Source organism: Sipha flava, unplaced genomic scaffold, assembly GCF_003268045.1.
Source record: "Sipha flava isolate LNK unplaced genomic scaffold, YSA_version1 223_pilon_pilon, whole genome shotgun sequence".
Taxonomy (NCBI): Eukaryota; Metazoa; Arthropoda; class Insecta; order Hemiptera; family Aphididae; genus Sipha; species Sipha flava.
Genome location: NW_020272855.1, coordinates 165,086 through 418,317, shown reverse-complemented (window position 1 = coordinate 418,317; position 253,232 = coordinate 165,086). Strand labels below are relative to the sequence as shown.

The window sequence follows — 253,232 nt, the reverse complement described above, 5'->3', positions numbered from 1 at the left end:
CCCCCCCTGGCTACGCCACTGCCTATATCTACCCAAAAAATACTTTTAAATATATACTCGTATACGTGCATTGTATATGCTACTTAATAATATATACATTTTACAATATTATAATTGTTTTTCATACCATATAATTTTATTTACTCGTATTTATCATTTATCAATAACTTTCCATTGGGAATGCAAAAAAAACTGATTTTTTTTTTTTTTTAATGTGACCGCTCCCTTAAATATTTTAGGAGGGCCTATTACCTTCTCGAACCACCCCTCAAATAAGGCCCTGGATAAACACGTTGGATAAAACCCCTAATCCAACTCTCTCAATTGTTTTTTCACTTTTGTTTTTTATACTGGACCTGTGTGGGGTTATCCTCATTATTATAATACAAACTATGATATTCGGAATTTATAGCACGCCTGCATGTAGTGCCTTTTCATTTTGGATGCAATTTTGGATGGACCAAAGTAAAACGAAAAAATGATTCTCACATGCTTCTATAAAAAATGTTTTTTAGAATTATTTTGCATATTTACAATTTTTAATACTATTTTGGTCGTCAAAATTGAAGTGCGCTTTTGTTACGCATATTTATACGATTTTTATTGGAAAAAGAATTGAATTCCAAGAATGAAATATCCCGCGTATAATTTTTCATTAACTTGACGTATATTTGGCGTGGCTTACAAAAAAGAGATTTAAATTGCAAAATATTTTATTTAAATTATTCTTCTGTGGTATTTTTGAATTTTCAAAAGTTTTATTCGTAAAATAAATAACGTGTTTTTAAATATTTTCCGTTAAACATATTAATTTTTTCCTACATAGACAGTATATGTAAACGACTTATAGTTACTCTACATACTCGAAATAAAATGTGGGCCGTTATTATTTTTATATCGTCCAATGTACTTCTGAGTCAATATATTTTCAAACATTAAACATTCGAAAAGAATAATATGAGACTTCAAAAAATATCTGTAGTACATATACGGTTACGAATATAGGAATACCCTTTTTTCACCTATATAGCATATTATTGTTAGAAATTTATTATAGAAAATATTAAAATATGTTATTATGATTGCATAGACGAAGTTGATAAAATTGCAAACTTCATTGAATTATCCAAATTTCAGAAACAATATAGGTTGCCTATCATTGTTATCAGCTTATTGAATAATGATTTGCCGTAGCACAGTGCCTTAAATCTATTGATTGATATGCCAGTTTTTTTCTTTTTGTTTATAGACCACCGTTCGGATTAGTGTATATTTTTTGTATGTGTCCAAGAATAACATCAATACGTTTTTCGCTTACATTTTAAAATACCTAAATAAGTATATTTAGTATTTTATAATTTTAAATGTTTTCATAATTAACTGAAAACAAGACTGTATCGTGTACATCTATGTCGATACTTGATTTTAAACTCAAACTAAAAGCTAAAGCTGATCTACCATTTCGAACCTAGTTGTCGTACACCCGTATTTCTACTTTCGTTTGAAAAATCTCGTTCAAAGTGCGTAATGAAAAGTTATTATATTATATTACCGACTACATATATAACAGCACTGTAGCAGACCATATAAACGGGATTGGGCCGTGGGGACGAAAATGAAGCTTTTCAAATGCACTTCGTTCGCCGACTATATTTTTATGATTTTGGCGCCACTCCGGTGCACTTAAGGTCCAATGATTTGTTATATATTTATATACATTTTTTATAAGTATACAGTTTTCTTTTTTATGTTATATTATTATTTATGATAATACGGGGCAGAGTGTATTATGTGCGTGTGTTTTAAGGAACGGTGTTTGAATACAAGAAAGACCCAATGCCGTGGTGTGTATCTAAAGATGAAGTGAAAAAAAATGAAGAACGATTTTAGTATATTTTTAACCCTTCTTCCCTGCATATATATATATTTAAATTTAAATTTCTTGACAACAGCAGTAGTTACTCAACAGATTTTTTTCTGTTCCATATGACAATATGAGATTAAGAGTCGCATAAAATATGAGTAAGTCAAAATAATGTGTTATATCAGTTGTGAACTGCGAACAATGACATACGGCTAAGTCAATATTCAACACAAGAGGTAGGGTATGTGGTATTTTTCAACTGAAAGTAAAAGAAACATAGTTAACCGATTAAATTGTCCGTGTCATTCATTCTCACACGAGATAATATAATATAAATTTATACCATCTTCCGATTAATGCCTACGGCTCGTGTATGATAAGCTTACAAATGATCCATCCATTAATTTGTTATCGATGACGGTCACTGCTTCCTATGTAATGTGTGTACGAAATGTACGAAAAAGACGTCCTAAGATTAATTTACATTTCGATTTTCGATTTCTATTTATATTTGCAAAGTATAAAAACGGTCATGCACTGTAAGTATAGTCATGATTATCGGCACATATATGGATCTATCACGATATTGTCTTCGATAAAGTGCATGAGCTTTTTCTTTTTTTTTTTGCATGAGTTATGGAAGAAGAATATATTTTAATTCGATCACGTTTAAATGTTCTAGTGACTTTGATAAATGAGTACTTATAATATTTACTTTCTCGGATTAAATTAACACTCTTAAGATAACAATTTAAAGTTACAAACTTTAAAAGAAAAATATTGTAGTTATCTACCCCGTTCTTTGAATGAAATTAGTCAAGCAAAAAAGTTATAACGTTTCTTGTACTGTAATGCTGTTGAACACATCTAAATAATTTTTAACACATTTTAAATTTTAATTGAATTAATGATGTTTATTTATTTTTTCTGTAAACACTTTTTTGGATAAAAATACGGGTCCAAAAATCTAGCAACTTTTTAAATTCAAAATAAGACTGAAGTGGTACTTTAGAGAGGAAATTTTTAAAAAATTTCAATAGTTTTTCAAGCGCGAGGAAAACTGTCAAAAAATCTAGTAAAAAGCGTATAAACAGGGCTTTTCAGATTTTTTAGTTATTTAGTTTATTAAATTTTAAAAATTTTTGTACGATCAATTTTTATTTTTAGATACTGAATTTAAATATTTAATATCACCTTATTTATCTAACGATACTGCAAAAATTTAAAAAATCGATAGCCAGGATTTTATTTTATAAGCGTTAATTAAATTTGTAAACAATTATTACGGAATCAACTATTTTTACATCTATTTTCAACTTTAAAAATATTAAAAATATTCATTAAAAAAAATTGGTGCATCCAATCAATATGAAACTTTGGATTCCGATAGAACATGTTTTAAATATTTGGTTAAAAAAAAAAATTCTTCTTCGTCAAACAAGAAAATTTTACACAGTTTGATAAAAAAAAAAATTCCACTGACAATTAAACTAAGAATAGGATAATATATAAACGGTATATTTTTGTGCTGAAGCTCTTCTTATAATCGTTTTATTAAAGAAATGAGTTATAATTTCTTTAATACTCAGTATACCCATTACGATTATTCAGTTCGAGGACCGTAGGGACGAAGGACGAACTTTTGCCACCATTATCTTACCAGTTATAATTATATTCAGATTATATCCATCATGTTATTGATTGACACATTGAATTATTTTTACACTGCAAGTAAGTTAATTTGCTTATTTGAAAACTACAATAAAAATTATTAAAAACTGCTTGGTATATGATATATGAAAATTTTCAGTTTTTATTTTTACTTACTCTAAAGCAGTGACGTGAGTAATAGGAGGAAGGAACACAGGAAGCCATTGATCCTCTTCCTCCAAACTTTAGAAAAGACATATTTTGTACTCCCGATTGTAGGTATTTAAATATTTACACATACCCAACTATAATTACCATTATATATCGACGAGATGTTCCGGATCCGTTGGCATATTGACGAAAACTTATTTGAATTATTCCGATTATTGTCAACGACCTCTTGCATGATTGTACTTGTAAATATAATAACCAGCTCCACTGTATTCTCGGGATCCGATCAGTCGATTATTTGAGCCTGTTGATCGGGACCCCGACAATGTGTCCCCATATTACATTGTATTTCAGAATATTAAGAATATTATATTAATAAAATATATCAGAACTAATACAATTTGTTTAATTTACGATAACGGCGGAATCGGCACGTGAAATCGGTTAGAGTTTTGGTCACTTGAAAAGAGAAACATGTACTGATAATGTTTATGTTTTTTTGTATTTTTACATAATATATTGTTGTCTGATTAAATTTGATTTTGAATTATTGATTATAGAAACAAAAATTAATAACATATTGGATTCAAATTAAAAATAAAATTATTTAAACGAACGCCATCAAAACTATTGATCTGAATATCTAGGTACCTATTTCTCAATTTCGTAAAACAAAAATATTATGTTAATATAAGATAGGTACGAAAAGATGACTCCATGCTTGCACCTACATGTTCATTCACTTTGAACGTTAGGTAATATTTGTCTGTGTCTCATTGCCGTAACATTATTATTATTACTATCATCATCATCATCATTATTTTGCAGGCTATCAAACAATACGATGCATTGTTCCTACACTGGCGTAATACTCATTTTTGAGAGAAATGCAAAGAAAGACGAAATTGAATACTACAAGTGTGTCTTTTTTGTGGGTTTTAGTTACAGTATTTGGTGTGTTTATTATTAACCAAATGATACAGAAGTTTTCAAGTTTGCAAATATATATACATTTATAAATAATGGTGTACGTGATTTCAAAACATGATTCGTATATATTGTTATACGTATACGTATTTATTTTTCATCGTATATAGTGTAGCATAGACATAATGTAGACGCATAGTAATATGCATTATTATTATTTATTATTAATATATAATATTATCTGTTTATATACGTTTCAGCATATACTTATAGTTGTACATATTATACTGACAAATGAATTATATTATGTCTAACTACGGTCGGCAAGTACACATTATTGTTGAGCATTTTATATTTTTCATTGTTGTGATTTACTAACATAATGTACTGTTGTAAATTTTATTAAGACTATTTTGCATGAGGATCGGTTATATGTATGCATAATACGTACACAATTATACGTTTTATGTGATTTGAGTATACACTTACGTCATCTCCTTAAAAATAATAATGCCGACAAAAACATATGTGTACGTAGTATTATACATAGAAATGTGATAAGTAATGTACGTCGTTTTCATGTAATGAGTTTATGTACTATATTTAATTGTTATAACTGCCTTGTGTGATATTATTATTTGTTATAAAAGGTTGAAATTTGCCGAGTCATCGATGTATGATTATAATATGAAAACATGATCTCTAAAATAAACCGGCTTATGTGTAGGTATCAATGGCAAACAAACAGCTTAACCGTGAGATAGGATCAGGATTGGTGGATCGGTTTTAAAATTAAAAATATTAATAACAATTAGTTTATATTTTTTTTATAATTTTATAATTTAATCATTTATATAATTTACAGTTCTACATAAAATAACTTGTTGTCATTTCATGGCATTTTTTAATATTTCACTTATTATTCAATTCGAATTGATTTAAGGCATTCGATGTGCCGGAGCTTTGCAAGTATTGAAATAAGTTGACTACTAATGCTTGTATTTCGAATAACGCAAAACTTACTCAACTGTGTTTCCACAAGAAAACTTATAATAACGCGTATTCTGCGACTGTGACGATAGAACTAAAAATGTGAAAAATTATTACAATTATTAAGTTATAATCAGAGATGTATTGAAAAATAAAAAATGTGGGTGTACAACTTTTTCACGTGGGAAGATGAAAATACACGTAATCGTAGAGTGAAAACAATTTTTTTGTTTCGTTCGACTGTTACTTGAGCTGTTGTCAGCTGTTACTTTTTCTCACACATTTATTATAAACATTTTAAGTATCTTATTTGTATCGGATATTATGGGTGGTTTACTTAACTTTATGTTTGTACGTAATTACTTCTTTGATCATTGGTTACCTATTACTGAGAAATGAAAATTGAAAATATATACAGTATTTTCTTGGCGTATATGAACATTTTAGTATACAATATATGGGACTATGTGTGACCTACAACCAGGTTTCATCATATTTTTAACAAGTATATGTAAAATATTAAGCTGAAAAAGTCAGTGTACCCCTCCCCCTCAAATACACTATTGGTTATAAATCATACTACAGTTCTATAAAATAAAAAATATAAAAAAATTTAAAAAATTATATAATATTAAAATACTGATAATGAAACTTATCAAATTGCATTATTACAATTAAACCAAAAAATAAAGGCTCTAATAACATATAACATATAATATTATTATTTATATTTCACCCGTTTTGTGCATCATGTCTTTGCTTCAAAAGTCAAGATATTGTACATTTTCTTATTCATTGGAAACATCTACTCAATATTATCCATTTCCATTGTTATATTTGCACCCAGCTGTTCTCGATGGGAATAAATCAAATCTCGTCAATTTCATAGTATTCAGTGTTGAACTATGTAAGTAAATGCAATGTATAATATACGGAGCAATCGCATTCATGTAAAGAATATGTATTTATATTTTATATTGTACACTCTCTGAATAGTCTTACGCGTTCGAGCAAACGGGTAAAGTGTTATTCTGAAGAAGCAATATAAAATATATAAGTTCATAAATATATATGTATATAGGTATTTCTCAAAATAGTATTTTATTATGTTTTAAGAATTTTGTGTTTTCTTAAAAAATGGAGTTTTACAATCGTATTTTCTAAAAATTCCATATGGATTGTATGGGTATATAGTATTGTGACTTTTGTATTGTACTTACATTAAAATTTTAAAAATAAAAAAATAATAATAGTTATAGCCACAAAAATCTAAAAGAGCATAACAGATACATCAACTAACAATTGAATTTTTTTTCTCCAAAATGGAGTTTGAATAGTCAAAACGAAAGGTTTGTTGAAACTTAATGACAAATTTAGATATATACTGCGCTCGAACAGTGCTAGGCTTTCATATCCAATATGATAATATATATTTTCTCTTTTATCAAAAATTATTATTTCGAGTACTTGGTAAAAAAATCAAATTAAAAAGCAATTCGTAGTATATGCGTGCACCGCTGTTCACTGAAAATTTGCATATTTGAGTTCAAAAATGTATATAAAAGTTGGTTAATATAATAGTGTTAAATTCAAATTATTTGCTTCGATACTACGAGAATAATATGTGGTTAGGTCATAAGCGCGCGTTGACCAAGCGATGTCAGAAGGACGTATACATTTTTTTCATACAAGTATAATGTATACGAGCGGACACATGTCCTTTTTCTACAACGTTTATAACGTCGGGAAACGTTTAAATTGGAAAAATAAGATATATATATATATATATATACCTGTAATGTATACTGTCGGTTCGTGTCGCAATTGTACGGTCAATACAAGTCTTTTTATTTTCAGTTCGTTAAAATAACAAACGAACACACATGGTCAGCAACTCTATATCCTTAAAATGATCATTTCTCTTTTTAATAATAATAGCTGATACGAATGTATTTCGTGATATAAGTGTGTATGTGTGCGTGTGTGAGTGTGTGTATATTATATTATTGTTGTATATACCAAGTAGAAATTCTTTAGTTTTCGATATTAGGTCGTTAATTTTAATAACCATCATTCAGAAACTTGATATGTTGTGCAATCCGCCGATTTAGGATTTACATTAGATTATGGAAACGTGTATCACATAAATACCACCACTCGGTCTGTTATTTAATTATAATTTATAAAGCTTACCGTTTCATAAAGTCACTTTGCAGTATTTATTTATAGCTGTATATGTAATGAATGCGCGTGCCTAAATAAGGTTTTATTGATCGTTATACTCTTATTTCTATGGGAGCGCATTGAATGTTCTAACGAGAAGAAGTTTTAAGCCCCGTGTCAAACCATTTTGCACCCTTATCGATGATCGATCACAAATTCAGATGTGTACATTGAGAATTAGATTCGTAGTATACGATGGCCATATTCCAACGTGTGTGCTCTATTGCCCACAAGATTTAATTCAATTTAAATGTTTGGTATTTAACTTTTTTATTTCATCTGAAACGTGAAATAATTTACTTTTGAAACACAATAAATCACACGCTTAATCAAAAATCATATCAATATCAATCACATAGATGGGTCATTTCGCGGTAATAAAAATCAAAAAGGAGTTATTGACAACTGCCTACGCATATAGCCATATAGGTATTGTGGTATAGTATGTACATATATAATATATCTACGGTAAATTATGTTTAACATTTTGTTTTAATAGAAAAAAATAATAATAATTTTTCATATTTTGCAGACCATTGTTTGCTTTATTCCAAAATTATTTAGCAATAGAAATAGTCTGGTTTAATCCCTTATCCTTGGTGTATCTGCACTTGTTTTCTTATATAGCCATAACATTAATTTATATTTTTAAAAAAATTTATTTGATCTCTCAAAATATCAAAAGGCAGCATTCGTAGTCATTACATGATTTTAAATTAAGACGAATTTCACGAACATAACCACAGAATAATATTCAGACTAGGCACTTAAAAACTCCGTACGTCACTGGATTTCTACGATTATAAATAAAAAATCCGTGTTATTATTCTGTACATAAAATGAGACACAAATTTACTTGGCGTTTTGTGGTCATCTTGTTTAATGGTTTTTGAGTTATTAAAAGTTCTTTTATTAAAAAAAAAAAAAAAGCATAATAACGCATTAAATGAAGTTCACCGCAATATTTCCAGTGCACTTACATTAAATATTTATGTATGACATATTGCATTAAACTGTATTATATTTATGTCTACATTGTGCGCAAATAAAATGTAATACGCGGCATGTATTATACAGTCGTAAAAAGAGACGAGAAAAAATGTTCAGCTTTTATCATTCGATATCTCTTAGCACGCAAGATAAACAATAAACCACTTCCCGTGCTTAATATTACTGTTGTTGTTTTTATTATTTTTTTTAATATAGTAACCTTCGGCTCCAGCGTATTTAACATCATATAATCGGCGTGGTCGTTTTCGTCTCGAGCGGTATTTCGTTTCAGAGGGAACCGCCAGAACTGTTGATATAATGCGAAAAATTGGTACCTCTGAACGCACATATTATATATATAATGTATGTATATTGTACATATTAATTCAAATATAAACAATATGTGTATATACGTCGTCAGATCTTGTCTTGAACAAAGTGTAATATATTATACATGTATGTCGTTGTTATTTTTAATAATTTGTCTTATATATTTATACGCTATAAATACTTTTCCGGGTAATGATTTATTTTGAAACTTCTCACGCGTTTCTCCATTATGCTTCCCTCGAAAATTGGCATAGCAGAGTAATACCTAACCCGTCAGCGGAACATATTACTTCATTATTAATCATTTTATACGCTTTACACATTGATCACAATCATTTACTAGAAATAAATATTCGTTTATAACGTTTATTAAGATTCTAATTAAGCGTCTAAATATTAGAACCATTTTATAGCAAACGTAAAATATTGATTTCGTAGACAGACCACCTTAAATGATTACCGCTAACTTTTAACTAGTTTAACTGCAAACTAATAAAAGTTGTAAATCGTCTACGGATCTTCTAACTGGTAAGTTTTATGTGACATAAGAACAAATAAAATAAAACAATGTTTCTCAGAAATATTTTCATACCACCGCAAAGTACTAACTTTGTAATCATTTATAATACAAACAATAATTTAAAATATTTATTTTTCTAAAATAATGTAATACTTGCACAGTAAAGAGTGAAATTCCTGAGTCGAAAGAAACTCCACAAATGTAATATAGCTCTCGTAAAAATGATTTTGAGCTAAAGAGGTCGGGTAAATCCTTTAATATTTCTAAAGATGGATAATAAAGTAAAAGAACCAAATTCTTAAATAATATGAGTTGAGCGTATCATTGTACTTTATGTTCTTATTTTCGCAATAAAAAAAAGCATCTAAAATGAAGGAACATCAAAAATATTAATTACTTACAAATCGCAAAAATATTAAAATATTTCGAAACTATGAAATGTCTTTACCTAAATAACTAATATTTTCGATTTTGCCAAATTTTTATTTTATAACGCTTATAACATTTTTTGCATCTTTTCAGTAATTTTTTTTTTTTATTGTTGGCTATAAAAAAAACTAAATAAAAAATTAGTGTTTTGATTTTAAAGTTTAAGTTTTAAGTATAAAAACTGAAAATGTTATGAAATTTTTATTGCAAAAATGTATTTAATTTTTGTGGTTTTTATCGTTTTGTCAACATTTAATATTTAATGGTTTGTACAACTTTTTTTTTTAAATTATGCTCAATTTATCTTCATTAGTTAACAATATATATGTGAGTATATGTATAACTTTTTATTACATTTTCTAGACTCTGTCAAATCTATGGACTTTTCGATTCCGGTTTCGGTATTTTAAAAGATTAAGAATTCTAGAACCGGTTAATTTCGGTTAATTCTGATTATTAGAGATTTATTAAAAAATAATATGAAATCATTTATTTATTTTTGTTTAAATTGTAATTGTTTAATTTCATGAAAATAGAAAGTATTATGAATAGTTAAAAAAAATAATTATAAATATATTAAATATATATTAGGTATATCAGCCTATTATATTTTTTTGAATTAGGTTAAGTTATTTTATTCCAACTCATAGTAAGAATTTGTAAAATATTTTGTATTATTGTGAAATATGATTTGATGAAATAAATATCTTTAATTTAAAACTTAATTTTAATTAGGAATCAAAGTGAATACTGGCTACTGTTGTAGCTATACATTTTTTATAAACATTAATTAAATTTAATACTTAATAGACAAGATAGATGATATACTCATTGTAAATAGTAATATATATTATAATAATATATATTAATAAACATACAAAAATAATAATAATAATAATGTTATAAATTTACTTATTATATGAATTACACTAATACAATTTACAACACAAAATAATAAAAACATAAAAAGATATGACTTTTTTTTTCTAAACCAACAAATGGAAAAACAAAATAGTCATTACCATAGTTTTACTAGTCTAAATAACTGACCTAAATCAACCCTTTTATAATTAAGGTTTCGGTTACGGTTTTAAATTTTTGGAAATAAAATTTCCGGTTTCAATTACGGTTTCTAAATTTTAAAGGTTAACCGGTTCCAGTACCGGTTCTTTTCGGTTATGGTTCTGGTCCCTGGTAGAATCACAATTATTCTATTGATACTTTCGAAAATGTCAACGAACACGAACATTTCAATTTTGAACCTTCTGGGGATGAAATTGTCAGCAAATAGAATTTTAACTAATGGATCGGGATGAGTGTAGAACTTTGAATAGAATTTGATATAATAGGATTTGGACAGTTCGTTGAATGCTGGTAGATTCAGATTTTTGTTGGATACATACTAAGGGGCATAGGTTATTAAGTGGAGGCAAATATATTGAAATACTTGCAGGGTGTTTGATAGCATAGCAGAACTCCAAAGTTGGATGCCGTAGAGCCAGACCGAACGGATGATCGATTTGTATATTGTAAGTTTATTAGTTAAGAAGAGTTTTGATTTCAAAAGGGGTCTCAGGAGATGCAGTCCAGAGTTAATTTGTTTTCGCTTTAGTTTTAGGTGCGAGCTCCATATGAAAACGTTTATTAAATGGTTACCCTAAGTACTTAACCTTGTTTGTTGATGATAGGTTATTGAACGCGATAGGAGGGCAGTCAGAATTACATAATGTGAGAGTTACGTGAGTGGATTTTGTTTCGCTTATTTTTATTTTCTACTGATTTAAGTGTTGTCAGCGTATATTCCAAGGAAAGTATAAAATTTCTTTGGGGTATCATGAGTGAATACAGATTATAAAAAGAGGGCAATGTCACTTTCTTGTGAAACGCCTGCTTTAATTGGATAGCAATTAGAATAGTTTTTTTTTGAGGCGAACAAAGAAGTGGTCTGATAAATAAGATTTTAATAGTTAAAAATAAGAAGCAGGGAAGAACTTGTTTAGTTTAAAGAGAAGTCTGTCTTGTTAGACACGGTCAAAGACCTGGCAGACGTCGAGAAAGACGGTGAGGTAGAACTTTTTTTTTCCAGTGTTGAAAATATGTCAACGCTGCTGTGTAGTTGGTGAATTAGTGAGTTTTAGACTCTGAAGCCGAATTAAATATGTAAAATAATATTGGCTGTGGTAGAAATGAAGAGGAAACTTTTTAGAAGACTTTTTTTAAGATTTTTAAGATGATGGGAAAAAAATTTATATGATGCTGTATTTTCGAATGGTTTGTTCAGTTTGAGAATAAGAATTATGATAAAGTGTTTCCAGGCCGTTGGAAAATATGATATAAACAATCTAAAAAAGGCATTAAATAAGTAGGATAAGTATATTATAACTTTATGTGATAGATTTTTTTACAATGATATTGGTAAATATATTGTGATCTAGAGATTTGTTGACAGGGATTTTTATTACTATATAATTTATTTATTCGTGGTGGCTTTGAAAGGCAAAGGCACTGAGAAAGGAGAAAGGTGGTTTTCAACTATTTTCTCTTAAGTAGGACTGGGTAAAGTTTAGCAGCTACTAGAATGACTACTGGAGAGATGTCCTAATGTGGAAAAATAGTCTAAGAAGTGATCAAGGGTGGTGATGAGACCTGGAGGGCCATAAACTGCAGTGACAGTGTTAGGTATGTTATTATGAATAACTATTGAAATGCTGGATGCTAGTATATATACAGTGAGAAATAGGAGGGTAGTGGGTAGTGGGGTATGCTAGATTTTATGTAAATTGCTTAAACTGCATGAGCATTTCCGTCGGGGTGACGCGAGTAATAAGTATTCAATCCATAGATTTTGGCGCGGGTGTTAGTAGTGAAATGGGTTTCCGAAATTAGTGCGATGTTGATATTTTTTCAATAAGGATGTAGTGTAGTTCGTTCATGTGTTGTCTGAGACTGCTGGTGTTCCACATAAAATTGGTTAATGGGTGGTTTACAATTGAATTATATGTCACTTTTGGTTAAGATTTTGTTTATCAGAATCATAAGAAAATTTATTAAATGTGTGACAAGCGATTGAAAATTTTCAATATAATATAAGTGTAAAGTGAAAATTCCCAAGGTTTAGGTTGTCTGTATGCATTTGGGAATTTCCATCGGACTCCCTTAGTATGTTGTACTGTTTGGAAGAAGAGAAAGTGAATTTACTTTTTACGTTATTATTTCCTTATGATTTAGATGACTCACTTGGAGACGGAAGACGTTTTCCATTTTTAATTATCTAAACTAGTTTGAGAGATGTATTATTATTATTTATTATCTTAGTTATTTGTAGAGGTGACACTTAGTTATTTGAACCATCCAATATTTTATCTGCAGTTACGTGTTTCTTGATTATCGATTTATTAGATGATTAGAAGAATGTTTCTTATGTAAATCGTGTACACAAATACAAAAAATTATATCATGGTAGAACCAATATATTTATTGTGAATGTCAGCTGTATATTATATTTTAGTTGAAGATTATTCAAGAAAATTGTAAAGAAAAAGTAAATGTAAAGTTTTCAATTTTTTTATGTCCTCTAAAAATTTGTTTGTCCAGATTTTGAATTATTGGAACAAAATATAAATAAATTAAATTAAGTTAAAACTTATATCTACTTAACATTCTTTCAAATTCAGGCTTCGATTTTCAATTTCTATTGGTTTCAGGTTATACAGGAATCTTTGGGAATGGGATTGCTGACCCTTTGACTAAATCAGCTTTTACCTTGGGTTGTCCAATTATTATTCCTTTCCTTTCGACTTACTTTTGTCCCACTTTAAAAAATATACAAGTATCTACAAATTGTGGTTCGACCAGTGGGAAAATCTTCCTCCAGATTACTCCTTTTGGCATAGGAAAATTGTTACTATCATTCCAACGAATCTGTGGTTTTATAATATTAACTTACTCAGAAGAATTATAGTTTCTTACTCTAGATTTTGATTTAGCCATACGTTACTTCCCTTACATTCGTTTTACCTTTCTCTGAACAACTTCTCTCTTTACACCAATTATAACTTTCTCTCTATTTGCGACATTCCTCATATTCTATTTGGTTACCCATTATTATCCACAAAACGTCATGCTTTCCCAATCACCTTTGTAATCGATTATATTATCTGGCTGGCTGGCTTTTTAATTAACGTTTTTTTTTAATTTTAACAATAGTTTTTTTAGATGTTATAAGAGTTCTACTGTTATATTTATTTTTAGCTTTGTTTTTCTTTTTCTATTTTTTTTTTTTTTTTTTTTTTAGTAATGACTTAATAATTATTATAATAGTTGAGACTAATTCTAATACAAAATTTAAATAAATAAAAAAAAAAAATAAAGTTAAAAAACTATCATATAATTGGGTTATGAAAAAACTGAACTTAATCGTCAATAAATTGGATACTAGAGCCATAAATATAACATATTATTAAATGCATTTGAAATAAAATAAATTATTTGGAATGGAAACGAAAGTCGTATCACAAACATTTTGATGGTTTTAACTTTTGCAATAGGAAGACTGATCATTAGGTAGTTTGTCAGTGGTAAATAATAATAATAATGTCTTTGTGATAACTTAATACTCACTTAATACTCATTAGAGTAGAAATTCGTTTACTCAATGTGAAAGTATCGGGTTAAATTATAAAAAATTAAATTTTACGAATTGGTGTAATGAGTATATTCATTACCCTATAAATCGAAACACGAAAAGTACCGAAACCATTTGCCCACGGATAAATCACTGCACTTATACACTCTCCCAAAAGTAAGTCTATATTTATGAACAATATACAATGTGTAGAATAACGTTAGTTGTCAGCAAATGCAATCCTTAAAAAAAATATTGTACGAGAAATGTATTTTGCTGTACAATTTTTTGTCACCAAGTTGGTTATATTATTGTCTTCTTATTGATCTGTATACAGGGCTGCATTCGAATTAGGTATCGAATTTAAAATTACTACACTAGTTGGGACCTGAATTATTTTAGGTATACACTAGTTCCTGAATATTTTTTGGTAAGTACTATATTAGGTATACCAATATTTTCCTTCCCATTTTAACAAACTTAGGACTGTTTATGATCTATTTAGACCACAGGTATGGTTAAAAATGTTTTTTATAGTTTTTTTAAATTTCTTTTCCATTCATTTTTATTTATATTATATAATGATTTTAAAATTTTTATTATCTTTTCATTTACCTATATGGCTATAATTATATTATGTAATATGTATTTTTATACTTGATTTTTAACATTTTTAATATTTTTACCAACATAATTCTAATAATTTTTATTTTAATGGAAAAGAAACTAAAAAACAAAAAAAAAACCATAAAAACATTTTTAATCATACCTATGGTCTAAATAGATCATAGACAGTCATAAGTCTGGAAAGGAAAATTTTAGTATAATGTAGTACTTACCGAAAAATATTCAGGAACTAGTGTAATACCTAAAATAATTCAGGACCCAATTAGTGTAGTACCTATAAAAATCCGGGACCCAACTAATACACTACCTGCGATTAGCCCCTAATACTCGGGACTCAACTCAGATGTTCCGGTGCGATTATATCGTTTGAATTAGCCCTGCGCACATTATTATTATACATACACACGACGATGCCGTAAACATTCAGAAATTGCAGGTCGTTTATAGAGTTATATTATACCTGTATAAAATGTATACATATTATACGTGCGTGAGATTACACGACCTAATTTTTTTATTCATATTTACACAATTATATATATACTCGTAATACAATAAACCAGTAAATGTTTATATTTTTAAGCATGCTTTTCGAATATAAAACTTTGTTCCTTCATTTTTTGTTCCTCCAAAATTGAACCTTGATAAGTTGACACACATGGCGAAAACTTCAAGTTTTTTAATTATTTTTTCCTTTTCTCCGTTTTTTTTTCGGCTACTTTTTATCACCACAAATGGCAGCGGTGGTGTCGCCAATCACACAATACAGCGCTCTGCAATTCCAGACAGCATAAATAACTTACCACTAGAATGTCCTTTTGTGCCTCAGTCATTATTGGAATTTTCAACGGGTCTGACACTATGGTGACATTGTTTAATTGACCGTTGATGGAGACGATGACGTGTAGTTTTTTGCGCTTCTTAGAGATTTTTATAGTTTCAAAAATTTAACTCCTATATTAAATTCAATTAACATACTTAAGCAAATACATTTTAATTTTGTATCGAATTTAAATAGTCGATCAATGCGATGTCGACATAAAGTATAAATATATATATATATTTTTTTTTATTTGAATGTATTGTTCTAAAAATCTTAAAATTATATCACAATGTTTTGTTGTAAAAATAAAAATATATTTCTTAATCTCGTAGTTTTAAAATAATATTTACGGTCACGAATTATACAAGTAACCTACTGCAGTTATATAGTCATAATGCAAATCGCAATATTTTGTAACCACGCGATTATCTCAATCTAAATCCAAATTTAAAAAACGTGAAGTGACATTACGATTGTTATATACGTTTTTATAATGGTGCATAATATTATATTGTTCGTGATCCATTTATTTCCATTTCATTTATATTTATTGAGTATGAACGCCACTTAACGTCTATTAATAATTTCTTACGTGCATAAACACAAAAATGAATACAGACCATTACGTACAATATTCTATAATTTAATCTAGCTATTTATATAAGTAAAAAAAAATATAAGTGTATCATTAAGTGTAGATATTATATTTATTCATTTATATTATAATGATTGGTTCATTTATATCGTCTTAAATTCAATACGACGTCTAAGGCATCGAAGGAATTCGTGATTATTGCGAATATCTTTATAATATTTTTCAATTAATAAATATTTATAGGTACTATGAAGACTAATATTATACTGCAACAGATCAATATTGCCGACATTCTATGTTTAAGATATTAACAACAACGGTATAAAATCCTCATAGTCTTAAATTGGTCATTTATCTTGTACCGAGTACACTAAATAAGTAGGTATTCAACATTTTGGATTACAAACTATTTTCACTAAATTCGCGCTACACATATGAAAGAACATTATGAACATGTTTCACTATACCTCGATTATTTTCTCAACTCAACCAACATAATAATAATTTAAAATGATTTCATCATTTTATATTATTATTTTTAAGTTATTATATACACATAATAAAATTCCTTTCGAAAACAATCGCATGTAAAATTAATTTAATTATTTTGAGGTATTAATTTCTAACCGATTTATCAACATTTTAAACTCATTATATTAAACATTTGTTCTCTACTAGTTATGATTTGAAAATCAAGTTTTACTGCAGATACTCTAGTTTGATTTTCTAAATGATTTACAAAATTATTTTTTGCTTATATCAGAATACAGATGTATACCTAAGTATAATATGTATTACTTATAAAAGACTATTTCTATTTGATACTTTATTTATAACTAAAGAAAGATTTCCGTCTGTAAATTAATTTAAAACTGTATTGAAATAAAATTTTTAAAAATTATTTATACATCAAATACTTATAAATTGGTAATTTAAAAGTTTTTAATAATGGTTGATTTACATTATTTTCAAAAAAATAATTTTTCAAACATAAAAATTGGTTTTTAGTTTAAAAACCAATAACTAATACTGATGTTGTGCCTACGATATTATTAATTAAAATATTTTGAAATTAATATATCTTATTAATATATAAGTATTTATTTAAGTATATTTAAAGTAATTAATTTAATGTTTACCAGTAACATTTTTTTTAGTGTGTAATTGTAAATCAATATTGTGAAATTAAATGGATGCTTCTTTTGAATAAAATTGAAATACTTGAATTAAATAAATATTTAAATATAACAATATATTGAAAAATATATATTTTTGTCACAACGTATAATTTCAATTTTTATACAACGATTTATTTTTTCAGAAAGATTTTTAACATAATTCAATAAATTTATGTAAATATAAATTTTTTAATCAGAAAATAAATACAAATATGAAGTTTATATGCTAGTTTATTATATTTTATGATATTTAGTTAAAAACCGATAACAAAAAATCGTTATGATTTATGTTTTGAAAACGTTAAGAGAAATTCAGTATTTTAATTATGCATTCTTTATGTTCGAATATATATGTATGAAATTATGAAAAATTATTTATTTCGAATTGGTTTTGAATGTATTCGATCTGTATTTTATTTATAAACAGAAATTAGATTCTTTTAAACGATTAAAATTTGTAACAAAAACTTACATTGTCTTTTTATATAATCTGCTGTAGTGCTATGAATTTAAAATTCGTATGGCGTTCAAGCTGTTTTCTTCCTTGTTCGTATGTACCTATAATACTTTTAAAGCTCTTTCACCAGACAATTTATTTAAAAGTCTTGTTTAGAATTCATAAGTTCGTCTTTGCCACTAAGGCTATTACAATATTTCCTCTAGAACGCAATAATATAGCGTTTCACGCTCTCAGAATGCCATGAATAATGAATATATAAATAACTGACACAGATTATTGTTGTATAATGGCGTGAAAATAATTGTCCAGAAATTTAATTGTTCATATTAAAATATGAGACTATTTACGTCAGATACATTATTTATTTACTACATAATATAAAACCTATTGGATGAACTAACTTTTATAGAAGGTACGTATAAAATCAATGATATTTTAACGGTTGATTAGTTTTAGTCTATGGATCTAAAATATAATTAAATAACTACAATAGTTCTTTGTGTTATTTAATTTTTCCATATTTGATTTTTACTGATCGAATAACATTATAATTTTTTTTTTTAATCATTTTATAACAGAACTTTTTTTTATTTAATACAACTTTTAATGTTAATTTTATCAAACAACTGTTCAACTCATGTAATTTGCGAGTTGAAAAATATTTCGTTAACAAATGTATGTACAGTGTATGCCATGTACTGTGTACATTGTACACAATACATTGTATACATATAAATTTAACATAATAATAGATAAAATTGTGCTTTTTAAAAATATGACTTTCCGTTTGGAAATTATCATATTTGATAGAGAAGTATCATTTATTGTAGAAGTAGCTTTAAATGAAGAATAAATTATTGATTGGAAAATATTTTTATGCAGATAAAATGTTCGATAATACATATAAATATACGAAATTGTGTGAGTGTATAATATGTATATAATAATGGTCCATGTATAATAAATATATAACTATTGTACCTTTATGCGAGAAATGCGTACAATATAAATGGAGTACGCGTATAGAACTATAAATGACCCGAAACTCTCTGTGTAAAATGTCGACAGACCTTAAACACAGATTAGATCAAATTACTTTTTAACTCATTATTATGTATGCATTTATGTACATATATAGCTATAAAGGTGCGTCTTATATGGGATAGAATTTCACAGAAGCGCATAGTGTCACCGAGAAGCAACAGGAATTACGGTTTACACAATCTTGTTTGTTTATGCGAATGATCGTAGACGATTATACCGATTGAATTATTCTATACTATCACGATGTATTATATTATATAATTATGCAAAACGTTATTTCGCGAAACACATATGAATCTAAGATAAATTGCGTTTGCACAAAATCTAGATTGAATCACATCACTATAATAGAACATCGTGAGATTTATAAATGCGTGAATTATATAGTTAATTTACTAATATAAACCCTATCTTTGCAGTGCACTTAAGTATAGGTATATAAGAAGTAGTATAGACACTATATTATATGTAAAAATGGTGTATATATATATATTTATATATACGTGTCTATACCTACATCAGTTCGATAAGAACATTTTGGGTGGCGTAAAAGTGCATTATAAAAGTACCTGTATAAAAACGTGTACCGAGCAAATTTCGTTTACTTAAATTAAGGTTGCATGAAGAAAATTAACTTAACATACTACAAAAAAAAGGTTTTCGAAAACACAAAAATATTGAGTTGATATCGTAATATATATACACACACGTATTGGCGTGCAGAACTCATTTGCTGTGAAGAGCAAAATATATACAAGGTATCCCCCCACCCTTTATCCATCTTAACGGCATTTCTCCACAACAAAAAAAATTACAATTTTCAATTGAAGCATGTATTTGTTTAGAGATTTGTATAATTAGAAGTACCTATCTACTTAATTAGTTAATTTTTTACACACATTAATTATCTTGTACCTTGATTTATGTAGGGTACATAGATTTAATGACGTTACTAACATTGGCATATTATCTCAAAATAATAATTTTTGTAATATTTTGTAATTTGTTCAAAATATTGTTGACATTGGGGTCGTCAAGGATTTTTATATTATTATTATAGCAGCGGGTTCAAACAATCGCGGTCGTAAGGAGAATTGCTGATAACTAACCATTTGCTTTTTCCTAATAATGCATTGTAACGTTGACATGTTATGCATCGTTTAAACCGACCGACGACGACTGTCTGCATCGCACACTGATATTTTTGACAAACTAATTTACTGTTCAATTTTTGAAGTCTTATGATGTATAGTGTAGGATGTAGGTTATATACGGAAGATACATAATTATTTACGTAGCATATTTCCATTTTCTATATTATACTTAGCCACCTAGATATTTTGTGGCAGGAGAACTACCCACCCCCTAATAATTTTAAAGATACGGTAAACGGGGGAGGGGCGATCGCCCCATTCGCCCCTCTCTGGATCCACTCCTGTTGTGGGGGTTATACCTAAAAGTGAAATAATTTTATAAATTAGTATAAAATGTTCTTTATTAACTTATTGTTTAAATACTTAATAATAATAATAATTAATAACTAAATTAAACGTATGATCGTATTAATCGTATTTTATATTACTTTATGTTGAGCATAAATACATAGTGCATGCTGACAACTGACAAGACGCGACAGTCACGGACTGAGATATTAATATTCTTATCGACCGATAATTTCCCCACATCAGATTATTTATGTACCATTTGTGTGTAAGTGCCATGCGGTCGATTTTTATTATTATTATCCGATTACAATTTAATTATTAGCGATATTTATATTTTTATATATATATATATTTTTTTTTTTTTTCATTATACTTTAATACTTTATTGAATAAAGAAACTAAAATTATTATATTACTGATATATTTAAAATTTGACGTTTTCAAATTTTTTTTTTAGAGGGGTGGAAACCCCCCTCTCATAAATACGTCACTGTACATGCGTACCTACATATAAATATATATATTTATAAACGGAAACACACTTGAATAATATACATGCCATACAGTTGATACAATGTTGTAATATATATGTTACGGGCAAAGTGGAAAATTCGGACAATGTATATAATGCCCGGGCATTGTATACAATGTCCGAGGTATATTGGGAAATGTAAATTGTGAAGTATTTATAAAAAATAATCTGCATAATATATTATGTTTATATTGCAAATTATTAATGTTACATTATTATACATAATTAATAATCATCAATATAACATAATATAATATATTATATTATAATATGCACGATTTTTCATAAATTGAACAAATTTTATTCCTTCGCTCCATTTGTTGGTATTGTTATCCTGCAACCAAGTAGCAAGGATATTTTCGATGTCTTGGTTAGCTCGTTCCACCACTGAACCTTGACTCTGCGAGTGACGATATCATCGATTAGGTATATATTATAAATATTTAATAATATAATAATATAATAATTTAATATATAATCAATGATAATATATTATATTTAATATAATAATTATTATTACCTGCAGTTACTGGAACAATTTATTTGTTAATTTCAGATATTTTTATTACATCATATTTCTTCAAGAGTTTATAATCATTTGGCTTCAATTTTTGGGAACTATTCTTTATATTAATTATATGTTCAATTAATTCGTCGTATTTTAATTTGGTTAAATACACATTATTCACATTTTTTTCATTTAACACAATATTCAATTTCGCATTAAATTTTTCCATTTTAAATAAAATGTAGAAAATAAATGTTTGTTTAAGCACTGCACAATATAAACTGAGTGACAGTATACTACAACTAAAGTAAAACTGTACGTACCAAAATTATATGAGATAAGATATTTATCGGTTTCGTTATCCGGATACATAGTGCATTCACAAAATGTCATTAGAGTTTAACCAAAGAATAGACGTAATATATAACTATTTATACTTTATAAAAAAAAAATAATAATATTAATATATTATATATTATGTTATATTGATGATTATTAATTATGTATAATAATGTAATATTAATAATTTGCAATAAAAACATAATATATTATGCAGATTAATTTGTATAAATACTTCACAATTTACATTGCCCAATATACCTCGGACATTGTATACAATGCCCGGGCATTGTATACATTGTCTCACTTTGCCCGTAACATATATATATATATAAGTATATTAATATTAATATATATGTATGTATTAAATAAATTTAGTGAATTAAAGCTTTGTTATAGATGATTATGCAGATAGACCAGTACACCGTTCATTAAAAACAAAACTCAATGCGGTGGCAGTTATTAGGGGTAAATGCTAGGCGCTCGCCTTCTCCTCGAATGATCTTCAACTGTTATGTTTTGTACTTCGTATTATTTTTACAATAACTGTTCAAACTTTTCTTTTTAAATGATTTTATTTTTTATTTATTGTATCAGCATGAAACATTGAATTAATAATAATTGACGAATATACATATGTTATGAAAAATACAGACCTACAACTAGAGTTAATAAGGTTAAGCTAGTCGAGTTTGATTGGGTTTTTTCAAATTTTAGTCAAATTTATGAAATTTTTACTGTATTTTATATTCCAATAAAATTAAACTATTTAAATTATGAAATAAAAAATGAAAGTATGTCATTTATAATAGAATCATAAACAAATTGTATTCTTTATTTGATATATATAACCATGGTGAAAGGTCACAAATTGAAAATAGCCCCCCCTTGATGTTTTATCAAATCCACCACTGACTCAATACAATACACTTTTGTAGACATATGTAGTAAAATAAATATCAAATATAGTATAAATGTATTATTACAATTTAATATTAATGAACAATAAATTATAAATATAACAATAAGTTTAAAATATGGGCATGCTTTTACACGGTTTTAATTATAATATAATAAATATTTTTTCATTTTATAATTTTTGGTTTCTTGGTTAAATGATTAATGGACTTCGCATTCTTCTTAATCATCTACATGTATATTAATTTAGCTTCTAATTTAAGTCTTATTTTACATTATATTTCTTATATCTACTATAATCTGCTCTATAAATAGTGTACAGTTCTCGGCCTCCCTTTTCAGTTTTCCCTTAAATTTTCGCTTTTATTATTGTTCAATAACCGATATGTTGTTTTTCTTATTATATATGCTGTCCACTTTTTTTCTCTCCTTGATTGCGCACGCCATATCAACATCTATTGGTTTATTCTTAAGTATATTTACGTACTTCTTTAATGAAAATTTGAATGCTCTCGTACAGTATTACGTTTTAAACAACTAAAAAAATAATTATAGGCATAATTAGATGGGAGTAAGAAAGGAGCTTAATTTTCAAAATATTTGTCTAGCCCTCCCACCCAAATATTTATCCATCCTTCACATTATAGATAACAGACAAAAATTAAAAAGTAAGAATAATTTATCAAAGTAATACAAAAAAAAAAAAATGACTCCCCCAAAAATAAAACCCTAGTTATGCCTATGACAATAACTAATGAATAGTAAGTAGAGAAAAAAATATATGAAATTATGACGTCAAAATACGATTTGATACCGTGCCCATATTGCAGTGCACCGTATTATATTTATGGTCGGAGTAGATGTGGCGCGAGTATAACTATTTTAATATAAACAACAACAGTGCGCGAAAAGGCATATGATTATAGAAAACAGTAACGTAATATTTAATGACGTAATTAGAATAAACAGTTAATACGACATTGAGTCAGCGTGCGGTGGGAGTGTGTACCTATCTACGGAATTCGTTTGTGCTGTGTTAAATCGGATTTATATTGGACAAATTTTTCTACGGTGTGATAAAAAGTTGAGTGCCCGTGTACTACGCATATGTGTGTGAAAAAAAAATGGATTAAACGATTATATTATTAAAACGATTTATATTATCATTTATACGATGCACGTATGATTACTTTATCCTTTCGTTTGCTATGAGAATTTTATAATTTTTCCATTCGTTTCGTTGAGGACACAACATAATACATTTAGGTATTCGGCAGACTTGGGTAAAATACTTTTTAAAAGTATTTAGAATAAATACTCGAATAATTACAAAAAATAGTATTCTGAATATTTATTCAAATACATTATACGAATTGTATTCCAAATACATCATTTAGAATACTTCAAAAGTATTCCGAATACTTTTAAAATACTTCTAGTTTTCATACTATAAAAATAATAGATGTCCACTCAACAGAAATATTTGAAATTGTCGACTAAATATATGTTATTTTATTGTATTTTTATATTACATAACTGTTATTGTTTATGATTTACAACAAAAAAAAATACCTGATATTAGCTTATACAAAATACGACAGAGAAGTAATAAAATCATTTAAAAAAGAGATGATTTAACGGTATTCGAAATATAGTATTCAGAATACTCGTTATAAGTATTCAAAATAATTTATTGAATACTTTCAAAAAAAGTATTCTGAATACAGTATTCCAAATATTGTGTTCGGAATACTACCCAAATCTGGTATTCGGTATAACAAATGAAAGTGCGCTTACACGTTATCCAATTATCGCGGTCGGAGCTGGAGAAAAATTTTACAATTTAGTTGTTGGATAGTATCTGCATCGTACTTATACCATACAAACAAGAAATATAGGTACCTACGTCTTCGAGATTTAACTTGTAACACCTTGTTGAATTAGTATACCTATTTTATAAGCCCGAATGATTTTTAATAATTTAATATATTATAAATTTATAACGTTTTTTTCCACTAAACTTCTTAGGTGGTGCTTGAATTCCTCCCGATTTATGAACCTTTGGTACATTATCGATTCAAATATCCTCAATCGCCGCAGGGTTTTTATTTGATTGTTGGGCTTTTAATTTCCAATACATTTGAAATATACTAACATATTATAACACATAAAACAATGAAAATAAAGAACTGATAGAATTTCGTACGTAACAAGTTGATTCTTAAAAATGAACGATAATGAATATTCGTGATTTATAAAAACGTTTATTATGATTATAATCTTAAATATCGTCTGGCATAAACGGTTGCATTACTTCCAAACGATATCGAACGTTACTGCGCGATAATATTTACAGTGGTTACACTGCATTTGCATATGTTCCACAACGATAATAGGTCTTGTTTTTTCCTCAGAATTTTTGCTCGAACACGTCGAAAACGTTATTATTAAACGACCTTCCTGTGTTTCGAACATATGCACTACGATTTCAAAATGTTGCGCTTGCATTAAGTTTCAGTGTTCCACGGTCGTTTTTTTTTCTAAACGATTAGTCCGTATTATTGTTTGTTTCACACTATTTGGTACAGACGTAATTACTCATGTATTCGCTTGTTACATTCTTACTGTATGTACACCATGTATGTATGTACTGTATGTACTGTACGTACACCATATTATCACATCGTGATAACATGGTATACGTAAACCGAGTACGGTTAACGTAGCAATCGTATCAAATTGTTTGTCTATTATTGCAAACGATTTTGTCAAAAAAAATAACAAATATAATTATTTTTTTGTTTTAGTTTCGATTCTCGAAACTACATACATACGCAACGCTACACTACGACAGTTATTAGTTTTACAATGATGTATTATTCTTTCCGGTAGCGCTTTTTGAGGTAGTAAGTGTGCACCGAAAGTTTCGTATGGACCATTTATCGATTGGAAATCGGACACTAATGGTACTGCAAACAGGTCATTTCAGCGGGTTCTCATCAGTTTATCGTGATAATTGAAAAAACTGTGTAATTCCCAGTGAATTTTCCGTAAAATCGATATACTACCCGTGGTAATAATGTTTGACGAAGTGTGTTTATTTTATGGCGGCGTTGTTTTTGAATCGTCCCGATAACAAAAAAGCACAAATATAGTAAAAAATAAAATTGTAATGCGGCAGCAACATTTAACTGCACATATTGCATTTTTGTTGAAATTTTAAATCTATACAGTTAAATTTTACGACCACTTAAAAATTTAAAAAACAATAAAAACATTATACATAGGTAGTAAAAACCTCGGACTACGGTTAAAATATGGACTTTCAAACGTGTACGTTAATTGAAACTTTTTTTAAAGTCAAAAACACAGCTCTACGATATTATATAAATAATATGCATGCAATTTTGTGTCGGAATGAGCGAAGCGAGACGAGTTTTTAATAGATACACATGAAATTCATGTATTATTCTTTTTATTTATAAATTAACAGTCGAAATTTAAATATATAAATAATATGCATGTCAGTATGAATAAAATAATGCACTTTTCTAAATAACATTATTTATGTAGTGAGGATCAATTAATTTTAATTAGGAGTTCTAAATAAATTACTGGAAAAAAAAAACTTACATAATAATAGCGTAATTATTAGGTACCTACCTACATTTTTATTCATTTTTTAAAAGTAACTATAAATTACGACCAAAACATGTAATGGATACAAAATATACATATATACTTTATATTTTATAGAACATTTAAAAGCATATTTACTTTGACGTTATACATTTACAATATAATACCATTTTAAAATATTCTAAAATACATAAGACAATTGACTTTATATAGCATGTGAAAACATGTGTTACTTTCATTTTTTTCTCATGTTATTAGAGCAGAAAAAAATATTGAACATATTACAGTATGAATTGTAGTTTATATTGTGTTTACATTATACATAGCCACTCATCAAACTTTTTTATTGTTTTTTTTTTTTTTTTGTATAAGACAATTATTTTTATGTATTTTTATAAATTATATATTATATTTTCTAATGCTTCTGTATTACTTTAATTCAGCGTTTCCCGAACTTTTTCTCTGTCAGACCCCTTAAAGTTAATAAAAATGATCGCGGACCCCTTAATACTAAAAAAAATTAAAAACAATAATACATAATAATACTAAATTGATTGCTTTACTTTCTGAACTAAATGCTCATATTTGTATAATAAATAGCGATATGGCAACGCAATCAGTATGCCTCTAATCTTAACTGCTTTTCAACGATAATTATTTCGACAATGTATTTTCCATATAATACGAATATTACATCAGTATTTTCGTTTTTATAGAAAAGTACTTTGTGTATTTTTAATTTACGTTCGCGGACTCCCTCTAGTATAAGTGTGGACCCTAGGGGTCCACGAACCACAGTTTGGAAAACGCTGCTTTAGTTAAATAACCAATTATATTCAAGTACACATAAATATAGAAATATAAATTTAAAATAAATAGATATACCAAAAAAATAAGTGTGTTGAACTAATTTTAGATAAATGTCAAAAATTACGACAGTATTTTTAAAATCAATATGGTATAAAAAAAGCTGCATTACAATATGAGCGTATGTCACGAAATCATAGGCGAAACTACGGGTCAGGCCAGTCAAGCCATGGCCTGACCTAATACTAACGAAAATTATGTATATATTATATATTTTAATAATTATTTAGGCATTATAAATAATATATTTATACGTGTAAACATATACATTTGTACGTTTTATATAATACTATAATATAATATAGTATATAGGTACAATTGGTACAAATAAGGATAATATAATAGAACATATATAAGTAGAGCAGTGAAGTTATTGCATTGAAAAAATTCAATTAAAATCAATGAAATCAAATATATTAATACATAGTAATAATAAAAAATTAAATATGAATATTACTTATATTATTGAATTGCACTACAAATGATTTTTTTAAGTTTTCAAAATCGAATGATCGTCTGTTATCGCACAATAAATTTTTGAATCGGAGAAACTTCTTTCTATATCAGTAGTTGTTATTGGGGCGTACTTGAAGGAGATTAAATCGTTACTGGTCAAGTTTTCTGGCAAGCCCTCCATTGACTGTATTTCTCCACTTATAATTTTTGATATACAAACAATTGCTTGATATCCTTTATTTTTTTGTAAAATAGTTTTGAATTTCTGGTTTATTAATATCTACAAATCTAATATATACGAATATTACGAAAAATCGCCAAAATTGCATTTATTGTAATATATTTTTTTTTTTTTGTTTAAAATAAGAGTTTAACGAAATATATTTTAAGCTCACTCAGCAATAAATATAAGCATTTGCAAAAAACATGTAAATGTAACAACTTCACTGCCCTATATATAAGTCTATGTATTCGAATAATCGGTTTTATTAATTATTGTTTAATTTAGACATTTGACGTTTATTTTGTATTATAGGAAATAATAGTTAATTTTACGTAATAATACTTTTTATATTTTTCATTTGGCCTAACCTAATAATAGTGTCTAGTTTCGCCTATGCACAAAATATATTGAAAGAAAGTATTGAAAAATAATAATTAAAACATCAGCTATGTATTCAATAGAACGATTTTTTTAATTATACATTTAACATGAAACGTGCAACAAATCTATTAGAAAATTAAAAATATCAAAACGTTTAATCGAATCGATTTCGTTGTTTGAGGTGTACGCTTGTACAAATCGACAAACGGGTTTCAGGTGTACCAAGTAAACTTATTACTATTATCTACTGCTGTATAATATAATATGTTTGCGTATTTCGTTTCAATGAAAATCAATTTAATTATTTTCGTACTATTATTAGTCATTACTATTATTATTATGTACATCGAGCACATTTTCCATGAAGAGTTAGGCTGATCAAAAATGGAGTTTTAAATTACTACGACTAAAACGTAAATAAAAGTGTCTATATGTTTATGTAATTTAAAACACAGAGTTGTCACATATAAAGACCGTCGGTATTTTGTTAAATACGTCCATATATATTGGTTGGCACTGTGGAAGGGCAAAACATGGGTGTAATAATAATAATAATAATAATACTAGTAATAATAATAAAAATAGTAATGGAAATAATAATAATTTCTCCGTTTGTTGTTATGGACAGGAGATTACTTATAAATGTATTTTCATTGGACACGGCGTTAATGACCTGGTTATGATTTAACCGGACTTAAAAACGAAATTGCGGTCAATCGATAACGATTAGTGCACGCATTTGTTAATTCACCAAAACCAACGCTTTGTTTAATATTCCGATCATATTTCATTTTCATCAATCGATATGTATAATAATATAAACTACGCTTCTTCTTAGTCCTTGACGACATGATAATATCATATAGTTTTTGTTTAATCACACACACAGAAATATATTATTGTAAAAACGTTCACCTATTAATATGTAATTATAATACACCATTTGTTTCAGCGATACGACTAAAGTGAGATACTTTTATTTGCACTACTACGTAGCACAACGTAGTGCGTATAATGTTATCAGAGCTGTACCGAAGGGGGGTCTTGGGGGGTGTCTCACCCCTTCCAACGAAGACACCAGTCGGCAGTCGGACTCGTTTCATTATAGCCTAGAAGAACCTAATTTTACTTATGGAAAACAAATATTACATATTTCGTAGTCCAGTGTATACACGAATACAATTTATATAACTACTTATGCAATATAAAATATTATTATATAAACTGTCAATTTTAAGAACGTGCGACACTGACACGTATATACATGTTAAAAAGTAAAAATACGATTACATATAGTTAATTATACTACATACATTGAGTAAAAAAATTGTAGTCCACATTTTTCATATTATTCATCCCCCTTGATTTTCATCTTCGGGACGGCCCTGACTGTTATTGTCATGTGTATCTTGTTAAATCGCAAAAAACCTACTTTTTACTCCTGCAGGTATATTTTTTTTATCCAAGAAAATTTATCAGTTAACAATTTATTTATTTGGGCTTGTCATTTTAATTTTGAGCTATTACCACCAACATAAGCGTATAACCTACAGGGCGTGCCGGGCGTGTCACGGGTGCAATATAGGATTACTGAGATTTAGTCGATTAAGACTGAGAGCGCTTGATTTATGTATATATATTTATATGTGTATAGGTAACCTCTACTACTTATGAACACGCATTAAACGTTTAAATTTATATAAGTTCCTAATTTATTTTTCGCAACGTTAATTTCACCACACTGCACATAACTTTATCAATATAATTATCGTATGTAAAATATTAGAAATTTCCTAAATCTATTTCCTCTTAAACTGTATTTTTATACGTATAGATTTTTTACAGAAACTGCAGGTATTGATATATATATATCGCGTACAAATACTGATTTCTATTTTTTGTTGAAATCATAAATTTTATAATACTTATTTGATAAGCTCTGTTTATAATGGTACTTTATTTAATCGCATATACATGCACAATATTTAATGCATACATCTATGTTAAAAGTCTCAAATATTATTTGTAGAATAATATGTGTTCAATGTTTAGGTATCAATATTATATTTATAATTATATAATTTAGGATTATAATTTTATAGTTGTTAATGCAATGACGAACTCCTTGTAAAAGCCAATCAATGATAGAATCCAACTCTGAATATATTTTTAGAGGCTTTTTATCACCGTGTTAATATTGTGCTGTAAAGCCAGCAAATTACTTAACATAAGCAAATAAAAATCTCGTGCGTAAACCCTAATTTAATTCGTTACATTTGGCTTTTGTCAATTTCTACTTAAATGTCCTTCGACGCCATGATATTCCTTATACATCACATATAATCTTTATAAAACTCGTGTTATTCCCCAATATATATATATGTATGTTTGTAAGAAACATCTTACACGCATGCAGTGGGTGTTAGAAAAAGTCCGATGACATTTTAACGGGTATATTTTTCTTCACATAATATTGGTTGCAACAGATTTACTATTCTGTACATATATACATACATATAATACTGTATGAATTATGCTGGTAATTTTGTTTAAACGCATATATATGGCTGTGTACAAAGTAAGTATGTAGACATGGATTTACACATGAGTGACACGTTTAGAAAAATTTTTTCCCCTCTTTTTACATAGTCTAGTTAACTTTGAGTACTGATGATCTTTTTTTTCTGTTTATTGTTTTAGATTTCTAACTCGTGAAAATGTATCGAACGACGTAAAAAGGTGATTATCGATGAGATCAATTGAGCACTATACAATTGAAAATAATTCACACATATTCATCGAATATATATGTTACGGGCAAAGTAGACTATTGGGCAATGTTCACATTGCTCGGTTTATGTATACTTTGCCCGCTGTTTTTGGGGTACACTAAAATACTATTTTGACCGGGCAGGGTAATACTTTCACCGGTCCAAGTATACTTTACCCGTAGTAAATTAGACATTGTAACTTAAACTATTAACTATAATATTATGAAACCATTGTCTGTTAGTACTTCAAATACCTATACTAGTATGAGCCACGAGGTACAAATATACAAAACTCTCAATATTATCTCGTTAATTATCGTCGTTTTAAGATTATATTATCAGTAAATCGGTTTTACCTTTTAGATATCATACAATAATTATTATCGTAATCATTGTATCGCACAACATGTGAGTTGTCAATACTATTTAGTACAGCGCAGTTGAAAGTCGTGTGGTATTGTTATAGTGTTAGTGTAGTGTTCGCTATTATTAATACTAAATTAATACTAAATTAATTAAAATGGAAGGGCAATATTTAAAAAAATTTAGAAATTGCATTAAAAAAAAAAAAATGTTAATAGTACATATTTAACTAGAATTAAATACGATGAATAATACTATCTGAAGTAAAAAAAACTTAAACTGAAAACAAGAGGCTATACAATTTTGAAAAAATATGATGTAATAACAGTATCTGATGTGGAAAAATTAATTATTTCAGTGCATGAAGATTAATGTGATGATAGGTAACTACTTATACATTTATATTTGATATAGTTTCTGATAATTTAACCTACATTGCCCATCATAATCGGGCGATACCATAATGCCCGGGAAATATAAAAATTGCCCGAAAGTCTACTTTGCCCGTAACATATATACATATACATAGTAAATTAGTATAAAATTTGCACTTATTTAATAAATAAAGTTAATCTATTGCAAACTATTTATTACGTGTGTTGAGAATTATTATCGTGCTTATATATGTTTATAAATACTAATAAAATATGTCTTGAGTCAGGTATAATCAAGTATAGTTTCTGGTGTGTATTATATTATGGTAACTTAATCTGGAATTTGGAATATAAATTTAATTAAACGAAAACAAAACAACAACGATAGTATTAATAATGTCACAAAAATTTCACGAAAAGGCTAGAGCGTTACATTATTAATGTAGGGGCCTGCATACGCTCAGCTGCAGTTCCTCAATTAATTTACAAAGAGTGTAATTAATTCATATTCTTACTAATAATTAAATAGCAAATAGCCAATTAAGTATTTCAATCAATTGTCAATTAATTCGATATGTAAATACGCTTGTTTAAACAAAAATATTACTGCAAATCCGTTATGTTCGATAGTAATCATTAAAATAGCATACCTAATACATGGTTAATGTTTTCAGAATATTTGAATATTTTTCAATTTTACTTTTATCAATATCTTTGCGATTATTGAAAACACAAAGTCATATAAAAAAAATCACACAAAAGAATGAAAAATATTGTAACAATCTATATCAGTGTTTTAAAGCAAAAATGTATTAGTGATGTTTTTTTTATTTTTTTGTACATAAACTGTTAATATTCAATAAAAAATGTAAAGTTGTATTACTGGAACTTATCTCTGTCTCGCAGATCTTAGACGGATTTTCACAAACTTTAGTTCAAGTATTTTAATTCTTAAAAGTTTATGTGGTAAACACAAAAGAATATATTGTCATTTATTTTTAAATTTATACTCAAATATTGATCTTTTGTTTATGTACTTTAATTCTTTTCATATTACTTTTACATAGAAATATATTAAGAGTGAAAGTTTTATATACCAAAGAAAATTAATTGAGAAATTTATCTAGGTATTTCAGTGAATACACGTTATAAGTTCACGAGTTTAAAATCGTACACGTAATGCTCAAAAATTATAAATAATTATTTTTACAACATAACTTTTTAAAAACAACTATGATTTAAATCTTCAAAATTCTAAGAGTTATATGTTATAAGAACATGTTATATAGGATAAAGTTCCTACTTTACATTCTAGAAAAATTAATTCACATTTAATTTTAAACATTTTTTAATAACTAAATCAATGAATTAATCATTTCCCATTTTTCCATATCAGTTACAAAATGTATATAAATATTTAATATTTAAATCTAGTAGTTACTAACGTCAATCAATTTTGACTAATTTTGAGAATATGCATTTTATGTTTTATAATATAAATAATAAATAATAATAATGCTTTATAATAGTTACAATTAGTGATTACATTTTTATGAACTATTTAATGACGTAATATTTTTAATGTGAGTTTTATTTTACCATATTTTAATTAAAATTTTTTATTTCTATAATATAAAAACCGAATTGAAGTGTGAACAAAATAATTTTATTTCCAAATTATGTAAAATTCAAATTTTATTATTAAGAACTACAAACCCTAATTCAGTAAGTTGATAATTTATGTTAAATATTTTAAAGACAATGATTTCATAATAACAAAAATGAAAAAAATTTAAATTTGTGAACTAATGTTCAACATCACTATATTTTATTGATCAAATAGTACTAAATATTATGTATATTAAGTATCCTAACAAAAACATAATTCACATACATTAATATTTAAAATATTTTATAATATTTTTAATCGATATCTTCATTATTTTGATTTTGTTCATTAATAATAAATTGTGGAATGTTCTCTACTCAGGCTTAGTTATTTTTTATAATTTGTAGTATGTATAATGATTAGTGTAATCAATAGAAACCGTATACATAACGGATGCAAATTATAATTCTTAAAATAGATTGTCTATTAGTCGATCTATTCTTGGGACGTTCATGGTTCAATACACATTTATAGTCAAACAGAACGCGTCTTGCACTTATCCAAAAATATTTTTATTGTTATGAACGTAGTAATTAAAATCGAGTACATATTATAATAGTACAGGATAAGTCATCAGGATAAATAACTATTATAGATTTAATATATCATGTACAATTGAAATGTATTTATATACATATCCATATTAACAAAAACTGTTATGCCCTTGGTGCTAGTAATTTATGTCGAATGTCGTTACGCTCGAGATAGTTTAAATTGAATGATAAAAACTATTAAAATATTTTGATGGTAAAAATCAATAAATATATGGCGCTTGTTTGATCACTTGTTTGATCGCTTTCCATTTTTAACTTCTGGTTATTAATTAGGATTGGGTATATTTTATATACACATAAATTGCATCTCGTGATATTTAAAATGACACTGATGTTGAAGCTTGAAAAAGCGAATGAATTCAATCATACTTGCGTTTATAATAGCTTACACAAGTAGAACATTTAAATACAAATTAATAAAACAATTAACGTTATGATTTCTAAGTCGAACATTATGTCGTGACTGGTTCTGAAATATGCTATTCAGACAGTATTTTCATTCTTCAATAATAGTGATAAAATACATTTTATGCAGTTATTAAATATGTAATGAAAGCGTGAATAACAATTACTATGGTTAAAAAACGAAGAATAGAAGTAGTCTAGATTGCTTAGAATCTAAACAAACTTTAGATCATTATATAGATATGTTCCATCGTGGTTCAAAATATTTTTTCAAATTGTTTCAACATTTTTTTATCAACATTGAAGATTATTGCTTAATATATAGAAATCTCAAGATGGAATTTACATACATTCAAATTTGATCTGGATCAAAATTTATGTATTATATGAATGTGATCTTTTTTTTTTTTTGGGGGACATGATTTACCTACCCCTCGTGTGTTGGCTGAAAAACTATTTATTTATCGGATTAATATATTGTACAATGTATTGAGCACATTATATTCTATTAGATAAAGGTGTACATATTTAGACATTTAACTGAGCTTTTAATTTGTATGAATTGAATTTCGGAAAGTACATTAAATGTATGCGTGAAAGATTTTTTTAACGGATTCCGATTTAAATGAAGTATTGAAAAATTTAACGAACCGTAACTTCTCCAGTACTAAGAAGGCAACGCTAGAGTTTTATTCAAAAATATTTATTCAATGTTCTAATATTTACTCATAAATGATATATATATAGATTCATATAGAATCAAAGTGGTATTCGTATAAAAATATTCTGTGGAACATTTTGAATTCCGCATATCATATTTATTCGATCCAAGAAAATTTTTAGAGCGAATACTTTTATCAATGCTTTTAATTAATTAAGGTATAAGTGTTTTATAAATTATAATATAGAACAAATGTGTTGATCAATGTTTGGTAATAATCGTTTATATGGGCGTTTCTTAACCTTTTTAATGTTACGACCTTCAAAATAGGTGAAAAATAAAATCAGTCACCTCAAGGATTATACCTCATTTTCTGTGTTTTTTTTCAAGATAACAAATCTTTAGTAGGTACTCTTAGCTTATTTGAGTGATATATTTTCATATTAAATGATTTGAATATAAATTGACAAGGCCGTGAAACGAATATTTTACAATTCGACCAATTTGATGCTTTTACAAAAAAAACTAGGTATCTGAATCATTTTCCTCGAAAAACAAGACTTTGATGCATTCTATTGAACTTAAAATACATTAATAAAAATGTAAACTCAATATGCACTACTCATTATCGTGTTTTGGACACCTTGAAAATACATTTGATATAATTGAGAATTCAATTACTAAAATATTTCACAAGTGATTATGAATCAAAACATAGTTGCAGTTGTCATATCCCAAGTTAAGATTGTAAACCAAATAATAAAATTAACAGCTGTTAAAATATTAAAACTACAATTTTCCTTTTAAAATTTAAATACATTTTGGCTTGTTTGTTGAAATTAATACAGAATTCTAGTAAAAGAGGCATTGAAAACATTGGTTCTATTCGCCATTAATCTAATCTAATTCATGCAAAAAAGGTTTCTCTTCCATAATGACATTAAAAACTAAATACAAAATTTGTTTGTTATCATTAGAAAAAAATTAAATTGTATGTGTTTCTAATACTCCAAATCACGACTAAACAAATTTTTTATTATAAAAAAAATCACAATTATATCATTAATTTATAATTTTTACTTTATTATTCATAGTTTATAGAATATTTATAATATAATTTTTTTTAAATTTATCATTATGGTTATGTATTAATTTTGTAAATTTAATGTAAATAAAAGGTCGTTTTTTTACGTCAACGTTTAATTATTTCCAACCGATGCAGCCCCCAGGTTGAGAAACGCTGGTTTAAATTATTGACGGATTTTGGTAGCCTTGTGTCAAAATACCAACCGTAACGTCCATGGTCTTTGCTACGTTCTAGTATGTTGTAATATTCCAGAAAACCATCATACAATTCTGAAGAAAAAAAATTTCATGTCGTCGCGAGTGTGATCTGATTTCCTATTTATGGGTCACGACATATAATTTCGATGTACTTTTGTTTTTTGTTCTAAAAATAATAAATAAATCAATTGCATATCCTCAATGCCGTCGGTCGTCTTAGAATCATAGTTTAAAAATGCATTGTAGACAGCAAATACTTTAGAAATGCGCCGAGTGACTTTTCCCGTACATATAACCAGAGTTCCCAAAAACTCAAAAATAGTAATCTGAATGGAATTCCCTAAAATAAAAACCTTTAAAGCTTTTTCTTTTTTTTCTTAGATAAAAGAATCAATTATTTTTAAAACTTATCCTAAAAATTACGATCCTAATGTATCACCGTATCAACGTAGTAATCGTGTTATGAATTGTGATTTACAATTTATTTGGACAAAGAATACAAAATTTATAGTGTTGTTAGTAACAACTTGTTATACTATTGACATATGTATACTGTGTAATAAGAGTATGAAACGTTCAATGTTATTGTTGAATATTAAATTATATTGCTAATATAAGTACACAAAGTGGGATTTATCGGTGCCTGCAGAGAGCATATTGTTTATATGTAGAAAAAAAAATCTAAGTGACAGTAAACATAATATTCAATGATTTTCATTTGAATAGATTTCGCAAGTAAATATTGTATGAAAATAACTTTTAGGGATATTCTTTATTTTGGCGGTTTTCATGACATATTTCATATGTGAATAGCAAATACATAATTATTATACATTAAACTTATCGTACGGTCATCACAATTGATTCATTAATGTAGGTCAATAAGATACAATACCTTCTACATCAGTAGTGAAATCTATTATATAATATACATAAATGTATATCTGAAGTTTTCCATCGCTGGATGACTACCCTTATCACGTGATTCTTGTTTCTTATTTTATACTATGTACATGTACAATCACCGATTTTAATAATTGTATGTAATAAATAAAAAATTCAAAATTTCCTTATAAAAATATAAAAGTAAAAAATATTATAAATGTTTGATTAGAATAAACAATAAATTAAAATAATGTAACTAAAAACTTCACAAAAAAAATCAGTTGCTTTGAAAACACTGATTTAAATAAACTTAAATGTAATTGTAATCAATTTTATGTGGGTAAGACAAATATAAATATTAAAATAAGATATATATAAGGGAGAAATAATTACATACAAACGATGTCATCATTCAAGGTAAAACAGGTATACATAAAACAAGACGTACCACGTATAAATTTTTTTAAATTGTTAACAGAAGATAGTCATTTTAGTTTTTTTTTTTTAATGTATTACTTCATAAAATAATATCATACATTTAAAAAAATGTTGACTTCCATTTTTTATTTTTTTTGCTATTTTTGTTGTTTTTAGGGCATATTTATAAAGCATATTTTAAGGTTTTTTGATCATATTATAACGCATATTTTAGTATTTTTGGTGCTATTAAATCCAAACCCTGATAATAAATAATAATAACCAAAATCTTTATAATTCTTAACATATCTATGTCTCATAAGAATTAATTTTATAGGATGTCTCCTACTAAAATAAATTATCTCTATCTTCCTTCTTTTCATATTCTGTCACAATTTAATATTCAGTTGTGATTATATTGACTTTGTATGTATACATTTACCTGATAAATTTTCAATTTAAAATTGGTTGTACTTTACAAATATCATAACGCTCCTGGCTATGCATTTAATTATTTTTTTATTTCTATATAAAATCTATTTGTTTATATATTGATAAATTGTTAATGGAAAAATGCAATAAATTGTTTTTGTATTTTAATGTGTTCGTGTCTCGAAAATATGACACTTTATGTAACCGAATAATATCCATTATAAAATATTAATACATAATTTTTTACAAATAATTATATATAGTATTATTATATCAGTAACTTTATAGTAAACTCAACCATGAACTTCAACTGATTGAAAAAATTACTATTTCAATTCATATACATGTATGTGAAGGTGTACGACTGTTTAGCGGTGAGTATTGACAATCACTTGTGGTTTTTGGCCTTTACCAATCATTTTATGAATTTGAATGTGAATGGTAATTTTGGTTGTCTATTTTTAAAAAAAACTCACGTTTTTGACTTACACTGATGATTTTTGACATGTACATTAGTTATTTGGTGAATATTGACCTACGAATAAAAATCATATAATTCCAAATATTAAACAGTTAATTGTTTAATTATAAAAATAATTAATGAGACATAGAAATAAACAATTAAATAATAAATAGATTTAAATTAGTTGATTACTTTTAGGTTATTCACTTTATTGCAATGTTTTGTGACTATATTTATTTAATTACCTTTTTTTTTTTTTGTACAACCACTTTTACATTTAATTTGCTTTTCGGCACTAAAATAGAAAAAGTTATATTCCCTTTTTTGGTTAAAATTGAATTAAATGTTTCATAAAAAATGTCTTTGCTAAATTCCATTTTTTTTAGTTGATAATATTATACTTAATTAAAATCAAAATTAAAAATAATACTTTTAAAATTTGAAAAAAAACTACTATTGCGATAGGTTTAGTATCGCGTTAATACTAAGATATACACATATATCCAGTAATTTTACGTTAGAAAATCAGATTATTAAGTATTGAAATTACCATCTCGAGCGATAACATTAATAATAACCGGGATTAAAAACGGATTTTTAAAAAAAAAATAAAATAAGTTCGAAACACTGTGATATAGCAATAAATAAAATATAAATTTAAAATCCTAATTTTATTGAAAATAACATCCATCGCGCATCAAGCGTGGTCAAAATTTACCAAACACTAGTTGTAAACGTCCACGATCACTGGTGTATGACCTTATTTAGGCTATTTTGGCAACATTCTTAACGATTTTTGTTTTATGTTAACATATACTGATGACAGTCAACATTCACCGACTGCAGTAATACACCTCAACACATACACTATAAAGAAAATATTGTAATCATTGTTTTTTTTATAATTTTTATAATAATATTATTATTATAATTGCCATCAATTATATGAGAAATATACTTTGTACTGTTTATAATTATATGTAGGTAATATACAATGTAATTTGTCAAAAAAATTAAACATTCGCAATTGTAATATTATTGTATTATATATAGCATGTATTATTACATTTTGTAATGATGACTGACAGCTTTTACAAAAACCAATCTGCTAATATTTTTATTTTTATATTTATTTATGAAATCTTCAATTTTCGTTTTTTTAACTAGGTAAGATCGAATGGTAATATTTTTTATTTTTTTTACATTAATTATAGCAATGTATTATAGAAAAATATATGTAGTTGTTTGAACTTCTTTGAGAATATTTATAAAAATAAAAATATTCGGATGTGCACTTCTAAAATTCCTCGAAAATTACGAATGAAATGATTCACATGCATTGGTCGCCCTTTTTGAATTAATTGAATTCATAGTCCATAAAGAAGGTGGGAAAATTTGAACTCGAGGAATTATATGTGTCAACTAAATAGTCTGAAAATTCAACTAATTTTTCTGATAAATGCTGAATTGACATAAGATCTTCAATAAAATAATCGTCTACTTCACATGCGGGTAGTAATAAGAGACCAAAAATTAAGTGAAGCCATTCAATTTCTGGTATAAAAAAGGTACTTTTGGGAGCAACCGGTACACGCCTTATTTAATGGTAGAAGTTTAATGTGGTTCTTGAAACTTAAAAAAAAAGAAGAAAAAAACAGAAACTAACTGTAATGTACAGTTCTAAAAAATGATGGGTTGTTCTGAAAAACAACTATAGTTTTGAACTATTACAATACGATTAAACAAGTTACGTCATAATACTTACAAAAGTAAAAAAAAAAAACAGCAATTAATTTAATAGTGCACGTCTACTTTGGATATTATCCTTCCAATTATTTTTCGTACTATGGAATACTAAATATTATATTTAATGTACATCTTTGTTGAGTATAGTTGAGTAAAAATAAATTAAAACATGGATGTTCAGTTTCACAATAGTAATAAATAAAATACGTATAAATTGACAAAAACGAACGCGATTTTTGAGAAAACCGTACACTATTATAATATTTATTTCCAATATCATTTAAAAAAAATATTTAAGTGTATATTTATTTATTTATTTCAACGGAACAAGCTCATAATATAAAATGGTAATTATTATGACAAAAAAAAAGTATATGTTGAATAATTTATAGTAATAGAATAAAAATCGAATAAATTTAATAAATAATTAGTATGATACATTTCAACATAAGTATACTTGTATATTCATCAAAATTTTCGTCCATAATTTTACATCACTGAAATTGTATCATTTTTCTAAACGTTCCTTAATATTTTTCTATACTAATATCCGATTCTTCTTGATATCAAATTAAGCGAAATTGAAGATCGTATTGCAAATGCCCTAAAAGACAAATCACTTTTTAATAGGAAAAAATGTAAAAATGTAATTTTTCATATTCACTTAGAAATTATCCCAGAATATGACCATATATATATATCTCGCAGTTAATAAACAAATGATCTAATCAAAATGATTTTTCACATAAATCCAAGTGATAGTTTCGATTTGTAGAGATACTTTAATAATTATAAACCTTAATGTATGTCTGTTTAAAAATGTATTGAAAATATTTAGTGAAATAGTCGTATTTATTTGGACACATACCTACCCTTATATATATATAAAATACAAGTACATTATAATAATATAATATTTCACGGATGTCCTGGTGAAGTATTTCACAGATATTTATATTATTATTTATTTATTAATTGTTCTTTTCTCAACATTGAATGTGGTTCACTTTAATGAATTAATCCGTGTACCATTAGTTCCCTGTTACTAATTATATATTATAATAGTAAATAATATGTAACGGTAAAACGTATTATACATCAAAATTCGATTTAAAATAATACTTTATTTTAAAAATGTTTGATTGTAATTTAGACAATTATGGAATAAAAAATAATACTCGAACATACCATGACTATAACTATATGAAGAGAAGAGGCTTTTCTAAAAAATGTTTCTAAGAATCTTTTAAGATGACTTTTTCAGAATTTTATTTATTATATTATATATTATTATAATATATTTTATTTTATTATATAGATTTATATACACACAAAATATAATTGCTTATATTGTTAAGTTATAAGAATTATATTTTGTTATAATTATAACGCTACAATGGTATAGACCAGCGTTTATAATTTGCGTATAGTTTTTTCTAACATCGTTTCATTGTGACTGAACAATTACAAATAGTTAAAATTTCATGAAGCCATAAATAATATAGTGGCAGTTAAAAGTACCTGCGGACTAATAGAGTACCAACTGCTTCTATTAATATGTGTAAAAAGTAATGACTAAACGATCAGATTGGAACGACTTTGACGGAAACACGAGTTATGATCGTACCCAGAGGTCTATGAAGAACTATAATAATAGCCGATGAAAATTCATTTTCAAAACTTTTCTTATACGCTAATAATACTTTTCGTCTGTTAAGCTGTAAACATTTCATATACAATTATGATTGTATTAATCCTATCATCGGCTTTTCGCGTAGATTATAATAATAATCCACAGCTATACACGTATTCCCCATATTACTGTTATTCATACTTCGTCGTGAGCAGCTAGTAGTTGGCTGATTTAATAGATTTAATATAGTACCTACGGGTAATCAAAGGATTTAATTGAAAATTATGACATCTAGTCATCGTGTGATACAAAATAAAAAATCACTTTGTTTTAATATCATGTATTGTATTTCTTAAACGGTAGATTTATGTTATGTATACTGACGGACAAAATAACGGTCGAAAAATAACGTTATTTTATTTATGATACCATTATTTTATGATACGTCAGCATTATTTCAGTTTTAATTACTGATGATGATCACTGATTAAAATCCTTGTTTAATATAGCTACTCGCATATAACGATATAATATATAATCAAATTCAAATAAATTTTAGTGTTAATTCGCAGTCATCTGACGGCCTCAATAGTCCATGTAATGATATTATTATTACAGACATTATAAGAAACAAGATTAGAGATATTAAGAATGTTCGGTTTTCAATTTTCAATTTTTACAATTTTGCACTACAAAAGTAAAGTATAGCGTCATAAAAACTTGAAAACATTACCAACTATTAATTATGTAGGTCGTGTTGTATACTCACGAGTTTCAAAATCAAGACAAGTAATTGATTCCGTTTAAAAATAATAAATCTCGTTTTATACTGATGAATGAATATCTAAATTAATTTTGCTTAGTTATTACTAGATACCATTATACCAAAACCGCTTTTAAAAAGGAGGGACGCGACTGCTGCAGCACTTTCTATGCAACGGAACCATGTAACATTTCTACACAGTAATACAAATATTAACCGTGTACGGTTTTCGTAAACATATTTTTAAAATCTGCGTTCAAAAATTAATAGAATAAGATTTTTTTTTCTACGATGTAATTTCGACTAATAAAACTGTGGTCGAAATAATAATGAAATAAGTGTTATAAACGACCTTGGTCCATACCTGCACGACATTGATGTTTAAAATATTATAATTTATACGTATTAAGAAACGATTTGAAAAATGATTGGAATTATTATACTGTTGATGTATATTCTACAGCGTGATTGGTTTGTGTCGAAATCATAATCGTCACTAGCGTGAAAAAACGTGTACTTATAAACGAACGGATCGAAAACAACGATTGCTGCGACGCTTTGCAAATCGTTTTCGAACATCCCAACAGTTCCCGTTCCGAGAGGTTATCGAATCGAATTTTACGTATTTCGCACGCCCACACACGTGTAGTATGCATTTACGGCGGACACACATTAATGTATTAATGCAACAAATCCGTTTGTACGGTCCCGCGGACGGACTGTGATCGGTCGTAATAGGAACAGACGTGGTATTCGTCGTCGCGGTAACAACATCAAAGGACGATGTGTCTCGGTGAGATGTACATATTTTCCGCCCCACCGTCCATCGACAGTGCGCTTGGCCGGAAGAAAAGTTGTTCCGCGTAACGCGGCGCGACCGAACGGTTTCCCGCCAACTTTATTGCAGCCGCCGCCCCGGGAGCTTTGTATCGTTGCCGATGGCTGCGCCACCGTCTTCGGGAGACGTGCACTCGGCCGTTTCGCCATCGCCGGCCGGCGCGCGGCGACCACCGTACGACCGCCGCTGCCACCGCCGCAGCGCACCGTGCTTCCGTGGCCGCGCGGCAGATCACCGGCGACCGGCGGACGATCGCGTACGTGTGCGAGTTGTGTTGTTGTTTTTGCGTACGCGTTTCGCGGCATCGCGTGAGCGTGTGTTGTGTGTGCGGCCGACGCCGCAGCCGCGTCGTTTTGTGTTCGACGTCGTGTGCCAAACCGTTTCTCCGACCGCGTATCCGGTAACCGCCGTTCGCGACCGGTCGTTGGTCATCACTTCATTCGTTGACCGAGTTTTCGTTTTCTCCGCGGTCGCTCGTTTTGATTTTTTTTTTTTTCGCCCACCGTTTTCCTGTTACGCCCGTCCGTCGCTGTTTTCATCACGAGAGTGCCTTGATTCCCCGGTAGTGATCGTTGTTGCTGCCCAAAGTCCGTATTCGTATCGATTCAAACGCTACACCACGTTTCCACGTGCCGGACAATGAAAACATCGGTGAGTTTACGGTATATTAATGTGTACTTACGTAGTAGTATTGTTGTCGATATAACACGAGAAACCGATGGTACGGAGCCGAAATTTTTTTTCGGAAGCCCAAGCAGGTGCCGCGTTTCGTTTACCGATCGAACACAAATCAAAACTGATCACAAACAATTTTATTTAGACCATGGTTTTCGACTCCCCCGCTATCCCGTTCTTTTTAAGCACCGTGCCATCCTGGTTACGCCACTGACGCGTGCTTTCACATAAATATTGTGTAGGTATAAGCAGATTTTGTAATATCGCGGGCGTTCGATTGGAATGCACACCAAGTGGCTAGTTTTTTATTTGTTTGTGCGAAATGTAGGTGTTTTATTATTATTTATATTTTTATTATTTTAATCCTCGATCGTTATCTGGAACGTTTATTTAAAACGGTATGATTTAACGGCCGATCCGGTAAATAGTTATGTTTACAAAACCTAAGACGCCCGCAAAAGAAACCGTTCATAATTTTTATGTTTTTGCTCTCTTGTAAAATTTAAAAAAATAATCACTCAATGCCTTTTGATAGAACGCCCCCACAGTATAAAATAAAAACATATATATTTATAATATAATTACTGTATTGTATATAGTACCTATATACATTTCCTTTTTATATGTTATATACATTTATAGGTTTGAGTTCAATGTGAATTTGACCATTACTTTTTTTGTATAAGTTGCCATTAACAGGGTCATTTAGAGACGAGGAAAGATACAATCCTACTAAAAAATAATTAAATCGTGTCGCGTAGTTGCGTAAATTATATTTACTCATCATGGTTGTCTTTTTAATGTTATTGGAAATTATCATCATTTGCTAGTTCAATTGGTTCCTTTTTTCCGAAACTGATTGCTATACATCATCAAAAATAGTTTTAGGTCTAAGTTTAAATCTGCCGAACATCTGTGAACATTGTACACATCGTATTCTTTTTATTATAGCTGGCATTAATGGTAATGATTTTAAACGAATTTAATGTCTAATCAAAATAAAGCTTAGATAATATCTAATAGTTGACGTGAATATTTTCAATTTAATTAGAAAAAAAAACAGAATACTTGCACATATCCAATATTTTGTTACAAAATTACATATTTCTGTTATTAAAACCACGATTTATACGTTTTTTAATCAATAACAGTGGCGTAATTGGGAAAAAATCTAGGGGGGCAATATAATATATTTATTATTACCAAAACCCTGTCACCCCTCCCCCTCACCAGTTAAAACATATTTTTATTGTATGTATTTTATACACTATATCTAATTGTTTGATTTTAGATGTCTTATAATTCATTTTATGGTTTAGATAAACATAAATTGTAGGTAGCAGGTACCAATATTGTTAAATAAAACACATAAGAATTCATAAATAAAAGGTGCTATTTATACTGTTAGATTATTTGGGGAGGCAAAATTATACCTTTATCTCTCAAAAAAATTTTAGAGAGGGCACTTCCCCCCCTGCCCCCCACAATTGCGCTACTGATCAATAATATTAATTATCTCATAGATAATCTTATTATCTCTATCTAGATTATCCCTTCTTTATCTCAACACAATTGCTATTAAACTAGACGAATCATAATTTTTATTAACTTTTATTAACGTACCTATAGTGTTTAAAGTTTTTAAATATTTATTATGCAAAATGTTTAGTTATCATTTACATAACTATACAATTTTATGTAACAAATAAGTTGAAGTCTTTCAAAAGATGCTATGGTAAAACAACAATACATAAAAGTTGTAGCTATGAATTTTCCAATGACATATATGTCCCAAATATTCATTAAAATATATGAGTATAAAATACAATTTTAAACTGAATTTGAATTTTGAAAGTGATTTAAGGCTATAACATTTCAGTTTTAATCCAGATATTGATTCTCTCGTGGGGGATAATCGAAAATCACATTAAATTATATAACTCTTGAATCTAATCTAGTCCAATGAAGTTTTTTTTTTTTTGAAAAATAAATATCTTTTAATGAATAAATTATAATAACTGACGTATGTGTACATAATACACGTATAACTATTGGTGGGTCTCAAAGATTTTCAACGAAAACGGTTTTCCGCATTACTAAAAAAGTTTCGAACCACTGTTATATATAGTACATAATACTATTTATATATATGTACTAATTTTATAATACATATTTTATAATTGTATTTATTAGCATACTTACACTTACTGCGATATTTCTGAAAATTTTTCGGTACTAAATTATTAACAGTAATGTTTTTTTTTAACTTTCAAATACTTATATTAAAATTTATATTCAGGCTCCTTTTTATAAGAAATTGAGCAACAAACTCACAGATAGTAATTTAAATTTTTTCGGTTGATAAATTCCCAATTGGTGTCAAAAATTTAAGACCATCCATATAGTATATTTACTATTGTCATATCTAATTTACCACTTATGTCACTAAATTTGATTATTGTATTCAATTATTTAAATGAAGTATATGAAATATAATAATTCTTTGTTATACTCATAATATGACACACCTAAAACTGGCAGTCTTTTAATATTTAAAAGAAATATTTTAACTGTTACTAACTAATTTATAAGTATCAATTATCAATTAAGATAAAAATAAAAACTTATTCAACTTTAAATCGGTAATTTATTTTATATTGAGGTTCAATTAAATTTATTATATGATTATATTTTATAATTCTTTTACCAAATAATCTTATTATCGAAGAAACAAAAAAAAATCACATAAAAAATGCAAAAAGTATTTACAATAAACACCGTTGGACTTTATCGATGGTCAACAGTTGTTAATGGTTTAGGGCAGCGTTTCTCAAACTGTGGGTCGCGACCCCCTAAGGGATCACGAGAAGTTTTTTTAATTATACAGATTGTAAGCACAAGCACATTTATCACATACACCTAATTATTAATTAAGTATTATATTATTATTATAATTATTATTATTATTATTATTATTATTATAAATTAATAAATAAGTAATAAAATAGAAAAAATTTGTTTTTTGAAATTATTTTTATTGATTCTATAAATGTGAAACTATGAAGTCGCGATAGATTTTTGGAAGAAAATTTGAGTCGTGGTCCTAAAAAGGTTGAGAACCACTGGTTTAGGGTACATATTTGTTTGGCCCCTTATTACGAGAGGGCTTTATAATTGGTATAGAAATACTTGTTCGACTTATAGGTATTTATTTTATTCAACCATATATTAACCAAATGGTTAACAATACTTTGAAAATGACAAAACTTTTGTAATTAAGTTTAGTAATAGATATTTTTTAAATAAATCACTTTTTAAGTTAAAAAGTTAAATAAAATATTGCATTATTCAAAATAATTTTACATCATGATATTTAATAATACTAAAAATAATAATACTTTACCATATTTCAGCAATGAGTTTTGTTGTAAACTGTTTAATTTAGATGATACAATTTTTATCATGTTTGCCTTTTAGGATGTAATTATAAGCTCCAGCATAATATCCTTCGCTAATTCTTATTTGTAGAACTTATTAGTACTGCATTTTTTCTAAAATTCTTAAAATGTGAAAAATGTATCATGTTTATAAGACTGTTACAACATAATATATATTTTATATTTATAAAATATACTTAAGTTTTAATAATTTTTATAGTTACTTAGATTACTTACTTTATATACATAAAAATATTTAACGCTTTTTTGTGGTAAATTTATTCTCTTTTGATTTTAGTAGGAAATTTCAAATGATATACTATGATATACCCTAAGAAGATTTCCTTTTTAATTTATAAGCTAAAAAAGCAGAAAACTAACTGGATATTGTTATGTAATATATAACAGATATTGAAATATAATATACCTATATATATATAATAATATAAAATATTATATATGTATATATATAGATGTCAGACACATTTTTTCAGTGTCGACTATACGAGTATATGTAATATATAATAGATATACTTGTATAGTCGACACTGAAAAAATGTGTTTGACTCAACTTTACAGTGGTAAGTATTTTTTGCGGCACATTCTAATTGCATCTATTAAAGATATTTTATACGAGTTGTGTCTTTAGTATTTGTACAACACGTCCTAAATTTTTTCATGTAAATTTTGTCTTTATTATTTCTTATCTCGCCCAAATTAGTTATCGCTTAATGCAATTTTGTATCCATTAATATAATATACTTGTTTATTTTTTCACTATACACTAATTTTCAGATTTTCATTAAAATATTATTATTTCAATATTATAATGAAAAATAATATCATTAATTATAATAACTATAGTGTTATAATAGTATTTACTATCGATGATATATCCAATTGCACGTTGAATGATCGAAGTGAATGTCCCAGTAAAACTGATACTATCACGTACAAAATTAATTTCCAACAATAAATAGTAAGGTATAATTTACTGATAGGGTATCGATAATCGAAATAATCTATGAGTTTATTATCAAATATTTATACTTTATTATGTTTATTATTCTTGTGGACGCAACTCGGTTATTGCAGCATACTTATATTTCCATTTTTAGGCGCGCAGTTCATATGCAGCGATTTTTTGATAAATGTTCTGAAATTAAAACATGAAAAAATTATTAATTTTTCATTTTGATATGTATTTTCAAGATGTATATTTAAATACATATAAATAAGTTTTATCGTATTTTATTGTATTGACTTATTATTATAACCCATTTGGACGAAACTTAAGCCCAAATACTTTTTATTTAATAAATTTGATTTATATATAATTAATACCTGTTTTTAAAAATAAATTTTCTAAAGTGAATGTTTTATTCTTAGAAATAAAACCCAGTGTGAATATACTGTATTTAATTAATAATTTAGATCAATACATCAGAGTTAAATATTTCAACAATTTTCTTGATTATTCATATTAATATATAATAAGCTAACTTTAATTTTTATGTACTCATTCTAAAAACTAAAACCCATGATCATATTTAGGCCATTGGAGAATAACTTATTGGTAGATTATTTTTTCGTTAGTTAATTTATTTATAATAATTCTATTAACTGATTTAACTAACAAATATATTTTATGTTCTATTAAACATAATTATTTATATCTAAAATTCAAACATACAATTTACAATACTACATTATAATAATATACTAATGAATTTATATTTTATTTTATTTTTAAAACTCTTGGATTACTGAAAACATGACTCATGACTAGAGAATAATAAAATAGATAATAAAATAATAAAAAATAAAATAAAAATAATTTTTTAATTAATACTCGTATATGAATATATAAAGAAATAAACAAATACATAAATAAATAAATGTTTAGTCTGGTGTATTATTATATTTTTAAGTATATTTAAGTCGTTATTTTATTGACTTTGTATATACCTGATAATTAATTTTTAATTCATAATCAGTCGTATTTTACAAATAAATTAATACTCCAGGCCAAGCCTGTGTGCAAAGGGAGATCGTGGGATCTAACCCAACTATTAAGGATCTTTTTTGCATACAGTTTTACTAATAATATATTTAGTCTTCATTCTAGAAAAATTAATTTGACTTAAAAATGCATACATAGTTGTCTATTTTTGTTTAACAATGCAAATCTTCTGGGATCGCCACATTTTTTTATTTAATTTTCGGGCATTTTCCACCTACTGTAAATTTTGAAAATTCTGTAAATTCAACAGAATGCATTTTCACTAAAATGTCAGCTGTTTAAGCTATTCGGACACTTGTTGTCATTTTCAATCCTGATATTTTTGATTGTGAAAATTCCAACGTGTATTTTTATGTTGACTTTTTACCTAATATCGCATATATAATTTTTAACCCCTTCCTTGAATCCCTTCCTGTCCATAGGCCTGCTCCAGACTAAGAATTTATTTATTTCTATATATTATTTATTTATTTATTTATTAATATATTAATAAAATATAATTTAAATTTAAAAAATACTGTCGTTAAATAAAAACATAATTAGTTTTGTAAATCTATTCCAATTAAAATATAATTGATTAATTATTTTCCTGAAATAATTCTTATCTAATTGTTCTCATGAGAAAAAAAATAGCTGTTAAAATAGTGACAGACAGTTATACTCAATGATTTTGATAAGACGTAAATTTCTAATATTATATTTCAAGTGCTTTAATTACTTCAAGTTTTGCCAAGTTTAACAGTCGTATTTCAGATCAACAGACTTTTGCGGTATTATCACCAAGTATAATTAAAACACCTTTAGTGATATCGAGATATATTCTAATTCAATTTTAAATTGAAAACTGCAAATAAAATATAATATATAATGTTGGTTTGTACATATACGATGCTGTTGACATTAGTACTGGCACTACATCGCCAGTAACATAATATTATCTTTGAAAAAAAAACCAATAACCATTGGTGGGTAGGCTACTGTTTGTGTAGTGGCTCGTTATCTAAAAAAAACAATTCGATCTGTGCTTTATTTGTTAGGAGAGCTGTTGGGAGACTCTTAACATTGAAAACAATCTAAATACCTTAATGTTACTAAAAAAATATTTACTTTCTATTTCAATACATGCATGGTTTATATATTTAATTTAATATTAAAATGTATACAGTCCAAATATGCTCAATGTTGATGCGATCACTTAAATCTTGGGTATTTATATTTGTTTTATAATATTTAATTTGTTTTCTTTAAACAGATATATCTAAATCACAATTATATTTACGTATAAAACTTATTTATTAATTTGCGTGTCACTTTATTAACAATATATAAATATAATTATTAATGCACGGAATTATATTTAACAAGATTGCTTTTAAAACGTTTTATGTATAAATATTTGATTTTCTTTAAATGTTATTTGTCATTAAAGTTAATATTGATTTTGTGTACCGTTCAAATTCATATAAATTTAATTCAATTACAATAAAATTTATTAGAAATTAAAGCATTATCAACATTTAAAGAAAAAAACATTAAAATCATTGAAAATCTCAATAAAGTTATCTTAATCAAATACTTTTGAAGATCTAATTGTTTTCAATTACCTATTACTAGAAGGTTATTACTAATTACAAATTTGCAGTATGAAATGTTTTTATTGTTCTAATTTTATTAGAAGCATTTTAGTACGCTTACCGAAATCTTAAAATTATTTTACTAAAAATAATTAATTTGGAGTAGCTATACCTATAGCTAAACATATTATTACGTTGATTATTATAATAAGTACTATATATATATTTTAAGGTTCTGGGTGAAACAAGAAATATATTGCTTTTATCATAACTTGTAATACTTTTAATTACATTTTTATTTTTTGTGTCTGTGTACATGAATTTGATCAGTATGATTTCTCTGATCATCACAACCACAAACATTTTTTCGTAAGTGATACTGAGTAGGAGGAAATTTTACGAAATTTCCATTAGTTTTAATCGCATATAACTGACAAAAAGCTAATATAAATAAGAAAATTTACAACACACTAATTTTTAATAAAATCTTGATACTTCAAAATGTTTTATCGAAAAACTTCAATACAGTTATTTTAGATTATATCAAAATTCTTGAAAATAAAATACTAAATTTTTATTAATTAATAAAAAATAATTTAACATAATTTAAAAATAAACGTTACAGTATCAAATGTAGACAAAACAACAAATATCACATAAAGCTGCTACATTTTGTTGTTAAATTCATAGAATTATTAGAACTTTTATTCTTAAAATTTAAAAATTGAAAACAGAATTTTCATAAGATTTTCTTTGTGAAAAAAATAAAAAAAAAAATATAAATAATTAAAAATACAGAAAAATTTCAAAAATTTTTGGAAAATATTTATTTATGTAATCTTACTGACATTAAAACATATTATGATATTAAGTATATACATTGATTTTGTAACATAGGTAATCATTTTCCTTTATTCGTAAATTATTTAAATATATGTATAAAAACAAAAAACCTATGCCATTCATTTAACGCATCCATTATTTCAAATATATTTAACTTATCAAACAATAGTTCTCTATTTTACAATATAGTTCTAAGATATTTTTGTTTTTTATAAAATGTTCTTCTATCTCATAATGTTGTTATTAAATATAATACTATATGTATATTATCTTTATTAAGTATCTATTACACTTCATATTTAACGTTAATGACTCAAATAAACAAAAAATGTAGAAACCATTAAAATGAAACACAAACAGAAAATTTATTTAGGGAACGTGTTTCATTTCAATCATTATTATGGAAAATATTAATTAAATTATTGTAAGTATAAACGTTATCTCTGCATTTGGAATCTGAGTTCCAACCAATTCAAGATGTAAAATATGCGTTTAGTGTAGTAATAAAAATGATATTAAAAAGTTTGTATTTCTATAAAAACAATGTGCCATAAGATTAATAAATGTCACAGACCTATACACTACTAATATTCAATTTAAAACATCCATTTATTTCAAATTGCCTTAAATATATTTAAAAAAAAAAACTATAAGTATTGAACTTAAGATAAAGTCTCATTAAAATTTAATTTTAAAAAGATAACATTAGTGATAATTTAAAAATGTAAATTTAAGATTAATTATGAATGTTTTCATTTCTCTTAAATTATTTTCCTCAGTTATTTATATGTATATAAATATTTAATGCTCACCTTTGATGCTGGTATATTATTTTCAAAAAAATACATTTAAAAATGAATAAATAAGGGTCAACATTGAATGATTTTATTAAATTTGCAGTGCATTTATTTTTTAATTAGTACGATTTATTTGAATTTTTTCTTCGTAAATATTTATTGTATTTCATTTTCATATGGATAGTAATAATTGTATTGAACTGATGATAATTTTTTTTTTTTCTTTTTTGAATTGTTTCAAATTTTGAAGTAAAATTCCATTATAGTTGTAGCTTAGTCCTAAGCAACTTTAATTTTTTTTTTTTAATAAGTATGCCTTTACTTTGAACTGATCTCCACACAGATTAATTTTGGTAGTCTTGACTTACAGTCAAAATTTAAATATTATACATTTTTCGAGTGGACTTAACAGGACTGTAGATATTATCGTAAACAAATATTTTATTTTTATATAATAACCAATAATATGTCAATTTCTAATTTGCATTCTTAACATTGAGGTCGGTTCAAGATACAGAAAGTGACGTACATCAACCCAGCCCTACCTTATTGGAATTTTTGAAAATGTTCTTCACCAATATTTAGTATGAAATTTGTATGAATATATATGACAATTTCCCGAATATTTATGATAATGATAATGGTTTTCCTGTTATCGAACAAAAATCATAGGTGGGGCCGGGTGACGTCATCTCAGCCCCATCTCAAGAGAAATTTTAGTATTTTCAATTTTTTTCAATGTCATTTTTTAGTACGTAATTTGTATGAATTTGTTTGACAGTTTTTAAAATTTGTACGATAACCTTTTGACGATGATGCGTAGAGTTTGAAAACACCATCACCCCAGCCTTACCTCAAGGGAAATTTTAGTGTTTTCGATTTCTTCATGGCTGTATTTTTTATGGGTTACGTTTAAATTTGATAAAATCACGCACGACTTCGCGATAGACAATATCTCATAACCATTAATATTATAACATTTGTAAATACTTCTACTGAAGATAACAGTTTTCATTTGATTTTTTTATTAATTATAACTACTGTGTAAAGATGAGGTTAATTTTTTCTTCATCGTGATAATTATACATGTCGTATATACACGTATTACACGTGAATATATATAGAATATAAGTTATGGTCCATGTATTTATATAATTAAATATTACATTAAATATTAAGAAAAGAACGAATTCAAGATTGAACATATAAAACTTTTATTAATATACCTGTACGATGTTATACTTTAAAATTCTTAATGTACCCTAACATAAGCTTTTACTGCCATAGGTTCACCATCTACAATAGTTGTAATACATGTTTATTCAATTAAATTTTAATGTTTTTTTATTTTATTTAATTTTTTTCATATCTTTCTGTTTTACATTAATATTAAAGATACGTTATTTATATTATGAATTTGTGTGGGATATTTAATATTTTTCAAAGCGATTACAATTGCTCATTATTAATATTGTAAACATTCTATATAATCGTATATTATATTATTTTTCAAAAATAACTTAGATTAACAATTAACTATTTCATATCATAATATATATTGATACTAGTATTAATAGCACGTTGACTATTTTTGGTGTTGTTATATAAAAATAATAACGTTATGTTGATAATCGTTTTCATTTTTGTTGTGACGAGTGAAACAACTACTATCAGTGGTGGTTTTGATAAAATATCAAGGGGGGGAGTATTTTAAATTTTTTGGTTCCCCTCACCATAATTACATATATCAAATAAAGAATACAATTGGTTTATGGTCCTATAATAATTAATTGACATATAACTTTCATTTTTTTATTTCATAATTTAAATATTTAGTTTTATTGGAATCTTTATAAAGTAACAGTCCCTGAATCATACTTACCTTTAACTTTGTACATAATATTATATAAAAATATAATAAAAAGTCTATTGATTTGACTATAATCTAAACAAAAACATGAATAATAAATGCATAACTGAGCTAATAAATTTAAAGCAATTTAAGCATATTTTAGTAAAATTTGAATTAAAAATAACGCATATTGTTCCATTGTTATCAATTCAAAATTCATGTTGATATCAAAAAAAAAAAAAACAAATCAATAAATAATTTAAAAAAAAGTTTGTACATATTATATTGTGAAAATAATATGATATACATAACATAATCGTCGACTAAAAAAAAATCCAAGGGGGGGGGGGGGCGAGCGCCCCCTTCACCACCCCATAAAAACCGCCACTGACTACTATATGGTTAGCATGTTCTAATGATGTTCTATTTGTTAATGAATTGATCAAGGAAAATATAAATATTGAAAGTTAGAATAAAAAATCAACTAATAAAAAGAAACTATGGTCTAACCCAAAACCTTATCTTAGAGTCTAAGACTTAGACACCTTCTAATAACTAATCTAAAAAAACCGAAGACTTTACCCAAAAAAAGGACAGGATGAACTACAATAATCATAGAAAATAAGGTTACATTTTGTTTAGAAATTTGAATAGAGGTCAGACAGGAGTCATTGTTTTCACAGATTTAAAAATAGCAGAAATACAAAAGAATTGTTCGGTTGAAATTGAGAGTAAAATTTGAGAACAACGGTTGTGCTTGAAAATATAGGAGATCAACGTATCTAGAACTGAAATACTAGAGTAGTTCAGTGATTATTTTATTGTCTGTGAATTTTATAATTCTTGATATTGAAATGTAGACATGCATGTCAAGAAAAATTATTATTATTTATATAAAAATACATTAGTATTATAAGTTATGGCTTTTTATTATATGTTTTAAAATATAATATTTATCACTTAAAAAAAAGTTTGAAAATTTTCGAATATAACAACTTTGTATAATTACTTATAAGTTATTCAGAGGAAAAAAATATTTTGAAATCGGTTGAATTTTGAATGAATGAATGAATGAATGAGAACTTCTTATGTTTTCAAAAAATACATCAAATTTTAAAATTGTATGGTTTTTAAACTTTTAAATAGATAACTAATACTATGATATTAGGTAATGAAGTACACACAACTCATTAATATTTTTTGTAATATTTTTGTTTTTTGCTGATTATTTTTGAGCTCTCATTCATTCAAAATTCAACCGATTTCAAATATTTTTTTCTCTGACTAACTTATAATTAATTCTACAAAGTGGCTATTTTTGAAATTTTTTGGTGGTTTTGAATTTTAGATATTTTTTAACCATGGTTAAAGATGGGCTATAAGTTACATATTATGTTAAAAAAAAAATGGAACTTCAATATCTTTATTATGTTCGGAATAATAAGTACTGACTTTCCTATTAATATACATACTGTATAAATACCATATTATTCATATTAAACATTGTAATTCTACTAGGAAATATTATTTGATAACTTGATATAAAATTATTATAATAAAAGTAACCTGTAAATATAGTCCCAAGAAGACAATATTTTTTTAAGTACTTTCACACTTTAAATATATTTTTATAAATTTGTATGAAATATCCGGTATAATAAATATTAAGATATGATCTATAAAGGTTAATTAAAAAAACAATTACCTTTGATCACCATTTTAAAAAGTTTCATTATTTTTGATTAATTAAATATTAAAAAATCTTAGTCTAGAGTATTATTATATTTGTAAAGTAAGACCGGTTTAGAATTGGAAATTCATCATCTGGTATATAAATTCAAGAAAATCGAGACTGAATTTGAAAAAATAAAGGAAGGAATACATTCAGACAATTTATTATAATAGGAGAGATTATTGAAAATGAAATCTTATTAGATATAGATCTAATATAGATCTGCTATGATAAATAAATATTGTGGTTATAATTATTTATTATTATTTAAAATTTATTGATATAAGGTATTTTTTTTTAAATCATTGTGTACATATAAAATATTATTAAAATAATTTTTCTTTGTTTCAATTTGTATGTGTAACTCTCCTAAAACTGAATTATTGTAAATGTTATTTTGAGTATTTAATATTTCTTAGTTTTTATTAATATCAAAATATATATTATTGTTATTTTTTAGGGCGTAGGTAAATTGAGTCCCAAACGAATTTATCTTTTTTCGAAATAGGTAACTTTGTCCCAATAATAATATTGAAATTGGTAAACTGAGTCCCACGTCTAAAATATTTAATGTATTTAATTCATTTAAATGTATTAAATTATAAATATAATCGTTGATAAAGGTTTAAATTCACCGAGTACGATAGGTAAGTATCTTATCGTTACATCGTTAAATATTATTATATTTCGTTCCGTATTATTATGCAATATTTATACAAGTACCTAACTATCTACAACAACGCTGGATGTGATATGTGATAATTGATAAATGTAAGTTTAATATACGTAGTATACAATTGTGTTAATATAATTAAAAGTGTGTTAAATAAAAAAAACAGCATTTCACCATATTTCAAATTACCGCTTTAATTTTTAAAAAGGACTCAATTTATAGATTTTATTTCTATACGAGGGACTCAATTTACAGATTTCATTTTTATAAGAGGGACTCAATTTACCTTTTTTTTTTTTTTTTTAGGCGGGACTCAGTTTACTTAAAATTAATTAAATGGGATTCAATTTACTAAACCCAATTTTTTAACATGTTCAGCAAAATTTGAATTAGGGGCAGTCTTTTTAATTTTATTTCAGAAATGTGTTCTTTATATCTTATTTAAAATATCCATTTGTCTTATCTAAATAAAATTTATTACAATTAGGCACCTAATTTATATATGCCAGAATTTTCAAAAGAAGGAGGATATTTTTTAAAGATTTTTAAAGTCAAAAATGTCAACCCATTATTAACCCTTCTTTTTGAAATTATAATTTATTGTTATATTGAAAATAATTTTTATTAATGATTATATTTATTGATTGCATAATTTCTTGTATTTTGTTTGTATTTATTTTATTATGTATATAAGCTTATTTTATAAAATATGTGTTGTTTAATATCAAGGAATGAAAGTATATACATTTTTAAAGTCAAGAGAAATCATTTTATACATGGTTCGATATTAGTTTTTAAAATTTTTCAACAAAATCACATGTATTTTTTATAGAAGCATCAGTGTTCATGTTAGTTTTTTATGAATGAGCTTTAATATTTAGCAAGATTATATGAAGTACTTTCAAATTTTATTAATAGATGAGTCGAATTATTTTATTTATGTTATTTTATGTGGATATAAGTATGGAGCCATTATTTTATAACAGTATTTTAATAACATTTTCTTTTGGATTTTAGGTATGATTTTTTTCGAATTTGTTATAAGTTAATTTATTTGTTTCGTGTAAATTATAGTTAGATAAGATTTGAATTTTTGAATTATATTATTATTTATAAAATATATAGTTTTCTTATAAATGTCATTAATTTAAATGATAATAATAGCATTACATTTATATTCTGGAACTATTTAAAAATGATTTGTTTTTAATTTATTCAATTTATTATTAATCACTGTCGTTTAATTATATTATTTTGTATTAGTATTTCATTTAGAATATTTTTGAATTATTTATTAGTGCTGTTTATTAATTTATATTTTATTTTAAAATTGTGTATAAATTTAACTGCTTCACATTATATTAATTAGTTCTTAATTTATTGTAAGTTTAATATTTGATGTGTATTTAATTTACTACCTTTAATTAATAAATGGTTTTTAGTTTTATTGAAAATTATAAAAGTTAAATTAGTAACTCGTAGTTAAAAAGAATGATGTTTTTTAATTTGTGCTCCTAAAATTAAAATATTAATTTATTATTAACCATTTTTAATTTTTCTTTAGTTGTATATTTTGTTAGATATAATTTTTAATGTGTAAAATTTGTAAGTGGTTTAAATTTTGGTATAAAATTATTTTTTAATTATTAATCTTTCCTACTGTTACATGTTTTTCATTGAATAAAAATTTTATTTCAAGGTTCAATCATATTGTCACTGCTCTTATCTTGGATTTGATTGAAACTTCAGAAGTGAATGATATATTATGTTGATGTATTATGGGTATTTCGTTATATACATTATATTTCATCACATATTTCGTTTTAAATGGTACTTAACATTTTGGCTTATTTCTTTAAAACAATATTGCTATTTTTAATGCATATTTTCCTGGTGATAAAATTAAAAATCAAAATCCCTTGATTTCGAGAGTAAATATATTTCCGATCCATTGAAGAAGCTTGAATAAAGACTTCTAAATTTTATATTTTTACATTAAATGTTAATAGGAAAAAGTTTTAAATCATAAAGTCAAAGCTTACTCACTTTGCTCAGAATCTTCAATCTGTATACATTTTTAACACTACCCTTTTATTTCTATTATTTTAATATTTATTTTAGAAAAAGTCACTGAATAACATTGGACTCATATTTCTTCTTATTTTGTACTTATATTTTTAAATCATAACTCGATGTTTATAATATGATATAGTATATAGTGTATATATATATATATATACACTTTTTTCTATAAAATAATAAAAAATAAATTCTTTACACAATAATTTGATCGGTTAATATAATGTAGAACTGATTTCCTAATGCTGTGATATAGTTATTCATTTCGTTCGATTAATTTAATATTAAAATTATACTTTACATACCTACACATTGTTCATTAAAAAGTAAAATGTATTTAATCAGTTAATCAAATTAATCTTGAGTAATGAGCGAATCATAAGTTTTATTGGAATTAAAAACAACTTGTAATTTATCAATGTTATTCTATTATTCTATGAAAAAAGTAGTAAGAAAATGTATTGGAATCGTTTCTCTAGTTTCTACTTTAATTATGCACAAAAGGTATTTAGTACATTCAAATTTAAACATCCATGGATGTTTTAAGTCATTTTTTTAATTATGTAACATTTTATGTAAATATTTTATCCTGTGAAAGTAACAATTCATTTATCTTTGAGAAGCTAAAATTTTCACATTATGAGTATAATGCGCATTTTATACAACCCTTATGCCGTATGACAACTTATTATTATTCACATGGTGTTTATTTAAAGGTTTATATGATTATTAAGATTTCAAAAATGTTAACCATTAGTTTGGTACTTACTTTTTACTTGTCATCTAAAGTTAAAAACGTGAACTGTTGAAGATTTGCTTAGAAATTATCAGTTACCACTAAAGTTTGACAATTTTAAATAAATCATCTAAATATTCTAGTTATCCATCTTATAGTGATCTCCAACTTACAAATTATTAGAAAAAATTAACTTTAAAATGTACTTAAGAAATTAAGCAGAATAATATTATATTTCTAAAGCATAAACATTTCTTCGATATCGTTTCTAGCGATCAATCAAAAATAATATTTATTACTCTATACCTCATTTATTTTTTTTGAATTATAAATTACTATTGTCGCCAAAAACATCGAAGCATGTTATACCAGGGTAAGTAGTATGACATCATTTGAAAAATAAATTATCTATTGAAAATTTTATATGGTGCCACACCTTTATAGAAATAGAAATAGAAAAAATTCATATTTTGATGAAAAAACTGATTCATATTTTGATATAAAAGGTATGTTATGCTATAAATAATTAAAGTGTATTTTTAGTTTAAATTAGTCTTTATTGTCAAACTTAATTTAATCAGATTTTGATCTAAGTCTTATTAGAAAAATGATATTTATAATTTTTAACTTTTTCTAAGGCATATTATAATTGATAGCGCGAGTAAGAATTTATTATAATTGAAAATTTTAAATATTCTGATATGATTTTAAAATAGTTGGAAATATAGACATTATCAATGAGTTGTATAACTTTAGTTATAAATATTTGATACAATTTTATTTAAATAAAAAATTTGTCACCCATTTCTAAAAATTATAATATTAAGATTTTGTTTAAAAATGTAAAAGAAAAGTTATTTTCAGTTTATCGTATATACGAGCATGTATGATTATAGTTTTAAAATAAGATACTAAAGCTCCTTATCTAAATATTATATATTGTATTAATATCGTGATTGAAGATGTTTTTTTGCTCGATGAATTTTTGTTTTATCATGTAAGTCTATGTTTATTCTTATATTGTTTATTTGTTTAAAAACTTTGAGTTAAACGAAATATTAAATAATGAATATAGGAGTATACAAAACATTATAATTTTAACATTTATTTAAAAAGATAATTTTTCTATCTATATACATTATATATTATTAATAATGCTATTACTATTATATGATTTATTATTCTGTTTGATTTTATATTTCGAGCCGAAATATTTAAAATAAAACCTTAAAGCTTATAATACTATATTGATTATAAATTTAATTTAAAGCAGGGTTCGTTTATTTTTACAAATCATTATTCACTGTCAATAAATTTCATTAATTCAAATGGTTGGTAATAATGCATTATTGTCACGAATACTAGTTTTAAGTCAAATAACTTCTCTATCGACTGTAAAAATAGAGAGTTTGGCATAAAGAAAAAATAATATAGCGAACACTAAAAAACATTATACCTTAACAAAAAATAGCACTTCATATTATTTAAGATTTAATAATGGATTTTTGATTTTTACTTAATTTTTAACAATTTTATATTCATCTAGATTTATATTAGCGAATCAATCAAAGTATATTTAATGAAAACAATTTCAAATATTTACAGTACCTATGTTCAATTAAAAATAATATTTTCATCAGTATACAAATTAACGTAATATCGAACTATAACAGTTTGATGTTGTTGTAGCATGCCTTTTTTCGCTTTTTATAAAATCATAATTTTAACTACAAGAAAAGTGGTACTAACCGAACTATAGGTCATGGTCGTTAATTCTTGGTTTTAGAGTGTGCTTATATATGAGTAGAATGATGAGTTTGTGTATAGAATTTAAATGGAGTTGTGGAAAAGTTATAGTTGCTGTGTAACTACATGTCTTGTCACAATAGTTTTTGCCGATTTTAAGAAGTCAAGATAAATGGTTTTTGTAATCGGAAGTCCTCACCATCATTTGTCTTTCGATTTGTCATGTTGAATGAAAAACAAATATGTACACGATTATGATCGTTGCACTACACTACAACTATGGAATATACAATACTCAGTATAGTATAGTAGCTTGTATGTTTACTTAAAATAATTTTTTTGCGTAAAAATGATTCCTATTAACTAGATTTAATGAATTAAAACATTGCATTTTTATTGTTTTGATTTTCAAATTAAATACACAAAATCACTTAGTAGTATAAAAGCATTTATAAGAAATAATTTATTTTTTTTTCACAAAAAATTAAAAACACACTATTTATTTGATATTCTAATTAAAAAAATCATTACATTGAATAAAATCGTCCATAACAGCAAAATAGTTAAAACATTTAACTTCAAATTTAATTGATATGTCAACTTTTTGATTAATATTTATAATGATTTATATTTATTCAAAATAAAAATATTTCAATATACAATATAAGTTATCACAGTTATTATATATTTTAGGTCTGTTGGTCATATGTGGCGTGGGCAGTTGTAAAGATTACGTAACCTTACCGTGCACATGACGGTCAAAATGATGGCTGGTGAATAAGAATACGAATGGGGTGCACATGGGTTATGCGTCTAATAGTAAAGACGTCTTCAAGTATCGCCACGAATCGATTGAAAAATACAATATCGTTACATTAGACCATCGTGTATACAGTAAATCAGGTATGTACTACTATTACTGTTTACTATTCATAATATCAATACGTGAATTGCTAATGAATGATATTTTAGAATGAAATTGTAACAGTTCAAAAATGTGTTTATCTAAAGTCTGAACTGAATATATTTTAACTTTTAGTTGTACGAGTATGTTGTGATATTATTAATTTAATATTTAGTAAAATAATAAACGAATTTATAAAACTGAAAAATGTTATAGTGATAGTTAGATTTATAGACCGTTATCGAATTATTTTATTTTTTTTAAATGTAATTGGATCTATATTTTACTTAAATGTTGGATAAATGTCATGAAAATAATTTTCATTGTGTAACCTATCTACGGTAACATGATATTAGGTTGACAACATTCGGGTAGACAGTACATGGGGCCAACCACCCATGTACTGATAGTCCACAGGGCCGACAAATTATAATAAAATACAATTTTTAATATTTTTACAAACTTACATTATTCGTTAAGTTCTTATGCATGTACTTATCGAATTTACTGTATAAGAATTAGTCTGGGTAAACTCAATCAATAAAACGCTTATTTCATAAGTTATTAATTAAAATTTTGAATAAAATATTTGTCAATAAATGAACAAAATAGTTTTAAATCTGTTGTAGAAAATTATGATTGTAATAATTTTTATTTTAGGTGATAATCTGATGACCTTGTGTACTTAGCTGTTGTAATTTTGCGTGTGTGTATAGAACATATAAACAGTTATCGAAGTCAATAAAAAAAATACAGGATTTGGTGATGTTTTGCTAAAGTCGATCTATTAGCTTTAAAGTGAATTCGATAAATACAGATATAAGAACATAATGAATAAAGTAAAATTACATATTTTTATATTTTGTCAGCCCAGTAAACTGTTGGCCTCATGTATTGTCTGCTTAATGGTTGTCAGCCCATCGATCCATTCCCCATATTTATATTTATAAAAAATCGCTTTAAGTATTTTTTATATAAATATATGTATTCATTATTTTTTGCAATATTCTGGCTTAATTAATCTTCATTTTTACTAAAGAAAATTAGTCATTCAACCATCAACATCTGGAAACAAATTTAAATTATTCTTAATTTTATTGAATATAGGTAAATAACGATATTTACATTTTAATTTTGTTGTAATTTCAATTCTATATTATTATTTACATGTAATTGCATTCTATTATTCATACTTTGAAGTTTAATTTTTCCGATACGGTATAATCATTTAACAGCATATCTAAAGTATATATTTGATTTTATGATTGTAAAATAAATTTGATTGCGTATTAAATGACAAGTCATAGTTAATAAACTGTAGTTATAAATCATGAATAGGTTTAATAAAAACAAGACAATCATTTGGCGTGTTGAACAATAACCTTGAAAAAAACTAAAAATTAAGTAATATTTATCTGTAGAAAAACTATATGAATTATAATGATTCCATGATTCTTGATAATTATCAATTATAAACAATTCTAGTGATTAAATGGGACATTGATGCAGTAGCGTCCCTAGACACTTTTATAGTAGAAGGGAAAACTTTGTACATGTATTCACATTTATTTATTTTTCTAGTGTGATATTAATAATAAATAAAAAAAATTTGAAGAAAACAATACCATGAAAGAAGGTGACTGTCATGACCCCCAAAGATGTCCCTGTATTGATGCATAGTTAACATGATATGAATCTTTTAGATTTTCTCTACAAAATACATTTAAATTATTAACTTTGGTAACATTCACAAAAAAATTACAAATTAATCATTAAATTAAAAAAATACAAATACATACAATATAAATATTTGAAAGAAAAATTAAATTATAATTGAAATTTCTTTTTTTACCGCAACTTATTTTTAATAAAATAAAAATATTTAAAAAATACTAACATGAAGAATATGAGCGTACCTAAAATTCAATTATAATTCAGGTATTTTCTAGTTAAAACTTATGTGTTCATTTTAAATTCTATTTCAATTAAAAGATCATATGTCATTAAAATGGTTGGTTCTTTTTTATTATACCGGTAATAAAAAGATAAGTAGCGAATTCAACAATTTATATAGTTAGCTGTATATATGTCTAAGCTAATAAGGTTAAAATTGTATGCAGTTAAAAAAAAAATTAAAAATACAATGGCATTTAGTCGTATGATTTATTAAAGTTGAAGATAGACATCGTAATAGGTTTAAAAAATGTCTTTGATTTTTTTTTTAGTTATATAATTTGTTATTATAAAAATATGGAATATTCCGCAGTATACACATTTTCCAATTCTAGTTTTTATGTCTTTAATTATTATTACTAGAATAATGTGTAGAATAATTGTTTGTATATAAAACTTTACAAAGTATGAATAAATATGAATTAACAAATTTTATTATCTACATAGAATGGTAGATCCATATAGAGGCGAAAAAGTAATTGATTATTTATGAATATTTAATGAACTTTTGAGATAATAATAAGCTCATATATTTACCTTTTATATATTTAAATTAAAAGCGAGTATGCTTTAAAAAGATTATTTTTGAAATTTGTTTATAGTTATCTAGAATACTGCGAAAAGCTAGAAGAAATAGAGGCAAAGCTGACTAATTATGACATACTTGCTTTAAACAATGTATATTTTGTTAATAAAAAGCAATTTATAAAAATTGGAAAAAATAGAGAGAGATTTTATAATTAAGTGTTAGGTATTCTTCTCGTTTTGCTAACTAACTAACTGAACAGTAATACTTAAGAAATGTAAATATAAAATACAATTTCAATAAAAAAAAAAAAAAATGCTCACTTTACTCAATACGTAGTAAGAATATGGTGCAAATAATTTTCTATTTACTTGAATAAGTACATAATATAAAATATAATTTGTCAAAATATTTTCTTCTTCTTTTCTTCTGGTATAACTACTTTCTAAGAAGTCTTAGCACCATTACTACACCCCACCATCTGTCGCTATTAAGTACTGTATCTTTCCAGTCAATAACTACTAGGGTTCTTAAATATTTTTCCAAAATGTCAATCCATTCTTTCTAGGTCTTTTTTTTTTCAAATTTTCTATTCCATTGTTGCTCTAAATGTTTCATTCTCTTTTCTTCTCATTATGTAGTCGATCCACTGAATTTTTTAACCCTTAACAAAATATGTAGCTTGAGCTCCAATATATCATACAGCTCTATTACGTCTCCTATGCTAATTTCCTGTTGTTTCATCCATAATGGGTCCACATGTATTTCTCAACACTGTTCTTAAATTTTCTCAAGTTCTTTTAAATTTATTTAATTTTTGCCCAAGCTTCACAGTCATACATGAGAGTCGGCCTTATAATAGCCACATACTATCTTGTTTTTGTTTTCCAAGATAGTATTTTGGAACTTAAAAATGTTGTAAGTGCATAAAATGCTTTTTGGACTTTATTTATTTGAATATTTATTTATTTTTAATATTATTATAAATATTTAAAATCGATATATTTTTAATAAATTAAATTTTCCATCTCACTGGGATTCTCTCCACTCTCAATATGTTCCATTATCTTTGTCTTATCAGTATTGATTTGATCGCCACTTCTCCTATCACTCTAGCTAATATACTTTAGCTGTATCACAAAGCGTTAATTTTTAATGCCTAAATCTCCAATGAAACCGAGAAGTTGTATCTAAAATATTTTCTAAAAATTAAATGAAAAGTTTAATAGTCCACCATAATTTGTAAAATTATAACTGATTGTTGTTTTAAGACTTAAAAATATTTCAAAAATGAAAATATATTCATAAGCCATATTAAACCTTATATATTTAAGTAAAATTATATAATCACATAAGCAATTATTATTGTACTAATACAATCATAATTATTAAAATTGTTAATCTGATAAAATAAAAAAAAAACAAAAGTTTATTAATTTAAATAAATTGAACAGTAACGTCCTCTATCAGTCAAAAAAATGTTCTTGTTCCTTCACTTACATATTAAAAGATACATGGCTATTTTTGTAATTTATATTACAAAAATATAGGTATTTATGATATTATATTATCGTAGAAAAATTTAACCTACACACAAATTCATCTATTTTTCTATTACTCATAGCAAAAGTAGTTATAATGGTTTTGTTATCAACATTATTTCACAAAAAAAAAAAAATTATTAAACGAAAATTGTTAGATCTCTATGTTCTAAAAGTCCCTATTTTGTTTTTGATTTTTACTGTTTTAACTTGAACCAAACTTGATTTAAATATAAAAATAATCATTAATTTAATCTAAATATAGTTTATTTTTAAAATTAAAATATAAAATATATAAGAATATGAATTGAGCATATAATCTACCCATGTAGCTTTATGAGATCTTATTCGTTAATAAAAAAAGTAATATTATTATAATAATTATACAGCTTTTATTGTGAAACTGAATATATTTTAGATATTACATTTTTTGTGATATATTTTACTTTATTTTTTAGCTTATTTTAAACAATGGCGTATTTGAGCTGAGGCCATGGGAGAGGGTGAAACTAATTTTTTTTCAATACAAACTTAAAAATAATTTATAATTCATTACATTGGCATATCCAAGGAAGTGTTTTCGGGTCCGTACCCCCATTGATATTTCTACATATTCAATGGTTTAATAGTAAATAGTATACAGTATATTTTAATTCCCCATTATTTTCAATATACAAAGTGTATAGATTATATAATACGAGTATACCTAAAATGTATAAACCATGTTTAATTTATACTGCTTTTTTAGTATTATTTATTATTTTTAATTAAATAATGTATTTTTTTATAATATTTTACTACCAAATAAAAATTGATTTCAAATTAAAGTACCTACCTATTATAGTAAACCTCTGTGCAGATATATGTATGATATATGTATAACAATTGTGACTATTACCATAGTTATTAACAGTAATTTGTTGGTATTGAATTAAACTATAATTATAATTAGAGAACAGATAAAATAAAAATGTTGGACACCCCTAAAATATTCCTAAGTACGCCCCTGGTTTATTACCTAACAGCTCATGTTCCTGTTGCTCATTCGAGTAAATAAATTAAAATACAATTACCAAATTGAATTTAATATTTATTTAATAAATATATTTAAAACCTATTGCATATAAAATAAGTATTAATAATAACAACACAAATAGTTCTTATGTTAAAATTGTACCTTCAGTCTGAATCCTGTATAAAAAAAACAAAAAATAATCATAATAGTAATAGCACCTAATAATTACTTTTTAAAAACTTTAAAAAAACAATTAAGATAAGTAACTTAATTTAACAAATATCTAAGTATAAAACATAAGGTTGTAAGTAGTCAAATAACAAATTCTAAATTTCTTTTTTTCATTTTGGCAAATTTGTTGATTGTTTCATCAATGAATACAATAATATTTTTATGCACATGTAGCAAAGCCAAACCTTTTAGTCTATGTTGGTCTATTCTTGATCTTAATCATGTTTTCAATTTACAAAAATATATTTTTGGCTAAAATTTGCAAGTTAAAGAATATGGAAACAGATATTGATAGTTATTACGATTATTATTTGGGTTAAAAATTTTTAGCTCTATAAAATACACAAATCTGCAAGCATTTATGCACAAAAAAATGACTAAATATATATGTACAACAAAAAGTACCAGATATTATACTGTAAAAAAAAAAATAGGTGCGTAAAATTATTAAGGACTTATATAGCTCTAATAAATATAAAATATACAACATACATAAATGCACCAATAAATTACTTTATATTATTTGATAAATACCTCGGTTATGGTTGTAAATGTTTATAACCGAAGCAATAACTGTAGAAGATAATATCACTATTCCTTTCACAACCAAAAATGTTATGATATATGAAGATAAACAAAATTTGATACCCGTGATCAAATTGACATATTATTGAATTTATTATCATATTATAATGATAGACTAGTAATTTATATTCTTAATTATTTATACATTACATTTTTTATATAAATCAATGTATTATATTCAAAAAAAATACGAGCCATGGGTTGGGACGAATGCCCTCTTCGCCCCCCCCCCTCAAATACGCCCTTGATTTTAAATAATTAAAAATATTAAAGTAACATCAATAAATTGCTACTTTTTATTTGTTTTATTCGATTAGATGTTTCAGTTTTATTTAAAACTGTATATTAAATATTTATTTTATTCTGAAAACATTAATTTAAAATATATTTTTTTTTTCATACAGAGGTGATCGTTATTGATTGGTATTTAATAAAAATTTATGATGTTGAAATTTGAAACTTCATCAAATAAATACAACAAAAATGTTGTAGCACTCTCTTCTACGATCCCTCGGGGAATATAAGATAAGGGAGTTAGTATACTCTAATAATCAATGGAAATATAATATCAAACATAAAGAATGGTAAGCCTAATTAGGGTTTCGTTCGCGATCAGCGAGAAAACCTAACCTAACCTAACCTTACAGCATGACTATAAATATATATAATATTTTTATGGATTATCGCGTGGTTAAGTCTTTAACATATACTATAGGGGTGAGTAGAGAAATACCTGATAATCCTTATGATGAATTAGTCTATAGACGAGATATGACTGGTATCCATGACAACATGTATGTGTACTCGTATTATACATAAATGCCCTGTGTTTTTTTTGTGCATATAATAAATACGTACAAAGTAAGTAAATTTTATATAATGAGGTGATTATTTAAAGTAAGATATTATTGAATTATAGTCTTAGTTAACCAAAGTTTTTAATTAATAATTATCCCAGGAAATTCTATAAATTATAATAGTAAATATCAAATATTTAAGAAGTTTTTTATCTATAATATTTTGATTAAAAAAAACAATTATCTTATTATTTCTTACTGCCTATCGTGACATTAAATTTTAATATTAAATCTAACAAATATTATCATTTTTTATCACTATTTAAAGTGTATAAAGAGATTTTTTTTTTAACTACCTGCTCTAAATTGAAATTCTAATAAGAAATTCATATATATATATAGGTATATATAAAATTATTTTGAACTGATATAGCATTTTAAGTATCTTATATTAACTGAAAATAAAAACTTGAATGTATTAATATCAATTTTTCAGCCTTTTTTGCTTTACTCTGTATATACAATATTAATTTATAAAATATTATAGTTACGCAATATAAAACGGTAAGATGACCTTGGACCGGGTAAATCACATTGACCGACTTATTAAACTGTTGGAGAGAGAAAGATAAAAAAAAAAAAAAATAAAACATTGCTTATAAAACAGTTGCCACAACAGGTGAAAACGAAAATGAAAGCAACTGAGTCGTGAATTTTAAATGCTTCCTTCAAACCCTACTTTGCTTTTACAAGTACTAGTAGTTAAATTTATAACATACCCTATGAATTTGTTTCAAAGGTTTTATGTATATTATATAAGATTAAAATAAACCAAAGTAAACATTATTTTTTATATAATGGATGAGTTTTAAATCATTTTAAATATAATAATAATTTAATAATATTTGTAGTTTTACTGTTCACCCATATTTTTTTAAAAGGTTATTTTTTTCGATTAATAAATAATGAAATCTATCAAAAAATGTATTATTTTACGCTATTACTTACACTTATAAGCGAACAACATACTTTACGTTTTTAACATAAAATTAATTAACATTATAAAATTAATTTAATAATTAAAAATTAAAAATGTACTTTATTTATAAATATATATTTATTAATTATATGTACTTTTATTTATTTTAAAAATCTATTGAAAACATTTGTCCAGTCAGTTACACAGTTCAAAAACTGTTGTGCAATTAAAAAATAATAAATAAACTTAAACTTTATAATACTATATATTTACATTTTCTGCGATAAATAGCTCATTATCATATTATTTAGTATGACCTTTAAACTACTATTCTAGTAATATAGATAAACCTATATAAAAGTAAATCTTTATATTTTCAACAAGACAACGCTATTCTCATCAAAATAGCAGGAAAAAATTGATTATTCAATAATTAATTAAATTGGGATATTTATATATAACTTTATAAATTATTGTTTATTATTTAATTTCTAATTTCAGCTTTAGCTAACACTTAATAAGTGTTTTTCATAAATACTTAATTAAAATAATTTTATATATTTTCATTTGTTCATACCGCATTACTTATTTAAACTATATTCATTAGCTAAATTATTCGATTTGATTTCGTCCGATACTCAAACATGAATTTTTTAACTATAGATTTGCTGTCAATACGAAATTGATGCACACTAATCGGCACCTTAAGCACACATTCCGATGAAAAAATAAATATAGAACAAAAATTGTTATTTTTTTAGTATAACCATAGTGCTTATCAATTTATTGAATTAATTTTAGTAGTGTTATGTTAGAGTTTAAGTCCGATAAAAATAAAATTGTATAGTTTTAAGCTTAAATAAAAATAATTTTTGATAGATGAAGGAATAAGTATTATTAATTGCAGTAAATTAAATTATTCAAAATCCATATTCTTTGCTCTTTACCTTCCAAACAAAATAATTTAAAGGAAAGTCGAAGATCTCGTGTTCAACTTGTCATCAATAAAATAGTTTTATAAAAATAAGCCAGTTATTTTATAAGTATAAATTATAAGTAAGTATATATACATGGGTATGAAAATTGATAAATTATATTTATTTTTTTTTAATAACTAGCTGGAATGTATTTATTTATGACTATGATAATACTTCTTTTCTAACAACTATACTTGTTATTATCCTTTTTATTAATACTAATTTTAACCTGGAAATTTTTATTTTATAGTGGTATACAAAATAATCATACAAGTTTAAATAAATCGAATACTGAATAGTAGAAGTCGAGTGGATCAGTTTATATTTCTTATTATTATTGATATAGCAGAATAATAAAATATCTTAATAAAGTTGGTTGAACTTTTAATGTGCTAACTTTCACAACAACTAAAAAAGGCATCTAAAATTTAAAAAAATTGTATATTTTTTATTTCTCGGTGTAACAATTCGTTGAATTTTCGTAATTATTAAGAAAATTGTTGGGAAATTTATAAAATGATCAAATAAACATTTCCTGTGAGAAATCTCTTATATTTGTGATGATTGGAGTACAACTACTAGCCAAAATTGTATCACAGACACAAAAAAAACACATAATAAAACCAATACATATTTTGTTTTACTCAGAATTAAATAGTAGCTTTTTTTAATCTGTATTAATTACTTATATTCTATAATTCTTTATAGTTTTTTATAGAGGACCTTATAAATTTGTAGAAACTTTTATAAGTTGGTTAAATAACATTAAAATTTATATTTTTTTAATCGGGATATGATTTTACAATATTGGTCAGCTGTTTTCAGAATATATTTTTCAAATATTAAATATAAATTATCATTTAACTATTCCCATGATTGAGTTGTAAATTAAGTGATTTAAGTTAAGTTTCCTGTCATAAATGATTGCTAATAGTTTCGATATTAACAATATTTTATAAATATTTTATTCTTAATGTTTGATTACTACAAAATAACAATTTTCAAGATAACATTCATTTTTAATGTCATATATTTTGTATTGAATATACATAGTCTAATATTCCAAATAATAATAGAGAAAATCAGATTTCCTAAATAATTATATTTTATATATATTCTTCAGCAAATAATAAATTTTTTTTTTGTAAATTAAAAAAAAAAATGTGTATCAATTACCATTTCATTTTTAAGGATATATGTAGGAAATTTTAGCTTGAAGAAAAAATTGAGCAACTATTTATATTTTTTTAATAACACTGACTTAAACCCTTATTTAAGTCATTATAAATATCTGAAACGCATATTATGTTTTATAGTTTTACTGTTGAAATAATTAACTTATAAGAAAAACATGATTAGTTACTGTCTTATAAGATCTAATTGAATAGTTTGTATATTTGAATGAAAATATTTAAAATACATATGTAATATTAATTTCGATAGATATTTGAGTGTGTACAAAATAACAAAATGAAAAAAATGTTGAATGCTTTGTTACTTTTTAATGTGTTTAACTTATAAGCCTTACGCAATTATTATAATATAATGTTTTTCTAGAATTTCATCAAGTATATAATGATATTTTTAGTAAAGAAAATAAAACAATGATGTTTTATTCATACTCAGTATGTGTACAGTTTAGTATTTTTATCTTCTGCAGAATCAAATATAACTTAATAACTATTTTTATTAAAATTGTATAGTGTTACATTCAAGCCTAATATAATTATTTTTACCTAGAATGAAAAGTATTTTAAATAATGGAGTATTTTATTTATAAAAACATATTACATAAATATAAATATATATATTATTATTATAATAAATATTATATTTAGTTAATATTTATCTTCATGTCATAAAATTGTACTTATTATATTATGTTCATATAAAGTTGTATTGTTGACTTCATTTTATAACTGAACATTACTTGAGCCTTAAAGGTGTTTACTTCAATAAAATAAAAATAAAATAAAATAAATATAAATTATATGAGTATTGTAAATGTATGATTATGAATGATGAACTATAATTGTATGAGATTTATGCCCATTATTCAAATTATAAGTTCCATCATTTTGATGATAAATTATTACTGATAATATATACTAATTTTGATACGTATGTTGATTATAAAAAAAATTATCTGGCTAAAATTATAAATTCATATATTTTACGTTAAAGATTAGAGGTAACAAACTTCCTGTGTGTCAATTAATATAAAAAAAATGTTTATACATAACATTTATTAATTTTAATCCATTTATTTAATGAAAAAAAATCAAGAATTGATTTAAGAAAATAACATAACTTAAGTATGTTTTAATTTGATTTATGTGATTTTTGTTATTGTACATTAGATACCAATTTTTTTATATTTGGATTATCGTTTGTAACTTTTAATAAAGTACTTTTGTCTTTAATTCGTGCATTTATCCATTGATTAGTTTCTTAATTCAGGTTTGACTAAATTAATTTCTGAAAAGAGTGACTTGCATAAATAAACGTTAAAAAAAAATAACAAAGTAGTCAATACTTACATTTAAAGTCATTCATCGTTACTTAAATTAAATGTTTTAATAATAAATAATTTAATTTTTCTTGTTCCCTTATTATTTTCTTTGCATGCCATGGAATTGTCATTCCTGCTATAGAAAAATATTTTATTTATATACAATTTTTCTTATAATTCATTTTTAAGTGTGTTCTCATTAAATTTTCAAGTTAATACTACCGTATACCATGATTACGAAATAAAATAATTTAAAAAATCTATTTTTAATATTTTATTATTTTTTCAACTGTAAAAAATGTGCTTGTTACTTATATTATTCATGTCGATTCATGTAAATTAGAAGTATATTTTTAAATAATAAATTTTTTAACATTAATTATGAGTTCTTATTATAGGATAATACTTTCCATTTTATAACTTTTACGATACCTACGAGTATGAGAAATGTTTCGTTGATTTCATACATGATTAATAAATTTGGCTTCAAATAAGTAATATTTAAACATTTCTTTGATATATAGTATGAATCATACTATGAATATACATATGAATATATAGTATGATATACTTCTCAATAATGTTTTGAGTCATTACACAATTTCGACAATACATAATCGTATTGTTGTATTATGCCATTCAAATGTTTGTCACTTTTGTAAAACGATTTTTGTTTCAATAATATCTGATTGGTATATATTTTTTACTTATTCCTTTTTTTTCTTTAAAAACTCAACGCTATCAAAACATGCCTATATTAATATTAGTGTGGTAAAATAATAACGATGACCATTATTGATAATAATGTTTTGGCACGACAACTTACCTGGTGATTGACAGACTGCGTATGTTATTATGTTGAAGTATAATAATAGTCGATCAAATGTCAATTCACTATTGCAAGATACGACGTGGAAGTAACTTACAGTTTCTTTGCCACTTTCGGTTAAAAATTACATATGTCCATATGGGAAGTAGGTACAATGCGACATATTACAAGTTACAATTACTATATCTTGGGTTATATTTTTCTATTAATTCTAGTTTACCAGTATTTACGGTGAGGTAAAATTTTTAAAATTATTTACGATTAAAAAGAAACTACCCATAAACGATTTATCTGATACTCGTGATACCTTTCTGCTATAATATAAATAAGTTATTAAACTTTCACCATAAATACTTAAGTATTTATATATCATATCAACTGAATAATGAATATTTACGTAATTATGAAACGTAATTATATGTATCACGTACAGTTGATTAAGAGTCTAGACACAAAATAAGTACTTATCATTAGAATATGTAGCAGATTAAAAACCTTATTCCTAACATAATTTATTAAGGATATAGTTTATCTTAAAAAGTTTCTTAAATATATTGAATATTTCTTCCAATATAATACATTAATACTATAATTGATATGTATAACTAAATAATTTTGAATGAAATAATTTTTTTAACAAAATTAATTAGAATTTCACAATTATGCTAATGTACATATTTAAATTTATAATAACTTAACTCTAAGAATTTCTAAGTGTACACTGTTTTTAATAAATTGTTTACTATTTTATAGTTTTACTTGTATATATTGTTTATTATTATATTAGTTATATGCAGGGCTAGGATTTGAATTCAACAAAAAATTATAAAATATGCATTTTATTTACCAAACTATGCAAAAATATGCATTTAAATTTTTATAAGATAAACACAAAAATATTATTTCAAAAAAAATATTTATTTATTGAAATACATCAGTGGTTGGCTGTTTGTTTTAATATATTATAATTGAAAAATAAAATAAAATAAAATAATTTAAAATAAAATTTATGTTTGATAAAAAAACCAAGTTTTATACTTTATTCAGCAGAATTAAAATTTAATACGAAATATTAATATTAAATTACAAATATTAATTACGAAATATACTATAAAACATTGATTTTTCGCATTCTTATAATGGAAATATGCAATAATATGCATTTTATCCAAAATATGCAAAAATATCTTCTTCTTCTTCTTTTGCTGGCATTTATTACTCTTGAAGAGTTTTTGCCGCCATCACGATCTGTCTTCATTCCTCTACGTTGAACTATTGTTCTTCACTCTCGTACTTCTATTTCCTTGAGATCTTCCACTGTGTCTAACCATCTTTTTCTGGGCCTTCCGCGAGGCCTCTTTCCCATTGGTCTCCATTCCAGCATCGTTCTAACCGTCTCTTCCTCATTTCTTCGCATTACGTGACCAAGCCATTGTATTCGTTGGCCACTTATGAAGCTAGTGACTGGTATCAGATCTAACTCATCCTGTAATTCTCGATTACATTTTCTTCTCCACGCACCTGTTCTATTATCATAGACAGGACCGCACATTGTTCTCCATATTTTATTTTCAAACATCCTTAGTCTCCTTTCTGTATTACTAGTGGGTGTCCTGGTTTCACATTCACAAGTTAACGTGGGCCTTATTATAGCCGTGTACAACCTTGTCTTTTGTTTTCTTTGAGAATAATTTTGATTTCAAAAACTGACTTAATGCAAATGCTGCCCTTTCAACCTTTGTTATTCTTATTCCGATCTCTTTTGACCAATCATTTTTGATATTCAATATGGCTCCTAAATACTGAAACTTGTTAACTTTTTCAAAACCTATTGCTTCATCATCATCGCTCGTATTCTCTTCATTCTTTTCATTCTCTAATAGTTTCATTATCTTCGTTTTTCTCTATTGATTTTTAATCCTACTTTACCGGCTGCTTGTTCCAAGACATGGGCTGCTCTTTTGGTGTCATTTAACGAGCTTTCCAAAATTTTTAAATCATCTGCAAACCCAAGTACCTGAATTCTTCGCTCCCCTATTGTTATACCTGTTGTCTCCTTCTGCATTTCTCTAATTGTTTTCTTCAATGCTAAATTAAATAACATTGGAGACAGTGCATCTCCTTGTTTTAGACCAGTATTTACCTCAAATGCTTTCGATAATGTATTATCTACTCTTATTTGATATTGTGTATTCTCCATACACATTTTAATTAAATTTATTAACTTCTTTGGGATTCCAACTTCATCCATTATATTGTACAAACTTTTCTGATGTATACTGTCATAGGCTTTCTTGAAATCAACAAATAACTGCCAAATGTTTTGCCTGTACTCGTACTTTTTCTCTTTTATTTGGCCAATTACTGACAGCTGCTCTATCGTTGATCTCCCTTTTTGAAAACCACACTGGTATTTTCCTAGGTTCTCTTCCACGTAGAGCTCTAGACGGTTTAACAATATCTTCGAAAATATTTTATAAGCTGAATTTAGTAATGAGATATCTCTGTAATTTTCGCAAACTGTTTTGTTCCCTTTTTTATGTAACGGTATAATTATCGCTTTATTCCAACTCGTTAATACATGTTCATCTCTTCAAATCTTCTGGCATATTTTGAACATGGCATAATGTAGCTGTTTGCTCCCATATTTGATTAACTCTGATGGTATGCTGTTCGAACCAGGTGCCTTCCAATTTTTTAGGCTAGCTATCACTTTATCAGTTTCCTCTTGAGTTACTTCATTCACCATTGGTTGGGCTCTTTGGAAGGTTATACCTACTGTTTGATTCACTGGTACCTCCGCATTCAAAAGTTCTTTAAAGTATTCTTCCCACCTTGTGAACGGTCTTTTTCAGCTACTTGTAGTATACCGTTTAAGAAGTTTCTTTTTTCTCTTTTTATAATTCTCTTGCAATTTTTTCTCTCTATTCCATATATTTTTTTTGTGTTTGCGTCATTAATTTTTACGTAGTTATCCCGAGCCATACGTCGTTTCTCTGTTGCTTCCCGGGATTACTCATTATACCATTTTTTTCTTCCCACTTTTTAGTCTACAAATTACTTGTTCTGCAACTTTCTTAATAGCTTTACTTATCTTGCTCCATTCTTCCTCTATATCCTCTTCTTCAATATTCTCAACATGTTCTCTCATCTTAACTGAGTACTCTTGTTGGGTTTTGTCATCCTTCAGACGCTCCAGAATATATGGTACATTATTTATACTCCTCATTCGTTTCTGACTTAGCAATTTTAGTTTAAATTTCGCTACGACTAGAAAATGGTCCATGTCACAGTCCGCTCCCCTATTGCTACGTACGTCTCTAATGCATGAGCAGAACCTTTTTTGGATGGGAACGTGATATATCTGGTTAGTTGTAACACCATCTGGTGACTTCCATTTTTTAACGAGATAGGGTAGCTAGCCCTACGCTGAACCCCCAACCTAGAGGACCAGACTACTCCAGCCAATTAAAGTCAAGGTAGAGCTATTGCAGAGCACTGAACAGAAAGGCTCTGGGCGACGGGGACGCCACTTTCTCGGCGCCAAAGATGCAAAAATATGCAAAATAAAAATACCATAATTTGTCTAATTATGTGATGATTCGTGGATATTACTGAAAAAATCATTAATCAGAAGTCGCAAAAAAACATTATGTTGTTTAAAAATCCTAGCCCTGGTTATATGTAATTCAGCTAATAAGTTAATAAATATATTTTTATAATTGATAGTAAACTATTTTTTTGTGGCAATAAAAATATTACAACATAAAACATTATGATCTAACAATTCAAATCAGCAATTAAATGTATTTAGGTGATTTAAAATTGATAAATATTTGTTAGTTATATTAATCATTAGTTTTAAGTTATTTAACCATATGAAATTAAATTTAATCATTTTAAAATAGTAAGTTAATTAAGCAAGTCCAAATAAAATAAATTTGTGTAAAAAATCAATACCGTTTAATATAAATAATAAAGTATTCATTAATTATACATTAACCCGAAATTCATGTTGAGAATTTCATTTCCAACAATGTATTATCATTAACTCACTATCTGAATTTTGATGACATAAAATATAATATAGTATTATAATTAAAAACCTTCACATTTTCAGAAGATTATATAAATTAAAGAAACAATGAAACGAAACTCAAAATAAGTACAGAAACAAATTATATAATGTAATAAATAAAATATTCACTTAAAAAAATCTATCACAAGATAAAAGACAAAATACACAAATTAAAAGCTCTACTACATAGCATATCTGCGTTTCTTAGTCATGCATAGTCATAGGTTATATGTTATATGGTCTACAAAGCAAAGAGATGAAACAAGATTGTTGCCTTTTGAAAAAAAATTACCGAAAAAAATATATGGACCTATACTAAATCTTTATACTGGGGAGTATACGAATAGGGAAAAAATGTTGATTTATATATAATGTATAACGAGCCATACAACATTTTTTAAATCAATAAACTTAAAATGAACCATAATCCGACGCGTAAATTGAGCTCAACTTCTGGTGCAGAGACATATTCTCAATCTATAATTTCCACCACTTCAATACTCAAAATTCTTTAATAAAATCCTTCCTAATAAACTATATTTATATATAAGTTAATAAATATTAAACTGAGTTCATAAATTAAACTTAAACCACCATAATAAATGATAAAAGTTTTTATATAAAATAAACAAAATTGATACATATTAAGATACATTATCATTATCATATAATAATATTTTAATAAATATATTATGTACCATGATTTTGTGTAACGGTATGATCTTTATATTAAAAAATTAGAATTGAATTTTATAAAATTTAAAATAGGATTCCCAATAAGACAGGCATTGACTGTTGCCACTAAATATAATTTCTTATTTATATGATTAATATGTACTCGTAATTATTATTATGTATAGGGTCTATTAACATTTGTTTTTATTCGGTAATAATACCTTAGGGAATTAATCGATTTATTACATCTGGCAGCTGGTCTCATTATTAGATAATGAGATATAAGCATCTTTTAGTAGTAGTTATTCAAAAACCTTTTTTGTTAGATGATAGCTCATTAGTACTTATCTATCGATTGATAATTTTTACAAGATAAATAATAACTCAATTAATAATATTATTGATGTCTTATTTACTTTATTAAGTAGTTTTACAGTTTAATAAATTTGTATTTAAATTAAAAATTATTGTTCATTTGCGTGGTTTTTTACTTTTCTAAATGCGTTAACCTCGTATAATATCTAGATCATTGATTTTTATGTCTTTATAAGAAAATTTACCGACCATTACCCAACTATATAAAATAAAATCTTTTAAATATCTCAAAATAAATACATCAGTTTTATTTTATGTTTATCTATTTATAAGGGTCAGGAAGACCAACTGTAGTAAGATGTATGTGTCCATGTCAAGAAAATTGATATACTCGTACCTATTTATATATTGACATATTATACTTCAAACTGACATATCTATTAGGCTTTAATAGTTTCTATTGTCTTATATTACATAATACCCAGACTTTTCTTGACATTTTTAATTCACTTAATTTTTTCGATTATAGCAGTAACCTCCGTAATATTTTTTACCAAAATAATTGTATTATTACTATAACCGCCTAATAGTCACTATCAGAAATTAATAAATAAAAATATGATAAATAAATTATCTGACATTAAATAATGCAAATGTGCTTCATGCTAAAAATTTGTAAAACGATAACTTCCTATCCTTATTTTCAATCTCGAAATTATCGCTATTTATTATATTATCAGAAAGTATAAACATAGTATTGTTGCATGGCTGTCGTAGGTAAATGTTAATGTGCCTGTAAAATGCATTTGATACACAAAACATTTTTTTTTTTTTTTTTTTAATGCGTTATTCATAAAAGTTACTCTATGTTATATATATATTTATTGTAATTTAAGTGTGTATATGTGTGTGTTCAGCGTATAACGTACAATTATTTTTATGTATTGCTTACAGCAGGCTAGGTGTATACTATATCTTCCGTAGCTATGCATTTTACATTAATTCATATTACTATCCTATTATTGTAATTTTAACTACCATTGTGATTTTGTGTCAATCAATCACTTAATAAAAATATTTTATGTTTTTATCAGATTTATGGCAATTCATTCTTTGTCTAGTTAATAGACTTAAATCATAAAACATAGTTAATAGTTATTAGTTACCATTTCCAAATTACTTTTTACCAAATAAACTCATTCATAGTTACCTAACATTCTCTTATATTCATAACATTATCTTTATTAATATTATGATTAATATTTTTATAGTTATTTCTATCATCATAAAATTGTTTAGTATTAAGCGAATTAATTAGTGGACCTAATTTATATTGTGTTATTTATTATTTATATATATATATATATATATATATATATAATTACAATTAATATATTATCAGTGATATCATATAATAATTGAATCTAATATTAAATTATTAATTATTACCTGCTAGGCTTAAATCTAGTCAGGCGTAGTCGAACCCTCAGCTAGGCTTCTTAATGTATAGGTAGAAGAAAAAATATCACTAATATTCCTAAAATTTCATAATCCCCATCTACAGTTCACCAGTGATCTATTATTTTCCGCACTCATCCAAACAATTACAATGAAAATTGTATTTACTTATCTATATATTACTGAAAAAAAATAAGCTTCAACATCCATATTATGTTCATCGTTTTGAATACCACAAAATAAGATTTGATGGATTTATCTTACAATTAATTAAATATTTGAAAAAATAAAAATAAAAATACTAATCATTTTTATTAGGTAGTTTAGTATTCATCTATAGATTACTTAAAAATAGTAATGAAATAGACAGTTACTACCTTATTAATGTAAACAATTAATTTATTAAGATTATTATTAATATACTTATATTCAATGTACTTGATAAGATGATACAAGTAAATAAATGGTATACAAAATAAATAATTAAAAAATTTGCATTGAATATAAAGTATTAAGTATTGTAAATGTAATATGTAAATATATTTCACTTGTTCTTAAGTATTAAAACTATTATTATTAATTAATTTTAAATGCTTAAAAATAATCAGTTAAAAGAAAAACTCAAATTTTGTTTGTTTTAAAATATACATACCAATAAACGCTAATTTAAGAATTATGGTGTGAAAATTAGTCAATTTATATTATTTTTAGTTTAAAATCTATTCCTTAAAAATATTTTCCTTCCTTTTATTATAATCTACACAATTTTTTACGGTTTGTTAACACATATTTACACAAATTACTTAATATAAATTATATTAATATACATTATTGATCATTGCATTAGATGTTTGTTTAAAATTAAACTTTAATGGTATACCAATCGAATAAATATAACTGTAAAAAAAACTGATTTATACTTATTTTGAAGTACATTACTTCAGTCGATGTCTTAATCGGTATAAGTTTAACAATAAACCATATTTCATTATTTACTTATTAATTTTTAACAATCATTCTTGTGATTGTTGTATCGTGACTTATATTTTGTTTGCGGTGCATAAGGTATAAGCAGAACCAGATTAATCAAATTAGTAGCCCCGAGTTAATTTATTTCAGGGTACTAATTTTATAAAAAAAAAAGTATTTTTATAATAAGTCAATTGATATTTATTAGTTAAATACGAGAAATATTTTCCCTCAAAAAGCAAATTTAAATTAGATATATAATTAATTTATTAAAAACTTCAATTTAATTAAATGTTAAAATATATAATATATTGTAATAATACAGAAATAAAAACCATTTTTTCTAATTTTACTTAATGTAAAAGTATCTAAGGTATCGTAAAATGAAGGTTTTTACATAATTTATTTTCAATTTACATAATTTTAATTTGTACAACCTATCTTCAATCTGTGTAGATCTTAGTCGATTTTTAATTAGAGTCAACTTTGAAAATGAACGTTCTGCTTCAAAATTTGTCAACGATACTGGTATGATCTCGATGCAATATATATATATATATATTTAAAAAAATATCAATAAGATTTCGTTCATAAAAAAGTTTTGCTTTATCACTACAATTTTCAATATCTAAAGAAACTTTTTTCATATAAACATCGAGATCGTTATGGTAAAAATGAATATAGTTATTTAACGAATTAATGTTTGGTTCATTTTCAGTTTTAAAGTTAACTAAAAATTTGAATTGAGAAAGAAAAATATTATAAGATTTTAATCTTCTCTCAAGATCATAAATCAGTTTATCTATAATAACAAAGACAGTATCGACTTCAAACTTTTTTTTTCACTTAAAATCTTTGTTTTCTTTTACCAATGTCTCCGTAGTTGGCTATAATTGTTGTACTTACAGTTTGAGTCAAATAATCATACTTTTCATAGAAATTTGTGTCGTGAAATATAAATTGTCGTAAATAATGAATCAGGTTACAAACAGACAATAAATCTAACCTAGGTTTTTGTAACTTTTCACTAACTATATTAAATCTTTATAAAATAGTTTATCACAAGACAGATATAAAAATCGTCTCAAATTTAGGAAATTTTTTCATTATTGATTTTGCTTCTCTTCTTATATCAGCTTTTTCTTCAGTATCATTATTTATTTTTCAAAAAATTAATAATACTATCATAATTAATAAATAATGCTCTCACAGATTCCAAATGATAATAACACCTAGTTTGCCTCAAACTTTTAAAACGAAGTAGTTTTTCATTTAATTTGTACTCAAATTCGTTGTTAAAAAGGTCCACCTGCAAGTTGAAGACGAAAAAAAATTATATAATTTGTGCAAGTATGAAAAAAAAAATGTATTGCTTTTTAACATGATTCGGTATCACTGACACCAATTAAATTTAGCGAATGACCTGCAAAAGGAATAAATGGAACAAATTAATTTTTTTGTTTAATATTAGCTTATAACTCTTTATATTTTTCTGCCATATTTGTGGTGTTCTAAAATGACTGCCTACGTCAATTTTCTAACTTTAATTGTTTTAAATTAAAAAATTAATGATGGAACCAAAAATTTATTTTTTTCGTTGTTGAAAAAGTTTTTCACAAATAGGTTTTGATAAATAAAAAGGATTTTCTGTTCCTCTATTAACATATTACCGTATTTTAATATGTGTACTATTAAAAATAGGTAAAATTGAGATATAGGCTTTAAAATTTCTGAATAATTACCATTATTAGGAACACCGAAAACTTCATTATCGCCTCTAAAACCTAAGCTTCTTCGCAAATAAATTTTACAACGACCACTAGATACTCATTTTAATTCAATAGGCGATATCAGTTCTCATATGATTCAATAAACTTCAATATAGATTTATAGATAATAATTTATAGATTCAATGAACACGAAAATTATCATATTGGCAAAGTAACCACGAATTTGCTGAATTTTTATATTCTTTATTGTTTTCATTACTAAATTCATCAGCATGTTTTCAATTATGAAAACTTGAAGACTTCATTTACTATCAAATGGAAATAATTTTCATTGAAAACAAAAAACTGTTCTCACTGATTCCAAATATATTAATCATCGCCTGATTATTATATCACCATTAAACATTTTTTGATCAAATAAAATGTAAGACAAAAAATGATTTTGAGACTTAAATAAACGTAATGATATTTTACTGATATTTTAAAATAAATGTATAACTTTACGGGACGGACGTGTTACTCAAATGAAAAAAGACTGAGTGTTTATAAGTAGAAACATGGTACAATATGCACAACAGAAAAAAAAAGAAAACAAACACGATCAAAAACATGACATATATTTGTGAATGATATACTAATATGGCTATATAGCTATCAAACGATTTCATGTTTATTTTCCATGTAATTAAACCTCATCTGAAACCTTATCTGAAGCTACATATTAAATCGAAACAACACAGTATATTGCGTATTGTAAGGACCATTTAATTCAATAACATGGTTGTCACAGTAAATTATTTCAAATTACCTAATATGAATGTATCTTTAAATAAATATTGTTAAAAACATATTTTTTTTTCAATTGTTTGTCTATCATTGTAAAAAAGCTGTAAGCTTATAATATTTTTTTGGGAATCCTAAACTATAGCCCCACTCCCTTAATCTGAATCTGTATATAAGTACTTACTATATTTCCAAACATTCTCTTAATAATAAAACATTATTGAAGATTTTTTAAATAATCCAATATTAATATCAGATTTAGTTGTTCTAATCCACTTTTTAACTTTTAATTATATCTTTAAAATTGCTTTTCATGTTTTTTTTAATTTCTAGTTGAATACATTTTTAATAATGGATTGATGGGAATATTCTCAAATAAATTGAAAAATATATAATATAATAATAACTCAGTTAAAATAACGTTAATCTTAAAATCCTAGTTCTGATAACTATAATTTGTTTATATTTAAGTTTATAATATACAATCTATTTAAAAAAAAATTTTTTGTATTGTAAAATACAATTTTAATCAAGCCTAAAATATAAATCGTATTTTAAATATTTTAAAAATAAAAATTCCATTTTTACTTATATTTCATTTTTTATTGTTTTTAATAATATTTATATTATTAAAAAAAAAAAAAATAGTGATTTACTTGCAAATAAAATATTCTAAAAATTAATATAATATTTAATCTCAGAAAAAACTAAAGTCATCTGATCAATTGATATAAAAGTCTAGATAAAAAACTCCATCATCATAAAATATTACCAGTGTATAAACAATTTATAATTTGTTACAAACAAATATTTAAGAACCATTACTAAAAAAATTAATAAAAAAAATTAATTACTAAAGAAAATATTACTAAAAATAGATAAATAGATACAAAATAATCGATAGCTTGTTTTCTTTTTTTTTTTTAGCTGATACAGATGAATGGAATGTAAGACGTCCAGTAAAGAACAGCGGAACAGCAGGAAACAGGGTATGTATTTTTACTTCAATGAATCTAATTGATAAATAATATATAATATAAATATACTTGATAACATTGTTTTAATTGATAATGTTTTAATATATTTTTCTTTTTATTACACCTAATCACTTAATTATAAATACATACCTATTTTTAAAACATATTATTGTTAAAAAATGTTGACTATTTTGTAAAAATTTTAATTAAAAAATACATTGAAAATGCATCATAAGTTAACGTAAATTTTATAAAAAAAAAAAGAAAATAAGTAATAAGTATATGTGAAATCGGATATAATACGATTTTAATAAAAAAAATGTTTTATGTGTAAAATTTCCAAAACATAATTAAAAAGATTAACTGACGCTACCAAAAACTACCTAGTAAAAATGTTTCTGAATAAAAATGTCGAAAAGTACCAAACAAATTATTTATTTCAAACAATAATAGGATTTCAAGTATATACTGAATTGAACATATAACTATATTAAATGTACCGATTTCTCTTTGTCTATTCGTGGAATTATGGAAAAAGCCCTATAAAGCTTTTAAACTAACATCCCAGATTTTACATATTACCTGTTCTAAAACCCTTCCAACTACACCTTCTTCATACATAGTCCACAGTTGAATGTTTTACTGTTGTAGAAACTCTCCAACTTACACTAACCTAACCTATCCACCTAAAATCCTAATCAATTTCTCATTGTAATCTGCAATTCTCTTCCCCGTTTCCAATTTTTCTTATATATTTTATTTAAATCATTCCCATCTCCCTTTAAATATAAGAAAAATCTTGCATTTTCTTAGACAGTCTAATTTATACGTATAAATTATACTATATCTGTGAGTAAATAAATAAAATCTTTCTGACAAGGATATTATTGATTTAGTGACCAAAATTCACTTTCACTCAATTTTGTTCCCTATTTAATTTAATGCAATAATTTTATTTCCATCCTATTCTGAAAAATCAATCCAATAATATGTGATCCAATTAAGTGGATAAACCTGATTTCAGACTTTGACACCTATAATACAAACCCTTGGTTATATCTTAGATTAAAAATCTAAACCGGTAAAATCTCTGTCTTATATTTTTGGCTACCATACCGTTCGTATTATTATAATCCCATTATAATTATTATTTAAAAATTGTATCTATGTTCATCTCATAGCACTGAATCAATATTGTTAGAAAAAATAAAAGTCTCTTTTATCATCGCATTTATTAAAATATTTAACCCAGTTACAAAATCAAATTTTACAATATTGTATGTGTTTTTTTTTGGGGGGGGGGGGTTCAAAACACTATTTATGTAACAGTAGGGAATAATTTTTTAATATTTAAAAAAAAAACGTTTAAACTTAATATTACTGCATAGTGGTAGAATGTAAGAAATTTAACCACTCACCTCGACATAAAACTTTCTACTGTAAATTAAAATATACACAAACTTGCTCGCAAACACGAAACAAAACGGAATCAACACGCCAATTCTGCAACTTCTTGGAAACTTATAAAAAGGTCCAGACGTCTAAAGCCATACTGCCTAATTTAATTTAATACATGAAGTCGCTTGACTGAAATTATATTTTCATAAATGAGTACAACATTACTATCGTCTGTTGGTCTACCAACGTTTTGGAAATTATATTAATAATAATAATGTACTTCGGGTTAGTTTTAAGAATACCAAGAAGTAATAATAATATTATTGTTCGTCGAAATGTCATATAATATTTTACTCTTTACGATGTATTATTATAATGTTATGCAGACCCGTATTTAAAAAATTTGGTGCCCCCGGGCATATAATTTATGCTCCCTCCCCAAAAATAAATAATATTAATATTACACTTAATAAAACACTTATTATTTCGGCCATAATCGAAATTCTTTAATATTAAAACATAACTTATAAATGAAAATCGTTTAATACTTTTTTTAATTAACAAATTAAACAAATTATATAATATGTTAACAAATAACATAATAAAAATACAATTTTTTTTAAATTACAAATTATAACACAATACAACATACTAATTTATTTTTTTTTTCATTAGGTACATAATTTTTAAAATTAATTTTGCTAAAATATTTTGCCGCCTCCTAGACATGACGCCCCTGGGCATGTGCTTACCCGTGCCCCTTCCCCTAAATACGGGCCTGATATTGTGTATGGTAGTACTACCACATCCATCCATTGATACGTCATTCATGTGTTTGTTGATCATTATAATTTTATTAATTTAGAAATAATATAATATATTCATAATTAGTTCTACTCTGCATAAAAATCATATTGTCTGTATCACTTGTAAATTTCTTGACATTTTATTCAGTTAAATAATAATAGAAAGTATATTTATTTACCTAATATTATATATTTGTACAACATTCAAATGTTCTATTAACAAAAAACCAGTGTATCGGTGAGATAATAAAAATACTATTTACTATAATTTTTAATATTTTTAATTCCAAAAAATATATTTCACATTTTAATTAAAAAAAAAAAAACTATAATTTGCTTTATAATTTAAAGTATTTTTATTCCAGTCAAATTGACTTTGTATTCTTAAGTTTATAATAATTTTATTGTAATATATAATTTATATATAATAATTAATCATTTTATAATTTGTTTATATTTTTCTAACATAAAACAAATAAAATAATAAAAAAGTTAACTGCACAATAAGTGATTATTGTTAATAATATAATAGTATTACATTTTTATATTTATATAATTTTACTTGAAATTATAGTCTCTTAATTTAATTACAAAAATGTATTTTATACTATTCCAAAATAAATGTCTCAATTATCTACCAAACGTTGATTGTGTATTAAATTATTTTTTAAATTTTATTGTCATTAGTATAAATTTTAATACTTTTAATTAATTAATATTACATTGTAATATTTAGAGTCTGAAATGCCTCTATAATATGACACGATAAATACTAACTTTTCAATTTCCCTTGTGGATTTTTGGTATTTCATTTTTATCTCCCCTGGGAAACGTATGGTACTTTCTTTTATTGCATTGATATCGTTATCAAATAACAGCAGATAAAACTTAACATTTTTTTTTCTATTTTGACCTTAACTTTTCTTCAATGTGACATATCTGCAAAATTACTTGTACAATCAAACCATAAGGGACACTAATAAATTAAAGTAGTTAATTAAGTATGTATAACAATATATTTACTTATAGTAATATAGTATAGTATAATAGTTTTATAGTTTTGATCGGGAAAAATATTTTTGTGAAATTAATTTTTATTCTTATTATTTTTAATATAAAAGTTTAAATAATTAAAATGTGTGCTATTTTTTTTTTTTTATAAAAATCCAATGCTACTTTTCCGAAAATTAAATTTTTTGCACGTGGGGTCTGAGTAGTAGATTTTAAACATAATATTAACAAAAATGATTATTGTTTTTAAATTTTATTTGATACTATATTTCCTTGAAATTGATTCGTTTAAATTAAGGGTATTATTAATATATTTTTGATTTGCATTACAATATGGGATAGCTATAATGCAATATATAAATTATTATTCTAAAACGAAGCAAATAATTTGCACAAGAAATTATTGATTTTTTTTTTTATTATTATCTATTTTTTAATAGATATAAGTAATAATTATTGATGAATTCCAAATTTAATACAATTTAGAATATGATTTTGAAATTACTATTGCAAACGAAAAACTATTCACAACTTGTCAAAATTTAAAAGTTGTGGTTCACTTAAAATGGTTTAACTAAAACAAGATAAATTAAACAACATTATTGAACTATGTGGTGAAGACAAGGACAATGAGTAAAATTAATTAAATTCTTTGACAGTCTTGTTATGATTATTTGCAATATTATTATATAAGAACGTTTTATCAGCTGCGTGTTTGCTTGATTGCCTGTGCATAATAGTGGAAGAAAAACTTCTGAAATTGAATTTTAACATTACTTTTATTGTTTTTTCAGATACTGATCATCCTTACAGCAATGTGGGACAACTGTTGCCGGAGAAGCGGATCCACGTCCGACTTGTCAAGGGAAACGGTGGACGCGTACTCTCCTATAAATCGTAGCGATTCACCACTAGCGCCACAGGTTTGTAACCCTATTCGAAAAGTAAAATTATTTAAAAAAACACGATTTTATACCATTCACCACCATATGTGTCATTTCGTCGCAGCGTAACTAACCATATGTACGAGCAAAATTCCACCACGTTTGTCAAAAAGTGTGCGTGTGACTGATCGATTGCCTCTACACTTTTTTGTGTAAAATAAAAATCCCACTGCAAATAAATGTTAAAAACAAATTAGCAACAACAATACCTCTTGCACAGTAACCAGATAGTTTTAAAACTAAAACATGCTAGCGACTTCAGTAAAAATATATACGAATAGTATCAACAATTTTACTTCATACACATGACGCGAATAATGATAAAGCATAAGTGTTGTGATTATGACGATCTGAAGAAAAAAAACATATACTAATATTTAACAATATGTCGTTTATTCAAATTAAGTTAGCCAGATCATTTGAACGATTAAAATAATTTAAAAATTACTTAACATTTGATTTAAGGGTGATTTTTAACCAGTATAATTACAAACTAATATAATTAGTTTTTAAAAATGACGTTAGTTATTATTTCTCCAAAACGCTGTAAATCACTTAAGCAATTTATTAATAAAAAACAACTAATATGCAACATTTCGTAGTCATACAATGAAAAAAATTAATCAATAGTATAAACTATCTGGCTCTGTTTAAATTCAATAAAATAACAACATATTTTGATAAGTATACATTCTCTAAACCTATTGATGTACAGGCTATTTTGAATTTGACATTTTTTGACGTCTGCCACCAATTAATCAACTTTGAAATAATTATCTTGGAGAATTTTTGAAATTAATGAGATCTAACTAGATTTAAAATAATACTTTCAAACAATACAATGTATTTTGTTTATATTAATATAAATGGTCTTATTCTTGTTAATAATAAAAATGATTTCGATATAATTCTAAACCCAAAAATAAGGCTTTTAATAAACCAAAATGTTTTTCTAATTTTTCAATATGTAATGAATTGTTTAATTTATCGTTGTTTTGATCAAATATGTATTCCAAACACCGAAAATCTGTATTCAGAAAAACCAATTATAGTAATGAGTTTTTAAAAGTCCTTAGCTTAACGCCTTTAATATTATACTAGATTATAGGTATGAAATATTATGTTGTTAAGATGTTCTTTTCCATTTGGCATTATTTTTTTGATATTTGATTGATTTTTTTAATTTGAACTATTATTACTGTTCATACTGTAGATGTTATATTGATATTTGTTTGGTAAATATTCTTGATTAATGATGCAAATTTATTATAATCATTCAGATCTAAAGTTTTGACAGTAAATCTTCACGGTTACATTTTGGTATAAATTAATATAACAGAACTCAAATTAAATGATATTGTATAAACTTTATAAATATAACATAACATTTTAGATCCGTTAATTATTATTCATGTAAAAAATTATAACCAATATATATAAGGTGAAAATTGTTGTTACTAAATAAAAAAGTATATATAAATGTATATGTTTATGTCCAAATTATATTATTTTACAATGTTTATACAAAACAATTATAATAAGCTTCAATGACTTAAATTCAACGTAGAACACATTTATAAGTTACTCACCATGATGATTTAGTTTAATTATCTGAACTGAAACTTAATAATTTTCAACTCCATGTCTGTACTGAAAGTATACAATGAAAGTTTATTATTTTTCAGTATTACATATATACGTTTGTATTTACGTAAATATTATATGGGATACTAAATTAAATTAGAATATACTAGAAATAACTTATAGGAAAAATTGTTTATTTGGTGCATTTTGAAGATCACTTTTTAAATGTTTGATTTTTCAAAAGTCTTCTAATTAATTGAATAAAAATTACCAAAAATAGACCACATTTACAGAATATCGACAAATTTAATTTTTTTTAATGTTTTATTTTTAAAATCAAGCTAATTATTACGATTGTACAATAATTTATTAAAAATAAGGACTAGTAACAATTTTGGTTAACAATTATAATTGGATTGAAATTATATTTAATCTCATACCGTTAAGTATATTTCAATAATATTAATTACAAATATAATATTTAATAATCAGTTTGTTTAAAACCCCAGACTTAAGAGTAGCAGTTTCTAATATAAGACCTAATTTGAAAAATACAAGCATAAGTTTCCTAAATAAACGAGAAAATTGTTAATATTAATTTTCATATTATTTTTTATTTCTTCACGCTCTACAAAATTATTCATGTTCTATTATTAATTAATTGTAAAAGGATCCATTAAAAAAAAAAATTGGAGGTTGCGTTTTGAAAAAAAATAGAAAATGATTACTCTATACGACAATGTGGTAGAATTTTCAAAGGATTTTGACTTTATTTTTTTTTTTATTTATATACATTATATACTTTTATTTATTTATTTTTAAAATTTTCTTGTTTTCTTATTTTATTTTTTTTTAAATAGTGATAAAATACATTTGAAACAACAACAAATCTGGACATTTGAATTCAATATTTCTTATACCTTGTCTTTTGCAAAATGTTTATCATAATATTTTTTATTTTTATCAAATCTGAATTTTAAATGTTGACATCATAAATCAAGAAAATCTGCGATTTTTGTTTTCAAAGTTTACGAAACATTCAGTTTTGGTGGTATACACCAATTTTACATATTAGCATTGTTTTTATTACCTATATATATTTTATTATTGGTGTGCAATATGGTGTTCAGAGACGAATCATTTATTATCATAATTAAAACATTGGTAAAATTATAACTCCTGAGAGCACTGCTTATAAATTACAATATAAAATAATGAAACTAAAAATTATTTCAGATAAATTTCATTCTTCAGCTAAATTTGATGCTTATATTACTATGCTATTTACGAATATTTATAAAACAAAAAATATAACTGATGTTAATTTAAGTAAAAATGGAGATTTCAGCTTAAAAACAAAAATAATATTCTAGGTTAGAGTTTAAAATTTGTACACAAACTTCTCCTTTGATCGACCACGAACGCATAACAAAAGATATGTCGCTCTGACTTGTAGTAATATTTTGTCGCATGAAGCTCAAGCATTTGTTTGTTGACTCACAAACTAATTTATGGATGTAAAAATATCAATAAGGTTTCTTTGTCATTATATAATAATAAATAGTATGTATTTTTACTTTTTTTTTTCTGTGAATTTATATTAATAATAACAACAAAAACAATTTTTAACTAATTTAAATAGTAATATTGATTTTAAATTAGTATTAAGTAGAAGTGTGTACAAATATAGCTGTTTAGTTAATATAAGATGATACATAAAAGTTGAGCGAAATTAAATAATTCTAATTTACATCATAAACCAATAAACACTATATTTTCGTAGATTACATCTTACATTACAATTTTATTATACTCACAAATTAACAATATTTAATCACATTTATCTCGTATTTGACATATAATCAAATAAATATAATAAAAAAACAGATATAAATTAATTTATTTAAATTATTTAAATAGTCTACGTTGTTTTTAATTTTATATCAAATATAATATACTTGAATAATTTGCATTACGCCATTACATTGATAATTACATAATAAGACACTAATAAGAAATAATATTTAAAAATTACAGCATATTAATGTTCATCATACATTATTTACTCTGAGTTAAAACAAAGTATCATGAACATAGGAGTTGGATAGTACTTGAATGGTTGAACGATAAATAGTTTTATTTAAAGTATTTATTCACGTGATCCCGACATTTTAGCTTATTGAAATTGTAAGCATGGAGTCGTAAAATAATATAAATGTTAACAATTTGTTTAGACTCCTGAAAATTTCAACTACTACATGTTTGGATGTTCAAAATATATTCAAGATCTACGATCGAATCCTATGCTTAAAAAGGTATGTCGTCAATATTTATAGAAATATTTAATTTTAATTTCGATCAAAAATAGTTAAAATACAATTGAATATTTAAATAACCACTTAAAATATTACGTGAGTTATTTGTATTTAAATATTATCTTATATTTGTATTTTGAAAATAAAATACTACTAATTAATTACAAATATTTTAATTCTTTGATGACACTCTGAATTGTTTTTATTCTCGGTCTCGAGCATTGCGGATTAAGAAGAAGTATAAATTATCAAGTACAATAATATTACTATCTACCTTTTAACTATAAGTGGATTAAACTCCAAAACTATAATATTACACAAATTTTAGTATAGTTTTCTACCATACGCCTATCGTATAAGCCGCTTACTCGTTCAACAGAAAAATCTATGAGCATTGAAATTCTCATTTCACCATATTTTTATATATTATTTAGTATACAACGATGAAGATATCATACAGTTTCAAATTACCTCTAAATAACAAAGATCAAATTTTATAAATCATCAAGAAACGAATTTTTTTTCTATACAGAATTTTTTCTTCTTCAATAAGTTTTCTTGGAATATTTCTGGTGTAATTATGTATGAATTTGTTGTTAATTGTATTAAATTCGTTCAATTTTATATTCATGTGATTACATTTTTTGAACATTCGTAGATACTGATAGTGACGTCGAAAGATGACTCAGTGTGGCAGTCCGTAACAACAACAGCTAGAAACCTTGATTGGGCTGTGAACCGTGTATCTAGTTCAGAAGAAGCATTAGAGTGCTTTCACAAAGGTAACGAAGTACCAGCAGTAGCGTTCGTAGATTGCAGACATCAAAATGACAAAACCGTGGATGCTCATCAAATAGCAAGGTATGACAAGGTATTTTAAGCATTATAGAATTAGAGATATTAAGGCTGTATTAGAGTATGATACATCAGTACTTGATGAAATTTAGAATTGTAGCGTCAGTAATTTTACATAGATATCCCTGTAGCTCAGTGGCGTATATAGGGGGGGGGGATGATGTCCCCTAGGCCCGGACCCATAGTGAAATTTCAGATTCAATTAAAACATTTTTATGCATATTGCTAAATTATATAAATATATATTTATACCATATGATACCATGGCTCATACCTACTATTATTACTGTTGTTCTATGCTAGTACGTTGTTTTTGAGATACTTATATAAAAGTTACTGATTGATACCATGGTCCATGGTTACAATGACTAATCAAAATATTAATAAACTATGAAAGGACACGACAAATAAAGCTGTGTATTTACATCACGGAATAGATATCTTAGCAACCCTAGTCCGTGGTTTACATAGTACCTTGATAACGCATTATATATTTAGAAATGGATTTCTGTTTACTATTGTATTTACATTGTTGTAAAATGTTATAAATTTATCACGGGTTACTAGGAATTGTTTCATCGATTATCGATATTCGATTGTCTTAGACCGATCGCACACCAAATAAGCAAAACTGCGTTAGACAGTGTTAGTCATTTTCGTGTTAGTCAACTAAAAAAAATTTGTTTTTATAAAGTGTACACTACCTAGACAAAACAAAAATCAGTTGTCATCATGTCATCTGATATTGTTGTTACGATTTGCATGTGGTACACAAAACAAAATTAATAATAGAATTATAAAAAAAAAAAAAAATATGGATTCTTCCGTTAAATAAAAACTTGGTCCTTGTCTCCAAAATCATAAATGGATAGTCTTATTTCCACTAAAATTACTATTATTTCCGCATCACAAGCCATATAAGTGTATAAAAAATATTATTAAAAATATATACGAATTACAAAATACAGAAGAATAATAAAATAATTCTTTCTTGTCTAGTTGTAACAACGAAAAATGTGGACATTCAAATAGTATCAGTCATGACTAATTGTGTTTTAAAGCAAAAACGTTTACTACCTCCTGTAGAAAAATACTTAATTTATTATGTATCTTATTTAATAATAAATATATATTAATACATTTAATTCCTATATTTGTATCATTTATGTCATAATTAAAACCACCCATTCCCTAAAAAATTTCTAGTTTTTGCTATGGTGGGGGTAAATTGGCCCATAGTGAAAATAATTTCTATATACGCCACTGCTGTAGCTCGTAACTATAAACAATATTATCCCAATTTTTTCGCAACATGAAAGTATCTTAAAATCAATATTAATATAGTTTATATCAACTGAAAATATTATTAAAAAATTATTTTTATGCTTTTGATAAACGAAACAAAACATAATTAACGCGTTTATAAAATTTAAATACTAATCTTTCATCACACTAATAAATTGTAATTATTTTAAAAATGTAAAATAAAGTTAACCATATCTTATTTATGTACTTACATATAAGAATTGTGTCCTATCAATTTTCTTTATCAACTACCTAACCAAATACTAAGTTGTGATTTTGTAATATTCTATCCAAACTCTATTTTATTAAAATACATTACCTCCACTTTTTTATATTACAAAGAAAAACAGTATTAAATACAATTTGTATATTGATGTTTGCATAGGTATTTAATTTTCTAATAAGATTTTATTAATGTATTCTTCCATACATTTTCATCTGATAACAGTCATAATGACTTATTATTCAAACTACAATGTAATATATATATATATATTTGTTTGTTCCAAAAAATAGACATCAAACAATATTAATTTTTTTTCTGTATATGTAAATTATAAATTTGAATTTTATGAAATTAAGAAATTGAACCACAAATTATTTATTAAAAATAACTTATTTAAAAAAAAAATAGTAAATTAATTCACGTAAGCCGTAAAATTATTTGCTATAATACATTAAAGTATTTCAACTGTGTAAAAATATAATTTGTTATTGAATGTGTATTATATTTTAAAATAAGAACACTAAAATTTTAAAAGCATCATGTACATAAATATATTTAATAATGATAATAATAATACAAATAAATATACATGTTAATAATATTTAATTATAATGATTAATTGTTAGTTTTATATTCTTAAAAACATATTTAGTCTTATTAATTTACAATTCCTTATTAAGTTCAAGGTATACTTTATACATTTGGTGATATATTATATAAAATGTATCATATTCTTCTATTAGGGTAAAACGTTTCTGGTTTAAACTAATTGTTAAAAATAACTGTATTTAAGGAACTCGTGTAGTCCTATATGTATTATATGTAAGTTACAGATATAAACCATATACTTGAATTAATTGAAAAATGAAATTAATTTCATCATCATTGTAACAACGAACAAATTATAACACTAAAAGTTTAATTATTAAGTTTAATCGGGATAAAAGAATAAACAACAGAAAATACATGTATAGATTGTATGCTCGTACGTAGGATGTATTACTTTCAAGATTATTTTACTGTTAATTATTTTTCGCATTAAATGGGCTTCTTACTTTTATATTTATTTGCGTGTACCTATTGTTTACTGTTCCTTTAAAATTTCTTAATAATTATGACGTAGTAATTTAATATCGTATTAATCAATATTTATTTACGTTTTAATAAAATACTCATAAAATAAATATAAAAGACGTTTTCGTCGTTTACAAGAAATATAATTTTTCTTCTAAAATATAAATGATAAATAATAATAGTATTGAACTTAATTTATTTTTAATTTGTCATATATTTATCTTTTATAATATACAAATCATAGGCGCAACTAGGAGGGGGCTAGGGGGACTTAGTCTCACCGGTCAAAGATTTAGCACCCCCCTATAAATATTCCATGGCATACCGCATATAGCATACTTAACTCACAATATTGTCACATACAAAAAAAACATACATTGCAGTAAATCCAACTTGGCTCAGAATCTAAAATATATTAACATGGTATATAAGAGGAGTATTCTACATGGTATTTTAAGCATTGATAGAAGGCCTGTGCCTCCCCATATTTTTTACCCTGTTTGCGCCTATAATATAAATGAATAAAATATTCAGTAGTAAACAAATAAAGAAGGTTTTGGTGTGTTTCTTTATTAATAAACATTATTATTTAATAATAATTATTAAATATATAATATTATAATTATTAATAGTTATTTAGTAAAAAAAAAATACTCGATGTCTATTATATTATGATTATTTACATAAAAACATGTTGCTTTTATTACAATAGAAAAAAATGTATTGATGTATGCAAACATTTCAAAAATATTTCAAACATTTCATTTGAATAAAGGAGTTGAATAACAATTAAACGCGAACGCCAAAATTATTGTTTATTGCTTTCACTCATTCATAGTTGTTGTTTCAAATAATGTTGATAAACACTAATATACTTCATTTGAATTTTAAATAAACTTGAACGTATGTATATCATCCTAGTGAAGAAAGTTTTTTGCATGAATCAAATTTTCTATATTAATTATATCCATTTTAGATTTATTTTCTGTTAAATAATCGGTGAAAGAAATTGTAATGGAAGTTTCTTATTTGATTTACTTAAAAGTTATCACTTGCTTTTTAGTTTTTATATTTTTACACATTGAATATTTTAAATATTTTTAGTTTTCTTAATTTCTCATAAAGTACCTACTTCTAATATTTGGGTATTCGAAATCAATTTAAAAACTATTAAAAGATTGAATCACAGCGTATGTAATTTACTTATTTCATGAGTTACAACAATTTATTTCGAGATAAAATGTATAATTAAAGTAAAAAGTAAAAATTATAAGTTTGGCTACTTGCCATTTTTATACAAGGTCAATTTTAAAAAAAATTAACTACATTAAAAATATCTCAGAAATCATTAACAAACAATTTGTTTGTGAAAGTTTAAACATTAAGTTATAGTTATTTTATTGAAATTGAAAACCTTGCTAATAGATATATGATTTTTCGTTTCAGTTGGACTTGACACTGGTACGATTTTCTAATTTAAAGAAACATAACATACAAATATTATCGAAAAATCTTAACAAAATCTATTTTGAAAATTCTAAGTGAATAAATATTTTTGTAACGAACTAATTATTGTTTTCGATAACTAATACGGTTTGAAATTTAAAGGCATCTCATTCTAATTCTTGTTTCACTCAACTCGTAATATGTTCAATATACTTATTTAATTTATGGTACTCGTAACAATTTAGATTTTCAAGAATACAATTAATAGTGTTTATATAATATTAATAATTGTTTTGGTTTAATCTAAATCGACTAATTTAAATTGTTCATTTAATATTCAAAAATAACTGAAACCCTTCACTTTTGTACAAAATCCAAGGAAAGCATTTTCATAAATTATTACAATTACTTTCCATTACCACAATATTTAGATAAATTAAAATAATGACTAGGCTCTTCAAAAAGGTTTATAAATTGCGTAACGTAAAATTCTTCCGACTACAAAAAATCATACTTTTTATTAAATTAAAATTAATTATATATTTATTTGTTTTCTTAGGTTCTACGTTTCATTTATTGGTATTTGTTTTATACATATTTTTTTTTACTCGATATTTTTGAAATTATAATTTATGTTTTTAAGTATTTAAACATATTTGACATACGTTTAATGTTGTACGAATATACGTCAAATACTTTAGTGTACTATTAACTGTACATCAGATTATTTTTACAAATAATTATTCGCTAGAACTAAATACATACATATTATAAAAAATAAATAATTATGCGGTAATTTTTAAATGTAAAAATAATTGTCAATAATACAATTAATACAGTAATTTAAAACATGGTACTCCACGAATAGAAAATAAATATATCTGCTTATAGAACTTTACCTCGCGTGTTTTTACTCCAAATTGTTTGAAAAGTAATAAATTAAATATTTATAAAATAAGCCGAATTAGATATATATTTATTTTTAATTTAAAAAAGACTGTTATGGAATTATTTTAAAATGAATTAATCTAAATCATTAATTAGTAAATAATTATATTTCATTCAATGTTTTAATCCTTTTAAAGTCATAGTTTTTAGTCTTAGCCAACTTTGAAGGTTCATATAACTGTGTAAAACCCTTTGTAAATCGCTATTACATCTGAGTATTAAACATCAAGTGCGGCATACAGCAATTAAATACATTCACAAAAACAAATTATTAATTTTCGCAGTAATCAATAATTTTGTTACATTTTTATTAAAATATAAATTTCTGAAAAATATTTAAATTAACATCCTTATTTCATTTTTAAATAGCTAGAAGATTGAGTAAAATATGATATAATATGAAGTATGATGTTGTGGAATTCATAATGATCACATGTTCATAGCAATCACGTAATTCTTTTCTCTTTTTATTTTGTTTTCTGTGTGTACTTCTGAAGTTAGGTCGTTTCGATGAAATATTGAAAATGTTGAAACTATTTCAGTACTTACCTTCGAGGTTCGTCACGTTTTATAAGATCAGTCCCTGGATATTGCAATTTCAATCTCGATTTATAGCAGTTATCACTTCCAATATTCTTTGTTAGTTATTACTGACATTTGGGCAATTATCAAGTATATAAAATCGGAATTTAAAATGAAAATTATAGAAAAAAGTATTTAATATATATTTATATTTCAATATTGAAAAAATTTTGAATAATCGAAATTCATAAAAATATTTGGTTCAATAACAGACATACATTGCAACTGCTTATGGTTTTCATTTTATAGTTTTGGAAGTTAGCATTGTAAATTCTGTCTTTCTAAATTATAAAATAACTCTGTTTTACCATTTAATGTGTATATTTAAAATATAATTTTCGAGATTTCAATGTATTTCATGAATTGTTTATAAAGAATATTTTTTATTTGATGAAGATATCTGTTGTTTTCATTTTTCTGTTACAACTTTTAAAATTAAGAATTACATTTTAACTATTTTATAAAATTATAATCATATCTGTAACCAAAAACCATTCGATGAAAATACAATTATATGCATAATATAATGCATTATATATATATATATATATATATATATATATATACTTCGGTCGAAGTATAACATAGTATACATAATCTTTTTATTTATTTTTTTTTTTTTTTTTTTATAACTAAAAACTCTTAACATTAATTCATATTAAAAAAAAATTAAAAACGTTTGAAATATGTTTCCATAATTTATTTAAAAATATATATACAATTTACATTTTCTATGAGGAGATAAACAATGATCAATTTATTTAAGTAATTTGCGTAGGAAAAAACGTAATAGTTTAAACGCTTGTGAAAAGAAACATTATACATTATAAAGGAGAGACACTTTCGGGTAATAAGTTATTGAATTACAAAATTTGAGTGTTACAAAAACTACATTTGACAAATTATTCTGGGTGTGAAACTCTTTTTCGAAAAATAAATTATTATTCTTAAAAAGAGGTCGCCTAAATTTCTGTCTTAAATTTTTTTTTATGAGTTTTACACTTTAAAAAAAATGAAGAATTACCCATCTAGTTTCATTCTATGTTTTATTTTAACCAATTTATTTATCCAATTTTTTAGAAAACATAAAAAACCCTATCTTAATATTTTCATTTTCATTAAAACTCTGAAACAAATAAAAATACGTATAAAACACTCAAAAATCGAAACTGCTTCGTTTTTCTCAGAATCCAAAATAAGAAATGTTGAGACATTTTGTTTCAAAAGTTAGCAACTGATAAAACTCTCTCAAAATAATATTATGCAAATTAATTTTCAAATTAAAATACTGGAAAATAAGGTTATACATATTTTATCACCTGGTATATATTTATCACAACATTTCGCTGTTATATTAATTTGTGTAAAGTTATTTAAACATTTTTTTAATTATACGTTTGTTCTCTATTTGGCTTATTTATATGTAAACTAATGATTTTTAACTGTCAAGAATACATTACATGTGCACTTATAAATATTACAAAATATGACATTTTGATATTAATTTTATAATAAATTTGAATATTATCAATTTGTATTTCATTCATGTCAATTACAATCTAAAATTGTTATACTACTTAAAATGTTATTTTATTAATTACGGTCCTGCTTAAAGTTAAAACTAAATGCATTGTATAATATAATTATTAATTATTTTAAGTATTATTTAATGTATAATGGTTATCATTTCGATTGATTATCAACCTCTGTCAACAATACCATACTTAGTAAAGCTTAGTAAGGATAATGTTCCTTTGTGTAAATATTTTAATTTTTTTTTTATGTTAAAATGAAAAAAATACGTTAAAAAAATTGTTTTATAATCATTTTATATACAAATTATATATAAATATTTTATGAAATTGTACGAGTTTATTCGGAAAATGTATAATTTAAACCGGAAATTGATCTGATAGTCCGATACAAGCTTTATGGAACATTTATGAATCGACTGGTAGGTTACAAATAAAAAAATTATTTTAATTATTTAAAAACTACTTGTCCGTATATTATATATTATATATATATATTAAAGACTATAAAAAATATTGCTTGCAATCAGCTTTCTGTGCGTGTCCTATCCTTATCTTATGACTCAGGATTACCGCAAGAAGGGTACAATTTAATAATCCTGCATCACCTCCGTTATTCCAATCGGCATAACTCATGTGCCATCGGTATATTTTTAATTACAGCACATCTGAAACTTTCCAACTCATTCGATTATTTATAATAAAATCGCACCACTTCTCCGAGCTTTCGGAAACTAATGTCTCCTACTATCGTTAGTGATAGCATTCAAACATTAATTTATCATTCTAGTACATTATGTGTGTAGTTTTCAAAAGGATCCCAGCTAAAGGTAGACAACCCCAGGTAGTATGAAAAGAATGTATTGAGCTAACGTTTACTCCTTTGTTAAGTATATATTAAGGTATTTTAACAATCTACTATTCGTAATACATGCAAATACATGATATTTCGTTTTTTTTAATTGAGTTGTTGAGTTCTGCAATAATATTGATATGTTTACATGATACATTTACATGATTTTAATGATACTAGGTTTGAAATTAATAATGTAGTATATTTTTTTTTTCAAAGTTTTATTTTTTGATTAAATAATTTTTAATGAAATTATCTTTTGAATTATCGTTACTAATGCGAAACTAAAAAAAATCCGTCGATCAGAAGTAGGAGAGCATTTGCTATTTGATTGGAGTGAAACTAATATTACTAATTTCTAAATTAACTTATCTCTGTTTTAAGTCGTTATAAAGTTTCAAAATTGTCTCTTTCAATTTTTTTATTCTACGTTATTTATGTTAGTGAGTATGTGTGATAAAGTCAATTATATATATTATATCTAAACATAATTTAAATATGTTCTTACGTGCATTTCTTGCGAAAAATGCCACTCATTAACAACATTATACAGAGAAAAATTATAGTTATATTTTTTCTATGATTACTTATTTCAAATTGTTAATTATTGAAAACTTTTGAATATAAAGTGGCATTATAATTTAATTATCTATTTCTTAAATAGTTGCATATTCATATTGCATATTCATTACACTTATATTCCAAACTTTGAAATTATCTGAAACTGTCTATAATTTTCCCACTTATTTAATATCAATTTGTATTATTTAACAAATTCATTAAATATGGTACCATGTATTTATCAAGATTGTGCTTAATACGTTTATATTATTTTAAAATTTATAATTTTGATTTAACATTTGAATTCTGAAAATGAGCTAACTTGAAAATCATAATCGTAGATTATTTTTAAAATTAATCATATATTAATATACAGTATAATCAGTGACATACATTGTGATTTAATATTAATCACAATTATATACTCGTATAAATTAAATAAATTTAACATAAAATATTCGTAATAACATAAGTATAGTAATATTGTAAAAAATATTATCATCGATAGATAATTCTGATTTCAATCTTATTGGTATTTACTTTTAATACTTGCCTACATATCAAAGTATAATATAATTTATAGTTACAATAACCTTTCTATTAAAAATATAATAAACGGTAACCACAAGTTGACAGAAAATCAATGTTTTTGAGTACGGTTATTTTATTTAAACTAGCATCAACTTATAAAGTACTACAGTAATTTTAACAATTTCATTAGACTTATAATTTATATATTTATGTATAATTAATTTACAAACATGAATTAATTAATTCATACTCATAATTTTCAATAAATAAAAATATTTTATGTATAACATTGAGTATTTTATACGAGATTATTTACAATTTTATTTGCTACATAACTGTTATAATTTTTTATCATGCCAGTACATCTTTGTAAAATATTATTTAACGCATTTAATCATTTAAACATAAACCATAGTTTCATTAGACACAAATAATCAAAACAATTTTAGTGTATAACATACCTATGGGTAAAATGATAATAAAAACAAAATCTGTAGGTAAAATCGGCAACATTTTCCAGAAACAATTCTTCATTATTAAAATATTTAAAACGGTAAAAAACTGTCGTTAAACTCAATATTAAGTTTGATTTGTTCAATTTTGAATGATAATATTGTATATTGTTTGATAAATATTTTTTACTTGAGTGTAAATAACAATTTTTAAAAATAATTTAGATGATTTTTTTAAAAAATTATTTAAAATATAACATAGATCAGTTAAAAAGTGATAAAGTATATCTGATTATAAAAAAATTATTGGTAATTTAGTTTAAAATTAATCGTATATTTAAAAAAAAAAAAAATGTATAAAAATATATTTTTTATTTATTAGAAAATAAATAAAACTATTAAATGGATTTGCTTTTAAAGTTCTGAGATGATTGTACACAATGTTCATGCTACTTGAACATAATTCAATTTTAAAAACAAAACACATTTCCAAGACTAGTATTTGATCAATTAATAAACAACTGTGTTATATTGTATAGTTACAGTTATTATATATTTACACATTGTGTATAATTACTTTTATTGTATGACCTTCAAGACATACAAGTTACAGAAATATAAAATTAATTTATCTTATTCAGATGCTATTGAGACTGCTCATAATTCGATTTAAATTATTACATTCAATTATGTTTACACTTTTGAGACGTTCATATATATATTCTTACGAAATGCTGTTTTATCGCATATCAATGAGTTAACATTACCGATGTTTAAAATGTATGATATTAGCATATTATACCACTCGTTATTATTAATTATTTAAAAAAATATATAAATTATGATTATACTTGGAAAGAATATAATCCTTAAGTATCTTTAGTATGATATCTAGTATATTTAGTAATGAAACTTTTATTTCTATCATTTTTTTATTTTCTTAAATAGTTCAAATGATAGTTGTTATTTAATTTCAAAATTATTATTTTTCTACATTCTATGTGTTTTATATTTTATTTTTTATTATAATAATTTCTGGTTTATAATTCTAATAGAAAATAAAATATATATCTAAACCTAATTTTAAAAATTATTTTAAATTAGTTTCCTTATCATTAAAGTAAAATAAAATGTACTCACAGTTGTATTCGTCGATAACACACTTTGATCAACTCATTTTTTCAAGAAATAATTTTCTTTAAGTATAAAGTTTATCAAAAAATATATTGAATGAACTCTAAGTTTTATAAAAAAATTATTTATTGATCTTGGTTAGAGTGAAAGGATAAGCAAAAAATAATAATAAAATAATAAAAAGGTCCTTTGGATATATTAAACATTATTCGTTATGTAAGGTATTCTAAACATTGATATTATTGTTAAAATTATTTTAATAAATCCGTAGTAAGATTAGTTCAAGGTAGTGCAAATGAAAAATCACTAGAGTGAATTTTGTAAAAATGAGATTTGAAAGATAGACGCTCGCATATCTTCCCCAAGATGTTACAGACTAATTTTAATCGTCAATGAAGTAATAAATTATCTGGTTTTTTTCCTATGAATTCTGGTTGAAAATGTATTCAAAAGTATATAAGCTAATGTTTATGGTCCATAAAACTTTAATAATTCATACATTACAATTTGTAACAACAATTTGCTTATTAATTATTATGAATAACCGGTGTATTATATAATTAGAAATGTAATTCTTTCAAAATGGGTACCTAATTCATCATGATTTGTTAAAATTATGTTTTACGTGAAATTAAAATAAAACAAATTTATTAATATAAACTCACATATTTTAGAATAGTTAAACTATATAGACTACCTTTACTTTGAGCAACAGTAAAAAAAATTAATAACATTTACTTTTAATTTTTAATCAACAACCTCTTTTTTTGCGTTCAAATTTTAAAATGGCGTTTCATTATGACCATTGACATACCTTAATTAGAACTTTTAATTTGATTACTTAGTTATATAAGAGTTAAATATGTATGCCTGGTGGCAGAGAAAGAAGTATCGCAATTGGTTTGTACTTAACGATCATAGGTAAATAAACGAAATAGTGCACAATTTACCGTATCTACATATAAACCAGCATTTTTAAAAAATGTTTGAAAATAATATCTTATCTAAAACGTTTATACATGTTCATATTATAAAATTAAAATTATCGTAAACATTTTGCATTATAGCTTAAAAGTTCACCCACGAGAAATAAAATAATCTAATTACTATGAAATAGTATTATGTAAGACTTTGTGTTAAAATTATTTTAAAAATTAGGTTATGTTTGTACTAGTATAGAATTGAGCCGACGAAGAATTTCTTTCTTTTCAATTAAAACCAGCAACATTATGAATGTAAGAAAATATATGTTTTGACATTTAAAAATACTTGGATCTCGGAAATCACTTTTCCAACGTATAGAAACGTAAATTTAATTTTAAGCCACAAAATATATCGTATACAAAAAATAAGTAATTTTAATAAATGTGAAACGTTTTCAATATCATAGAAGTTGAAACGAGAGAAAACGCATGTAAAAATACATATGTGAATAAAAAAAACAGTAATAAATTGTCCGTAGTTTAAATAAAAGTTACTCAATGCGTGAACATAAAATGAGAACGGGTGAATATCTTATTTGAAAGATAATCATTTGTCGTAAACATCGAAACGTTTTCTACATATTACTTTTTATAAAAATTTCATCGAAATGTACCATTGTTGTTTTAGAAAATCTCTCGTATTGCTAAGTTGAAAAACATTACTTGTAATCTAACAAACCGAATATAGCTTTAGGCAGAGTTTTAAGTTTATATCCAGTATGTTCATTTACTTAAAGTCTAATTCATATAAGCAGAATTGCAATCGGTCAATGGATCTGTTGGGAAGCTTGTATTTAACAGAGCTCCGTGGTATATGTTCAAAAAGAATCATCTGAGGCATCAAATTCGCTAAATCTAAAATCCTTATTAAGCTTTTGTTGACATTGACTTGACTATAAAGTGTTAAGTTTAAGTCTCGTATGAGTGGTTTACTTTACGGTGTAAGTATAATACACGTAAAGATATAACCAATATTGATAAATACCTATTTATTTTAGTCATCTCATTTTATAAATATTTATTTTCATTTTACAACATTTATTTAAATAGTTCGTTCAATTTTTAATTTTTTTTCTTTTAAAGCACTCTTATATTACATATATGTTGGGTTTTTCAAGGAAAAATTAACGTTCAACATATTTAACATTTTATCGCTTATTAAATATATATTCATCCTTTTATTAAAAATTTTTTATTTGATTAATATATCACATTTTTTTTTTTTTTTTTTTTAACTCAAACAATTTAAAATAATACATTTTTACACAAGAACTTTTAATTAATTAATTTAATTTTCATAAAACTCCCGTGAATATTGTATATAAGCTAACTAGTATTGTTGCCATAGGCCATGTACAATATTATGGTTTTGGTGATTAAGTTGATATAAAAGTTGCAATAATGTTTCCAAATATTAAAGTATTTAGAGCTATTTCTTGATTCCTTCCCAAGTGGCTAAGCTACATAGAACAAAAAAATTAACATCATACTATTACCTATAAATATTTATGTATAAATGAATAAAGTTACATTTTGTGTAAGAGAAACCCTATGGAAGTTTGATATAAATTTGAAATTACACATATGGAACCAGCAATATGAAAATATCTTATGAAAAAAAAAATCGTGATTTTAACGTTTTTTCATTAACTAAATTAAACGAGTTTTATCTGACAGAAAATATTAAATATATTCTGTATATTAAATAGCTTACCATAATCATAATAATAATAATTGAGTGATTTTAAACTGTACGTTCGAAAAGCCTCTCTTGGAATGTTAATGGCATGTGGATAGGAATATATATTTAAGTAAAAAATGTTGGAGGACAACATCGTTTCACACCAAAACAAATGGTTTTCTAAAAACACCCCCATCGAACAGAAAATAAAAAAAAACGAGAAGAGAAAGAATTCACAAGGGTGTTATTGTAGTGCGAAATCGAAAGAGGCTTTAAATTCATCTTGTCACACTAGATAAAAAACACTTCGAGCAACCCATCACACTCCGGCAGACGTTTGATTCACTTTTTCCTAGTGTGGCTAATGATCCAAACACCGGCTAATGCTATTATGACACGTTTTGCGGTTCATTCGCCACATAGTAAACGATTTTCATCTTATTTTTCGCTCCATTGTGTAACTACCCTTAGTGCGAAGCGTTTGTCGAGATATTAACCCACACCACAATAAATCACTTTTACACATTTATTAGTATATTAATAAATACACACAAACAGTAGCGTATCCAGGATTCATTTAACGGTGGTGTTTTAAAATTTAATAGACTTATGGTAAGTGAGAAGCTCTGCCCTCTCTTCTGTATTACATAAGTAAATACCATGTACTTATACAAATTATTATACTAATGAAAATGATTATATTAAGACTGTATATGTAAAATCGACAAGTTGTATACAACGTTAATTCAAATCATACTGTAAGTAAGTTTGCAATTTCATGAAATACCATAGAATATGGTCGTGGAGGGTGTTCTAACACCCATATCACCCCTCCTAAATACGCCTCTGCACACAAATAAGAATAAATTGTATTATAAAAGATTATACTCTGTATATTATATACTCGTAGTAATTATATAAGCAGTATACCAAGTGTTATAATTCTCCGTGTCCGTTCCATGGAACGAGTTGACGCCTAAAAGCATTAAAATTTTAGTAATATACAATCTTGGTAAATGGTTATTTTTATTGCCATTATTTTAAATTTCATTAAACCCAAAACATTTATAATATATATTACTAGCCGACCCGTCACAGCTTCGCCCGTGATTGGTTGTTTATTTTGCCTTCGGACCAGATATGTAGAATTTTTTATTCAAATATTATTGTTTAATGTGATCGGCAAGTAAATATAAAAAAAGAGTTAATGAAAACTGATTAAAATTTTTCTAGCGTTATAAATGTTAAAAATAAATACAGATAAAAAAGAAATAATTTATGGTTGAAGAATTTAAGAATTTAATTGAAGTTAATGAAGAAAAAAAAAAAAAGAATTAAAATAAGAATTTTATAAGACTTCTGAGTATATGATGTTTTTTGTTATATTTCCTGTTGAAATTAAAATCATAAGATGATTCGGGTCCCCAGTTCGAGAAAATGCCACATATAATTGCCCATGTGAAAAGCACTCTGTACGAAGATCTACGCCAACGTACTTGAATGTTTGACCTTGCGCTTTGTTTATAGTAATGGTAAAAGAAACTTTAACCGGGAATTGAAGCCGTTTGAAAGTAAACGGCAAGTCGAAGGGAATCATGGAAATTCTTGGAATAAATGCAATTTCTCCTTTCGCTGGCCCTGTAAGAATTGCGGCTTCTATAATATTATTTCGCAACTATTTTATTTGTAATCTTGTACCGTAACATAAATTTAGTATTATTTCCAATTTCGGGGAATAAACTACCTATTAAATGATGCACTTGACCCTGAATTTTAAAAGAGGGCATGAAGTTCCCTTCAGCTATTTCGTTTGCTCCAAACGATGTCATTTGAAACAGAGTATTATATCGTCTAGAATTATCAAAGAAATGTTTTGATAGAGGGTAAGAATTATCAATTAAAATTTTTAATTAGGTCTAGAAGATCCTCAAATCGGTGTAAAACAACTTAACCGTCAGCGCAGCAAAGTCCATGGGTTTCATCTTTCCATTTTTTTGCATGGCACTTAGAACATAATATATTCATTCGTCCAATTTGAAGCGCTTTAATATTTAAATAATCAATCTCGGATTGATAATATAGATACAATTGTTTTTAATTTTTTATGAACTTTTATAAACTTTTTTACTGACAAAATTGGTACTAAAACCTTCAGCAGAGTGTTGGGTTTCAGCCAAAAAAAAATTTCAGTCGGTCGAAGAAAAACCCTTACAATTTTATATATAGTATAGATAGATTACGGTGTTGATCCGAGTAAAAATCTTGGTAACTGGCACCCGCTTAAAGCTACTAAATTTTTCTCCTCCAATTTTAAAGGCATTACTAATATCAAGCCGGGTTCAAATAAAATCAAAATCACGTTCAACTCAGTGATTAATGGTAATCTTTGCCTAAATTCAAATATTTTGAGGTAACAATGGTTTTACTACTATTATTCCATCTACGCTCTTAAATTCATTCTCTGAAAAAGACTTCCGTGATGGCCTCTAGTCTTCGGTTCCAGTAGAAACATTTAAGTGTATCTTAATTATAAAAGATGGCACCATTATCCAAATACGTATCGTGGAGCTTAAATTTGCTGCCCCAAAATCCCTAGCTATATCTCAATTTACAATATGCTCTTCGACATCCAACCTAGTATAAGGTCTCTTGTTCAGAGTAATCATTGCCTTCGCTTTGGTCACACTTAAAAATGTTGCCACAGCAAATCAAAATGTAGCCATTGTAGTGGAGATGACTACTCTTTCAATGCCTGCCCGTCGGCCCATACTACGGACCCAGTTTGTATTTTTTGTTATCTTCCTCATCTCGCTACCTATCATAGTTTCCGTGAATGGTTATTCCAAAGAGAGATTAAAAAAATCATACCGTGAAGCTTCAGATTTTAAGAAAAACAACTATCATACCTCCACTTTTAAATATTCCAAAATTGTAAATAGACAGTCTATTCCAGTCGAAACTACATCTGTCCCGACTTCCCTTGCAAATGCCGACTTTCCTAATTTAAACACAAGTCACCACTTTTTTAACTCTGGTAAAAAAAAAAATAAAATACTTACCTCCTCTCACCAAAAATATTTTTCTCTTCCTCATGAATCTCTATCACCTCTGCCTAACGGTAGCTACCTTAACACTTATGCTCAAAATTCACAATCACTCGCACAAAGCTCTAATGATCTTTCTTGGGTTCACTTTCTGTCTCTCAAATTATCTGAATTTCTAATCAACTCCTCTACTTTACTATATCCTTTCTTCTCCTCAACTCTTCAAAACTTAATCGAATCTTCGTTACACTTCCTCCTCTCTATTCCATTCTTTTTTCCTTTCAGTTCTAAGTTATTATTTACATTGCTACCTACCTGTAATGAGTTTTTTTTTATTTTTTTTAAGTCTCATTTTCATGCACTGTCATGGTTCTTATAGCGATCAAAAATAATTTTGTAAAAGAACTGTTTTAAAAAATCAATATTTACTTAGATTTTCAAGTTTTAAATTTATACGGGCATTGGTTCTAAAATTACAGTGATACGCATAGGCATAATGATTTATTTTGGAGGCGGGCTATATCCTTTATTTCATTACACAAGGAGCTTAAAAGAATTCCGAAGGGAGTTAATAAAATTTTGAAGAGGCTATAGCTCCCCTTAGCACCCCCCCCCCATTCTATGCCTATGATGATTTGCAGTCTACCGAGTTAAATAGTTTATTATTTTGAAGAATAAATATAAGTTATTATTTTTTTTCAGTTCAAGTAGTAGGTAATATTAAGTTAATTTATTTATTTATGCATAAACTTAAAAAAAAATTAAAACTTGTTGAAAAAATGTAGAGTAAAAAAGTTTTACATTACATTGATAATAATAATAATAATAATAATAAAAGTAGTAATAATACTAATAATAACAATTATATTACAATATAATGACACTTTCATATAATTAAAATTTGTTGATAATAGTAATAATTCTAACGAGAAAAGTTATTAATAACAGTAATAATTCGACAGTAATAATTCGGTGACCATACAAATTTGGGCACCCTGAAATTCGTGTTTTGGAAAATATTAGTTTATTCCATGGATATTATCCAATTTAACTTTTTTTTTAATAGTTTGGAATTTTATAAGCTAGAGGTCACTGCAAGTTTCATATTTGTAGTAGTTTTTTGTGGCGTAAAAATTAACAAAGCGTATATATACGCCCATAGCCTGTGGGGACTGCAATATTCGGGCGTATATATACGCCCATAGCACTCAAACTCTTTTATATATTATTTTTCCTATGTCTGTACCACGTAATTACAACTTGTTTCCTTCTTTAAACATCCTATAATGGAACGTCAGAAATCTCCCTGCTCGAATTACTTCTTTACAGTAATTACTTGCTCACTAAAAATGCTCCATCGCTATATTTTCTGAAACATGGTTACTTCCCTCTCATTCCTCAACTTAATTTTCTTAGATATGATTGTCCTGATGGTTATGCTGGTTCTGCTATCGTGGTCCACAACTCCTTAAAATCTAAAACAATTGTTTTTAACCCTGTTATAAAAAATCGTTTTAATAATAAAAAGGGTCAAAATTGTTGGCGTTGAATTATTAAAGTCCACTCATTTTCCCTCTCTTTCTATATGGTCTTGCTATATCCCAGGTGATATTCATATTCCTGTTGATCTATGGCAACTATTATTTAATTTGATTCCTCCGTCTTCCCTACTATATGGAGACTTTAATTCCTTCCATCCTTCTTGGGGCTCATCATTTTCTTCCCCCCGAGGTACTCATATTTATGATACTGTCAACTCTCTTGGGATATGCATTCTAAATAACGGCTGCTGTACTCGTATTAGTCGCCCAGGCTCGAATAATTCGGCTTTAGACTTATCCTTTTCATCACCTGATCTGGTTTGGAGCACAACCTGGTCCACCTTGGATGATCCTAATGGCAGTGACCACATTCCTATTCTTATCACCATCAACTCCTCTCCCAATCCTCACTCTCCTATTTTTAGCCAGTCCGCGGAATCCTCTTCTACCAACACCCTAACTTTTAATCATAATGAAGCTAATTGGACATCATTTTCACTTTATATTTAAAATAACATCTCTTCTTTACAAGATACGACATTCTCAAATATTTCCTATTCCACCTTCATCGATATTATAAACCATGCATCGAGTATCTCGATTCCTGTAAAAAAAAACCTATTCAAATATCTATGCTCCTTCCCCTCCTTGGTGGAATTCATCCTGTACTGAGGCTTGTAAAAACAGATCTACTCTCTTTATAATATTTTGCCGCTCAGGTTTTATGGCCGACTTCACTGCCTAAAGCAAATCTTGTGCTACAACAGCATGGATTTTAAAAAAAGAAAAACGCTTACATGGAAAAATGTTTGCACCAACTTAAACCCAAACACTACTATTCGCCATCTCTGGATCTCTTCATCCTCCCAGTGTCTTCCTTGATAATACTATCATTCCTTTGTTCCTGATGTCACCTATCTTGGATTAACTTTGGATCCAAAACTTCGTTGGGCTCTCCATATAGCCTTCATATCTAAATTCCTTGTTAACTGGTCTAACTTCCTCAGATCCGTTGCTGGCACCTGGTGAGAATTACACCATTCTTCATTAATTTCAATTTATTCTTCTATCGTTCGATCAAAACTCGACTATGAATGTTTTCTCTTCGGATTAGCGTCATTCTCCGTCTTTAATAAACTCAATAACCTTCAATCATCATGCTTCAGAACGATTATGGGTTATCTAAGATCCACTCCTACACCTGTTATTGAAGTTGAAACTGTCTGTCCTCTATTCAATATTAAATGTCGTTGGTTAGCTGGAAAATTTCTTCTAAAATCCTTTTCTAACACTAAATCTACCATTTTTGACACTTTTTCTCCCTATTTCTTAGTTGGCGATATGTTAAAAAATCTCTTTTTGTTTTCTCACTCACTATAAATTCGTTATTCTCTTTTCCCGAGTATATTCTCAGCTCTAATTTACTCCCTTGCTTTGATCACCCTTATGAATCTTTTCTATATTTACCCTCTATTAATATAGATTCTTGCTTCTTAGGTCCTTCCTCTGATACATTAAAATCCCTTCCCCCTTCCAATATCAACAACCTTTTTCTCGATTACATTAATAATAATTTTCCTCTATTCATATTAGTTTACACTGATGGTTCGGTTTCTCCTCTTTCTGTAGGCTATTCCTTTAATATACCCAAACTATTTCCTTTTCTAACAATCTTCCCCCGTTTCTTTATCATCTTCTGCCGAATGTTTTGCTATCATTGAAGCCCTCACACTCATCTCTTCTCTTCTTCCCAACAGATTTTTAATTGTATCTGACTCAATGTCAAGTGTTCAATCGTTAATTAGTTATCCTTTCAATTCCAGCCTTTCTCTTTTTATTCTCCGCATAAAAAATATTATTTTCTCTCTTAATCAAGCTAACTTTACTATTAATCTCCTCTGGGCTCCCAGCCACTCTGGTATCCTTGGCAATGAGATCACAGACAACCTAGTGAGTTCCACTTCTTCCATCTCTCTGCCCTCTCCTTGTAAAATCCCTTCTTCTGACTTCATACCAATTCTGCGACAACATATCAATCATTTTTGGTCATCCTATTGGAATAGTCTTCCGGCTAATTTCGCCTCTAAATATAAAAGTGTTGTTCCCGTCATCTTAAAAAAAATTTGGTTCTTTAATCTAAAATTATCCAGAACTTCGATTACATAATTTAGCCGTTTACGAGTCGGTCAATATCTACTTCCTTCACATTCTTATAAACTCTCCCTAAATAATTTCCTTTACTGTACTAAACACTCTGAAGAGATAATTTGTGACTTCTTCCATATTATTTTTAGTTGCCCCTCTTTATCCTTTAATCGATAAAGTCTTTTTAATTTTTTAAAATCTCAAAATATCCAACTAACTCTGTCTTCTATTTTTAATTCCAACTCTGAAACTGTTATAATCCGATTATTATCCTTTATCCGTGAGACTGGTCTATCCGTTTAATTATATGTAAATTATTTTAAATGAAATGTATATCTTAATATTCTAGCTTATATCAATTTTATACTGTAAATATTGAAAATTGTAAACCTATAAAGTTTCAATAAAAAAATTAAAAAAAATAAATTAATATATATTACGGTTAATGTTAAATGTCTTTGTCTCGGAAGACTTACATATTTATTTTACACTCCATATTTATGCTTCGACTTAAACAATCTGTACTTATATATCGATTCATACCGTTTTGTTCAAACCATTTAGTATATTTTTGTGTATGTATTTATAAATACATATACATTATAACAGATAATAAAAAAAACCATTATCTTATACATGGTCCAATTGAGTACCTCAGAATCGTATAATATTTCAATTTCTTATGATTTCTATTCGTTTCTAAAAAATAAAAATATTAAACGATTGCCTTAGAATATAATAATCTTAATTCATAGTCGGTTTGCTTAATACTGTTTAATTAAATGAGTACATAGTACATGGTTGCTTTCAAAACGCTTTGAGTTTTATTGATATGACACTACATGAATGTGTAAAAAATTAGTATGCATATAATAATGCGTAAGTATAAAGTAGGATACTGCAGATTGTTTCCGGAAAGTAGAGAATATGAATACTGTCAATGCAATGCTTAATATAAAACCATACTTTTAAACTTAGAAGCTGCTAAAAGTTTTTAACCTTTTACAAAACGTATACTGAACACATTTTAATCAGTTTATAAAAGCATGAAAAATCTAAAGCACTCTAAATACTATAATATATAATGTATGTAGATAAACAGTGAATTTTTTTATAATAATAAAAGAAAAAGTTTATTTTATTTTTAATTTTATATCCAAGCTGCAAAAATGAGTAACACGCATTTACAATAAAATACTGCACATGGGTTTCCGTTAAAAGAACTTCTGTTAGATTGTCTCGTAAACTTGTACATACGATTATCTCGCATTGTTTATGTTTGTATGTAGTAATAAAGCATTTGTGATAATTATATTGAAAACGTTATGAACTTTCGTACTGAACTCAGATAATATACAATACATTGTATCATACAACAAAATATTGATTAAATGTTTTTTGGTTTATTTTTTCTTTTTCTTCAGGTCCTTACGTTCAATTAGAAAGAATGCCCACGTTGTACTTGTCGCTTTAGTACGGAAAAGGTAATCAATTTCTTTATACTTATACTGTGATTCGACGGGCAATGATGCGAAACTTCATTGATTGATAATTTATTTTTTCCCCATTACAGCTTTGTGGTGAGAAATGAAAAAGATGTAACGTCAATTTTAACCAGTGGATTTAATAAGGTATGATAATTTGTTATAATTTAAAACAAATTTAAATTGTTCAATGCATTGTAATCTGATATTATTTTGTATTTTATGTATTTTAACCTTATAAAAATAATGCTATTTGTGTGATAAATAACTCATTCGAATGCAATAGAATAGTTTCTAATCATTGCAATTCAATGATTATTTTATTTATAAAAGAAGTTATTATTACAAGAAGTTTGAGAATAATAATGTTAATAAGAATAATATAAAATAAGTACTCATACCAAGATTCCATGATGTAGTTACTGCTCAAAGTTCTTATTATTCAATTTGATAACCAAATATTGTTTTAGTACTTCATAAATAGGTTGTACACAAAATGTCAAGCCATATAGGTATTCTAGTAAGTTTTAGATATTATTGTTTACGCCAGAAGTGTGTTTTTTCATTTTTTCAGAAAAAAAAATTTAAATATTAATTTTTTTTTTTTTTGTAAAGTTTTTGTTTAACACACCAACTGAAAAATGAAATTAATAAAAATTAATTAAAGAAATATATAATTATAATAATAGTAATAAAGTATGAAAAACGAAATTATACACTGAGATCGGGTAGCCATGTATGTACATGTACGTAATCTAATGGTTATTCCTTATTAAATAACGGTCTTTATCGCGTTTGTGAAAATTGATAAAAACAAAACTAAAATAGGTAATAAAAATAAGTGTAATTTACATGAATGTACTTTAAATACATTTTTGCTCAGTGATAACTTTTTTCTTCATTTTTTGGTTGATCGATTAGAAAAATTCAGAAGTCGATCACAATTCTTAAAAAGTTAGACACCTCTGATTTCAGACTCCAGTAATTTTTAAGAAATAGTATATACTGACTTGTAAAAAAAGAAAATGGAAAAGGATATTTCTTATTTAATACAAATAAACAGCTATGGGGGAAACAATAATAGTTAAGAAAAGAAAAATCTGATAATCATGTCATCTTATAATTTGTTTTAAAAAATATCAACAATTATTTGTAATACCGCAATTATTTTTTTTAAACTATTTCATGCTTTACTTCTTATTACTAGAATTAGGATGTTGATGACCTAAAAAACACACAAAAATGCCGTAAAAAAATGCAAAAATTCCTAAAAAAAGTGCCAAAATGCCTTATAAACTTAAAAAAAATTACCATAAAAATTATCTATAAAATTTATTAAGAAAAAAATATATTTATAAATAATAATTTTTATTACAGATATGGGTGTGATAGTGAGAGTAATAGTAATTTAAATTATGAACTATAAATTATAAAATTAATAAACAATAGTACACATTTATATTTTAATTTTAAGCATTATATAAAATTATTAATTATTAAATGTGTTTCCAAACTTGGGTTTTACACTTGCTCTAAAATCTCAAATTTGAGAAAAACACCGCATATTGTACAAAAACCTAAAAGATGTAAAAATGACTTAAAAATGTTGAAAAATTACGTTAAAAAACAAAAACATCCATTTATACCTAATAATGCCTAAAAATTCAACAAAAAAAAAAATGCATAATAAAATTAGAATATTCTTCATTTAGGGAGCATGGAACAAATTTTTATCTAGGATAGCATTGTATAAAATCAAAGGAAAAAAATGCAAAATTCATCATTATCCTAACTCTACTTATTAGTTTGAGGAAACTTTAAAACTGCATTACAAAACAGTTTAGGAATATTGTTTATTATCATTTTTAATCATATTCCTTTAAATATAAATAAAACGCAGTATAGAAATTCGCAATGTGTCCGTTTTTTTTTCTTTGAAGTCTTCTATTTTAATGATCGATCTATTTGTTAATTATTTATACAATTAAATATTAATAATGATCTTTCACAGATTATGTTGTTCATTTAGTTTTTTGTAATCAAAATGATGAGTATTCCCATTGGCAATCAAATAGTTCATTTTTATAACTTCTTATGTGATACAAATTAACCATTTACAATGCATATTTCAAATTATTTACTTATTATTTTTATAAATAGATATATTCTATACTGAAAATAATAGAAAATACTCAATTTTCCTTTAGGGATTTTTGTTATTTTTACCACTGACTCAAGAAGAACATATTATTCTAGTCATTTTGAACCATTTGAGGAAGCTAAGATAACTTTCGTAACAATCGGACACCTTCATTTTGCCTCTTTTCGTTGTCTGAAACAAACAACATTAAAAATATCAAACCTGAAAGTCAGTTTAATGGTTAAATCATAAATTTAAGAGATGTTTCAAATGCCTACCTACTCCGTAGATTTAATGTTAATGTTGGGTAATTTTGACAATTTATTTTCTTATTATACGTATTATATACTTGATATATAATGAAAATATTATGATCAAGATAATGATATACGCACAATATAAATCTCGATTTATTTTAAAATGTATCAATACTTGAATATAAAATACCTTCTTAATTTCCCATATCCGTGTAGATTTAGCTACGAAATTAGATATATTTGTGAATACGTAACAAATTGTAATTTCTCTACACTTTTGTTTTATAATTTTAAAAAATAAACTTAAACCCATGAAAATATTGATTTTAATCTTTATAAAATGAAAATAGCTGAAGTCTTATTATCACTAAATACCTCTATAGGTATAAATATAAACCCTGTTTTCTAACTAATAAAAAACATAATACTTTGAAAATAAATCGGAAAAGTCGTGCCTGGTCCCCTATAATATTCCAACCTAACACCACTATCACCATATAATACATGTAAGAAGCAAACGATAAATAAAACATATATGTACCTAATAATTCCATGACTAAACCATAACGACATAGAGAAGTATATAAATTGATTTATGTTGTTTTTAAATAATATTGATTTTGAAAACATTCTTAATACAATTTTCTTTAATATTATCCTATTATATTTTTCCAATATAAAAGAAAAGAAAGGTTAAAATCATTTTTTACTTATCTACAACTAATGATAATAATTAAAAATATATGAAATACCATCTCTGACTAACCCGTGAGTAGGAAATGGTAGAAAGATAATATTTAAATTAAGATTCACGTTGAACAATATGCCAAGTGCAATATTATACATATCTTATAATGTATTATATTTATATAATATACGAAATGTATTTGAAAATATTATTAAAAACGCATTTAAAAATACACGCCCATTATATGGTACACATATGGATAGATAAATGTGGACATATGGGCTACAAAGCCGTAAGAAGCTCTTCTGGTGCCTGAGGTAAGTTTGAATACTGACTATACGCACCTCATACCGTTAAAAATAAAATTCTCATAATTTTAAAATGTTAAACTACGAGTATTATTTATTTGTATATCAGAGAAACATTTATTAATAAGTATTTATTTTAAAATTAATTTCTATTGAAATAAAATAAAATATAAGTATATACAGTGTGTACAGATAGCAGAACCAATGTCTATAAGGTAAAAAAAGTAAGGCGCATCTTGTCAATAAATGAGTTCAATTCGTTTTAGATGTAGATACTATTCAAACGTTTTGTGATGAGTCTACGACAATTTCTAATGTATATGTTACGGGTAATGTCCAAAAATGATTAGTGTTTACATTACGCAGGTAATCTAAACCTTATCCAAATGAACAGTATAATGTATACATTATCCACCTTAAACATGTATTATCCAATCAATTTATACATTGTCCGATGTGCTGTGAATAAAGTATTCGTATTACTATAATCATAAACTGATAACGTCGGTGCAACACGACTAACACATCAAAGGCTTAAAGGTTACAGAATCATTCTAGTAGCAAAAACTATTTAGTAACAAAAACTAATAAAAAAAAAAAATTATTAATTATTATTATCTAATATTAAACTATTAATTATATATTTGAATAATTTTATTATTTTATTAAAATTTATAAATAAAATACAATTTTTTATTAGAACAATTTGAGTTCGGATGACATTTAGAATTACAAAGTATTCCACCGGATTTGCATTTACTTGTTTATTTGATTTTGCATTTATTTGTTAAACATCATTTACTTTTACGTAAATATTTCTTAAAACCTTGACCATTGTAAAAAGATTTTATATTAGCCATTCCACACAAAGATTTTTTTATGGCTAAAACTTCTAAAATATCTATTAATGGTCCAGATCATACAGTAAATAAATTTCTGGAATAAAGTTGATAAGTAGTGCCATTTTTATTACCGAATTCGTAGTATTGATTATCGCTTATAGATACAACCGTAACACCGATGTCACACTTGCAGAATATCCGCAGCGGACGTTCCGCGGCAAAATTTCCGCGTTGTATAGACTAGTGTCATACTTGTGTTTTTTCCGTAGCGGAATTGGCGCAAAAATGTAAACTTGATACTACAGCTCAGTAGTAGTTTTAATACTTCAGTTTGATTTCATTTGTCATACAGAATAAACCGTTTGTCGTATTAAAATAATATAATATGGAACTATTAGAACTTTTATACGACGTCGAGTTGGTATGTGTTGCGCTTGCTGCTGACACAGTTGAGCGACAACGTCTTCATTGGGTCCACCCACTCAATGTTCAGAGAATAACTTTGGGTGAGTTCCACTGCTTATACTCTGACTTGAGGAAATATCCGGATCGTGTTTTTAATTACTATCGTATGTCTATTAAATCATTTGACGAATTGGTGATTTTATTGAGACCACGTATATCTGAATCGAGCTCCACCTTCAGAGAAACTATTGGCATTGAAGAACGGCTGACAGATACATTAAGGTAATATAATGATTTTTATTTTAAAAAGTTTGCAAGTGAATAATTTTATTTCTATTTATAGACAAAAAAATAAATAAATAAATAAAAAATTAAGAATGTCCGTAAAAATTATAATTCCTTTTTTTAGTGTTATATTAAACAACATAAATTTAAAACTTTATACATAAAAAATTAGTAAAATAAAATATTTAGTTTAACATTAATCTTAGCAGTCAATATCAATCAATATCAATGTAACCAGTCGATTGATTTGAAATATCTTGTGGACAAGGAGAAAATAAGTTATGATCATTCTGATTGGAAGAATTTGGTGTTATGTTTTGATATATATTAGGGACTGTGTTGGAAATGTGTGGTGTTTGGTGATGAATAGGTATCTGGTTTTGGAAAGTACTTTGACTGTAGTTATTAGAGACAATGGTTTGAATAAGATATGGATACTGGTTCATTGCATCATCAGTTGAATGTAGATTAAAATTAGTTTAAAAATTACTGGTTTTTAGCATTTGGATTATTTGAATTTTTAAATCGAATTTTTTATCACTGGACATTTTTTTTAATGTTGGTAGAAGGGATAGTAAAAATAATTTATTATCTTCGTCGTCATTAACCATTTTCCTTTTAGATAAAATTTCAACCACACTTTTTTGAAAACCAGTCATTTTTTGTTTAAGAGATTGACTTGTAGTTGACTTCTTGGTTAATACCTCATTTTCCATAATTTCGGATTCGATTATTTCATTATCGATAACGTTATTTTGCAAGTTATCAATAATACTTTCATTTGAAATTACGTTGCTTATGGTACTGTTAAAAAAAAATAAATAAAAATACAGTTAAATAAACTAATAACGGTAAAATACACTTAACTGAGATATTATCTACTTATCTAGCACATTATTAATTGTAAAAAATAAATTAATTTAAAAAAAAACAATGCATATTAATCCTAGCCCTAATATTACTAATTATAATACAGTATTACCTTCTACGTTCAATAGTTTTATCTAAAAACCTAAGCATTTCAAAATAATCATTTTTTTTTCTTTATAGCAGCTGTTCCGGAAGGAAGTTCTTTTTTTTCTTTTTTGTAATAGTCTTTGACATTCTTCCACTTCTTTTGTAAATCATTAACTAGATAAAACAGTTATATTATAATCGTATTGTGACATGGATTTTTATATACATATAAGAAAGCTTTTAATAACATACATAAATACAAATAAATTAATATAATTAATATAATTATAAGAAATCACATTGTCAAAACAATTTTAACATTTAATGATAGGTAAAAATATTTTTCAAAGGGATTTGAAATCTACCTCATTACTAGTAATAAAATAATTTATTTTTAATTTTATTTATAATATTTTACTGGGATTTATTTAACTTATGAATATTAAGATTACATAATTATAATACCTTATTTTTTTTTTTTTTATAGATACTTAGTTACCGGATCTCGTTTTTCATCTTTACAGCATCAATTTAAAATGGGTAAAATTACTATCAGTCAAATAGTTAAAAAGACATACATTCAACTATGGAATATTTTACAACCCATGGAAATGCCCACACCGACATCACTAAATGGATGGAAATTTCAAATGTTTTTTTGAAAACACAAATTTCCCAAATTGTATTGGTGCAGTCGATGGGAAGCATACACTTATAGATTCTCCCCAACATTGTGGCACAAATTATTTTTGCTATAAATAGTTTTTTTTCAATTGTCCTAATGGAAGTTTTTGATGCTAATTACTGTTTTACAATTGTGGATATAGGATCTTACGGCTGTGAAGGAGATACAAACATTTTTAATCAATCTACTTTTGGAAAACAGCTCTACAACACGTTAAATTTACCATCTTCGACTAACTTACTGAAAAATACTGATGGCCCTGCATTAACCTATGTATTAATTGGAGATGAAGTTTTTGGAATTCATCAGCGTTTATTTAGACCTCATTCAAGCCGTGATTTACATTATTCCAAGCGAATTTTTAATTATAAACTTTGTAGAGCTAGAAGAAATGTTGCGTACGCTTTTGGAATCCTATGTGGAAAATTTGAAATTTTTTATGAGTGTATTGCAGTAGAGCCTAATTTTGTAATTACTATAGTTCAAGCAGCCGTAGTTCTCCATAATTATATACGACGGAGAGACGGATTTGAATTTGAAGACACTTTAAATGATGATAACATGTTAGCTATTGAGAAACTGCATCTAGAAGTTTAGTTGGACAACAGGTTAGAGATCAATTCGCCCAATACTTCTTAAGTGATGCCGGAAGTGTACCATGGCAAAATAACAGAATTTAATTATTTTTAAATTGGGAAGCATCCTACTAATAATTACAAGTTAATAAAATATATAATTTAATAATATCATAGTACTATTATTATAATATTTATAGTTAAAAGTTTAAAGTTAAAACTTATATATTATTATTTAGAGTAGATTCATTGTGAATTGTGATGGTGTTTAAAATTTGACTAATAAATTAAGTACTTATTCCATGTTTAATAAATAGTATATTTCATATGATATTTAAAATTTAAATGATTTAAGTAGTATTTACGATTTTCTTTTCGTTCACCGATTAGTATTGTTTCCCAATCGGAAAATATATTTTTTGCTCTTTGGTTAGATGTTTTTTTTTTTTTACTTCCCGATTACTATATTCCTTGTTGCTTAAATTCCATAAACATGGATTTAACTGCACTTCAGAAATTAATAATTCATCGTATAACATGATGATGATGCTCGTTGAAGAATTAATAATCAAATGATGAATAAAATAAAATATTATGATTCCGCTACAAAAATGACATAGGTAACCCAAAAAAACATGTTTGGATTTATTTTGGTATCCGTTGCGGAAATAAATCCCGCGGAATAATCGCGAAGTGTAGCAGTTTTTTTTCCGTGCGGAAATTTCCCTGTAATGCGTCCAGTAGTAATTAAATATATAAATTTCGATATTGTGGAAATTCCGCCGCGAAACTTCCGCTGCAGGTATTCCGCTAGTGTGACACCGGCCTAAAGAGTAAATTCTGTAGATCACCTTTACTTCTGTCTACTTCTGGTAGTTTGAATCGAACTGTATTGCCAACATTACATGGTGGGAATTTGTTAATGGATCTGAATTTTTTTTTTTTGGTTACTGTTCCAGAGATAATTTTGAACTGGTTCTCTCATTTATTATCGTATTTTAAAACATTTTTACTAAAAATAAATAAAAATTCGCCTACCTAAGAAAAACTTGTTTTGTAGTAATTACTTTTTTATCACATAAACTGCAAATAAATTTTTGTCTAATTACAGCCACATGATTCACATTAACTAGATACTGTACAGTCAAGAAAAGTAGAAATAATTAAATAAAAGTACCTGTAACCTACGATAGAGAGTAACAGTAACTGTGCAACTATATATGGCCAACAATTTACCTCTTTATCGGAAACATGATTGTCTCTTTGTTCATAGCCTGATACGACACTTTGCAATATTTCTTCCAACTCTTGTTCAATAGTTAATTTTATTCCACTGTTTCAGTTGGTAGTAAATATGGTAACAAACCAATTTTCACATCAGTGCCAAACATGACCATGTATGGTGATCTTTTAATGCCATCGTGATATGCCCTATTTTTCATAAGTTGTAAAAATCGAAGTCCCTCCGACCAGTGTTGAGACTTATCTAGATAGATTTTTTGTCATCTTTTATCTTATCTAGATAAATAATGCCAAGTTATCTAATTACTTATCTCAGAAAAAATTTTTACTTATTTAGATAATTGTCTATATTCTTGCCAAGATTAGAGTTATTTTTATTCTTGTATGGAGATGAATCCAACAAATCAGAGATCATCAAAATCGGTCCAGCCGTTCTTGAATTATAAATAGTACTGTAAATAACCTGACTTTCTTTTATACATATATATTTTGTATTCATAATCATAATTCGTGTATTATTAATAAGTAATTATTATTTCTTGGTATGTCATTTTATTTGTATTTTTATGTCGGGAAAATATTTTTGGTATTTTTAAACTTAATTTGTTATTTTCCCATGGAAGTTCCAAATAAAGTAGGTATTTGATTTTAGTATACACACATAACTCATACGCTGAATAGTTATTACTTCACACTTGGAACCCGTAAAGTCGTAACTACTTATAAAATAATTAAAATCATCAAATTAATATTATATGGAAAACAATATTGTTAACATAAAATATTTTTTTATGTATTTTGTATTCATCCTGATACGTACAGAGTAATTTTCATTTTTTTTTTTTCTGTAATATTTTAGTGATTAGCTGTCATTGAATATTGTACATTAATTATAAATACTGCTTAATGGTACACTACATTACTACAATAAACATTAAATACCCAGGTATCTATTGATAATAATGATTATAATCAGGGATGTTATGATACTATCGATTAAACGGATAATTGTATACACCCTAAATACACCTTAATATACACCCTGAAATAATTATAAAATCTGAAGAAGTAGTTGATGCATATGCTTATAAACACTCTAGACGTCTTCAGTTATTGTAATTACAAAAATTATATTTAAAAATATATTTTATTATAAATTTGTGTAATAAAAGCTTATGTTTCTATCAAACACTTGTATTTTGATTATTTGGTTATGAATAATGACAGTTTTGTTGAGATGGAAAAGTTATAACTATGTATACTTTGAACTTTTTGTTTGTACAACCCTCCCCCCAATAAGACATTTCTAAATACGCCTCTGATTATAATTGAGTCTTCATAGATATTATTAGAATATGAAATATTGACCAAAAAATAACATTTTTGAAAATATCTTTTTTTTTATCTAGATAAAAATGAAATTATCTTTTATCTTTATCTAGATATTTTAATTTTTTTTTTCTATTATCTTTATCTAGATGGATTTAGACATATTATCTTTCATCTTTATCTAGATAAATTTTGCATTATCTATTCCCAACACTGCCTCCGACCATGATCTACAGTTGTTTGTTTTCATCCATGTTATCAACATAGTTTACAATGTCTGGTTTGCTCTCTCGTCACTCGCTTGTGACTGACTGTGCCGTTGCTTTCCATGAACGATTTTCAGTGTGTCCCACATATTTTTTAAGTCTTCTATTATTTTATTTACAAACTCACGGCCATTGTCAGATTGTAATATCATTGGAGGTCCTAAAATACAAAATATGATACAAAATATTCATTGATTATTTTATAAAAACACTCGTTACATTTTTGGCATGAAGTCATTTTAAAAACGTATATGTAGAACGCATATATTAAGAAGAACTATATTAAAATTGTTTTAAAATATTTAAACATTGCGTGTGTTTCATCAATGTAATAAATAACGTACAAAATGTACGTACTTCACCCTCTCAGTCTCTTAGATAATGTGTAAATTACCTGAGTAATGTACGAAATAAACATTTTATGAATAATATTTTTACTATGTCCAATAGATACGGTTAGTGTTCACATTACCCGTAACATTTACACAAGCGCGAAATTATAGGGGTATTCACACTGTTATCTTTAATATTGAAATCCTATATATAGTAAAGCCTCTCTTAAACGGAATCACTTGGGACCAGTAAATTTTTTCGTTATAGAAAGGATGAAAAAAATTAAATTTTAAAATACTATTTATGTACAACCAACAATTGTTCAATTAATGAACAATCATGTTCTTAAAACATCCTGATTTTTTAAACTTGCCTATATCCAAGGGCATCCTAATTTCCCCTGCCATATTCCACTCATTTGTTAATTGATCCTTTGCCTTTTTCATCTTGCACATGACTCATGATTTATAACTATTGACTTAGTAGAAATACCTTTAAAAAAGGACAGGTTTCGTTTGCATTATTCCCGACTTTTGCTAGCAATAATTCTCAATATTTATCACTTCTACTCCTCCATAGTTTCTACTAGTTATATTTGAAAATGTGCTATAGGTAAAGATACATAATATCTAATATTTGTTGTACTATACTTTGCTCATTAGAATATCAATAAATCAATATGACAATCGTTAAATAATAATAAATTATACCAAGCTATATTTCAGATAATAATAAAATGTAGAAAACTTATGTTATTTTAAAATACATATGTTATTTATATTTAAATAGTTTTTTTTTCGATCACGAGGAAAGTATTTTTTCTGGTTATATGAAAATATTTCCGTTTTTGTATAATAGAGATTCCAAAAGGTTAATTATATAACGAGGGCTATGGATATTTTCCGTTTTATACAAGATTCTTTCTTACGAGGGTCCGGCATAGAGAGGTTTTACTGTACTGTGTCATTTAAGAGAGAGTATTTGTCCCAATCTTGTATTAACTACAACCTATAGCCAGTACACTTAAAAAATATAAGAAGTCTTATATACAGTCATAATTCAATTTATAATTATTATTTTTTTTTAATTACCGATAAAAGGTATTTAGTATTAATTTACACATTACTTAACTGTCCGATTTAATTAAAAAAATTGTTAAGATTTTACGCCCAAATTGCATTGGATCCTGAGGCAAATGCCTCAATCACCTGCCTCACCATTGTTACAGCTCTAGTGGGCTACACTGTTATATTGATTCCTAATCAATATTGCATCGTTTTAATTGACGAATAATTACTGTTACAGATTATAGTGGAAACGTGTAACAAAAACGTATGGATCAAAGAATTACAGCAATTGGAGAAAGAAGATATATCGGTGCGATCGATGTTAATACAACAAGACGCAGTTTTGGCTGCACTGGACAAGACCAAAGACCTCGTCATAATTACCGACCTCAAACACAATATTCAAGTAAACATTCATTAAATTGAAAGATTAGTTTTTTGAACTACAAGCCTTCCTGTCTCCTCTCAAGAGTCTTGCAAATTATCAATAACCTTATTGCTTCGGCAAATATGCCCACAAACGTTACATCCCTCGGGTGCGAAACTTGCTTGTTAGCTTTTGGTTTAGTGTTGTCAAGGGACTTGAATGGGGAAAAAACATTTTGGAACGGACGGGTTTTAGGTAAAACCACGAAATTAAATTAGTTCGCCTGGACTCAATGACCACGTTATGAAAACACTTTGCATTTAACATTTTAGGGTTTATATTAATTAAAAACTTTTCAAATCTCTTTTTAGAACAAGTGGTACTCCAACTGGCACTCATAATCATAATTATTACAACTTAAATATCTATGTATTAAAAATATTTATATGTGTGGATGATTAAAATATTTGTAGCTCTTGTATAAAATTATTATTTAACATGTTCATAAAAAAATATGTTTAGCTTGTCAAGAGATGAAGTATTGAATACTCATTAACACTTGTGCATTAAATAAACTTGAAAACCACTTATTTTAAGTTTAATATATTCTATGATTATACTCTGCTTTGTTGAATTTAAATAAGTAAAAAATATACTTGTTTTTCATTTAATGAGAAGTATTTTTATTTTATTTCAAGAAACACTAATTATAAATCTCTAGTACAAATCAAATATTTTTAATTATAAAATTTTAAAAATTATATTACTCATGTGTTGAAAAAAATATAATAATTATTTTTATAAAATAAAGTTTCTCAGAAATTAAAATTTCAACTATATATTATAGTAATTTATAATTAATGAAAATTGTTTGCAAAGCATTTATATTTGAAGTAATAAAAATAATTTACGAAACTTTTAGTGGTACTTTGATGTTTTTGAAATTTTTAATCAATTTGTACTCATATAACACTGATAACAAAATAAAAAATAATTAATAATAATATTGTATGTACCCTTATTGGAACTTTTGACTAGTAGAAGAAAGCTTAGTAAATCACGTTAAATTCTATAAACATTTAAAAATTCTTCTCTTTTAAATTTTCTTGACTGATTTTATTTCAGTTTTAAATAAAAATAAAACCACTCCAAATTGAAAATAATTTTAATACTGAAATTTTTAATTATATATTTTTTCGGAATGATAAAGCTGACGCAAATATTATATAAACTCATAGCATAATAAGACTAATAAAACTCAATATTCAATAACTGTAAAATAGTTTATAAAATAATTTTCAAGTGAATTAACAGCTTAAAACAATTAATTTCATAATAATATGAAAAAAATAATTACAGTCATACAAATTTTGTTTTTTATCTTTTTGTTTTATTATTATTACCAATTGTACTTAATTAATTTTATTAATTAAATAAGATTTTGAAAACTATACTTCATGTATCACATATACGTTTTATTACTTTTTTTTCATAGGATACATTTAAAGTATAATATACAATTTTGAAAAGAGTTTTTTAAGTTCATATAAGATTAGTATTTCATTTATTATTCTGTGCTACTATAATAAAAATGCAAACATTTAATTTTTTCTTATCTTGGTTATAATTAGCTTAAATCTTATATTACATATTATAATTGTAACATTATTGATAAAATCCATTTTCATTTATGTAACCTAATGTATTATTTTTTCGACTTCAAAATATAATTTTATATTATTTTACTTAATATCGAAATCCTTTCATAGTATAAATATGCATATATTTATTTTTATGTATATATTTGGTGTATAAACATGTACTAAATACATGGTTTTTTAAATTAAACATCAACTAAATTATATCAGTGAATTACGTTAGGTTTTGATGTGAAATAATGTATTATTAAAAAACATGCATCCGAATAATTTAAATATAATTTGATTTTAAATTAGTTTTTGTACTAACATCACATTTTTAATTGCATAAAATCAATTATCGTTGTAGGTTAATTACTTTAAATAATACATTTATTTGAAAAACAATAACCAATACTCCCGTTAAATAGTAAACTCTACACAAATAATAACATAGTGTTTGACAACTTAAACAAATAATGAATCATTTAATTGTCTTAAGTTTTTAATTTTAATAACTATCTATAATTTTATTTATACCCATATATACCCATACCAATATAGTATACACAATCTTAAAATATGACACATCAAAAAATATATAATTATTCTTAGAATTTTTGTATAAACATAAACTGTGTATAACTTAATATCCATCCATTATGTTCGTAAACTACATAAATTTTATTTAGTTTAAATACAATTGTTAAGTATTATATTTAGTTCTGAAAAAATATATGCTTACAATGTCCTATGTTTTATACCTGAAATCCAATCATGCTAACTTTTGTCTAATTAGAAATAGTGGAGTAAAATCATGAACAAATTAGAAGCTTGTAATATTCTATTCTTTCTGCGAACAACAATTCTAACTTTCCAAATTATTCAAAACGCATTAATAACATTCAGCTACCTAGGCGATTGCTAATCACAATTTTTTTTTTTCGTATTATCTATATATTTTATGTATTATTAAAAATCATCTTGATATTTATAATAAATAATAATAAATAACTTAGATAATAATATTATCATCAGTGTTTACTTATGAACATAGAGTTAGTTTTTTTTATTTGTATATGTACGTATGTTATGGATAATTTGTCTTTGATAATAAATCATAATCTACAAAAAACCTAAGATATTACCTTTTTGAATTATCATTATTAACAAAAACCCATATTTAAATGAAACAGGTATTACTAAAAGTCCGTATTAAACCATTTAATATTTGTTACACAAAAGTGTATACTTATACATGATTATATATAATTATCAATACCGTATAGCACAATATAGTTCTTTTGTAGTTGTATTTTATGCTAAAACTGTAAAACGAGAAAATATTTTTTAATGTTTAACAATTAGTTCACCATTCAAATATTTAAGTGTTAACCGTGATTCAAAAAGTAATAATAATAATAATTAATATTAATAACGTACATTATTTACTAAGTAGTTTTAATAGTGTGTAATAATAAACCATAATAAATTCCTTTCATACACAGTTTTAACGTAAAATATAAAATTCCATAGAACATTTTGTCAATACTTCTTTGAGGACCGGTGCCGTTATTTTGTTTCGTAAATGGAAAACACTATTATTATTCTATTTATTTGACGGTTCAATCGTCCCTTTAATACCATGCACAATGTTGATAAAACAGCAAATTGTAAATTCAATCAAATAACCTTATCCTGGCAATCGAATCGTCCTAGGTTAATCCCTCATTTATTATTACGACTCATTTTAGGAGATATAAATGCGTGTTCACATTTTAATCATATCGATATAAAACTAAATTCGTTATGACCGGAAAGGAAATCCTGGTCGAACTAGTTCATCAGTATTAAGATACAAATGCAAATATTTCGATAATGGACAAATACTAAAATAAAATTACACTCGTACGTCCTGCAGGAAATAATTGTTCCGATAGTCTGTGGTTCATTTAGCCTTCTTTCTTAAGCATTTCAAATTTAAGTTGCAATGTCCTTCATTTTAAAAATATTTTAATAATATCCCAAGCATATTATTTTTTATTTAAATAACAAAGATATTTCATTTTGTGTTAAGAATATGTACCATATGTTGGTTTTAAATTCATCAGATATTGGAATTAATTACAAAATCTTGTGAACGAAAAGTGATTTAAACATGTACAAGTGATACAAGTCCAACTTAATAAACCAAATATATTGAAACATAAATTGTAAATAAAAATTATGACCACCTTTTATAAGTCGATAACGCCAGATGATTGGCCTTGATATAAAATTATCACTTAAGGATACAAATACCAAACAAAATAACTATAATTTATTTTTTTGCAATAAAGAATCTGACGATTCTTTGAGGATACATCCCGATCAAAAAGATAAAATTGTACCACCGAATATTAAGTGTGGTATAGGTGACCCAACAAAACTAATATTTTTCTTTACTTGTATTTCCGGCTAGTATATATATTATATATAATACGTCACAACAATAATTTTTGACTTTGCAGTACATGAATAAGATGGGCTCAATAGTTTTGGGGTACGCGCCTGAGGACGTAGTCAACCAGCCGCTGGCCGTATTCCATCAACTGGGTGACATCGACCAAATTACTAAAAAGTTACAGAAAAACATTGAATGGGATGGCAAAGTGTCGTGGAAGTGCAAGAACGGCGAACCCGTGTACCTTCAATGTCGGGCTTTTCCGTTTCGATCGTTTGGCAAGTAAGTTTGGGAGTCAAACGACCCACAATGGATTTTTATAGAGATTAACAAATTTTGAATTGTATTTTTTTTTATTATTATTATTAAGATAAGATGTCCCTAGCCTTGGCTATCTACATCTATTGATATTTACAATGGTACATTTATAACAATTTGAGCATGATTATTAATTTATAGAAATTTAAATAGTAAGACGAATTTGTTATCTAGTATGTACATTAGTAATCATTAATATTAGTGATAGTTAAGCAGAGACGTAACTGACTATAAGTGACAGTGAACTGATATAATAATAATTAACTATAAAGTATAAACAGATATAATATATACTCGTATACAAGTTATAAAGCTTAATATTAAACGCTACGAGTAACAAACAGCTGCTGTATATTATGTGGAGTTGTTAAACCAGAAGGTCATGTAGACGTCAACGTTTTAATCTACGTTGAGGCGGATATACGTGGAGTTTATAATGAAGTGAGCCAGAAGAGTTGAGCAGTGAGGTATGGAAGTTTTTTGATGAGGTTTTTATATGGTCTATGATTTCCTGAAAGTCTTTGTGAAAGTTTACATTCTTCATAAACCAAGGTGCGTTTGCAATAATACGTAGCACTTTATTTTGATAAATTTGAATTTTACTGATGTGAGTTGACGCGGCACACAGGTGATGATGTGTGTGTGTGCACGGTCGCGGTGCGGTGTACACAATGATAAAAAATATTATAATAAAAATAATAATAAAAACGACGCGGGTTATTTCAGATAGTCCTTATTATATATTATTAATCAACACATTGAAATTAATAATGTTAATTATAAAAAAAGAATGAGTGTGCACAAAGTATAACAATTGTTGTATAAAAAAAAGTTGAAATTGACGACGAGATTTGTCTCCGTACGCGATCTCGGAAAAACAGCACGGTTACGTGGTGGTACCTGTCAGACGTCGTAGCGATCGCTCACGTCCCCTGTCCGATGATGGATGGGAGGACGGGGTGTCGCTGCGACGTTGCGTGCCGTGGAGTGGTGGTTGATGAGATATATAAGGACACGGTCGGCGACTGCCGTTTCGATAACGGCTGCCGCACGGATCCGCGTCAGAGTGGTTGCGCATTTCCCCAAACCGGACACGCATAAGTGAGTAGTGGACGCAGAATTTGTTTAAATTTTAGAAGAGAGCATTTTTTCTGTATTGGAAATTTTTATTGAGAATAAGGTATAACATAGAAAGGCGCTGATATTTTTTTAATCTAAATTTCTGAATGATTTTTTCTGTATTGGAAATTGTTTTATTGAGAATAGGGTGTAACATAGAAAGGCGCTGATATGCTTGTTGAAGTTTAGATGATATATGGGGCTGCCATTGTTAACCGTTTATCCAATGTCAAACCTAGGTACTTTACTGACGAGCTCCAAGGTATATTTACATTGTTAAATGGTAATTGTGCAGGAGGGCGATAAGGACAAAGACTGAAAATAATACCTATGCTTTTTAATGCATTTATTTGGATACACCATTTATTGCACCAATAAGATATTGTATCAAAATTTACTTGCAAATTTGTGGTAATTACTTCAACGTTACGTGATTCGGTGAATATAGTAGTATCGTCTGCAAAAAGGGCAATATTCGTACGAGGAGACTGGGGGACATCATATACGTAGATGTTAAATATAATGGGACCAAGCTTAGAGCACTGAGGTACACCAGCAATTATAGGCATAAGGTCAGAGGTGTTATAATTTATTTTAATAGTGAACTGCCTATTTAGTAGAAATGAATTTATAATATTGAATAAGTAAGATGGAGTATTTATGGGTATTAGTTTAAACAGTAGGCTCTCGTGCCAGACTTTATCGAATGCTTTTAAAATATCTATAAATACAGCTCCAGTATGACAATGTTTTTCAAATTCAGTATTAATGTGTTCAGTTATTCTAAGTAATTGTTGAACCATAGAATGATTTGATTTAAACCCGAATTGGAATTTAGATATAAGGTCTATGATATTTAAATTGAAAAGAAGTCTAGTGTGAATGACTTTTTCAAACAATTTTGAAATTGAAGATAAGAAGCTGATTGGCCTATAGCTGTCAGGATTGGATTTGACATTTCCTGGTTTGTTTATTAGTATTATGGTTGCGACTTTTCATTTGGATGGAAAGTAACCAAGACGCAACAAAGAGTTAAATAATGTGGACATAAACACTAATCATTTCGGTGGTAATTTTTTTAGCATAAGGTTTGTAATTTTGTCGTGACTTGATGATTTTTTATTCGGAAGATTTTTAATAATTTGTTTGATTTCATTTGGCGTTACATAGTTTATGGAATTTTGGACTTCATAATTTGTTAGTTCTGAGGTGTGTTACTCTTAGATCGTTGCTTGGATTACAAATATGGTTCGGAGAAAAGGTATTGTACAGCTTGTTTGAAAAACATCACATTTTTCTTGATCGGATATGACAATTTTTGCATCAGTGCGGAGAGGGGAAATGGTATTGATATCATGATTTAATAGCCTTTTTGTTGCTTTGATTTACCCGGTCGCATGTTTGATAAGTAACTATTGTATGAGGATACACGGTAATTTTGTAAAGCTGCTTGGACTACTTTGGTGAGTAGGTTTAATATTTTTTTATCTGTAGGGTTCCTATAGTTTTGCCAGGTGCGGCTAGCTAAATGTTTACGACGAATAAATAAAGATATGGAGTGTGTTAAGTTGCCTGGACTGTGTATATTTTACGGTACGGGATTAGAACAGGACTGAGCGGCTTCTGTTATGACAGAAATAAGGGCAAGACTTGTTCTCACACTTAGTGTAGGCAATTGTTGTTGTTTGAATTTGTTTCATACTAGAATACCCACTCCGCTCATGGCACGAAATTGTGTAATACGATCAGCGCGATACATTTTGAAGCCTCGGAATTAAATTTCATCTGCATACGACAAATGCATTTCAGTAATGCATGCGATGTGTATGTTGTGATGATTAAGAAAAGCTAGTAATGTATTTCTTTGATTTTTAAGACCGTTAGCATTCCAGTTTAATAATAAGGTATTATGGAGCTCCATTAATGTTTAAGTTTAAAGATGTTAATGATGACTGGCAGGTTTTATATTATTTTTTGCATTAATTGGGTAACAAATGTGTTAATTAGTGGTAAAAGAGTTTTCATAAAGTCGTTATCGTTATCTGTGGAATTGACTGATTTGCCTTTATAATTATTGTTATTATGATACTATTAATATTACACGTAAAGGCGTATGTGTTATGATTAGTGTTATCTTTGATTGAATATATATTTTGAGTATTTGTGTTAGGTATTGTGATAGTGTGATTTTTGCTATGGGACAGATTTGTACTAGTTTTATTTTTATTTTTGGTTCTTGAAATTTCTTTGTAAAAATTACACCCTCTAAAATTAGCTGGGTGATCACTATCACAGTTAACACATTTTGGGAGGGGGGCTTCTGTTAGTTTCTTACATTGACTGTAGTGATGATCACCCGCACATTTGTCACATCTTGATAGCAGATGGCAAAACTTTTTGGTATGGAAAAATTTTTGACAATTTGTAAATTGTGGGATATCCTTGGAGGATTTATTATTATACAATGTAAAAGTCTATTTAAAGAAAATATTTCAGTAGATGATTTTGATAATAAAACTACTATGATTGGGATTGGTGATTTGAACTAATTTTTGAAGGCATGTGACTGAAACGACTTCAAATTTAAGTTCTTGAAGTTCATTGTAAATACAAGCTTCAGATATATTTACAGGTAGATTTCTAATTACTACCGAAAGCTGTTTATTTTTAGGAAGTTGATACGTGCAGTATTCAATTTCGGTCTCATAAAAAAGTTTAGTAGCGGTTCTATAATCATCAATCGAGTTTAAATTAATTTTTAGGGCAGATTTTGTATTTACAATGGAGAAATTGTCAACTGTTGTATTTTCTAAGGTAGCATGAAAGTTTTCGTAATCGGAAATATTATAAACATATATAGATGGAATTTTAGGTCTGACCTGTGGTTGCTAAGTAATGTCGTTTTCTGTAATATTGTTCAATTCACCGGTATCTTGGAGAGTTAATAGTGGAGAGAGCCTATTTTTACTAGTATGAGGAGATGTAAGAACGATACTGCTAGTTCTTTTTTTTAAAGTGCAGGAAGATTGAGTTTTTGAGGTGAAGTATTTTTATTTTTATTATTGGAATGCATTGAAATTAAATTAAAAACACGCGCGATTACGGAGTATCGGAGTACTAAGAACGACTTGACACTACGGCTACTGATAGCCGAATGATTGTATTGTATGATCAGACCTAGTCATTAGCTACATTTCATTTCTTTTTAATAAAAATAAATAAATAAATGTAATTAAAATAAAAAAAAACCAATCAATACATTATACATGCAATGTTGCATATGTAACCCTACGTTGTTTGGAAAATGTCATGAAACTTAATTTTTCTTCTTCTATTCTATGTACTTTTTCATCAATAAATAAAAAAATAATTACCTTATGTTGTTTTTCTCAGTATAGTAATATTATTTTAAATAATAATAAAATTTAATAAAAGAAATACGTAAAAAAATAATATACAATTTCATCACGTTTCAGTCGTTTCATGATTAAATTATAAACGGAATAAAACAATGTTTTGTTTTTCAAGTACTCATAAAAGTGTGTTTGTTTTTAGAGAAACAACAAATTTCATATATGTACAAGAAACTATTGCAGAGGGACACGGATACCCAAGAGGAAGTGTACCATCCATTCGTAAGGGATCGTATGACCTCAAATCTATTAACAGCGATGGTAAGTACTTACCTACGCATTTTTAAGTACCTCAATTTTTATTTTTTTATTTCTGTCAGCAAGATAACACTTTCATGGCTTTATATAAATTATCGTTTCGGATTTTACTTCAAATTACCCGTTTACATAAAACTGTTTAATTTATAACTCAGTATTTTTGTAAAGTTTTGACACACGTTATTGCAATATCATCCGAAATTTCAACCATTTTTACGTCCGCACAATCTAGTAATAATATTTCATTCGATAGGTCCATTTCCACAACCCCACCCCTCACTTGAAAAATTACGAAATCCGACCATGTTAGTCATCTGTGTTCTGTGTCTACCATTTGTGCCAGGTAGTAATCCTACGTTTAAGCCCCCTCTCCAACTTGAGTTACACCAAGGGGACCCAATGAAACAGTAACCCCCCAATTGAAATATTTCAAAAGCCAACCATGCTTATTGTTTTTATTACCAAACATCCCTGCTAATTAAAAATCAAATATTATTATTAAAATGTTATTTTTATCGTTATTATTTATACGAGTATTTTACAGTATGTTTATTGTTAATACTTGTTTTAGGTATTCATATAGTAAAATTGTTACTTAGCATAAAGCTATTAAAATAAAAAAACTTTGAATACCATACACTGGTGTATAAATCATTATTTATAACATAACTTTTACTTCATAGATGTATTGCTTATTAGGGTATTTTTAAAGTGTTATAATACCACTACTATATAGTGACTAATACTATTATACCATAAATGAGTATATACATAAATCGGGGCTGTAAATTTATATATATTTATGTGTATATATATATATATATATACTATGTTTTTAGTGGTCACCTTTTTGAAGAAAAAAAAGATGAAATATGATTTACATTCTTATATGATAATAAGATAATAAGTAGATATAATAAGTGCTCAAAATACTTTTGCTGCACTAAGCCTCACAAATTCTATACCTACAGATCTTCAATTAACATTAATATGTATGAATAAAAGTCTACAACATATTTTTTCTTTAATATTTAATTAATTTACTTTAAAAATACTTCTAATGTTAATTGCTATAGTATATATTAATAAATACTACACCTTTTCAATATCATAAATAAATGGTTAAGCTATTTGTACCATAAGTGCACAGACGATTGGCATAGTTGTTATAACATAGCATTTTTTAATTTCTCAAGTGGGGAAGGGCTGAGAAATGGACCTGCATTCGACCTTATTATTTCAATAAACCGATTAAACTTAATATTTTCTCCGCAAGGTTCAAAATGTATGCAGTACATAACAATTAAGTGAAGGGAAAACATTATCAAATCATTCACATAATATTCGGCCATTTTGTTTTTTTCTCATTTCGCACTGAATCTAAAATACTACTAAATCATCATTGTTACATGACATTATCTAATTTATTAATATAAAACAAACTTCCACTAACATAATTTCATGATAATCAGTCTACTAGAAATTTTCGCTTATCATATAAATTAATAACACAAACTTTAACTTTTATAGAAATAATTCCTTCTTTTAAATATTGATTAATTATAATTTTACCGACATTTTACACTAAGTTCTTCACGTCGGATTTCATTACACTCACTTGTCATTAAAAAATATTACAGTTAGTAATCAAACAGTCATCAAACAGTAATTTTCTATAACCAGACATTTTCAACACTACTCGTGTCCCATATTTTATTATAAAAGTCGTGTTATACATTTGATTACAAAACATTTGTAAAAACGTAACTTTATTATCTTTCTAGGCAATTTATTTTTTGTGAATCATATTCCATAAACGGATAAACTATATCATTTTACCGAAACATCCGACATTAATGTACATCGTTTTCCCTTTATATATAGTATTTCACCGACATTCTTGTCAATACGTTGATTATATAAAGATATTATTTTATATAATATCATATAACCAATGGTTATATTAAATAGCCAATCTTTATCAGAATATCAATAAAATTCAATTTTAATCCAAACCATATTTTATCAACCAAAAAACTATATACTATGATATACTATAAACTAAATTTCTCAAGGTCAATAAAAAAATTCTATTTTGATTGATTCTACCATCTTCAAGCTATAATTTGATACACCAATAAAAATATTTAAAGATATTTTCAACCTCACATCGAAAAACATCTACTAAACTAAATAGTCCACGCGTAACGCCATTCAGCTTATTTATAATAATTAACTATGATTTCGTGTGTTTGTATTTCAGAAGATTTGAACTTTTATTGAATTTAATCTATTAAATTTATTAGATTTTTCTTTTAAAGGCGCACAGTCGGCTCGGAGACAGAGTCTGGCGAAACTGCACAACTTGCCACTCGAAGCGCCGATCACGAAAGTCATATCGTTGATATGTACCGCTCAAGAAAACTCAAACGATCAAGTCGTACAAATTTTGGATAAAGTAAGGACGTCGGAGCTGCTGCATCAAAACCCATACATATATGCGTATGAATAAAGTATAAATATCATCCGTTTATTATTGTTAACTTTAGGTTGTCGATATTTTGCGTGTCACTGAGCTATACTCGTCACATTTGAAAACCGAAAATATAAAGTTCGACGACCCGGTTACATCGGATTTAATAGGCGCTCTTATTACGGTTAGTACAAAATGGGTTTTTATTCAGTCATTAGCTTCACGGATAAACAACATGCACTGTTCGTGTCGTATTACAATTGTATACCTGAACGTCCGTTGTGCTTAAATTTTCTGTTCCATAGCAAGGACCCATGCACGTGACATCTACCCGAAGGAGCTCCAACGATTCGGCCACGGTCAAAAATCAACCCTATGGTATGGGTATCGCTAAAATGAATTTTATGACCAGTGTTACTCCTCAGATCAAAGAACTGTTGGACATGTCATTATACTGGGATTTCAATGTATTTAAACTCGAAGAACTCAGCATGAAAAGGTGACGTATACGTACTAAAATGTAACATATTTTCCAGTTTCAAAAATGTATTGTGTAAACACACACATATTAATGCTGCTGATTAAACATCATAAAACAATATTTTACTTTTCTTTGATGCCATAATAATCAACTATCGCTAACTCACCCGGTCTCGTCATAGTTGATTATTAAAATGTTGGATTTTAAATGATTATTATTCAAAATTAAAATTATTATTGGAATTTGCCCGTTTGAATTAATAAATAAATAAAAATAAAATAAAATCCAATCTTCTCGATGTCAACAATATATTTTACCTTCGTAAATCTTATTACTTAATATTAATTTTTTCACATTACCTTTACCTATTTATTTTTGTAAAAAAATATTTTTGAACCAGCAATATCAATTTTATTATTTGAATTTCGATTTGCATTAAAATTAAATCTCTGCATATTTATTACTTTTAGACCTTTGGTGCATCTGGGAATGAATCTGCTGATGCACTTTGAAGTACACAAGACTCTTGGTTGTGACGAACGAACATTACATGCGTGGTTGACCGTGATCGAAAGTCATTATCACGCTAAAAACACTTATCACAACTCCACGCATGCGGCAGATGTGTTACAAGCAACGGCCATGTTTTTGGAAAAAGATCGCATCAAGCGGCTTCTGGATCAGTTGGACGAGGCTTGTTGTCTAATCGCAGCTATTACGCACGACATCGATCATCCAGGCAAATCGAGGTTAGGCCAAAACCAAACGACCGACGCTTAAACCGATCGGAGACGGTGTAATAATGACATTATTTTTTTATTAGCGCGTTCCTATGCAATTCCCAAAACGATTTGGCTATCCTATATAACGACATAAGCGTTTTGGAATCGCATCATGCCGCTCTAACGTTCAAGCTCACTACCAGAGACGAGCGGTTGAACATTTTTAAAGGTACGTACATTGGCTGATGTCCAAATGTAAGTAAGATGATTTTTGAATAGCAAAATAAAACAGGTTTGGATTTAGGTCTGGAAAAAGACACGTACAAAGTGGTAAGACAGAATATTATCGATATGATATTGGCCACCGAGATGACAAAACATTTCGAACATTTGGCCAAATTCGTGAGCGTCTGCAACAAACCTTCGAGTCTCGATGAAGCACCAGTCGACGGATTAGTGAGTAGAAATTCATCGTTGACTTATATGAACAAATGTGTATTCCTATGTATTCCAAAAATCTGAATTGTACATTTTTCTATCCTGAAGTACTGAACTAGATCCTCGATTATTTCTTTAATACAATTTGTAATTTAAATAATTTTATTACATGCTTAAAATAATCAACTATTATAACCGTAAATTCACTGATAAATAAATAATAACAGTTACATGATCATATCAAATGATATAATAAGCTCTGATTGTATTACAGTACTCTCGTAACTCAAGCAGTGTAGATAAAATTATATTAAAATTTAAAACATGTTGGAAATGAACTATAGTGTAATTCGAGTCATCGAGGATATTAGAGAATCATGAATTGAATAATCACGACCCGACTGTAATCATTTTAATAAAACTTGTGTTTCTAGTTTTACTTTGATGGAAAAAATATACGTTTTATAATCAAAAAAAATCTCTTCTATTACCCAAAACATTAATTTACACATATGTTGACTAGTTGTAAATCTATTTGCAATTCTACACTACTATTGTCCGCTATACTGTTGTACATATCTTACATTTACGTTGACAGAACGCTAATGTAACTCGTTTGTTCTAATAGACTCCCAGTGATGTGAGCCCCGAAACTATAGCGCCTACCAGTGCTGAGGAAGTGAATCTAGTGAAGAGAATGTTGATTAAGTGTGCGGACGTGTCCAACCCAACGCGACCGCTGAAGATGTGCGTGGAATGGGCCAAACGCATTGCAGAGGAATACTTTAATCAGGTATATGAAAAACCTTTCCTTCTTATTTAAGAAAGAAACGTTTTTAAAGAGAACTATATTGTACCAAAATGCGAGTTACACTTCGTATAAAACGTTCAACAAATATATTTATAATATTATTTCAATCGTGACTAAACACCGTATATGTAAGACGTAGCAACCTAAAAATCGTATATTATACGAAATATTTTATAAAAATTGCTCTGATGAAAAATAAAACTTTTGAATTTCACACAAACTTTTGAAAAAAAGGACCCAGCTCGTTTAATAAATAAAAAAACAATGAGAATACTATAATGAAATATATTTATTGGATATTTGCCTTCCCTATAATTATTCACATTGTAATTTGCCATTTTATTCGCATCAAAAACGACTGTATATATATATCTATACGACGTCTTTCTTCACATTAGTATTTTTCTACGTAATACATTATTATATTATAGATCATTAATTGATGCATGTCGTCATTTCGTATCGAATAAAACAAGTATATTTTATTCGCGTTTAATTTTTATAACCACTACACGTCCATCAAAACCTGAAAGTATAATGTTCGTAGGATTATCGCGTACAAACGTAACTAAAATTTAAATATCGATAGTTGAATGCCCACATATGTATTAAGTTCTATATCTATGAATTTTTCTTAAACATTTTTCAATTTTGAATTATTAGTATTAGTACCACTGTACTTGTTTACTTTCATTATTAAAAATAAGTCTTTGATTTCTTTCAATAATTGAATTGGTTTTTTTCATTTGCACTATTTTTTTAATTTTCTTTTTTTTTTTTATCAACTACCCTTTTTACAGCTGTTGTGTGCATAACCCACGTATTCAACGTACATATAAAATATGATATAATAGATATAATATATGATATACGTAAATAACGAATATTTTTTAATTTCAGACCGACGAGGAGAAAATCAACCATTTACCAGTAGTGATGCCAATGTTTGATCGGGTCACGTGTTCCATACCAAAGTCGCAAATTGGTTTCATGGATTACATTATTAACGACATGTTTGAGACTTGGGACTGTTAGTATACATATTATGTATTATGTATTATATATGTTTATTAATGGTGATCGCGTTCACTATTAACTCGTTTTGCTGCTATTTATGTCGCCGATATCAGATTTATATCATACATGTTTTCGTACTCGTATTACAGCGTTTATTGATATGCCGGAAATGTTGTACTACATGAGGAGCAACTATCAGTACTGGAAAGATCTCGAAGAAAAAGGTACGATTAGTATCAACGAAATCTGCAAAACGATGACCACGACGTTACCGAAGATACCGGAATCCAGTGGCAACCACTGAGCGAATCGGTCGATTGATGTTCTGCAGTGGATGTAATATTACACTTTCTAGTCTGCAGATACGTATTGACGATTTACGTTTTTTTCATTCTCGTCCATCGTGTGTGCAAAACGCATATGTCGGACGATAATATCCCATATATGTAACTGCTCGGACATAATATTATATACTATTTACCTGTATTTGTTTGTGAAAAATATTTTTATAGGTAATATATATAAAAAAAAAAAACAAAAACTTAATAAACAACAGATATAAAGTGTTTGTGCCGCATACGATATATTTTATAACGTAAAATTATATTATATTTCTATTTCACTTCTATTCGACCTGAGTGTGTATTGCCTTCAAATCCAACAGGTTAGTTTTGTTATTAATATTATTTTATCTACGTTGATAAATCATAATATTATTATTATAATGTGTTTTTCTGTGTGTTCATTTTGAAATATCTTCGATTCGTCCGGAATCAAACTCGAAAAACTATTTGATGTTATTAAATATTATTATAGCTTAGCGTTTCTAACTATTTTTAATTTATAGGTTTATCGCCAACACTTAAGTACCTAATATATTATGACGGTAAATTATTTTTGTTACCATTAGAATAAATGAAAGACTATTAATATTATATTCAATATATTATATAGTATATAAAGTTATACGAAATTATCATATAAAAAAATATATATACTGATTTTCGGGCGTTTTATAATTATGTTCAAAACGCTGTCGAAATAACTAGACAAACGTGTCACGTTCGTCTAAAATATTTTTTCCATTTTATCAGTGCCTGCAGCTCCCTTACTTCTTTCTAAATAAAGAGTTTTTATTACTCGTGTACATTATGTTGCATATTAAAGTATCCTTAATTTTCCGACATTTATTCGCCTAGTAATGAAACTTATTACTGTACACAGATATTTCAATTACTCCCATTTTCGTAATTGACGCTAATTTCAGAATCTATCCAAATTATGAATAAAAAATCGATTCTAATGTGAATGAATCATCATGACTTTGATCCGCAAATTTAAAAAAAAATGGATACCCATTATCTAATTAAAAGTTATTACAAAATTAATTACCTCTTCCAAAAACGTTGACTTTTTCTATTTTTACATCTAAACTATATAATTTTAATTGTATTTATATCATAATTATAATAATTATTATTTTAAAAATAGTCATACTATTTATATTTCATATGTACTAATTAAATAATTTATGATAATATTTACACTATATAAAATCCGTATGAAATATTGTATCGATGTATAGCTTTTATATACGTTAATCAATGGCGAAATGTACTCGAAAAAAGAAAAATGATTATACAAAATTTTAATATGTTTATTGATATCTTAAAATGTTATATTTGAATAATAATTACTATCATTCGTTAAATTATGCGATGAAAAATCGTTATAAATCGCCAAACTTATCCAGAAGAAAACATTTTATAAAATTTCTTATGGTAAAATATAAAGGTTTTAAACTTAATATTTAAGAAAATTATCGTGTACACTAAAATGATCAAATTGTATTTTATCTAAATAAATTACTTAGTTAATCATAGAAACTTCGATATTATCGTAATATATCCACGTATTATAAATAATAAGTTAAAAATGTATTTTTGTTGATTTGATTATTTGACAACAAATAATAATATTATCAAATATTTTAAAGTAAAAATAATGTGTTAAAATAACTTCAATATGAACAAAAAACTATGTATACTATATCGTTCTTCAGTATAAAATATTTTAATATCAACAATTTGGAAACATTTACCGATTATAAATATTTACTACGTGCTGACGGCTGTGTTTGTTTTACAATAGGTAATTAATATTTAATAATTGTTATGTAAATGTACGCACTATTTGTTGGAAACCAATCGATTCCAAATGAAAAACCAAAGTTTATTCATTTTTAAAATAAAATTACAATAGCGATCCGAACGGTTTCAATTAATATTGAATAGGCAACGAAAAGCCATAGAATAACATCTAACACTACGTTGTATAATAATGTACTTCAAGCTTACAATGTAATACGAAAGAATCGTAATCATTTACCATTCGAACTATCGTGACTTACCACAATACGTTACCCGTTCGCTATTCAAGGTAATTTATGGCTTTTCTTAGTTGTGTGATAGCAAACTATGATTTAGTCAAATGCTGCAGAAACAAAAGTTGTTATGCGGCTCCACGCTTTCAGAATGAACGGATGTAATTTTGGACTAGGAAATTCGAATGAAATCCATCATCTTGTCGTTCGACATCAACACTATCGGACGTGACCAAACAATGTGCTCGAATAATAGGTATTTAGATATTTTACAGCACTAACACTCGTTTTCTAAAAATATTCAAATATTTTTATCGTTCGCAAGAGATCACGCACACGTCATATGCTTACACTTATGAACACAGTTTTATTATAATAATACACTACTACCTATGTTACTGTATATTTATTGTTTTCAAACGTCCGATTGTATAAATAATTAATTACGACGTAGTACTGTAGTGTTGTAATCGTAAATCAGTACAAATGTTAAAATAATATGCAATTTGTTGAAATGTATAGATGCAACTGACAAATCATAGTATTAATAATATGAACAGGAATTCATTTTTCGGAAAACTTTTTATGCGCGTTACTTGGTGCGATATTGTAATTAAGAAAAAGTTTGTTGCCATCATATTTGAAAATAATTTGAAAATCAACCTTCGAAAACCTTAACATTTAAAACAACATTTCACGGTTAGCATATAAGTTTTATTTTGAAAAATGGTTTAAATTTTACATTATAATTATTTTGTTGAAACGTTTCGATATAATTTTAATAACTTTTGTTATCCTCTATATGTTCCAATATAAAATTCTGATTATCTTAAAAACGGATTCGTATCCATTGGGACTCATAAGAAATTAGGTATATTCATTAATAATCCAACTTGTATTTATGGTAATCAAAATGAAAAATCCAAATATTTTATATTTCCAGAAAAGTAATTAATTTATAATCTTATTATTAATAGTATCTATATGTAAGTGTAATTTTTTAACAGTCCGTTTTTCGACACGTATTATACTTAAGCCGAATATTTTTAATGAATGTATTAAAATGTAATGTACAATTTTATTCGTATACACGAATAATGTTTATACGTTATTCTATTTCGGGACATAATTTACTGTAGCAATCTGCAGATAGATTTTAAAATAAGTAGATCAACTCCACTAATAAAAGCCTCGATCACCCACGTATCCTTGAATTAAAATGACGATACCCATCTCATTAAATAAGACTCGAATTCAATTGTACATTTTTCGGGAGCATCGAAAGAGCCATTGGAGTCTCGCAATCATATATTATTTTTCGGTCACCATTAATTAGCTAGGATAACGTGAAATAGTTCTACGAGCTTAATATAAATTATTTAAAATATGGACGCAGATTGGACCTCATTAATTTCAAAACTATGGATCCACTAACTATTGAAATAAAATTTAAAAATCGTAAACAATTGAACTGGATTGGCATTTTAACATTAATCGAGCTTCATTTAGAAACCTTATTGTACTATAAACTATTCATCTTTGTTAATTTACCTTCAAATTCAATACAAATGAAATTGGTATTTACATGAAAATTTGCATCAAAATTAAGATAGGTGAATTGAATCTGAAACATCTTTTTTGTGGTAAACTGAGTCTTGGGTTTGAAAACGTTCTAGATAAACTGAGTCCTAAGTTTGAAAAAGTTTATGGATATATAAAAAAAAAATTTCTTTCCCACTTTTACAAGTTTAGGTCCATCCGTGTTAACAGGCGTGGTTAAACATGTTTATGTATTTAAGTACTTTTTAATAAATATTTTTATCTATGTTATTACTATTTGTTTTATTATGTACAGAGTAACAATTTATATGTTTTTAACAAATTCCAATCATGAAATATTTTTATTTCCCTATTTAACCATTTATTGTCTAAAAAAAATTCTTTTTTTATTGTTATTTTTTTCATTTGTAATACCTCTTTGCAACGTATTTGTATGTCTTTAAGTATATCAATAAAATTGTAGATTTTAGATGACAACAATTAATTATTCCATTTAGCATAGAATGAAATGATTCACAGTCATTCGTTGTCACCTTCAACTCAGCCCAAATATTAAGAGAAAATAAACCAGCAAGATTATTATATGTTCCAAAAATGTAATCTACAAATCTCTAATAGGTTAAATTACCTTGATATCTTCAACAAAACACCGTTCAACTTCATTTAAGCTTAGAAAAAGTAAACCAAAAAAATATTCTTAGAAATTTACTTTGTTCTAAATTTTGTACTTGATATACGCTGATTAATCCAAGACTTTAAATTTTTTCCACCAACTTTATTCAAGATGGAATCGACACCTTTAAATTTCAATCAAAGGTTAAATGTGTCTTGTATACTCGTAACTAACTCAAAATTAATAAGCATTCGATTTGGTAAAAATATTAAGCCTAATGTTGGACAATAAGTTAAGTATATGAAAAATTAAATGTAAGTACCAAGTTATTTTTTTCCTAATATGCCAAAAATAAGTGATTTATATGCTTTATTATCAACGAATCTATAAACAATGATAATTTGATGAAAAAACTTTAAACAACTACTAAATATTCCGTCTACGAAAATATTATGTGTGTCGCAAAACATTTTTAAATTAGTAACTGTCGATAAAATAATTATACTAGTATAAATTTCAATAATTATCATAAAAGGTTCGCCAGTATTTGTTAATGTTACTGTATTATTTAACGCATTGTGTTTCTAAAGAATTTTTAAACAATCTTGAGCGAGTCACTATTGTGGGTATATTATATAATTCGATTAATAAGAATTATTTCTGATAATTTTAAAGGTGGTAAATCACTTATTCTGAATTGATTAATTTAGCTGGTTTTGTCGAAATTTCAAAGATTACTTTTCTTTTTAATGAATTATCAAATTGTTTTACGTTCAGTGTATTTTCATATTGTCTTCGACAATTGCAATTATCAAAATTTAAAATAATAGAATTATCATCGTTTAATTTCAAATAACACTTTCAAGAATTTAAGTAGCAAGTTCATCGTTGAATATATTTTTTAAGAAATGTATAGCATTTAAATGTCTGTCCACCTACTATAAAAATTGTCTTGTTTCATTCGCTTGGCATTGCGTCCATTGTGCGACTGCAACACTATTATTACAATTAAGAAGTTGAACATTTGAACTATAACTGGTGACTAGTTTTCATACTCATTGGTATTCGATCTTGATAATAAGACGAATATTATAATTCGATAACTTTAATGGCCATAAGGTCTTTCCAAATAAAATCGGTAAAAATTTAATCACAATGATTTGCTCACAACAATAAAAGTAACTGTGGGATGTGTCACATTACACATTGAATGTATTTTCCTCGTGCAATTTATTAATTATTATTATTATTATTATTACTATTACTAATATAATTACTATAAAATTATATATTATACTATTATCATACATTATTGCTCGAAACTCAATTGACCTAGCCCAAATATTTACCCAATTATTTAGGACTCGTTTTACCGATTCCGCAACAAGTTAGTGAACAAATAATAACTGTGAAACTTGTAGCTCGTGCATGTACCATACTTGAGTATGTAACATGGAAGTGAAAACTCCTGAAAAAAATTATCCTCCAAAAATATTAGTAAGTGAACTTGATTAGAACATGTAATTTATTGTAATTTCGAATAAATTAATCGTGAAGAAAATATTAAGTTAGTCGTTTCCTGCGCAAGCTGTTGGTTAAGCTGTTTAATAAGTCGATACTATGCTATGTAGCATACAGTTTACACTACATAATCTATATCATAGATTAAACTGCATGCATAGATAGCCAGTTTCAGTAAGTATAGAGTGTATCGATACCAAACATTTAGTCAAACAATAATGTTGTGAAGATTATATTTTGTACATTTATGTGCAACTGATGTATTAAACGTTATATAATTGTAGCCTCATACGTACAAATCACTTGAAACTTCGGACTGGGAGTTAATATTTTTGACAAAGTAAATACAGTATAGTCGTTTTTGTATCAAATTATCGTACTAAAATACAGTATACATAAGCTTATCTTCTAAAAGTCTACATTTCATGTTTACAATATTGTACAACTATACAGCAGTTCTCTGATACTCAACTTCCGAAACATTCGGACTATAACCTAACCCGGTCACTCTAAATGTTTCACTTATATATATATATATATATATATATAAATATTCGTTTTAAATTTATTGTTGTTTTTATTTAACCAATTGTTTATTATTATTTTATAAGTAAATACTATATGGTATTAAACCGATGTAACTACATACTTATGCACATAATGTTAAATAATTATGAACGTTCCATAAACGTTCCTGAATATTACCTTGAGTTCGGCCTTGAATCAGGGTATAGGTTCTAATTTGAATTTTAAACATTTTGATTTCATTAAATCGCACACGTAAATGCAATATTCTGTTGCACATTATATGCACATTTAGATTATTATTTTTCATCGCGCTAAAACATTTAATAACAATGGATAATTAACAACAACCTTGAATTTTCTGTCGTTGATTTTATAATTTTATATAAGAGGTCGTAATGCATAATTTTAATTTATCGCCCGATCATGAAAAAAATCGCTATTTGAAATGTTATTACAATTTACGCATTAACAAGTGATTTAAATATTAATAATCGGTATATACCTGAATTAAAATCGAAAAAATGTGTATGTACTAATGGTAGAGCGGATCTTATCGTTAAACAGTTGACCATGGTTTAATTAAAACAATAATTTAGCTTTGATGGACACACGTGCCTGCGGACTCGTGTCTGCGGTAGATGTGCCGATCGGGGTGTTAGAAATTAGGTCAAAACGTTTTGCCGCGTGGCGTGAGCGAAAATAGAGCCACAACAACTCGCGAATTTGTGACGGGCTGATGGCGCTGCTCGACATGTCGTACGTAGCAGAACCGCCGACCCGATTCGAGTAGCGATCGGCCGACAACTCGTCCGAATGGCATACGAACAGTTCTTCCACGACCACAATGCCATTTACAATCCGAATCCCGGTAACGCCGAAGATCTAAAGATTTTTTTTTGGGTGAAAAATAATTAAAAATGCCACAATATCCATGTTTAAATTCCAATTGCGTATCGAAATAGATGGGGGTTGTTAACTAAAAAAAAAAAACATTGACGTTAGGCTTTCATTTTTTATAGAAGCTTTCATATGGTTTGGTGGTCCAATTTCGGCCTCGTTCTAAATGTTCAAAAGATGTCGAGCCCGACTCCGATAATCAAACTGCATTCACACTGCGCCGAGTCCTATCGTGTATACAACATTTGCTCTGGTCAGCCGAACCGCGAAGTAACCGTACACGCTACTGCTACGTTGATTTCTTCAAACTTTTGAACGTGTGGTAATGGTTGGTTATCGACGTTCATGACAGATTCTATGGTATAAAACGATATATAGGTGATGACATTTTCGAAATAATTTTTCAGAGAGGGTGGAGCAAAATCTTTACTTTTGATTTTGACGTATTAACGTCAAAACGTTTACTATTCAAAAAATGTAAAATATTTTATTCGATACGAAACAGAATGAACTATAAAGTGTACTACAAATAAATTATAAACATAAACACAGAGTATTGATCAATAATTATAACCAGACCTAGGATTTGTATGCAACAGCATTTTTTTTTGCAACTTCTGATTATTGATTTTATCAGTAATGTCCACGAATCACCTCATAATGAGATAAATAGTGGTATTTTTATTTTGCATGTTTTTGCTTTTTTAAGATAAAATGCATATTATTCCATATATCGATTATAGGAATACGAAAAATTAATGTTTAAATATCGTAATTAATATTTATAATTTAATGTAAATATTTCGTATTTAATTCTAGCTCTGCTGATTTAAGTATGAAACTTGGTTTTTTTGTCAAACATAAACTTTAATTTTAATTATTTTATTTTATTTTATTTCTCGATTATAATATAATAAGACAAACAGCCAACCATTAATGCATTTTAATAAATCAATACTTTTTTTGATATTTTTGTGTTATAAAAATTTAAATGCATATTTTTCATATTTTGATAAATAAAATGCATATTTTACAACTTTTATTGCATACAAATCCTAGTTCTGATTATAACTATAGATTAAAGATTTTCCTTTTTTATCTACCTACACACATTCAATTTTTGGTTTAAACTTGACTGAACGAACCAGGGCGTTCAGACAAGTCTTAACGTGTATATGCGAAAACTGAAGGCTCGTTCAGCTTCGGGTATAAACTTGATTTTTCGAATCGGCGCGAACGACCACGCGCACGTCAAATTGTCGGACATTTCGATTATAGTAATCGCACGTAACTGACAGATAATACTAGTAGTGCGTAATCAATTTCATACTCCAATTTACCTGAACACATACACCTTAGGTTAATTGTGAACTGAAGATCGAACCACTTATGATTATAATACACAACTTTAACGTTAGAAACGATTTCTGTTGTGATTATAAAATTGGTTTCCGTATTTGATGGGAACGTAGGCGAGTTATCATAATAATGTGATTTAACTTTTAATCACAGCTTCCATAAAACAGTAAAAATAAATAAAAAGCCCCAAGGGGAGGGGAAAGGGCAAAATTGTATCAGACGTTTCAAAAAGCACGTGGCAGGGGTGGATTCAGAGGGGGTGAATGGAGCGATCGCCCCCCACTCCCGTTCACCGTAGCAGACTTAAATTTTTGACTTAATTACTTCAAGGGTAAATAGGGAAATCTTAAACTATTTTTTTTTATCATATTTATTATTTGGTGATATACTGATATCACAGTTATATACTACTATCATGATGTTAAATATTCGTAATCAAGTTTTGTGTTTGTCGGTGTTTCCGAAACGTGATAACTGATAACGACCAACGTAAAAATTGTTCGGCACCTCCATAATCAACAAATTTGTAATTATAAACTCTATTGTTATGACGCATATTGATATAACTAAAAAAAATTATTATTATTATTATTATTACTATATAATTTTTTCTAAGACTTTTTATTTAAATAAATAACCTATTTCAAAATTAATGTTTTTAATTTTATCCATATAAATATCTATATCATATGTGTCTGTTAAAAATTGCTCCCCTCCCCCTCGTTATTTTGGTCTGGATCCGCCCCTGGCACGTGGTATGGTAAAACGTACAATTCGGCATAATGTTAATCACTGTTATGTGTTTCTTCCATCTTCGAAGACGGAACAGCGGTAGGCGCATACATTGCAAGAAATAAAAAATTAATCAATTGGGAAAACGACGTTATTTTTTCTCCCCCATCGTTCGGCGAAACATCGACGTTTAACAATCCCTTTTCGTTTTCTAACCCAGACAGTATCGCACGCCCATGTATTATATTATTATTACCGAACGTGCGTTACTGATTTATTTATTTATACATGTATATCATTTATACGAGTGTTGGCTACGATTTCTCTAATCGGTCCGACCACCACGCCTAATAATAATTACAGGATGTTGACGTATACGCGGACTACAGGACAATTATTCGTGTAGCGATATACGAGTTTGACGAAAAGGTTTTTTTTTTTTTTTATGTATTTATACATCAGCGGTTCGACGTGTAGTTGTATCGATTGTTGTTTAAAACAAACGTGGTCACGCACTCCCCAGGGTGTGTGCCAATAAGGATAATAATGTGTATAATAATGATTTTTAAAACACCAAAATAAATAAACCTGCGGATAATTCCCAATATTCCCATATTGATTTTTTTATTATTTTCATAATGCAATGTTCCTTGATACTAACTAGATTTACCGAATTCTATTACACCCATGGTATTTTCTCCATGCACTAGACATTCGTACAGTATTGAAAAAAAATAAATAAATCAAGTTTATTGAAATTCAGCGCAAGTTCTCGGGTTTATTAAAGTAGAAACAATTACATTTCAGCTGCAGTATCAAGGCCAGTAATATTATATTATTATACCACCGTGTGATTAATATACGGTTGTTGGAAATGCGTAGACATGTTTTTCAGTAAAACTTCATTACGGTTTCTGGCGTTACTACCGCTAATACGACCATACACAACACATATACGTCTATGTCATTCGACCGGATGGACCCCATCCCGGCAATACGTTGGACATACGTGTGCACAGTGTAGTGACGTTTTTAGACGATATTGTAAGTCGCAGCTTATAAGAAGTGTCGTGATGTTTTATTTGTTCGTATTATACGCTACGAGTATAACATTTATATTTAATATAAACTAACACTGCGTTGTTTCATGAAAGCTATTTTTATTCCTTATTGATATTTATACTGATCGATATAAAAATAATCGAGAAAATGAAAACAGAGATAATTATTGATCCTCTATTTGCAAACCGTTTTCGAAAATGATATCATTTAATATTTTACGTTGTATAATATAATTATATTACAATACAATATTATAATACAATGATGAACGATTGATTGAAATAGGATGATTGGAATTTTTTCGAAACCTTTTCAATGCACTTTCTTCTTCGGTACATTTAGAACTACTCAAACTACTTCGTGTGTCTACAAGTAAACGTATCCAGGAGAATAATCTCGTTCCGCCTTCAATGTGAAATTATACGTAAGTTACGTTTTTAAATAGAAAACGATTTCTGTTTTTATAGACGATACGGAAGGGCGTACGAACAATTTTTGTATCTGGTTAGCCGATTGAGATCTATTTAAATTTACCTTTATCATAGTGTCTTCCGAGGTATAGATTCTTCGGTCCTTTCGTATGGAAAACACTCTGTATACATGCGTGTTATAATTGTTCGGTCAAATACAATCCTACGCCTACGCCGCTCTCTGGAATAGACATTTTACGGTTGTCCACTAATATCCTAAAAATATCGCTGTGCACACATAAAAACTGCAACAGATGTTCGGAGCTCGATTTCATTTAAACGATTTCGAATCCAATTGTATCAGCATTCGAGAGGAATTACATTTTTTTAACGCGATGAATTGATCGCATCATAGTAACATTTATGTAAACAGCTTATCGGGATCAAACTCAACTTGTAGTTATTGACAACACGGAATAACTTACTGCTTATATCAAGTACTACTCAATACTCTCATATACGTGATAATCACTGTTATCAAATTATCTTATAGTGTGTAAGTATATATATATATATATATATATATATATATATATATATATATTTACAGAATATTTACATAAAACGACTTTTCCATTTACATAAAGAGGAAGAGAAATGCTTATATTTTAACCAAATCAGAATTATTTATTTACTAATTATTTTGATTTATTGTTTTACCTATTTTATTCTATTATTATTTTATTTATTTTATTTTATTTTTTATTTTATTTTTGTTTTTACCATACTTAATTAGTTTATAGTCCAATATGTTTTCTTTATACAATTTGTAAAAGGGTAGATACCCGTTAATATATACCATAAATAAATTAATTAATTAATTAATTTCAACTAATGTTCTATTATTCCATGTCAACGTACTGCGTAGTTATTTTTGATTATTGTCACCAATAATAATTTAAACTTGTCGTTGAAACACAATCCGCACTTGTAGATTTTTTTCACTTTTATCAGAACAACTTTTAACTCGAATTTTCAATACAATATTTTCGATTTAATGTTATACATCTTCGATTTAAACTTTACGAACTTCAATAATAATATTGTACGATTTAAATTTAAAGATATTCATTCAAAATGCAACTTACTTCAATGTTTTGCAAGCATGAAATTGTGTATCATTTTTTTAAATAGGACTGAAATTCAAATACTTTTCATTATAAATACTTTGATAGTGAATATTAGTAATTCATAAATCGTATAAACAAAACAAAATATACTCATATCTTTGGTGAACATTCTTGTGCATTGTTGTTTGTTATGTCACAAACGCAAAATGCGTGTGTATTCTGAAACGTATTATGACCAATTTAATACTTCGGGCAACAGTGGATTTTGAACAATTTGATTTTGAAATAAAAGATTTTTCAAAATAATTTATAATAAACGGTTTATTGACTAGTTTCAATAATTATTCCAATGACTAAGCTTTTTTCTATTAATTTGCAAATAATTATTTTTATCTATTCGACCAAGTTGATGTGCGGTGCAGATATTCGAAACTGCACTGAATAATACAGTTTGAAATACATATACAAACGGTTTCCATTCGTGCAGTTATGATTAGGGTTCAGCAGAGTTATAATAGCAACGCACATGATTATCTGTAAGACTTCGATTTATTGCTAACCAAAAAACGGATTCGCTTCACATACAAACGAGTGTGTTAAACCCATAGTTTAATGTTATATTAGTTTGAATAATTCGTTCATTATTTTTACAGTAAACGTCAAATTTCTTAATCTATGGCGAAAAAATAAAACAACGAACTTTTGAACGAAGATTTCTATTGCAATTTACTACAATTATAAGTACGATATAATAGGTTGGTCGTCGCGACAAGTCAAAACTCGCAAAGAATCGGAAATAATGTGTAATTGTGTGAAAACCTCGGGATCAAGCTCGCAGTGATTTAAACGCGTCTCGTATGAAACGATTACTGTTAAATTAACACAAATATTTTAGAATTATTTCGAACTCCAACATTTCTCCACCCAAAACAAGAATGTATTCTGTACGATTAGTACGAAGAGCTTTTCCGGCAGCTATGTATAACTTTGACCGCTTTTAAGTCACATGTGGTATCCTCTGACCAACGTTGTGAATCTCAAATTAAATCAAAATACAAACGAACTTCATCGTAATTGTTTTTGAATTCACGATTATCTCATCTCGAAAAAAAAATTATAATAATAATAATTACATTTTCTACAGGATTTCAAAAATGTTAAAAGAAAGTGTAACATAGTTGTAGGCGACCAGTTAGATATGTGATATTCAAGGAAGGTTTTCCAGTCCTTTTGAATATATTTAATCGTAGATTGGGAACATAAAGAATCTAAATATTACAAAAATAATTTATTTGTAAAATAATTAATAAAAAAAAAATAATAAATATATATATAAATAATACATATTTTATTTTTTTTTACCTAAACCAGCGGTTCCCAACCCTTTTTTTCCTTCTGTACCCTTAAGCTTAATATTTTTCTAGATTGTACCCCTCTTTATATTTTTAAAAAAAATTTCACATAACCACTCTTAAAACATTTAATTAAAAATAACAATAGTATAATATAATGTAATAATGTATATATTTTTATATTGAGTAATATGACACATAAAAAAATTACTTATTTTACTTATTTAATAAACAAAAAATTTGAATAAAAATAATTAGTGAGATCCTTGACCTTGTTTCAAATAACGTAGTTTTTTAATATCAGGTTCAAATTATGTGAGATATAATCTTAAACCTGGAGCTGCGTTTAGTTTATTTCTATACTTATTTTTAATAAAGATATATGAAGAAAACGCTCTTTCGACCTACTCCGTACTAGTAAACAGGGCATAAAATATATCCAATTTCAGGATACACACTTTTTTAGTATCCATGATTCATGACAAAATAAAATCTATTTGTTTTTGTTATGGGATTTTTATCGTATAAATTGTTATCAAACACGCGTTTTATGATTTTACCAGAGAATATAATAATATAATAAGCAGTTGTATGAATTCAGCTGTGCTATTAATAGATATAAATAGTTTTATTATTCTGTGAGATATTCCATGACTATTATCAGTATTAATTGAGATAGCTGATAAGCAGGGTTGCCAACTATCCTGTAAAGAAAATCGGGACTTTTTTCCAATATAAGAACATTTTTTCAGGTTTTAATATATTATAAAGGCAATCATTTCTGGTATAACATATTATAATATAAGATATAAGTACATAACATAAATATATTTACTCTCTATATGTATTTATTTATATGTAAATATTACATTACATCTACAGCCGAGATATTTACAAATGTCAAAATATCATACTATCTAAAATATAGGTAATACAAATTGATTATTGCTCTGCTCGATAACGAATGAAAGTTTTTTTAGAGTTTTATCGTTTATACAATCGTACAAAAATATATATTGATAATTTTCTTATATCCCGGAAAACATGTGTCTGAATGAACTTTGATCGGGACGCGGGAAAATAACCTTAAAATCGTGAATGTCCCGCTAAAATCGGGACGGTTGATAACCCTGCTGATAAGTGATGGGGAAAACATGGGTATTTTATATTACAGTTATTATGTTTAATATTTCATTGTTATTTCATCAATAATTTCTTATTCTAGTCACTAGTGTAAAAACTTGGTACACACATTTGTCATTCAGACTGCCCACTTTAATTTTCAGAATACACACTATGTGTCAAGGTACACACTATTTTAGGCCCTGCTAGTAAATGGCAATAGGAACTCAATCGCCTAGTCAGACAATCGCTCATATTCGTTTTTAATATCTACCCAAAAATTAATAAGTTGTTTTCTTTTAAACTCACTTTTTAAAGTTATGTCACATGAAAATTCTATCAAGTTTTCTTTTTCTACGATCGATAAAGATGTAGCTTTTTGAAAGAATTCTCCATTAAAAGGATTTGAAATCCAATTGTTTTCTTTTTCAGGTTTGGAAAAGTATTTTTTGAATGATAATTTTAACCCATCCAGATGTTCAATTGTGTTTTACTTAATTTCCCAAGACATAACTAGCTTATTTTCAGATAGAAAATTGTGTAACGTTTCAAATACCTCAGGTTGATCATTTTCAATACATACCCTCCAAAAATTACCTAACATATCATTCACACCGGCATCATAATATTGTTATACCCATAGACCTTATACTAATAGACGGAGCATCACTGGTTGGCCGAGTTGGGTGGTGCCATCACGACTATACTCATTTTTTTTTTAAATTATCTGGAATGCCATAGAAATCAATTTCCGACCCCTGGTATAAGGTCTCTGGTTATACCACTGATTACGTTAAAAAACGTTCCATATTGTCATACTATCTTTGTTATCAATTATAATACGAATCACGGTCGTTGTAGATCATAGAGTAATTATTACTCTATGTTGTAGATATAATATTATATCTACAACCATCATATGAATAATATTCATATCGATCGACAATCCGCCGTTTCACGTATTTAAGATAAATAACTTTTTTTCCTACGTAAAATTTGTAAAAACCTCAGAAAAATTTCGGGAGGGGTCACAACCCCCAAACTCCTCCCCCTAGTTTCGCCACTGCATAATGGTAAATAATATATATTATTTTGATTTGGTCCATACTTAGTGAAAAATCTAATAAAACACAAGCGAAACTTTCAAAACACAGATAGGTATTAAAAAAGAACTACAGAAAAGTCCATTCTAAGTGGATCTTGCATTAGATTAAAAAAAAAAAAAAAACCATAAATATTAAAGATTCGACTGATTTAAATACTATCAAAAATTTTACTTGTAAATTTTGAGCCTGAATTAAAAAACAAATTTGAGTCACCCCCACCCCTAGAAGTAAGTCTAAATACGCCCCTGTGTAACAATCGTTACAAATGTGATTTCAATCTCGCTCGTTTTCTCTAAACCGTTTTGCCGAAAATAGGCACTAAAAGTCATGAAGTTCAGCTAAACTACTGAAAATAGTTTTGTATGATTGAACACGCAATTAAAGAAATGTTTTGCGAGGAATTATCATTGTGAAAATATTATTTTATGTACAATATAACTACACATCTTATACATAACCTAACATTTATTTCATCGAATTGTTTTGTTTTAGTTTTGAATATGCTTATTGTGATAAACCATGTTACGTTGAAGAAAATTTAAAATCTATATTACAGAACCCCCGAAACATCGACAAGTGAGGCCTATCCTATATGATAGATGGCGCTTTATATACTAAACACTATATATTATGCGCGCGTTGCAGAACGCAATACTATAATTTATTGTACACCGTTGTTAAACGCGTGTAAACCCTTAAACATGTACCTCGTATATATATTTATTTATTTTCTTGTATTTTTAATACTATGCATAACAGAATCCACGCAAACACCGTTAGTCGATAGGTTAATGCAAATAATTACGTTTTTATTTCTAAATTCAATTTTTTATTAAACGAGTTACAGTCACCGCTCGCACACGATGTTTATGAGCGTACCACCACAAAGTGTAGACAAAACATAACTGCGCAAACATTAATTCGAATAATCAAATCGAATTCGTGGAAGAAAAGAAAATTAAAGTCATCAGAGGTATTTTATAGAATGCTCTAACTAAATAAATTTCGCATGTAGTGGATCTACGTCCAAGCTCGTTCAATTAAAAGACGAGAAAAAAAATCAATTTCAACACTTCCTACCGAATAGTACCGAATAGCATCCAAAATCGATATATTATCAATTTATAACAGAACATCAACGTGTTGACCGGCGAATATCTAATACCAGGTGACATGTCTGTCTACTCTTCTGCGTCCAAGTGAAGTCTTCTGATTATCCGGTGCCCGCAACTGAACACCATTAAGCTCTACTACCACGATCGATATCGGATCTATACACACGATGCGTCGCATTCGATTCTCACTTGAAAGCATTTTTTAAAATCAAATTCAAAACGTTATCGCCGAAACCGAGGTTAGCGCATCGATTGGCTAGTCTCGTGTGCAAAATCGTCAACAGCCGTTATGAATAGTGAATTACGTGTCCTTTTCTCCCATCCGCACACTCGCACGCCACCAATAGATTTAAATCACTCGCAAACGATTTACTGTTATGACGATTACAAACTCACGGTACACCAAGTTCGTTTTAGATCTTACCATCGGAATATCTCACAATTACGTTCTTTTGTCCGACGTGAGTGTGTTTCGCTCTTTGTGTGCAACAACAAGATGCTCGATGATTTTCTTTCCTCGCTCCTGTTTGCTGTATATAAACACATAGAAAAAGTGTGCACAAAGTGTGCACCGATTGTCAGCTCCTACTTGTGACCACCGATGAAAACATTGCAAAATTATTCTCTTGATCACTATCTGATGATCGAAAATGTAAACTTACGCGTTCGGCCATTAGTCTTATCATCATTATTTTCGTTGCATGAATTCTGCAAACACTACAATTACAATAATATCGGGCTAAATCGGACACGGAACAACCGTGAGTTCGATTAATTTGCTTTCTGATTACCGTTCGATAAGCGGTTTTTAACAACAATACATTTGCGGATCTCATTAAAAATCTTATTACGAGATGTCAAACAATAATTTTTAAGCTAAATTCCATTGTTTGAACGCTCTCAATGTTCCATTCAATTACAATTCCGTAGCAGTAAATTAGTTATAATTAAAGACAGGATTTAATTGATATTGCAATTTTTATTGATACTCGGTTAATCAAATCTGATCAGATTTGTTTACGAATCAGATTAATTACAGTCTTACTGTTTAATTTGATAATGCAATTTTTTGCTATTTTTGTAATTATTGCAATGTTTGTATACTTCACGTAATAAAATATACAAATTATTATTTCCAAAGTGATTTTACAAAAAAAATATAACTACGACGTAAATTTTTATAAGTAGTTAATGTAGTGTTTAGGATTTTTAAAATTATATTTATCTGAGTTATCCACAAAACTCACAAGTTTTGAAGAATCAAATAGTCAATTACTTAATAGTTTAAACATATTTAGTGAAATCGAAAATATTTTTATAAATATTCACGGTTCCAATGGAAAAATAGATAAAAATAAATTAAAATATAACTATTCAAACTTACACTGAGATTATGACAGGAAATCAAAATGTTTCTTTAGATATAACACCAAATGTTTTCAATAATTTTTAGTATGCATCTATGACAATTGTCGACGTTGAACGTACTTTTTCATTATATAAAAATATTTTAAGTAAAAGACTTTACAATTTTCAAGAACATACTTTAGCGATGTATATAATTATAAATTATAATTCAAAAAAATTATATATTTTGTAAATATTATATTAATATCCATAATATTATTTAAGTAAGTAATTAACGATTATATATTTGATATGATTTTACTGTGTAATTTTTATGTGTATTTTAACATATTTATACTGCGATTTTGATACATTTTCATTGCAATTTTGGCATCTTTTTAGTGCAATTTTAAGATATTTTTAATTATGTCAGGTCTTTAGTTATAATGAAACCGCCCCGTTATTGAGATTAGTCATTAGCTCGAAACACAACTACGAATAAGATAACATCCTGTGACGTCATTTGTGATGTTAACACAATTGTTATTTTATATCCGTGATCTACTGAAATCTTTATAAATATAATTGTCTGTATAAAAAAAAAAAAAATAAATAAAAAATAAAATTGTCTGTATGTAGTACTGTGTACACGTTCTGTTTATAAATATCCATAACGTCACCGTAAGAGTTGTCGGATGGTTGTAAATTTGTTTATCTTTACGTTTATCTTTTCTTCCAATGTCCAATGACCGACGGTTCAGTATTTGGACATTTTAAGGATACAAATATTCATCAATACAACAAAATGCGTGAAGAATCGTCACAGTAAGTAGACCCCCCCTCGAAATTTCTTCAATATTTTACGAACGTTTAAAATATTTATTTATTTTTAATACCAACATAAATATTTTCAATCAAAAATGACTTAAGCTCCAATTAATCATTGACTGCTTTTAATTTTATATCATAATATCATATGAAAATTATATTAATTTTAATAAAAGAAGTTTAAATCTTTTTTTGTCTTATTTTTAACCAAATGTCAAAAGTTAATATCTAAATTCAATAAAATTACAATATACATGTTTTGGACCCCTCCCGAAAAAAATTTCTAGATACGGTCTTGGTAAGCACTATAGTATACAACTAAAAATATATCGGTGGGTAAAAGTACCATGCTATAAATCGCTGAAGACATCCACTTTTTGAGTTTATATTCCATCGTTCGGATATCATCCGATTAAAAGCTTGTTGGGAAAATCGTCAAAATAAACCCAGTTTCGTGTGGTATCGCGAACAAAGAGAACGTCGCTTTGATCGAATTTTTAGAGTTTAACCGTTGTGCATTACGATAGTGTTACCGTTTTTAATATTTCACTAACGAGAAATAAACTATGAATAACGTACAAATTTCGCAAAGGTTTTATAACAATTTCGAGTTAATTTTTTCTGACAACAATTTGAATGGATTTTTAAATCTTTCACATATTTTATATACTCACACCTCGTGTATAAAAGTAGATGTTCAATAAATGTTCGAGGTTTTTACTTAGAGTGTAATATTTATGCATATATTATAGATCGGTATCTATTTCATTTTTAATGGACATGTTCATTAACTGCAGTTAACACAGTAATACTAAATTTTATTGATGTTTAATTCACGTTGCGGGTTTTTAGCTGTTTACTTTTTCATAAAACTATAAACTGTTAAAACATATAATATTTTTTCATATATATATATATATATATATACACATTTACTTGATCTCGTCTTATCAACTATACCTTATTCAATTACACAAGCTGTTGCATTTCACATTTTATGTGAAAACAATGAAAATAGGATTATATTGAACTCGGCTTAAGTTAGTTTTTAGTATCTAAAAACGGTATGGATTTCGTTATGAGATTTCGTTTACTAGGATATTCATATAACCTATATAACATAGGTGCCGTTATAAACCAGGGACTGGAACAGTACCTAAAAGAACCGGTTTTGGAACAGGAACCCCACCAGAACCTTTATTTGTATTTATTTAAAAATCGGAACCTCATCGGAACCGATAATTTTTCGTAAAGGTTTTTTTACGGTTAATTTCGGTAGTGTTATAATTGCATTATTTTTATTTATATCTGTCGTTAATAGGTAATAAGAACTACACAAATACGTAGATCTATTATTATTATTATCGGGATAATAATATTCAAAAATAATCATGCAAGTACTTACAGAGCTTAAACGTGTCATTAAACTATAAAAGTATACAATAGTTCTATGTTAATAATGTAATACTGTAATAGGAATTGCAACAAAATTAGTCATTTACTTTATATGGGTTTTCTAATTCTCGTAATAACGAGAAATTCTAAAATTATGTCTATAAATAACTTTTTTGTAGGCATGTTATGATTGTGACTATCGTTATCTGATGTACAGCACGCCTGAGCTATATTTTAAAAATTTCAATACTAAATAATAATATAACAATGTTTAACTATAAAAAAACATGAAACGATATTTGAACCAGGATAGTCGTGACGGTGATGAGTACACTTTTACTTAATTAGTCCAAAGTCCACTTAAGTTATGGTAGGATATCTGGTTGAAAATTGATATTAATCGCTATAATTGACGCTAATTAACTCTAGTAATATTTTTAAAAGAATCGAAACAGAACCAAATTTTTCTCACATTAGTATAATACCAAACTTGAAACTAATTTTTCTTTTTTTAAGAACCGAAATTTTAGTTTTTTTTTTTAACAAAAAGAAACTGAAACCCAAGTTTTAGTTATTTTAGAATCGGCATCAAAACTGGAACCGATTTTTTTTTTTTTTTAGGAACCGAACCGGAACTAGAACCGTATAATTCATCAAGGTTTCGGTCCCTGTTATAAACTAAATTAATTATGATCGTTCCTGACATTGTTCTATATAATATACTTCACTGTAAGTATAGTTGAATAGTTTATTTTATAAACCAACATACAATCATGTTATACATTTTAAAAGTGCGAGTGTTATATGCTAATTATAGATTTTTATTTCAGGATTAACAGATCAAATATAACGCGCAATATATGTGCGATGCTTAGATAAATCAATAAATTATCAAATCAACACTGATTTTGGTTTTAAATTTACCAATAACTATCGAAAAATTTAATGAAAATACAATTTTGAAATGTTAGCATTTTTTTTTTTTTTGTTAAAATCATTACATCAACCTAAACTGTCCACTAATTATCTAGAATTTTCCTAAAAATTATTTAAGAAATAAATAATTTCCACTTTCAATCTTTTCTATTTATTATCAGTCAGAAAATGCAATGATATGAAAATTAAATGGTTTCCGACAATAACGTTTGGTATGCAATTTTTTCATCGCTGCCCACAATCAACGAATTCTAACATTTCATACATTTTCTTTCTTTTGTAACAGCGGCAGTAATAGTAGCTGTATTTAATACTGTCCAAATGTGTAACATTATAAAAAATTACAAAACACGACAATGACGTCACGCAATTATACAAATATGCAAGTTTTATCTCACTTTTAGGGTAAACTATTTGTACATTTTCAATGTACTTATGTAGAAGGTATTATAGGTTAGCTAAAAATTTCCTCTTATAGAATAATAGATTTAAAACAGTCGGAAAGTTTTTAATGTACGATTACTTTACAAAGACGTGTAAAATGTGCACATTGCAATGATACAATGCAATTAATCTAAATATTTTTGTGTTAATATATTTGTAATATTTTTTGGTAATGCTTCTTTGAAGTTTATTTAACAGAGCAGACTAAAGTTAGTTACGACTCAGTATACTTATGCTCAAGAATCAAGAGTTTCATTTAGTACTTTTAAGTTGTATATAACTTATAATTATTAACAAATTCCCCCTTTCCTCGTATGATCGATGACGGTATACGTTCAAAAACCAAACTATTGACTTCTTTTTTTATTATTTAAATTTCACATTTTCTTGCTTATACATTCATAGCCGTAACATGTATTGATCCAGAGGAAATTCAAGTGATATCTAGCAACGTTCGTTACGACTATAATTTAACATTTTACTTAAAATGCGGAGAAGGACAACTGTAGAGCGGAAATTACAATTGAGCTTATTACCAAACATACCAAGGATGGTAATTACTAATTAGTAATAATATAAAATATTAATAATATGCATCTATAATATATACTAAATAGAATATTTATGAACAACAATTAAAGCAAAGTTTATTCTCGGCGGGAAATCAGAAACTACATAGGTGTGTGTGTTGTGGTTAGTGTGTTGTCGTATTAAATGGTTCGTGTTTGTATACCTAAAATACTCAAAACTATAAAGAGACAATTTTGAGTATAGCTGTCAATAGAAACAATGTATGTAAATTACATTAATAATAGTGCTTATATTGAGGTTAGGCTTCCGGTTGAAAGCAATACCGTTTTTCAGATGCTCTCTCACACACACACACACACATCATTCACATTTATAATGTAACTTTCTCGATTATATGTTGTTAAATACCGAGAGAACGGAGAGAGTTAAAACCAATTGTGTCCGTCTTGAATTGTTAAAGGAAGTATAAGGAAGTATTGGTTTTATAATAAAATAATATTTATTATTTTTCACAGTCCTAAAGTTTTCAATATATTTTTCATTAACTCTCTGCATTATCTGCATAAATTGTTTTAAATTGATAAAAATGTTAAGTTCCCAATTTAATATTAGTATTATTAAAACAAATCTTAATGTATATAGAAAAATAATTTTTACTGTTTTATGGTTTGTACTTTTTTTACATAAATCAGAAAATAATAATTTTATTACTATACATAACAATTAAAAAATGTATACTTGCTTGATTTTTACAAAAATATTTTTAATTCATTGGGTACGCTTAGGTCATAGGTATACTTTAACACCGATATTATTTTGTATTTTAAAAAATTATGTTAAAATTATATTTTGAAATTATTAAATTATATAATCATGTTAACAATAAATCTAATTTGACGGAAATGACCCATAATTTCTGTTGTTGATCTTCAAATATATTACAACACGAACAAAATGGACATTTATCACAGGTGATATACAATCAAGGCCGTAACTGGGGGGGGGGGTCCAGGGGTCCGGACCCCCCCGAAATTTTCAAAAGTAGAAACATTTTAGCGGTGAATATAGTTTATTAACTATAAATTGTATTAAATAATAATGTTAGACCCCCCCCCCCGAAATTTTTTTAGCAATTACGGCCTTGTATACAATACATAAACGCGATGGAAACAATTATTTCTTCAAAAATCAAACATTATCGTTTATTAAATTTAAGCCAGCCATTTATTTCTTTTTTCATTTAAAATTAATTTAACTAACTCATCAGGAAATAAAAAAAAAACTCGAAATGATTATTTTTAAAATATGCAAAATAGTTAAGTCGAATATTCAAATTACAGTTTCTCCTCAAAATATTGTTCATGTCTGCGAGTTAAATCAGAAACTATAAAAATTAGACACGCGGAATGTTAGACATATCATACTCAATGTTAATGCGTGCATACGTATGTACATACAGATTCAACTATTCGTTTAATATGTAGTGTATAAAGTCGAATAAAACCTAGTAGATGTATGGAATATTTTCGGACAGCTAAGAAGGAAAAAATGTTATGATTTCGAACATTTTAGTTATTAGTTATTACGTTGCCATAATTATATGCGCAGTCTGATGTACGTAAAAATATAATAAGTATAACAAAAATCAACACGAACTGTACAACACATGTACTGAAAACAAATCAACTATATCATCAGTATTTTAAAAAAAAAAAAAATGTGTACGTATTATTATTTTTACGTTTCAAGTGAGTATGTTGCACTCTGCTAAGTCTAATGGATTAATTTACATTTTTCCATTTAAATTACTCGCCGAACATTGGAATAATATCGCTACAGAAAAAACTCGATTAGTGTTTAATATTGTATGCAGTTCGTTTTAATTTACCACAAGCTAAATTCAAAGTTAACGTCAAGAGCGATAAATGCACGCTGTAGCACACGGTTCATACCAAATATTGTGTCCATTCAAATTCTCAATACGCTTTAATGGAACTTTTTAACGTCAAACAGCGGTTGGTATTCGAGCGCAACTCGGTTTTATCATATCAATATGTTGACGATGACGCTTCTTACGTTATTTCCATGAAAAACAACCTGTTTGTTACTTAATTTTATATCATTCCAATTCAAATACGTGTACGTACATACAATGTAATTACGGTTTAAATTACGTGCGCTGTTCACAGAATCTCCGTGAAACGTTCAAATTTAATTATTTTATATAGTTTCGGTTTGCACAACTAACAATTATATTTTACACATAAGTAGTTCTAGTTACATGACTTGTATGGTTTATTATTATTTAGGTATCAAATAATTATTCGTTACCTACTGTTATTAATTATTAGCATCAATTTATTACCTATCAGACACAAAATGTTTTTTTTTTCTAAATACCTGCTGATTCCATACTGATGTTTTTTTCCTTTATTTTTTTGTGATAAAACTAGGATAGGAAATGTGCACCAACATTTTCTAGAGTGATTATATCAAAACAGTTATCTTGCTCGAGAAGTAATAAAAGAAAATTGTTTTGTCGGTAATATTCCCATTATGAAGAAAAACTGAAAAAAAACTTGAAAATAATTTTATATGTTCCCTTTATTAAATGTTATTATTAAATAATATTAATATTCACATTGAAGTACCTCTGTAGGGTGACTTCTTCTGTTTGTCTTTTCTTAGTGTTATTATTTATTATCACTTGAGCTTATTGTCCTAATCGAAACAGATGGAAAAATATAGACTTATGAGAAAAAAAATTCGTCGACTAGACGTTTATATTATATACATTTAAAAATATAATAATTAATAAGTAATTTTGTGTTACACAGTTTGAATATCTAAACGTCAAAATGTTGAAATATTAATACTTTGTGGCTGTCGCGTATCCTTATCGTTCAATACGAAGTATATTAAATATACAGTCATTCGTCATTACAGAAATACATTTTGAGAAAAACTTTAAGCTTGGTATGCATTGAAATATTTCAAATTACGTAATAATAGATAAAACTTAGTAGATATTGTTCGCAATATGTACAGGTATATTGATGACGACATGACAACATCACATTATAAACTTAGATGGTTATAATAATTACACAATACATCAATTTATAGATCAATTTAAAATATTTACTCAAATATAATTTATTTGTAATGATTTGGACGAAACTTTTAATACTTTTAAGCCGACAACATTTGTAATGAGAAAAATAAATATTTTTTTTATTACACACCAGTATATCACATACAAATACGCAATCATTTTTTGTAACGCAATAACTATGGCTTAAAATGTTGTTTTAATAAACATTAAGCATAATAATTTTATGACGCACAAAAAAACTCATTTTTAGCAGTCGGTAAATAATGCAATTTGAGTATTTTTCAATAATAACAAAAATTAATTGTATTTATTTTTTTTATTATTACTAAACACCAAATAATAAATTAAACAACTAACATTGTTACAGTAATAGATATATTACAAACGGTATTGAATAACACAAAATAAAGTTTCGGATGATTAATACAACTAAACAACGTACTATTTATTTATGAGTAGGGTTTAGGTTTTGAAGCAATTAAATTGTTGACCAGTGTGAAAAATTAATTTATAGTAAGTATTTTATACGTTGCACACTACTCAAATCATAACTTCTGAATTATAATCAAATGATTTTTGATTAAGTTTTACCAGGCAACGAAACCAATTTGAATTTTTTTAATAAAACTACCGAAATGTGTGAATAATACAATTAATACTCGTAGTATATCGTACAGAAAAGTTTTAAAAAAATATCATCTATTAAATTATAGTAATTGTTTAAAGGAAAGAATGTATTACGAGAACTCGATATCCATAATGATCAATTTCAAATGAATAATTAGTTTTTCAAGTATAACTCAGCACAAAATGTAATCCTAGAGCAACTGTTATGGTTCGCCACAGAGATAACTAATTTGACACATATAGGTTTTCAAATTCGTAGACTATATCATCAAATACCGAATCTTGCATATATTTATCTATATTTACTACGGATATTTAATAGGTATTTCAAATATCCGGCATTATACATCTGTATCGTTCAGAACTAAGGTCATCCTCATACGACGATACTCAAAATAAACTTTAGTCGTTTGGATACTAGGAGACTAAGCAACTAGGAGACTGAACATGTTAACAATCAACTCTATGAAATACTGAAAACATTAATGGAAATTGCGAATTAACATTAATTTGATAAACCGTGTATGAGGATCACTGGAAACTTCAGTCACCTAGTTGCCTAGTCTCTTAGTATCCAAGTGACTACAGTTTCTTTTAAGTATAGTCGTGTGAGAAGAACCTAACAGATATTTAAAATTATCTATAAAAGTATACAAGCAGTAGCGTAGATACAATTTTTTTTCTGGAAGGCGGGGGGGGTGTTTAAGAGTAAGTTTTTAAGTGTTCTTAGTATCTTAAAACGAGGTCATAAGTAATAATATTACATTTAAAATGGTATTATTATTATGTCCCATATTTAATGAAAATTATTTTGTTACTCATTTTTTAATATATGCCTAATCATAGTAAAATCAAAATATTTTACTATAATATGTAAGTATTAATAAATAATAATCAAATATCATTAAAAAAAAATCTGTGGAGGAGGGGGTGGAAACCCATTACACCCTTCCCGTAAATACGCCACTGTATACAAGTATTAATAATTTTACGATTAAAATTATGATCATTTTTTTCTATTAGAGCATAATAATAATATATTTATTTATTTAGCAACAAAATCATATATTTAATTTCAACAGAACATTTTTCAGAGTAAAATTAAAAATATATATATACCATGCTTAAAACCGTAGATACTAAAACAGACTGCTTGATTTCATTCATTTAAATGGAAGAGGCTAATAAACTGTTTTAATTAAAACCAATTTTCGGTATTTTTAAAATCAGTGTTTGATTTTTGATATTTTTTCAGATTTCAAATAACTCGATTCAACGAATAATTAATTGTAATTTAACCAATATCAACGGGATTTTAAATATACATAATATTTTATGTTTTTATTAGAAATATGCATGTGTATATCATACAACTTTATAGGTACCTTATACTGCGTAAACGAAATTTAGCTCATAAAATTATAAAATCATCGTGATGAACGGTAAAAAATCATCGATTCCAAAACATTGTTAAGAATGCGATTGTTTATTAATCATGCACATGTGTAAAATACATGTACAGTATTTTTTTGCTGGTTAGGTTATTTCGTCAATGTTGACGGTGTACTGTATTATCAGCTATCACCGCCGATATCGTTAAAAAACAATTTCCAGTGCTCGTATAACATAATTATACATCGTAGCAACAGCAACGTATATTTTTTCACAAACGCTACAAAAATCGTTTAAAAGTGTCATCGGGGTACGTGGTACACATAGTTACGCGATACGATTAGTAAATAATATCGGTGAATTGTGATCAATATAATAATCGATTTACTGTTATAACGCTCGTTCCATATTATATAACATAATAAAATATAGATCATGAGTTCTGCGCTCTTTGACATTAGAAAGCGATCGCGTACCGCGGCTGTAGGGCTATGTTCTCAGTTTTAATAGGTTAGAGGACTTTAATGCGATAATAAATAATTAATAAACGCAGCGCAATACTGTACTATGTAAACAGGTATAATCGCTTTGGTCAAACAAAAAACGTACGAATGTTCTCGCTCGTTTACTAACTAAAGAGCATACTATAGTAATTAATATTATTAGTTTCACGCGAAAACGTAATTATTTACTCCCAAGTGACCTATACGGCTGTTTAAATATCTCACTGTAGCTGTAAGCAATATTAAAAATAAATGAAATTCTTGGTATAGCATAGTATACCATGGTATAAGCAGGTATGTATTGGTAACAAATATTTTGGTTATACTCCATTTTCTTTTTTTTTCTTTTTTTTCTATAAGAGTCAATATATTTACAATCAATAAAACAAGCTATAATAAGTAAGTTTGATAACATATAACAATGACATTTGGAATTTAAATACGGAGACTTTCAGCGGTGTCGCCTGACAAGCTTAAAACGCCATTTTCTACGAATAAAAATGTTTTCGCTTCGTTCAAAAATAGTAAGTATATACAATCTTCAACTTAGTACATAACTTAGTTGTTATACTGATATACAATATATTTTACTAGTTTACTTCCAAATTTAATTTTTCACAATGAATATACTCAACCAAAAAAAATAAAATGTTGAATCTTGACTGAAATAAAAATATATAAGTATAATTACCGTATATTAGGTACCATCCCATCCGTGTACTCAACGTATACCTGTAACATAATATTTTATTTTGTGTAAATGTATTTCTTTACAAAATTTGTTTTGGGAATATAACGTATAACCTCATATACTCTCCAATACATTTCTGGTTATAGGTATGCTAATTTTAGGTTTTTACTAACGATAAGAATAATTGAATGATTAGTAATCGAAAAATAAAATAATCGAATAATCGAATGATTAGTAGTCGAAAACAAAATAATCGAATGATTGGTACACGAAATCGAAATAATCAAATTATCGAATGATACATGATTTAACTGCTTGAACTGTTTATATAAATGATCAAATGATTATCTATAAACGTGAAAGTGAAATGAATTTTCAATCCAAATATTTAAACGTATTAAATCAATTAGTGTGGCGATTACTAATACCGGGAATTATACCAATAATTAAAAATAAAATAAATAATAATACAATACTGATAGACTGTTTACTTCTTACTTAATTAAGTATCCAATGGGCAATGAGTAAAACACGCAATTTTTTGGAATAATTCAATTAATTTTCTTTTGATAAATATGTCTGGTACCATTATTTGAATCATTAAAATCATTCAATTATTTTGATAATCAAAAAATAATAATCGAATGATTCCATTCGATTATTCCCATCACTAGTTTTTACAAAGATTGTGAACAAGTTAGAGATTTTGAAATATTGTAGTATCCGAATGCGCGGCTAGGAAAATATAATCACATCGAAAGAGAGAACAAAAAAAAAAAAACTCGTTTTTACTATTCAAAGTCTGCGAGAGTGCTGATACGAATGATAGTTGTTTTGACGTATATTTGTAATTAGTTTATAAGTTTTGCCGATCCAATATCATGTATAATGTATTACCAATGCAACTGTCTTCAAACGTTATTGATTATGGTCTATGGACCACTGTAACTGTGTACCGCACGAACGCTGATAGATGTTCTAGAAAATCAAAAATTATAAAACAAACATATTTGTATACGAAAAGAAATTGATTTTCAAAATGAATAATCGTATATATGTACATATAGTGTAAATCTAAGATTTTACAGTACAATATATATGTAGACTTTATTAATATTAAATAAAAATAGCAACGATATAATTAAATATAAAATAATAATAATAATAAAATAACAATTCAAATTCAATAGTTCAAATTCTCTAAATAATTTTATTATTCATATTCTTTTTTTCGATTAATTTTTTGCAAGTGTTCACTTAGTGTTTTTGATTATTTAACGTAGTAAATTAATAAGAGTCAGACTCAAGTCGCGATTTAATAATCTTGGTGCACAGTCGAGTATTTAGTTTATCCGCTATCACAATTTTACTATCTTATTATTTTAGTGAAATCTTTCTTCGTACTGTGGTCTTCAAGCAGCGACTCCTTGCAGGTAAATCACTTGTACCTAAATTATATTAACACATTATTTTAATGATTTTTATTCTGTTTTCTAATGTTTAGTACTGCAAACATAATATTTAAAATAGCTATGTATTTGAATGCAATAATTATTTTAGCTAAATGGTGATCGATAAAAATTCAACTTGCTAAAATTTGATTAGCCACATCGTGGTTTTTTTTATGTTTTTCAAATTATGAAAGTGCTGCATGAAATCTTTTGAGGTCTTTTTACCGCCACAAAAAAATTGTATCTGAAAATCCACACATTGTTGTATAATCTGCAATGCATAGCTCCTTTTCGTCGCTCTTCATCGCTCAATTCGAAATATTTAAATGTACATATTTTTATCTTATTTAATATTTAAAAATTTAATCGTTATTCTGTCAATATTTCTAGCTTAATACTTGTCTCTCTAATATATTGTTATATTTCTAAAATCAATAAAAATAATCATATAAATTCCTGGGCTTAATGACATTAAACTCAATAATTACTACGAGTACTATTAAGTACTAAGCAGCTAATGAAAATACTAATTTCATTTAAAATAGCAGCACATTAAGAATGAAAGTGATTATATTTAATTCAAAGGAAAAGGAACTTAATTCTATGTATATGTAATATAAATTAATTCAAAATCATAGGGAAGTGAATTATTTAGAGCGGAAATATCATTGAAGTACATCATTGAGTGAAACAAAGGCCACAAAAAAAAGAAAAGAAAAATTTTTCCTACAAGTAAAAATAAATTATAATGGTGAATAATTTAAAATAAGTATGATTGAATGATTTTAGTAAAAAAATACTTATTTAAAATGTATTTCTCTAAAAAGAAGCGTATAAATACTGGAAGGTTATTAGGACATATGTATATATTATTTTAATTTTTATTTTGTAGAAATGTTGAGTTTTATACTTTTATAGCATTGTACACAAAGCAACTCGTACATCATTCTAGGTTTCATTAAAACAAAATCGACGCTTACAAACGTTTAAATAACGGCGTAACTGATTATTCTCATGATTTACGATGGTTAATTTTATTTTTAATAGAATCGTATAAAATGTGTTTGAAATACGTGTAACTATTTCATTCATTTACATTTGGATAATCGTGCTATTATCAAAAACCATGGTCAATAGTTCGCTAAATAAATATGATGGTTTCTGAAAAATAAATTATTTTTGATTAAACAAATGCGAAATTCTGTGTTTCGATTTATTGCAAAGAAGTAATATAAATACTATGTTTTATTGTACATCTTTGTAGTAATTATTATACAATTCATAAGGTATTTAATTGGTATATTGCTTCGACCTTCATTTAGAATCGTTTTTCAAATGCGATGATTCAGCGTTGATTTCAAACTTAAACAAATAATACGATTATAACACATCCGTCTGAAAGTGACGTAAACTGAGCTAGATGTATGTATATTATATGTTATATTATACCAATCCCCCTGTAACCTGTATATTCGCAACCAGGATCCTTTCCGAAAAGTTAAGCGACGAAGGGCAAACACTCGGCTGCAGTGACTCACTAAACCCAACTCGAATGACATTCTCATCGGACAGTATTATCTTTAAAAATTACTTATTGTGCTCAACAGTATGTTTATTTTTTAATTCTTCTTTGTATACTATATTTGACGTTGTACTATTGTCTGGTAGCAAAATTTATTGGTTTTCTGGAGTTTCAACTCGAAATAAACCAACATAAAACTAATCATGTGAAAAATACTCCATATTCAAGTCAATGCCCACCAGAGGAAATGTTTGACTCTGGGATTTATTTATTCCATTATATCATAATATATCATAGCAAGTTGTCCCACTGCTGGCCTCGTGCGGATGGTCGCGATGATTATATTGTTCTGTAACTCTTTTATCAGTACCCTTGTGTCATTACACATGTTGAGAGGGCTCAAGTTTCTTAACAATATGATAGAAATACCGATTTTTACAATAAGCTCGTGAGGTGGTAGGCCAAAAGAATTCAATTTGTCAAAAAATTAGACATTTTCATTATCTCGCGTATTTGATATTTTAAATTATCTCAAACTATACAACCAAAATAATATACTACGCTTATCAATATTTTTAAAGATGTAATTCCAGTATTTTGTCGTTACATATCGGATTATTTTCCATCGAAAAACTTTCATTATATTACACGGCTTACCTACCCAATATAAAATATTATCGCACGTATTTATTTGTATATTTAATGCACAATACAGTTTTTTTTTGGGGAGGAGGTCACTCAGAAATAATGTAACTTTCTGCTGAGGAAAAAAATAACAAAATCGGTTAAGTATTTCCAAAGATTTCTTCCTACAACGAAACTCACAAACATTACCTCTTTATAGTATTAGTATACATGTAGGTGTTCAATAGTCTGATTTACTAGGAAAAAAATTAACCTTGTACTTAATAATAGTTACATGGGTCAGATTCTCCTAAAGAAATTTTATACTTTATACAAAAAATTTCGTAGGAAATATAAATTAAATTTCACAAGAATTTGGTTGATTCAGTTTTTATTAGAATACTATGTTTTTTAAATCCGTGGTAAACGAGATATAACAAACAATATTTCCTACAACTAACAATGCTCTTGTTCTAAAACAATATAATTTTTATAATAGTATTTCTATAATTTTACGAACAAAATCAATGAACAAACAATATTAAATGAAATTACAGAACTGGGAATATTAATTTATAAATTAAAATAACCATAAAATAAGATTTAAATAGATACAAATTTTGTTGAATACAGAAATTTAATTTTACACAATCAATATACCACAGTATTTATTATACTGCATTATATCTAAGACAAAAAAAAAAAAATAATAATAATCAAATTTAATAAATCTCAACTCTCTGTTATGTTTTCTGTATTACCATATTCATTTAATACCCAACTAATATAATATTTCAGTTGAATTCGTGAATATTTCAATTTCTTTCTGCTATAACGTTTATTCATCATTTAATATATCATCAAATAAATTTGAATCTGATTTTATACATTTCGGGTCAGTTAAAAACTATATAGGTTGGTTTATTCTATATTTTATCTTCTGTAGTTTACTAAATCATTTAGTACGTTAGGTACATCAATAATTCACGTACCACCAATATCGTAACAACCAAATATTGTGCTCAGAGCGAAACTTCAAAACGCGGCCTTATGTTTTTTATTTAAAATTATTATAATTATTAGGTATTATTTCCAACAATTGCTTCAATTAATAAATAGGACGTATTTGTAAATAAAATATAGAATATTTACCGTTTTAGTTTTTAACATAAAATGCAAATTTTTCATTTTTGCGCCCTCCCAGGAATTGCCTGTGAAGCTTAGGAACTTCTCGACCCCCTTGCTATGGCCCTGGGTATAATTATTTTACTTTTATTTGAGCCGAAATTATTGTAAATCAAATGTAAACATTTTCTAAATTTTCTTTTTCTTTCATCATAAAAAAATGTAAGTACCTATCTAAATCGTAAATAAATCTGAATAAACTCGGTGTAATTCAAGTGCATAATATGGATTAGATTTTGTAGCTGTCTCGAATTGAAGGATGAAGGATTTTCAATTTAATCTAAAGGATGTTAAGTACATTTTATACGCATAAAATCTTATAAGTGTATTTAAAAACTGCCAACTACATTGCGGTTTAGAACATAGTATAATAGTGTTTCAATTCATTTGGAATGCCTTAAGCCGTTCTTTTCGCGTCCGATGCAATGATATAATCTTCGCGTAACTAGACCGTTTCGAGCCCTTTTAACGCTTGCCGCAAAAAACGGTCGACAAAACAGTTACTGAAGAATAAAAATCGATGGCAAATATTAAAAAAAAAATATTAATATATTTATTTATTAAATATTCGATCGTCGATCGTAGCGACACATCGTTCTGCACAGCATCGGCATGCTCGACGGTCGTTTTACGTACAATAGGACTTTGATTAACCATCAGTCTCGGAACCAGAGCTTTAACGGATAATCGAAAAGACGGTTAAACGAGTGACAAACATTTTTTTAAACATACATATTAATTTTTTTTTTAGTAATTATGATGCGAACGGTCGATCGAACAAACGCACGGGTAATATATAATTAATTAAATTTTCAAAAACAAAATGTGATCGCTATCGCTATTAACTGTTTTTATCTTACCTCTAAAATATATATACGTACAAATGCATCTATCGCTTATCTAGTGGATATTGACAGAAAGTTTCGGATTCTATCGGCAAATATGGCCTGACGGTTAACCGAGAAAGACGGTTAATCGCGGTTCGGCTATATCACAATATCGTGTGGGACACGAATTCGGGGTCGTACGAAGTTACCAATGAAGCCGGTTACGTGTATCGAGTACCCATCCCATTAAAATTATTAAATTTTATTAAAATAAAATATAATAGTATTCAATGTTAAATGTGCAAGCTATGTGCACTAAGCTTTTCTGTCGTACACCATTGCCAACCCACCGCATTTCAGTCATGGAGCAGCTGCTCCAATGAAATCGCGCCGCCACTGGTGGTATGTACATTTTTCACGGACGAAAACCGTCTGGAAGAGTGCGGTGCGAACCTCGGGCGGTGGTAACGACGTCGCGGTAATCTCGTTTGGCCGACGGACGGCGCACAGGTTGTATTACGCGGATGGACCCGACGACGACGTTGGCGTACAAGCAGTGGGCGAGTCCCGCGTGTGCCTACAACGTGCGCACACGGTCCGTGTGATTATACCGTACAAGGAGATTTTCTTCGACGCGTGCGCCGTACGTTGCGTTGTTTGATCTGCGCGAGACGTTCATTTCGGTGCGTACAAAAATCGTCCGTCCGACGCTCGCATAATATTACCCGAACACCGAGTTCGAAGTTCACTCCGGGGATCAGGTCCGATGGGGGTGGTCGAGCGCGTGTACCAGTCCGTGTACAGGCGTCACGGGGGTACACTTTTACCACTCCCGGGACGGGGAGGGGGAATGGAAAACCAAGAAAAAATACTTATAATGAAATGACAATAATATTTTGTTTTGTTCCATGATAACCGAATGTTTATTTTTAAATTAGATATTGTATTCTATGTTTTTGATCCGGAATGAATATACTGTGGTCTTACCACGGTTTTAATTTTTTTTTTTTATCGTCTTTTTCGCCTGCCTACACGATTTCGACTAGAAATATTGCTCCGATCATCATAAATAAAAATCAAAAGATAGGAAATAAGTTTTATTTGGTACCTTTAGGTGGGGGAAGTCGTTCTACGAATTCCTCGACAGTTTTTTTAATAATTACGAAAAACTAACGAAAAGTTAATAATAAAACACTAATATTTACAATATATAAATTATCGACAAATCGAATTTTTGTTTTTATCGTAACTCAAAAATAATAATCGTAGAGATTTGAAGTTTTCACTGAATACTTACAAACACAATTTTCTATACTTACATGTTATAATTATTAAAATATTTTATTTTTTTTAAGCTATTTATTTACAAAATCCATATTTTCTTAGCTGGTTAGGCAAATAGTTGTGGAAATTAAATACAAAGTTCCTTACACATATCTATTACTGATTGATGAAGAAAAATGTTGTTTTATTTCATAAAAAAAATGTACGACTGTTAAAACTCGAAGAAGTGAAACGATAAAGTCAGGGTTATTATGCTGAATTCCTGAAATTGTTGATTTCACGAAATCAGCAATGCCGTTTCCGAGTGAATTTGGCAAAATATCTACCGATTTGACGAATTGGACAGACTTTTTTTTTCATAAATTTTCAGCTATCTACAGTTTTATGGCCTTAAAACGGCGTTGCTGATTTCGTGAAATCTGTGAAACATATACAAGACGTGTGTGTAATAAGTGTACGACGATTTGGCGCCTGCGAACGGTTGACGAGTTGAAATGCGGATGTACAGAATGAAAAGATAGAGAGAGGGAAAAAGAGAAAAGCACTTTTCATAAGAGGAAAGACCATATTATCCGTAAATATTGGTTGGTCGGTACGCAAATAAACCAGAGATCGCAGTCTATTATCCTAGTATCGTCTACGTTATTCATACCACGCGATGATATACTGTCGCGTATTCCGAAAACGAAAATGATATTCGACGTCGCGAGAACACGCCGTTCGGACGATTTATATTCGCTTGCGATCGGTATGGTACAAGCGAAACGCATAAGATAAATCATAAATCGTATTAGTTTGTTATTCGTACACTAGCGTACACGACTGTTTTCAATGGGGTGTTTACGTATTTACTTACCATGATAATTCTTTTTTCGTACAAATATTTTTCATTTATATTATAAATTTTATTTTTTATAAGTGTTTAACAGTTCTTTAAAGCGTTAACTGCTGAAGTAAATTGTTGTCCTTATTTTATTTATCTTGATCGGGACAACGTTATTACTAAACATGTGTAAATGGTCTTACTAAAATAATTAGTCAGAAGACATAACCCCTGACTCTCCTGGGGAAAAGTCCTCAATACGATACCGCTGTTGAAACGTATGTGCGTGTGCGTGTACACAACGACGATCTGCGGCGCGACAACTCTGGACGGACGCGCTATGCCTCGTATACGTCGGCTGTCGCGATCGCGTTCCCCTTAGTGCGTTTGTTTTTTTCGATTTGTTCCGTTTTTTTCGTGAAAAATAAAAATTATTTTTCAATTTTTGTTTTGGAAACCGTTATTCCGACGGTGCGTTTGGACACACCCGTCCCGCAGCAACTGCCGCAGCCGTTCGTAAATCGATCGGTGCGCTTACACCGTATAATAACATACGGGCGCAAGATAACAAAGTTGTATGTGTTTTGTACACGTTTTCGAAGAATGGTGATTTATTCGTTTTTGTGGATTCGCGTGATACGATTTCCCGTTCAGAAATGTGTGATTTATGTGACTGCACATTGTTTCGAAAAACCGAAGTGCTTTTTCGTCGAGCGGTCCGTCAATCGATCGGAACCACCAGCGGGGCCGCGAGCGCGTGCACACAGACTGCACTCGTTACGACCTTGTACTACTGTACGACGAGCAGGGGCGGTGAATCTAAATTCCTAATCAAGGTTTCTGATCGACGTTTTCAGAACACGCCGGAGCGCGCGTGGGTGATCCAACGATCTGCGCGTGTCGTCTATGAAACCGGATCGTTTTGTATCAGTGCGCTCCGCTTGGGAGCATATCGCAAGAGGGATGCAAACATATCGAAATTAACGCTCTTACCCGATGGCCCGTATATCGTTGTTTTAGTGTCGCATTTCAGGGGAGTTATGTAAAAAATTAGTTTTTCTGAAAATAGTCAATGGCTCCCGAACATCAAATTCTGTAGACTTTTGTAAAAGCATTGTCGACGCTCTTGTTCTTACTCATTAAATTCAGATAGTATATTCAATTACGTGTTTTCCCCATATCCATTATCAGCGTCTGGCTATACCCATAATGATGGTTGCGTTTTTGCTGTTCCGTAGAAAAAAAACATAATAGAAACCGCGCGAACTTTGGCGTGGTGTGACTTGCAATAACACGCCTCAGTTATAATTCAAAACGCGTTATCGCATCGAATCCTATGCCCACGTTAGCTTTCGTCTCAGAGGTCGAATAAGACCTATCCGAGCCGACCCTTTCGTGCGAACCCGCCACCGCGATATGTTGGTATGCAAATACTCATCGACTCGCCGTGATGGTCGACGACCGTATTGCACCGTATTGTGCCGTCGCGCACGAAAACGTAAAATACTTCACCGGACCGAGGTAAGATTTTCCCCGTCGAGCATGAATCCGACTGTCCGTGGAAACAACCGTCGTACCGCCGGGGACCACAGAGATCAGGGATCCATATCACCGGGACCCGCGTAACGAACGGTAAATGGCTAAACGTCAATCGAACGTGCACGTTGTAATGTAATTGTCGCGCGTACTCCGACTAGGACGTTTGGATAATCACCGCCGTACGGTCGGTCCGGGCCTTCGACACGCTGACCTTTTCAAGTGAACGTGCGTGATCGACTACCGCGGCTGAAATGAACGTTGCCTCGTAGCGTCGTACGGAAATCGAGCGCGTCGTGCCAAAACATGGTCGTACAGTCGAATGCATCGGGCGCGGAGGGCGGAAAATCATCCGGACCAGGTTTCGAACCATTGGGGGGAGGGGCTAAAAGAGATATGTCCCCCGGCTTATCTGTGTCTTTTACACATTTATCCATCAAATATTATTACTGTTAATTTATATTAAATAAATATTACATTTATTTAGTTTGCTAATCTCATCTCTCGTGGACAAAACTTCGAGAACAAATTCTGGAAATAATAAATACTAATTATAAACCTATCGATAACGATCGCCCAGAAGCATCGATCACACGGGTCCCCCTGGGTTTTCGATGATGGACGACTTTGCTATGCATACCCCACAGCAGTACTAAATACGATTCACACATTAGCACGGTGCGCACACCACCTCCCTGGTTGTATCCATATTAAAACGTCGAAACCGATAACGAGAAGACGACATGGACATTATTGCTGCCAGTACCTTCAGAAATTGTTATTACGTTTAAAATACATAAATATATATTCTATACTGCATTTGTTATGTTTGCATGTGTGTAATATAAATATGTACTAATGTATGTAAAGCGTTCGCCATTTGCGTTGATTTTATAATACAAAATCAATGGCCATGTGTCGTTTCACATTTATCATACTATTGGTACATGGGAAGAAGTATAACCGTGCATTTTGTTTTTCAAATAGGATTTTATTTTTACCGTTAGATTTTAATATTGAATACATTTTTCAATGATACGAACCCTTAAAACGCGTTTTTTTTCTTCAAATGTTAGATGAATTGGGGTTTGAAAATGTTATTTTTACTCTGCTGAAAAAACGTTATCAATAAACCTGGCGATTGTAAACTGCGCCCAAAATACAGGTAAACACAAAATCACACATTTAAACTGCGCCCAAGTTTTTATCAAGTGTAAAAAGGTGACATGTAAATTGCGCCCGGGTAGAAATCCAGGTAAAATACTTAATTCGTTATTGCCATATAGTATGAATAATTAAAAAATAATTAAAAGTTTTAAAAAGCAAAATAAATAGAAATATTACAAATAATTACATATGGTGGATACATATTCCTCAATTAGAATTTGACCACTATCTATTATATTTATTAATTAAATTTTCTAAGTTTTCGTGTTTTTTTTTTTTTTTTGTTTTAGAGTTTTGGAATTTAAATGGTTCATTTAAACTATTTAGTTTGATGTATACTTCTATTTGAATTTCTTTTAACTTTTTTATGAACATGAAAATATTTGGACGAGTTGTATAAAAGCTGGAATTAAAGTAAGAATGAAAAGACTCACATGCATTTGTGGTTAAAGTAGGCTCTGTTGATGCTTGAGCCCATACTTCAGGTGATTACTGAACTTCTTCACTTATAACTACGTCAACAAAATAATCCGCAAATCGTGTCACTGTTTTGTCGTCAGGCTTTGATTTCATTAAATAATTGACAAAATACTCAGATACACTTCCTGAACTTAGAAATGGTAAACCGTAACATTGAGCTAACCATCTTCTAATATCACTATTTTTATTTTTATAGTCATTACTTAAACCATTTTGTTAGATACTTCTATTCCAAGACTGTGCTAAATGAAAGCGACATACATAGAAACTTTAATAAGTTAATAAGTCGGGCGCAGTTTACACTATACCTTTTTAACATTGATAAAATTTTGGGTACAGTTTACGTATACCCAATAAATCATTTTCCCATGTAGTCGATTTTATTTACGAGTATATACACAACCTGTCCCGCTAAAAATCGAAATCGCATTGTATTCGTTGATAAACAACAAACTTCAGAACCTGTTGCAGCTATCTCGTATTTTTTCCCCCAAAGTTTTCATATCAAGTCCCACAATTAACCCTAAAGACGATTGAAATGTGAAAAAATGAACGTGATATCAAAACCGGTAACTCTTATACGCGCGCAAAAGCCAAAACCGCTATAATGTTTACAAACATTTATACGTTGTGTAATATTTAGTATTACAATATGTTATGCGCGCGTTTCGAATAATAAATTTTAGTCTTTTCCGAATAATCACGGGAAAATGAAAACTGCGCTATGGCTGTCGGTCGCCTGTCAAAAATCACTACAAGTTCATACATACCATCTCTCAACGGAGGTCCCATATACTAGGTGACATGTTCACTGCTCTTATGGTCTGCACCTTCGAAGTCACTACATTACTTATACGCGCGTACACAAGCGGAAAACTATACAACGACCCTCGACTCAACGGACGAAGTTTGCTTTAAAACCGATGATATCGTTTAAATAAATTAATGTCGATAACTGCTGCAGCGTCTCGCCACGGTCTACGATAACGCGTATGTATATACATAATCCGCATGACCGCAAACCGTTAAAATACAGTTCATTTTTTCCGTGCACTCAAAGTCGACTCGTATGGTGATTATATGGCCGGAGAAGGATATTATTCGACTATATAACGTTTGTGTTTTAGCTGTGTTTGCCAAAAGTTATTGACGGGTCAATAGCGACTTTTTGAATAAACTAAGCAACGAGTGCGCTATATATGTGGGAAACACAATGTCCCACTTGCCCTACTACCACATACATTTTTACGTATATGGGAAACGTATCAACTTTTAACCTACAGAGCGAGGATTCGTAGTGTTTCGGGTTTCTCAATATTTTGTAGTCCATACACCCCTTGTAGTTTTGGATGACCATAACCACCGTTTAATATGCACGCGATGAAATATTTGGATGCTTTAAACTATTGGGTAATACATATATATATTTAAACATTTTTATATTGGTTTTTTTCTTATGAAATAATGGATTGGTTAAAATTTGTAAATAACATTTTTTTGTAGATAGAATGTTCCTCTATAATTTATAATTTAAAATTTCTTTTTGTAAATATTTTAGTTTTTAAATAATAAAAAAAAGTTAAAACAACCTTTTTGGGCCATGATTTAACCCTGTTACAACATGTGAAGAGATTGATTATCAAAACCAAATGTTCAAAGAATTATTTTACTGATTTCTTAAAAAAATAAAAAGGTAAATATTCATTTCAAATTTATCGTGAAAATGTCTAATTATATATAAATATGAACCACCCTAATATATAAATAGGTCGACAACCTTTTCTTGCAATCTGGTACGGACAGCACGTAGTTTACACTCCGAGACACGGTGAACAAGGGAATAATGGAATAGTAGAACATTGCGACGGTTTTAAAGCTCCGTGTAACGGATTTTCGACCGACTCGTGCGCATCGATATCAAATCAAGTTTCTGCTCGATCCTAACCGGAAAGTACGCGGGTCTTCGATACCGTACTTGTTCGCCAGAAGCAAAGTGCATGAACAACATCGCACGACGAAGACCGTTTGTGCACACGTATAATGTTTACTAATGTAGAAGGGACTAACGATGGCGATGCGTCATGCACGGAGTTCGTATTTCTAAAAGTCGCTTGGTCCGTCGTATAAGGTTAAGGAAAACGCGCGCGCACCTTATTGAACGCACAAACAGGATGACTAATATATTCACTGGAATCGGTGACAATACAGTGTCTAACGTTGATGTACTAATTACGACGTTCCGGATAAGAACACCATGGATCGAAGGAATTCCATTTTATTTTTTAGTCCACGGTAGGGAGAACGATTTTATCTACATTGCATTGTCATGCATAATGATGGACGACATTGATTTGCATACCGTATACAATGTTGGATAAAACCAATGCGATGACAGTGTGTGACACCGGCGATCGATTTCGAAATAATAATGTTGTGTTCATTTCCGAGAACTCTACGATCTTTGTGAATCATCGACGGCAAACAGTTATTTTTACGTGTACAACTAATCGGTGGGATTTTGAAAATTGTGACTTTTCCATTTCTCCCATCTTGTTTCCGTTAAAATCCAGCAATGAACGATTTTTTTTACCGGTTGTTTTATTAGCGACCAAGAAAATAATTCGTACATCCAGTACTGTACACGGACAGATTGGTACGCAGGGTTTCACTGCATAGATTGATCCTAAAATTGATCGAAAAAAATGATCAAAACGTCAAGAAGAGAAAGACATTTATTTCCAAGGGATGAGTTAGTACCCCAGAACTTCCGAGCGCTCCCATCAGATCAGATTAAAAGTTTACTAGACTTGGAGCTTATTAATCCAAAAGGCCCTTAGTTCTTACAATATTTATTACCATACAACTCAATTTTGTCTCTTTAAAAATAATAATACTAAATAATTGGCTGTACAGAATAATATATTTCAAAATCTTTAATGTGTTAGGTATCTGTAAATGAAGACAGTAAATTTTAGTTATATGCAGTATTATTATTTAAATGTTAAAATAAAAATACAATATTTAAAAATTACCGTTAAGTAGATTTTCTTTTCTTTTTTTGAAACTACAATGATTTTGTCTATATTAATTTTTTTAAGCAGCAATCTTTCTATGGTATTAATCTTAATGTGTTTAAGCGTAGATCTTTCGTGACAGACATGAATTCGTACTCTTTTCCAATTTGAAAATTCACTTTCTGCGCTATAGTTGGCAACTGGAAGACACAAATACAATAATAAATTTGTTTTTTTTTTTAATTCGAATCATTTCATATGGAGTTAGCTTACCAATATTTTTTCAGTAGATATTAACTTTTTAGAAACAACATTAAAAAAAATTAAAGCCATTTTTTCTGTATCATTAAAATTGTTTCGTATTGAACTAAAAATTTAAATTTAAATTTAAATTTTCTAAAAATTTTAAATCAAGTGATTTTTGTTGTAATCGACACTAGTTTTGTCAAATCTTTCTAAAATGCCATTCTATTACACTGTCATAATAGGAATTTCAAGTGATGTGATTTCTCTTTTTTTTTTTCTTTTATTACATTTGCGCTTTGTTTCGAGCATCTTTTTAACTTCCGTATTTTCGTTTAAAGATTTAAAACAATCAGACATGGTATTATAACATTGTCACAAAGCAGGTAATTGTTGTAGAATGTGGTTCTAGCCGACTGCCGCGTTTCACTTGGACTATTTAAAGCTACAGTTCTCCCGTCATCACGAATCATCACGAACGGTAAAATAAAAATGGTATAATGAAAATAAAATTTAAATATCCTTCGAAGCCAGTGTCTGGAACCCGGGTTCCTAAACTCGGCGTTCAATCCGGCCCTGCCCCTCTCCCCCATTCAAGGTGGCGGTGGTGTAGCGCCCATTGATTATCTCATTCGAAACGTTCGACACACGACCAATGGTCGCACTGCGACCGGACGACGACGACGGAGCGGTGTTAAAGCGCGCGGCGCCATCTACGCGAGACCGAACGGACAATGAACCGCATTATGCCGCCGGGACGCGACGTGTACCGCACGCGCGATCGCAACGCGCGCACCTACATCATCGGCGGCAGCTATCAATTATCGACGCGGTCGTGTGCTTGCGGGCGCGACCGGTATTGCACCGACAATCGTACAACGATTATCGTACACGTCGTCGCCGTTGCTACCGCGAAATCGCCCGGCCAATAATACAATAATAAAATACAAAACATGATATATCTTAATATCCGTATCAACGTTTTGTATTGTTTTAGTTTATATTTTGGTTAGAGTTTGATGGTTAAGTCGATTTGTGTTAAAAGCCATACGAAATAAATAAATAAATCGCCCGTGACGGTAAATCTCGTAGTCGCGGTAAAGACCAGTCGGTTATCGTTTTTCGCGATTCGTTTAATTTTTTTGCCCTCTTCTTTACGCTCCTACCGTCGGTCGTACGGTCCTCCGGCGTTGGTTCCAAAAATCAATCCCTCCTCTGATGGCGAACCCACGGTGTCCGAGGCGTTCGGACGTTTTCCACGCGCGGAACCCGTGTGATATTGTTATTATTGTTATTAATGTTATGCAAATCATTACTACGCAAGGGCACATTAGAGGAGGGGGGCATTTGTCCCCCATGGCTCATATTTTTTTTTAATATAATATATTGATTCATTTAAAAAATGTAAAGTATAAATAATTAGGAATATAAATTACTAGTCTATCATTTTAATATGATAATAAATTCAATAATATGCCAATTTGGTCATGGGTATCAATTTTAGTTTATCTTCTTATATCATAACATTTTTGGTTGTGGAACGAATAGTGGTATTATCTTCCACGGATATTGCTACGGTTGTAGACATTTACAACCATAACAGAGGTATTTATCAGATAATGAAAAGTTATTTAAAGCAACACCTTTTTTACAACATATCTGGTACTTTTTGTTGTGCATAGGTATTTAGTCATTTTTTTGTGCACAAATGCATGCTTATTTGTGTATTTTATAGAACTAGAAACACCTAAACCAAATAATAATCATAATAACTGACAATATCTGTTTCCATATTCATTAACTTGCAAATATTGGTCAAAAATATATTTTTGTAAATTGAAAATATGGTTAAGATCAAAAATAGTCCAACATAAACTTACAGGTTTAGCATTGTTGTATGTGCATAAAAATATTATTGTATCCATTGATGAAACAATCAATAAATTTGCCAAAATGAAAAAAAAATTTTTGAATTTGTAATTTGACTACTTATCAACGTAATGTTTTCTAATTAGATATTTATAAATTAAGTTACCTATCTAAATTGTTTTTTAAAGTTTTTAAAAAATAATTAATAGATATTATTATTACTATGATTATTTGTTGTTTTTTTATACAGGATTCAGACTGAAGGTACAATTTTAATATAAGAACTATTTGTGTTATTATTATCAATACTTATTTTATATGCAGTAGGTTTTAAATATATTTATTAAATAAATATTTAATTCAATTTGATACTTGTATTTTTATTTATTCACTCAAATGAACAACACGAACATGAGCTGTAGGTAATAAACCTGGGGCATACCCAGGAACTTTTTAGGGAGGAGGGTCCCAAATTTTATTTTATCTGTTCTCTAATTATAATTATAGTTTAATTCAATACTAAAAAATTATTGTTAATAATTATAGTAATAGTCAAAATAGTTATACACACATCACACATATTTTTCACAAAGGTTTACTATAATAGGTAGGTACTGTAATTTGAAATCAATTTTTATTTGATAGTAAAACGTTATAAAAAAATACATTATTTAATAACAATAATAAATAATATTAAAAAGCAGTATAAATTAAACGGTTTCATACATTATAGGTATATTATATTATCTATACACTTTGTATATTGAAGATATTGGAAAATTAAAATACACTATGTACTATTTATTATTAAATCATCAAGTATGTAGAAATTTCAATGGGGGGGGTCTGGACCCGAAACCCTCTCCCCTATTGGGTACGCCCCTGTAATGAACTGTAAATTATTTTTAAGTTTGTATTGAAGAAAAATTAATTTCGCCCCCCCCCCCTCTCATAGCCTCAACTCAAATACGCTCTTGTTACTACGGTTTTTCTAGGTTGAATGTATGTATTGATATGTTTACGTTGTTCGATCTTCCGATGATAACAATATTCATTAGCGCTTCGTTTAAGACGAGAAACAATACCTGATTTTCATCGTTAGCCTCATGGTTATAATAATAATAATCGTACTATTGGAATAGCGTAACAATAAACAGTTTGATAAAATGTCCTTAGCGACACGTTGAAAACTGTAATGTCCTTCAAGTGTTTTGTGTAAAACATAGGTGGTACACATTAATTAGGTTTTGGAATAATATTGAAATAGTGTTGGTCGAAACGAAGAAAATAAATAAAAAACGCGTTAATTATTTAGAGCTGAACATGAATACGTTTAACATTTATATTGAAATAAGGCTTTATTTTAATTTTAATTTAAATTCAAAAAAAAAAAAAACAGTTAAAATGTGTATCACGTGTTTTAAAATATATTTACACGCACAATTCGTTAAGTGTATATGTGTGTGTGTTTTTCCGAAATACCATGAGTTTAGTTCTTGAATAGTTCAAATTGAAAATAATATCGAATAAGACAACAAAATTATGTTACCGAAATCAAATTATGAAAATAAATCGCGTTTCAATATTTTTTTGATATGCCTTATGAATTATGAAACTACAATTTTTGTTTTTCTGTGAGTCGGATAATTAAATAAAATCAATTTTATTGAGAATATATATATATACAACGGTACATTCTCGAGTTTATAAGACTTTTCGTATTAATTAAATCGAGAGACTTAGAAATGTTTTTGACAATTAAATTATTTTAATCTATTGACATGCAGCGTCGTTTGGGCATATACTATCGGTAAGCGTTCAAAATAATTATTTTAATTTAATGCATTAATAAATACAAGTTGTATCGAATGTAAGGACGTTGATTATACATTGTAAATGCGTTGTATTACCTATCAGATTGGCGTTTCTTTGAATTGTACATAATTATTTCAAATTATCTCTCAGCATAAAACATAATATTTTCAACGGTCGAAAGACTATAAAAAAATATAATAATAATATGAGATGTAGACGTATAATAGAACACGAGAAATTGTTGTTTGCCCCGATTTGTTTATTTCGTCAAAACTATGACTGATAAGCATTTCATTGAATACAATTAAAATATTACCGTAATGAAGAAACTGAGTTGATTGAACATTTACTTGCGGATAAGTAGAAAAAAATTGTAGAAAAAAAAGTTCAAAAAATTAATTCTGTACAATATTTTTGTTATTGTTTGCATATTGCGTATTTAATTTTATTGTTCATTGGTAACGGAAAAAACCAAAAACAAAAAAAAAAAAAAAAATGTTAGCAAAATTACTAATTGATTACTTGGAAACAGTTTTAATGATAAGAGTTGGTGAAATGTATTGAGTTTTTTTTTTCACGTTAAACTGTGCGTTCTGCTTTCTTGCTGAATTGGAAAAAAACGCCCATAATTGGATGAGTTTATAAATATTTTATGAACGATAGTGATAAAGTATGGGTATTGGATTAATTGTAAAACTCGCACGTCAACTGTTACGGATAGTGGAGTATATAGTGCAGGTTCAGAAAACAAATTTACTCCCGAACGCTGTGCTTGTCGTACAGTAAATTCTCATTCTAAACTTTGAAACGTGTATTTTATTTGGCAGCACAGACGAGTGGGCCTGAAATGTCTGAAGTGCACTGAGATGGGTTCATTTCGGTTTGATCTTGACCTACCTGATCGGTAAAAAGGTATCGCGTACTGCGGCCCGACAGGGATGGACATGCACAACAAGAGCGACAGCCCTCTGATCCGACGCGTATGGTTTCCTTATCCCAACGATTGCGTACAACAGTCGAAACTTCCGATTGCCATCGAATGCCTCGTTTTGGAAACACAAAATGAAATATTAAAATCGACTTAAAACACGCGACTCTTGGCCATAGATACGCGATTACGTGTGACTGTCAATGTGAAAGGTATTTTTTCTTCATTAATTCGTAAAACCAATGTATGTAACGTGTATTTGCACCGTTCGTACTAATTTTATCGTACAAACAGTACGTTCTTCATCAACGTTTCCGTGTTATGATATTTGGTTTCGTCCGAGTAACTGACCGTCTACGACCAGCAACAAACCGATCCTTTTACTACTGTAATGCGTTAAATCGTTTTCAATGATTTCGGCCTTCCTGTATTAGTTTTTAAAAAATATCAACTCATAATGTTCACAATCAAAGGGTGTGACGCAAAAACTCATCGGACGATTCTAGAAACGAATGTTATTTGATCGTGTGAGGAGATATCGCACAGTTTTAAAATATCGGCTACGTTTAACCGACTCTTTCGCCATTTCGCCGATTTCGTGATCCGAAGTAGACAGCGCAGAATAATTCACAAGAAATAACATGTTTAATTTGTGTGGATACAATACCTATAACTTGCACATCTTGGTTGTAAAATTTCTAAACAAACTTTAAACGAAAATATTGATGCGGTCGTTAATTATTATTCGAACTACCATTAAGTTTTGTACTAAAAGCCATTTTACTTTTCAGAGCATTTATTATTCATATACATAACTATACTATTCGTGTGGTTACGGCTTTCTCTAAGTGTAATTTACGTCTATAAACTCGTAACAAATTCTAAACCTAACCCAAACAATTGTGTTTTAAAACATAAAAAAATGTATTGTTGAATCGTATCCTTTTAAAAAAAATATTGTAATATACATACTTCTTAAATGCACTTCGATATTAAAAAAAATCTGTCACTATGATACCTAAATCTCATACTAAAATGATTATACAATTATAAATACGTTAAATGCTTCACTATCTTAGAGTGCTGTTCGCTTAAAAAAATTAATAAATATTATGAAAAAAAAAAAAAATATATATATATATATATATATATATATATATAGGTACTTTTATTGAAAATCATGCTGAAGTATGTTAAAATCCATATATATGGCACCATATATACTTAAAAATATATATGTAAGTAGAAGGATTTATGAGTTAATTTAAAAACAAAATAATATTATGCACAAGGCCTATAATAAACTCATTTGAGATACGAGCAGTATATTACAATGTCGGTGTTATTTTTTTTAAATGTTGACTTAACCACATCCGCATTATTATGGAAATTATTCAAATAGGTCATCGGCTTACCCTTAAAAAAGAAATAAAAATAATCTGTCATAAAAACAATAAACATATGTTCATTTAAACTAACTTTAATCATTTGGTTACCATATTTTATTTTAATGAATATCAGCACCTTATTTAGTGTGTGCGATGTATTAAAATGAAAAAAAGACAAATAATCCATTGTCACAACTAGAAAACGTACGGATAATAATATATTATTAAATTTATTTTTTAAGAGTTCATTTTAAATGAGTAATAATAGATGTTGTAAGAAAATTTAGGTTAGTTTTTAGAAATCAAACTCGAAACGCGAATGCTAAACATTAAAACAATACGGTTTTATTACAAAAACTGTTCAAGCGTTATAACTTAAACAAAGTAACTAACGGTTTCCAATTCCTCTGATAGTATTTTTAAAAAATTGTATTGTTGTAAAATAAAATCAGAAACAAGCCTACATTGATTATATAGTGATGAAATCATATTGAACATTTATAGATACGAAATATACATAATACTGTTAGTTTTTTTTAGAAATATATTTTTATGATGGAAATAATTTTGAACTGGTCGTTTGAATTAAATACTTATATTTTTATCAATAAATAATAATTGAATCGATGTTTTTAGTTTATTATACCTTAAATGCTATAAAAATCACACAAGACTTGGCTTCATTATAATCAAATACAATTTATATTTTTCCGGGCATAATAAAAAAAAAAAAAAAATATTTTCATAACAATATTCGGTCTGTATATTTAATTGTTGTCCAATTGTCTTCGAATATAATTAGCAATTACCTGCAGTATTAAAGTTGTAACGTCAATATATCACCGGTATAATTATGGGTTATCACAATAATATTTGTTTACATTTAACACCTGTAAAAACGATGAAGGTCTTATTGTTTTTATTTTCTAGTTTTATGCAACATCATTTCCATATTATTTGTTTCTTAACTAAACACAAAGTAGGTAATAATAATAATAATAATAATAATAATAATGGTAATAATGCTGTAATACTATCAATTGTGCGAGTAAGTAATAGGATAGGATGACATTGAGAATAGCATTTAAAATAATAAACAATAATATGTTTTTGCAATTTATTTTTTATTTTTTATTGTGGTTTTAAGTTTGAGTTATAAAAAATTAAATATTGTAAACATTTTATTTTACACGAGTATTCCTGCAATTTATCCGTTCATAATCGTCGTCGAACAATATTATTTAAACATATTATTCGTATGTTGTAACAAATCATTCCAGTAGCCCTACAGTGATCTGCACGCAGAGCACAACGAATAAAACAAACGTGTACGTTAATGCAGAGGACGATGGGTACGATGAACGGGGGTATTGTAAATTCTGTCCGAAATAAATATGTAAAATCAATGTCTATGGTAAATTCCGCTTGGGAAAATATTCAAGTAAAAAAGGTACATGTAAATTCCGCCCAAAAAAATTATTTGTAGGTACAAAAATGGATTTGTCAATCGTCAATTATGACATATCTTATCAGCTTTGTCACATGTCGTAAATCTAATAATTGGAAATATCAGATAAAAATATTATAAATTTTGTTCAGTACACGTCCTAAACGCTTATACGCTGTAATGGCTCAATTTATAGAAACAGAACGTGGAAATATACTTTTAGCATTAGACAATTTAAAATTTTCTAAACTTATAATAGGTTTGTGATTTTAGGATGTGATTATTAACTATCAATATTTTTTTCCGGCGGAATTCACATGCATGTTTCTTTACCTGTATTTTTTTTTATGTTTTTGGCGGAATTTTCATGCGGCCCCGATGAACGCGCGTGCTACAAGATCGACGGGAATCGTACGGCACGAACTGCCGATCGCGCCATGGGCTCGCAAAAATTAACGCGAACCGCGATCGGAGTTCAGTGATAATTATTTTTGCCAATACCAGTTTGGACCGATCGGTTTTCGTTTGACATCCGTACCGTTGGAATCGCAATCGTATCGTATTCTACAGCCGCGGCGCCGTTACGTATTATTTATGTCATGTGCGGTGACACCGTCTGCCGGCTTGACGACCGCTCGCATGATTATTGCCGCGGCAAGTACACCGTCGAACCCGCAAACGTTTCCCGTGCACGTTATAATGTGCATCTTACGTCGCCCGAACACGACGACGGTGTTTGGCCCGATCAGATCCAAATCGTTTTTTGAAACTTCTCACGGACAATCAACGGGAAGAAAACTGACCGATTTACATAGTATCATAACTAGTGTGGAATATGTGCGCCATTCCAGGTACGGCGAAAAATTGCGTTTGGTCGCCCAAGGCCTGTATGTAGGTACGTACCTGTGTAACGGTCAACGGTCAACGCAACAATAAAAGTCGATGGATAAGTTTTTGCCGCACAACGTTACGTAGATACATTAATATATACAGGACCGGATCATAGACGTGGTCTATGGGTCGTGTCTCTCGTGCACAAGCACGACCGGCAACAAAATTCGACTATAATTGTGTTATCAAATGATTCTAGTACAAAATTATTATTCCAGTAAAACGAAGTTTAGAAACGTAGATTCGTAATCAAGAAACATGTGTGTTAAATAAGAACCTTAAAATAAAAATTTTGCTTGATTTCTAAGTATTACAACAACAAAAAAAAATTAATACAACTAAAAAAATTAAGATTAGGCTAAACATATAAATATGGAATATAAAAAATAATAAAATAATATTGAATTACATAAAGTTAGCTAATACGTGAGAATAGTTTTTAGTAAACTTACTATGAACTATGAGCAGTTAAGTATTTTCAAATTTTTGGTGGACAGGGGTTAACATTTTTTTAAAAAATAAATGATTTTATAACATTATAAAAATGCACCTAAGGTATAAACTAATAAATATAATATTCTATCATTATTATAAACACAAATTAAGAATTATTTATAACCACATGGTATAAATTAATGTTTTTCTTCTCTGAACCTTCGTTTCAAGTCATTTATAACTTTTGAACTTTTTTAAAAACGGTGCCAGTGCGGAAATGTGACGTCAGTGCACGCCCTTTTCATTTTTTGTTGTCGCGATGGTTACGAAATAGTATTTCGTGAATAACCAATATTCGCGGCTCGAACCACAAACGGTCTGTTTCGTTTTTTTCAACCTTTTTGATTGTTGAAGATGAACCGTTTTTTTTTTAAAAATATTAAACAATCATACCTGTACCGATTAAAATCGGGAAATGTTAAGATTATCGTTAAGTAATAAGGAAAAAGAAAAATCGTATAGAATCCCGTATAATAGTCGTACAACGTACCCAAATCAAAAATAACGAATAAAATTTACACGGGCAAACTAATTGTACGATTATCGTCAAATGGTAAAAGATTCTATGCGTTGTTTGTCGCGGGTGATCGACGGACGGAAAAAATTAAATCATCACTGGGAACAAAATGAGCTCTTTAAATTTCCGTAAAAGCTTAAGCGTAATGTTGATCGTGCGAGACTTACTGAGTAATTGATCGAGCGGAGTCGTTCAATAAATCGACCTAGTTAAAATAAGAATAAATGTGTCAATGAAAAATAAATAAGATGGATAGCATCCCTCATGTAATTGACGACCGTTGCAAAATAATAAACGTCAATATACAATACTGTTCAGGTACATACATAAGGGGATCATATATTTTTCTAGCCAAAACAGAATAATAAAGAAAAATCTTCATTATTTTTATTATATACAATTTTTTTTTTTATGTAAAAAAAAGTGTCTACGTAAAAAAAAGGGTTGAAGACTTCTGTAATACTGAAACAATGAACTACGAAAAATAATTTTGTGTTAATGTAATGCAATAAATTAATACGTCCTTATGAATACGTCGTCACCGTTCAGCGCAATAGGTGTTTTTAAACTTTATTAGTATAGATGGGCATAGCCCGTTTTGCCCAAATTTTGTTTTTATAAGACTCCAGTTTCGCCCAGATTAGTTTAGATAAATTTAAAATTAAGTTGGCAGCAATTATTTTAAATTATATAATATTGTAATACTTGTGTATCATTTTGCGTAATCCAGAGAACACCACAAGGAGGCAATACTCTTTGTTTTCCGAAAAAAAATTGTTCTTCAGTTCATCTAATAAATGATAAATTTAACAAAATTAAAATTTAGTCCACAATATTTATAAAAGCATATTATTAAAAAATCGGTTTTACACAATGTTTAAAAAAAATATTTCGGTATGCGCTTTACAAGGTTTGCAGGATCTAGATTCGGCAATGGCTAGATTTCTCATGCGTTATCATTTATTTTCAATCGATTTTATATATTATTATTTATATTTATATTTATTATGATTAAAACTACTATAGGTTTTATAGTAATCTTTTCGGGATCAAAAACTTAATTAGTTTCTTATAGAGCTTATACCTACCAAATAAACACCATTTTTTTTGTCGTTCGCTTAAATATATTTGACTGAACGATTGCCAACTTAATTTTAAATTTATCTAAACTAGTCTAGGCGAAACGTGAATTTTAACATTTTGGCGAAACGGGTACTTGAGCATAGACGCAACTAGGAGGGGCACAATAGGGTTTTTAGCACTCCTGTGTTTTTTTTCAGATCTATATAATCTATAGTAATTACAATTAAATACCATTTAATTTTATTTTCAGAAATTTTAGCACCTCCAATACTTGGGCTCTAGTTGCGCTTATGTATCTGGGTGAAACGAGTTCCGCCCGTATAGATACATATAAATGTATGAATACACCACACAGCTCCGTTCACCGTCAACCATTCAGTAATACTGTATATACAAGTTGTATGCACACACATAGTAGTTGAGTATAATAGAAAAAATAATTCATTATCGGATTAAAATCGTTATTTTTACTACTCCAAGAAAACAGGAACTTTCAGTGTCCCGCAGATTCCGCGAGGGACAATGTGACTATCCCGTTCAAAACAGGGACGTACGGTAACCTTATGCGTATAGTCTGGACGCACGTGAAGACAAATCGGTTCAGAACAGTCAAGCCCGGATTAAGGATCAATTGGGCCCCGGGGCACCATACACTTAGTGGGTCCCCTTTCAACTTGAATTTAAAAATAATTATATCGTTACACATATTAAGGAGTGTATGTTATTATTTATTATATACTCGTATATAATACAGATAAATTAATGTAATAATATAGATATTATGTACTATATATATATAATACACATTATAGGTAACTAGAGCTATAAGTTCAGTTTTTTTTTTGAAAACGGTTTTGAACAAGTTAAATAAAATATATTTTGAGGATAAAGATGGGCTCCTAAAATCAATGGGCCCCGATATCGCGCCCCCCTAGCCCCCCTCATTAATCCGGGCTTGAGAATAGTGAGTGAGCATAAAATCCTGTACATGTACCCCGAATGTGTGTGTATTGTGTGCACACGGTCGTACAGTAGTATCCGTCGTTACACGCCAGACATGATCCTTCAGCATACGATTTATGCGTATGTACACAATGATAGATGTATCACATGTGCTTCGTAAAATATGTGCGTACACCGAGAATATTTTAAAGTGTTGACGTTATAATTATTATCATTATTATCGTTGTTGTATTATAATTGTAATCACACGGCACAACATGATTTGAAAGATAATGAAAGTGTTAAAAATTGTTCTGAAAGATAAAAAACACGACCGTATATTAGCCGGGGGTTCATTTTGATTTTAGTGGAGCTGAGCCACATGCAGTTATTTACGCATGCGAGGAAAATTATACCACAAAGTGATTCCGGTCCGTACGATGTAGGCACACGGTACCGCAATAACCGGGTGTATTGCGTGTGTCAAACCCATGGGCTTAGGATAGCAGCCTACAAAGGTCCAATAAGAAAAATTGAAAAATATGTAGAAAGAATTGGAATAAAATCATTTCATTAGAATGAATATTTATTCATGGACATTATCTGAAAAATAGTTTATCGATTTTTTTTTTTTTGTACACGTAAATCGTAAATCAACGTTTTTTTCGGTGATACTCGTTTGTGCGCAGTACACAATTATTTTCCTGGAAACTGACAACTTATTTGCATACAACTATTAAATCTCATTCCCAATATAGACTTTTATTGTAACATGCAATGCCTTATAATGATACGATTTATCTTAAACATTTCGATAAGATACACGTAATCCTAAAAGTTTTTGATTAACTGGTGTGCAGATGTTTCAGCTATGTTTTGAGTTATCATATTACACTATAAATGCCTATTGTTTAATTGAACGCATGATACTATCCAGACACGAGTTGCCAGTATTTTAGTAATTTTATTTCGTGTAGTACCATGGATATTCAAATATCAAACGTTTTTGAAACGCGCAGAGGAAGAGAACGTTGTTTTAATATTGAAAATCATCTAAGTATAGTGAGTTTTGTCTTTTAAAATCAGGTGATCTGCTGTTTAGATGTACCGATAAAAAATATACAATGCAAAAACGTATGCTATGGTTTATGTACGCAAACGAGTTTTACGTTTGGGTCATTTATCATATGTATTTAAAATTCGCGTGCGCAATTGAGTTGTACGCAAACGAGTCACAAAAAAAGTTAAATGTACGCAAACAAGTAACGAGCGTTTTTTCCGCGGCCTGTACAACCGATATTAAAAATTGTTTGACTACAATTGAGTAAAGGTACGGTTTCCCTGAAATGTCTAGACGTGGGGAAGTACTCATTTGTTTTATTTACATGCGGGGTGAAATCAGTATAGTTGCGACACTGTGTAGGCACATTATATATTATTCGTCCAACTGCAAATGTGTGTACGGCCACGTACACCAATCTACGTTATTTATTAATGCACATGTATGCATGTATTTCGATACGTGTAGTTTTCATTTAAAGGAATGTCCTGGAACCATAAGGTTGTATTTTGAGGCATATTTCGATGTTCATTCGTAAATCGATTTTCGCTAAATCGTTGATAAGTACAGTATGGGGTAAGGAGTTTTTTTTTCGCAAACATAAAAATTAAAAAAATAAATAAACACAGTCAGTAAGTACATCTTATCATTGAGAGAGAGAGAGAGAGAGCTTTATGTAAATCGAAGCACACTATTACGGATATGTTATTATTATTACAGCAGTAATAGTATCCGTACCATTGATTATAAATACTACGATAATATTTATATTCAACGGTAGTTCGTATATCTTCGACCAGGTCCGCAACGTATGTCATCATTGCGGTTCGTATTTTATGCAACGGGCACGACGAAACACTGTTGTGTGATCAATTTTACGATTCAACAGCGACACAGAAAACGACGCACGGACACGCGCGCACTTAAGTCCACAAGTACACGTTGACCTAGGAAGAGGGAGATGCGTCCCACTTTTACGTAAATCTGAAGCCTCGTCGCAGTCGTCAGTCAAACGGCAAAATCTTCGTGTAAAACGTAGAGAAATCTCACGATGACGACGGCCAGTAATAGATTTACAAAAAAAAAAAAATATGCGTAACATGTATCAGTTAGCAGTAATTATGTTCGTATTTGTTTGAAACTATAATGATAACCGTCGTATTAAAAAAAATAAATATTCTGAGCGAATTTGTGTGCTTGGCTAGTATTAAGATTAACTTAATTTACAATTATTTTAAAGCTAGAAAATTCATAATTGATATTTTTAAAATATAAATTTTACTAACAATATTGAACATGGTTATTAGTTTATACCAAATTTTTTCTAGTCCAACTTTCGTATAATAAAAAAAAAACTATTTTGAACATCGAAAAATAACTAGCTTGGATAACATTTTTCTATTTGAAAACTTGTTGACCAAAATGTATAGTGCAGATTTACTGTTTGAAAAAGTGCAACAAGAAAAAAACATTACCACGAGACAATTAATATAATACTCCTTAAATATATGGTATATATATATATATATATATATATATAAGTAATAAAATTATCACTTCATTTAAAATTTCCTCTAAGTTTCCAGTATGGATTTGCACAGTGGCGCCGAGAAGGTACTTTAGGTAGTTGAAATTAACCGCCTAAATTGAATGAGTGGGTGTTTGCTGACCCTAGGTGATGTATGATTTAATTGGCATAACTGTAATTTGTATAAAACTATTAGCGTACAAGTTACAACATAGTTTAAAAGAAAAAACATTCGTTTACCAGTCTGCGTAAGGATATTTGAACATGATACACAGTGATAAACATTATGAAAAGCGAATGCGTGTGTCCTGTTCCTATCTTCGGATAATAATTATGATATGGATATTAATAACGCGAGCTCCCGTTTTCGTGTCGTACAATGTGTAACCAGCAAATAGAAATAATAAACCTAAGGCAATTATATTTTATAGAAAGACACATTTAGCTTAAACCGTATTTATTTTTACATAATTTATTTCGATACAAAACTCGCAGCTTACGCACTAGAATTTTTATTGTGTTTATGACCATTTTACCATTTGTTTTATTTCAAATGCCCATGCTTGGTAACACGTGAAAGAGAAATAGAGGAAACCTGAATAAAATAAATTGTCAAATCATCAGAGACACGTCGAGCCAATATCGTGATCATGCATACATTGTTCAGGCCCAAGGGCAATTATATTTTTTCGGAGCCTTTAAATAAAAAATTATTTTCTAAAGTGTATTTTGAATAACAGACGTAGTAAATAATATTTTTAATGCTACAGAAATATTACAATACATGTCATCAGCACTGTATTGTTTAATTTTAAATAAAATAATTAGAAATAAAGAATTTCTGTTAAAATTACAAACTCCATAGTTATTTTCCATTAATATCATTAATCTCACCCACTTGTAAAAATATCTAAATATCAGTATGATGCTTTGTCAAATCTTTATTTGCGTCAGAAATACTTTCAATATCAAATAAAAACCTAAAATAATCATCAAACTGTTAATTGCCCTAACCTTCAGTCAAGCACAAGAAAAATTAAAAAAAAAAACAAAAATTAATACGCCTTCATTGCCGATTGTTATGATTCAAAATTATTTTTCTAAAAAGAACTTAGTTATCTACGTATGTAGGTAAGTACTTACATTATCGTTGTAAATACTTGATTTATTGAATACCTTTTTCTTTTCACTATTATATATTTGGTAAATATTATTTAATGGTCCATTGGGTAAGTGGGTTAGCGCCAATAATTAAATATTTTGTTTTTACGTTGAAAAAACAAAAAGTGTACAGTTAGCCAAATTTCGCTTACGGTAAAAACTGCTGCGAGACGGAATCGGTGTAGTTCATCGGACCAGAGAAACATTCCTTTTTCGTCGCGAGTTTCCGGCTCACAATTTTCCGCAACGAACTATGGTGAACAAACAGATTTAACTCGCCCTACCACTCGCCCGTCGCGTAGTATTGTTCGAATACGTCACTTAGTCCGGAGTCCGATCTAACCGGAGAACGCGGTAAAAAAAAGCTATCATCAATCAGACCAATTCGACGCCCAAGGCGGACCACCCTTTTCCTCTTAACAATACAACCCGTCGTTATCAATAATTATTTACCTACGGAGCGTTCTATTGGGGTCTATGTGAACTTATCGTGTCATCCAATCGTTTGCGCGCAACAGTGATAATTAGAGCGCGGATTCACATGCATTAAAAATCAACAAAATATGCGCTAAAAAAACCCTAAATATGCATAAATATATACACTAAAATGTTAAATATTTTTAAATTGTTATGGTACGAAACGAATGTTGTGCTCACTTAGCAAATCATACGATCAACCAGAATAAATATGCAAATGCATACAAATCCGCGCAACAGTGATAATCGTTTAGGCGGACGACGTACGATCCCGATGAGATGATAAACGTATTAGCGATCGTTCGTACACGTCCTGATCCGTACCAAACACACGTGACTCATAACACGCGTACGTACGTACTCAAATCACATTTACCGCACACTAGAAAAATAATAATAATGCTATTATTATTTTTGAGTATTTTATTGTTGTTGTTGATGTTGTCATCGCCGTACGCAACGTGTACACGTAATGTTTACGTCGTAACACGAATGTTGATTCAAATTTTTAAAATCCGACTCGTTCGATCGGTGCTCGTTTGCGTCGACGTACAACGTGTGATGTACATTACATACATACTTGTACTCACGTGTACAATATGCGTACACAGGCCGTAGCAAGGGGGGGGGGGCTAAAGGAGCCTACGCCCCGGGCGCAATTCTGGGAGGGCGCAAAAATGAAAAAATTTCAATTTAATAGTTATTTATAAGTAAAAGCAATATTATGTAATTAATAATTACATAATAATACTTAAGTAAATATATAATTACTAATTATATATTTACATACTTATATGATTTATAAATATTATTATGTTATACCTATGAATCTACTTATAATTATTATGTGTATTTATATTTTAATAAAATATTGATTCAAATAAAATTAACAAACGCTAACATAATTATAAAGAAAATGTATTATTTATGTTGGGTTTATAAAAAAATTTCAGTATTTTTGTGAATGTGATTTATTAATTAAAATACTTGAGGCCGCATTTTGAAGTTTCACCCCGAACCCAATAATTGGTTGCTACAGGTCTGTGCGTACAAATTACGATATCAGTTGAAATCGCTCAGTGCCCAGTGTCCGACAGTACCGAGACCGTCGTGAACTGTTTTGTTATTTTCTTACCAACATCGTTTTGTTCCGTGTCCGTTTGACGGAAATATTCTTGTGTGTTCCTGTACACTCGTATAGTGCTGTACGATCGTAACGTACGCATTGTGTAAAACGAACAACGCAAGCGCGCGCGCTGGCCGTCTAGTGCGCAAGGTGGAATTGTAGGGGTTAAAATATCACCCAACACGGTAGAAAACGTTTAGTTAAATTCTTACGACCACGTTTAACAATAAGTTGTTTTCCGCGTTAAACTTAATGGATATGCAAAGGCAACCGAATCAAATGGCCCCGTCTGTTATTCATTTGAGATCTTTTTTTCTGTGGCACGCGCAGGGACGGCGCAACTGGGCAATAGGGGCAGTTGCCCAGGGCCCCGTGCCTCAAATTTTAATTAAGGCCTCGCGGTTCTGATTTAACTAAACTTAAAATATTTTATTAATAGAAATTATAAGACTCAACATTTATTTTGACAAGGACTCGCCAACTCTAGCACCGTCACTGGGCACGCGCGTACGAATCGTGTGAATGTGCGTTGGTTACGCTACGTAAGCAAAAGAAGGAACGAACGATAATCATCGCGTCTGTTCAGCTATACTGTTGATCTTCTTAGACGGACACGAGCGAATAACATTACTATCGCGTTCGGTAAGTTCGTCGTCATTTCCGACGCACGACGAAGTTCATTGCGCGAACGGTGCGCGTGCGTACGAGTACAACGTCATCGCCGCGGTGGCTTCACGTCGTAGTCGCGCCTAGTCGTATGCAATGACGTCCGTCCACGAGAGCGCATAGTATTATTAAAATGAATAATAATTACGCCGTTGCCTCGTTTCGAGTACACGTTTTACAATCGATATTATGTAAATCGCCTTTATGCGGCGTATAAAATAATACGAGATACGGAGGGAGAGAAAGAGAGAGAAAGAGAGAGAGAGAGAGAGAGAGAGAGAGAGAGAGAGAGAAAGAGAGATAGAGAGAGAGAAATGCAACTAAGTACAATCGAATATCATCGTAATTCATTGGTGACGGATGGCTGGTGTATATATACCTGTGACGGATTTAATTAATTTTTTCATACGCACCGACAAAATATTATTATTATTATTATTATTTTTATAATGATGTGCAATACGTTATATTCCTCTTCTCTCGCCCCTCACCGTTACACTACGGACTAACGTGATTATTTTATTTGAAAAACCCTAGTTTTCCGTTTAATACGATTTAATACGATACAACTGCATTGGTACGATTGTTTCGAAACGCTACAGTGTCGTCGGTGTCGATTTACTTGTAAAATAATTTCACGAATTTGACTAACGTTGCGTTATTCACGGAGGTCTATGCGTGCAAATGTCGAGATTTAAGGCGAAACAATAATAATAATAATAATTGTCATATGGTGTGGCTTGAATTTCGTAGGGAAGTGTAAAAAATAAAGCAATCGTCCGATACTGTTTGGGCGCGATAGATTTATCAACGGCCGAGCTTATCTCGAAATTAATTTTCTTGAAATCGTCGGCAAAAACGAATATAATATTCCACTTCCATATGTTATCATTGTACTCTAGATGGTCTAAGTTATTTAAATCCCATTCTGACAGTACGTTTGTATTTACAAAACGCATAATTGCTCTACAGATGAACCCAACACTATTATATTTATTAATTCTCAATTTACTTTCATAAATCTACGTTGAGTTATGAAAAAAGTGTCCATTAGAAGAAAGTGTACACAGCAAGACGATAATACTTGTCTAAGTCTTCTTGTCGATCGCGGACTAACATTAATTGCCTCCTCTTGACGTTGATTATAAATTTATAATCAATGGTATTAGGTAATGTCAACGTACTCTATACAATGTAATTCGGATACCAACTGATGGAGCTAATCGATATGGTAATAATAATAAACAACACTTGTCAATTTTTAACATAAATTATATAAATATAATGGTTAAGTTATGCAATTTGGGTGCAATTCGTGCGAGAACAGGAATGACAAAATTCCGTTGTCGAAACTATTGTGCAAAGTTGTTAGTAAAGTTATTTTAAAAGAACCATAAAATATAATTATAGTTCGTTGTCGTTCTATCATCTAGTATAATTTATAAAATAAAATCAAAAAGATTTTAAATTGTTATCGTACATACGAGTTACTTGCGTTAAAATACAATGCGCAATGCGTACAGAATAATAATTATATAATTCGATTCATATTTATTTCCTTAAATATAGAACGTGACTGTTAGCAAGTAGTGTGTTTTAATTTTATTTAATGAGAAATAATTGAATTAATTCTATTGAAATTATAAATATTAATGCGCAGGACAAAACTTCACTGGTGACGTCTTACCTGTTATATACTAGCTAAATTCGTATGAAGAATAATATTGACACTTGAATTGTGATCTATAACAAAGTGCATATAATAGATACTGTGTACACACTATTGAATAATCGTTGTTAAATCACATAAAATTACATATTATATTATATAATAGGTATTATACGATCTTGAAAACGACTATTTCATTGTAAATATGATTTTATTCATCAAATATGCACGTCAAAAAGAAACTATTCTTCGTAATAGCTATAGTTTAATATTATGTTCAATACTTGTTCTATTCCACATTTTTAATTTTATCCATATAAACTCGATTAAAATCTGTTTAAACTTAGAAATTTAAGGGAAAAAAAATGAAAACACAAGAAAATAGTTCGTAAGTAAACTGAGTGAATAATTCAAATCAGTTTAAAAATCCTTATCGCATCAACAAATAGGGATGTTAAGCGTGCCATACACAATACAAATATAGTCATACGATAAATCGTACACAAGTTGTATGAACTATTCTAACAAACTTGCAGTACGCGATGTTCACACGCATTCATACAACTTAACAAGGGCGTAGGTGAAGATTATTTATGGAGGAGGGTAGATATATTTAGATAATAACTGTTTTTATTTCTAATATTTACTTAATAACTAGAATTTTAGCCTTTATTGAATTTTGAACTTCCTTACCTACGCCACTGCAACTTATCGTACTACAAGTTGTACAACTCAACATTTTTATATATTGGTAAGAGCGTTATAATTAAAACGATGCGATAGGTCATAGGTATTAAATGTCAATACAAATGTAATATTTAAATTAAACATTTTAATGAAATATTTTATTATTATTTTATTAATTATTGTTCATTATTAAATAACATTTTACGTTTTTATGTTATGGCTCTAATGTTTAAAAAAAATAAAAACTAGTATTATGGTTGTATTCTATTTAAATATTGTGTTAAATCGATCAAAACTATTGAACGGGGGAGGGGGGGTTCGTTACACGATATTTTGTTTAGCAAACTTTTCATATGATAGATTTTATGCAAGTTCAAACTTCATCTTGTCGTACTACACGTTGTACAACAATACCATACACGTTCGATGACCGACTGTTAAATCGTATCAATTACAGTTGTACAATCTGTTGTACGATTAATTGTACCGTGAATAGCCCGCTTAAATAACGCTTGATAATATAAATTTTCTAAGTTTTAACTAGAGAGAGAACGTTATAGCCTCCAAATCCCACTTACATAATATACACTTGCAATAACGTCTATTTGTGAAATAGCCAGTAATCGATATAGGCTGCAACCGAATATTTAGAAGTAACCATGTTTTTCAAACATTTTATAAATAAATGCATTGTTATTTTTTCATTTTTTCTCTACGTGCGTATTATTCAAAAATATTGAGGCATGTCTATCGCAACGTTCTTAACCAAATAAAATTATTGCATTCCACGATTTAAAATCAGTCGAAACCAGGGAGTGGCTATCCATATAGATGGCTATCTCTATAGAACACATAAATATTTGACTTTTAACAACTTGTACAATCATATATGCCTATTTTATCCGACAGGTGACAACCATTGTGCGCGACTGAAATCATATTCTTTCGTTGAACATTATTAATATCACATGTTCGTGTATAAAAAAAACAATCCAAATTTTTTTAAACATGTGATTAAAAATGTTTAACGGTTTATAATCATCCTCGAATCGATCTCCATGTGTCTTTGAAATTGTCTTTTATGCAATCCATTCACTGATTTTCACGATTAGACATAAACACGAATCCCCAGACTACGGACATGGGATTCGGTAAGAATATACTACAGTCTACAGAAAACTCAATTAGATGTCTTCATTGAATACCATTTCTTTTTCAATATCGGCCCAAAAACAGCTAATATTAAAGAAAAATGTATTTTATTTATTCAACCGTCAGCAGTATCGTAATGACAGGAGGGAGGTAGGAGGACCGACTGATAACTGCGAGACAGAAATAAATGAGTGATATATGAGGGTGTAACAGCACAATTTTTAAGTATTATTATTGTAATTGCAGTCTTTATATTGATTATTATACATATAGAGAGAAAAACATATTTTATAATGAGAAACAAACGATGTGCTAATTTAATGGTTGTCGACATTGGTAAATCATATATGCGTATTTCAGTGGAGTAATTTTTAAACATCATAAAATTAACGATAGTTACATTGTAAATCTTCATTTATAAAGCAATATTTCAACAATAATAATAATAAAACAAAGGATGTCATTATGCACAAATAAGTAGTACAGATGATGGTTAACAATGGTATGTTTAATTAAATTGACTAAATATAGTACTATCATACATTATATAAATGAGGTATTTAGTGCTAAATTCAGTTACTATATTGGTTAATTTAAATTGCATGGATAGCATCTTACCAGTTCGTTTTCTATAGGTAAATACTATGATAGTATTATAATATTATGAAATAATTAAACAATCAAAAATAATTTACTTTACAATTAATGACTACTGAGTAACAACAATAAGCACAGTCCAAATATGTTAAATAATTCAATGAAAGTCATAAATTGTTTATTCTTACAAACTATAATTATACTCTATAAGAGTAAACAATTTATGACTTTCATTGAATTATTTAACATATTTAGACTGTACTTATATTATATTATATTATTATGTATCTACCTTATATTTTCTATTATTTGTGAATATAATTATAGTTTCAAATAATAGAAAATATAAGGCGTATGATACTTCAGCAAAATTAATTCAACGAATTTTAAAAAATATCAAAAAAATATTCATTAGATTTCTAATCTTTACAGTATTTATACGTTATGTTTTATTTCAACATTCGAAAAATAATGCTTTTTAAATGTGCAAAATTAAATTGACATCCTAAAATATTTTTTGAAATTAAAAAAATGTAACAAATAAAATTAAAACATTTTCATAGAATACATTCGAAATAGCAAAATTTTAATAATTAATAATTACAATTATTATTTCCATCGGACTCTGAAATATTAATATTTGAAAAAATGTGTAGTTAAATCTTCATAATACCTAATTTTTTGGTGTAATTTACAAATAATATTATTATCTAATAAATATATTAGAACACAATAAATCCTTAATCTGCAAATAAAATATAAGAATTTGCAATTTTAAAAATTTACTTAAAAATGCAACCAAAATATTGGTTTCCTTAAAAATTTAATTTGGTCTAAGAATAATAATCTGTTTGGGAAAAAAATATGGATTTACTATTATAAGTAGAGGGAATACCCTTAAGGCATAAACTTACTGTAGGTCCAATCAGTGTTCGCCTACTTAGCCACTATGTTTAGTCTTCGAAAAATAAAATAGTTTTATATTTTTAAAGTAATTTGAATTACCGAAATGCAGTATAATACAGAAATGATGATTTAATCGTGTAATGGAATGGACAACGATGTTATTTACTATATATTTGCGTATAAAACATACAGTTCGAAAACGATGTTACAAATGTTAATAATTGATAGCGAATCTATATTAGGATTCATATATTTATCGCAACCAGTGAAACCTGAAAGCTTTTTAATTCCGTATTAATACTAAATATGTTTTCTAGTTTATTTGTTCCTGAAATACAGCTGAAAATAAACGAGAAATAGTAAACAAAGTATAACACTGTTAGTAAATGTAGTCTCAACGAAAATAGTTCATAGCAAAGTTCGTTACAGTCAATCACAAGAATCAATTAAACGAGTTAATCAAACATTGATAGTACCTATATAGTTTTTACGTGAATAGAGACTAGTAATAATAATAATAATAATAATAATAATAATAATAATAATAATAATAGAAAAAGCTACAAAATTACTGGAATAATTAAGATCTAAGCTGATAATAAAAAAATATATATTCAATTAATAATGATGATTTTTTTATTTTTTTATTTGGTTCGCTGTCTCATAGCAGTTTCTGTATTATGAAAAGCGATAGCCATATTTCTTGATTTTTAGGACGATGCAAATGAGTCTCACTAATTATGTTATTCCTACAAATGTACTTTACGGAAATTCGCATTCAGTGGAGATAATATGAAATCTGTATTTAACGCTGATATAATACCGTGATCATTTATGAAAAATAGTTATGAAGAATTGACAAAAATGAAAATGATACTATAGTAGCTGTTGAATCACAATCCATAGTTAAAAATATCATTAATTATATGGAGGAGGGGACTAAAAACTCCTGTTCCATTAATTATAAATGATAGAAATAATCATACATACAAGAAAAATAATGTGAAATATTGTATTATACAAATATATTTAAATTTTTGTTCGAATAAGTTTGAAAAAATTATTTGAAAACTAACTGAACCGTGAACATAATATTTTTTGCTAGGAAAAATCGGAAATAAAAATAAACAAACTGTAACATAAAAGTTTGAAGAATAGCTAATTACTATTAATATTATTAGTATCGGCGAAGACATGAAGAGTTAGATACTATAATTTTTTAATTATTTATATATTTGTCAGAAAAAATTGTTTTAAAACTGGGATACATCAAAAAATATCCATTAATTTATATTGTCTAATGGTCAACGATTTTCAATGCGAATTAGTCAAAAATGTATACTGTGAATGTATGTAATTAATGATAATCAAACTTAGGATACTACATGCGTAATAGCATTAATTATAGAATAAATAGATAGCCTCTGATAAAGGGATTTTCGGTTAGTAAAATTACAATCATCGCTCAAAATATCAACCCCTTTCGCCTACTTTATTTACCTATGATGAGAACACTACTACGTTTGTATCCAAACTACACTAGCGCTCCATAGCATTTTCATCCACTAAATGGTAACCGAATATTAATATTACATGAGCTATCTGTTTAATCTATAATCAATGGCAATAGTAACATTAGTAAGTAATAAACAATTTAGATACTAAAAGTTCTTTATGTACGAATAAAAAATATTTTAATTTTTATAATTTACTTAACATTTTATACAGACTAGGTACTTCAAATCGTTTATATCAGTTAATTTATCTTTGAATGGTTTAACTAAATCATAATAAAAATGCATAACATTAACAAGATTTATTCAATTTAGATGAAAAAATAATTTGTTTCCTTCCGTCAGAAAAAAAAAAAAAAAATTACAAAGTACAACGACACTGATATTTGAAAAAAGTTTTAAGAATTTTGGTAACCTAATATTAATCATACTCAACACTTACCTCGAACAAGGCCGTATTTATATTTGGGAGATGTAAGATGTTTAATATATTTAAAAAATGTAACAAATAGAAGATTTATTAATTTTTTTTGTAAATATAATTATAAAAATGTATACCTTAATACAGCGGTTCTCAAACTTCTTTTTCGTGGGGCTTTTTTTTTTTTTTGAATAAAAAAGAATAAACAATAGAAAATATTACATTATTAGCTATAAAGTTTTTACGAAAATAATAAGGAAAAAAAATTCTATACATTTTAAACTATTTGTTATAAACCATAGACCGCGGTGCAAAGTTTGGGAACCGCTGCCTTAATAGCTTGCGTAATGAAAACAAATCAAGTAAAATAAAATGTAGAAAATAAATTATAGGAAAATATAAATTGTAATAAGGTTTAAACTAAGAATATTCTATCTCTTTGGATGGCAAACTGGTTTAAAAGTTCTTCTAGGTCAACCGTAATATTACTACAAACACTTAATAGAGCTAGGCCAGTTGGTTTTTCTTGTCCTTTAGAGCAGGGCTTATTCTAAGGATTTTTACCTACTGCCCAAACACATTGAAAAGGTTACACATGAATACACTCATGAATAACTGGAATTTTATGACGAAAATTATAGATATAATAATGAAATTAGATGCATATAGTACATTTTTTGTTCTCTATATTTGATAGAATTTACTAAAAACAAAAGATAAAATGTATGGTTATTCGTATCCGTACACTTTAATTTGTATATAATGGTCTATGTGGTTGCGATAAGCTTAGCCGATAACATAGTTAGTGCCTAATCGTAATTCGTATTTGCTATTTCAATCATCGAAGTAGCAAAAATTGTAAGCTTACATAATTATTATTTATTAGCAGGACTCGGAAGTTATGGGTAATACTAAACATATTAATTTTTAACTCTTAAATATGCACTTGAAAACTCTTATGTACTTATAATTAAATTATTTTATATACATAAAATTGGAAATTACCCTGGAGCAGGACCGTATTTAGAGAGGGGCACGGGTAGGCACATGCCCAGGGACGTTAAGTCTCAGGGGTGGCAAAATATTTTAGAAAAATTAATTTTAAAAATGATGTACCTAATGAAAAAATATAAAGTAAAAAAAAAAAAATTAGTATGTTTTATTATGTTATAATTTGTTTAATTTGTTAATTAAAAAAGGTATTAAAAGATTTTCATTTATAAGTTATATTTTAATATTAAAGAATCTGGATTATGGACAAAATAATAAGTGTTATATAACTATTATTTATTTTTGGGGGCGAGCATAAATTATATGCCCGGGGGCGCCAAATTTTTAAATATGGGTCTGCCTTAGAGTATTAAAATGTATGATAATGTAATGCAATGATACATTAAGGGAATAACAATGACGTCATTAACTTTTAATACATCAAATTTTCGATGAAAACATAAAATAATATTTGATGAGGTATATTTATTTCCAATAATTCAAATATTTTTAAAAATATAACCAAGTTAATACCATTATTATCAACAAAATGTGATTATTTCCTGTATTATGTGAAAATATACCTAAAAATAGCACAATAAACCCCAAATTAGCAAAATATCAATATAACTCATAAATATGCAAAAAATAGAAAAATTTAATTTTGAGTATGATAGCCAAGTAGATTGAAGCATATTTGTATCTTTGTACCTTACTTTTGATGTTCTAGGATAGTGTTCTCATCCTTTTCTCATTCATGTCATCTCAAGCCACTAGAATCAAATACCGCGTCACCCTAACATTAAAATAATAAATAATGTATTTTAGAATAATTCTTAAAATAAAAAAAAAAATACAGTACACAGAAAAATAATAAGTACACCTACAATTTATTGAATTGCAGGGTTCAATAAACATTGACATTTTAAAGTTTAAATTAGCAAATTAAAAAAAAAAATAGAGAGAAAAAATATTAATGATTAGTATAAAAACTGATGAGAAATTGGGCCCTGGTGGTTTTTACAAAGTTGAGGAAGTCGAGGGCTGATGGTGGAAAGATTCAGTGTCATATTGTCTTCTAAAGTTGTAGAGCTATAATATACAATACAAATATTACATATCTAGCGATTGTAAAATAACTGACTAACGACACCAGTTAAGTCGATAAAATAATCGATAATGCAGCGATTTCGCGTTAATAAAAATACTGCGCGTGTTTATTGGATCTAAATAATAAACATAAATAATATAAGGATACAAACTTAAAAGTGTGCTATTTACATGACAGTTGTAGTAATAATATGATTTTATTAAAATTAATTATTTTCTTATTATTTTCCTTTTCTCGTGGAAATTTTTGGTCGCCCCCACACTGCGTCTATGTCATCCCGGTTGAGAACCACTGTTCTAGAACGAACCAAGAAAAATATGCATTTGCTAGAATTTTCGAGCCCTGCTTATTAGGTACTAGGTTGGGTTTATAAATTACACAAATTTCAATCATTCTATAAGGAAAATTAAATTTTATAAGGTGCTCATATTCATAAAGTCAACTGTCCTCAGGCGCAGATCCAGGGAGGGAGCGGTAGGGGCGACCGCCCCCCTCGTTGGCCGTATCAAAATGTGTTAATTTAATTTGATGTACTATTAAATTACATTATCTTGCATAATAACATTCTAATGTATTGTTACTATCACACATTTTCGTCTTTTATTTTTATAACATAAATTAATGAATAGTTGATAAGAACAATATTATTGTAACCGTATGATCGACGACAACCGTTAGCCGGCCAGTCCCATCCGACTCATAGAGTATACTTATTTATAATCCACCTCTTCCGTTATCGTAAGCTGGATCCACGCCTGACTGTCCTTTTGATTTTTCTTACTACCCAATTTGAGTGATACTGCCCGTTAGAGTAAGACCTGCTTTAGAGTTTCGTAAAAATATCTTAAAGCGTTTCAATTTCGAAAAATTTTTCTTGGTATTTACATTATGGCGCTTTTTAATCACACTGATACTAACGTTTAAAGGCCTAGTCAAATAGAACGCGTTATTAAAGTCGCGTCTTAACGCTATCGCAAACGTTACCCACGTCACACAGACACCAAAAAGCGTTGCATTGTAAACTGGTTCTTAATAGTCAATATAGTAGTATTGTTCGTACGTTTGCGAGGTATAGTTTATATTGAAAACATGTCCGCTAGTTCGGAGGAAGAAGAACTTTTACTTTTATACGCATTAACCGAAAGTCAACAAAAGAGGAAGCGAATTGTCTATTATTAACATTTATTTAGTTATTTATAGGTATTCCTTCTTTCGCCATTATCTGAACACCAAAAATAATCACTACCGCGCGTGATTTTGTGATTTTTGTACAACGTCGCGTTCTAATCACGCTAACATATATTTGGCATCCATTATGACTTGGAATTGAATACAACGCGACGGTAATTCACGCGACGTCAATAACGCTTTCACGTGCGTTAATAACACGTTCTATTTGACAGACCCTTACTTTGTTACCGATAAAAAGTATTAGTCTTCCCGATTGCAGTTGACATGCGCTTAATTGCTACTGTAAAAATTTGGCAAACGAAAAAATGCATATGTTGATCCAAACATAATAATTTGTAAAATATTAGAGACGTTTCGGGTTGGAGATCCGGACTCCATGTATACCCTTCAAATACAGCCAAAATAAAATGGAAGTTTTTTTTAAATATATGTAGAACAAATGGATGATTTATTATGAAATTATAACATATAAATAAAATGTACTCGTGAATAAAGCAATGGACCGGTTTAAATCGGCATTAAATTTTTTTATTTTTGCCATTTCATTGTAAATCGATCACTGGGATTAAAATAATAAGTAAAAAAAATTGTATCTTAAGACTATTTTGATTAAAATATGTTATATCGAAAAAAGCCATTAACCGCCATCAAGAATTAATCATTTTATCAATACAGATGATACTTCTATGAAAATGTTCAGTCGAAATTATTGAAATAAGAACTCAGCAAAACTATGTTTGGTAACATATGGTAACATAACTATGTACACTATTTATATGATGCCAATGATCATCTTTATTTTAATTCGAATTTGTTTAATTATTATTTTTGTGTGGTTTATGTTTGTGAATAAGATTTCGACCGGAAGCATTGCTCTGATCATCACAATCATAAAAAAAATTTATAGGAAGTATTGTATATTTGGTACTTGAAATCAAGTCATTTTACGAATTTCGTAGCAGTTTTTTTATGAAAAAAAAAAGAAAGAAAAATTATGAAAAAAAAAGGCTAACTTCTATGGCATATTCACAAAATTAATTTTTTGTTTCATTGTAGGTAATACAAAAAAAAGAAATCATAGAATTTTGAAATTTTCATTCAATATTAATATCACTAACTGCTGTAGATGGATGGTTTCAAAATAGTTTTTTGTAAGAAATTAAAATTTTCATGTTTTCTTAGCTTTTTTTCAAAATTATCGATAAAATAATATTAGTTTGACCAAAATGCCTGTAAATGTAATACAAAGTTCCTTTTACATATGTGTTACTGATTGGAAAAAAAGTAGAGCTTAATTTCATAAAAATGTTTAGCAGCGTTTGAGGGCTGTATCTAAATTGCATGGCAAAAAAAATAATGTCCGAATTGCATGCCAGGTCTTAGAGGGTTCTGTTCGAATTATATGCTATGTTTTACAGGGGTTTGTCCAAATTGCATGCCACGTCTCAGAGGTATATGTCCGAATTGCATGCCGGTTCGATTTTAGAAATTTTTTTTATTATTTATTTTTAATATCCTGGGATGCTGTATTTTATCAATCCATTTTCACTCTCATTTTAACATTAGTTATACTTTTCTTGTCTATAATAGATAATATTTCAAAAATTATATCATACAATTTTAAAGTTAATCGTCTATACCAGCGATTCCCAAAGAATGTTCCGTGGAACCTAAGGGTTCTGTGGGACAATCTTGAGGATTCCGCGAGATGTACTTGAATATTGAGAACAGTAATTGCAGTTAACAATAATCATAAACTATCTTTAAAACATTTTTTAGATTATTGGTTTTTCAACAATAAAAATAAATATAAATACAAATAATTACAGATTTTGTGTTAATTTTGAACTAGAGACGTTGGAGTTCCACGAAACAAAAAATATTTGTTGAGAGTTCCGTGGTTATAAAAGTTTGGGAACCGTTGGTCTATACTATTCTATATTTATAGTCAATACTCTATCTTATCGATTTAATAATATTATTATCTGGTATTGGACATCATTAAATGTTTATACATACGTACGTATACATACCTATAGCTTAAAAATTAAATTTTAAAAATGTCTAAAAAGAAGCTAAATGCTAAATTACCCAAAGACATTTTTAAAAATTCGCCCAAATGCATGACTTTTCGACATGTAATTTGGACATACACCTCTAAGACGTAGCATGCAACTCGGATAAAACCCTCTGAGACCTGACATGCATTCGGACCAACTGCGTTTGAGTATCACATTTTGATAAAAAGACAAAAATAACGAAAATGTGTTTTATTTTAATTGTCAAAAATGCATTGGTAACACGTAGATACCTATTTATATGTTATGTCAAATGTAGCATATATTTAAACGATACAAAAAGTTATACGGAACATTGTTTGTTAAAATATTCACTTCTACTCTTATGAATTAAATTAACTAATGATGTATTCATATTCTTGTATCTATTTTTTACTATAAAGATTCTTTGGAAGTTCAAAGCTTAACTAAGAAAATTACACAGTACCTATATACTATACAGTATAAATAATAAGGTGTTTTAAAAAGAACGCAGGATTTAAATCTGCTATAAATTAAATTTATTTATTTTTAAAAAACATAAAAAATATATCATTCTCTTGAGGAGAAGTTAAGGTTTAACAGTGAAAAACAATATTGGGCATATGACGCTTTCTACTAGCCCTATAGACGATTTTTCTTTGTATAAAATTTACAATTGTAACCATAATTTATTAAATAATACCACTATTTTGTATAAACACGAACAATTCAATTAAACAGTTTTTATTTATAACGTTTTAAAGTTATTGTCTTACACTATTACATCACGACAAACAAATATGATTAATAAGGTAAATCGAATATTTCCAAAAACCAAAAATGTATTATTTTAAACGCACATATTAAATTTGTTTCATAGCACTTACATTATTAGTGTCATTAGTTCTTATTTATCGATTACCAGTTTATCACTTATAGATCTGTGATTAATTTTCTTCATTGGGTAACGATAATGATTTTTATCTAAATAAAGACTTAAATCACGTGGAGTTAAGTCTTACAGTCTTAAATATATTTTGTTATTTATAATTTTCAGTAAGAAAATAAAATTTTCATAATTCAATTTGATGGATACTTCAATTATTATTAAAATTTTATAGGTATTACATAATATCCGTCACTTAATTATCTTGATTTTCTGTATAAAAATTATGTCTAGCAGTTCATAAGGAATTTATTTGAAATACTGAATGTGAAGTTGAATGGTGGAAAAAATAATTTTTCTAAGGTAAGAACTTTAATTAAATTCAATCATATTTGCAATACATTTTTTTATAGATTCTAGATTGTATTAATATTTTAAATATAATAATTCCATTATATTTTGAACTTGAAAATCAAGTTAACCATTTTCGTATTAAACCCAACTTACTTGTTATACTTTTAAGATATTTATTCAAATCGTTAATTTGCACTATTTTTCTACGAAAATCTTACTCATACATTTTTTAAACATATATACATAGAACAATGATCAAGGACCACTTATGAAATATACATTTGTTAATTCACACAACTTCTTATAATTCTTGAAAAATGATATGAATTAGTATTTATTTGAATGGAGGTGAACTAATAATTTTTCTGGTAATAACTATTTATACGTGGGCATAGAAAATAATAACTTCAATTAAATTTTAATAGTGTTTATTAAAAACTTGATTTTATTGTAGTCGACGAAATACTTATAAATTGCAACTTGTATTTATCCATACATTTTAATTATTTCCCATTTCAAATATAATTATGTGATTGTCATATAATCTGGTTTTCCATGATATATCTCATGTCCTAGGCTTTATATCAATTGCGCCGAAAATCGCAGGTAAAGAAAGGAAAATTATGGGACGGAAAAAAGGTATACATCTATTGCGCCGATCGATATTCGAGTTGATACATTTTGCGATTACCTCATTGATACATATGTATATTGATGAAAATGTAACTTTTCTCCCGTATGCTTTGGTCATCGTGTAACATATCAGGTAAAAGAACAACAAATGCCTGTAAGGCATTTCACTCAGCGTTTGGGAAATATTTTTATTCAACCCAACCAAATATTTTTGCTTTTTATGAACTTTTAAAAATAATGTAACGCAACAATCATAATACGTCTTATCTTAGTTATCACAAATAGACCAAACTCTAAATTTATGACAAAAAAATAATTAGTAAAATAGACAGTACTAATTTTAATATTAGACCTAAGAACATGGGTGTAGCTAAAATTTGAATCAGGGAGGGGCAAAAACATAAAATGATTTGTGTTAAACTCGTAATTCAAATAATCTACAGATAGACCATTGGATAACACATAATACGTCAAAACGATTACACGTGTAGATATCACTCGGTCCCACTAAACTATTTTAAGAATTATATCTTATTTAATTTTTGATTTTAATGTAAAACTTATACATTTGGTATAAACAAATATAATTCAGTTTGAGGCGCAGGGGTGGGCAAGTGCCCCCCTGCCCCACCCTCGCTACACACATGTCTAAGAACATTTCAAAATTTGTATGAATATCAAGTACCTACGTAGAATGAAATAGAATAAGTTTGATTTTAATTTTAATTTTTGCTTTTAGCCATTATGATTTTTATTTGTACTGTATAGTCGTTATACCGGCGCAATAGATGTATATTATACAGGTAGTGTCCCAAATTCGGTGTATTTGACGAATACCGATGTCCGACATTCTATATTTCTGTGTGTATTTTATAATTCAAAACTTTCAAATTTATATTTTTAACGCTAGTGACAAAACATTCCAAGTTTTGCATTACAAATATTTTCCAAGGATTTATTGTTGTATAATTTTTTTTGAACACATTTGTTAATTTCTCAAGATATTGTTTATTTTAAAATTCTTAAAATTCTTGCAAAAAATATCTTTATTTTGTTTATCTCTTGAATAAAATAATTGTATATTCCATCTAATTTCTAAAGACACAATTGCATATACTCGTTTGCCATTTATTTTCAGGTCTACAGACTTTTTATAATATTATGACTACATTTTACACTCGATATATTTTGTCCATTAACTAATGATATTTATTGTTTAACACACAATGAGCAATAATAATCGTTATTCGCGAAATGTTAAGGATTCACAATTCCTCTCTTACTCTGGATTCTGATCAATCGAACCTTGTTGCAGCGTCTCCCTCTGATCGTATTTTCGTTTTATCTTCACATCGAATGACAATGTAATACACCCGTGTAAGATAGTAGTTTTCGAAAGTAAACTTTACAAAATATTTTTAATATTACAACAGATAATGGTTGCTATTTGTCGAGTCTACGCATCAAATTACCCTCGTGTGAATTTCGAATTAATAAACGTTTTTAAGAAGTGTACTTTTGTGTAAAGAAAAGTGCTACCATCACTACGGTTTAAAATATATTCCCTGTGACTAGAAATATAATACTCTTATCGATTAATTTCGCAGTATGGAAATAAAATAATACGTAAACGTGTATTTTTATGAATTGTTTGAAATATGATGAAACGAAAAAAAGTCTATGATCCAAGTCCAAGGTCGTGTGCGCATGCCGTACGGCCTTGTCCTTAGTTCCGTTTGGGATTATTCAAAAAAAGGTTTAGTAAAATAATAATAATTACGTTTGGTGCCAAAACTTAGAATATTACGTAAAAAAAAAAAAACAAGCCACCGTATAACATTATAATAGGATTTCCGAGTGTTTTGCGGTTTTCTGGTGGCCAAACCGATCGCGGTCTAAAAACTAAAACGGATACGTCGGGATCGCGCAATGTTATCGTAGAACAGGTACGGAGTAACACGTTCGTTTACGTTTGAAAACGTGTTCTTCGTGACGACCGGCAGAAGTGTTCAGAATCGTTTTAATCGAAAACAATGTGTTCCGCACGTTTCCGATTACAATATTATTCTGTTGGACGACGACGGATGTGCCCGAAATATTTTTGCTGCCGTCACGTCGTACCAGTTATTGTTTTAGGTTTTTTGTTTTTTTTTTTTTTCATTCGGTCGGCCAAACGTTCGCGCAAACGGAATTCCATAAACCACACGCACACGATTATTATCACACTTGTCCTCGTCGTCTACTCCTCGTAGGCGCGGTAGCGCGTGCGCAAATGTCGATCGCTCCGTATACGTCCGTCCGCACGCGAAACTACGGTGCGCGCGTTCTTACAAACGTACATGATCGGACATAAATCACCGATAAGCGATTAAAAGTGGTACCACGGTACCCAATACCGTCTCGAACGGTGGTAACGTCGTCGTGTTCGATCGGTGGACGAGAACATCCGGACAACGATAACGGTGACGGCAAGTGGCCGGGCGGTTCGCACGCGTACGCGCGATGCGTAGAAAAAAAAAATGGAATAGCCGTCGCGTAAAATCGTCGGGGACGAAAAAAAAAATACAAATACGTGTACGTCGCGCCGCGCGCACGAAACGGAGTAATGTTAAAAAACAAATACAACGGAGTGTTTATTATATACAGGTATAAATACGCGTTATGAGCGCGGTCTCGAAACCAGATCGTTTTTTATTTTTTTACTTCTCTTTCCCGTAATATTATTTTCCATATATTATTCCACTCCGCGGAACGTCGAAAACCGTTTTCCCCTTCACCGCTTCCCGCCCGCCCCAACCACGTTACGTCCCACCCACCGCTAGCGCGCGTGTGTACGCGCACGATCGACTTGGAACCGTTCGGGCGGCGGCGGCGGTGGCGGTGAACTTGGTGAAATTTCCGGTTCGCCGTACGCGCGCGACACTGCCGCCGCTACGAGATTCCAAACGTTATCGGCGCAGCACACTCCGGGCACGTATTACGTCTGTACGTAATAATTATTATTACGATAAGAACGCGGTGACGAAAAAAAATCACCGTTCGGGTTTTTTCCATAACCAAAACCGTACGGGTTCCGGTAGGTGAAACGGAACGAGATCAGCGAAAAATTAAAAATAGTCATGAGAATTATCGACGGAACGGAGATTAATGCCGCCGAGGTACACGTTCCACCCGTGTGACCTAGGCAGCGTAAGGCGCGACACGGCGTCGTCGTCGCGCAATAACTGCGGTAACCGTACAGTAAGTCGTCGTCGTATTATTTCGCTTGCGGCGCTCGTGCCGTACGATCACCGCCGCGTGTTAAGTTGGTAACACCGTACCGCTCGAATTTATAATATTATGTGCGGCGGCGGCGGCGGCGGCATGGTCCGTCCGTTTCCTAACTGAAAACAATGGCGGCAGTCGTATGACGCGTCTCGAACTGGTACCACCGTACGTCGCATCGTCGTCCGTTTTTCGTACAGCAAATACTCTGATTTTCGTCAAAAACCCCGTCACACGGTCTTTACTAGTCGGATTTTTCGACATTTTTTTGCTCGTCCCAGTCTGCGTATGATTATTCCCGTGACGCTCTAATGGCAATTTATTATTACTGGTGTCGCGACCGACCATAGCTCGTACCGGTCGCTTGAATCGTCGCTGCGCGTATCGTCCGGGGACGTTGGCGATCAATTTCATTTTATTTTATCCGTGTTTTTTCAATCGGCCCAGTAGTTATCATCGCCGATCGCTGAGAGTTTCGTCGACCCGCAAGATGTACGTCGACCTGACGTAAACGAACCGACGAAGATATCTTCGTCCGTCCCGCTGAGCTACTTTTAGTGCTGTCAATGAGTACGTACACCACTACATATATTCTATCACGATATGGTTAAATGACTATGTTGGAATATCGTTTTTGATTTTCGTCCTCGGTAGTTTTCTCAAACCTAAAGATACCTAAAATACGCGCCAAAAATCAAAATCTCTTCGGCAAACATACGCGCAAATTTGAATTTGAAAATCGTCGACTCGCCCCGCTACTCGAGTTCGTTATCAGTCAGCTATTTTTGTAATGTTTCTGTGCGTTTATTCGACATGGTTGATACTGTATCGTATTGTCAATGTTTCACAATGATACCTGTTGAATATTTTGCAGTTTATATTTTGTATACCTTTAATTTTTCGCTAGTTATCAATCCGTTTGCATTTTTGAAAAAATCAACCCATATATTCATTGAATGGATCATGAGGCACTTAGCTTTTTGTTTATCATAGAGATAATAGCATTTCTATATCATCTATCATGCCGTAACACAATTTTTTAACCATTTTGTTGTCGTACATTATCAGTGATAATGAATTGTTGATTTGTTTACATTTTTGATTTTGATGATTTCCAGTGCAAATGTGAGTAGCTGATTGTATTCATTCCACTAAACTGGCGAGCTACCATCTGAATTGCGGTCCTGAAGGATTGGACCAAGGTGCATTGTTGGGGGGCGGCTGTGGTGTGTTGCAGCAACAATCCGCCGCCCCCGGCATGGCCGATGTCGTTGTCCATAAGCGACAAGCGGTTATCGATAGACTAAAAAGACGAATGGAAGGGTACAGGAGACACAACCAGGACTGTGTTCCGCGTTATAGTAACGCTTTTGCTGAGCAGCAAAATGTGCAAGAAACATTAATGCTCAAACAAAAGTACATGGAAACCAAAACCAAAAGAAATGTCAAGAAGAATGACAAAAAACCCATGGAAAATGGCAATACCATGCCACCGGTAAGTAAATTCAAATTTTTTTTTAATTCATAGTTTTTAAATTTGATTTATTACACTTGGTTGCCATTTGTGTAGTCATATATCTTAAATAACTCTCAGTTAACTAGTTAAAAACTATTAATGTTTTGAAAATATAGAGTTGACCCATTTTATTTTATATTCTATTAGTTCTTTATTTTGGCCTTAGTTCTATATTATTAATTTGATAATTAGCAGTTTTATCTAAATGTTAGAAAAATAATTGTAACTTAACTATAATATCGGGTTTTTAACACAACATTTTCTATCAGGTTGTTTACCGTTGCCAAGTGTTTCATAATCATACATTTCAACTTCAAGGTTGATAATTGCTGATGTGGGTATATTCTGTAGATCTGATTGATTGATGTATATAATAGTGCATAAAAATACAGATAAAATTCTTATCTATTTAAATAATTTAATTTTAATATTTTTCATCGTACATTCTTAAAATCATAAAAATTTAAGGTGTACAAAATTGCATCGTATAAATCAAGTATAATAGTAATAATGATTAATCTTTGATATTCATTATTCAGTAAATAATATTTTTTAATTTAAAAAAAATAATTTAAAAAGTATAGTATTACTGTCTCAATAATGTAGATTAGTATTAGTTTTTAATATAAATATAATTATAACAGTAAGAAAATTATCTTTGGATGACAAATAATGTTCATTGGTTCTTTAATTAATTGAATCTGATTTTTTGAGGTCAATTACCCTACTGTTCAGACTAGAAATTTAATTGAATCTCATTTTAACACAATATTGATAGTCAATGAACTTGAAGAATAAAAATTTGTTTATAAGAATTTAATTTATCAACATTATAAATAGGTATATACATATGTATATGTGTATACATCTGTGTTTTCATTGTATATTTTTGTGAGTTATTATTCAACAATTTGTAAATATTAATTTGGTGTTTGATCTTATTTTTAACAATTTAAAATTAGAATAAAAAATATATATGAATTATAAATATAATTAGAAGATTATGAAATTAAAATTTATTGTTGATTATTATTTCTTGATTTATATTTATATATTATAGACGTTCTCGGTGAAAAAAATGTATACTGAGTGATTTTAATGAGTAGAACAAAACATTAATGAAGTATTTGTTGAAGCACTTATATTTTTCGCCCGAAACACATGTTTTCTAGTTATTTAATTTTTTTTTTTTACAAACCTGTACAATGCCTATGTTGGTTTCCTGAATTTTTAATCAAAATTTGTGAAAATTCAGCTTTGCAACTATAGTTGCTACGACGTTCTTAGTTTCTCTCTACCCATGATCATAATTCAATCAAATTCATACCACAATTCAACGAGAAAATCTCGTGTAGGTAAATTACTTGTTACTGTAGTTAAAATGTTTTTTTCACATCGAAAATATCACACCAAAAATAAATGTGACATGGTTAGTTATTAGTTTAATGTCATCAGATACTCATTTAGGTTTAAATTACTGTTTAAAATTTTAAATTTATTGAAAAAGAAATAATTATAAAAATAATAAGCAAAGCAGTAAAGTGTTTCACGCGGAGATGGCCCAGTTAGGATAACAATGCTCCCGTGCCCAAGCCCCGTACAGTTACTTATCGGTGAAAGGAAACTATGAGCTCGGACGAAATAACAATCTTTAGAGTAAAACAAATGTGTATGTACATTGCTTCGTATGTAATATTCGTCCTAATGGAATTTTTTTATTTATTTATTATTTTTCATATACCATTTGATGTTGTACAATCTCTTTTTTATTTTAAATAATAATATACAATATATGTCGTGTATTCAATATTAAATTGCTCGTACATTTTTCACAATAGCTTATCTGCTAACGAAATAATTACAACTCTCAATGTCGTCGCGCACTGTTTGCGCAATTTGAATATTTTCTTTTAGATAACAACTTGCGACAAAAAAAAATGAACGCTGAGTTATAAACGAACAGTATATGACTTAAAATACCTATACATAATAATAATGTGTATACAAAGGGAATAATTAATTTATTGCTGTGATTCTTTTACTGTAAGGATTGAGTAGTAAAGACGACCGTTATACGTACAACTATGGTGAAATTTAAGCTTATCTACGTGTTTTGGATTTTGCCCTTGAACGGTTATAGTAGTTGACGTTAGTTGTTATTAGTAAGTCTGTTGGATATTATCCATGGCTGTTAGTTAAGACTTATGAAAAGTATCTAGTTTGGTGAAAATAATAGTAATGTTGTTATTACTGAATAAAATTTATGTTATGCGAACATTGAGTGAAGAAAATTCGTTTACACGCGGATAGAGATAGAGAGCGAGCGACAGAGAAATGAACACGGACTCGGACGTTGACGTCCAGATAGCGTGACGTTCGCCAATGCTCGTCGATTTCGTACCTAAGTCCGTGATGATGGTTAAAAATCGAAATCATTACACCAGAACGCCCGATGAGAAACCGTTTCTCTTTTACTAGATATTATGTTATTTTTACCGATTTCCCGGTCGTGTACGAAACGCATTTAATTACATCACTTGCGATTAATAAGAAGTGTGGAGAAGACTGTTGTTAATAATGACAGTCGTCCGTCGACGAAATTATAAATCTCCTATTTTACGTTACGACGCTCAGTCGTTTTTATTATTCTTTATTTTTTTTTCAATCGTTTAAACCGAAGTCCTTCGATTCCAATATTATTATTTAGCGATAAGACCGTCGTCGCGCATCGTCCATTATTGTTATCGTAGAACGCAATAGTTATGTACGTTATCCTTGCAGGTGGCTTGCCGTCGTATATTACGTATATATTACGTTGTTACATCACGTTTTTTATCGACTCGCGCACACTTTATCAGCAATTAGTCTTACGGATTTGTTGTCGTTTCCCTAAACATACGTTTACCGGTGGGATTGAAAATCGATCGGAAACGGAAAAAAATAAATGGTAATAGTGTAATGAACGTGATCTGTCTTCGCGCCGTCAGTGTCGGTAGTGCGCGGCGTCAGTGGAGAAGAGTGAATTTCGTTGGAAAAAATTTGCAAAGTCAAAAGTCCAAGGCCGGGCGGCCGGCGGTCGGGGCTTGCGCGCGCCGAACGGTTCACGACGACCGCGCAAGGTAACCGGTTAACGGTGGCGGCGAAATGCATCGCGTTGCGCGCGCGCCATGCGATCCCGTTGCTCGCGATTGACATGTGCCTCCCCCTCCCCCCGCCCAACAAACGTACTCCGAGCGGCGCGCGTGCATAACGGGCGGTGGTGACGGTAATAGAGAACGTGTACCGACGCGCGCCGTACGTTGTGGTGCCGGTGCGTCGGGGGAGACGCCGTCGGCCGGCGGTCGGTCGTGTTGTGCGCTCGGCGAGACGGTCCCGCGGCGTCCGTCCGACTCATCGTCGCGGGAACTGGTGGGAAACGCGTTCGCGGTCGAGGCTTTTCCCGTCGCGTTCGGATTTCGTGAAAACCACACGGTTCAGTTCGCGCGCGACGTGTTACGGCAACAAGTCGCGATCAACGCGCGCGCGTCGTTCTATCATCCCACTCGGGCGAACGGTTTTCTTTACCTACGGTTTCTCGCAATCCGTTACTAATCGTCTAACGATCAATTTTTCATCGTACCCACCGTGTACACTTCCTTATTTTCTACGCGACAAGCGGCAGCGGGTGGTATAAAGGTGCGCAGGTGTCGTGAATGCGCGCGCCATTCCATTTATTCATTTTTTTTTTCTCTCTTTCCGTCGCGGAAATACATATTGTTCTTACGATGATTGGTTATAGATGGTTAATGGTTACATTGTAATTTTAGCCCGATATTCGATAATCAGCCAATACACTTGCGCACGTTCTTGAAACACCATTGTATAACAGCGGTGATTACCTTGAGTGGAAGCGTTGTGTACATGATATAATATATGTATTATAGCGTATAATTGAGTGTTTGGAGAATTTAGTATTAGCTATTATGTTCCGTGTGTCCCGTGCGAAAGTCAAAATCAATACGGCAATGGGGTGTGTTTGTGTGTGTGTGTGTACACCAAACCTTCCTAATCATTTTTAATAAACCCAATTGTCTCTGGTCAATCGCCTTTAACGTTCTCTTTCCAAACGTTCAAATACATCTATGTTACGTATGGGGTATTCATCTACATCGCGTGGCACGTGTTTACTTTTGCCACTAATGATCGCTACAATATATTCATCAACGAATTTCAATTCCAGCCAATGTCATTTTTCTTTTTAACCATTCATGCGCCACGAAAAACGATTTTTTTTTCATTTCCAACCAGAATATTAATGTGTAGGAATTTCGATGAAACGACCGAGATTTTCAGTTCATACGCCTGTTTGGAGATGCTAAACGTATTACAACGGTGTGTTTTTATTATACGTATGTATACGCGTGAACAGCCCTTCAAACCAGGGGTTGGCTTAACTATCCGTAACCGTTCGCGTTGTTTAAACAAAACCTTCTGTATAAAAATGATAGGCGTTATAAATATTCGCATGATATTATTGAGACTTGAACAAACACCACCAACACCGACTGTTGTCGTCCTGAAGGGGAGGCGAGATCGAATGTCAAAAGGATAATATTGTTTTTAGAATCCAAAAGAAACTTTTCATAATAATCGTCGTTTAAACTTGTGGGTTACCGATAATTTCCCGTCCCACTGGTGGTTCTTGTGTGGGTCACTAGCGGATGGTATCGTAATCAAATACAAACATTTATGTTTACGCGGGTTTCCCGTTACCGAAACGTATATATTCCATACGGGTACCGCTATTGAGTTTGGATATAAAATGTATTGTGAACGGTAGGTTTAGGTAGGTTAGGTACGTTTATTATGTAATGAAAACAATGTCGTGTCTTACATTGCGTGCACTGCGTGTGTGATTTTGGTAAATCGATTGTAAAGCGTACCCAATACGTCCAAGTCAAAAAGTTACGTCGTCCTCGGGACATGACAACGTTCGATGGCGGGCACACGAAATATCCCCCGTGGGGGGAGGGGGGCTCGTGTCGTCAAAAGAACAATCGAAGTACGTTCGGATTCGGATTTTCAAGTGTGAAAACATTGCCGTTTTTGGTGGCCTTTTCTTTATTCCGCTCTCGGGAAATCGCACTGCGTATATGTGCTTATTTGTCATCCCAGCGGCGGCGGTTATTTGTTTGTTTCAAGGGTGTTTAACCCTCTGGATTATTCGTACGGCGGCGCGACGGCGGCCTCGGCCAAAGGTGAGGTGGCGGGGTGACGTGCCGGTGGCGGCGGCTACGGCGGCGGTGGCGACGACGACGACGACGACGAGGGAGGTGATGCCAGCGAATCGATACCGATCTCTCATTCTCTCCTACACCCGTTCCGCGTCTCGCCCCGCCGCCGTGCCACCACCCCACCTCCTCGTCGAGTTCCGTGCTCATGTAATATCGGTGGCCGCCCCCGCTGCCGACTCTTTCCTTCCCTCCCCTTGCGTCCTGCACTCGTTCTCCACCCAATGCCACCGCCACCACCGTGATTTTGACGTACCGTATACGCCGCCGTCGCGCGCACGTTGTGGACGCGCGTGTCCGCGATGTCGCCGCCAATACCACCGCGCAACCCTCCCGCCTACGACGCGCCACCGCGGCGTTCGTGTTTTATATACATACATTGTAACGTTATACATGCACTATATATATTATTATTGTATACACCGTACTTACGTATATACGTATAGTTGTGTATGGGCGTGTGTACTTAACCTATTCACGGGATAATTCGATAACGTTGTTGCATCGCATCAGCAGCAACACATCGACCACAGTTTTCTTGTATCGCTATTATGCGACTGCGTTGGGCTATTCGGAATATGGCATACAATAGCGCACACATGGTTTATACTCGGTATTCAATGCGCTACGTATAATGTTCTCCGATAATTATTTCGAAAATATTTTTGCATTTTGTGTGAATTGGACGTGGTTTTCGAAGGCACTTGTAAATTGCACCCACATTAAGTAGGTAGTAAAAATACTACAGTAAATTGCGCCCGGGATTTTTTTGGTTATAAAATAGGTATGGTAAATTTCGCCCAGGATTTTTCGGGGTTTAAAATGAGTATAGTAAATTGCGCCCACATAGTATCTACTATAAAAGTAACCACCTCATTTTTTATTTTTTTGGATAAAGTATTAGAGTTACAATCTGAAATATATATAAAAATTAATATTATAAATGAACCTTATAAGTTCATACATTTCATTTGTTCCTACATTTCAAAACACCGAATAAAAAAAAAAAAAAATTAAAAAAATGGAAAAAATTATTCAACAATACAATGAAAACACTATTACTAGGGCTGAATATGTGAAGATGATGTCTCATTACTATGCAGATAACTTATAACTGTATTTTTTATTATTAACATTTTTAACCTAACAAAAAAAATTTAATAAACTATAATTAATACCATAATATTTAAAAAAAAATAAAATAATTTTCCTATTTTTATTAATTAATTTATTCATTTCAAGTAAACCAAAAATAACATTTTTGGAGGACAGTGATAATCGCCTCTTTGTGGTGTCCTCTGGGTAATGCTATATGACTATCATAAAAATAATATTTCTATTGAGCGCAATTTACTATACAAAAATTTGTACTTGAAAAATACCGGGCGCAATTTACTACACAAAAATTAATATCCGAAAAATACCGGGCGCAATTTACAATTGTTTTCCCTTGTTGGGTGCAACTTACGTTTGCCCGTTTTCGAAAAAGTTTTAAAAAAATAATATTTATTATCAATCTTTACAATCTCTTAATTATCTACACGTTAAATGGAAATCAATTAGCCATATATGAACATGTTCCGCGTGGTCAAATAGTTTTAGGAAACGACAAAAAACGGCCAAAGATTTGATTAGTCCCTCTTTGCTCTTCGTCCTGTTTATATATTTACATAGGTGACTTTTCCAGTATGTGTTAGCGCGAAATAACAGCGAAATCTCCTTGTGATTTTCGTGTGTCTCGAAAAATCGTGGATAAATTCCATTTCTTTTACAGATTTTACAAACAAATATGCGTGTTCTCCCGCCCGGAGTATGCCAATGTCTATTCAAATAAATCAAATATTGGTTATGCGTGAAGCAAAGTGTATCCGCAGTATTTTTTTAGTAAGTTTTATCTTGAATGATGGATAAAAATTCGAAAATTTATAATTACAATTGAGTTCTGTATTACGTCATTAGTGTTGTAACTTGTAATGCACATAATTGAAGGTCCTACACACAGGTGTTCGATGTTGTTGGTATATGTAGGTTAGAATTGGCGCTGCGTATAACTATTACCTAGGTTGGTATGTGGTAAACGTTTAATTTGTTTCAATTGCTCTATTTTTTTAATCGTACTGGTGAAATACGATTTTTTTTATTTAAAAAAAGTTAACATGATTTTTACAAATATACATATATTGATTTATGATTTTGGAGATTTTAGACATTTCAAATGTTGATAAGTTTTTTAAATGGTGTTAGAAAAAAAAAATTCCAATCAAATTCGGAAGGATTTTGTCGTATATTTTATTTTAGAATCATCGACCGTAGTGAAAATGTTATTACGGAATACGGACCGTTTCATTTCCAGTGTAAATCTTCCCCCTTTTAGTTAATAAATTAATCGATTTTCGTTTGGTACGGCCGCGTTTGGCGGTAAGTAAGCCTAGCCATGGTATCGTGTGTGCGTGTGTGTATATATGTTAGAAGAACCGGCGGTGGTCGAGACAGGGGACAGATGCGATCGCGTTCGGTCGCCGTTGCCTCTCCTAACCGCCACCGATGTCGCCGTAAGTCGTCCCTGAAAACGTTTCGTCGATTATGACTACGTTTGTGTTTCGACCTCTGCCATTGGTGTCGAGTGCGTGTCGTCAATCGTGTTTACCACCCAATCAGTTGCCGCGGCAGAGAGGAGAAACGGCGCAATGCCGTCTTTGTAAAAACAATATTTATACATTGTTATAATACCCATTCGTCTAAAAACACATAACGTCGCCGACGAGTTTTATTATTATTATTTTTTCGATGGTTCACAAAAAACACCTTTCGGCATTGTTATAGGTAGTAGTTGCGTTTAGGGGAACGGTCGATTTCCGGCCCACCGGTTGATACCACCGCCGCCGCCTGCACTCGGCGGCCATCATGTTCACGTCGACGTAAAAAAAAATATTTATACATAATATGTGTGTTTATGTTAATTTATAAATGAATATATCGCGTGTCTGTGTGTATGTGTTATATGGCTACTCAACGTTTTGTGTTACTGCCCATCGGTGTATCGCATAATCCGTATCATCGTGTCTCTTCATTGTGATATTATGTTGGTACGTTCTTATGTGCACACAAGACATAATGTGTGTGTGTGTGTGTGTGTGTTGAGGACCTTGAACTTGTGTTCACCCCCAAAACTGTAGCGCATGCATAATCAAACAAGTATACTGTGTCCGGTTTTTTTTTCTTGTTTATTTTATTCTGAACGTATATTCTATTGATAATAATATGTCGCTTCCGTCTGATGTAATCGGTCATGTATATTGTATTTACTAAGATAGATAGAGATTTTGACGGTTTTTGACGTTCGGACGACATTTCTAGCGAGTTCTGATTTTTACGTTTTATCGTACGGTACCGATTAGTATTTTAGGGTCACATTTACATTTTGACATTTTTCGTATCCATCCGAAATATTTCTGTAGATTTAATTTACTATTCTTGGTTAACCGCATTGACTATTTAATACATTTTATTGACGTATATATTAAATAAACAAATTATCTCAATAATTCGAGTTTATTACTTTTAATTTTTAGTTTGCTGCGAAGTCTCTAGAACGGCGCAATGCTTTTTACGTATTTCTATGGTGATAAGTGATAAATTATTATATTATTTTGCTGTTATCTTATTGAAGGCCGTTATCGATAATCCGGACAAGGTTAAAAGTCGCATGCGTTTTAAAAGAAGTTTTGTGTCACCGTATTGTGTGCACAATAATATTGTATTTATGTGCGTTATATTATACGGGAAATAATCTTTGATCTAGGCCAGAGGAATGAATATGTAAAAAGGAAAACCGCTCTCAGGATTTTAGGTGTCGGTTTAAGATAGATTCCTGGCACACGATGTACGTATATATGGTTGTATACGCACATAAAACTAAAACAAAATATAGACGTATAAAATATATTATCTAGTTGTGTCCGTGAAGAAGATAAGCAATATTCAATAAACCTTATCTCCGCCGGTCGGCTATGAAAAAAAGATATTTACGAGAAATTATGGTTGTTCTACTACAGAGCACACACACGACGTTCTCGAATTATTTGAAACATATTTACGTTATCGCCCATGAATCGCGGTGGTAATTATTTGTCCTTTTCATATATTATGTCGGTAATAAAATGTCAAATCTTGTACCATTTTAATCAGCTGCAGCTGCTTGACGTGTTGCTGATAACTACAATCTATGGTGTTTTACGTGTATGCTATCAATTTCGAAAGAATAGTGGTGTTGGCGGCGTTGCATTCACGCGTGATTGGTGCTTACCTCGCCGACGACGGTACAAATCCTACCGTACAAATCCTATTATCGTCAGCTGATTATCGCAGTTAACATTTTTGCACTGTAATGTGAACTTTGTGTTCTCTATTCCGTCGTGATGACGACAACGGACGAGATTCTCTTCAAAAAACCGCAGTTATCTAATCGTTGAAACGATTCTACTTTTCAGGGAATTCGATTATATTACGGTGGTTTTCACCGCGATGGGTACGAATGTGTATCGTGTTTACTCGTGTATTGTATAATTACGAACGTGTCGCGACGTTTGTTTTAACGTCAGGCACGTCGCGTACCTAATTAATTGTCCTTGGAGTGAACTGTTCAGCGCACAAGTCCGACGTTTGTAACGTACGCGTTTCAATCGCACACTCGCATATTTCGTAGTTTCGATATTCTGAATGTTTTTTTTTTTTTTTTTTTAAGCGTTAAAGATCATCGTTGTATACTTATTGCCGGCCAAAGTCGTCTTTCGCCTACTCGTCATCACTCGGTCTCGGATCGTCCGATGTCTGCTCCTCACCATATGTGTTGCTGAAATAATTCATCGTCACTATATTCACGTTCACGGAAAATATGGTTACAATAAAAACGGCCCAGAGTATTTTTAAACGCATACACACCGCACTGTACCATCGATGTGTTTGTACACGATAATAATTTTACACCGGCAACCGTGTCACACACGCTGTGACCCTGGGCCCGTGTATCGCGCGCGCGATCCTTGGAATTTTACCTTCCAATAATATACGTCGCCGTCCGAGAGTAGCTCATCAAAACAAGCGCACTCGCATTCCTCATCGTTGCGGGTCGTTTATTACTATTGTATTATTATTTATTTTTTTATTTTTTCCTTTCTTCTTCCATTCGTTTAATTGGTCTCATCGTCATCTCGTGCGCGCGCGTTCACCGGACGTTTATAGGACCAAGGCACTTTTTTTTCTCCTCTCTTATCCATTACACGTTACGGCTCTCCGCACAATAATTTATACATATTACGCGTACGTAATAATGATAATAATAATAACGGTCTGCGGCGGTGGGTGTTGTAATGGTACAGTGGAAAAAAAAAAGTAGGAAAAAAAATACGTACACACATACGTACGTACGTGTGTGTATCGAGTACGTACGGCGATGGTGGGCATCGTCGTCATCGTCGTCGCGTCCGGACCACCTGCGTGCGGGACCCAAGAATATTAGTGCGTGTGCGCCACGATAAGCGCATACGATGTGTTTACGGTGCACGGCGGCGGTGGCTTCGTCGATACGCCCGCGTACGGTCATTGGGTTCGCGGCCCGTGGCAACACCGTACGACAAACAGCGCTCGTGCCTATAAGCCGCAGTGCAGGCAGTTTTGGATCGGTATTATACCCTCCGCGCGTTCGGCTCGCTCTCTCTTTCTCACCGTCACTCTCCCCCATTGGTCCGTCCGTCACCGCCGCCGCCACCGCTATTACACGGCGGGCAGTAGAATACGCGCGCACACATGCACGCTCACTCCACTTCTTTGCGTAACCCCCTCCACATCGCGGCCGCCGGTCGCTTCGGTATTGCGCGCATACGATTTATTATTACTATTCCTATAGTACACATACACCTATATACGTATAAATACCCGTGTGTACGTACATCGTCGTGTAATATTGTGCGCCAGTGGTTCTCAACGTGTAATGCGCACTATTTATATACTCCCTCGTATTTATTTACAACCACCCTCGAGTAAAATGCCACTGCTTATGCAACACACCCTCGGCTGTGCCGCGGAGACATGACGAAAATGCTGTACGTACTCCTATTTTTCCCCCCGTCATCGTCGTATCCCATGACTCTCGCCAATTCTCTCTCTCTGTCTCGCACGCGTTCTTCACCGTACAGCTCTTCGCGTCGACTTTACAACAACATGTAATGAATTCGTATTATTATTATTGTGCGTAGTTGGTCGTACTGCTCGCGCGCGCGTGTGTCGTATCGACGCAGGAGGTACCGCGTTATATGTGTGTGTGTACTTGGGAGTCGATCGCGCGCGAGCCGATTGCTCGTGATTGTAATAATATGTGCCGCAGGATGTGCGCTGATGTTTTAACCGCACACTCCTCCTGTGTACACGCGTACGATGTGCACACACCGCTCTCGCCTCCTCCGGAGAGCAGCACCGGTACACCGGTATGTCCTTTTCGCTGCTCCGTCGGCTACGGTAGTGGGGAGGGTCAAATTGTATATGTGTATCTTCTCACCTCTCTCACTTGTTGGTGTTCATTGGTCAATGTTTTACGGGTCAAACACCTGCTTTTTTTTTCCTCATCCGCCGCTTTCCGTCTCTCTTGCACGCGACCACTGCTGTTGCTGCCGCTGCCCTTCTCTCCTCTCCACCGTTGCCCCTATACTCCCCCGCCCATCATTGCTTTGTCGTCTTCGTCGTCGTGGTGTATTATCCTCGGTCTCTCCTCGCCTCGTCACCGGATGAGAATCTCTCCTCTCCGACCTCGTACGCGGGCTTCAATATTATTGTCTCACGTCTGCTGCCCGCGCGAGACTTGCTCCGGCGGCGAAAAGAATCCCGTGCCTCTCCTCCGCAACACGCTTCCCGTCCGTAAATTCCTCTCGTCGACAATAATGAGAGATATGTATAATATCCGTACCCTACGTGCGTGCGCGTACGAAATCACTATTGCTATACGATCGCGCCTCGAACGTAATTCGATGTTATAGAAACGTATTTTTTCTTCTCGTCCGCAACACGCACCATGATAATAATATGTTTACCGATCGATATTTTCGTACGGAAGAGAAATTCCGTAATGCGTTTACTCGAACGAAAGTCGCCCTACATATTATGATGTCAAAGCCTCCCGTTTTCTTCTCGTCAAATCGGCGGTTATTGTTGTCGGCGAAGCTCGCGGAAATGACGGCGAGGCGGCGATAGCAGCACGTGAAAACGGTAAATCGCCACGGACGGCGCGCGCGGCGAGAGGAATTTTATAGGCCTATCTGTGCAATTGGGACACGCGTCGATACCGTTTTTCTCTTCGGCGCACCGGAAGAAAGCAGCAGCGACCGTCGTCATGTACCGGGTATAAAGGAGAGGATGCACTCCCGCCACATTCTCTCTTCGGACGTAATCGGTCTCGTCGTACCTTCCTCTTGTTTATCCGATTCCCCCTCCGCGGCCACTTTCAGATTATCGCTCCGAAAGCCCTGTTCTCGGGTTTTCCGTGGTCGTCACGCGCATATCCGTCGATTTCGAATCAACGGCGGCCACCCTGTCGTGTGAACATTTTCCCTCGTAGGTGACGACGATGAGATCGAAATAGAAAGAAATTATTCCTCGTTTTATATATTTACGTGCGTGGTGTGTGCGTATGCGTCGCCGCTCTGCGGCCGTGTTGTGTTATTATTATTATAAAATCTGACACACACACGCACATGCTTGTTCTTATAAACACGAATTGTTGCCAGCAACCAGAATCCGATCGATAATAATATTATCGTTGGCGTTATATCTTTATTTTTTCACGAAATATGTAGTGATTTATTTTTACAGTGATCCTTGAGAACTGATTCACTTTGGTGTCGTTGTTTCTCTTGTTCCCTACGTGTCGACGCGCAAGTACCCTTTGCTGCACTTCCAAGCGGTGTTTATAATCTAATCGGAAGCGTAAACGTGACTTCCACAAAGAAAGTTGTTGTCACTGTCGTCTTGTCAACTGTATCAATATATATATATATATATATTTATATGAGCATGTTTGTGTATGAGCGCGGGTGTAGGGATCCATAAATTAAATTGTTGAATTGTTTGATGATAATAATGCATGGTGTGAGGGGGGAAAGTATGAAATCTCATTTGATGTGAACACCGGTGACAAACATAGCATCGGTAGTATAATATATGGGAATATATTATAAATATATAAAATAATATATATAAATCTATAAGAGATATTGTTTTGAATTCTTCTCGGTTGAACAAATCGAATTTTTTAACGGACGTCTAGTAATTGAAAATATCTTTTAAAAGAATCTAAAACAAAGGAGTCTTGGAGTCTCCTTTGGGTTCGGAATGTGGGATTAAATATTTTAACTTGTACGTAAATATTATTTTCTATTCTCGATAAACTTTTCAAATGTAAATTATGTAAATATTTTGTTTTCATGTATATTTGACTAAAAATATTTCATAAAGCCTAAATTATAGTATTTTTTTGTGTATACTATTATTTATGTTTTCATTTTTTTTTTAAATCAAATTGATAAAATAGGTAGGTTCTAACAAAAATAATTTAACGCTCTGGTGATCAGATCCGTGAAAAAAAAATATAGCACCGTTATTACTTGGAATCTGTTCTAATATGGCAGAATTTCAAAATCAGAATGAAAAAAAAAACTTTATTTTAAGTATATAGATACCATCAAAAGTTCAAACAAAAATAATTAAAATATGTATCCCTGAAGATCGAGTTCAAAACCGTTTTTATTCTTGCGTGCATATCCCAAGAACACTTAAAAAACACTACATGTAGATTGTAGATGAATATCATGTACGCTCTGTAAGCATCACGTATTTTTGCTACCTACTACACCCTTTACTTGATAAAAAGAATCGTATCATTTATTCGCGCCATTGCAGTTTATATTGATGACCGTTTAACTTCGAATATGTTATTTATGGAGTACTTAATATTTTGAAGTTAATAATTAATTAAAATGAATATTTTTTTTTTCAAAAATGTTCATATAATTGTCATATTAGCTCGAACAGAGGAGAATTAAAGTAGAACAAAATAAAAATGTAAAATTAGATAGCATTGATGTCTCTTCTTAAACTTTAGTGAAGTTAGGTTTGTTTATTGTTTAATTTTATTAAAGTTAATTATTTTGATTTTTCTTTGTATATTATGAATAAAAAATGATTATGGAGTGATAATGAAGTCATATTATTTCAGTTCCGTCGTAATAAGTTAATCAGTTTTATACAATGATTAACGGGTGTTTCATTTTTAAATTTATAGCTCTTAATAAAACCTAAGTATAATATGACAGAACAAGATGATTTAGTCTGGATAATTTTATCTTGTTGAATGACTAAATGTAATACGCACCTAACGTCTGTAATTAGAAAACCATATTGTATATGGAGCAGTGTCGAAAGACGAAGCCTCCTAATATGGTGGACAGTTAGACGAGAAACTATAAATGGTAATGTATATATGAGTATTCGTTAAACTAGTACCGTTTTAAATATTGGTATCCATCACGTATTAATTATTTTGGTTGAAAATGTATTTTCTGTTCTTATTTCTAGACCAAACGATCGTTTACTGATGTTATTAACCGTAAAGTATTGACGGATGTATAGCACTTAAAGAACAGTTCTTTTCGGAGAAAGCAAATAAACAGTTCACCGAAAGAGATTTCAAAAAATATTTTTCTGCGATTTTATATCGTGTGCTGCGCCGTCCATCTGTTAGTATTTCGTTAATTGATGAAGTAATGTAATTAGAAATCGCAATACCAATTGATTTTAATTATACAGACATTTGTATTATCCGAGTATCGATTTAACTGTAACAATTTTTCTCCTTTCATTGCCATTCGGTTATAAGCGATCGCATAATTTTTTTATTGAATATCATTATTATCTTCGTACGTGAACGCGTTTAATTTTTCAACTCTGCGGGAAATAATAACGGTGTTGAGCGACGACGATGCCCGTGCACCAGTAGTTTTATGCAGTTATTTGCCGAACAAACCACAGTCCGCATTGTGTTGACGCGAAAAGTAATCGGGTCGACTACGGGCGGACGCGGTCGTACTAACTACCCGTTCGGATCGAATCGAAAATAGTTTTTAATCTGTACGCCCTCAAATGTGTGCCCGTCGTTCACGGGCTGCTGCGCACGCTGTACATGTGTATTCGAAGCCTGTTGTTTTGTCGCACAGTAGTATATAGTAGTACCAATAGAGTGTATATTATATGTGTATGATTATATGGTCTCGCGTGTGCCGTAATAGTTGTCGATTTACGTCATACGCGCGCGAGACCGTCGTCGACGGGTTAAAAACGTCGTGTAGACGAAATATCCGTGTACACAGGTATGCGGCGGCGGCTGTCGGTCGCAATGGCCGTTGTGTGCGGTATGTAAGCGAACGATTGAGTGCGAGCGTGAGTATGTGTGTGTGTGTGTGTGTGTGTGTGTGTGTGTGTGTGTGTGTGTGTAAATAAAGCGATCGGGGACGATCTTCTTTTTTTCATTTCGGTATTTTTATTGTACAAAATATATTATTATATTATTATACCCCTTAGAAGCGCGCTCGTCTACGGTTGTGGAAAATATGTGTGTTACACGTAGTGTTCTTCTTTGTCATCCTCGTTGTTATAAATTATTGTGTATGTATGCGCGTGTTGTTTAGTATTATTATTTATAATATTAAATGTGTATAGGTAGTGAATATATGATGTGCTTAATTTTGTACCACCGTTAAGTGTAATGTTGTGCTCTCTCTGTATAATGTTGTACACTACTCGCCGATGGGAAAGGAACCGCCGACTCGTCGTATGTATACAGCGTGATCCCGTACCATTTTCAGTAGCGCTCTGTACGTACATACTCGCACACGCACGCACCGTACACACACATGCCGCGCATCGTTAATAGGTGGGGGTCAAAGGGTGCCAATATTGAATATCCGCAGCTGCAGCTCTCCGACTCTCTCGTTCCCTGTGTTTGTCTCTCTTTCTAACTTTTTATGTTTCTCATCTCTCTTGCCCTAGCTATCCGCGCAACCACATCCCCTTCGACAAAATGCGTTCGTTTTTATTGTTATATTCGTCACCGCCACGCTCGTGGTGTGTGTGTCTGTTTGCTTGCACTACGTTCAACAAGCCCCCGTTATTATTCCATCGTATGAAGTTTCTAGAAAAAGGAATATTATATTATGCACGCCGTGCGTGCGTGCATGCGTGTATTCGTATGTCCGCAATAAAAATCGATAAGGCAGGTGCCGAATTTTTCTCTTATTTTTTAAACTATACAGAGGACCTGGCTGCTCCAGAAGGAGAAAAATAAACGAGACTGATGTATGTTCGTCCATCGGGATGCATATGTGGTTGCATTCGTTTTTACCTGATGGTACTTTAGATCGTTTTGTGATACGTCAAATTCGATATATTTATTTGCATCGTTGGATAAAATATATATAATATCGTACAAGCGTACGCGTGTTATGGAAATGACATTATAGATTTAAAAAAAAATAAAATGAAATTACATTGTGCTCTGCGGCCGAGGTTGCGACATTAATAACACAAATACGAAACTGTGCGCAACGACTACTACGGCGCGTGGGGGGTGGGGAAATGTTGCAACTGTGTTCGAACTGTCCGAGGTTAAAAGACAATAACTACACGGTGTTTGGAAGAGAAAATATCGAATTTTGTAATTTTGCATACGATTCTCGTTCTAATACACATATACATGTATTTTACACACTAATGCCGCCTATGCAATGAGAGTGACGAACGCAAAAAAAAAAAAAAATATTGCGTTGACATCGATTTGACTTTCGAGAAAAACAAATAAATAATGATGTATTTAAATTTCCCCGGTCGGTCAACGTCTGTATGCCTATTGTATCGATGCCGTGCCCGTTTACAAGACACAATTGTGTTAACCTTTATACTTTTGTGTGCGTGTATAATACATTTAAGTGCTCCCCTCGCTGTTGAACGCGAAAAGTCACTTCGCTACGTTAGTCCCCTCGACGACGATACCTACTTTACCGGTAAAGAGTACTCTCATCCCCACAAAATATTTAATGTTAAGCATTATCATTCAATTGTTTGCTTTCCGCGCACTCTTTGTAAAAGTTGATAATATTATGTTTTTGGTGAAAATGATGTTCAACTTTTTTAAAATTGGCATCTATTTTGTGTTTAGTTCTTGTGTGCTAGAATATAAGTAGTGAATATATTTTTATTATTTACCTGATTATTATTTTAACGAATAAAATCAAGGTAAATGATTTTTAACCCTTAAAGCAATATTGTGAATAATATAGAAGCCTAAAAATTGTTTAGATAAGTCCCTTTTATTGGGATTTATGTTACAGTTCGATACGAATGATTTTCTACGTACTTCAAATGTAATTGATGTATGCAAATAGTTTATGCTGCGTTAAATTTGTTGATATTATGTTTAACCGTAGTTAAAAGAATAGCACAATTTCTAATTTTACTAAATTTTGTGAACATAAAAAACCTTTCTTTTATAAACAAATTATGTATATGTATGTTTATATTATAACATATCATGTAAAAAAATAATATAATTTTTATGAAAATAATTGAATTCATTATATCTGACCAATATAATTTTATTAAGTTATTTTTCACTTATAAGTTCTACATTGTACATAATAACTAAATTATATAATTGTAATTAGAAGTAAAGTCAAGTTAAATAGACAAGACACAATGAATCACGAGTAAATTTTATTTTAAAATGTATTATATATATGCAAATATATTTTTGATACGATATTTGTATCTGATTTTAGCGTCCAGAAATAAATTGTTACGGTTTATACTATATAGTAGTACTGAGGAATTTATATCTTGTCTTATGCACGTTGTACATACTGCGCATATACCTTTCTCTTGTATATAAGTCTAATCCCATTTCTATTTACCGTCACTTTTTGTTGCTATTGTAGGTTATTTTTTTTTTAATTTAAAGTATAATGTAAAATACAAAATTAAGTAGTATCAGTATACTTATATGATATTCGGGTCCAATATTTGTTTAAATTATTGAAAATACCTTATAGTACATTATTTAATTAAGAACTAGTTTTATTTTACAAATAACTTGTATTAGATTCAAATTGAATCCATAAATATGTTATTAAACCTTTATAATAGGTTGTTTATCATTAAATTAATGATGTTATTTAATTCATATAACTGTTAATTAAAACTTCTTCAATTATACTCATTATTTTTTTTTTTTTTGTAAGGTATAAATGGGATTAAGAATTATAGTAAAATTCATTTTTGTTTTTGTATATATTTTTATTTCTACACTCTTATTTTATCCCTTTATTGTTTATTTTATATAATTAAGTTTCATTATTATTGTAATGATGATTAATCAATTTCAAATACTGTCAAAAATAGAACTTGCCTAGGTTTTAATTTTGTCATCTAACTAGAAAAAAAATATCAACATAGACAATGAAATTGCTCTAAATATATAGAGTGAATATAGTTGAATACATAATCATTAAGCTACAATTTTTCTTTAATCATATTGTTTTTAAATATTTGAGTCGGCAGGTTACTACGCTAGGTTACTAATGGTATAACCATAATTATTACGATTTAAATTAGTATTAATAACATTCCGCTGGAAAATAAAAATTGAGTTCATTTTACCACATTTACGTAATGAAAATATTACATGTATGTACTTCGAGCAAATTTTCTGTGATCGTGTGGGGATAGGTTGAGAGTCAGTTAATGAGGGAAAAAAAAAATCATTTGTTCTTTCAAACCAGAACACTATTCTGTATATCAATTTTAATTTATATACATATATTTTATTCAATATTGACGTCGGGTTTTAATTTGGGTCTACTTATCGCGTTGTTCAAACAATACATATAGCAACCTATAGATTTCACTAGGGCTGAGCGGCGCCACAAATTAAATAAAAAACTCGGCGCCGCGATGTTGAATCCGAATCAAAAAAATTAGCTGTCGCCAACAGTAATAGTAAACAGAATACATCGACCCAGCATATCTAGATAACCGTGATCCAGCCATATCTAACCATATATAAACACGTTTGCTCGGTATGTGATCCCTTTCCCGCCCTCTTATTAATCGATTTCGTTGATATTTATTTATTTATTTATTATAGTTTTAATGGAACTCTGACGTTTCACGTTCATACGACGTCTATAATGTTATTACACGGGTACAACACGGTCACCGTAGCTGCAGCATCAGTCGTATCCCATTCTTACAACTCTTCTGTCCGTCGTTGTCGGTGAATGAGTGGTGGTGATAGCGGTGGCGGAGGCGGCGGCTGAGCGTCAATATGCGTAATTGGACGGCGCACTGTGTAGGCAACAGTTACGGTGGTCGCCCGGCCGAGAGGGTGTCCCTTACCCCGATGGTGGGACAGCGGTGAGAGGGTGGTGAAGTTGGCGGTCAGGACGACGTCGCCGCCGGTGCGCGCAAGACGCTTGCGCCGTCGTCTCTCACGAGAGAACGCGCGACGGTATCGTATGTGTATTTGTGGACCGCATGACGCCACACGTGCTGCGCGTGTTTGTGTACACGCCGCGTTTTTACACGCGTCGTACACTCGACGAGTATACTGCTTTACACCCGCCGCCGTTTTCTACAACCTCGCGGTGCGCGCGTGTGCTCCGTCTTGACATCGAGACGGCGGCTAATCGATTATTTTCTCGATAGTTTTCGCGAACACGAATATCGGGCACATGGATAGAATTTTATTTCGTCTAAAAAAAAATTTCATTCTGACCACCCGAAATCAGAAATGTTTACGTTTTAGATGAAAATTATTATTTTTATTTCTTATGGCTTTTATAAATCTGGTGTGTTTTCGCTCAAGATTTATGGGCAAGCACGGAAAAATTTAGGAGGTTATAGACCCCATGGAACCCCCAATCCTGAATACGTGACTTACGTATTTCTGATGTTGACCCCATACAATAACAAAATATATATTGGGGATGAGATTAACGATGGATCGATTGTACAATTTAAATCGATTTATTATCGGGCGCGAGGTACAGCACAGGACTGTGGTGCTTCTAGTGGTACCGTGTGATGTATGTGCGGTCGCCGATGTATGGTATGTCAATGCAGACTCCAAAAATTAAATCGATTTCCGAGTCGTAGGAAAATTTTGCTTACAGAATTTCGTCCTGATTAGCCTATAGGAGACCGCGCACGCCGCCCGCCGTCACCACCGCCATGCATATAAAGACGGAAAGCTCCGCCACCTCCGTCGACGGGTATTGATTAACCCTCTGTACGGTGATACTGCGTGTGTGAATATTTATATATATTTGTACGTTGAAATGTTTAAATACGTACGGTGTGTGTGTGTCGTTCGTGATAATACTTGGATAATACTGGACGCACGTAAAAAAAAAAAACACTATTTTGTACCTTATAACTAGAAAACGGCCAATGTCGAGTAGTGTATCAATAGTTATGTATTATAAATTTGCACGTTTACAATGTGCATGACCTACTTTTTTTCAATAAAAAAAAAATAATAATTCACTGAAATTACCGGGTACTTACGGTGAGTTTCATTATGAATAATCGCAGAAATTTTCTGGTTAGCGCGCATAAAAATTCCCGCCAAAGTTCCGGTGTTTATTATTATTTTATTTTTCATTTCGCTCCAATTACGCGATATCATAATGTTTTTATTTTGACAAAGATACAGAATTTTCTTTCCAATTCCAGAGAATCGTGTTTAATTATTTTCTTACGCAACAGTCTATTACAATATTCTATTATTTCATCCGATGACAAATTGTTTTATTTAATAAAAATCATTTTAATAAAGTTTTAGAAAATGTTGGCGTTTTTTTGTAACAGTCCTGCTATACTGTTTGATATAAGTGACATTGATTCATTGATAATCTCATACACGTATATTTATTTGATTCATTTCGTCGATACGTAGTACGTAGCTCAATACCAGTTATTTTCAAACCCGCTAAAGTACACTCGTCATAGGGATTTTCCCACTTTTGCAATTATAGTGGTCAAATATATAAGAGAAGAGTAAACACAAGAAATTGACTTCCTGGAATAAAAAAAAAAAATTGTATGCAAGCTGTCACCATTGCGGTGCCTCTGCCACTGTATTATAGGTCGATGACCGTTTAACAGCTCTGGTGTTGCCTGTACGCTATTAGTATAATAATAAGACAATCATTCTCCGATCGATGTTTGACCAGTAATTTAATGATGTCTATCCTAGTTGTTGGTAACGAATATAAAACGAGCGATAAAAAAAAAAAAAAAATTGAACACCTTAATATTTATATTTTAAGTGTCCTAAAATGTGAGTCAAATATTATATAGATATAGAATAACTGTTATTCCATGAAATATAATAGTGTCCATTAGCCCCACCAGTGTTTCGACATTCGACTGGAACACTATGTTTTAACGATTGTGCAAAATAGTAGGTGTATAGTGACATAAAGTAGGCCAACATTCTTTAGTTTTGCATAACTACATCTAGTCATTAATTAAATCTCGTTTTTCATCCACAATAAATCAATCTCGAAGACCAAAACGTTTACAAATTAATTATGGGCTTTAGGTTTTATATGAATATCTAATGACTACACGTAGAGAATGTCTTTTTCACTCCCCCGACGATGATGTTCATGTACGGAGAAAGTAGTATCGGACTCTGTAATATGTTCTTTGTGTCACGTTCCGGAACTCTTAAACAAAAAAGAAAACTTCCGAACTTTTATCGGCGCACGTGCGCATACGTATTCTTTCCATTTTAGAATATAATAGAGTTATTGTGAGTCCAACGTATAAATATAATGGTTTTTTTTTCTACAGAAATTCGGCACGAAAAGACCGTCAAGCGAAGACATGGACGGATCGGACGGTGTTTACCACGACGGTATGCCGGCGCCTCCCAAATGTGTACCCATACCGCCATGCGGTAACGGTAACGGTGGCCCTCAGCAGCAACAACAATCGCCTCATTCCAAAAACGACGCTAGCAACAACGCTAAGTTCAGCGTGAAGATCGTCCAGGAACTCGAGTTTAGCACTAGTGAACACCAGCACAACGCACAGATCTCCACCAATCTTACGCTGACGTCGGTCAACACGTCCGTGCAGAGCGACGTGACCACAAAACAGTCAGCTGGTGGCGGCCCCGGCACCGGTGGTGGCACTGTGCCCACCGCTTCCGGTGGCGGGGTGCCAACCGGAACTGCTGCGGGGGCGCCAGGTGCTCCGGTCGACCACCCGATGCACGAGTGCAAACAGGAACAACCAGACCTGATGGACTTCCCCGGTGACGGTGATCTCAATGATCTGTCGTTCATCAACAACGACACCAACGAACCAATGTTGGCCGTCGACACGGATACACTGACCGAGATAATATCCGATCTGAACAGTGAGGGCATCACGCCTGCCGACTTCAACCAGGTGGACTTGTGCGATAAACGACCCATCAAAACGGAACCAGAGTCCAGGTGCACGCCGCCGGTCAAGTCTCCGTACGACCAACATCAGCAGCAGCAGCAACAACACCAGCAACACCAACAGCAGCCACCACAACACCCGCAGCAACAGCAAAGAGGTGGTGGAGGTGGCGGTGGCGGTGGCAACAACTATTCGAATTGTGTGGCTGCTGAAACGCTAAAACAGTTAGCCGAACAGCATAACAACCAACAGCAAAGGCCTGACAAATGCGGTTACGATTTTCCTTACCAGTCACCTGGTTCCGTGCCCGATTTTATCCATTCGCCCAGCACTCCCGTGGGCACTCCAAACCCCAACGGATATAACATGATGTCTCCCGTCAACTCCATGTACCACCAGCAACAGCAGCAGCAGCAAGAAAAGCAACAGCAGGAGAATAATAATTATTACCATCCTCAGGAACCTCCCAAATCTAGGATGAAGCAACAACAGCAGCCGCAACAACCGCCGCAGCAACAGCAGCAGCAGCAACCGACTGTGGCGGCGCAGCGACAACAGAAACAACAGTTGCCGCCACCCACGCCACAGCAGCAGCAGCAACAGCAGCAACAGCCCCAACAACCACTGCGGTCTCCTCAGTCCCGGTACAACCAGTACAACGGGCACGGGAGTCCTCAGTATCCTGTTTCTGCGGCCCGGAGGATAACCCCGTCACCAGGAGCCGCTTCCGCCGGTGTCCTGTCGCCGCAGCAGCCCAACGCCGCCAGTCCGGAAGTGGTCACCTCATTCCAGATGACCCAATCCCAACAAGTTCACGTTAGCCAACAGGGCCAACAGGTAACTATGTTATGCCTTGCTTAATATATAACTCATGTTTTCACGGTATCCGACACTTTTCTCTTCGTCTCGTCAGTGTTGTCTACCTCAGTACACAATCGAGAACTGAATTCGACTTTTTTTTTTCCGAGAGCGATACACCGCACAACTCCTAGGACTAAAATCATCGTCGCCGAGTAATAATACAATATTTCAACTTGTAGTACTCTTGTATATTACGGTGTCCTTCCGACATAGCTGTTGGAATCGAATTCCTCGTGCTGTTATTTTCGTGTGTTTTTTGTCCGAGTAAAATAAAAATACGAGTGGCGTCGGTGGTCCATTATTATCGCGTACGCGTGTGTGTTTAATATTGTTTTGTTACGTTTTTCGTCATGTGGTTGCTGCGTTATCCACTCGAAAGTCGTCGTATATCGATGTAATATCGCGGAGATTCAAGTGGGCGAAGTCTTAGCGTCCACCCATCCGCCAACCGTTCGTGTTCCTCTCATTATGATGCCTCCTCTTCTCGCTTTCAAATTCTGCTGACTGAATACAATATTATTCCGTTTCCGAAGACGTGCAGCGGTGCACACTTGCACGTACAAACATATTATCTTTGGGTGCGCATTAACTGTTATATTCAACGTACGATGGATACGTCATGCGTGTACACAGTGTCGTTGCTGTGTTTTTTTCTCTTCTACACATTTTTACTTCCTGTGTTTTGACTTTCTCTTCTCGAATGAAGTAACAGTAGTGTTATCCAACTATCATTATATATATATATAATGTACATATAAGATATAGGATAGGTAAATAGTTCATGATTTGACCGTGCTGACGTGCAATCGCCGACACTCCCCCGCACACACACAGCCACGTTACGACTTAGGTTCTAGAACGGAGGTATTTGGCCTCATAATAATAGTATATTTTATTTTATCCCTTACTCCTATCCTCTTCACCGCTTTTCCACGACGTCGCCCGTTCGATTAGGATTATTATTTTTTTTTTTGGTTGTTGGCTTAATTATTCCGGCCTAAATAGTCCGGGTCTGGTAAAAAATAAATAATTGAATAGTACTGAAAACCCGCCGCGCCACCTCTCTTCTGGTCACCACCAACAGCAGCAGCAGCAGCAGCAGCCACCACGTGTACGTTTAATAAAACCTATCGAAAACCCCGTGTAACACACGCAGTACTTCTGTGAATTACAAAACCGGCGCGGGGACCATCTCGTGTGCGCGTAATGGTTTTTTAATTAAATCCAAGTGTCATCCGAAAAACGGTGCGCCGCGTGCGTTGGCAACAGTGTAATATTCGTAACGTGCGCGCACGTATACACCGCCACGCTCTGTTGTGTACACCCGAGCACCACCTCCACCGTGTTGTGTCGCCGATGGCTTATTATGCAAGACAATGTCGACTTCCTGCATTTATATATCATAATAACACTACCGACGCCGCCGCTACCGTTTACCATTGTGGGTATTACGTTTAGGAAAAAAAATTATACAACCGATTAAAATACGAAAAATAAATTAATATAAAACCGTCGTCGTCCGCTGCTGACACATAAATTAACCGGCCGCGTTCAAGGATATTAATTATCCACCGGAATATTGAAACGCATATCGCGATATTTATTGTTTTTATTCCGTTTTCTTTCTCTTCTTGGCAACAAAGTAACGGTGGTGTGCAGTTCATTAAATAATACATTTCAGATTCGCTTCCTTGAATCGGTTCTAAAGCTCGCACGTTTGTGAACGACTTACGATATTGTTACGTACAAACGAAAATAATTTAAAGATTATTTGTTTGAGCTCGCTTTCCATTCCTACCCGGCCTTATTATACACCATCGATGTTGTTATTTTTTATTGTTAATCTTTAATATACACTACACTCATATTTGATGTGATTAATATCTTGAATGTCGCTCATCATTACGAATATTGCTGTTGGACTGTCGCGTAATCGTCGATAATAGTGCACTGGTGTTATTATAATATATTGTATTTTCTTATTAGCAAGGCGCGTCCGGTTTTAACGTAACACCTATCATATTATTATTATTATTATTATTATTATTATTGTTGTTGTTAATGCTGGGTAATAATAAATAATAATTAGTGAAACCGCATTATATACGCGCTTGGTGCAATTTAGAGCGTTATTTATTATTATAATTTTTCTTCCTTCTATGTTTGATAAAGCATAAATTGTTAATCGTATACAATTTATGCTTTATCAAACATAGAAGGAAGAAAAATTATAATAATAAATTAATAACGCTCTAAATTGCGCGAATGCGAGAACTAATAATACGAGTAAAGCCCGATTTCACACTCGCACGACACGACACGATACAACAGACGAAAATTACGTCCAATTCACGTATGACCGACAAGAAACGACAGAAACGTACTCGGTTGATTCAAATTTTCATTTCCAACGGTCGGAAATGGTTTATATTCAACATGTTTAACAATTTTAAATTCGAGGATTAGCCGTGATGGTATTATTACATATTATATGTATAGATAATATATTTATCGTCCAATATAAAGACTGTATCTTTGTATTATGTCTATAATAATTAGGCTTGTTGTATCAGTGCAAACAATATCGTTTACAAATTTAATTTATATATATGAGTACGTAATAATATGTATATTTTAAATAGACTGATTCTGATAGACACCAACAGACCGACAAAACATTATTTGCTTGAAACGGAGATTGTGGTGTGCATTACTGTATTTAATTGATAAAATATTTTGTCTCGTGAGTATGAATCGGGCTTAAAACGATTATATCCTCGCCTCTTTCAATTATCGGTCGATTGATAAAATTTTAATTAAGTATACAAAAATATACTTTGATATTGTTTTATAAAATATGGAGATATTATAAAATTTATATCAATAACAAATGACATAATGCCATATTTTTAATGAAATTTGATTTTTACATATTTTTATGCTGCTGAATGCCTAAATGCATATTTAAGTTTACTTATTTTACAAAATTAGTTTTGAAAATTGGCAAACAGTTTAGAGAATTAGGACGGTTTGATGATTTTTCTTGTCGATTATTTCATTAGTTAGAAAATGTTAGATAACTAATATGTCGATAAATGTTGGTTTTATTTACTTGTTAACTGTTGTTATAGTTTATGAAATGTATAATAGTTGCTGGTTAACATGTTAAGACAATTTGTAAAGTATGTTAAAAATTAGTTTTCAAACTTCCCTGTGTCGCTATCTGTGTTTTATTGCATTTATCTGCCATATAAGATAATACCATGATATATAATTTCTGTGTTATTTCTTATAAATTTTATCTAACTTTTCTAAACATTAAATTCTATGTTATTATAGGCATTTGGTCAAGGACAGGCTATCCAAGAACGACTTATGAGCAGTGCTTCAGTCGCCTCGTCAGCAGCATCAAACTGCGGAGGACCTATGCAGCAATACTATAATTCAAATTGTGGAGATAATGGACAGCAATCCTATATGCATATGACTCAATCACAGAGTATGACATTTTCCCAACAGCGAGCCCGACTGCTCAGCGCAGGAGCTAGTCCTACCAATATTCGACCTCCAACTAATGTGCAACAGTCTAATTTGAATAATGAACATCACATGTTACCTCAACACATGAACAGGGCTCCGGTAAATATATTTATTATTACAACTTGTATTCATGTGTTTAAAATACTTATTATTAATATTGTGAATATTTGTTTAAAAATGTAGAACCAAATGAACATGATGGGTCCTGGTGCATGTCGACCACCTCCTCCTGAATACAAGCTTAATGTTGCCCAAAATATGGGTATGTGCCAAACTCAGTTTGCTGCACAAGGATATATGCCACCTGCTCGGCAGTCCTTACCACAGGGTGCTCAATCTAGACGACCTATTCAACAGCAACCTATTCCACCTTCTGGTAAGAAATTTTTATTTTTTATTATGAATAAGAATGTGAATTAATGATTAACATTTTATGTTATTATATTATTATATATAATGTATAATATATTGTTATTATATTATTATTTATGTTATTATATTTTATTTTATGTTATTAGGACCTATGCTGCGGTCTCAAATGGCAAATACTGGTGGTGGTGGTGGTGGTAGTGGTCAAATGGCTGGCAGCTATGATCGTAATATGTCATCAGTTCAAAGGAACATGATGTACCCTGGTTCTGGAAATTTACAACGACCACCAAATGTTACACCCAGTTCAGAAGCATTTAACAGTGATTGGCAATTATTAGCAGCTAGACAACAACAGCAGCAACAACAGCAGCAACAGCAGCAGCAGCAGCATCAGCAACAGCAACACCAACACCAACAACAGCAACACCAACAACATCAACAGCAACAATCTCATCAGCACCAACAACCACAACAGCAGTCCCATCAATTTAGACCCACATTATCTCAGGCTTCAAGTAATTATTTAAAATATATTATTATTTTTTAATTATATTATTAATGTGATGTATTTTTATATTTGATGTACTTTATTTGTAGTGGTCAATATGAATCAATCGAGTAACACTCCAGTTAATAATATTAATGCTGCTTATGGAAATGGAAATCCAAGTATGAACTCATGTCAAACAGGACCGAACAATATTCATCTAATGGCTGGACAAATGCAACATATGTCTGCCAGAATGGGTAATGGACAGCAGACCATGGCACAGCAACAACATGCTAATATAACTATGCAGTCTCAAAATAATCAGGTAATTTAAATTAATTTATTGAGGGAGTGATATTATTTTATAAATTATTTGTATTCTATTAAGATTGTGTATCTCCTTATTGAATAGTTTTCATAAATTTTTCAAGAATTATAAAATTAATTAATTTTTACATTTTAATCAACATTTAAAATGTGTTAATGAATTTTTAGTTTTGGTTATTAAACGCTTACGATAACATTTTTTTTAAAAAAATGGCAAAAATAGTTGGTATTTTCAGATTTACCTTACAACTATAATTGTATATTCTATCAAAAGTACAAAATGTTGAGTTATTTTTAGTATTAATAGTAGTATTTGATCATTCTTGTTAAATTATATTATTATTAGTGTATATATTTAATAATTTTCATATTGAATAACTATATTCTAAAATTATTTAATATTATATGCTTTTACTGGTATTCATTTTCATATGTATCCAAACATTTATTTATGATATTTATTTATTTATGAACTTATAAAATCAAGAAATTTTATCTGTTTAAAATAATAAATATTAATGTATTTTATATTAATAGTCAAAATATTTATTGTTTTATGATTTATTTTATAATTATTATATTAATTTTTGTATGTGTACTTACTTTTTCTTATGTACATATTTTATTTATATTTTCAATGCCATATATCTAATTGAAACTATTTTTGTAGATGTCTGTGAATCTTCAGATGTCTCAAGCAATGAATGTAAAAATGGCTGGAGGTGGCCCTAGTCGTATGGCTAGTAATACACAAATGGTTCCTCAACAACAACAACAACATCCTCAACATCACCATCAACAACAACAGCCTCCACCTCAACAGCACCCGTCCATGATGCGAGCACAGCAACAACAATCATTCGCTCAACAGCAGACTACAATGAGCACAGCAAACCCTTATCAACGTAATATGGCACCTAGTTATGGAACAAATCCTCATCAGCAGCAGTACCAGCAGACTAACACAGCAATGCAATCTGCACCTGTTGCAAATCCAACAACTATGCTAAACACTAATAATGGGCTGCCACCTCGTAACACCTTTAGCCCAAGTGATTTTAATTTTGACTTCCTTGATCAGCCACTCGCTAATGACAGTAAAAATGGTTTTAACAATAAACAACAGACGTTTGGTGATTTTAATTTTGATTTCCTGGATGCCCATTGAATGTTATTTCATAGTACTGCATTAGACATTAACATCTAACACTAGATTGATATTTAATGCCTGTGATATTAGCTATGAACTTGATCACATAGGTTTTAAGTTGTTTTATGACCAGTGTAGTTAAATTCACTTATAATGTTTTAAAAATGAAATTTAATATAAAAGTTGAATTGTTGAACAATCTTTAAATAATTTTTAAATAGTTTTCAATAATTTAATCTATATTTTTGAATTATTGTTGACCATTAAATAAAATATGGTCTTAGTGTCTAATGTCAGCTACAGTGGTCATATGTTACAACTAACTTTTAGTCTACAGATTCGAATGACATAATATGATATGTATTTTATAACTATTTAGAAAGGTAAATGTCATATGACATTTTGTTCCTACTTCTCTTTTTCTTTCTCACTCTTAATTACTTTTTCTACTATATTGTTATCAATTGTCACTCCAAAACATAGTGTTAAAAGATATCAATTGATAGATGTCAATAGTTAATTGTTGTGTATATTTTTTTTTTTTTACCATTTTTAACTGTATAACTGCAATATGTGTTTGGAAAGAGGTAAAAAGCAACTAAATTTAATTTCAAGCTGCTTACACATTAAACTGGTTTTTAAGCAACCAAAAATATTAACCCAAGTTACCAATGGTGGTGTCAACAAATATGGGATTATGTAAAACAATTTTGAAAAGACGAAATACCCTATGGGGGTAACAACCTCGTTTGATCTCAACTAGTTATTCTTGCATATGTTTCCAAAGCGAGTGGCTCCCTAATGATTTTCTTCTTTTATTTTTATTGTTGCCATAACTGCGATTATTTGTACATTTTTGTTATAAGAAACCACCATCAGCAATGGTTTTCTAACAATTACGTATTTAATAAAATTTTTTTTTTTTTTTTTTGAATAAACGCCCAAATAATTAAATACTTTATTGTAAATCATTATATGCTTTTGAACAAATAATAATAATCATTATTATATTAATATATAAATAAATATATACAATTTATATATATATATATATATATATATATATATTAGAATTGTTTTAAATTATGACCTGTTTGGTATATAATATTATTATTATTACTATTATTATTATTATTATTATTATTATTATTATTATTATTATTATTAT

General features: G+C 28.9%; 3 protein-coding genes across 7 annotated transcripts; all 3 read left to right on the top strand.

Moving 5' to 3' along the window:
* The first annotated feature begins 44,208 nt into the window (after positions 1-44,208).
* LOC112683294 (high affinity cAMP-specific and IBMX-insensitive 3',5'-cyclic phosphodiesterase 8-like) lies at positions 44,209-144,190 on the top strand. 3 transcript variants are annotated; one of them, XM_025554245.1, is made up of 20 exons: positions 44,209-44,662; positions 62,872-63,081; positions 85,963-86,024; positions 90,022-90,150; positions 93,990-94,070; positions 94,729-94,931; positions 116,388-116,447; positions 116,537-116,594; positions 128,065-128,232; positions 132,341-132,555; positions 137,266-137,384; positions 139,688-139,839; positions 139,931-140,038; positions 140,160-140,353; positions 140,806-141,084; positions 141,159-141,286; positions 141,362-141,513; positions 142,124-142,288; positions 143,207-143,336; positions 143,473-143,627. In XM_025554245.1, the coding sequence occupies exons 2-20, from the start codon at positions 62,979-62,981 to the stop codon at positions 143,625-143,627; spliced, it is 2,661 nt and encodes an 886-aa protein (XP_025410030.1). In that variant the 5' UTR covers positions 44,209-44,662; positions 62,872-62,978. The 3 variants fall into 3 exon arrangements, with proteins under 3 accessions (XP_025410030.1, XP_025410032.1, XP_025410031.1); XM_025554247.1 differs by having other exon boundaries at positions 44,210-44,662; positions 139,703-139,839; positions 143,473-144,189; XM_025554246.1 differs by lacking the exon at positions 44,209-44,662 and having other exon boundaries at positions 62,979-63,081; positions 143,473-144,190.
* Positions 120,862-123,725, top strand: LOC112683295. Of its 2 annotated transcripts, none has more exons than XM_025554248.1 (2): positions 120,862-121,369; positions 122,817-123,725. In XM_025554248.1, the coding sequence occupies exon 2, from the start codon at positions 123,111-123,113 to the stop codon at positions 123,609-123,611; it is 501 nt and encodes a 166-aa protein (XP_025410033.1). In that variant the 5' UTR covers positions 120,862-121,369; positions 122,817-123,110; the 3' UTR covers positions 123,612-123,725. Both variants share the same exon structure in this region, with proteins under 2 accessions (XP_025410033.1, XP_025410034.1).
* Positions 144,191-221,117: 76,927 nt separating the features above from the next.
* LOC112683306 (GATA zinc finger domain-containing protein 10-like) lies at positions 221,118-252,271 on the top strand. Of its 2 annotated transcripts, XM_025554277.1 has the most exons (8): positions 221,118-221,555; positions 222,104-222,480; positions 244,725-246,161; positions 249,525-249,824; positions 249,909-250,101; positions 250,244-250,612; positions 250,695-250,912; positions 251,585-252,271. In XM_025554277.1, exons 2-8 carry the CDS (start codon positions 222,244-222,246, stop codon positions 252,080-252,082), a joined length of 3,252 nt encoding a protein of 1,083 aa, XP_025410062.1. In that variant the 5' UTR covers positions 221,118-221,555; positions 222,104-222,243; the 3' UTR covers positions 252,083-252,271. The 2 variants fall into 2 exon arrangements, with proteins under 2 accessions (XP_025410062.1, XP_025410063.1); XM_025554278.1 differs by lacking the exons at positions 221,118-221,555; positions 222,104-222,480 and adding an exon at positions 229,546-229,655.
* Positions 252,272-253,232: the final 961 nt, after the last annotated feature.

Bases quoted from the DNA above. Each gene is read 5' to 3' on its own strand.
- LOC112683294 (XM_025554246.1), top strand. From the start codon at position 62,979: ATGGGTTATGCGTCTAATAGTAAAGACGTCTTCAAGTATCGCCACGAA. The intron at 137,385-139,687 runs GTAAGTACTTAC...TAAATTTATTAG, and splicing joins CAAATCTATTAACAGCGATG to ATTTTTCTTTTAAAGGCGCA. The intron at 140,354-140,805 runs GTGACGTATACG...TATTACTTTTAG, and splicing joins GAAGAACTCAGCATGAAAAG to ACCTTTGGTGCATCTGGGAA.
- LOC112683295 (XM_025554248.1), top strand. From the start codon at position 123,111: ATGGAAGTTTTTGATGCTAATTACTGTTTTACAATTGTGGATATAGGA.
- LOC112683306 (XM_025554277.1), top strand. From the start codon at position 222,244: ATGGCCGATGTCGTTGTCCATAAGCGACAAGCGGTTATCGATAGACTA. The intron at 246,162-249,524 runs GTAACTATGTTA...ATGTTATTATAG, and splicing joins TTAGCCAACAGGGCCAACAG to GCATTTGGTCAAGGACAGGC. The intron at 250,102-250,243 runs GTAAGAAATTTT...TTATGTTATTAG, and splicing joins GCAACCTATTCCACCTTCTG to GACCTATGCTGCGGTCTCAA.